Genomic DNA, 282,855 nt, shown 5'->3' on the forward strand with positions numbered 1-282,855 from the left:
GCATGTTTAAACTGAGTGTTAGAACATTTGGTAAGATAGCTATGTGTGCTTAATGTGTGTGTGCGTTGTAACTGTGTCTACTTGTGTTCAGGGCGCTATTTTGCTTAACGAAAATGAAGCCAAGGTCGTGGAGCGCTACATGACCTTCAGAGAGGGCATGGCCTATGGCATCGACCAGTTACTGGAGCCGCCTGGCCTGGGAGCACACTGTGACGGCATAGAGAACAGGACCACTAAAGTATGTTAAGCTAACACAGCTACTTTCGATGCTTCTTTAATGCTGCTGACAATACAAATGTTTACACTTGTTCTTGATAAGATGAAAAATAACCTGTATCTCAGTTTCACAAGTATAGATTACATTCTTACAGTTCCAAGGTTACACTCGGATCTTAAATGCTAATATCGGCAACTACTTTGGATCAGTTAGTTTTTACACCCCTGATGGCTGGGCAGTAGAGGGCTGTCTGTGCGCTTGCATGAAGCGTTTGTGTGCTGAGAATAAAAGTGTATCCATCCTGTCTCTATGACAACAGTCTGTTGACAACGGCCGCTGTATGAGACACACACTTTTCACTGTTTTTTATTGGAGATCGTTTATTTCCCGATCAGACACGGAGCAAAGAGGATATGGGTACAAGACATGATCCGTAGGCGGCAAAACTACAGGAAATCCATACATTTGGGAAAGAGCTGAAAGATATTCAACTTGACAATCGGAGCAGCAGCACAAAAAAGGCGGATGCTGGGCGCTGCGGTTTTTCTTCTCGGTGGCCGCCTTCTGCAGCAAACGCTCTCTGCTCTTTGAAAACAATTAAAAAAAGACGCTACTACTCAGAAATAAACGCTAGGTTATCAGGTAGCATAATTGATGGGGAAGCCTAATTGAAGCTTTCTTTGTTCAAATGTCTCAGGGGCGCTGTGGAAACTGCATCATAACTCCAGTCTGCCCCTTCAAACACCATGACACGGTACAGTCTGCATTTCAGCTATAAAAAAAAAGCCACACACTAACAGATTACAACAAATAAATCTATAAATAAATTCAACTGTTACTTTGTTCCAGGGAAGAAAAGAGAGCTGTTTAAATTTGCGCTCTAGGTTCGGACGCGGCCCGTCACGTTGGTACACTGATCTGGATGATCATTTCAGCCGCAGGGGCTGTCAGAGAGTGTGTCAGTTTGATACCTGGAGCCAAAAATGCTGCAAAAACCACTATGGCAGAGACTGTCAAGGTAAGGAAGGAAGAAATCAATAAAGACAGTCAGAAATGTGTCTGAACAATCCTGCAGAGATCTGGAAACAATGTTGTATCACTCCAATTATCATCAAGTTTTACGTGAAATGGAGGGAGGTGTTTGAGGAAAGGTCATTGGGGCAAAGTGCCAAAATGGCTGCAGGTGCAACTGCCACCATCACCCACTGAACCATCCATCCTTTACCCCTTAATTGGTAGATAGGGACCAGGCTAGCAGGGCCATGTGCTCACTACCGTACCAGTAGGACTGGTAGTGAGCAGGATTGCAAACTCAACATGTCAAGAACAGATGGAACTAGAAAGACAACACGGACAAAATGCTTGTTTTAGACTTTGCTGAACACAATCAAAATCAGGTTTTTTTTTAGTTGCAACTGTGTTTTTTAATCCACCTGTTCTGTGTTTTTTTCAGTTTGTCCAGGTGGATTGGAAGCACCTTGCAGTAAAAATGGTGACTGTGACGATGGTGTGCGTGGTTCAGGAAGATGTAAGTGCCGAGAAGGCTTTGTAGGAAAAGCTTGTGAGCTGTGTCTCTCCGGCTACTACGGCCCCAACTGCACAGGTATACCAAAAGACACATGAAGGTGTGATTTAAACACAACTAAACACAAACTAAATCCCAGAATGTGATACCAGTATACCAGTTTAAAATAAGTGATTCTCTGTCGTCGGTTTGACAGCAACGTCATTGTAAGACATGTTTACAATTTTATTTGTTTGTCTGTTCTTAAGTGCATATTTGTCAATCTTTTCTCTCTATACATCTTCAAATGAAAACAACCCAAAATCCATTTGTCTTCTTTCAATTCAATTCAATTCAATTTATTTTTGTATAGCGTCAACTCATAACAAGTGTTATCTCAAGACACTCTTTGTCTGTTAACATTACGAAAGAGCAGGTAAAAAGACCTTACTCATTGTTATGTTACAAAAATCAGGTAAAAGACCTTACTTATTGCCATATTACAAAGACCCAGCCTATCCATCATGAGCACTTTAGCAAAGCAGCAAAAGTTACAGTGGTAAGAAAAAACTGCCTTATTAAAAGGCAGAAATCTTCGGCCGGATCCCCGGCTCATGACGAAACAGCCTTCACAGGCCTAGACTGCGCCGGGCTTGGAAAGGGATAGGGGGAGAGATGGGATAAGATGTTGTTTTTCTTTTTAATCCTCGTCGAGTTAAAGGAGTAGTTTATCTATCTGTCTATTTTTGTCGCGCAGCATCAGAAACTAAAAGAAATTCAGAGAAGGAATTTTGAAATGAGATCGGTGTGGGAGCTCCTTAAAGGGAAGTAAAATAAAGGGCTTCTTTTCTGCTTTTCGGGAAAGCAATACAACAATCAACAAAATGGAGGATAGAGGACGTCGACCAAACGCTTAAACATCAATCAATCTTTATCTGTATAGGGCCAGTTCACAACAAATGTTATCTCAAGACACCTTACAAAAAGCAGGTAATAGACCTTACTCATTGCTATATTACAAAGACCGAACGTTAATCCATCATGAGCACTGAGCAACATTTACCGTATTTTCCGCACTATAAGGCGCACCGGATTATAAGGTGCACCTTCAATGAATGGCCTATTTTAGAACTGTTTTCATATATAGGGCGCACCGGATTATAAGGCGCAATAGAACGTGTTTACAACTGAACAAGGCTGGGAGATATTGTGAATATATAAATATAAACTACGTTTTATACGTATACGTTTTATACGTATACGTTTTATACGTATACGAAAACTACGTTTTATACGTAGTGCATTCACAATAACTCAACGTTGTTTAAAACGTTAATGTGCATATTCACAATATCTCCCAGCCTTGTTCAGTTGTAAACACGTAAAAGAAACACAGTCTGATACCGCTAATTCAAACGTTAGTGCATAACTCAACATTGTTCAGTTACGTATAACACGTAAAGCTCACTTTTTCAGTTCATTCCCCGTCCACGAATCCCTCGAATTCTTCTTCTTCAGTGTCCGAATTGAACAGTTGGGCGAGTACGGCATCCAACATGCCCGGCTCCCTCTCGTCATTATCCGAGTCAGTGTCGCTGAGCGCCGTGTACAACCAGTATGGATCAACCAATTAACCAATTGATCCATATATAAGGCGCTCCGGATTATAAGGCGCACTGTCGTTTTTTGAGAAAATTAAAGGCTTTTAAGTGTGCCTTATAGTGCGGAAAATACGGTAACAAAGTTAGTGGCAAGAACACACTTTCTTTCAAGAGGCAGAAATCTTGTGCAAAACCAGACTTGTGATGAATAAGCCGAAACTGCGCCGGGCTTTAAAGATGGGATAAGATGCAGGACAAAGGATAAGGACAAACATCATCACCCTCGCTAGTCAGAACCAGATTTACTAGTCAGTTAAACTTTTAATATTTTGGCTCAAAATTATGCTAATATGTTACGCTCAAACTGCAATGCAGCCACCTGCCACTAGATGGGGCTGTAGCCATAGAAAAAACAAATTGTGCTCAATGTTCACTGTTTTCTGAGTGATTTATCGTCTGGGAACCTTCTTAGTTTCAAGAAAAACTGTGGTTATATTTTCTTTTATTTGCCGTTACGCCCACATCCATCATATTAGCTGGTTTGAATCATGTCTAATCAGTGAATTGTATCCACTCCCAAACTGACATGCGCGCTGTCATTGGCTGGAGGAGATACACCTGCTCCCAACCGAGAAATGTCTTGAGAAAATAAGTGCTGGATTACAGCTTTAGGACAAAACAAACCACGCTTGAGTAATTAGGTCATTTAACCTTCATTTGACCTTTATCCTTCCTTAACCCTCTAGCCCTTAGTAGTAGAGTCGTAACAGGGGCGAGACAGTAGGAGTGTTTAACATCAGGGCTGGCATGGCAGAATGGCGGTGTGCGTGTATGCGGAGCTCCTGCAGCTTATGAAGTCACAAACTGTGACACCGATACAAAGCCAGTGCAGATGCAGTGTGTAAGTACAATGGCATAATGATGGCGAAACTTTATGGCGCTGTTGCAGAATCATACTGTGTACAAGGCTAGTCTCACCCCCATCGGCTATCCTTTAGTCTGTCGCCATAGCAACACTCCCCACTCACCATCACACAGCTGGATGTTCTTCCAGCAGACAAAGCCTGACAGCTGTGTTCAGTCAGAGTTACCCTGTAAGGCCCGTTCTAACATGTTCACCAGCTGCTGATCTCTGCTTCGGTTTCAAAGTCCCCCTTAATCATATCCTAATGTTTATAAACACGCGTCTCCTTTAATGTGTCAGCGCTCTGATTCAGGGCTGTAGCAAACGCAAAACTGCTTGATCATCGCTTTGAAGGGAGATAAACCGTGGATTCATCGCTAGTAAATGAATCCCAAACTAATCATAGGTATAAGCTGAAAATGGCTGAATTTTGAATCAGGTTTTAAAGCAGAGTAGCTCTCTGTGAACGGTTTTCTGTTATTTCAGTGAACCTTTGGAATTGTTGTTATTTTTTCTTACACTGTTGATCATTCTATACAGACATTTAAACAAAGGCAGTGTTATGTCTGCGTGCATCAAAGAGCTAAGGTTGTCACCTAACGTTGTATCTCAGGAAATGAAACATACAGGAAGTTTGGTCATCTGAATTGTCTTTCTCAGCCTGCAGATGTGGGCAGCAGGGAAGGTGTGAAGACGGCATTGAAGGTTCAGGGTGTGTCTGCACACCGGGCTGGGAAGGTGATCGCTGCCAGAACGAAAAAGGTGAGTTTCATTCCTGAATACGGGGCTGTAGCTCAGTTTGTAGAGTTGGTTGTCTCTCAACCGGAAGGTTTGGGGTTTGATGTCCCCTTTGATGTGTCCTTGGGCAAGACACTTAACCCCAAGTTGCTCCCCCTGCTTCGCCTGCGGTGTATGGATGGGATTAGTTACTTCTGATGGTCACTTTACATAGCAGCCTCTACCATCAGTGTGGGAATGTGTAGGTGTGATCTGCGGTGTAAAAGAGCTTTGAGTAGTCAGAAGACGAAAAGCTCAAGTCCATATTACCAAAAAATACAATTTAGTTCAAGAAGTCCATCCTAAAGCCCAGTGTGTCTTCTTCATCTTTAAGTGTCTGTACAAATAGTGAAGGAAATATTTCTCATTCGGCTTGATTTACTACAAAGTCAAAACAAAGTGAAGTCTAGCCATGTGGATGTAAATCCAGCTCTGCAAACTCACGTTATCTGCATGCTTGTTTGAGCTGAACTTTTTTTTACCAATAAAACAAGAACATTGGTGTCAAACTGCAACAAAAAGCATCTTAATGTTGAGATTTCCTTGAAGTTCTGAGCTAGCATCAACAATAATCAATCAAAACTCCAGGAGAAAAACACACTTTTTAAAAGCTGTTGTTTGTGTTCTTGCAGGGAGCCTTGACAAAGTAATTGTTTTTACTTTTTACAAACCTGCATCATGGTGTCATCAGTTCAGCATCCTTTCAAACTGTTTATTCCCGATAAATCACAGCTAAATCTTTTTAGGTTCCAATGGCAACTTGAGTCAGACAACTCACATTTGCTTGAAATATTTATCGCAGCAGCAGAACAAAGTTTGAGCTTGGCGTCGAGGCTCCAACCTCATCCCTCCTTTCAGTTTTACATGCAGAAATTTCTGGAGCAATGGGATGATATCTGAAAGGCCCAGTCGGAGCCTACAGGTGGATGCTGGGTTGGGTTGGTGGTGGGGCTGAGTGACAGTGCAGTACAGCTGCAGGTCAGAGCTGGTGATGAAAGAGCAGAGGGAGAGACCAAAAATCTTGCAGCTTAAATACACTGCCAATTGGAAGGAGGTACTGTCAGGTGATTGTGGATAATGACGCACATCAAGTGTGAAATCAGTGCAGCTCGAATGGTCTGCCTGAACTGGCTCACAGGCGTCGCTTCATTAGTTGGTATTCAGCAAGAAACCCTGATACTGAGCTGATTTGGTCCAGGTGTAGGTGCTGGCTATACATTTCCCATCAGCATTTTGAACAGCATGAATAAAGAGCGTTGAGCAGCCTGGGTGGAGATGCTTTCTGGTTATTACTATTTTATAAGATTTGTTGCTTCTATCAAATTTACATTTCCTTCTTTACCTTTTTGTCTTCAATGAATCCTCCATGCGCCTTTGTGTCCAGGCGTCATCCCAGAGGAGTGTCGGCAGTGCCACTCTGACGCCGACTGTGTGCCAGCCGTTGGATGTCAGTGTAAATCTGGGTTTCAGGGGAACGGCACCTTCTGCAGCCCAGAGCCACGTGAGTGTTCTGCAGTCCCAAAGAACAATTTACCATCTGGAGAGTCTGAAATCCTGCAGGCTTTTGTCAGCACCACAATAGTTGTTTTTTTATTAAAAACATATTAACTAATTTCTTAAAAAAACATTTTCTAAAGCGCTTTGAAGCTATAAAAGAATGAAGAATGAAAGAGAACAAAATTCTGACCTCGACTGTAACACTAAAACTCCTCAATGTTGGCTGTATGCCTGCTGCAGGATGTCAAATAATCCTGACCCTGCTGAAGCTCAAACTTTTTAACACGTACACATAAAAACATTGTAAATTTGGATTTACGTGTTCAAGGTTTAACTCTGATGTTGGATCAATAGCAGAATAACTTAAGCTTTATTTTATACAATTGGTAAACAGAGTTGCTAACATAATTTTAATATATTTATCAGACTTCTGGTGTTTTTTTATTTTTTATTTTTTATTTTTACCTTGGTCAGGTTAGGAGTGCAGCCAGCTTCTTTTCTGGGGGAGTCTGGCCTTCAAATTGGTCATCAGCAGTGAAAAACTGGTGGTGTGAGTCCTCACTAAGACCAATAACAGACTTTATTTTAGAACTGAATGTAGCAATTGTAATGTCACCTCTTGGTTTGTAGAAAGACTGCCTTGACTCATCAAGAAGACGCACCCTCATGATCCCTGGCTTCTTCTTGTTATTCCATAAACTTTATTAAAGGGGACATATTATGAAAAATCCACTTCTACAGTGTTTCTGAACATATATTTGGGTAACCTAAGTGTCTACCGACCCACAAAATATGAAATAAATCCATCCAGTCCTTTGTTTGTAGTCTGCATAAGTTTTACAACACAGAGAAAAATGCTCTGTTTCTAATTTTCTCGGTTTGTGATGTCACAAGCTGGATTCTGGTAAAAAAAATATATATATATCCTCCCCTCCCCTGGTATCTTCTTCACCCATGAACTCCACCCCCAGGCTAGAACAAAACTTTTGCACAGGTCTGCCATTTTTATTCTTGCTACAGAGGAGTGATGTCTACCGGGAAAACTCAGGGGTTGCTCATTGCATTTAAAGAGACACACACACCAAAACGGAGCATTCTGAGAGAGCTGGTTTATACAGGGTCACAAACCTCCTCTGGTGCTTGATTCATGTTAGATTTTGACCAAAGCACAGCACAGATGTTTCATTTAGACCACAGGGGACTGTTTGAAAAGGTGGAAAAGGGAGATAATATGTCCTCTTTAATCCCTGAGGGGACATTCTGCTTTATACTCTGTTATTGGACTCACGGTCATAGGCCCAAATTACACACATGGAATGGAAACATGTCAGAGTGAGGCTGCTACACGGGGAGTGTGCTAGAGCCTCCTGCGCCTTGGTCAAGGGCATCTCAGCAGTACTAAGAAAGTGAACTGGCCAGCTTCCATAATTTTGGTCCGTACCGAGACTTGAACCGGGGACCCTTCATTTGGCAACTCAAGTCCCTACAGACTGAGCGACTGCTGCCCAAAAAGCCACTTCATCAACTTTTTAGCTCAACATCAAGCAATAACGTTTCACGGATACCTTTCCAGAAAAAAGGAACTCAAAAACTCTCTGAAAGATATAATGTTAGTGACATAGAGCATGTTAGTGTTTCCCACAGGATTTCATGAGACTATGGTGGGGGAAACCCGACCCTCTAGGGGGTCTGGGGGGAATCCACCCCTGGGAGAAAAATGTGTGTATTTTAAAGTTAGATGCATCAATTTGTACAAAATTAAGAGGTGAAATGTATGAAAAACTTTGTTCTCTTCTAACAATTTTGTGTTCTTGTAGTGCACAAATTGTCAAAACATAAAATCCAATGCCCATGGAAGTTAAATGGCTTCAGGCTTAAAAGTAAACTTTAAGTGCAGTTTTTCAAGGTGAGTTGCGGAGCGTCTTGGATTTGTTCCGCTCTTTCATTTGTTTTGCAGGTTCTAAAAGAATATTCAACTAGAATCTCGTTATTTAGGTTTACAACTAGTTATGCTGCTTTGTCTGACAGGGTGATCAAAAGTCTTTGATTGTGTTTAAAACCTCCGAAACCTGCGCAGCGATTGAAAAGCTCCGAACGGCTGTGAATTGTAACACTCTGCAGGAGGTAAACAAGGTACGGACCGTTTTAGGGAACGGACATAAAAACAATCACACATTCCGGTGTAGGCTACTGCAGCCACACATCACATTTAACGGGGGTAAACTGTACTTTAAATGTTCTTAGAAAAGAAAAGAAAAACTTTAAATGTTCTTATAACCTACTTGATAATAATTCCCTGACGCTAGCGGGGCAAATTAGACTATGGCACGACTGATTAGACTATGGCAGGCTGCCACAGTCTAGTTAATTAATGGGAAACACTGCATGTGTTAGACCTAATAGTAGCAAATCAACAGAAAGTAATTGGACAAATGTTCATTTGCTATTAGTGTAGTGCAAAACAATGAGGGGGATTTGTAGATATGGAGATGACACATTTACAGATCAGATCTCGTCCTTTGTTGGGACGTGGATTTCATTAAATGACAGCTTTGTTAAACTCTTCAGCTCCAGACCTCTGTGCCGAGTATAACGGTGGCTGTCACCAGAACGCAGACTGTAACCAGACAGGACTACTTGTCAACTGCACCTGCCAGAGTGGTTACCAAGGAGACGGCTACTCCTGTGAGCCTATCAACAGGTGGGTGGGGCCTGTCATTTTCTCTGAATCAAGTTCCTGTTTCTCTTCAGTGGGTTTCTGTCTCCTAGAATCATTTTTATGAATGTAAGAAGTTGACAGATGCTGTTCTTCTGTATGTTTGTGATTCAGGTGTATTGAAGACAACGGTGAATGCAGTGAGTTTGCTTCCTGCAAGTTCACTGGTCCAGTGAGTAAAACTTTATCCTCTTTTTTCCGATCAGTTTTGTTTTGTTCTATGCAGCAAAGAGAAAGTGTCAGTTTGTGGGTGGAAGTGTTGTCAACTTAAACAAAACTTAGGCCCCTTGTCCTCCTTGTGTTGTTTCGGGCAGAAAAGCTCTGGCTGTATGAAGCGTTTGCATGTGCACGTTGTCTCTCTGACAACAGTCACTTAAAAACAGCCACTGTATGACCGACATTTGAGACATATTTGAGATCATTTTTTCCCCTTCATAATGAGTATCAAACAGAGGATGCTTGCTTCTCTACTTAGTCTGGTCACGGAGCAGGATGTGGGTTCAGAGCACGATCCGCCTTTGTCAACAACAATGGCGGATGAGACACTAATCTGACTCTGCTGCTTATGCCAGGGCACAATTCCTTTATGTTGTTTCTATGTCTTCTGGGTCACATTGCATTGAATAAAAAAGCAAATGTTAAGCAGAAAAAGCAAATTTAAAACAGATCTAACTGTCACTACCGATTGAAGTGAAGTGCTGCTTGACAACTTTTGTAACCTAGCAACAGGAAGTCGATGACACGTGCTCTGAAACTGAGCTGCCAGCGTAAAGATAGCCGTTAAATGACTCAGGCACTTGATCTGTTTTTTTCCAGAATGAACGTGACTGCGAGTGCTTGCCGGGGTATGTGGGTAATGGAGTCCAGTGTTTGGAGAAGGTGGTGCCCCCTGTTGACCGCTGCCTTGAAGACAATGGAGGCTGCGACCCTGTGGCCACATGCAAGGACCTGCATTACCATGGTAATGTATCTCTACTAACTTGAATCACCTTAGCCATAATACCTTCAGTAGTGAATAGTGGCGTCTGCATTACAGATCATTAAGTACATTATTTTTTGTCAAACAGCAGCAAACCTGAGATTGAGATAAACTGATAAATGTTTCATAAATGTTACCCCTACACACATTTTTTCCAGGAAAGAAACCACGCATTTGCCTAAAAACAATGCTGTCACATTAACCAGATACTGAGGCTCCAACTCCCGATTATTCCCCACAGTCCTCAATCACTAAATAAACTTTCCCTGATTCACCTCTACTCTGCTAATCAGGAGCGCCATTTGTGAACAGAGCTGTCGATCATGACTTTTACTTGTTTTCATAGCATCAGATAACTAATTCAAAGAAAAGAAAAGTGAACACTTGGTCATGTTTGAGATGAGTTTCACATGTATTATGATCCTATAATTCGTCCCATCTGTTAACATGGAGGAGGCGTAGCTTGTTGACTAAACTGATGACTGTCAGTAGGGGAGCATCACGTTTTGGTTTCAATTTGTGGGAGCTGTCATATGGTCCATCTTTCATAGTCTCCCGTTGATACCAAGATATGTTAGCCTCATGCTCATTTATCAAGGTGTTTCTATTGATGCTTCATTCATTCATTCATGCGTCATGTTTTATTTGTAATACCAAAAGTGGGACCAAACACCTGACAGCCACTTTTGTTTTCCGGTGGTGAATTATTTTACAATGCAGCATTTAGTTTTCACCCATAGATAATAAACTGTAACTTGGGTGTTGTGGTTCAGCCAACACAGCCGGAGTTTTCCACCTGCGCTCTCCGGAGGGGAAGTACAAGATGAACTTCAGTCAGGCTGACGCCGCCTGCCAGGCAGAGGGCGCCCAGCTGGCCACCTTCAAACAGTTGGGAGATGCACAGCAGGTAAACCCACTCACAGAAGGTTTTACTGTAGAGACACTGCACAGTTCAGTTCAGACTGTATTAGGAAATGTTTTTGAAGATGGGGAGTAATTCACTTTTTTTTTACATGAATCTAAAAAAGAATAATGGTCCTCATAATTTACACTTATCCTCTTCTATAAATCCTGATGGTAGCAGTGCATGCTGGTATTTCTTATCCATTTAAACAGCCGTCTTCTTTCTTCCCTGCTCCAACAGCTGGGGATGCATCTGTGTGTGGCAGGCTGGATGGAGGGAGGAAAGGCCGGATATCCGACCACCTTCCCCTCGGTCAGGTGTGGAGGAAACCACATAGGAGTGGTGATATACAAAGAACCTGTGGACCAGAGCTTCAAGTACGACGCCTACTGCTACAGGCTGAAAGGTACTACAGCAGCACAGTCACATCACACATCACAGAGTCCGGATGGATGCAACTTCACCGGGCTGACTTGTCTGTGAAGCTCTGTGTTGTTTGTTCTTCTGGAGATAATATCTGCTCAACGCTGGATATCAGTTTGATCTGTTTATGTTTCATGTACTGCCGCTAATAATCACATTTTTGTTTGGGAGACTTTTTTATAAAATAGCAACAATATTTAACTTTTACACCTTAAAATAGTGCAGTAACTTTCAACGGGGAGAATGACGTCTCTCCCATGTCCATGGCCTGTTTGCTGCAGTATGTAACTTTGGCAGTGTGCTGAGGTCATTTCACAAGAAGTGTAGCATTCCAGTAACATTACTAAATCTTATCAGTCAATTTGGTAGTTTGGCTTCTCACAACATCTTTGTCAGTTTCTCACTCTCTGCTAATAAACAAATACACGTTATCAAAGAGGGGTGAACGTAACAGCACTTTGTCTTTCTTCAGTGCAGTTTCACTCAGAGACCTTCAGTGGGGGCCAAAGCGCCACCAAACCTAATCCATACATATTGTTACTTCAAATGTTTCCCAAGAAGGCTGACACGTGCACATTACAGTTCTCAGATTTGTAGTGTGAGGATTTAAACAAGCCTTGATTATATTCAGTTCAGTTTTATGACTGAATCATGGGAAACAGCGTTTATCAGGGACAGAGGCAGAATGTCCTGGACATCAAAATATTGCAAACTTAGAGCAAAAAAATGGAAAGACAAATTATAAAACAAAAAGGGGATAATCCTCAGATTTGAAAAGTGGAAAACAACAGAATATTTGTTCTTCTTGTACTAATATTATTAATAATATGCCCCCCTGTACCGGTATACCCTAAAACAACAGATACATGTATTAAATATCATGGGAAGTAGTCAGATTTTTATCAGGACAGCTTCAAAACACAATGATGAGGACAATAAGGACACAAGACCTAAAAGCTCTCCGGACTGACGAGCATAAACACGACATAAAAGTATTCCCTGTGATGTTTATTTGTGTACATGTAGATGTGTCCTGTGTATGTCCGGCTGGTTACATCGGAAATGGAGACTTCTGTAACGGCGTCCTGACCAGTGTCCTCGCAACATACAGTAACTTCTCCGTCTTTTACAAGGTCAGTGTGATAGTTTCTCCATTTTAATGTTGAAGGATAAATTGCCGACAGTGACTTAACACAACACATCGATTGTTGATAAAAAAAATAACTTAACTTTTCTCTCTCTCTCTCTCAATGTAGTTATTGTTGGACTACAGTGGCTCGTCCTTGGAAGGCAAACAGCTTGTTGACTTCCTGTCTCACAGGAAGTCTGAGGTCACGCTGTTTGTTCCTCATAATGCTGGATTTACTCAAAACAAGGTGAGAGACCCCAACTCTTCAGTAGTGATCTAATGAGTTAAAGTTAACGGACTCTAATTTATAATTAATTTAAAGGAGTAATATGTAACTGTGACACCTGGTGTTTAAAAAGGGTACTGCAGCCAAAATTCAAAACCTTGTAGAGATCTGTCTCCCCCCGCCCCCTCCTCTCTGGTCGATGCTTACACAGGTTGCCATGTCGCGGTCACTGAAACCTGAAACTTCAGTGTTTAGCCAGCTCTGCATCAGTCTGTAAACCTTTCTGTGTGTGTGTGTGTGTGTGTGTGTGTGTGTGTGTGTGTGTGTGTGTGTGTGTGTGTGTGTGTGTGTGTGTGTGTGTGTGTGTGTGTGTGTGTGTGTGTGTGTGTGTGTGAAGACTCTATCACTTCGAGATCTCGAGTACCACATCTCAGCCAATAACAGCAGACGACCATTCAAGGATTTAAAACACAAGGAAGTCATCATATCCAGGCTTGGGTTCAATCTGACTGTTACCCACGGCAACAATGAGGTCAGAAAAAACACACACAAACACCCACGAGGTCCATGAGTTCAAACACATAATTATGAGACATTATTTTTATTTCAATGTTGTCGCCTCAGAGCATTAAGCTGGTGAACAAGCGGCTGCTGCTGGACTGGGACATTCCTGCTGTAAACGGGATCATCCACGTCATCGAGGCCCCGTTCACAGCGCCCCCACCTCCAGTGAGTACAGATGCTTTAACGTCAAACTGCTGGGGACGATTAAAGCAGCTACTTTCTCTTTCTTGTACACCGTTTTCAGACCACACAAGATGTCGTACGGCTGGAGCTAATGTCACATCAGCTGATCACTTTAAACGTCCACAAGATCACAATTTATACAAAAAGAATTCTTAGAAACGGAGATCTCTTCTCATGGTTATGTTTGGACGTGTTCTTTAGTATCATTTAGACAGGAGTTGCTATTTGTTGATACATCCTGCTTTTTTTTAAGATTTACTTTTAAAGTGATACACATGTGCCACTAAGACCCAAAATGGCAGACAAAATAAGCACGCAAAGCTTGTTTTGCATCCTGTTGGTGCTCCCTGCGGACAAAGCAGTACATCCGGTCGAACAAATCAAATAGCACTCTCATGTAAAACCTTAAACAATCTAGAAATTGAATATAATTTGAAATGGGATGATATGATGATCAGGCCTGAAAGTTGACACACGGGAAGCCATCTCGACATTAGCTGCAGCCCCTTCACGTCGTGTGTATCAGGCTGCCATAGCGACACGACTGCCAACAATGAAAGAGAATAAATACATGGGATGGCTAGGTCAACAATGAAAGAAATGCTTGCTGTATTTTGCACTGCTGCAGTTTTTATCGTGGCCAACGGGAGGCGCTGTTAAGGCCGCACCTCTCGGGCCTGCTGCGCATACCAATGGGATGATGTCTCAGCTGTTGCTAGGCAACAGGGAGCAGATGGCTGTATTTAGTTTCACGGCACAGTGTTCAGGAAAGGAAGATGCAATCAGCTGAGTTTGCAAACCGATAACATCACAGCTCTGATCAATATTCATGAGGAACAGATCGTTGCAGATCTGAAGCCTCCAGCTAAATAACAATTATGTTATTCGCCCTGATAAATCGTGTTCACCTTATCTCCCCCTCCTCACCCCCTCCACCCGTTGATTGTGTACAGCGGTGGTTCAACACACTTGGATCTCAGAAACAAAGATGGACTCCAGGTTTTGACCTTTTTAATGTAATCTCTTCTTTTGTTGTTCTCATGTTTCTGCCATCTCTAACGTAAATTCTGTAGCTGCTGAAATTGAGGGGGGTTAACATAATTTACCAACAGCTGTTAACGTATAATTATTCAGATTTAATTAAAAACGTGGTTCCTGTGTGACCACATGGTGACTGAAGTGTAACAACTTCAGACCGTCACATTTTCGGCTGCTATCACAGGTCAGGATGTCCAGCCCCGACACTGCACAGGAAACTAAACGAGGTGAAAGAACTGGATGGTAGACTTTTTTTCTAATCTAGCTGCTTTACTGTTCTTCTTCTTCTTTTTGCATTTTGAATGTATTCTGTTGACATGTGGTTCATGCAGGTTGGTGCTTACTCCACAAACGTGTTTCCTTTGACATTTCTAAACTTTTAAAGGATAAAAAGAACAGTTCATTCAAAAGCAGGGGACATGTCCAATCATTGGAAAGCATCCTAATGTTGATTGAGGAAACAATTTATTTAAAAATCCTAACCTCCACTGGCTCCCAGTACCCCAGAGCGTCAATGGATAAGGCTCCCCCATCCTCCTTCTCTTAGACTCTATCTCTTCTTTGTTTTGTTTTCACAGTTTTGTGTTGGTGTTGTTCTTTGTTAATTGTCTTTGAGTACTTAGAAAACGATATACAAGTATAATGCATTTTGTGGGAGTAGAGAAGAGGTGGAGCCTTGAGGGTTAAAGTGGTCTGAGTGTTGCTGTTTTATTGTTTCCTCCTCTTAGCGTCATCAGGTTATCACACGTCTACCCAAGGTCAGTGAGTTCTCCTCAACACTCACAACAAAAACAACAACACGAGCATCAAAGTACTCCTGTATCAAAAACACAGGCTCCGTGACCAAACGTCCAACCTAGAGTTTTTAAAACCCTGATCAGAATTTAACACCCTGGACAATAATATACTATAGAATATGTCAGGATCTCTAAGTCCACGCTCGGCTCCTTTCTCGCTGAATGTTTTCTTGGAGGAGAGAAACTAAAACGAGGTTAAAGGAAACATGGATGCTGTTTAACAGAATGGGACCATCCAGCGACATGTGAAACATGTTGCTTTTATCTCACCCTTAATACTCTAAAGACTGTAAATGGCGTCCATGATGGGTGGTGAACATGTGACCGGGATCTGGAGGTTCTGTCGGGTCTTTTCATTAGATTTTTTTAATATTAAATATTCATGTTGTCATTGGTTGAACTTTTATTGCCCTCTTGGGAAATGAAGCTGCTGGGGCACGGAGAGTCACGTCTCCATGGTGACAGTGCAGCAAACTGTAGCTGTTGCCATGGTAATAGAACTCGACAGACAGCGACTGAATGTGTTTGAGTGTGTGTGTGTGTGTGTGTGTGTGTGTGTGTGTGTGTGTGTGTGTGAGTGTGTGTGTGTGTGTGTGTGTGTGTGTGTGTGAGACATCCTGTGGTGAGGATTAAAAGTTGTGATATGACGGATTTTGTCATTGTGCGCGTCATACTTGTCGTCTCCAGATCTCCCATTCTGCTTCCAAAGGCCACGCCCACTCCAGCGGCACAGTGTCGGCCATCTTGGTGTGCCTGTTGCTGGCCTGTGTGTTGGCTGCACTCGGCTACTACGTCTTCAAACACAAGACGGACGCCTTCCGCTTCCACTACTTCAGAGTGAGAAATAATCTGTTTGATTCACAGACACAGGAGATTTTTATAACCATTTCATCATAACGCCTGTTAGCATCTGAACTGAAAAATTCAACCATATAGAACAGGTTTTAATGACAGGAGAGTTTGATATTCTTCTATCTAACAGCTAGAAGTTTATCGTCTCCCTGCTATCTGTTGGTTAACGATCTTTCCTGTTATCGTCCTTGTGGCAGAATGAAGATGAGGACGGGACGGGCGGTAGGAAGAAGCCCACGCTGGTCTCCATCCCCAACCCTCTGTACTGCGGCTCCAGAGCCTTCAGCGAGCCGTTTGGGGTGAGTCGACCAATCAAAGTAAGACTGAAGTCATCAGGAGAGCCTGAATAGATCTATACGCTTTCTAACTAGACTGAAGAATCCCTGCACTGAAAATCAACACAACACTCAGTGTTTGTAGTACAGTTCATGAAGACACAATAAAGGTTAATAAAGGTAAATGTAAAGGTTTATAAACCGGGATTATGCAACTCAAAGTAGTAACAGCAGCAACAGTTTTATGTTATGGAAAGTAAACTTCAAAAATACAGTTTCTAAATATTTTTTCAGCGGCTCTTCTGGAAGTTAATTTCTTGTTCAAGTCTTCAAAAGACGCGTCAGAAAATCCCTCTATTAATAGTTTTAATCCTGGACAACCAGCTATGGAACAGCCGAAGTTCACGAGGGGGGTGAACATCTCCATGGTAACAGAGGCCTCCGTCATAAGAGACGTCGCTGTGACACTCTAGGATTGTGGGTAGTGTAGTTCTTTTCCCTGACATCAAGAATAAACCATGTTTTTCTTAAATAGAGGTTGATATCTTACAAAGTTGTGTCCCCTACAGGAGCATAAACCATAGATCCTCACTCAGGTAGCTCGTGGTCAATCGACCTGGATGGCTATGACATCATGGCTAATAATCAAATCCACTATGGTGAAAATGAACGGGGTTTGTATTACTGTAATCACACTGATGAGCTCTGTTATATAGATCAATAAATAAAATAAAAAACAATTTTGGAATGACATTTATTTCATCAGACACCACAAAGCATTGTCAGTTGTGTTGATGTACAGGTTGAGCCTTCAGTGTGCCAGGTGTGTGTGGTCAACTTCCACATCAAATGGTCACAGAAATGTCGATGGAGATTCTCTCCAACAGACACATCCTTTTCTTTTGCTCCTTCATACTCCGTCATATAACCGAGCAGATATGTCCTGATGCCTTTTTTTTGTAAAAAGTCTCCCATGCTGCCAATCAGAAACTCGCCATTTTTAGTTGATTCGATGAGAGGAGGGGGTTTGAGAAGTGAATGTGCCACTCTGCGTTCACTGCACTGAGCCTCTGATTGTCCCTGCCTGGCTTTGGGCAATCAAAAAAGTGGGGAATTGTGGGTCACAGTTTACATGCACATCGAATGATTGAAGCTGATTTTCTTTGGGAATTATTTATACGAGGAAACTTGAGAGTTGTAGCGAGGCTTTGGTGTTTAAAGACAAACTGTAATGCTGTAACGTAATTCTTTGTCTCCTAAAACAGCTTCTTTTATCCACCGACCGGCTCAGACTGTCATTCAGAAAACATTATGGACCCCTACAGACAGCAACCTTTTTCTCCTTAAAGGGATACTTCACCGGTTCAAACATATATCTGTGGGTCATATATGTATATATATATAGAAATGTGAAATACATTTTGAAGTTGGTGGCTTCTTGACCGAGAAAAGGCAGGAAGTGTATTTTTGGCTCATGTGGATGAAAGACACCAACTCCCAGAATGCATGGCACCGCAGGCCACTCCCACTGATCTAGAGTACCAAGCTAGCTACTACCAGACTGAGGAAAAATTCATTTCACAAACAAATTTGTTGGCAAATTCATCATGAAGTACTCTTTATTTGTCTTTCTTTTGAAATGGTGAATCTTTGCTTTGTACCGGGATGTTCAATCAGAAAAAGGAAACCTCCTGTGGGCGGGTTGAAAACATGAGGAACTAGCAATGCAGTTTCAACCCCTCTTACCAAAGCAGCCGCCGATGACGCAAATGACGATTTTTGTGTCATCGGAGGCTCCTTTTCAGACAAGAAATGCGGAGCTTTCCCGTCTCAGGGGAAAATGAGGGCGGGATGCACGACCATTCAAAAATACTACCAGGTTTCTAATGATACAAAGCTTAATGCAAATGGGTGAAGTATCCCTTTAACCAGAAAATCCTGTTACATCAGTCTCTTCAAAGCCACCAGACTGCATTTACAAAAACACTAATTTGATCTCTTGCTGTCGACTGCTGGGAGGTTAAAATTAGTGTTATTGTTGTTGGAGTTTGGTGGCTAGAAAGCGATGTAACGGCTGCTTCTAGCGTCAAAAAAGGTTTCTCTCTGTAGTTTAACCTCCTTTATCGGAGTATTCTCATTCTGCAGTTTGAGTTACACTCAGGCTTGTTGTTTTCCTTTACCACTCTTTGAATTGACTTTACATTTTGGTTGGTAAAGAGCCATAAATATTGACTTTATGACCAAACAGACAGCCCTCCTCCACATACTTGTGTGTAACTCGATATCCTGGTTTGATCGTCTTCCTTACTTCCCTCCTACAGGATGGGGGTCAGGCGATGGAGTCCGCAGAGCCAGAAGATCCTCCAAAGATTCTGGACCTGGACTAGTAAAAAATCAACAAAACTGGAAATATCTGTCTACAATCAAACCAGTTGCCTTTTTCCATGTTTAAGGCTTCAACTCATCTCTTCATTTGTATCTGAATAAGAAATAAAAGTTGTCTTGTTTACTTTAAAAGTATGGCTTTCAAACGATTACATTTTTTTAATCAGTAAATATCAATAGTTAACAGCGCTGAATCACATGTTTGTTCCATTATTTCACATCTAAAAATAAAAATTGAGGCTTTTATTTTGACATTTTGTATTGTCTTAAGGTCAGAGTACTTTACTTGCTGTTTGAATTCAACTGTGCTTTTATTTTGAAATAAATGTATGACCTTCAGGTGGATCAAAGGTAACAACATTAACTTAACCACTGAAACAGGAAGTGGTTACTGATCACAAACAGCCCAAAGGAACAGTAACAAAGGTAAATGTGTGATGTCATAAGGTGGATATTACTTTGGACTCGTCAGCTGAGCTGTCTGAGAGTTTGTTAAAGTGAAACGAGACATTCAAAGATGCAGCAGGGTCCTTCGTTTACATCACTGAGACTACAGGGAGACACTGAGGACGACTATCTACTGTTTCTGTAAGTTGTGCGGCTATAAATAATTATTAAGTAACAATTCGTCAGGATTCTTAAAACCCGCCTCAGCTCCAGCTCTCAGCCTGTTGTTAGGTTGACTGAAAGTTAGACTGAGACAGCATTTCCAACATGGCGGCTGCTGCTGATGAGCCTCATGTTTCAAGTATGTTTGCAAAATCCACAGTGAGAAATTATTTTAGACATATTACAAAACATATTTTTTAAATATTTCAACTTTTACTGCTCATCCTGTTCGGGGTCGGGGAGAATTGAGCCAATCCCAGCTGTCATTGGGCAAGAGGGCAACAGTCAATCACAGAGCTGACACAGAGACAAACACTCACAGTCACTTCTACTGGTAATTCACCAGCTAACCTAACGAGTCTTTGGACTGTGGGAGGAAGCCGGAGAGAACCCCCACATGAATGGGGAGAACATTCAACTCCACACAGAGAGGCTCCTGTCAGACGGGGATTCAAACCAGAAACCTCCTCGCTGTGAGGCAACAGCCCTAACTACTGCACCACTGTGAAGCCGTTCAGTCCAAACCAGCAGAAATTAAATGTCCATCATCACTCAAAATCACACCCTCTGAGACGGCTTTAAACTCGATCCGTCTGCTGCCGTTTGTCATTAATCATTGATGATGTTGTTCATCAGCAGGCAGCCTGTGGATGTGTTTGTCAATAAACAGGAAATCACTGCAGGCTTGTCGGACACTGATGGGACCGCCAACTCAGCGATACAGCGATCTGATGTCATGTATAGATTTTTGAGATGCATTTCTATTCTCCATCATTAAGGCCTCGTCTGAACTCTCTTTGATATTTTCAAAATGATGCAAAGCTATTTCTTAAAAAGGCCCACAGATAACGAACAGGACGTTAATAATGGGAAGTGTGGTAACTTCTACTCCTAAGAAGGATCAGTCGACAACTTTATGTCTAGATATTCACTCTTTATATTGAATGGAAAGGGTTTGTTACAGAATATGAACGAGATGGCAACGTGCTGCAATCGAGGGTAAAAATGAGTGACGTTCAAGTGCACATCAGAAAATAGGAAAACCCATACTTAAGACTCACGTTACAACACTCCTCCCCCTTTAAGTTCAAACATTTCCCAAATGTAGCAATAACAATGATGCTTTCACTGTGCATAAACCTAAAACGTATCCGTGTCTAAATAACACCTCACAGAAATACACCTGACAACAAAAACATTGCATGTTCAACATTAAGTGCAACTAAAACACTCAAGTCAAACATTGAGTCTATCAGGGGGTTTGCGTGTGCGCTGCGATCTGCGCACAACCCTCGGTGAGCCCACAGGCACTTCTGGTGAAGGTGTCTTAGGTGAATCTGGCATTGCAGGCCAGAAAGGGGCCTGTGTGTCCATGTGTGACTGTCCCTCCTCTCCTGATGTCTGCGGAAAACACGTCCATCAGCCAGTTTAACTACACGGGAGACTGGGCCACCTTTTTTTAGGATAACTCCAGGCAACCATTTCTGGGTGTTGTTTCTGCTGAAGTTTCTCACATAGACCCTGTCATTTGTTCTTAACTGTCTCTCCCATGCATGCTGATCATGTCCCTCCTTCTGCTTTACTTGTTTTGTCGCCACTTTTGCTTTCATTTCGTAGCAAATCCAGTTGCGATTTGGGCCTACGACCCATCAGCATTTCTGCTGGGGAGCATCTAGTCGTAGTCTGAGGTGTGAGGCGGTATGTAAACAGGAAACATGAAAGCCGTATGCTAAGAGAGTCCCCCGTCATCCGCTTCAGGATGAACCGTTTGAACAGCCCTTTCTGCCAATCCACTTGAGGCGGGGTGGAAAGGAGCGGTCCGGATGTGCCGAATTCCATCCTGTTGCATAAATCCACAGAACATATCACTGGTGAAAGTTGGGCCATTATCTGTGACCAGAGCGTCAGGCAAATCGTGCACTGCAAACACTTGCCTGAGTTTGTCTATAGTCATGGGGGCTGTGATGTTCTTCTGGATGGGAGCTTCAATCCACTTGGAGTGTGCATCCACCATTACAAGAAACATCTGTCCCATAAAAGGACCTGCAAAGTCCAAATGTAACCTAGACCAGGGGCGGTCTGGCCACTCCCATGGGTGTAAGGGGGCTGGTGGTGTCATGTTCTGATTACTCTGGCATTATGTGCATGATTTGACCTTTTTTTCTAAATCCTGATCCATTTTTGGATCTTGCAAGGCTTTTCATCCGAGACACACCAGGATGGCTCTCATGTAGTTCCTCCACAATCTGTGAATGGCCAGGTGGAGGCACGATGACCCTCGACCCCCCAGAAGATGCAGCCATCCTGCAGACTCAGTTCAGTCTTACGCCTAGCATAGGGCCTCAAGTCCTCATTTTCCACAACACCGGGCCACCCTTGTAGAAGAAAGGTTTTGACCTGGGACAGAATTGGGTCCCTCTCCGTCCATTGTTTTATCTGGGTTGCCTACACAGTTGTCTCTGATAACAGCTCCAAAGAAAACACAGTCTCTGGAGGAACATATGTGGCTACAGGTGTCCCTGGTAAAGGAAGTCGACTCAGTGCATCAGCATTCGCATTGTCCTTACCCGCCCTGTACACTATTGTATACTGGTATGCTGACAATGTGAGAGCCCAGCGCTGGATCCTGGCTGAGGCCAGCGATGGAATGCATTTGGTTTCACTGAACAGGCTCATCAGTGGTTTATGGTCCGTATAAATTGTAAATGAACGTCCATAGAGATACTGATGAAAACGTTTGACTGCAAATACAATGGCCAGACCTTCCTTGTCTAACTGTGAATATCCCTTCTCAGCTGCTGTCAGGGTACGTGAAGCAAAACCGACAGGCTTCTCTGAATTGTCCTGCATTACATGTGATGGAACAGCCCCAACTCCATAGAGTGATCTCCTTACCGGGGTCATAGTGGACCAGCACCTTTGCAGAGTGGAGGAGTTCTTTTACTTCCTTGAAAGCTTTCTCCTGCTCTTCGCTCCACTGCCACTTTGTATCAGTGTGTATCAGTCTGTACAACAGAGCCAAAACCTTTGAGAGGTCAGGTAGAAATTTACCATAACAATTCACCATGCCCAAAAATGACCACAGTTCAGTAACACTCTTCGGGTTCGGAGCCTCCTTGATAGCTCTGACTTTATCCTCAAGAGGGCAGAGCCCCTCAGCAGTGATCTTGTGTCCAAGGTAGGACACACTGGGGGCCAGGAAAACACATTTACTGCGTTTCAATCGCAGCCCTGCATCTGACAGCTTCTTTAACACCTGCTCCAATTTAGTCAAATGCTCCTGCTCTGTGGCCCCGGTGTTCAAAATGTCGTCTAAATATACTGCTACGTGCGGAATCCCCTGCAGCAAACTGTCCATTGTCCTTTGGAAAATGGCGGGGCTGGACGCCACTCCAAACACCAAGCGGTTATATTTGAATAATCCCTTGTGGGTGTTGATTGTGACGTACTCTTTTGAATCCTCGTCGAGCAGCAACTGTTGGTAAGCATGGCTCATGTCAAGCTTTGTGAATAGCTTACCTCCAGCAAGGGTTGCGAACAGGTCATCCACTCGTGGACTCGTCCACAATGGGTACTCCTCTAGTTTAGCGACCTGAGGTTGATTTCCTCAACAACCTCCGCCCCCTGGTGACTTCAAATCTGGATCCTCTGCAGTTCGCCTACCAGCCGAACATCGGGGTGGATGACGCCGTCATCTACCTGCTGCAGAGATCCTGGACTCACCTGGAGAACACCGGTAGCACTGTGAGGGTCATGTTCTTTGACTTCTCCAGTGCCTTTAACACCATCCAGCCTGCACTGCTCAGGGGGAAGCTAGAGAGGGCGGGAGTGGACTGTCACCTGGCTGCATGGACAACGGACTACCTCACCAACAGACCACAGTACGTGAGGCTTCAGGACTGTGAGTCTGACATGGTGGTCTGCAGTACAGGGGCCCCGCAGGGGACAGTTCTCTCCCCTTTTCTCTGTACACCTCGGACTTCTGTTACAACTCTGGGAGCTGCCACCTGCAGAAGTCCTCCGATGACACAGCCATCGTGGGGTGTGTGTCCAAGGGGAGCGAACAGGAGTACAGGCAGGTCATCATGGACTTTGTCGACTCGAGTGAGCTCAACTACCTTCAGCTCAACACCAGCAAGACAAAGGAGATGATTGACTTCTGCAGAAAGTCACCCCAGACTGCACCGGTGAACATCCAGGGCTTGGACATCGAGAGGGTGGAGACGTACAAATACCTGGTTGTTCACCTCAACAACAAACTGGACTGGTCACACAACACCGACGTCCTGTACAAGAAGGGCCAATGTCGACTTCACCTGCTGAGACGACTGTGGTCCTTTGGAGTGTGCAGGACTCTGTTAAGGACTTTTTCTGACACTGTGGTGGCGTCTGCACTTTTCTATGCAGTGGTCTGCTGGGGAGGAGGGAGCACAGAGAGAGACAGGAAGAGACTGAACAGACTGGTCAGGAGGGCCAGTTCTGTCTTGGACTGTCCTCTGGACTCTGTAGAGGAGGTGGGTGAGAGGAGGATGTTAGTGAAGCTGACATCCATCATGGACAACCCCTCTCACCCCCTGCATGACACTGTGGGGGCCCTGAGCAGCTCCTTCAGCAGCAGACTCAGACACCCACCCTGCAAGACAGAGCGCTACCGCAGGTCGTTCATCCCATCTGCCATCAGACTGTTTAATTAGACTCTTTAACAGAATCACCACCTCATGCTACACACTGTGTGTGTTTTTAATAACAAACCCATTTTCCTGTGTAGTTACTGTGTAATTTTACATTATTGTATTTTTTTATTTAACTGAATGTAAATATGTTTGATTTGATTTTAACTTCTATTTTTATTTTTTAATAATTATATTTCCGTCCCCTGTTTTCTGGAGCTGCTGTAATGCACAAATTTTCCCCACAGGGGATCAATAAAGTTTATCTTTATCTTTATTAACTGTGAGCTTGTAGTCCCCACAAAATTGCGCAGTTTTGTCGTCCTTTAACACTGGAACAATGGGGTCTGCCCACCTTGAAAACTGGACAGGCTCAATGACGCCCTGCCTCTTCAAGCGTTTCAGCTCCTCCTCAACTTTGTCTTTCATGGCATAGGGAACTGACCTGGGCTTGAAGAAACGTGGCATAGCCTCAGGGTCAACATGAAGTTTTACAGTCACGCCCTTCAGCGCCCCCAGCTAGTCCCTGAAAACATCACTGTACTGCTGTAGAATGTCCTCTGTTGTGTTTGCATACTTAATTTCATGCCAATTCAGTTTGATTTTTCTTAGCCAATCACGACCCAAAAGACTGGGCCCACTGTCTTTAATTATTACCAGCCTTGCTCTAGCCTTTTGACCTTCTGCAGCAATGTCCACATGTAGTACCCCTAAATGAGGTATTGGCTGTCGTGTATATGTCCTGAGTCTGAGCCTTGACGGGCTGATGGGAGGCAAGTTAGATCCCCATGTTTTCCTGTAGGTCTCCTCACTGATGACTGAGGCAGTAGCCCCTGAATCAATCTCAAACTTGATGTCCTGCCCTGCAACGGCGACAGTAGCATAATATGGTTCAAGAGGCTCCTCATCTGTTTCCACTCTGAACATGTTGTATGAACATTCTGCCTCTTCAACTTCTCCCTCAAGGTGGCGCTTGGATGCCTGAGCCTGATGAGGTTTTTCCTGCCCAGGATTCACTTTCCCCTTTGAACTTCTGCACTTTTTAGCTAAATGTCCTTTTTTTACTGCATGCATAGCAGACAGACTCTTTAAATTTACAGTCATTTGCATAATGTGTTCCACCACACCGAAAACATTCCACCCGCTTTGTCGCTTTACCAGGCTCTTTCCTGACATGATGCACTGCCGCTGACTGTGATCCCACATTTCCTTTCTGGATATATTTAGCATTATTAGCAGCCATTTCCATCCCCTGGGAAATGTCAAGGCCTTTCTTGAAAGTCAACGGTGGGGTTTCCCCCAGCAGGCGGCGTTGTATAGCATCATTATTTATGCCGCATACTAGTCTGTCACGGAGCATATCATCCAATACCGCTCTGAAAGCACAGTGTTCCGAGGGCTGCCTAAGCTCAGCTACAAAATTTGCCACAGACTGACCTGGCTTCCTGAAATAACTGTGAAATTTAAACCTTTGGACTATTACCGAAGGCTTTGGGTTGTGGTGGTTCCCCACGAGCTGGACCAGTTCATCATATGGAATTTCCCCCGGTTTCCGCGGTGTGGCCAAGTTCCTTATCAGCTTATAAGTCTTTGCCCCACACGCACTCAGAAGAATGGAGCGCTTCTTAGCCTCTTCTGTAATTCCATTTGCAAAGAAAAACTGTCCCAACCTCTCCTCATACTCGGTCCAGTCCTCGTGTCCCTCCACATATTCCCCGATAATCCCAAAAGTAGCCATTTGAATGCGAGGCTCCTCTTCACCGAGCAGCTCCTCCTCAGCCAACTGCGCACTCTGCCTCTCGTCCCCGCTCAGCTGCTCCTCTGGTGCGTCCAAATTGTCCCTCCTATTTCCTTTCACTATCCACTTTACCTTAACCCCGGGGGAAAATGAGGTTAAGGAAAGATGAGGAGAATTCATAAAAGACTTAGGGAAAGGCAATCTCGTTGCTCTGACAATCCGACCACATTTCCACTAGGCGACGTAAGTAAATGCGACGGGCCGGCGGAGGTTAATGACGTGGGTCTGCCGAAAATGTTCCGAAAATGGACTAAAAAAAGCGCATGTAAAAAACTTTCCCCTGTGCCTTCTTACCGGTGATATAATCCTTTACCAAAAGGTTGGGATTGAAATAAAAGGAATATAGAATACCAGACTACAAGTAACAAAAGTGAAACCATCAGCTTCCTGTCCACTCAGAAATCAACATCAAAATAAATATGATTGTATGAAATTAATTGTTACATTTATGTAAGATATAACCTACACATAATGTTTTGAGCATACAAATGTACAACTGCACAAAGCATTCTTAAGTGAATTAAAACATGATCTGGATAAAAATGTCTCTTATCTTTTTATCTCCTACATGATCTGTGTCACTTTACGATCATCGTTAATGTTCATGAACGGTCGGATGCGCGACTCGCTTTAAATGTTGCGGCCGCAAGGAATTGTGGGGCGTCATATCTCATCTCCTTTGGTAACGGATGATCCAGTGTATCCTATGCTAAAGGAGGTTATAAAGGAAGCATTGACCCACCTTTCCTTAAGTTTTAGAGAATTCGAACAGCTCTCATCATGGCCGCCACTTAAATGCTTCCGGGGTTAAGGTAAAGTGGATAGTGAAAGGAGATAGGAGGGACAATTTGAACGCACACCAGGTCTCCGCTGCTCATGTAGTCGCTTAGCTAACTACCACACTGTAGCCGAGCTCCAGCTAACAACAAAACAAAACAAAACAAAACGGGGCAGCAGGAACTACAACACCAGTTTACCTCATCACCAAACATATGTGGTAACTTCTACTCCTAAAAAGGACCAGTCGACAACTTTATGTCTAGATATTCACTCTTTATATTGAATGGAAAGAGTTTGTTACAGAATATGAACGAGGCGGCAACGTGCTGCAATCAAGGGTAAAAACGAGTGACGTTCAAGTGCACATCAGAAAATAGGAAAACCCATACTTAAACGAAAACTAATAACCTTGTTGTTTATCCTACTCACGTTACAACAGGAAGTCTGGCTCAAAGTGTCAACACATACAGACACACGTGGTGAAAGAAAACCTCAAATTGTTTGGAAATAATTTACCAGTTCAGTCCATGAAGCAGAAATTGTTCTGCTGAAGGCTAAATATTGAAAACGCTGTAAATTAAAAACTAATGTTGAAACTGTCTCACTGCGTTTGGAGGAGGGATTGTTTGACTCACATAGGAAGAACAATGCTATTCTCAAATCTCAGTCAGCAGCATATTAGCTTAGCTTGGAAAAAAGAACTGGAAAATGGTAAGCAGCAAGCTTCCATTCAAATAAGTCATTCAAAAAGCAGCTCTCAAACTCACTTGTTAACAAGTTTTATTTGTTTTTTTTCATCACTACAAAAAACAAGATATTAAAAACAACTTTAGGAGGCTTCATTTGCTGAACTACTTCCTGTCTCAGAGCCGTTGTCAGGCAACCAGCGACACTTCAGGAAGTGACTGCTTTTCTAGGATTTGCTATCAACAACTGTCCGGTCAACTTTAACTTTGCTGGAGTTAAGAAATAAAATCCCAAAGACTTGAAATCTAAGTCATTTTATCTTCATTAAATCCTCAGATTTTATTTCTTTACTCAGGCTACGTAGCCTATCTGCCATGAGTCACCACGATTTTAATCCAGTTAGAGATTGAATTCAAACACGTTACATCCATAACCATCCTCAAAACTGTTAAAAAAAACTCTGCTATGACCTTTTGGTGACACCTCATTACAGCCTATAAAAGCCAATGAGAGCCTTCTTTGAAAGGTGGTCCGCCCCCTGTTCTGAGATCCATCTGCACGCAGCTGTGCCAATGAATGACATCTCTTGTAGCCAATGAAATTCTCTAAACATGGATCTGCTGCTTCTATCAATACTTCGGGGCACACACTAAGAAGAGTGATTTAAGGTATGAGTGGTTTTCAGATTGACACATTTGGATTTTACTGGTGGTGCAGTTTAGACACAGAGTCAGAGGAAACAGAGGTTCAAAATGTGTCCCAAGACAACGTTTCAACTTGATCTAAAACATGTATCCTGAGGCTTAATGGACCAGAATCACAAACTATTTAAAAAAAAAGGAAAATGAAAGAGACTCGAGGGACATAAAAAGTCAGTCAGAGGGCGAGCTGAACGTGATTACACAGACAAACTACCACCACATCTGTTCATGAAAATACTTTTTTATAGGTATAAAAAAATGCAGAAGTAGAGGACGAAGCAACAAAGTCCGCACTACGATGCTATAATAAGAATATTTGCCTTCATATCAATGCTCAGGTAGTTCAAACAAAATCACAATATAAACAAAATAAGCAGCAGTCACCGGATATAAACATCACTCCCCCCTCCCATTGGCTTGAGCTGAATTCTCCTGATTATATCCTGCTGCGTTCTCATATCAGCTCACTCTGACTTTCTGCAGAAAAAACTCTGGCAAGAAAAACTGTGGGTGAAGTCCGAAGGAAAAATTCAGCTGTTTGCGTTCACACATACAATTCCTCCTGGAAATATTAGGAGGTTTTCAGGAGTTTTCTGCAAGGGTGAAAACCCCTATATGATGAGTCACCTGAACGTGTTGCAAAATCTGGAATTCTGGATAAATGCAGAAGAACCAAATCTCTGTTCAAAGTGACCACTGCAACAGTCAATTAGAGTATATTTGTTAATGTAAAGGGGGGAGGGAGGGGGGGGATTACCAGATTCTTTAAGCTTTGACCGATGGAGACCACCAATGTCTGAGCAAATTATAATGGCAATTTAACTTACAGATGTGGAGATATTCAGACCAGTTGAAGCTGATGGACCATCCAAAGAAGTATATCATCAATCATTATTTGTAAAGCGCTAATTCATAACAAGTGTTATGTCGAGACGCTTTGCAAAAGAGCATATGAGATAATATGCAGGAAGGATTTCTCCTTTGTATTCCTTACGTTCCTGTTGTCCACACTTCCTTGCCGCTGAGGTGGAGGTCAGAGCAGGACGTGCATGAAAGAGGACGGCGGTGGTTGTGTTTATCACTAACATACAATGCAGGTAAGCAAACATGACTATACATCGATATTTTCAGTCCTGATGAGCTGGCAGTTTGTAGGCTCATTGTTTTATATTAAAAATCATGTTGAAAAGATCACAGTTGTGTGACTCCTACAGATTCTAAAGCCAAAGACTGTTCATCATCAGATCTGCTGCTGTATCAATAAAAGATTACTTTTCCAAAGTTCTTTCAGTGAACTGATTTTACCCCATTTTGTTGAAAATCAAAACCACAGAAATGAGTCTTGACTTTCACTCTGAGAGTATTTGATGGTTTTGCGTCAGTCCGTCGCCTCAACGTCTGTTCTTCCTCAACGCTGTCTAAACAGATGAAACCTGTTTTGTGTACACACCAAGCAGACAAGTTTTCTTTGACATCAGCCATGTTTTTTTTTTGTTTTTTTTTACAATGGCTGGAGCCTTTTTTCTACACCTTCCTCTTCTCAGCTCTTCGGTTCATTTTCTGCAGAAAAAAAAAAGGTCGATGTTTATCCTGAAGCTCTTCCCCTGTCTCAAACTGAAAAACCTCAAATGCTTCCTCTGTAGACTTCTTTAAATAGCTTTACCTCTCTTCTTCCGACAGTCAAGACACAAAGACAAGCCTGACCTCCTCCCTCTGCTGTCCACATGGCCGTCAGACAGTTTATTTGTTTTAGAGTTCACACAAGGCACACAAAACGGCGTAATCAAACATTTGGCCGTACTGAGATCAGAATATCTGTGACGAGGTAACCTTTCCAAAATGGAGAGCGAGCAGCTGTGGAGCCGTTTCACTGCCTGCTGAGCTCCCTTCCCCCAACACACAAAGGGCTGAGCGGCAGCGCAGGCTTCAGAGCGTAGCAGCTTGGAAATGGCGACGCTGTGAAGGGAGAAGGGGGGGGGGGGGGCAGTCAAGACCAGAGACCAGGACCTGCTCCTCCACTGCTGCAGGCTGGCTGGCTGTTTGCCGCCACTGAAGCCCTCATTTCAAACTGCTGCTGTAGGTTCACTTCCTACTTCCTGTCTGAATTTGAATTTTTCTTTTTGAAGGGGCTGAATGTGAGAGCGGGTTTCTGTGGAGAGGAAACCAAAAGTGTCTTCACTACAAGAGTCTGAAGCTTGAGACTTGTGTGCGTTACGAATGTGATTAACGTACTCCGCTGTGATTGGGTAGTTTTTTTTGCCAATACAGGCACAAACGATGAGGCTTATTTTCTCAGGTGATGTATATTTGTGCACCATTTTCCAGTATAGGGCCCTAGAATCTGTTATGGTACTATTTTAGAGAACTTTAACACCATTAACATTTTTTCTGTTTGAAGATTTTAAACGTAGGTTTGTGACAAAGACACAAATGTGTGCTTCAGTTTTGTGATGGAATCAAAAGAAACTGCTTTATTTTCTAATGTGAACTCAGGAGACTCTAAGGAGAATCAGGTTTGAGAGATTTTCCATTTGACTACCACAGGAGTGTGGCCTGGTAGGAGCATGCAGCTGAAGGAAGTCGACTCTTTCTTTAAGATGAACGAGTACAAAGCTGTTGTTCTGTTTGCTGTACAAAGTTACCAACTCAAATCAAAACAAATCAACAAAACTGGTTATTATTAAAAATGTAATGTTTGGGAAGTTTGTTCACCTGATTTGGACGTTTTAAGTTCCTGTGCTGCTTGTACCTGATCGCACTGGTGAGAAATCTTGGCATGATTGTCAAGGATTGGCTTTAAGGACTATAAAATACCCATCAGATTGTCTATTTGGACCCAAGCGTTGCCTCTAAACAAACATCTGGGTCAGATTTCAGGAGATACATGGAACAAACCACCTCTCTTTGTTGCCTAATGTTGGACAATCCAACATTTCCCTCACCGGTCAAACTTAATCAGGCTGAAATGCAAATTGTATTTTGCAAAAGAAACTTCCCTTTCATGAGTTCAGGTCCTGTGGAGCAGCTTTAAAATGTTTGGTCAACAGTGATGAGAAGCCTTTTGTGCATTAGTATGCAACTTTTTTAGCTCATGAATAACCAGATCAACTTTAGTTAAGAGGATCAAAAAACATTGCTTTCTAATGTCTTTGGTGTCACACCTCAGGTAATTCTGTATAAATAATTTGGTGTTACACCCTGAGGAATTAATTAACTCTAAGCCTCGGGGCTTTACCAGGTACCAACAAGCCACGACATATCAGTAATGAGATCTATCTGCTGCTGAAATCAGAGATAGGTACAATCCTCACCTGAACTCTCCTGAGTGGGCGCACTCACACTTGGCAATCCGTGCCATGCCCAAGCACACTTCACCTGCACGAGTTCACAACGTTGATATGGACCGAGGATTTTAATGTAGACCTCAGTTCTGCCAATTTCCCAGCCAATTACACTTCAGACTTGTGAACTAGTCTGAAGTTAAGAAGACTACCAGAAACAGTCAGAATTGGACAAAATTAATTAAACACGGCTAAACAGCATCTGTGGGTAAACAATGTCAAATTAGATTGCAAAGTGTGGCTAATGTTAGCAGTGCTAGCAAAGCCAGCCTTCGTTCTTCCTTGCAGGTTAACGTCCACATGCCTGAGCAGGTTACGCGTTGCTCTGGTCGTGTTGTTATATGGTTCAACCTGACACAGCCAACATTAAAACTTTATCTACATTTTCTAGATGGCAGAAGTGTCCATCAGTATAACTAATCCCAGTATACACTGCTGCCGAAGCAGCAGGAGAAACTTGGGGTTGAGTGACTTTCCTAAGGACACATCGCTCCAGGTGAGCTGCACTAAGCACACCTTCAGACTGACTGGGAAGATAGCCTCCGACATTTCTCATGTCCTACATGAGGAGTATCAGCTCCTGCCCTCTGGGAGGCGCTTTATGGTGCCAAACTGTAAGAGGAACAAGTACAAACACTCTTTCATTCCTCACTCCATATCACTGCTGAACAAACAATAGAGCGGAGGCAGGCCAAACCCCACCCCACACATTTCCAATCATTAATGTACCTGACCTGGGCGGCACATGGACCGTGAGCACTTTAAACTATGGACAATCTCCTAACATTATTTATCTATGTCACTGCTGAACTGTGATTTTTAATGTAACTTATGCTGTTTTTACATTCTGTATATAGAGTATGCTGTGATCTGATTGGAATGTAAGGATTTCTGAGCTTGTAATGCAAGACAAATGGACAATAAAGTGTTATCTTATCTTATCGACACTTGGCTGCAGCCAGGAGCTGGGGATCGAACCCCCAACCATTGGGTTGAGAGACAACCAACCCACTGAGTCACAGCTGCACCTGTCATGACCTGGATTGATTTCTTGTTGGGCAGAATGTTGTCAAAATGACAGTCAAGCATTTCAAGCGATATATCTTTGCAGGAAATGTTAAAAAGTTGCCTCTGCTTGTGTTAAAATCTTGAGCCTGTATTTTTATACCTGAAACAATTTGAAGCTCAGTGTTTCATTACCAGCACAAAGAACGAGAATTCAGCTGGTCTGTGGAGAGACAAACTTAACTCTTCTGTTTGCTTCATGGAGGCAGAGCAGGTGAGTATTCCAGGACCATAAACTGTCCAGCTGAGACATTAGAAAAAACATGAATCAATCAAGCTAGCAAGCTTTACAGATCCGTAAACAAAAAAAAACATAATTACTTATCATTTCATAAATGTTAAATAAATAAATGTAAATAAATGTCTTTTCGTTTTGATATTTAATTGGAAGCCGCACAAAAATCTGGTGTTGTCCGTTTCCGCACCGCCTCATAATAAAACCGGAAGTGTACACAAACCACAATGTTTAGCTCCAATTTTTGTGACTAAAACATTATTCTATGTAAAGACAGAGTGACTGTGCATTTTAATACATGACTGTGGATTCATTACAGTGACTAATTTTTTTTATAGTTTTGATGCGCTTGTTCTTGGTGTGTTCAGATCCAGATGGAATGTCGCAGCCTACCTCTAGTTGCCATGGCATCAGGAGGGCTAACCATTAACACTTTGAAAACGGGAAGTCTTCACGTGTGTGCTAAACTTATTTAGGCTATAATTTGTTAATTTATGTGTTTGGTTTCTTAAGGAGAGTTATAGCTTGATGTGTAAAAGCACTTACCATTTAGATACATTCGGTTCACTGTAGTCTTAGACATGTAGACAGTGTCTGTGAATATCACAACCCAGACTCAGTGCACTGGAAAAGAGGGAGACCACACCGTTTTGAAGTAAACAAAGTTGGTGATGGCAATAGAGAAAGAGAGCAGGATGAGAAGCCAGCTTAAATACCCAGGCCTAGACTGCCCAGGTGCATGAACTCAAATGAACTGGCTCCGCCCCTCTCTACCTGAAGGCAACTGAATGGGGAGACGGACAATTGGCAGCTAGAGGCAATTCTAGAGTCCCAATTCTAGAGTCCCAATTGTCTTTTGCCCTAGGCAAAAGACAATTGGGGGGAGGCTCCATTTTTTGTCTTGCCTGTTGAAAAGCAGTGCCTCTGCTGATACATTTGGGGTTGTCACAACAGGAAGTGTCTGCATTTTGAGGGCTTGTGTTTGGCTTTAAGTGTTGTTCACACAGACGATCCAAATACAATACCAACAACAACAGCTCCTAATTTAAAAAATAGCATACTTCATAAATGAAAAAAATTAAGCAAACTATCATCACACTCCTCTTTAGACCTCTTCTTTGCAGTTTCATTTTTGCTGTGACTAACATATCAAACTGTCATTCAAAAATGTTTCTGACGTATGAGGATCTCTTGTCCGAGAAAGCTGAATAAATGCACCTGGGCTTCAATGAAAGGTCTGTAAACTGTTTAAAATAGATAAATAAATAAATAGTAAAAAAAATCCCTCAAAGTAAAATTGCCTAACTTTGTCCAAAAAAATCTTTCTGAAACCAAAAAACAACTAGGCCTATCATTAAAAAAGAAAAGCAGTTTCTAAATAAAAGACAACTCAAATCTGAGTATCCCTTTATAAAAAAAGGTGAACAAAATATCAGAATTGTAATAAGCAATCTTAACAGACTGAAAGCTCACTGGAGCTGAAACCTGACATCATATTATAAATGATAATATGAACCAGAGACGATGAAATCCCCATTCTTTGCAGAATATGTTCAAAAAACATTCAAGTGTTGCAATATTCGCGAGCACCATCATTCAAAGAGACGCCCCTGTCCATCTTTTTGTACGACAGGAAGACTTTTTAATCCAAGCACATTGCCAGCTAACCCTAATAACTGGAAGATGTTCCATCATTTTTTTTTTTTTGCCACTGTCCAAACTTTGATTGATTCATGTCGGCATTAAATTCAAATTGGGCAAATCATGTGGGGTTTCAGTGTTTCGCAACTCATCATATTCTGTTTTTATTTACATTTCACTTAACATCCTCACTTTTTCAGAAAACGAGGTTGAGTACATCTGAAAAATAAATCTGATCAGATAGCCATTAAGGTAATATTTCATGAGTTTGTTCTCACTTGTTTTGGTCCACATGATGAACATGCTGCTGAGAGAGAGTAAGAAAAAACCCCAATTATTTTCAGATTTTTTATTGAACAAAAAGGTTTTCAAAGATCATGTAGGAAATACAATTTTATACAAGTGTTGCACAAATAAGACTAACAGAAAGAAGATCTAGAAAAGGGGGAATTGTCAACGGTCATGAACATGACTGCGTACGAGAGATCAGACGAGGGGGGGGGGGCTCTTCAAGAACATGACCTTCATCGAGAATGGCGACGTGGAAACCTGCTAAGCCGACCACTAAACACTGATGTGGTCTCAGTTTAAACGGTAAACAAACAGATGACACTGAACCCGAAAGCACAGATTAACAATTGAAATCTGTTAAATTTGGTCTACATAGTGGCCTGCAACAGAATCCAACACATCCAAACATGGAACAGATGCTTGGAACATATGCTTGGAACATATTTGATATTTTTCAGAGTAATGCAACTTGTTGCCGTAGTGTAAAGGCAAAAGACACAGACCTCTGTAATCTTACTGGCTTTTCCGAGATATTTAAACTGAATTTGATGGTCTTGAGATCAGTAGAATTAAGAAAAGGTTCCTGTTGCTCTGAGTTGATTTTCTAGAGCTGCTTCCAAGGTCAAATACAAACTTCAGCACTTTAAACATTGTCTTTGTTTTGAGGAATTTGGTTTAACCCAACAATCTCATATTTTTAGGGGAATACACAGGAGTTTTTCACAGACTGAAAATGGATTTAGGTGGTTCCTCAGTAAGAAAACAACTCATTGGATAGCACCCAACCTGCAGTGGGAGCAATGTTTTCAATCCCTCAGAAAATGCTCCAATCTGAACCGGAGGAGAGAAACATGACTACATCCCTTTACCAGTCGTTTAATTCAGCATCCATAATGAAATGTTAGCACCTGTAGCAAAATTCAGTGTGGGGTCAAAGAAAGTCAAACCAAATTTAAGAAATCATTTCAAAAGCTTTCTACGTGCTGCAGGAAATAAAACATTTACGACTTTCATGTTCAGGAAGAATCAACAATGCAGCACTGTCCCACTCTAAAAGTACATTTTTTAGTTTTGAAGTTGGCCACAACAGTTGTTTTCACAGCAAAGAGTCCAAAAAAAAAACTATAATTTAATTTTGCCATCAGATCAAAAGAGAGGAGCGCAGAGTGAGTTCTGATGGGAAATGAAACGTTTAAGTGCTGCAGTCTTAAATTTAACTCAACAGTCTTGCAGCTAAAGTATAACACATTTTGACAAACCTTTTCAATCTCTTCAATCTTTTCAATCTGGGGTAAGACTTCTTAAAACACATGTAGACCTGGGTCTCTTACCAGAATTGAAAAACTTGAGGGGAGAAAATAAAACTCAACCAATTTTACAATCTTTTCCCTTAATTTACATTTAGAGATTCATCTCAGAGGTTTAATTTGTTCAAGGTTTGTCATAGTAAGACATGAAAACTTCCCAACAGTCAAAAATACTCAGTTTTTGTCTTTGTGTATGGATTAACCAAACCAAAAGGAACACTTTGTGAAGGACTGTCGTTCAAACAAATCTCACAGATATCGATCGATCTATCTCTAAGTATGCTCGCGCGTCGGATTCCCTGCTGAACTCGCTGCAAGAGCCTCCCGATTTCCAGTGAAAACACAACAAAAAAAATTACAAAAACAGGAAGACAAACTGAACACTTTCTCTCTTCTTGCCTCATTTTGTTAAGTTCATTTGTTTTGTTGGAACCAACCAACCACCATGTCCGCTCACCTGAAGACTGTGGAAACTTAGTCCACCAGTTCATCTGAGTGCCTAACAGGATCCTCAAGGCCCAACTAACTCTTCATTTTCTCTACTTCTTTTCTATAGAAAATAGGATACTGTAGAGTGTCTGCACTGTTTTAGGCAAGACAAGAAAAACTTTAACGAAATGGCTCTATACTTCAAACAAGTTATAAATACTCTTCAAACAGATGTTAGCCACTCTCAGTCCCTTTGGGAAGGGCAGAAAGTTAATCTGATTTAACAGTCACAGTGGATGCTACCTCCCAAAATGAATCTGCAACACTAGCTAGCAGCAAGACAACTCAAAGCAGAATGATGGTTGGTTGAAACTCCCGTTGACAGGATAATGATAATGTACCAACATTTGGCTGAGTGTCATTTCCCAGCCTGCTGGGAAACGCATCACCTAGCTTTAAATGCCTTTTGAACCCAAGTGCCCCTGTAAGAAACCAGAACTTCTACAGACAGATACTAACTTCTTTATCTCCAACTATGAGCAGTGATCACAAACCCATGAAAGATATCTGTCATGTCAGGTAGAGGCTAATGGATGTAAAACACTAACATCTGCTAGAGGAAACAATGGGGGTTTGGGGGAATTGTCACTTATTCTGGTATCTGAAGTCTCTTATCAGATGCTGGAGAGGTTGTATCTGAATCACTGGCGACAGGTTGACCTGTAGAATCTTCTGTGCTTTTCTGCAGGCATCAGCTACAGAGCGAGAGCCATCCACCTTTATCACTCTCCATCTAAAACTTTTCTTGTCTTTCCAGCCATTTCTCTGCCTGGTTGGATGGTTCAGTTCCTTGGGGCTCCGGGCTTCCTTATGGATGCCGTTGCTCCTCCAACCATTACTGGTCAGCTCTGTGTGAGTCTCTGGGAATGCCCTGCCATTAGCGTAAAAGACAGGTGCAGAGTCACCAATAAGTGCCCCATCCAATCGGATGGGACAGGACAGGCTCTTCTGGCTGAACAAGGCCACAGCTTTGGTGGGTGCCCCACCACCGTTCTGAGAAGGCTGCAAAGGTATTCCTGAAAGTGTTGGAGGGTGCTGTTGCTGGGAAAAAGCAACAGAGGGCACCTCAGAGGAGGAGTCCCAGGAAGTGTGGATCTGGAGTCTAGCAGTATGGAAGCCAGACGAGCCTTCAATGTTGGTAAGTCTGAGACATGGCTGAACCTGAAGGGCCTGCAACGTCTCTACTGTCCGACTGGGAGTCCTGCAACAGATAATGCCTCGATTGGCCATCAGCAGCTCTGGAGGGGGGATCCCATGTATTCTGGGGCTGCTCCTTCCAGAGATGTTCCAGGATGGGTGCACGTCCCTCTTCTTATTTAAGGGCCTTTTTGCCCTCCTCTTGGCGGTGGGCCTTACGTTCCTGCTGGGCGGTTTCAGCTTGTCTATAGTAAGGAGTTGGTTGGTGCAGGAGCGGTAGTGGTACACGTCCTTGCTGCGCAGCACCGTAGGCCTGTGGCCCTCTTCTCTCAGCTCCTGCAGGAATGTGACCAGTTCCTCGCTGCTCGAGAGGTCCCGGGACATGGGGCTGAGGATCTTCAGAGCATCCAGGAGGACGTTCTGCCCTGCTGATGAGATCCGGGCCCAGGAGTGAACCGTCCGCCGCTCTTCATTGGCAAAAGCCAATGGACGGCCAACCACGGGACCTCGCACCGCGTCAGCCATGTTGTATATCCTGCAAGGAAAATACAGAATAGATTCGTTCACAAGAGAACTTATCACATAAAATGTACACCAATATAATAGTGAGAATTTTCACCATTTTATCAATCAAATGTTCTTTTTAAGGAACGACAAAAAAAAAAAAAAAGGCCTGACACACTTTTGGTCTTCTATAACATCCCTTATGTTGACTCATCAATTAGGAAGCAATAAAAGAAAACTATTTGTTAATTCTTTATGTTTATTGACTGTATAATAGAGAGTACATCAGTGCAAGGGAATACTGATGTTTTTCCATTTTTTTACAAGTGCATTTTTAGGTTCTACCCAAACGATTCGGTTTCATGCTAACTGGAGAATTTTTGTGTTAACATTGAATTAAAAAATTCAACACTTTTAGGTGTATTCACAATATTTCACACATCGTCTTACGTTACAATATCTATGCTATAATAACGTTTGTTGGCGGTTTTAAATTCTGTGAGGAAAGGCTCACTCCAAGATGTTACTGAAAAGGGTCAAAGGGATATCAAATTTTGACATAAACGTGAACTGCCGCAGCTGTGAGCACACAAGCTGGAGATTTTTAATAGGTACATTAATGCTCGGGGGAGAACCTTGTTAACTGTCAGCAGAAGTGTAATCGAACACCTCACATCACTACATCAACACACAGTAACAGTAACACTGAACATCTGGTGAAAGAAACGACCCCAGCTGGCTCGTTACTCTGAGCCTACAAGCAGAAGCTGTGACGGACTTTTAATTCAGCATTAGTTCTACACCTCTATGCCCTCAACTTAACGAGTTTCATTAGCCACCATGGCAACCAGGAACTTTGGGCAAACACTTCCAGACAACCTTTTCTAACAGGAAAAAAGCTTAATTATCTGACCCGCTAGTTCAAGGTGTCTTAGTGCTTCAATACTGCAAACTTTTCCATTTATTTTTATTTGAAGGACCAAAAACAAAAGGAAAAACAAAGCTGTTGTACAAATATACTCAAACATCTGAGTGCATTGACCCTTACTCCCACAATGAATAAGTAATAATAATGCCAAGTAGGCTTGCATTCAAGAACAGCTTTGGAGAGTTGAACTAAAGTTTTGTAATATTACTTTCTGCAGTTCCATTCTTTCTTAAAAAGTCATGTCCTTGTCATGTGACCTTTTTCTTGCAAGTTGTATCGGTTCAGTGTTTCCTGGAGTGATATTGCTCTTAAGAGACTGAGTGCAACGGACCATACCTCAAAAATCTTGCCAACCACAGGTGGAAAAAAACACAATTGCAACAAAAATTTAATGCTAACACTACACAAAGCTAAAAACACCAGATTTCAGTGTGTCACATGATTGTTTTACTGCCCTAAACTACTGGACTACTGTAGTTGGACTACTGTTGCCTATAAAAAACATGTGCCACAGGTGCCAAGTAGTGAAACATTACTTGATTAATGATGTTGAGTACTTGAGCAAGTGAACACATCAGATGAAGCTCAAGCTAGCTACATGCTGCATTTCAACTCTCTAATTTCTCCCAACCTTGCGTGACTTGCCTAAGACCATGCACCAGTCACAGGATATAAACGTCACCACCCCCTCCCACTTACTTGAGGTGAATTCTCCTGATAATATCCAGCTGCGTTCTCACATTAGCCCAATCAGACTTGCTGCTGAGAAAATACTAAGGGTCTAGCAGGAGAAACACCTAGTGCTGTTCGGAACAGGATTAGGCTCAAACCCACGGCCCGTCTAAACCAAGCATCCTACTTGACAATCCAGTAGATGGATAACAAGATGTATGATTTTGAGATGTATGTTAAGATACCAGCGGGACATGAGGGACTGTTACATCTTCTTCCTGACCGAAATATGGCTCACTACCCTGGTGCAAAATCAAGCCATCCTGCCATCAGACTCGTTGTCTGTGTTCCGCAAGGACTTAAGAATCTGGGAAGTCAAGGAGCAGTTCGTTTTATGAGCTGTGAGTGCAGCGACAAAAAACAGCTGACTCTGATGACGTTATTGTGGTCAGGGTGCTGATTGCTGAAAACTGTTGAAAGATCAACACATATGTTTTTACCATATGTGTTCTTTTCTTTTATTATCATTTAATTCATATGTCATATAGTCATAACTACTTTCTTTGCTTTTACATATTCTGTCAATCATGCACACATCCGCAGAGCCTATGCACCTGTGAGGTCAGGATAAGTGTGCCATACTTTGAGCAAAACCACATACGTCACTCTGACTTTTAAATCCCTGTTTCGGGACTTAGTCTCTGAGACAGATCTTTTAAAACCTCAAGTGTCTACACGCTCGGGTTTAAACTTTGGAATTTGTATTTAACTTTTTACATTTTCCTATTTTTACTTTTACTGATTTGTATTTGAATTTTGAATATCTTTTGAAGTTTTTTCAATAAATTTTCGGAAACCTTTTGAAACCTTTTTCGAACTGAAGTCATTAATACCTCAAAGACCTGAGTCTCACTTAAGGACGCCGTGTGAACCTCGGGAGGTATGAGCAGACACACCACGACACACTTATACTGACTTTTACTTCACACCACACACACCTAGCATCCAAGTGAGGAGGGTTGCAGTTAATCCCTCTCCGGGGGTGCAAGCCTCCGGGGGCTAATTTAGGGTCCTGAATCAACAACCCTTTTCCCACATGGAAATTTCCTGAAAAACTCTGGGGATTTGGTGACCCAAAGGGGATTTAGGCTATGTGTGAACGCAAACAGCTGCATTTTTCATGCAGACTTTACCCGGAGTTTCTCCGGCCAGACCCCTAGTATTTTTTCCGCAGAAAGTCTGAGTGAGCTGTTGTCTGAACATGGCAGTATATACTCCGGAGATTTCAACTTGAACAAATAGAAAGAGAATGACGTTTATATACAGTGACTGGCTTAAGTGTCTGCACGCGATCACTACAATCTCCGTGCACGTAATTAAACGTCTGCATTATGTTCTCTGTTCGGCAGTATGTTGTTCTCCACTCTTTTGTGGATGCTACACATAGCATTGATATAAAGGCAAATATTCTCATTATAACGTTGTGTAGCGGACTCTGTTGCTTCGGCCGCTACTTCCGCATTGTTTATTTACGTCTTACCTCAGGAAATACCCCAATCCCCCTCCCCTCTGACAGGGATAGTCCCCCGCTGTGAGGAGCATATGTGAATGGCTAGTTCGGGATAATCTCCGGAGAGTTCCTCCTGTAATTATCTCAATATTATTCGGAGTGCATATGTGAAAACGGCTAAGGATTATACTTGAATCTAATTATTCTAGGTATATAATCCTAGGGCTAGGCGGATATACAAGTCTTCCCTTCACGACAAGGTGTTAGCGGAGTAATTTTAAATAGCTCCAGTACTAGGAAAGAGTAGACTAGCAGCTGGTAGGGAGCAAACGCTCACATAGTTCTGTGAAAGAGTAGACTAGTTACCTAATGGGTGGTGAGCTTCCGTTGGCTATAGGTAAAGTTATTCACCCCTTTATGCATGTCCAGACATGTAACAAAACGCTGAACTACATTGGTTTTATATTGAAAAAGTGGCATCTGTGGACGGAGGCTTTTGTGTGCAGTTTGAGGCTAGCACAAGCAAAGCTAATGTGAGCATGCTAGCCAAGGCAGACGCAGGAACTCTTCACAGCATGAGAACACTGAAGAGAGTAAACAGAGTACAGTAACAGAGTGTTGAAGTGCTGCCCTGTTAGCGCCAGTGTTTACCAGCATACAACCTCTCCTTGAGTCAGCCCGAGGCCCAACATACCTGAAAAAAGCAATCATTGTCCCTGTATTTTAGAGCGCCACTCCAACTAGCCTTATTGACTAACGCGCAGTAGCACTCACTTCAAAAGGGATGAAGTGCTAGGAGAGACTCATCAAGGTGCACATCTGGTCCTTAGCTACCTGAATCTCTGGATCCACTTCAGTTCTCATACATTCATAACAGATCAACTGATGACACTGTCTCCCAGGTACTGCCCACCAAACTCACCATCTGGACCAACGGGAGGTGGACTATGTGAGACTGCTGTTCATTGATTTTAGTTCTGTTTTCAACACCATAGCCATTGCCAGCCTCCATTCCAAGCTGGTTGACCTAGGCTTCATACTTCTCTGTGCAATTGGATCCTGGACTTTCTCTCAAACAGATCTCAGGTGGTCAGAGTGGGCAGACACACCTCCAGCCCCTGCACCCTCAACACCGGTCCCTGCTCTCTTCACCCTGGACACACACTGTGTGGCTACGAGCAGCTCCAACATCATCATGAAGTTTGCAGATGACACATTTAGTCGCATAGCAACAATGATGAGCAGACATACAGGGGAAGTTGGAAACCTGTCATAGTGGTGCCAGGCCAAAAATATGCTTCTGAACATCAGCAAAACCAAGGAGCTGATCGTGGACTTAGGTAGAGGACAGCTGAGGGATTACAACCCACTGAAGATAGATGGGATGCTGGTAGAGAGGGGGTGCAGTTTCAAGAACCTAAAGATGCACGTCTCTGAACACCTCACACTGACAACCCCAATAGACAATCAAGTGTAGCGGGTGAGGCAGCAACTCTATTACCTCAGACAGCTGAGTACACACTGGGCGCATATTTACAAACAGCTTTTTTTTTTGTTTTAACCAAGTCTTTGGGGGGGGGTTCTGTGAAACATACTACCGTTTTGAAAGGTTTCCCTTGTGACTGTTATCACAACAGGTGAGCCAAGTTAGGGAGGCTTGTTATCAAGATGCAGCAAAAGCAAGAGAGAACAAATCCCATCAGCAGCAAGCAGCTGCACAAAAAGGAAAAAAAAACAGCAACTGTGTTTGAAGTTTTGTATCTTGCATTCAAAGACCTAACCATGGACATCTCTTTATTTTTCTCTCTCTCCGATCACCCGCAGTTTAGTGTACACAGTGAGGGAGATCAATCACTTACTACTTTATTGGTCTTAAATGCCAAACATATGTAGGGAAAATGTACATAGATGGCCCGCCTAGCATAACATGCTAACATGACATAGCTAGATCCCACACTTCCAGTGTTGCCAAAACCTACCCTACTGTTTCTGATTGGCCAGTACCGTTTGTTAGGTTGAGAGAGAGAGCTTTGTTACTTGCATACCATTGGTGGCCAGCTCTCCTAAATCAGTCGACAGATCAAAGAATGACCTCATATATTCATGACCGTTTCCGAACCTCAATGCTGCACATTTTGTGAAAAATACATATTCCTGCAGCAGAATTAGGATGGAAAATGGTAGGGTAACAAGAAAAATGCTTTGAGAATAGAATTCAAAGAGAAGAAAATTTGTGAGCATCAATTCTCCCTAAAGAAATTCATTTTTTTTTTCAGACAGATGAAACCTGATAACCACATTTTGCTTGAAAGGGCCTTATTATTTGTCTCTTTAACTTCAGTTAAAACAAATTCAGAGAACTTCTGAAGCTGTAAAATACATTTTTCATAGTGAGTCAAAGGTCAAAAAGAAGGGTGGGGAGAATATAAGAGGAGAAAAGTGAGTAAAAGGACAATAAGAATGGAGGGGAAAAAATGACAAAATGACAAAAAGAAAGCTAAACGTTGTACAATCCAGACAAAGAGCCATGAAACTACAACCAACTAACTTCCCATAATTCACCAAGACTGCATGCACTTGAGGGAGTTTCCTCCTTTGGCAGGCCGCGATATAAGGATGAACTGGGCGGGGCGGTAAAGGCTGATGCATGTGTGTGTGGGGTGAGTGTGGGAGGTGAGGGGGTTTGATTAACAGCTGCATGATAAACTCTCAGGATAGTTTGTAACCAGTAGTGGGGATAACCATCAAGGATTCACATAATTTACGCCTCTTTTTACTAATGCTCATCTCTCTGGATACATTTTCCAAGCAAATATTTACTTTTTAGGCCCCGTGTCCACCTATCCTTTTTTTCTGAGCTTTTTTCGGCGCACCGCGAGCCGTTTGTTGGTTAGCCTTTGTGCGTTATGATTTGAGTCAACACAAAGTACCACACTTCTGTTTGTCCACCTTCAATATAATGTGAACACTAGCAAGTGTGCGATAATACGCAATGCAACGGGAAATCCAATGCTTGCGTACTGTTAGGACACGGTATTAGGCTGCAGCTGAGTAGTTACAAAACAATTAATAAAGAGCAAAAGGAGACCATGGGTCAACAAACTGAGTAAGCGGATGTATTTCATTTTATGCATCAGAACAAGATCTCTGGATACAAAGAAAAAGATGCTAAAAGCCAGATCTATTTATGTAACTGTTGGAAACAAGACATTTTAATTCTGGCCACAGCATTTATACATTAGATTGGTTTCACGAGCAATACTCTGACGTAAGCTGTTTTCACATATGCTCTCCTGAAAATTCATGGAGAATTTCAGGGTACATTTAATTAATTTCTGCTGACCAGGTTGTTCACAGATACCCTCACAACGACAGACTCCTCCTGGCGGACAGGAGGGTGGGCGAGGGGTCTACTGAGACAAGCTTTGACGTAAAATGAATTAAACAGAGGTGACGGATAAAGCAGCAGAGTTTGCTATACAATGCAAATGAATATTTGACTTTATATCAAAGCTATGTGTAGTTTGTGTCTATCACAGTAAAAAAAAGAAAAAAAGAATGGAGAAGGACATACTGGAGAAAAGAAAACATAATAGCCCCTTTCAGACTGCAATTATGGTACAATGCAGTTACGAAGCACCGACGTCATAACGCCTTTAGACATGAATATCGTGTTATATTGAGGACCCAGTCTGTAAATTCAAATTTCCATACTGCATTGCAGAAGCACGAAAGAGGACGATACAGCAGGAGTCTGAATAGGGCTAATGAAGTGGTTTAATTACATTAATTAATAATAATACCATGCGAAAAATTCATCCTCTCCATCCTCAAATTTATAGCAATGGAAACAGATGATAACAATATACAAAGATGATAAATTGATCTTACAGTTACTCCTGAAAAGTTAAGCATGATTATTGGTCCAAATGGCTAGCAAGAACAACAAAAGATGCAGATTGGGAGCAATCTGACACAACTGTAAAATCTAAACAGTTGACAAACATGGGATGCTAACCTCCTAGCTGGCCCGCAAGTGAGCTCGCTAAATGGTAACTGAGACACCCCTCGCCCTTCCGAAAGGGCAATGTTCACGCTGTGAAGGACTTATGTGAATATTGAACATTGGAGAATTTCCTGGGCTAACCTGCTCTATGCATTTACTAGAACCTTTTCAGCAGTGCATTTGTGAAAACAGCTTAAATGAGTGATGTTGGACACAACAGTTGTTATTGAGACCAATTGTGATTTGAAACCTATGTGTGTTTCTACAAATTGGCCAGCAAAGTTTATTTGATTCAGCATGCCAACGCGCTTCCTTTTAAAATCTGGTGGCTAACATTATGGATATTCCTCTGCAGTAACCAATGACACTTGATACTGAACAAGAGTATTCACAAAATCAGGGAACACCTAGCTATTCCTTAGACCTGTATGGCCTGAAAGATACACATGTCTGAGAGTCTTTTATTATACCCAGAATTAGTAATCCCCAAGTACAGCATCAAGAGTGATCAGCATAATTGTTATGTTTTCCAGGAAATGACAAGCTCAAACATATGAAGAACATCAAAAACAAAGTATATTCCATTGATTGGCAAGACACTGAGTAAATAGGGACTATAAGCTCAAGACACAATTCTTCTTTTTTATTTGACGGGAATTTTTACCTGGGCATTCACTATTTTCTATCTTAAGGCCCTGACACACCAAGCAGACAGCAAAAAACTAGTGGCGATGAAGGATGCCTATGGTGTTGCCTCACAACTTGGCCAAAAAGTTGCACTTGAACACACCGCAAAAACTACAGCCGACGGCCAACCACCACGTACGTTCTGAGCATGCGTGAGGGGCGGCGGTAGCTTGTTGTTATAATACGAGAAGACCATTTTCACACCGCTGTCACGCACCAATCGTATTATAGGTAGCCTACTAATGGAGAATAATGTCTGATAAAAAGTTGAGAATGGCGCTGGCGTTGTCAGCCCTAGGTCTTAGTTAAAAAAGAAAAGAAGAGGTGTAGGCGACAAATAAGGAGAAACCGCACTAATGGGGGAAAGCATGGATACTACAGCGGCATGCTCAAGGGGCTTTCCTGAACCTGTGTTGTGAGCTGGAGATAAATGAAACCTCCGAACAGCCAATCTTAAACAGCTCACGGTGAGCCAAAAAAATGTTGTTCTCTGGTGGTGTTGACACAAGTCAACGCTCAACATTTCAATCACGGCCGTGGATATTACTTAGACATTGTTATCTCAACAACCTAACAAGCTGTGCTGAGTGAGAAAAGTGCTGAGTGTCAGTGCCTTGTTGTTCCCCCTCCTTCCTCGTTCCTTGTCTCTATACGCGAACAACAGAGAGGAAAATAGAAACAGGATGTCGGGGTCAAAACGGCGCTTAGCGCTACGTCACTCGCGGGCAGTTAGGTCAACTGCCAACAATAGAATCAGGCTGATTTTTACGCTGATGCTCACTCGCGACACCTACTGTTAGGTAAGGCTGCTAGTCACAAAGAAGTTGTCACAAAGAAGTTGTGACTAACTAGCTACAAGCTTGCCAGTCACAATCAATCAATTTTCAATGAACCAGTCAATTTCTATTTGTATAGTGTCAACTCATAACAAGTGTTATCTCGAGACACTTTACAAAGACCTTACTCTTTGTCTTTTAACATTACAAAAGAGCAGGTAAAAAGACCATACTCATTGTTTTGTAACAAAAAGCAGGTAAAAGACCTTACTTATTGCTATATTACAAAGACTCGGCCTATCCATCATGAGCACTTTAGCAAAACAGCAAAAGTTACAATGTTAAGAAAAAACTGCCCTATTAAAAGGCAGAAATCTTCGGCCGGATCCCCGGCTCATGATGAAACAGCCTTCGAAGGCCTAGACTGCGCCGGGGTTGGAAAGGGATAGGGGTAGAGATGGGATAAAATGCAGGAAGAGGGATGGGGAGCAAGGGGGTGGGGGGGTGTTGTTCAGGCAAGCCGTCCATCAACGATCCCGTGGGGATCAATCAGTAACTAAAAAGCTGCTAGCTTGACAAAATAAATCTGTAACCAATGGGCTACTACCTAGTCACAATCTTCGGCTGTGTCCAAATCCACATACTTCCATACTATTCACACTCAATGTGATGTAGAATGATCCAAAATCCTAGGATGCAATTTTGTTTATGTGAGAAATATCCGGATGTATACTAGATCAGTCAGAACATTAAGAATTAAACAGGAGCATACTGATCATACTAAACTGTTTCACAATGCACTGCGGCACCCAGACTATCCAATCCCAGAGCTCGCCAGCCAGCCAGCCAGCGACCAAAATTCACTGCTGAAATACATTTTACATGTTGACAAAAAATATTGAAATAACTACGTAGTAATGAACATTTGCATATTGTTGTTGAAATACATTAACGGATCAAAGGTCGTGCTAGCTTGATGCTTGCTCATCGAACGGAGCTCTGACTGGAAATACGTTGCGTGACCTGTATATTAGCATGCTGCTAACGACATACTAACAGTCAGATTAGTATGCAGTATATATATTTTGAGAATTTAGTAAGAAGTTTGTAGTATGTGGTTTCGGAACAAGCCTTTGACTAAAATGTTAAAGTCACCGCTAGCTAGCTAATCACAGATTACCGCTTTGAGGTCAGTCTGACTACGACTAACTAGCTAGCTAGCTAGTTAACAACAAGCTTTCGAACACAGCCTTTAACTAAAGCGTTAAAGTCACAGCTAGCTAGCTAATCACAGATTACCGCTTTGAGGCCAGTCTGACTACGACTAACTAGCTAGCTAGCTAGTTAACAACAAGCTTTCGAACACAGCCTTTAACTAAAACGTTGAAGTCACAGCCAGCTAGCTAATCACAGATTACCGCTTTGAGGCCAGTCTGACTACGACTAACCAGCTAGCTAGTTAACAACAAGCTAACCACACAAAAAAAGACTATTCACCCAACTGAGAAGAACAAAGAAACCAATAATTGTTGTTCCTAAATTCCTAAAAGTCATCGGGGAGGCTACCAAAAGGTCAAGCCAATAAGCCCCATCCCCACCAAAACAAAAAGTGCGCAAACATACGTCGTAACAGCTCTCTAGCGCCCCCTTAACGAACACACCAATAACATTTGTTTTCTGAGAACCCTAAATAATCAGACCACTAAAACTATACTAAAAAATACACTCGTGTGCCAGCAGCATACAAGCTCATTTACAACTTTTAGTGATTTAATGAAAGACATCGTCTTTCTTTTTTTTTTACACAGACTTGTGAAGTGCCAACGACAAGCACTGGTCGTTAAACACTATCCCAGCAATCTTTCCTCTTGTCTGTCTGAGCAGACACTAGTTCACAGGCTTCCTCAGCCCCTCTGGCCCTCCGGCTCGCCGCACATTATCCGACGGATTTTCTGAGTCGGTAGAGTCGGGGTTACACACACTGCGAATGAAAGCGCTCCACAAAAAAAGGCGACATTACCTTTCAACGCTGCTGGTTCGGCATCCTCCGGTCGCCGCTGTTGCCGACGCTCCACAGTAAAATGGCTGCAACAACAGCGGTGTGGATGACAGACCAGGGAGAAGAGGCGGAGGCTGCCGGGGAAAGAGCGGAGGGGGGGGGGGCGGGCTCTGGTAACCCCGCCGAGGGGGTGGGGGAACAAATGACAGAAATACAATCTTATGTTTAACTGATCATCATTTTAAATACAATCATTTGGGGGTGGGGGGGATATAAGAAATCCTAGGCCTAACACGCACTTGTCATAACATAAAGTATTAAGAAAGAAAACAGCTTCCACCACATCACCAAATAACTATGTGACGTCATTTCTGGGCGGGGCTTACGCTATTTTCGTGTCTGTCGGTTTAAACCCAATAACAAACAATAGGTGGTCTTGAGGTCTTGGATTTCACTGTTTTGAACAGTTTTTTGTAAAATTAAATGGATCATGATATTTTTTTGCATATAATGCATTCCCTGCATATCTATTTAATGCTATTGGTGGCATCACCTTTATCGTAAAATTTAATTTTGCCTTTGATAAAATCACAATTAAATTGGCTAGCTTTCACTGCCAAGCCCTTTTGACCTTTACATCAGTCAATCAATCAATCAATCAATTATTATTTGTAAAGTGCCAATTCATAACAAATGTTATCGCGAGACGCTTCACAAAAGAGCTGGGGCCCGTTTCTGAAAGAAGGTTCAACAAACCCTCAGTCTAACCCTGATCTCTGAGTTGATTTATTCTCAGATGGGAAACTCTGAGTTTTCGGGTTCCAGATCAGCAGATTTGAATTAGTTAAATCAACTCTGAGTAGGTCCACTCGGTGTTCAGCGCGTGGACCACGACGATAAAAAGCCAACATGAATAGAGCCTCGATTCTACGATTCACCATGGCAACAGGTGACAAAAAAGAGAGCCTCCTAATTTAACCATCTCGAAATACATCAATATCTTCATGTGGCCATAAGCTACGGCGAATTTGAATAGGTTTTAAGAAGGAAAAAAAAGTAAAACTGCTGCAGCGCAGCGGCAAAGGAGAGAGAAGTGGTGTAAGAGAAAACAGCTGCTCGCGTCAGCAGGTAAAGTCTTTTAATTCAATATTTAATCAGAATTAAAATATTGCAGGTCAAAAGTGATGGAATGGTAGGCTATTAAACCTATACAATTTATTTTCATTAAGATGCAATCCAGCAGAAGAAAATCGACTTTTAAACAGCTCAAAATGAGTATGTACTGTTGATCTCTGTATGCGGAGCAGAGTGAGGAGGACGTTGAGAACGTGCATAAAATGTCACTTCCTGGAGCTTTCGCGGAAAATACGACCCGGGGAAACTTTTTATACAGACAACACAGATAGACAGTGAACATCTACTTTTTCACATCAGTTAACCGTTCGCTTATTAATGGGCGATAAAAAATGATTTATACATGTAAAAAGTTACATATAGCCCCTTTAAGGCATTAGTTGGCATAAATTAAAAATACTGTGTTTGGAGAAATGTGCTCTGGATTGATATTTCTACCCAGTCTGATGTAAAAAACAGATCTGATGTATCAAAGATGAGTATCGTACAGGGTCACCTGAGTGATACATCTATTGTCATTAGGTATACAAAGATATTTGGAAACAATAGCCATACTTTTATGAAATATATTTTTCTGCCCCAACTCTGTCCAATGGCCAGCAGGGGCCATTTGATGAGTGAGTTTATGATAAAAATTCTAATTTTCAAGTCGTCTACAACCTGTAGGTATATTGACCTGACAGCTAGGATAATGGCATTACAGTGCTTATCAGCCGTCTCCTTAAAACAAAGTCACTTCTAACTTGAAAAACAAACAAACCAATGATTGCATCATTTCAGATTGACGCTTTGAAATGATAATCCACAAAACAAGTGGAGTGACATTACAAAGGTTACGGCAACTTTCTGTAAACAGCCTACGTTTTATAATCATCAATTAGTCGATTAAAAGAAGGCTGCTTACAATCATACATTTATATGAACATTTGACAGAATTAAAACACTGTAAAGATGAATGTGCCACTTTTTGATGTCGCCTTTGAGCACCAGCATGAAACCAAAACAAACTGCTGTTTGGCGACATACGCTCTCCTCCAGCAACACTCCTCCAACCCCTCTCCATTCGCATACGCACAAAGGAGTTATGAATTAGAACGCACCATAATGAAGCGTCATTAAACACAAGCGGTGGACAAAATTGTCCTTTGCCCGAGATGCAATTGCCTGTGGCCTGCATTGTTGTGTTAGTAAGCTAATGTTAGTGCACTTTAGTTAGCTTGTAGCTTAATTTTGCACATAAATTGACATTCACTACCATTAGACAACAGCTAACGTTTGTATTAAACCACATCTAAGTTAGCGTTGCTGTTTGGTAAAGGATTCAGCTAGATACATTTAATTTATCCTTAAATAACAGCACAAATATTGGAAACATTCGTTTGTAAAACACACTGGAACTCGTCTAATGGGTTATTGATTATGTTGCTTAACTTGAAATGTGGACAGATGTCCCTCCAGATGTTCACTCTTCATTGTCTTTTCATGAGTGGATCAAACTGGAAGCAATGGAATTAAACAATGTTTTAGATTCATAGATGATGCTCCTGGATGAAGTTGTACTATTACTGCAAAAGCATATTTCATTTGTTTAGCTACGATTTCTCCGTCCATGATGTGACACATAAATGAATGAGGGGGCTGTTTTTCTTCACGTTGTGCTGTTATCAGTGCTCTGTAAATGAGGGGGTGTAACTGTGGCACCCACATGATGCAGCCATTTTGCTAACTTTGAGTTTGTAAGTACAACCACCCACTGATGTCTTTATACTTCTCCAGATCTTGATCAGTCCTGAACTGCACTTAAAAGGGTGTATTCATATCGTAGACTGTAAAAAAAAAGGAACATAGTCCCAGTGATGTCACCCACTGGTTTTTGAAGAGGCGTTATGAAGCTCAGTGATGGCGGTCGCCATATTGGAAATTCTATCTTAACCTACATTCCAACAATTCTGGCTGTCCCTCGCTCAAGGCTCAAGCTCAAACGTGACTGTGCCTTTGAAGTCAAAGCCCCTAAACTGGTGAACATCCTCCCCCCGTCCATCATTATGTGACTTGACTTGACTACAGTTAATTAATCTAGAAACAGTCTAAGAAGTTGAGCTAAGGTGGACCTAAAGCCTCCTGTGAAACAGCTAGCCTACATGTCCAATTGTGGGTCATCTTAGCCACACCTCTAATTATGCAAATATATGAATACCTCTTAGGCTTAATAAGAGCAGAATGGATAAAAAATTCGACCCCTTTACAGTGTGTAAATAATTGATACCAAATTCTCTCTTTGAACCAGTCTGTAAACATATTTATTTCTACTCTAAAAATGTGACAAGAAGTATACACAAAAGCAAGACTCCACAGGGGCAGAGTAATATCAGGCAGATATTTATTCAGTCCGGTTTGGTACACAGAAAATCCAATCCAATCAGCAAACAAATCCAGAGGAGCAGGCAAAGGCAGGGTCAAACAAAAGATGGAAATCATTCACAGAGAAACTCAGAAGGAAACAGCTTGGACAAGGTTACACAAAGGAAAAACACAGCAAACTGGCAACATGAGGAAAGACACAAGGAAGAAATACACAGGGAAGAAATACACAAATACACAGAAATACACTGCATGAGATGCAGGTGGGTTCAATCAAGATAGGGCTGACACACAAGGCAGGAAACATGAGGAGCAGGATCTAGAAGACCAAATAAAACAGGAAATGACCCTGGGCTCAGTCGCCTCTCAACTGGAAGGTTGGGGGTTTGATCCACAGCTCCTGCATCCACATGTCTGTTATGTCCTTGAGCAAGACTCTAAACCCCAAGGCGTATGAATGTATGTGAATGGGATTACTTACTTCTGATGGCCACTTTACATAGTGTGTGAATGTGTATGTGTGACATGTGGTGTAAAAGCGCTTTGAATAGAAGACTAGAAAAGCGCTATACAAGCTCAAGTCCATTTACCATTTACCATAAAAATGAAAACAAAAATAACTTTACACCAGACAGAGGGTCAAAAATGGGCATTTTAATATAGTTCCAAAAAGGGATTCCTTGGTTTTTGAAGCCATCCTGAAGTGGACTCTCGAGGAACTGCAGTTTTTTTGGGGGGTATTTCTACATTGGCTTCACTGTTTTACGCCAGAGATTGCTGATTGATTCACATAGACTTCAAAGAACCTACTTGGTGGATAGACTAGACATGACCCATGATAGACTAGTGCATGATAAAACAAGCATGACCTTGTTTTCCCTATGAGCTGGCTGAATATGCAGCAAACCCTGTGCTTGTTTGCATTAATTTACATTAAACTAAACTTGTAAACCAACAGTTTACACACTATAAACACACTTCTAATTAAAGAGAGGGGATTAGCAGAGTTTTCAGCTTTAAAAGAAGATATATTAGTTTTAAGACATTACTTAAAATTAAATAATCTTTGGATGCCCACAAAGGCATCCAGAGAGCGTTACAGTCGATGCTAACACTTCAGGTAGCTCTTCAAGAGATACGACTGACTCTACACTGAGCGACGGTCACCCCTGATTTTCAGTCAAAAGGGTACAGCATGAAGTAAATCTTTCTCTGCTATGGTGCAGTTAAACGATGGGTTCACAGATTTGAAGTTTCATTTTATAACCACGGCCAGTTACCCGCAGGAACTTTAAAATTTGTGTCTTTGGTTCCCAACCAACCATTAAAAGTGGGAGCTGTCATATTAACATTGTCATGCCATCAGTTGTAAACTAGCCCATTAAAAAAGCCAGCACACACGACTCCGTGATACTAATACATCTCATGATGGCTTGTAGTGTTAACTTTAATTTTGGTTGATGACTTCACAGAAACACCTAACGAGGAAACTCAATGACTTCGGGGGACTTATAATTCAGACTGCTGTAGCCTGGTCAGATGAGTCATTGAAAGCTTTGAATGTGTTTTTACTCAGAATGCAGACTGTTGATTCTGTCCCCCATCGAATACACTTCTGTGTGATATGAACAGTGGGAAGAACGACGTAGTAGAAGGATGTAGAAAGTGAGATCTGAGGGTGAGTCAAAACAGTGCCTCAAATTGTTTTTTTTCCAGATTATTTTATTCACATTCTTATTCATTATTGTATAACAGTTTTATAACAGAACTGATATGCCAGATGTTTCTATTATACCAAACAAGAAGCCAAAACAGCCTCAAATCTACTGTTTGCAAGCTTTCATTTTAAATGATTTAAAATGTGTAACCTGCCTGATTTGTGCACATTCAGTAACAAGATCATAAGTGAAGTCCTAAACTGATGCTGGTATTAACGTGTGGCTCACGTGTTGTGTAGGATTGATGTCAGACCTCTGCAGGCCAGTCAAGTTCTAACACATCAATATGGAGAAAAATTGTCCTTTTTTTGAACCATCTTCCTGCAAAGAAACATTACCTGGGCATTATCCAATTTATCCACCAGCAATCAGTCTTTGTGATTGTGAATTTTAAACGGTACAAGGCTTTTACCAAACGGTTTCCACAGTTAGAAGCACAATATACCCCCTTTCACACATGCAATGCACTTCAGAAAATGTGTGCTCTAACAGGCCGTTTGGAGATTTTCCCTTTATGACATCACAAAGGGCAGTAACCCCTCCCCCAGGTGGGTGACACTCCCACAGCTAGGTATTTGTTCTGCCCTCTGAGCCTGCCTTCTCAACATAAACAATCAGGCATGGAGCGAGAAAGACAGAGCCATCCAAGTCCTTCCAGAGAGGGTGCGTGGTCAGACACAGCTCATTTACATATTTAAAGGTACAGACACAGAAACAGCCTGTTCTGAAATAGAGGGGTTTATAGGCATGATCAAATACAGGATCAGAGAGGATTTAGAACAAGAAACTTCACACACGTTTTGAGGAGCTCTGAAACTTATTTAAACTGATTGAAGAGGACAAGAATATGTGACCTTTAAGTATACAGTCTGCAAGAAGTCTGGCTGAGCTGATGTGGGAATGCCAGCAGGAGGATCTTAATGCACTTCATAAGCCTGTTTTGTACTCCACTGCTTGCATGTATGCTCCTTTACACTCTTTCAATGATACTGTGAATACGTCCATACATCACAGCAGACTCTGTTGCTTGGGCAGCCATCTTGGATTGGTTATGAACATCACATTGTAATTTCGTAGAATGACTGTCCTGAAAATTTCAAGAAATTTTTAGGAGTGCATGTGCGAAAAAGCAAACAGATTAGACTACGGTCAACTTTTTTTTTTCTTTTGCCAACTTGTGTACGTGTTGGGCAAAGGCAATACATGGAATCACATAGCTAATAGTTAGCTAATGTGCTAGCTGTCAAGTAACCTCACATTGTGCTGTAGCTCAGAGAAGACAGAAAAAGAAAAAAAAAAAAAAAAAAAAACACAGTAGAAAAAATAAACATCAATCAACAAAACCAACAATGAGTCTCTTTCTACAATTCACTTAGCAGACGCTTTTATCCAAAGCGACGTACATCAGAGAGTAAGAACAACACAAGCAAGGATCTAGAAAAAAGGGAACAATGTCAGTAAGAGCAAACGATCAGCTTTGAGCCCGATTGGACACACAGGTGCTGACAGGAAGTGACCAGAGGCAAAGCACAACATTGACGGCAGTTCTTGAGAGCTCTAATCAGTATAGAAACCATCTTATAAGTCATCGTTATCAAACAAAAACAATTGTCACAACCATCATCATCATCAATGATATCAAAACCATCATCATTAAGTTAGTAGGTATTCATGAAAGAGCTGGGTCTTTAGCTTTTTCTTAAAGGTGCAGAGGGACTCTGCAGATCAAATGGAGTTTGTAAGTTAATTCCACCACCGGGGGGCGACAGAGGAGAAGAGTCTAGTCAGAGACTTAGGACCCTGTTGTGAAGGTTGGATCAGACGCCTTTCATTGGCAGAGCGTAGTGGGCGGGAGGGAGTGTAGACCACTCTGTCTGCATATACTCATGACATGACATCGTCTGTCTGTCCATCCACGAGTTCATACATCAGTCTCTGACTTTGTGAGTTGGTCTGCAGAACGTCCAATGGTGCTCCACTGTGTTCTCATTGGCTCGCTCGCTCATGTGGTGAACACGTGTGTTACGTATCGTGAAACCCTGGGAAATAAAATGGGAAAGTTGAACTGAAACATCTGAGCAAACACACAATAACTGCGCTATAAAACGTGGTCCAATACAAACAGCTTTTTAGAAGTAAACAAGATTTCTAAACAAGATCAAGATAAGATTAATACGACATACAGCTTGGGAGATGAAGTCAAGCAGGTGGACACGCAGGCTGACTTCCTGTTGGTGGTCACATGGTCCGAAGGTGAAAGACACCTGGTAGTCTCTGGTGTCCATCATGTGTTTGTTCCACTTTGGGAAACCGCTAGAGATGGACTCCAAAACAGCACGGATCTTAAAAGAGAAGGAGAGATACAGGACTATTTGTCTATAATATATATATTTTTTTTAAATTATTTGTCGATAATGTTTTTATGGTTGGCTTAAGTCTTTTTTTCACTTTCCTTAAATCAGCATCTCTACAGACATGGACGCCATTCTACTCCAACATAGGTACACCTCATTCTACTGAATGACCTGACAAGCAAAGCCAAGGTTGCTTGAATTTTTCTACCAATAGTGGCTTTATGTCAACCAACATTAAAGGCAGAATGTGCAACATTTTACACATCAATAAATCTCACATGCTGGTGCTCAAGGGCACAATGAGGGCTCAAAGGGTTGACATATTTAAACAGATTTCAGGGCAGGTTGTCCTGACATTTTCTAGAACTGTGGGAAAAGAGATACAGAGGCAAAGTTGTGGCATCAAGTGAGATTGTAGAGAGACTTTAAAACAAAACGTTTTATTGAGATACTTTTTGGGCCATTTTTGCCTTCTAAGATGAGACAGCTGAAGAGAGGCAAGAAATGCTGGGAGGAGAGACGACATGCAACAGAGAGTCAAGTCAGACTTGAACCCAGGGCTGCTGCAACAACCACTATAGCCTCCATACATGAGGCGTAGGATACCGCTAAGCTATCTGTTGACCCTTGTAGAGAGACATAACACTAACAACACCAAACACAGGTATCAGGAAACCCAAACCATCAGAGGCTTGGAAAGCAGGAACCACAATCATGTGTGAGACTGTGTTGCCAGATGAGCTTCATATCTTTTATTTTCTTTGATCTACTCAACAAAAAAATCAGCTGCCAAGTCCACTCCGCCTCCAGTGGATAAGCAATTGTTAAGTACTGACAGTGAAGGTGAAAAGAACCACGCTGACAGTGGTGTGAGTAAAGCTGATTGCCCTGACTATATACCTGGCTGATTACCAAAAAATCAAGTGTTTTTCACATTTAGCTGTCACAGTAGACGACACCACTTCCTTTAAGACAGCCACTTTCATCTTTGTTACTACCCTGTAGCTTTGAGGGAGTGGTTCTCCTCAACTTCACAGACAACATCCCAGCTAGCCTGTAGCCTCATAAGTTTGAGGGTGCCATCTCCACAGCTGCTCCGCTCAGTCTTCACACATTTTGAAAAATTAAAAAAATGTTTGTGTTGAGATCAGCTCAGCATTCAGAACAATCTCCCCCATGAAAATCTGGGCTGAGAACCGGGCCTTGAAACTAGATATTTGACTTACTCTCGTAGAGACAACAGAAAGTGTGGATTGTAAGTCACGACTCCTCTGTTATACTGCTGGAGCCCCCCAAAGCTGTGTGCTCAGCCCACTCTTAATCACGAATCTGTACTCCTACAACTTTAATCCCTGACACAGAGAGATCTTTGATGTGACTTAGACACTCTGAGAACACAGTATTTATATTATATACGTATATAAAAGGGATGTTCCTAGTAACTAATTAGCTATTATTTTAACAGAAATGTAAATTCAGAATAGGTAGACTGGCCAGAAAACACACAGTAAAAAGTCAATATTAGACTTTAGACTTTATATATTGAGCTAAATTTACTCAATACAGCTAATAACATCAAAAATCATACTGTGTGTGTAATTTATTTAATTTCCTTTCAAAATATTTCTTCACGTTATTCATTAAAAAACAGCAGTTTTCAATGTGTTGCACTTTGTGACTCTGCCGCCAAACAATATCAAATTGGTTTGCAGAGTGTGGCTAACGTTAGCACCACTAGCCGAGCTGCCACATCTACTGTGTTAGGGTGCGTTCGAATTGTCCCTCCTATCTCCTTTCACTATCCACTTTACCTTAACCCTGGGAAAAACGTCATGAGGTCAAGGAAAGATGTTAGGAGAATTCATAAAGGACTTAGGGAAAGGCGATCTCGTTGCTCTGACAATCCGACCGCATTTTCCACTAGGCCACGTCATTAAATGCGACGGGCCGGCGGAGGTTAATGACGTGGGTCCGCCGTGTTGAAACTACAATGTTCCGAAAATGGACTACAAAAAACGCATCTAAAAAACTCTCCCCTGTGCCTTCTTACCGGTGAAATAATCCTAATTACCACAAGGTTGGGATTGAAATAAAATAAATATAGAATACCAGACTACAAGTAACAAAAGTGAAACCATCAGCTTCCTGTCCAATCAGAAATCAACATCAAAATAAATACGAAATTAATTGTTACATTTATGTAAGATATAACCGACACATAATGTTTTAAGCATAAAAATGTACAACTGCACATAGCACCCTTAATTGAATGAAATATGTTGACTAAAACATGATCTGGATAAAAATGTCTCTTATCTTTTATCTCTTACATGATCTGTGTCACTTTACAATCATCGTTCATTTCCGTGAACGGTCGGATGCGCGACTTGCTTTAAATGTTGCGGCCGCAAGGAATTGTGGGGCGTCATATCTCATCTCCTTTGGTAAAGGATGGTCTAGTGTATCCTATGCTAAAGAAGGTTATAAAGGAAGCAGTGACCCACCTTTCCTTAGATTTTAGAGAATTTGAACGGCTCTTGTCATGGCCGCCACTTAAATGCTTCCGGGGTTAAGGTAAAGTGGATAGTGAAAGGAGATAGGAGGGACAATTCGAACGCACCCTCTGTTTACATCCGGGTAGTAGAGCGAGGAGAGCAGGTCCATTAACCAGAACTATAGCCCCGTCTGGTGGCGGGTTGCAGAATTACAGCTAAGACACAACAGTACCCGGAATTATGGGTCTATGTTGATAAAATGATCAAAAACTAATTTAAATGACTAGTAACTGGTGGACTGGAGAAGACTGTCACAAGGGTGACAACATTAAGTCGTTAAGTTCACTCATAGCACACTCCCTAACCTAAACCTTAACTTTAAAATCAATATTAAATCAGGTGAAGCTGCAGCTGTGACAGCAGGAAAGTCACAATCAAAAAGTATGAGTTCCACACAAATCTTCATTTAAAAAAATGCTAAATCATTTCTGTTTAAAGTTACAATTAGATGCAAGGCATTTGTAGTTGCAATGGTTTAGGCAAAGTTTAGGTTCTGGCTTTGCTGGCTTGTAAGGGTGAAAAGACAACCCAATGAAAGCTGACAATAGCTTCTGAAATTGTAGCCAGAATGAGACTTCATATTTGGGATGTTAATAAACTTGCAGAGTGCTGCTTACTTAATGTCGGCAAAACCAAGAGCTGTCTGCTGAAAATGGAGAACAGTCAGTTTACAGAAATGTATTATTGTAAAAGCAGATTTCTGTGATTGGGTGTGATTTACAGCTCTAACCTGAACTGTTCACACTGACCTTGGTAGTGATGGTGAGCTGGGTGATGATGACGGCGACAGGGTTGGAGTACTTGGACAGCTTCCTGGTGCTGGAAAGCTCCACCACCTCCTCGTAGGTGTTGGTGGGATAAGGCAACAGTGGTTTGGGGTCTCCCAGGCACTGCATCAGGGGCTCAATCTGATAAAAGTCAGCCTCCTTCCTGAGCAGCTCAGTCTCCTTGAAGTCGCACGGTAGCGTGAGCTCTGATGTGCGCAGGAAGTTCAGGATGTAGCTGAGAGAGCAGGAACAAAGACAGGATCAGTCCAGACTATCGGCTTTATATTAATATGGACAGCAGAGTGGTTGGCTGTCTCCTTTTGTACTAAAGTGAATGCGCAGATTGAAGCTGGCAGGTGGAACCACTGAATTGACGCCACACCTTGCTCCACCCACCTTTCCTCCTTTACTCTGCTAATCCCATAAAAGACAAAGCAAGGAGGAGCATTTGTCAACAGAGCTGTCATTTATAATGTTGCATTTTTGAATCAAATAACTAATTAGAACAAAACTACTCAGAAAAATTAACACTTGGACATAACTCAGCATGACAATAACCAACCACAACAGATCTGTTAACATGGAGGAGGCGGGATCTATGGCCATACAACAGCCCGTCAGCAGGGGGAGCTCTTAATCGTTTTGCTTTACTCCCAGGCGGCTGTTGCCCCATCCATCTTACAGTAATATACTTTCTATGAGCTGATGAGACTCTGTAAGACTCTGAGCTCAGCTGTCAGTAACGCTCAGGACAGGAGAAAGACACCTTCTCTACCTTGTCCCCTTACTCCAAGTTGTTTCACTCCAGTCTTAACTTAGATCTGTGCTATAATATTAAAGATTATTTTTGTCATCATTTTTTAACATGATCACTTTTTTATCTCGACTCTGGCTGAACTCTTTTTCTAACCCTGTGGACTCACTGCACATGACCAATTTGCCCAAGCTAGCATCCGCCCGGCTTAAGTGGTTATTCATTTTTTCAACTCATTAAACAGCTCCTAACAAGAATGTCACATGACTCATCATGACTCATGAAGACTCATTATGACACAATGAGGGAGAAAAGTTGTACAAACAAAAGTGGCATTGATAGGTACTGCAGCATGCACTGAGCAGCGAAGCATCCATTTAAAATACATGAGTACAGGCAAATTTTCCTGTGTTTCAATTTGCTTTTAATGGAACCATATTGTTAGTAATCCTGTCTTGCTGTGCTGTGATTGGATGGCTCTATTGTGCCAACCCTGTCCTGTATAAAACCAAATGTCAGACTGTACTCAATATTTACTTTGACCCAATTTATCAACTTTTCCTAAACCTTACAAAGGACTTACAGTTTTTTCCAATTGCTAACACACTAAAATGACATGCATAGCACAATTATTTAAACTAACACACTGAGAGCAAAACCTCTTCTCAAGTCTCCAAAAGTCTTAACACATTTTCTGCTTTAGACACATTTTGCAATTCAAAATGGCACTTTTTAAAAGAACTGAACACGGTTTTCTGCATAAGACACAACAATCTGACAGAAATCTGACATATGTTTGCCATCTCAAAACACTGCCATTCAAAATGACACTACATGAGCTTATTGGCCAATGTATGTGCCACCTGGCCAAACACCTCAATGGTTAATTGTTATCATTTCAATCAGGAAGTAAGCACTTTTAAAAGACCACAAGTGAGCACCTTTTTTTTTTTTTTTTTACAACAACAAGGGAAGAGGTTGCAGAGAGAGGAAGAAGAAGAGGGAGGGGGAGAATGAGAGGGGGAGGAAGAGTGTGAGGTAGGGATAGAGCTGGTAGAGGAGTTCATGGCCAAAGAAGACAACAACTTTCAAATAAAATCAGAGCAACCTTAGTTGATCATGTCATCATGGGCTGACAATGCGAGAGGCTGGACAGAGAGTGCAGCCCAACTTGAGCCGTTTTACTGTACTGGTATATGTAGCACTGACTTGTTTGGTGAAAAATAAAAAAATAAATGTTTCAACAGCATGTGTGTGTATCTGCAAATATTTCTGTGCATGTGAACAATCTGAAGAATTTTCTACAATTCGAACTATTTTAGTATTATGGCAAAGCATACTAGTGCTTTTCATTATGCCCAACAGTGTGTAGTTGGTTAGACAAAAATCTGGTAATATGAATGAAGTGTGTGCCATTTGGTGCAAAAGTTTGATTTTGATAATGCTATATGTAGTTTTGGTTTCAGTGCTTCATTTTGCAGGATATATGAGGTATTTTGCAGTTTGGGTGTCTGGTTTTGTGAATTGTGTTAAGCATTTTGATAAAACCAGCATAGTTTGCAAAATTGTGTTTTAGCAATTGGAAAAAACTGTAAACCAACCAAGCACGTGGTTAGCGCTTTGAAATGAATACCGTTTAGTTAGGTGTAGGCACCAACACAACTTGGTAAAGGTTTAGGCGTCATAGAAAATCCTATGTTGTATCATAAATGGGAAGAGTTTGTTTTATTTGTTAAGTAATTTTATGACAACTCAGACTGAGTGAATGTAGCCGTTATCAGCAGCCACGTTTTACAACCTCTCTTCCTGCAGGACTCAGGACTGTGGATTAACATCTGGGTTTATTTTACCAAGAAACAAAGGAACTGATCAATGATTTAAGTCTCCCTCTCAGACAGGCTCTGGAAGACAGGATATTATGAACTTTTACAACACCTGGAATAAACAATCGAGTGGAAAAAGAACACTCTGCTATCTACGAATTGACCCCAAAGACATGAACTGTGACCGAAACCAGTCTCTGCAAAGTCGTAAAATTGACCATCTGTTGAAGGACTGCTGAAGAGCTGAATTAAACCAGAGCTTTCAATTCTGCATCAAATGAACATTTATGTCTTTCTTCATCTAGATATTTGTATATATTTGTCACATTGAATGTATTATAATCATCTTTTTAAACTTAAAATCTGATCTTCAGAATAGGAATAAGAGTTATATTATGTTTAATAGGAATTTGACGTGGAGCGCTATTGCCATCTAGTGTTAGAATACCCATGAATAAGTAACCGTCATAATTATACATTTAGACATGTTATAAAGCATACTCTTTGATATTATCTATAGAAGGTGTTATTTAAAGACACCAATTTCTTTTCCTACTTTATTAATATGTCTTATTAAGGATTAAGGATTATTAAGGCTGGGATTAACTGAGGATGTTTCCAGATGGTGTGATTTTCATCACAACATGAATCTGATAGAAATGTTTGTCTAAATATATGACGTGAACCTACATCAACGTGGATCTGATAGAACTAATATCGAAATGAATGTGTGGTGACGTATATATGTTTAGATTCTTATTCTTAATCTTATTGAGTAAACTCGGTTTAGTTTAAACAATTGTCCTCCGGTCAGAATGGGAGTCACCCTTCCCCTGCAGTCCCCCCTCCTTTGGCCGCAGCTGATAAGAGTTCACACTGAGCTCAGATTTTTAGTTTTTAGTTCTTTTTTGGTTTGTGAAGTTTAGAGCTTCAGCTCTTGCTCGCTTCTCTTCGGACTTCGGTCCAAATCACTTCTTTTAAGTTTGTGCCGTAGAGACGACTCTCTGCCGAACTTTCCTTTTCACGCACAATTTTTGGAAACATCAATTCTTTCTGGCTCAAGCAAGGCTTTTGAACTTTCTTCTCTAAAGTCTTTGCTCTTCAATTTTGAACGCCAATTCCTTAGTTTGGATTCATCAAGATGGTCATCCGGTTAATCTGAATTGGAAATCGACAAATCAAAAGACTCTTTAATATTTTTTTCCTGTTGGATCCTCTTGGAGCTTCTGAGACGACAGCTGAACCGACGTACAATCTCCATCCCAGCTGCACACTCCAACCAAGTTGTCAAGGCATCTAATCTGGCCCGTGGACCTCTCTGGGCCTGAAAAGAACCGCTTGCCAGAGACTGAAACACGGGACCAGCCGGCGGAGTTCAATTGAACACATCTCACAGTAAGACTGCTGGTGGCAAGGGGTGTTGGAAGATTGAGTCTTGAGTCGTGTCTATTCAGAGCCCTCCTTTAAATCCGAATAGAATCCCAAAATTCCTTTATCAACTTTTTCTTTTTGACCATTTTCTGATTAAGTCATTCAAACAATACCGCGTCTTATCTCATTACTAAATATATAATGTCACCATACATTATAATTGCATTATCCTGATCATAGTAATCATATTCTTTATCTGTTTCATCTATACATTATTGTTTACCCCTTTTTATATTAAATTTTACACATAAAATTCTGGACTTTGTCTGTGTGTTTTCTTGTTTAACATTTCCAGAACTTGCTTCTTTCCAGATATGAAACTGACTGATTAATTAATTAACTTATACCATTAAAGTTATTTTTCTTCCTTTAACAGGAAGTGGTGCCCCTTCTTAAATCTGAGGTTAAATAAAGATATAACATCTTAATAATTTAATTACGCTACATGAATCAGGCTCTGCTTTTTACTAAAATGTCAGTATGTGTAACATGAAGCATGTTAGTATAGAAGCATGCTCACCCACGGTTAGCATTTTGAATAAAGAATATGGATATCAATATTCGGACATTTAGGGTAAATGTGAGTCATCTGAAACATAATTCAGCATCTACATACCGGAACAGCTGGCCGTCACGGTCGATGAAGTAGTTCCCGCGTGCGTCCCTCACAGTGGGGATGTCCCCTCTGAACATGGCTCCCAGTATGGAGTCTGGGTAGCGCAGCAGCGTGGACCGAGACGTGCTGTAAACACAGCCGCCCACATTCAGACTCACTGGCTCCCCCATCTGGACAGAGCAGGAACAATAATGTAGTTAGTGAAACAGCAATCTTCAGCTGTTCTCAAAATCACATTTAAAACATCTGCACACCTTCAACCCTCTCTGTTAATGTAGGTTTTAAAAAAATCTCCACAAGGGTTGCAAATTTTGAAGTGTGCACCTCAGATTTTACATTGAAGCTATAATTTATTTTACCATAATGGGAACATAATCTACAAAATGATCATGATGCTTCATTAAAGAAGACTTGAAATTAGGGACTGAGATCTTTAACTCCTTAGTCAAATGTTTTCTGATGTATGAAACCAACTGAGAAATAGCGCCATTTTCTAATAGACTTCTATACAATAGTCTGCGCAACAAGTGGAGTCGCCTACTAGTGGCCATAAGAAAGAATGCATGTTGAAGTCTATTCCACATTGGCTTCACTTTAGAAACCAAGAGACTACGTCCACTTTTCATATACAGTCTCAGCACTGACCAAAATATCCTCACTAAGAAAGATGTAAAGAATCACTCAGCATGAAAGCTGCTGCTATTACTCAAATGTCAGACATATTGAAACTGGTAAAGGCCACACATGCACACACACCATGTGACCCAGGTCTCCATTCTCCATCTGCAGCTCTGGGTCGTCTCTGTGTGTTGGTTCTCTTCAGGCCAGACTGTTGTGAAGATCATTTGTGCGTTTCCACAGACACCTGCAACAGAGAGCACGAACAGCTTGTGAGACGGTTACCATGGAGATAAGCAGCCAGCTGATGCCGCGTTGCAGTGGCCCAGACATCATCTGGCTGATTAGTCTGGCGTCCGTGATGCGTCTATAAACTGCCAGAGAGACACAGGAGGAGGAGCTGTAGACGTCGTTTCTTAAATCACAAATGCACTTAAAAAAACATGAATGAACATCACTATAAATCGTGCTGACTCCAATTTAGTATCCTCTCAGCACTGTCTGCATCTGCCGTAGCAGAGAATCACAGCTGAGCAGATCATGTTCTATTATTAGTCAAAGGAGCAATATGTTACTCTGCCACATAGTGTTGAAAATGGGTACTGTAGTCCCGATTCTAAACATTGTAGAGAGCTGCCCCCCCCCCTCTCTAGAGTCGATGCTCACGCAGGTTGCCATGTGGTGGACACTGAAGCTTCAGTGTTTAGCCAGCTCTGCATCGGTCTGTAAACCTTTCTGCGTTCTAACCTCTCTCCATTTTTCAAAATCCAATATTGATCCTACTTTGAGCACGTTTCTGCTCGTGGAGCTTATTAGAAACATGCAGAGGCTTTTTAGGTCGGGTACAATCACTTCTATCTGAACCAGTTCTCTCACCCGCTTCCATCGCTGCAACACCTGTTGGTTTGACCTGATAACTGCTCTCATATCTGGCAAACCGAGGGGCGTCCAAAATGGCTGTGTGAGGGGTGCCTTAAAACCGCCTACCTTCTCTGGTCCAAACAAATCCAGAGCATTCAGGACCAGAATCTAAAGTTAGAAGGAGGACATACTGGCTGCTGCATTGTTGTCAGAGAAGCCAGCACTTCAACATAGCATGTTTCCTTAATGTCTGATCATAGAGTAAGCTCACTTTATCATTTCATTCAGTATATCTCTGAGGATGAACAAATCCAGTTGAAACAATAAAAAACAGTGAATATCGTCTTTTAGGACTTCCAGTCCTGCAATAAGTGTGAGCATGTTTCGTGCCACAGATCTTCTCCAGTGTGGGGTTGTAGCTGTGAGACTGACACTCTCTTACTCCATTTTCACACTTCAGCTTTGATCTGTGTTTTTGTGTTGATTAAGGCAACAGAAGAAAAACTCACCTCACACAGGTAGGATGTGGGAAAAGGAAGGAGTGTGGCTCTCAGGGGAAGCCAAGGGCAAGAAATGACTCGTCATATTTTCTTTCTGTGCCTTGCCATACCCCCACTGTCATAACCTCTGGCCCCCTCTAGGGACCACCGTCCCCATTTTGGGAATCAACGGGTTAGGATCCAGATTCATCTTCTGTCCCAGATCTGGACTTTGAAAACCCAACACCACACAGAAAAGATGTCTGATTTTCTCTCAATTCTGCATCAGCCTCATAACTACCATATCAGCCAGACTCTCCATATTATATACAATTTATGAATCATTAATAATTGTAATTAAAATTATATATCTGAATTTTCTCACTACTGTCAGATGTCCCAATGTCTCAGACAATGAAATTAGTTATAGTACAACAACATGCGATACATATTTTTGCTGCAATAAAACAAACACTGTGGAGCATCTTCAGCTGTTCTTGACACTGCGTTCAATTTAAAGACTGTACATAGTCCTGCTTGTTTAGGCTACTGATTGTTTATAATTAATACATAAACGAGGAAATAAGAACATTAGAAACGTCTAAAGGTGATGTTAACCGGGTATGTTATGCTACGCAGTGATACAATGGTCTCTGTCGCTGTCTTTCTGAATGAGGCTAATCACAGCGTCCAGCTGCGGTTTACGGCAGCTGGCTAGTTACCATGGTATTTATACTAAGGCCACGTCACACCGTCATTAAGAAAGATTAATTTCACTTAAAAATGTTAAACGGTCTTACCTGCTTTAACAAAACACACCTGAAGGTCTGCTCCAAGCTAACACGTACATTTACATCCATCACAGTCAAGTTAGACTAAAGAGGAAAGTACACTTCCTGTACCTATCAAAATAAGATATATCTTTTTTTATATATATAAAGTTGAATTTAAATGCATTCCAAAAAACTTTATTAATCCGTCCAGTGACAATTGGTCTTTTTTTTTTTTAGCTTTTCCCATGCCACACTGAATTTAGATCATAATTTCTCAAAACCACAAAGAAACATACAAATATAACGATCAAATATAATTGTACACAAAGTTTTGCGGGTCTGCTACCAGGTTAATAGGATAAACTTCTATTTATCCATCCATCAGGTACTATTCTAATGTTATCTCAGTATAATCTTTCGCAATAAACACATGGCAAAATTCTGAATTTACAGCTAAAGCTAATACGGATTATTTAGTATTAGTTTATCTATCAAATGTCGTAGCATTATCACAAGATCGAAACATATCGGACATCACATTTCTTTCCTCATACAGTGCTGCCGATTTTCGTATCGCATAATATAAATCAGCAATAATATTACAATCCTGCCCTGGTTATGCACATTTTCTTGGTCTAATTTGTTTTATTTGTAGGGGTTTCATTTTGACCTAGTCACAGGGGTTTGTATAACTCTTCGTTCAGGTTAATATATACACATGGGAGGAGGGGGGGGGGGGTGGCAGTAGGTATTATTAGATGCTATAAATGTATCTTATCATGTATATTCCTTAGGACAGGGATGGGCAACTGGTCACAGCAAGGGCCACATTCATTTAATTCTCACTGCCAGGGGGCCAAATTGTAGAATACAAAAAACGATTACAGTCAATTATGTCTCAAATTTATCTTAACATATGCCAGTGATCAAATATTATTATGGACATATTTCTGGTTTTCACTATTTCATGGCAGATTTTGTCATGTTTTCAATTAATTGATGTGTCAAAATTGACCTGAGGACCACATTGAGGGTTGATGGGGGGCCGGATGTGGCCCCCGGGCCGCCAGTTGCCCACCCCTGCCTTTCCATCTACATGTAATACCTACCCCCACCACCAGATGGCGCTAGCTGCGGCCTTCAGGTGAAGAGATACACGGAAACCATTGTGTTTATTAGTGGCGACATCCTCTTTTTTTTTCTGAGCTCTGCTATGGTTTCCATTCACTCTGCAGCCATTTATTCTAAGAAGTGTCTCAGTTTGATCTCCTTTTCTTGAACTATGTGTGCTGCACACGTCGGTTAAAGCGTCTAAGCGATATATAATCTTCAATGTTGTCTCTAATCCCGGACATTATTCTGGCGGGCTTCAGTGTTAGCTTGTTGCCCTGTTAGCTTCAGCGATGACCGAGTTTTTCTTTTCGCGTATTTCGGCTGTTTGTTGAACCGAAGATCTTAAAAATGACGAGTGAGAAAAGTGACACCAACGAGGGGGACACCAGCCCTAAATCGGAGACAAACGAGCACGACTATGCCCACGCCGTGGCAGGTAACCCCTCCTCCTCCTCCGTCATACACACACAGGTGAGCTTTACCACACCGGCCGAGCCTCCGGAGCAGTCGACCCTGCAGGTTGAGCTTCCGGAGCCGGCTGTGGGTGCGGAGGTGGACTGCCTCGGTGGACACGATGCGGACGCGTCCTCTCAGCAAGAGACAACCGGAGACCCCCAAAGGTCGGCTGCGTCACACCTGTCCGGTTCCGCCGCGGTGTCTCGAACAACAGGCGCCCGCCGTCGAAACCCCGTGCGGCGGCCGGAGGACAGAAACTGCGGCAGCTGCAGGTGTGAGTTCGAGCGGCAGGGCCGGAGCTTCAACCGGAGAGCGGTGTACACCTTCACCACCCCGGAGACCGTGCACTGGGTCTTCCCGGAGACCACCGTGCACGACAAGTCCTTCCTGTGTGAGACCTGCGCGCAGGTCATCAGGAGCAAATGCAAGCGCAAACAGAGCACGAAGAGGTCCCTGTGGCTGAAACCTCCTGTCACTCAACAGGTGTGTTATGTTTCCCCTCGGATTGTCCCGCCTCTTGTTTTTGTTTTGATGAACACCCAATAAACTTTGACAGGATGTGAAGCCTTCCTGAGCTTTGCTATCAGAATAAACAACAATTCAGGCGAGATTGTATCCTAACCCCCACAGATTGGATGGATTCAACAATGTTGTTATTGCACAAGTACAAGTCTTGAGCAATGAAATGCAGTTTAGCAACTAACCAGATTGTTAGGGTTGAAAGTTATGCCTGTTTCAAGACCACAACACCAAAAACAGAAGCCCTAGTTACCCAATGTTGGGTAATGTCCTCGGTTTAAGTGACCAGAAAAAGACCTGCACACTGTCTTAATCATACAAGTAAGTTGGCAACGTAGACTGTGTGCAGGAGGAAGCTTTCCGATTCTGCATCAGTTTCATGAAATAGATGTAGTCATTTAAAGCTTCAGGACTTTTTTCGATGCTGTAGATCATTTAAATAACGATGGTTTAAAATCGTAGTGGTGATAAAAAGTTATATCTCCTGGTTCTATTCAAGATATAAAGTACAAGTTTGGTTTTACAAGACGAATATTAGAATAATGAAAAACATAAATATTACGCATGAAATGCCACATGCTGAGTTCAAATTGTACACATGAAGGAAGGCAATATGACTCGTCTACTTTCCAGTTTTATTTGGCTAAGAAAGTCACAACTCTGACCACTGTGTAGTGTCTAAAAGAGCAACAGTGATCATACTTCATCAGGTTTTCTGTCTTCATTTTTTTCTTTCGTTTGGTGTTGCTGACTGAAGTCAAAACTGAAAGACAAGAGGAAGAATGACCGCAGGATGGGGAAGAAGAGCAAAGCAGCCCTGCTGGTGAGCAAGTCCTGCTACAAGGCCGCTTTAAAAATGCTCTGGTCTGCCAAAGGAGCCCGCAAGCCCATGATGGAGTTCTGGAGAAAACAGCTGAAGGAGGAGGTGAGGACAGAAGCTCCTGGTTGATGTATCTGTTTATCAGTACGCATGGCTGTTACCAGATTTTTAAACTTTTGATTTCAAAAGTTTTCAAAAATACAAGTCCTAGACATCAACAGCCTTACAGTACACACACTTCATGCTTTCAGTCTTCTTAACTTGTTTTTAAAAAAAAAAAAAAAAATGTTTTGCAGATGAAGGCACTGACACGACATACTGACAGTCCTTTCCAGGAGAAGGTGTCGAGCAAGAAGCCGCTGTCCTCCTTCCCCTGGCGTCGCTGTCTGGACTGGGCCCAGGAGAAAGCTCCACTTGTCTCCACCTGCCTCACCTCGCTGTTTCCCGACATCAACGCCCTCTCCAAGAGCGGACAGTAAGTCAGATGCAGGAAGACGGCTAAGTTCACGCTGTCCACATGGCTTTAACTTGTGTCATTAAGCGGAGACAGGCGGCACATTAATTAAACCTTTAAAAGCACCACTTCTGCTCAGACCTCATGCTCTTGTTTGTTTGCTGTGTGTGCAGTCAGCTGTCGGAGGAGCAGGCTCAGACGCTGCTGGAGCGCCGGACCGTGGTGGCACTTTCCATCCCGCTCTTTACCAGGAACGTCTGGAAGAACAACTTCCTGCAAGCGGCTCTGGGGGCTGAGCTGCGCCTGCAGGGCTGCACTAGCTCCGCCCTCGAGGCCCTCAACACCATGGGCCTGTGTCAGAACAAAGACACCGTCAGGCTACTTCTGCATCGGCTCCGAAACAGCAAGAAGAGTGTGAGTGACTCCATCAGCGATCACTACTGAAATGGATCTGATAATATCAAAGATCCTTCTCTGTTCTGTTAACCAAAGCGTAATCTATTTTTATCCTCAAGGTGGCAGCACTGCAGATGTTTATTTTCTTAACTTTTTTCTCCTTTCCTGTCTGCAGTCACAGAACGGAGGACAGAGAATGAAGATGCAGATTAAAGGAGAACAGATGGCAGATGTGGTGGAAGAGGATATAGAGGAGGATGAAGAAGAAGAAGAAGAAGAGGAGGACGAGGAAGAAGAAGACGACGAGGATGAGGAAGAAGAGGAAGAAGAAGAGCAGGAAATTGAGATGGCAGTAGAGGAAGAAGTCGAAGAGGCTGAGGTGCAGGACGATGTGCCAATGGAGGAAGACGAGGATCAAGCAGCAGCAGCAGAGGAGGAGAAGAAGAGGAAGCGTAAGAAGGCGAAGAAGCAAAAGAAGGAGGAGAAGAGGAAGGAGAGAGGAAAACGCAAGGTGAAGGAGCGAGAGGAGGCGGAGCAGCAGGAGGAGGAGGACGATGAAGGGTCGGAGCAGAAGAAGAGGAGGGTGGTGGTGGTGAGGCTCGGCCTGCTGAAGGGACACTCGGAGGTTGGACGATCCGACCTGTCAGCTCCCTGAGACTCTGTGAAGTCGGCACCGGGAACTCAACGTGCCCCATCACAGTCAGAAACGAGACTGAGGCCACGTCTTCTTTTTTCCTGGAGACTGTTCAAAGGCATTCTGGGAGTTGAAGGAGGTTAGTCATTGTTGAGGGAAACTAAAAAGAGCTTTAAGTTTTCATTTTTTTGATCTTATGTTAATGTGAGCCATGTGAGGTGATCTAAAGGACTCAGAAACATTTCTCCTTTGAACAAACAATAAAACAGCAACAGATTATTGATCATGATTATCTGCATCCTTTTTTCCCCCTGATGGTAAAATGTTTCAGGTTTGCTGATCGTGCCGACGTCTTCTTTTGTTCCACCTTTGATACATGATGGTAGCAGCGCCTTCACTATGTTTCTCTTTACAGACCGCTTAGTTTTTTAGAAATTTGACTAGAAACAAACTTAATTTAAAAATCCAAGAGAGGTTGTTTTGGCAAAACGAATGGGAAACTAGCGGTGGGGAGTTATGATGACGCACAAGAAGCAATCCTAAAGACCTGTGCTGTAAAACATTTCATTTATTTATGAGTTGATTTAACCTGTAAGATGGAAACTTCTCTACTGAAACCAATAAATAAAACAACCACACACATCACACATTTATAAATTCCATTTTTAATTCTCTTTAAATTTACTACAAAAAAACTCATTTTCAAATCCTGAGAAGACTTCTGGACGGAGCTACGTAAATGTGATCCAGCGACGGGGAGGTGAGATGAATTACGGGCTTTTTGACAATTTCTTCAACTCCTCCCCCTCGCACAATAAATACATAAAAATGTGCTGATTTTTAGTTTAACTCCACACATGCTCTTAAACTTTGGTGTAGTGACCTCATAAGCCACCAGGGTAAAAAACAACAACCAAAACAATCTGATCTTTTAAAGATGTTTTTAGGGATAATAATGAAACATGCACTGATGTCTGTATCTGCTGTTTATCTGTTGTGTCGCATCAACTTTACTGATAAACCGGACAGTTGACTCGGAGAAGAGGTTCTTTATGGGGCAGAAGAAGTCACCTGTTGGACAAACTGATTGGTTTTTCATGATCAGTGTGGAAGTCGTACAGCGTCTCTGAGAAAAGATCAGCAGCATGCAGTTTGTAATGTTCCATTGAAGAGGAGGGACTGCTAACTATAATTTAAATACATCTGATATCTCATTTGGAAAGCATGAAGAATAACCCAATAGTCATTAAAAAAATGCCAGAATTGGCTAAATTGTTACTTTAAAATTAATTATTGGTATCAGCCCTGATCTTTACAGTCAGACATGGTAATTTCCGCCCTGTGACGCTTCAACTTCAAGAATGTCACCGAGGCCTGACAGGGAGATAAAGTGACTCCCCTCTCTGCATCCTCTTCAGAGGCAGCAGGGGAGCTCAGTGCTGTGCGTGTGGAGCTCCCGCTGTGCCGCGCTTCTGCAACATCATAACACAATGTGAATTCACAGACTTAACTGGGACACCAACATTACGCTGCCACTGAATCGCTATGAATGTACAAAGAAGTGATGGCGGCTGAGCTTACAGTCTGAAAAGGGCTAAATGTTAGAATGAGAGGGAGAGAAAAAGACTCCACTTGTGGGGAAGAATTCATGTAGAAAGTACATTGAAGGAAAAGTGCAGCAGATCTAAAGGTTAAAAATACTTCACTGTGTAATCCTGATTATGGTTGAAATGTAGGCTGCTCCTTAAAAAATATTTCTAATATCTCCATGACAACTTGTCTCTAACAGGTAGAAATGTGTGAATCATGCTCATTGAAATGTTTTCAGAAGAAAACCCAAAGACTTTATTATCCGTCATGAATTACAAAGAAAAGCTGTGAATCCTCATTAAGCCTGAAACAGGTTTGACATTTTTGCTACAAAAACAAATAAAAAAACGCTTAATCACTAATGCAGGTTTGCAATCCTGTTATTTTCCGATAGTGTTCAATTAATCCTTCATTCTGCTGTTTACTGAATTATCCCTCCACTTGTAACGACATGAGAGGAGACGCTGTATATAGTTTGATCTTTGAGGTTGTGAAAGCTTCATCAGATAAAGTTTATATTTTTGTGTGTTTGGGTGGAGAGACTGTTCTGCGTGTCTGATGTAGATCTCTGCTGATTCCTGTAAAAGCTTGCTAAATAAACACGTTTAAAGCTTCACCTGTTCTAACTCCTCCCCCCCCCCCCCCCCGTTTTTTAAACTAATCAGGTACAAACTTTTAAATTAACTATCTCAGACAGACCAGGTATAAAGATAAGGTTCGTAAAGAAAGCAAAAAGTTACAAAGCTTTAAAGGCCACATGCAAAACACACTTCACTATTTTCCTCTAACACTAATATGTGTCTCTAGTCTGTCTACAAATCCCCCAATGATGAGAAAAGTCCATCCTCTCCGTCTCTTGCCTGCTCCACTTTTCAGAAAATGTGTGCTCAAACAGGCCGTTTGGAGATTTTCCCTTCATGACATAGCAAAGGGCAGTAACCCCTCCCCCAGGTGGGTGACATTCCCACAGCTAGGTGTTTGTTCTGCCCTCTGAGTCTGCCTTCTCACCGTAAACAATAGGACATGGAGCGAGAAAGCCAGAGTACACCCAAGCCCTTCCAGACACAGCTGGTCAGATGCAGCTCATTTACATATTTAAAGGTACAGACACAGAAACAGCCTGTTCTGAGCAGGGCTGAAATAGAGGGGTTTATAGGCATGATCAAATACAGGATCAGAGTGGATTTAGAACAAGAAACTTCCGATGTTTTGAGGAGCTCTGAGATTTATTTAAACTGGTTGAAGAGGAGGAGACTGTGACCTTTAAAAACAGCTGTCACATTTTTACTGAGAGAGAGAGAGAGCGAGCTCAGTCTGCATTACATATACACTTTCGCCAAAGTGAAAGCTTGCCAACGAATTTATGCAATTTATAACAAGACATGATCCAATATTTGATTCGTAAGATTTTTAATGTTGTTGTTGCTACTGTATAAATATCTATTAATCTTCAATGGTGTGGTATTGAAGTCTTAACTCTCTGGTTTTGTGACTCTAGGGCAGACGATAAACTCCTACAAAGCTACCTTCAGAGAAGCAGAGTTTGACTTTCTTTCCAAGCTGAGCAGACACTGCAAGCTGTGACCTGCTCAGAACAAGAAGTAAAAGGAGAGAAATAAAGCAGAACAGAAATAGATGTGTAAGTAGGTTTAGACTGAAAGGTTTTTATTTCTGTAACAGATTCATTTACAGCAACAAAAACATCCACAGAGGTGCTGCAGCTACAATAAATATTCCAGACAACACTCCGATGTCCAGCACTCGATTGGTTCTTTCTTCTTCACCGCTCAGTTTAGACACGAGCCAGTGCAGCGTTTAGAGACCGATTATTATTACATGGGTTGGTGGCTGGATTTACACCGGAGCTTAACAACAAAACAACGAGGAGCACAAAGTCATCGTCATCAATCTGTAAATGTAGTCTAAGAGTAAAGGTGGAACATAAACCATTTCAGCTTTTCTGTGTGAAACGTTCAGGATTCTGCAAACAACAAACCCTGTTGTGAAACTCTGCTCCCTCTTAGACCTTCGGATTGATCAAATACTAACATCTGTTTTTATCTCACTATGGTTTTGTTGTTAGAACTCCCTAAAAGAAGACGGGGATGACGTGGAGAGAGCAGCCAGAGCCGCACAGAGAGTTCAGTCAAGTTAGAAACCCCTCTCACAGACGAGTGGACGACTCGACTGAACTCTGTGTGTCTACCGCTCTGGATGCAGAAAAACATCTGTGCGCTTCAGTGACCAACATCTGGCTGGAAAACGTTACAATCTGGAGTTTTTAAAAGGAGCGTTTGGCGGTATTTACACATGGTAGTCGTTTTTTTTTTCCTTAATCTGACGATGTTTACACCATCTGTGCGTACAAGACGAAGAGGGTTCAGGTTGGTCTGTGCTGCGTGTGTGTGAACGTGTGTGTGTTTCTCAGACATTGAGGGTCTTTTTGATGGACAGGATGATGTCTTTGATCTGTGGCACGCTGTTGTCCTCCAGGATTTTGGCGTACGGCATGGGGATGTCCACGCCCGTCACCCTGGTGGCCGGAGCGTCCAGGTAGTTAAAGGCAGGACCTGGAAGAAGAGAGCAGAGGCTTAAAGTTTGGTTCCCTTGATTCTACAAATGTTCCTTAAGCTCATTCTTTACTATGAAGGAGGACGCTTCAGTGTGAGGGGTGCCTCCCCTAGGGGGCGCCAGAGGACTTCAGGGGAGGGCACAGTAACGGAGGACGCTACGTTTGTGTTCAAAATGATCAAATGGACCAGGCTTTGGGGTCAAGCCTACTCGGATCCGGGCGCGGGTCCCTAGTGTGAAACCCCCCTGACTGGATAACAACAGGCTGACAGAAACATTGTACTACACTGAAAAAAAGCTTTAGTCCATCAGAGACTCAGCTGTTACCTTCCATGACCCTGGCACAGATCTCAGCTCCGACCCCAAACTGAGGCCAGCCGCCCTCCACCGTCACCAGGTGGTTCGTCTTCATCACACTGGCCTCAATGGTGTCCACATCCAGAGGACGGATGGTCCGCAGGTTGATCACCTGACACACAGACAGGAAGTAGATATATTAAACCGCTGACACCATGTTTTTCATCTTTCTAAAAGATACTGTCAGGTCAGTCTCAGTCTCATTTATTTATTTTTTTTACCTCGCACTCGATTCCCTCCTTGGAGAGGACGACAGCAGCATCCAGACAGTGACCGACATACCGAGAGTGAGTCACCAGAGTCACATGAGTCCCTGAAACACAGACAGAAAGAAAAGAAAGGTTCAGGATAACCACAGTGACACTAATAAATCGGAAGTCTCAGGGGGTCTCAGCTCCCCCTTAAAATAGTATCACCATGTTTAAGTGTCTGTACAAAGAGCAAGCCTCACCTTGCCTCTCGACCTTGGCCTTGCCGATGGGAATGGTGAAGTCTTTGGACTGTGCCTCCTCGGACATCTCGAAGGGAACGCCGTACATCAGCTCGTTCTCCAGGAACACCACTGCAACACAAACAGGGACGCTGGGTTCAATAAAAACAGTGAGAAAGACCTTACAGTTTCTTCATGCATCGCTGAGGGATGTCACAGCTGTTGAAGATGGAGGCATGGAAAAGAATATTTTCGTAAGATTTACACGCTCCCAGGAGACACTGAAATGTGTCAGTGCAGCTTCTTCTCTAAGATGCAATTTTAAATTCATTTAAATATAACTACCGTAAAACTTAAAATAAAGTTCATCCCAATTTAAGGCCTAGTCTTGTTTTACTAGCCTGGTGTTGCTGCAGAATTTGGCAAAAAAAAAAAAAAAAAGTCATTAAGGCAATGAAGATGAACTTCCTTTTTATTTTGTTTCTTTACTGGAGAGATAGGAAAGTGGATAGAGTCAGAAATCAGGGACAGAGAGCGTGGAGAATGACATGCAGGAAAGGAGCAACAGGTCAGATTTGAACCCAGGCCGCTCGCTTGGAGGACTGCAGCCTCTGTACATGAGTCAACAGCGACCCATAATCATTTATTTCACTTGAAAGCTTTTGGTTACAGATGATTTTTGACCTGATTAAATCCAGTGTCTTACCCGGGTTGTCGTCCCTGATCGCTGCTTTAAGGAGACCTTTGGCATCCTCTGAGTTCCAGGGACTCACAACCTTCAGACCTGGACAGTGACCGTACCTGCACACAGACAACATCATCACTGACACCAGCATCACATGCTCAGCACCTTTACATATCAGCTGTTCTGCTCAGTGTTCATATTGCATAAACAGCATCCACATTTTAATACAGCAACTATGAAGAACTGCACACAGGTATTAAGAGTGTAAAGGCTGTAGAGAAGACATCAGGTGTTAAGTGAACGCACCACGCAGCGAAACACTGTGAGTGCTGAGCAGCCACGCCAGCGGACGCTCCGTTGGGGCCCCTGAAGACGATGGGCACCGACTGCTGACCGGCTGACATGTAGTACGTCTTTGCTGCAGAGTTGATGACCTGATCGATGGCTTGCATGGAGAAGTTAAAGGTCATGAACTCACAGATGGGTCTCAGGCCAGCCTGCGGGAGACACCAGAGAGTCGGTAAGGGGGAATGTAAAGATTTGCTTATAAAACAACGAGAACATGAGTCAACATTTTGAATCAAAGGAGAGTCTGAGAGTGACCAACACAGCGAAAACAACCTATGTACCGTATTTTCCGCACTATAAGGCGCACTTAAAAGCCTTTAATTTTCTCAAAAAACGACAGTGCGCCTTATCGGTTAATTGGTTGATCCATACTGGTTGTACACGGCGCTCAGCGACACTGACTCGGATAATGACGAGAGGGAGCCGGGCATGTTGGATGCCGTACTCGCCCAACTGTTCAATTCGGACACTGAAGAAGAAGAATTCGAGGGATTCGTGGACGGGGAATGAACTGAAAAAGTGAGCTTTACGTGTTATAGGTAACTGAACAATGTTGAGTTATGCACTAACGCAGGGGTACCCAACCTTTTTTGAACCAAGATCTACTTTTAAAGTTACCAGTCTGCCGAGATCTACCAGTCCACATAGTGAGCCGTAGCCTTTACCAACAGCCTACAAACGCATTTAATACTCACACAACAAACAGAAAATAATAAATGAGAGTTCTGTAAAAAATAATGCAGACTACAGACTACAGCAGGCTGCTGTGAGATGATTTTGCTTTTGTTAAATTAGCTGCAGACACGGTGAGAGTGAACGGAGTAAAGTCCAACCGACTGTTTGACCGGGTCACGTGTGTCCCCACCTCGGTCCGTACGGATCACGGATCAACTGTGTGCTGTAGCACTAAAAGTAAAAAGGTTCGCGTGGTGGCTGGCGCTCCAGTGCAAGTGTGTGTGTGTGTGTGCGCGCTGTTTGTTGGTGTGTCTCGTCCCCTGCGATGCTCACAGTCATGACAGCAGAGAGGAGCAGAGAAAAGTAGCTGCAGCTTCATCAAATGCGCTTAATACTCGTAGCATAGTTTCTATACATGACTTTTTGGTAAAACATTTACCCCCCGGTTTTACCTGCACGTCATTGCGCATGCCTACACTCTCTCTTGCGCGCGCTCTCTCTCTCTCTCGCTCCCCCGCTCGCTCTCTCTCTCATGCACGCAGCAATTTCATGAATAAATGAAAAATTAAATACACACGTCGGAAGTATACTTGGGCTCCCAACACAGGTATCGTGTGTGGGAAACAGTGCAATGAGATGAAATTAAAATCACTTTTCTATTTTACAATTGTATTTTATATTGACAAAACATCTCGCGATCAACTGAGAATCAGTCAGCGATCTACCTGTCGATCGCGATCGACTGTTTGGGCACCCCTGCACTAACGTTTGAATTAGCGGTATCAGACTGTGTTTCTTTTACGTGTTTACAACTGAACAAGGCTGGGAGATATTGTGAATATGCACATTAACGTTTGAACAACGTTGAGTTATTGTGAATGCACTACGTATAAAACGTAGTTTTGAGAGTTAAGAGAAACGTCAAAGAAATAATTTATTATTTGGGGAAATCGTCTTATGTACTTTTGTTTTTGTAGTTTTATACGTTACGTTTTATACGTATTTATATTTATATATTCACAATATCTCCCAGCCCTATATATGAAAACAGTTCTAAAATAGGCCATTCATTGAAGGTGCGCCTTATAATCCAGTGCGCCTTATAGTGCGGAAAATACGGTAGTAAAATGCATTTTTGAATTCTAAAGCGAGTTTTGTGGTTAAAGGTGTCAATCAAAGTTACATTTAAAAACAGTGGGCTTTAAATAAACATAGTGTTATCATGTTATTGTGCTGGAAGAGTTTCGTTTATTGCCAAGAGACTCACCATGGCGGCTCCAACTGCAATGCCGGCAAAGCCCATCTGAAACAAAGAAGAGAGACGTTATCCAGCCGAGAAATTAACAACTGTACAATTTACAAAGTAAACATCTGTCCATTTTCTTCCGCTTATCCGAGGTCGGGGCGCGGTGGAAACTCATTGAAACACAAGTAAGTCAACCCAGACTTCCGTCTCCTCAGCAACATTTCCCAGCTCCTCATGTGGGATGCCTAGGCGTTCAACTTCCCAGGCTAGATGGGATAAATAATCCCTCCCTCTGGGTCTACTCCGGAGTCTTCTCCCAGTTGGACGTGTCCAGAAAACCTCTCTAAAGGGAGGCGTCCAGGAGGATCCTAATCAGATGCCCGAACCACCTCAACTGGCCATGCTTTCCATGCAAAGGAGCAACACCTTTACTCTGAGCTCCCCATGAATGTTTAAGTTCCTCCCCCTATCTCTTAGGCTGAGCCCAGCCACTCTCTGGAGGGAACTCAGTTCAGCCTCTTGTATCCACGATCTTATTCTCTCAGTCACTACACATAGCTCAGGTGAGGGTTGGAACGAAGATCGACCAGTAAATCAAACAGTAACTGAAAAAACAAAAACACATGTATCTGTGAATGACAGATGTTGGGAGTGTCTCACCTCTGTGATTGGGGTGTCGATGATGCGCTTGTCTCCATACTTCTTCCACAGACCCCTGCTCACCTATACAGGGGGAAAACACAAACATACAATATGACTGTACAAAGCAGGGCTGCAAATTTCAGTCATTTTTCTTAACCGATAGTTGAACACCTTTTCAATTATCTTTTAATTATTAATATTTAATGAGCTACAAAATGCAGATATTTTTCTCAGTTTATGTTTTATTGAAACCATTACAGCAGCAAAATAGTTACTTGAAACATTAATTCATTAAATAAATACAATTTAAAACAGTAAAACAACGAGGCTATCGCTCTTTTAAACGTAGGCGCTGCCTAACAAAACAAAGTCCAACGATAGCAAGGCTGACCGAATGAAACTCCTTTATAAAACCAACATAAGGTTCCTTTTAAAAGTGAAATAAAACCATGTAAGCCTTTTAACAATACACCTAATGCTTTTGCTGTGTAGGCTATTTAAGAAAATTAACACATCTACACGTTCAGGAGTGAGTCGTGAGCGCATAAAATACTCTATTTACCATAATATATGTACAGCCTTTATGCTGCTGTAGGATGGTTTTTAAGCGTTTCTGTTACACACCTAAGATGTGCTATTCTTACTCTGAATTTATCGAGGTGTAGACTTAATTTATTGCAGAAAGTCTTCCCTCTTTTCACAGTTTTTAGTTTTCTACTTCTTATTTTATGATCGCTGTATTTTTATATGTCTTCTATGTGTCTTTTTAACCATGAACTTTATGTAATTTTGTTCCCTGTCGCGGACGACTAACATGTTCTGATTTCTATAAATGTTCCTTGAATCCCTAAAAATTGTTTTTATTTGTCTCAACTGACAACTTTCTAAGTGAAACGTTGTACTGACAGACATGAAGAGTGATGGGATTTAAGACCAAAACAAAATCACTGGCTATTCTCTAAGTGTCCAAACTCTGAAATAACCACTGGCTACATAGTCTCTTTATGAAACAATAGATGTCTCCTCACCTTGTAGGCTCCATCGTACTGAGCCACCTCCTCACCCAGCAGGAACACCTTCTCGTCCCTCTCCAGCTCCTCGTCCATCGCCTGGTTCAGGGCATCACGGACCGTCACCTGGCAGGAACAACAACGCTTTATAGCTTTTCTCCCCCGAATCACTCAGGACATGTCCTCTGCACCTTTAAGTAAAAACTAAAGACCCAGCTCTTTCATGAATACCTACTAACTTAATGATGATGGTCTTGATATTATCGATGATGATGATGGTTGTGACGATGGTTTTTGTTTGATAATGACGACTTATAAAGATGGTTTCAATACTGATTAGAGCTCTCAAGAACTGCCGTCAATGTTGTGCTTTGCCTCTGGTCACGTCCTGTCAGCACCTGTGTGTCCAATCGGGCTCAAAGCTGATCGTTTGCTCTTACTGACATTGTTCCCTTTTTTTTCTAGCTCCTTGCTTGTGTTGTACTTACTCTCTGATGTACGTCTGCTAAGTGAATTGTAGAATTGTAGACATGTTCTTGTTGTTAACACAAACTCTCCAAAGCCTGGGGTGGGGGGGGGGGGGGGGACAACTGTTAAACCTACTCAAAAATGACTCTATCGTTGATTCAACAGCTCTTCTTAAGGTCATGTGAGGATTTTTTGGGTCATTTATTTTGTCTAGTATGAGTGTATTTTGTTTTCAACATCCCAACATCCCCTCCTGCAGTCAGATGTTTCCCTCATTGAGACTCTTTTGCTTTGGAAAACATTACAACACAAGAAAAGCCTCTTGCAGTTAACCAATGACACTACTGACTGAAACATCAAGGTTAACTCACCTCAAAGGCTGCTGCTGCTGCTTCACTGAGATTGGATCTGTGCATCTCTACATCTAATGCGGAAATTGATCCATTTAATGCATTAAAGTAGATGTAAATATGATCTTATTTTCTAGCTTTTGCGGGCAGTGCAGGCAACCAGCGACAGTCACAGTCAGATGTGTTTTCTCCAACATGTTAAAGCAGTTTTTGATGTGATGTCACAGCCCAGCGACCGGACACAAACAGGAAGCCGTAACATGCCTTTTTAAAAATCTGTAGGAGCAACCTTTTAAAATAGCTTACACATCTGAGTCACACTTTGACACCCATCACTGTAGCTCAAACATTACAATGTAGCCTACAGTAGCTGGGGGTGGGGTTAGCTTGTTGCTAAAGTTAGCCTGCTAGCTGCTAACACTGACCTGCACAGCGACAGGAGCACTCCTGTGAAACTCCCGCCGTCCCAGCGCCGACACGACATCCTGTGGAAACACACACAGACACGCCATGTAATAACGACACCATTAAGACTCATACAGTGGAATAATACACGACATAGTCCTGAATAATCACGTACTTTTCCTGAGCGGAGAAAACACCTCAGGGACGCAGCCATGTTGAACCTGTCCTCTGCCGGAGAGAAGGAGGGGGCATGCGCCGAGGTCAGAGGATTTCAACCAATCAAACGCTTCAGCTTGCGCGTCGTCCGGAACCGTGTCATAGCTCAGAGCCAATCACAGCGGGAGATCGGAGAGAGGGGCGGGAGGAACCTCAAAAAGAATCCAAGGACACTGCGCTGTGATGTCATTGGGCAAGGAGGAGCATTTCTACCATCCACCAGAGTAACATAGACTAAACATTAGATATGAGGAATGGGAACACATTTATTTATAAAGTTTTTTTTTCTATAAAAGTCTCCATTTAAGATTATTAAGATTACTTATTATTCATAAATTTTAGAATGTTTTATAAGCCTAACTAAGCATTAAGACCAGAGACATGGTCCACGACATTGACTGTATGGACAGCGTGTCTCCTTTTATGTCTTTTCTCTTGTGCAAAAGTGAAGTCAAATACCACCGGGATGGGCGCTGACATGTTGTGCTGGTGATGTCATTTCGAACCAAGACTCGCACAAAATTTAGTTGGCTGGTGGAGCCGCGTAATTGACGTCCCACCCTGTCTGATAACCAAAACGCACATTTAGCTTTCAAATATCTACAGACACTCACGCAATGACTGTTTTGTTAATTAAAAAAAAAAAAATTATGTCCTTTACGACCTTTTGTCCTCTACTGCTAATCCAGTTTAAAACATTGCAAGGAGCCACAATTTTCAAGAGCCGTTAATCATAATAAAATAATCTGAAAAAATGTAGACATACTGTAAGTCAGCATGGGCCAGGCTAAATTCCTTTGACCTGTATATATTGTTTTGCACTTCTACTGTTTCTATTTCTTTTCTTTTTTACTAAGTCTTTGATTTTATTCAGCCTTTCACATTTCCAAAATTTGTGTTCAGAAACTCAGCGTTTACAATAATCACAACTCACACATTTTCTCAAACCAATTTTTATTCAAACGTTCATTCAGTTGATACAGTTTTCATTTCATCCCAGCAGGGTAGCTAGATGTTTTTGTTTCAATATGTATGATGAGGAAAATCCTTCTGCTGCTTCATTTATATGAAGATTTAGTTTGGACTAACTGTTTGGCTAATAAAAAAAAAAGAACCTGCAGTAAAATATTTGATGCATCTGAAGAGTGGTAAATGTAAGTGGCCTTCAGATAACCAAGTGTTTTTTTCATTCTGAGTTGACTTGTGACCCAGAGTCGTCCCTGGAAAATTTATTTTTACACACACAAAAAAAACCCACACCTTGGGACTGGGCTTCCACGCCTCGTGGGTAAAGTGCTGCAGAGAAATATTCAATGACCATGATTCAAGACGTGAAGACCATCGCATTGGACCGGATTGCACTGAATAATAAAAACAATGTAAGCATGAAGCGGTCATTAAAAAAACATTCTGAGAGCTGAAACTTGGACTGAAGTGATCGGAAACATCAGGCAGCAAAGTTCACCAGAGCTCAAAACTCACAACAGAGTAATGATCCAGCAGCAGCAGCTCGGCCCGACACACAGGCTAACACTTCAGCACACAGCAAGTCAACTTTTTTTCAACCAGATAATAAAGAATTGGTTGTAAGTTTCTTATTTAGGGAAGTTGCTCTGACTTGGTCAAATTTAGTGAAATGACCAAACAAAAGAAGTCCTGTGTGCTAAAGTGAACATCTGTTCAGGTACAATATAGACAAGTTAAGAATCCAAAACATTCAGATATCTGTTTCCAGGCACAATGATCCAAATGGCACAATCAAAATAAAACAGGCAAAACACAAAGGTAGCAGGAATCAACCCAATAAAGGTTTAAAATAAACACTTGATTGCAGTCAAATGGAAGCAACATGTCGTCTTACAGTCACCACTATCACTGCTGGTACTTGTATCTACATCTGCAGATTTAACTGAAGAAATGAAGAGTAAACATGTCACATCTTTGAGCACAAAGATGTTATCATCTGGTCTCAAGATTGACACTTTTCTGAAAAGTGTCAAACTTGCAGTTTCTACGTCCAAGTTTGAGCCACTTGTTAAAAAATAGATTTTGTTGAGAGGGGGGACAGATGAAAGTTTGTTTCGTTAACTTCTCCTGCTTTTTCTTGTATAAAAATACTTTTTTTTAATCCAATATGAAAGAGGGCTGGATTGTGATGGACTTCCTGTCGACAAGTTTGAAGTTTTAGGAAGTTGTTTTTCAGAGCGGCAGCCTGAGAGGAAGAGGCTCTAAAACCAGGTGGAGGTTTTAAAAATTAACAAACAGTGATGTAATCGGTGTGTGATTCTTAGTTAGTGACTCAAACTTGCAAAAGCATTAGTACGAGTGTTGTATGCTCTGAAAAAAAAAAAAAAACCTTTCATTGAGGTGCAAAGAAGCTACATCTTACATCTCAGCAAATCTCCCGCTGCAGCTGGACTGGACATGTCGTCAGTGCAGATTCATGATGATCTGATCTGTGACAGTAAAGACGTCTGAACAGAATCTCTGCCTCACGTCGCTTCAAACTGGAAAAGTGCAAGTTTGAAATTATGCTAAAAAAAGAGCAGCGTAGTGGCATGTCCTAAACTTATGTCTGCAAGGTTTACCCAGTATGTTCCTCTAAATTGAACACATGGGGAATAATATCTCTCTCATTAACAAGAAGCAGGGGTTCCTCCATGTTGGCAATATTTGACTGCAGATAAAAAAAACATGTGCATCTCTAATTCCAGCTGTTTTGTAACCTACTCTCAGGTCAGACTGGGGCCGATAGTAGATATAGTGTGATAGCTGACATCCCATTCATTTCCTCGAGCACAGACGTAAACTTGTTTTATAAAAGATGGCAAAAGTAGTCGTGGATTAAACGCACATTCATCCACCAACGTGATGTAAATATTAAGGAGCGGGAGCATCGAGATAAACTCTTCCCTCGTCTCAAACATCTGTTTCCTGACTGACAAGAAGTGACCAATCAGAACTCCGGATGATTACAGGACTTGACAGCTTTAGCTTCGGCACGTGACACACCTTACTTTCCCAAATAGAGTTCACCCGACCAAAGAATTCAGATGTTTCCGTTTGTACTGTTAACAGGGATGAACTCCGCGAAGGATCCCTGTCTTAGTTTTACTAACGTCATCTCAAACCGGTGAATAATTGCACAAAGTAAATCAAATGAATCTCAAACGACCAATCAGCAGCAGGCGTGATCCCAGCTCGACTACGGTACATGTTTCTGACTCACTGTCACCAACCTCCTTCTTTCAGGATCAGTTAGTCTGTACTTTAAGTCTTCAATTCATCAAACAAGCGAAAATAGATTCTTTACTCATTTCCAATAAATATACTTAAATTTATTCATTTATTTAAAGATAAAATAGTTCTGTTTGTTTTTTCTTGATTCAACGTGCAGACTCTTCTGTTTATTTTTTTTATAAAATTCTGCACTTGATTCAACAAAGTTATATTTTAAGTAACGTAATCGTAGACAGAAAAAACTTGAAGGTGCTGATTGTTGCAGCGTAGCTCTGGTTGTCATGGAGACGTTCTCGGTCACTGACGTCCTGCAGTGAAACGGTCTCAGCAGAGTCTGGAGGCTACACGTCAGAAGGACTGAGATGATTTTTGAAGGATGAAGCCCGGAGTTTCCTCAGTTCCTCTGCTGCTCCAGGATCGGGGCGGGTACAGCGTCACAGCACCGACCCAAAGAGTTTTAAATCCAGGAAGTTAAACCTCATCATCCAGCGAGATCAAGTGTCCACAGTGGCTCCCAAACGTCCATACTCATCTTTTACAAGCAAAACAAAAGCGCAGAAAAGAAGCAGGTTGGTTGAATGTTTCTCAGGCTGGAGTTTGGTGGGACGTCTCCTTGTGACAAACAAACGTTCAGAAGCAGAGGATTGTCTCAAAGTGTTTGAAAGGGCAGACTGAGGCAGGAACAGTTTCATCATCCATCCTGCGCCATCTCTAACCACAGCAACAGATTTTTGTAAATATAACAGCAGGAAAAAGCAGCGCTAGTGCTAAAAACCAAAACCATACTTGGATTTTCTCTTGGTTAGTGATTCCTTTCACATCACAGGAAGCAACAGCTTGAACCTGTTCAGACCACAGTGCAGAACCAGTGCATAGGTCAATCGTGTTGCCGTAGTGATGGTTTAAAGTGGGGGGGGGGGGGAGCGAGGTCAGGCGGTGAACGGGGGTCAGATGATGGGTTTGCTGCGGTCGACGGTATCTGACTTCTTCAGTTTGCCCTTACTGAAACCCTGGATGGAGCTCAGCAGAGCGCTGCGACCTCCTCCCATTCCGTCAGTGGAGGGCAGAGGAGGACAGGAGGAGGAGTCCAGCATGGGAGGAGGAGGGGGAGGAGGGGGAGGAGGGGGAGGAGCAGTCTGGCCTCCTGGATTAAAGAGAGGAGAATAAAAGAAAGCACGTCAGATTAAGATTCATAGAATAAAAACTGCAGGTTGCTGGCAGCATGCAGATTCCCCGGGAGCTGGTTTCACAAAAGGCATTCAAGTTTGACTCTTGAATGAACGCGTGAGGTTTTCAAAATGTCCGACACTATGATCATTTTTGATACCACGTGTTGGAAAACAATATAATCTGTTATTTCAATAATTAACAGCATCAAAAAGTACCAACAGTTGAAAAGTACAGAGTTTGCTTGCATGTTCTCAGCATTCGGTGCCTAGGCCTTCTATGTTGGTTGCCATGGTATCGAAACAGGAGTTGACATCAACTATTTTAGTTATTGAAGTTTAAAATTCTAATATCGAGCTACACTAGTGAGGAGTGTGTGTCGTCAAAATAACAACCATTCTTATTTGATATAGCTAGACTAACAGTTTAGGACACCAGGTACTTTTCTCTCTCTCTTTTTTCTAACACTGGACGCTGAACCCTTGATGTAAGTTTTGAGATTTTTTGCCTTGTGTTCATCTCAAGAGATGAGTTAAGGTCTTGATGTCATAGATAGACTAAGGACACATATTAGTGTTCAAGAAACATGGTGAAGTGTATTTTGAATAATATGTGACCTTAATATTGGTTTGGGCATTTCACATTTTTTGATATTTTAACAAATTTGTAGCTGTCACAACAACTCAAATGTATGTTTCATTTTCGATGTTTAGGTCTGAACGTAGGCTGTTCCAACACCGAACAACAGATCAAAACGTTGAAACTTTGCATAAATACAGCTACAGCCAACAATAAAAAAAACACGCAAGGGTGGGTGCAGATGTTGTTTGTTCTGTGTGCAGAGTAACGGGGACACTTTGTGTGGAAAGACTAGATCTTTGTGAAACCAGTTCCTGCAGATCAGGGTCCAGGCTGAGCTCAATCCACCATCAGTTTCAACACGACTTTGTTGGTTGGTACCAAGAGAAAAGATTTTTGATGCCCAGCATCATATTAACATCGAGTTGAAAGTCCTATTAGCTCCCTATATAAAGACGTGTTTGAATCTCGTTTAACAACATATTTACAGATGTTTCGTGTTTTCATCAGCTCAGCTCAGCAGCTTGTTAAAATATGAAATCAAATTGATAAAGCTTCACGGTACAGCTCTGTTATTCTGAACTAGATGAGCTTCTCCAATCTGTTTATTTAAAGACAAAGTTAAAAGTCCTCCTCCATTTTCACATTATCAGCTTCACTTTGACTAACTGATGGTGAGTTGATCTTAAGCCCGATGCTTTCCTTTCAGCTGTGCCACTTTGCATCCCAAACTGAATGAAACCCCAGGGGCTGCAGGCAGAGAAGCAAAATGTAGGGGAGCGTGACATAAACGTACAGCAGAGGTAAAGGAAGGACTTCCTGTCTGAATACACACACAGAGAGAATGATCTGCAGTGTAAAGAAAGGACATCAGTCAGTCTGACAGATGTGACCACACCTGAAGAAAGTCACTGCAGGGGTCGACGATGAGCATCACTGCAAGATACTCACATTTAAAAATAAAAGTTCAACAGTAATCAGTGGAGGAACATCTTCTTCCTGCAGTGAGGATTAGCTCCAGATCATTTCTTTCATTACATTGAGCAGCTTCTTGTTCTGTAGAGTCCATTTCTGTGAATCTTGACACGAGTCTGCGGTCATGTTCAAAGTTTGCATATTAAAGCGAGTCCTCCATCATCAGAGTCCAGCAGAGTCAGCATTTCACGAGCGAGTGTGAAATCTGAGATTAGATCTGTAAACGTGTGCTGGCACATTCAGGACTACTGCACACTTTTTAAAATCAAATAAATGAATAACATATTTTACAATTCATAGGGTCGCTGCTTCTCAAATTTCATGTGAGATTCAAAACGACTTTGGTTCTCTTTGTCTAAATTGTAAGTTGTTGTTTTTTGGGCGTATCTTGCTAAATGTCTCAGTCATTTTCACTATATTTTTTCATTTTGAGGCCATATTTCACTGAACTTGCATTTCCTCATCGTTATCTCTTCCATACCTAATCTGTGCTGTAAAGGCCACTGATTGTTACATAAACAATGAATCCACTGAAAAGATTTACAAAAAAAACACTAACTCGGTCATAGTGCCGTCTCAAGAGGACCTCTCACAAATGAAGAATAAGACGTTTTAATGAACGAATTTTATGACCTTAAATTCTGAAGGAAGACTCTTGAAGGAACCTTGAGTTTTATCTCCCGACTAATCCAAACTGATTTATAAATTGTCCTCCTGGAACAAAACAAAAGTATGTTTCCAAACTCGTACCTTCTCACAACAATAATTTGGCTAAAAATAAATTAAAGCTACAGTCAGTAGGTTTCATCAAAAATAAAATACAGACTGCTCAAGCATCACTTCATCCATGTGTGGTGGTGACTGTGTCTGCAGAGAGCATGACCTGAAAGTCTTCAGATTATAACCAGATTAGGATGGATTTCCTTCTACCATTATAAATTATACACAAATCAAATTTAAATCATACAAAATTTGAAGTTCAGCTGTAAACCTGTCTGTGCAAAGAAACCAAAAGTAATGCAATAAAGTTTGACCTGAGACTTTAAAGATGTTTGAGAAGAAAGTGAACTTCATTCAAAATATTTGTGTATAAAACGGGGAGGAAATCATTTCAACAACTCACAGCATGGGGAACCGCTAATCCAATAAGAGTCTATTCTGTAAGTTTGTTAGACTTCTTGGTGAGAATCGGCTCAAAAACCAAACGTAGAGTACGAGCCGACAGAACAGACACAGAGACAGAAGAAAGACAGACGGACATGCTACAAATGACGGAGCGAGCAGACGGACACAACTGACAGATCACAATCTCCAATGAGGACTGCGGGTCGGGATCGTGCAGGAGTCGTATGTGTGTGAGGTTCGGGGCATCATTGCAGATTGTGATGTTTTTAAAAAGATGTGTGTACACCCTGATCCGGTCCAGCAGCTGCCTCGTCACCTTAGACCACATCCAATTCATTTTCTACTTATCGTCTGCTAACTTCATAGAGTTTGTAGATTAAACTGCTCAATGCTTACAGTGATTAATGTCGGACACTTTCCTCTTATAAGGTTGAGATGGTCGCAAGCATCATCTTTGCGCATTAAGCGTTGCTGCACGTCTGCCCTGTCTCTATGACAACAGTCTGCTGACAACGGCCACTGCATGTTTTTTATTTGAGCGTTTATTTCCCGATCAGACACGGAGCAAAGAGGATGTGGGTACAAGACACGATCTGTAGGCGGCAAAAATACAGGGAACATCATAAATTTGGAAAAGAGCGCCAGTGATGTCAACAGCGCCTTTGTGAAAAGTTAAAAGATTTTCTACTTGAGCGCTCGGAGCGGCAGTACAAAAAAGGCAGAAGATGCTGGGTGTTGCACTTTTCATCCAGGAGGCTGCATTCTGCTGTGAGCGCTCTCTACTCATTGAAAACAACTGAAAAAAGACGCTGCCGCTCAGAAAATAAAGCTAGGTGGACACGGGGTCTATATATATAGGATCACGAGTCAGGTGAATAAATATTGCTGTATCGATAGTTTGTCCCACCCCTATTGTGAAGTCAGAAAACCCCAAACTTACAAAATCATTTAGGTAGAAAAGTTTATGATAAGCTCGCACTTTAGAGGGGCTGTTTTGTGTATTGATCAAGGCTCATCCATTTTTTTATTTATTTCCTCTCTAAATGGAATCATGTTAACAGATCTCTGTGACAAGTAGCTCGCTGGTTGACGAGGGTGTGCAACATCTTCAAAAACCACCAGAGACCTTCATCATCATCATCGACATTATAAATCTTTTACTTTACCCAACGACACGGTCAGAATGGAGCATGCTCTATGGTGGAGACAGCACGGGAAGAGGAGAGAAGAAGAGATGACAATTATCTGTTCAATCGGCATTTACACAGTTTCACCAGGAGGAGGAGGAGGAGAGAGGAAGAGGAGAGGAGAGGAAGTAAGGAAAGGAGAGGAGAGAGGAGGAGATGAGAGGAGAGGAGAGGAGAGGAGAAACAGAAGAGGAGAGGAGAAGAGAAACAGAAGAGGAGAGGAATTTAGGAGAGGAGGAGACGAAGTTAGGAGATGAGAAACAGAAGAGGAGAGGAAGTAAGGAGAGGAGAGGAAGTTAGGAGAGGAGAGGAGAGGAGAAACAGGTGAGGAGAGGAATTTAGGAGAGGAGAGGAGAGAGGAGAGGAGAGGAAGTTAGGAGATGAGAAACAGAAGAGGAGAGGAAGTAAGGAGAGGAGAGGAAGTTAGGAGAGGAGAGGAGAAAAGAAGAGGAGAGGAAGGATAGGAAGTGAGGAGAGGAAGTTAGGAGAGGAGAGGAGAGGAGAGGAGAGGAGAGGAGAAACGAGGAGGAGACACTACCAGGGTGGGAAACTGATGCCACATTTGTGTCAACATATTGTGGAAACTTAAGTCTGGTGATATCCAGTTTTTTTACTTTCAATTAATCCAATGAAAAAACCAAACCCATCAAGGAAATGATCGACTAAAAAGTGTAGAGGAAAACACAGAGCGACAGAACGAAAGGAAGAGAAGAAAAGAGAGATAGATAGAAAGATCCATCGTTATACAGAAAGAGATGATGAGAGACAGAAAGAAAGGCTGAGAAATAAATAAAAACAAAAGAAAGACAGACCGTAACAGGAAATACAAAAAGAGACAGACAGTCAGAGAGAGAGAAAGAAAGAAAAAGATGTTGTTACGTCTTTAAAATAATATTTACAACCCGTCTATAAAACATCCAGCATTTGAATAAAACACAAGTGCAGCACATGGCGCCTCAGCACATTTTTACTTTGACTTAAAACATAAATGAAAACAAATGCTGAACAATCAGTGAGCTAGTAGACGCCTAACGTCTTTGAACTCTTTTCCACACAGACTCTCTCTATAATAAATCTTGTTTATTCCTATTGTAGCTATTTCCAAGTGCTGACTGTATTTGTGAGCTGTTTGAAAGATTTATTCATTAATAAGAAAATGAAGAGCTGGAGGTCGAGAGCCACAATAAAGGTTTGAGTTTCTCATGGGATTTGTTTCTTTCAAAGATCAGAGTTTCCCACCCTGCATCAAGTTCTCTAAAAGACACGACTAAGTGATTAGACACAGTTACAGCAGAGACAGATACCTGTCTGAAAAGCAGGTAATCATATGATGAGAGAAGAAGAGGTGAAGAAACAGACAGACAGACAGACAGACAGGTTAAGTCAGGTGATTAGACTTCAAATTCATTCATGCAAAATTCAGATTACATTCATGGTTATTAAAAAAGAAAAAAAAGTTATTGATCTGAGCAGCGTGCTAAGACAGACCAGTCGTGTCGCCACAAGGGGGAGCTATCCTGCATGTATGAAACTTCAGTTTAAGACAGAAAGGAGGACAAACAGACAGACAGGCATACCTGTGGTGGATGGTGGCGTGGGGGAGGAGGGGCATGTAGGAGGGGAGCTGGCTCCAGAACCTGAATACAAAAAGAGAAGTTCATCGCCATGGTAAGCTTCCTACTTTCCTGTCCACAAAAGGTTTAAACATGGCTGATGCATCATGTTGAGTCTTTCATAATTTCCTTGTTTTTTCTGTCACAGAGGGGCATGCACACTTTTTACCCACATCAAAGAACTTAAAATAAAGTTATTACAGACAGAGTTGCTAGCTGGCTCAATAATGACCTAACAGAAAAGCTTTAGTAGTGTTCAGTGACCTACCAGAGTTATTGTTGTTCCTGACGGACATGTCTTCTTCGTTTTCATACGCCGACTGTCTGGACTTCTGCAAAAACATGAACACAGGTTTTTACATGACATTTAAATCCTCTTGGTTGTAAAACTGAAGAGTTAAAGGTCAAATATAATACAGAGTCCACTTCACCATGTTTCTCTAACACTAATATGTGTCTCTAGTCTGTCTACAAACCCCCCCAATGATGAGAAAAGTCCATCCCTCGTCTTTTGCCTGCTCCACTTTTCAGAAAATATGTGTTCAAACAGGCCGTTTGGAGATTTTCCCTTCATGACATCACAAAGGGCAGTAACCCCTCCCCCAGGTGGGTGACACTCCCACAGCTAGGTGTTTGTTCTGCCCTCTGAGTCTGCCTTCTCACCGTAAACTATAGGACATGGAGCGAGAAAGCCAGAGCCACTTGAGCCCTTCCAGAGAGGGGGCATGGTCAGACACAGCTCATTTACATTTAAAGGTACAGATACAGAAACAGACTGTTCTGAGCAGGGCTGAAATAGAGAAGAACAAGAAGCTTCCCAGACATGTTTTAGGAGCTCTAAGACGTATTTAAACTTGATGAGGAGGAGGAGGATATGTGACCTTTAAAGCCTTCCCCCTTTACACTTTAATCTCAGTCATTAATCGGTATGTAGTTCAGTTTAGACTCATCTGTTCGTTTCTGTCCTTGTTCTATCAAATCTAACAAACCCAAACAATGGCAAAATGTCCCATGAGTCTCAGTTATTAAAGAGTATTTTGAGCTATTGTATTTGAAGGTTTGAAAATAAACCTCCAACCAGTCACAGCCAAGATGTCTGCTCTGATGTCAGGAGGTTTCTTTCTAGTGTTGTGTGTCTGAGACTGTGTTTCCGACCTTCCTCGCCAGAATCTTCCTCCTCTTCTTCTCCTCCTCTGAGCCGTGGTGAGACTGAGCTCTGGTCAGCCTCCTGTGCTGGTGGAGCTTTAATAAAACATCAAAACACAAAATGATCCTTCAAACAAAAGGCAAACTTCATATTCATTAATCTACACTTGAGACAAAAAAGTAAAAGAAAGATGTGGAATACAAAGCGACGCACCACTCTTTGCTCCTCGTGCAGCCGCTTCTCCAGACTCTCCTTTGCCGTCTTCAGCGCCTCTTTTAGTCTGCTGGGAATCTGGAGGAGGAAGTTAACATTTGTTTTTCTTTATCAAATATTCTGCAGGAATAAAAAACTGTTGTATGTGCATGCACCGACAACCTCAAAAGAAGTTATCTGAAACCAAACTTCTCACCTTGACCTGAGATTTTTCTGAGTGTTGCAGCTGAACGTCACTGAACAACCTGCAGAGCACAACATGCGACTCGTCAGCAACCAAAAAACCAGACGCTCTCTGAATTCCTCACATTAGTTTGTTTTACAGAGAATATTTGCTTGAACACTAGATATATGGGTCTGTATGGATGGATGGATGAATGCATGTAGAAAACAAGGTTGTGAAAACACTTTGATACCACGTTTTTTAAAACAATAAAATCTTTTTTTAATGAGAAGAAAGTGTTGAAAAGCACTGAAGCTTTAACAAACTACATTTTCTTCTGTCATATTTTTCTAGAAGATAATTATTGGCCATTTTTGCTTTTATTATAAATCAGACAGCTGAAGAAAGACAGGAAATGTTGGGAGGAGAGAGTGGGGGGTGACATGCAGCAAAGGGCCGAGGTCGGAGTCGAACCCACGGCCGCTGCAGCGAGGACTATATCCTCTGTACATTGGAGAGCGCGTAATAACCGCTAGGCTACCCGGTGCCGCCATATTTTAACCAAAAGCTGCTGCAATCCAAAGAGAGAGAGTATACCCATGTGTCTATGGTATGAATTTGAATGTTTCTGGTATATATCAAATATAATGCGTCACGTTCTGACTGCTCGTTGAAAACATCAGGTGAACTCACGGTGTCTTCATGAGCTCTGACACGGTCGGCATCCCGCTCTTACAGGACTCCGTGGACAGGATGGACTGCAGCACCGACACTAAAACACACAATGAATCAACATGTGTTACCATGGATACGCTTTGGGACATTTCAAGGCTAGTTGTGTCAGCATTTAAAGACACAGCACTGTGATATCAGTCTGTGTATATACTGACCGACAGTGGTGTAGGGGACGGCGGGGAACTGATCGACGGGGATGCTGTCCGGCGGTCGGCCGTACGTCATCTCGTAGAGTAAATGTCCGAAACAGAAGACATCGATGCTCTCTGTGCTCTGCAGACACACCAACAAAAGTTTAAAACACAACAAGTATGATTATGCACAGATCCCTTGGCATATTGAGGGATTTAAAGATGCTGTTCACAGTTGTTTAAGTTTTAACTTTCTATCTGTATCCTTTGAAGAAAATCTTCTACATATCCTGCTTTTTACCCCGGATCATTAAAAGCCTAGACTTCTACAGGTTTATTCAACATATTATAAAGATAACAGACACAAATCTAATATCAAAAACATTTGATTGTAAACAAAAACAAAAACTTGAACACACACACACAACACATGAACCCTTTGGCATGTTCCAGTTTAGTGAAGAGATAACAACAAGAGCCGCACAACATCCAATCTTACCAAGTCATTACTTACATTTATCTTCCTGAGCTGGGTGAAGGCTGGCCGCAGCGCTGAGGGAACTCCCAGCATGCCGTTCTCTACGTCTATGAGTCGACACACGCCGTCATCCAGCATAATGTTGGACGCTTGAAGGTGACCGAAAAACATTCCTCCGTCGTGGAGGAGCTTCAGGCCCTGAAAACACACAAACATGCACACATAAAGCTCTGGTAACAAGTCGTTTTATTTGGTTGTGTGTTGTTTATTTCTTGCCATTGTTCGGTTTGTGTTTGTGTGTGTTTGTGTGTGTGTGTGTGTGTGTGTGTGCGTCTACCTCCAGGATCTGACGTCCGTACAGCTTGATGTGCTGCAGCTCGAGGCCCTGACTCTTCTTAGGGTTACAGTACTTCTTCAGGTGACTCTCCCTGGGCTTCACCTGCAGAGAGAGAGAGAGAGAGAGAGAGAGAGAGAGAGAGAGAGAGAGAAGAGAGTCAGTTTTCACCAGACTATCTATACCGAATATGAACGCTCATCCAGAGTTACAGAGAGACTGTTTCAATGCTTTGCACAGCACATACTAAATACCCTTCATCTCTGTGGAGTTGTATTGGAAGGAAAAACTTAGAAACATATCTCAAGATGTCAACGTTTGGAACTACATGAAACAGAAAGACAACTCGATTAAAGGTTAAATCTGATTAATCTGGACAAAACTCCCCTTTATACTGTTGGGGAAACACCCTCACGATTGGTGCTTAGATCACAGGAGGACAAGCACTTTGATTGTGGCACAGTGGTGCTTTGAATCCACACACTGACACACAGTGTGTACCTTGCATATGTGATCTCTGAGAGAGCCTCTCTCACTGAACGGCCGGATGAGCAGAGCTGAAGACTCACTGGTGCTGGAGAACAACAGCGGACACAGATAGGGAGTCTGAGGGAGGAAGAGGAGAAGTATATTTACTCGTTTGGGCTTCATAACGCCTCTTCAGAAACCAATCCATGATGTCACAGTTTACTTACAGAGAAGCTGGTTAGCAGCTTCATGGCTGACTGAAGATCTTTGTCAGACAAGAACTTATCAGGCCCCAGGTCCACCTACAACACACACACACGCACACACACACACAGGGACTCAGTGCTTTTGATTTATTTATTCTCCTTCAGTTTTTTATGGAATATTATCTTGCACTAATTTAGGCCATGTACTTCTGAAAGGTCTTCTTTAAATCCCTTTTGGTATTTAAATGCCCTCTGAGGGTTTGAAGGACGTTATTCAAAAACATTTTATTTTACTCAATAAAGTGAAATATGAGTGACAAACATCAGAGTGTATTTAGACCTCCTTTTTCTCTAAACATTTGTTTCCTCTGACTGGATGAGACTTTCACATCAGCCGAGAACATCTGATTGAATTTAAATTTAACTAAATTGAATTTATACTGCGCTGAGAAAAAACCTCAGTATGTGAAATACTCCTGGAATAATCTCTCAGTCCTGTCAGGGACATAAAACGTGTTTTTTCATCACTAGTACTTTATCTGCAGCCCATCCTTCTGTGTGCATTTGTTCTTATTGACACTGCTCTGCTCCATAATTAAAACCTCAGATGATTTTTGCTCACAGTTTGAGCAAGCAGAGAAGAAAAAGTATTTTTTCTTTAAAGAGGATATATTATACCCCTTCTCCACCTTTTCAAACAGTCCCCTGTGGTCTAAATGAAACATCTGTGCTGTGCTTTGGTCAAAATATAACATGAATCAAGCAACAGAGGAGGTTTGTGACCCTGTGTAAACCAGCTCTCTCAGAACGCTCCGTTTTGGTGTGTGTGTCTCTTTAAATGCAATGAGCAACCCCTGAGTTTTCCCTGTAGACATCACTCCTTTGCTAGCGACAATGAAAATGGCGGACCAGCACAAAAGTTTTGTATAGGCTGGAGGTGGAGTCCATGGGTGGAGATACCAGGAGAGGGGAGGGGAGGAGATTATTTTTACTAGAGTCTCACTGTGACATCACAAGGAGAGCACATTTGAAACGGAGCATTTTTCTCTGTGTTGTAAGACTTATGCAGACCACAAACAAAGGACTGGATGGGTTTATTTCACATTTTGTGGGTCGGTAGACACTCAGGTTACACAAATATATGTTCAAAAACACTGTAGAAGTGGATTTTATATAAAATGTCTCCTTTAAGTTGAGTCAACCTGACCTCTCTGGTCATTCAAAAAGTATGTTGACAGAGCTGCATCTCTCATGGATTTTATTTGAAATGTGTGTTTTGTCTTGTAAAGATTAGTGTGTCAGCAGAGCTGTCTGTCAATCGTACTGATTTGTGTCGGACTCACCCAGCTCAGCAGATACCTCTCCTTTGGCTGCTCTTTGTTCTTGATTACAAAATATTTCTTCCTGATCCTCCAGCCTGAAAACACAAATAGCCAGTCACTTCCAGTTCCACTCCACCAGAAGAAATCAATATAACAAGTGAATAAAACACTGCAACGAGGAAACGCCATCTACATTTGGACTCAGAAGTAATAAAACACACACGTGATGAAGTTATAACACAAAGGGATTCTGCAGCTTCAGCCTTATCGGGTCTGATATGACCCGTTGCTTACGCTAGCTAATATAAGCTCATGCTAATTAATGTAAGCAAACTTTGCACCGCAGCTAAATGTAAATCTGGTTACTATGGCAAAAAAGTTCAAAATCTACTCATCTCCTTTAGTCAGCTTGTATCCTAAAGGTCACCTGATTGGACCAGGTTACATCACTTCAACTGTAAAAGTCGACTCCACAATGAAGTGACGCTGCGTATCAGACGGATTATGATTATAAACAAAGACAGTAACGAGATGGCCGTTTGCTGAGTGATGATAACAGACGGAAGCAGGAACTTTGACAGAGTAGATACCCTGTTTAGGACTTAAACTGTTATTTATGAGTTTAGCAGCTAATAAAAGAAAAATAATCAGGAACTATTGAGATCAATAAATGAATCATTCTTCACCATTCTCTGGTTACAGCTGCAAAAATGTGAGGATTCTTACCAATGTCCCTGAGAGGCTCCAGGACCTCCCACTTTGGGTCCGACCTGAAGTACATGGAGACCTGCTGCAGGGCGATCTCTGCGAGACAGAGAGGCAGAAGAACAAACAGAACACACTTAGATAAGCTTATCATGAATCTAAAGTTTGTACCTAAGACAGAAATAATGATGCTTTCAGACACTGAGTGATCACATGTCCATGCTCACTCTACCAAACATCACAGAGAGCTGGAGTCTTTCTACTCTCACCTCATCATGTCAAAAATAATTAAGTCAGTTATGATGAGCTATTAGGAATTATTACAAAGGATTTTGACATGATTGATGGAAAGGCTGTTAAACGTTTTAGATAAGATGCAGTTTCAAGGTGCCATATTTACATTTAGCCTTCAATGTGATTGTTGCCAAAGCGTAATGGGAGAAGAAGTGATCCCCCCGCCCCCCCGGCCGTGCTGCCTTTGTAGGTAGTAACAGAGGCATTAGAGGGGTGAGATGGGATCAGTGGAGATGTGATTGGCGGAGGGAGCGGAAATGATCAAAGTGTGTGCAGGCTCTCTGTCTCACTTCTGAAACACCATAAGTCAATTTGAAATCATTCTAAAAAGTGTCTGAGGGACACACCTGTGTAGTTGGCAGAGTAGTTGTTTGGGTCGAGGAACTTCTTGACAAACAAGGAGCTGCAAAGCAGGGGATGCTGGGTAATGGAGTCCAGATATGCCTGCAGTCCTCTCTGCCTCTCTGCTATGAACTCTCTGTCCATGTTTCCAATCAGCTTCTTGGGAGGAAGAGGGAGACTGATGCCGCACACCTGGAGAGAGAGAGAGAGAGAGAGAGAGAGAGTGTGTGTGAAGCAGAGCTCTATATGTTTTCATGTTTTCAAAGAAGTGACTTCCAAACAGACAAAGTGCAGGTTTCCGACACTCCCTCGGCCTGTTGACAGAAGAGCAGGAGCTGACAGGAGGTCGGGGTCAGTGAGAGACCCCTAAAGGAAGCGAGCAGACCAAACATCAGCAAAAAATCTGCTTACTTCCTCGTCTCTGCTTAAATGAAAACAAATGGCCCTGCAGAGTCAGCACTGGATTATCAGATCTATACTCTAAACCAGTAAGATTATTTCTAAGTAGGCCAGATAATCTGACATTATGAATTATTTATAATCTGGAGGTTTTTGCTTGCAACACCTGGTCACAAGTTTCACATGTTTATGAGTTGTGAGCAGTTTAATATCTAAGCTTCTTTGAATGTTTGAGGCTACACCGGGTCAAAACATGAGATGTTGCACAGAAATCATGTTAGCAGCAGAACTTTGTTTTTCCCCGTCTTATCCCATCAATCATGTCCCGCTTTGTCGAAGGAGGCCTGACCTTAAAGGTGGTTAACCACCGTCACAAATCCATTAACTCTTCACATTCCTGCGACTCTTTTTTCAAACGTGACACAGTCATCCATGTTCCAACGCTTAAGGGGGCTAGCCTTGTTTGGAATAACCAGAGAGCTACTGTATCTTCTTAACCAGTAAGTGTCGGACGGAGAGGAGGCAGTGTCCCGTGATTGAAGCTCCATCGGTTGAGTTTTATTTTCAGTTTATGAAAAGAAGTCGCAGTGTAAGAGTCTAGATAAACACAAACATTATAACAACGTCAGAATAGTCATTCATATTTTGTGATCTTGTCCTGCTTCCTGGTAGGTCGGGGTTTTCCCACAACCCCACGATACGATACATATCGTTGATCCACATTGATTTTGGATACACAAAATGCGTTTGGGGTGAGTAAAAAGGTTCTTGAAATGGTGTACAAGAATCTGGTAGAAAGTATTTTGTCTTTTAACATGGTCGCATGGTACGGGCATTTAGATGTTAAATGTAAAAACAAACTGACAAGAGTGGTCAATACCGCTAGTAAAAACACTTTGCACCACAGATGCCACTGAACACTAAAAAGAAAGCCCAAGACATAACAAGTGACCCATCTCATCCACTGCACTCCCAGTTCGAAGTGCTTCCATCAGGTCGGCGATTCAGACAGCCAAGAGCCACAAAAAATGTTTATAAAAAATCATTTGTACCAAATGCAATAAAATTATTAAATTCATAAAGGAGAAAATGACCCCCCCTCAACTCCAACTGCACATTGTTTTATGAAATTACTGTTTTTAAACCTATAACTTTATGAAATGTATTAAACTCTGGCTTATTACTACACTAAATTATTATTTTAAATTCAAGAACCATGCTGACTGTGACGTTGTCGAGGACTACAGGCGCTCTCCTGGTTTCCTGCTGTGATTGAATGTTGTGTTGTTTGTCATCTGTCTTATTCTTGTGAAGCCGAAGACAATTTTCCACTTTGTGGACAAATAAAGTTCTATTCTTCTTCTTCTATTCAGGTCCTCAGAGATCCTACAAATACATCAAATTATTTAATCCCAGAGTTATGGCTAAGGTGTTATTATGAGCTGCACCATAGGTCAATTGTCTTTTAAAACTGTCTTTACAGCGATGCATCGATTCTGTCACATCTGCATTGAAACATGTGTTTGCAAGGAGCACATGACGATATATTGCTCCATTTTTTGGGTACTTCCTGGAACATGTCCATAGTTAAGTTTTCCCCCTCAGCTGGTCGTGGTTGTTACTATATACCATGCTGCAGTATTTCACATTGTAGAGCTAAACACGACTGAGAATCTACAACCACACAGGCAGCTGTGTGAGGCAGCACTGAGACAAATGAGACATTTGACCTAAATGTATAAATGTCAGCATGTTAACGTGCTCACAGTGACCGAGCGAACATGCTGATGGTAACAGGCACAATGTTTACTACGCTCACTTCTTAGTTTGCACACAAACGGAAGCACATTTGAGGAGGCTGATGGGGACCGTTAAGAATCAGTGCTGGGACATGTGAAACTGCCACATAAATGACTCAAACAGGAAGTTGATTGGCCAAGACGAGCTGGTGTGTGTGGCACTAAATGAGTGTGTCATCATGGCAGTTATAGCCTCCATTCATCATGTTGTAAACACATTCAGCTTATGTTGTAAAAACCATGTTCTGAGAAGGGACAGGTACGATTACTCGAGTACTCGTAACTGACTTCATTCACTAATTTTACTAATCGCACCTGTGGTCGCGATGTTGTAGGTTAAAATAGTTCCGCTCTGTCAGAGTTACATGCTCCATGTCGGCAGTGAGCAGAAAAAGTGATGTCTGGATGTACTTGGATAACGAGGAACAGATAATCAAGCTGCTGTTTAAATGAACAAACTGAGACTGAGACTATCACTGCCCTGTCCTTGAAGCCTGAATGGACCGGACTTTAATTAGAGCCGAGCGTCTCATTAAATCCATTTCATGCTCAGAGGTATTTTTATGGCGTTCAACTGTTGTAAAAAGAAGGAAAACGCTCATAAACGATCAGGAAAACTACAATCAGGATGACAAGCAAATAAAAACCATGATAACACGACAAGTAAAGTTTGTAGAGAACAAAAAGAGAAATAGCCAACTGTTTTTTTTTTACATGGTCAGTAAACGTAGACCGTGTGCATGTCAGAAAATGTTGGCGATAACTGAAGCCCATAGATGCCAAAAATGTCTGCAGGACCTTTGTAAACTCCTTTGCTGTCCTTCTGCATGTTTTAAATCACTGTGATGTGTTCATGAGGTGAAACTCACCATCAGGCTGCTGTTGAGAACATCGAAGTCGCTGTAACGTCGGATCACCTGCAACACAAAACACACACAGACGGCTGTGACTAACACGTCCTCATTGGTCTAACAGTCAGGGGATTTGTGAGTGTTCAATACTTCTACAAACAAACTGATTAATAAGCCTTTTAAAGTGTTCATGTTTCGTACCAGACGAGCGTTAACATGACATCTGAGGCTGTGATTGGTGTGTTTACCTGCCAACTGTTCTCTGAAGACACGCCCCTCTGGACTTTGATGATGTACTCCTACCAGAGGAGGGGAAAAAAAAAATCATTTAATTTGCAGTTTTCTGAGACAAATCAAAAACATCCATCCATTATCTATAGAGCTTTCCCCGCTCAGGGTCTCGGGGGCTGGAGCTGATCCCAGCTGTGATTGGCCGAGAGGCGGGGTTACACTCTGGACCGTTCTCCAGTCAATCACAGGGCTGACATAGATAGACAGACAACCAGCCACACATTCACACCTACGGACAATTTAGAGTCACTAAAGGTCATGGATTAACGGACCATCAGAAAAAGGTGTTTTTGTAGACGTTATGCATCATGACTTCTGTTGATGTCAGACTCCCACAATGCCAACAATTTTCTCTCATGTTTCACATGAAAATAAGTCGGAGTTTGTTCAACAGGTGACTTCACCTGTCCGATAAAAAAAAAAAAACAGTTCTCTGAATCAGTAGTTAGGTGAACTATGCCAGCAGTGAATTGATTTGGCACAACAGATACACCGGTTCATGCCACATTATTTGCCAATGTCTGTCAACAGGGCTGATATCGGCCGATACAGATGTTGCATCCCTAATAAAAATGGACAATATTTCCAGTTTAAATCTTTACAATTACACAATATAAAAAAGTATTGTTCTGAGGGAGGTGCCGCAGAACAAGCCACGTCCAATCAAATCAAAAGGGTTCACATTTCTGTTGTTTTTAAGTTTCAGTTTCATTTTCTAATAAGTGTTTCATGTTTAACACTGTGTCTCTGTGATGATGAAGACCCAAGAGTCAAACAGACAAAAATAAGAAAACAACAACCCCCGATGTAAACACTGAACTTTCCAAATCTAATCCTCTCACAGTCTTAATCCTGCAGACGGACTCGGGTTCCTGCTCTAATCTGCTGCATTCATTCATTCATTCATTCATTCATTCATGTGTTCTCAGCAGTTTCACAAACTCTGGATGTAAACAGCTCCAGTCCTGATGTCTATTGCTATCCAGCTGCTGTAACTGAGAAAGATCCCGTATGAAGGCTTTCTTATATCCGTCTGTCCAAACAATGATTACACTGTTTGACTGATGGAAGTAAAGCACCAAAACATTGCCAATAAACGTTTGTGTGCAAATCAGACAGTGTGCCAGTTCACCTTTCAGTCTGTCATGGACACATTGCTCTCCTACACACTCTGAATTCTGAATAAAACAAAAACTGTTTTTTGTGTGTTTATTTCTGGTCTTTGTTTCCATGTACAGATTAAGAATGCTGCAGAATCAGGAACGTTTCCAAAGAGAATTATTATTATTTTTTTTTTGTATCTTTCAAGATTTGCACAAGGTCTTGCGTGCATTTCTTTTGTCCCGTTTAGACAAACGCAATGCCCTCTGTACTGATATTATTCAAACTTCTCTTTACCACCTGCATTTGGCTTGAAATGGTACTGCTAGACTCAAGAGAACATTATCAAATAACTTCAATCCTGGGATCCCTGCATTGGCATCCTGTTCATTCATGCACTGATTTTAAGAAGTTAGAGCTGACTTTAAAAACAAGGTTGCGTTCCCTTTTGTTCGTTTTATTTCAATCCGCTCAAATTGGGTTTGACAACCTTATGACATCGGCCACAGCATGTGGACACAGTTAAAAATAGAAATATTTAACAATAGTGGCGCAACAATACGCTGGATCAGAGTTCCTGCTGGTACTGACCTTATTAGATAATAGACCAGTCCAGTTTTCTTTGTCAAGTCTTAATATTCAGTGTTTCAGAAACAGCAGTCTGCCGTCATAGAGCCTCAGTCATCTTTGTGCTCGTGTGATTTAACATAATAATCCAATAAGATCCACACTGTGAGCTATAAAGTTTCAAAGTTCGATCAGCACTGTCACTGGATACTTGGTGGGTTCGGCTTCTTATTTTAGAAAATGTGTGTTAAAGAAAAGAAGTGTGCTTGTGTTTATTTGTTCATTATTTGTTCTTGAAACGTGGACTAGCTTTCTAGGAAAGAAAAGTTTATTTATAGAGCACCATCCATACACAAAACAATCCAAAACTGCTTTATGGCGATAAAAACAAAGCACTGTGAATGTATAAATGTGGGAGAAATACGTGGAGAGAAGACACCCCCCTTTAGACTGTCATCTCCTCTGGTCAATGACTGATTTGAACTGGTGACTGACAGGAAAAGACCGACTTTGTCCTGCTATAATGTGCACAGTGTTTTAGTAGGGGGGGAGGCCTGTTTCCCACTGTATTGCAACAGGTTCGGAGCTGCTTACATGTTGACATACTCTGCCGTCATCTGACCCAATTTTTCCATCACATAAATCAGAAATGATTTCATTTGAAGAGTAAAACATGGCAGCTGTTTGGGTTTTATTTCCAAAGTGGACTACTTAAGAAAACGGTATGGGTCAGTACCAACACCACCAGTATAAAGAAATGCTATCTTTACAAACACAGACACACACATCAATATAATCATGACATCCTTATCTGTGTGCCCTGTCAGGTTATTGTGCACTTTGTTCTGCGTTACAATCACCACAACACAAATAATGCCTGACATCAGCGCGCTAAGCTAACTGGCTATCTCAGCTGATCCCAGCCGGACTGTCAACAACAAACCCCTCACACATGAGCCCATTATCGGACAAAGGAAGGCACTTTCCCTCTAACATGACCTGGTCTTTTTTTTTTTTTTTTTAAAGAATCCGTTCTTACTGTTATTAACAAATTAGTTTAAAGTTTAGATTTAGTCAAAGTTATGCTCAGTATAAACTTGCCAAAACACAGTTTGTGCTTATGTTGCAAAACTCGGTAAAAAAAAACCAGATTGATTATTGTTTCGAATAAGCATTATTCACAACAAGTTTTTAATAAACAATATAGACACAGATCTATTCGGCAGAGAGGACATCACTAGTTGCAATACAATCTGTAAATACCCAAGTCATGGTCTCAAATCAATGAACGCAAAAAGCTGTCGTCTGGGGAAAATAATTGAGACAGACTAAATGTATACAGGTGTTTGTAAAGGCAATACACGCCGAATGATTCAGCAGGTCATTAAAAATGAAAAAAGAGCTCACTTTTTCTTTATTTTAGACACTCAAACATGAGCAGTAACCAAAGGGAGTCTATAAAACGCAACACTTTTAAAGGCCATTCTCTACTGTGGGAGTTGCTGAATGTAGATAATGGACGGTTCCAGGTGATTATCACAGGTAAACGTGTTATTTATAGGTGTAGTGTTTTTGCTCGAAGGCCTTTGCACAGTCGACTGTCAAATGCTCAAAGCAAATCCTTTTATATCAGCAGGTTTTTTTTTTTTTTTTTTTTTTTCTGAATGCAGACGAGCTCAGAGGAAATTGCTCAATCAGTGCCATCGATTCACAGCCAGTCAGCTGCTGCCATCGCTTTTTATAGTCAACAGGTAAACCGTGAGGATAGTTGTTTTCTACATCCAGCAGTAATAAAAGGTTTGCGGATAATTCAATGTTTCAGGAAAGAAGACGAAATGTCTGTCCGATAATGGAACTTGGCGCACAGACGCCCCCTTTTAAAACACTTATTCAAAAGGAATCAGCAGCGACACATCCACAAGCCTTTAAGTAAAAGATACACGAAGATAACACAGGTACATGTGTAGGTTGTTGACTCCCAGGTGAGGGGTTAAATCCTGGTTTGAACTCACCGTGTGGGACTGCAGGTTCTGGCTGGTTTCGATCACCGCCGTCAGGGGGACGGTGTCGTCCAGCAGCTGCCTGCCGGGGGACGGCTTCTCCAGGAACGACATCCCGGAGGGTTACCGGTGAATGTCTGCTTAGAAGGTCCGTCTGTCACTCGCTGAAACACCGGGGGTGGGTGGGTGGGCGGGAGGGGGGAACCAGCGGAGGAGCGACGACAACAACAAGCCGAGAGGAGCGAAGTAACTGCTAGCGTTAGCTCTGCCGTAACCAGGAAGCGCTGCGTCGATCTGACGTCATCAACAGGCTGCGTCGTTCACGTAATTTGGGGGAGGGGGGGAGGGGGTGCTGTCACTTCCACCTAGTGGTCAGAAGGAGGAACCGCATTTTTAAATTCACCTGTAGAGGTGCTCTGTAAATATTCTGATATTTACTGATAGTAAATTACGGAGGCTGTGTATGGAGCGCAATATTAAAATAAATGGTACATTTTAGATATGATTTATAAATATTATTATTTATGAACGCCATTATATTATGTATATTATAATCTGAAGAATATACTTGTATTTATAGCATTTATTTATATTCATAGCATCCCATTAATCCAGCCATATATACCCAATAATTCACTCTTTTTTTAGTCTACATCTGTACATCTGCACTTCTGGTAAGATGCCAAACCTCATTTCATTGCTCTATACTTGTATATGTGTAATGACAATAAAGTTGAATCTCATCTCATCAGTCAGAGCAGAGTACCATCTTCATGCACCACTGAGGTTACCGACCACATATCTGTCTGGGAGTTCCTGAGCTCTTTGGTCTCGTAGGTTCCTCTGGATCGTTGGAGTGGACTCGCCGACCTGCTGCTGTTTGTTTGGTGGTTACTTAAGATTTCCAGTCGCTACTCTTGCTGGGGTCTCCATATCTTCATTGGCGATGTGAATCAAAGAGCTGCTCGATTTCAACTGCTTTAATAACCATTATTAGTCTTTACCATTTCCATCGCCATTGTAGTTGCTACCTTTAATTTTAGACTGATCAGAAATATTTTAAAAGTTATTTATTATTTAAAGCTGAACACAGCCTGCATAGCGGCTTTAAACCTCAGGCAAGGCAAATAGCCAATCAAAAAAAAAATAATTTCAAGCCAAAGGATTTTGGCTGTGCCAACAAGATTTCAAGGGGAGCCTATGCCACCCCTCTGGACTTCAATGATTTAACAATAGTGGGGTTTTTTCCACAGCTTTTATATTCCACGCACAACATCAAAGAAAGTACAGATCATGTCTTTAACTAGAAAAACAATAAAACATGAAATGACACGTCTCCATGGTTATCAAACTGTCCAGACACTGTTCTCCACACTCGATCAATAAACAAAATAAACAGCACCATGCAGCAAATTCTGTTGTGCACAGAAAACTTTTGCATCCAGAAGATCTTGTGAGTCACTTGGGTTTAACTGTAAGGGTGCTCCTCCTCCTCCTCCTCCTCCTCCTCCTCCTCCTCCTCCTCCTCCTCCTCCTCCTCCTCCTCCTCCTCCTCTCACCCCTTCTGCTGCTGATCCTCGGGCATCATCACCATCACCTCCCCCTCCATCACCACCTTGTCCTTGACGGAGCATGTCACGGCGATGAAAGCAAACGACATCTTGATCTTGCGGACTTCGGCCTCGGCCAGCACCTCCTCTCCGATGTAGAGCGGTGCAGGGAAACGGATCTCCTGGTAGAGGAAGACGCAGCCGCGGCCTGGCATCCTGGTGCCGAGCACGGCCGAGATGAGCCCGTTGATGAGCACGCCGTGGACAATGGGCGTCTCAAAGGAGGTGGTGCGGGCGTAGGTGGGGTCCAGATGGAGCGGGTTTGTGTCACCCGTCAGCTCGGCGAACAGCTCCACGTCTCGGGAGGAGAAGGCTTTGGTGAGGGAGGCTCGCTGGCCGACATGAAGCAGCCTGCAGGAGGGAGCAGCTGCCGTGATGGAGGAGAGGCAGAGCCGAGGTTTGTTCAAAATGCTGCTCCACCTGAAACTCATCCTGGAGAAAATGAAGCTCCTCCTCCTCCGTCAGTCCAGCTGCAGCTCTCGGCTGTTTCCTGACAGTGAGAGCAGGTACGGAGACACCTGGAGAAAAGACAAGAGAGAGTAAAGATGGACTTGGTTTCCATGAACCTAGAATTACTCCTCAGGAACTGCCATGTTGGTTTCATCGTCACAATGCGTCATGTCATCAGCAAAACCTTTTCCACACACGGCTCAGCTGCTGTGGTTGAATTGGAGTTCAAGATCTGTTTTTTGGGTAATTTTATCAAACATGCTTCTGATAAAGAGAGTCAACAGTGCAGAGAGAAACAGAGAGTGGAAGCAGGCAGCTTTGTGAAATACAGCTGTCACAATACCAGGATTTCACACTTCAATATTTCACTAAAAATCAAACAATTGCTGATTTCAGTTTTGATACCAAGGCACCAAAAAAGAGAGTCTGAGGCACCGAGTGTTGGCTAAGTTTCTAGGTGTTTTGCAATCAACAAAAATTGGAGGGAAACTCCTGCACACTGTCTGCAATGCACAAATACATTGGCAATATATGTGTGCAATAACAGAGTGCTCGGCCTGCTTCCTTTAGGTTGTCAAAAAGTATCAAAGGATTGTACACTTTGACAACCTAAGGGAAGCAGACCGAGCAGATTGTAGTAGTAGTGTGTGAGTTAAGAGTAAAATAAGTCAGAGAAACCATTGAAAATAAAAAATAAACTGGAAGAGCAACTACTAGAATTAGTGACAAGTTTTTTTGGCAGATGCTTTTTTTTAAAGATTTATTTTTTTGTTTTTTTTTCCCCTTTATTTTAGAGATAGGACAGTCAGAAATCAGAGAGAGAGGGGAAAGAAGCCACAGGTCAGATTCAAATGCGGGCTGCCCGCCTGGAAGTGTATGGCCCCCGTACATGGGGCGTGCCATGCGCCCTAACCACTAGTCTACCAGCGCTTTTAACGTTTGAGTAAAGTTTGCGAACCTGCAGGACTCTGAAGGCACAGGCCTGGTTCTGATAGAAGCCCAGCAGAGTCAGGGAGCTCCACAGCTTCACCAAACCCCTGAAAGATAAAAACACACACACACACATTAAAATGACTGTGATAGTGTTGGAGGATTAAATATTGGGACTATATATATTCTGTTGCTGATGTTCTTACTTGCTGGTAACACGAAGAAAAGCAGTGAGGGTCTCCTCATCGTACTTCAGCAAGTCAAATGTCAATGCTGCTCCCACCTGAATATTGAAACAAAATGACAAAAAATAACTTAATAGGTCTTCATCCTGGATATTCTGTTCCTGCACCCTGTAGTGAAGGGTTCATACTCAGACCAAAGGGGGTGCAGAGGGTCTGCTGTTGACTTTAAATTCAGGGTCTGTCAGCTAAGAAATGCTGCACATTTGCTTCCCAGTTATCCTGCTGCCTAGTTTAACAACCTTGTCCAGTTTGTTCTCATTTTCTCAGTTTAAGAAGGTCATTGATCTCACCTCTCCATGGAGACTCTTCAGACCTGTGATGATGAACTGCTTCAGGTCAACTGCGCTCAGTTTAGTGGATTCATCCTCCAGAACGCTGAACACACAGAAACAACATGTCTGATGAGCGTGCAGGTTTTCAGCAATGGAACCGACACACGCCTTAGATAAATACACGTGTATAAAACATATTTCTCAGGCGTAAAAGCTAAAGATCAAAACGAACAGTATGTTAAATAAGCATGTCACTGTGACTTACAGGCAGACTTTCAGGTAGTGGTACGGCGCGGCGTTCTTCAACACGTCCCGTCGGAAAACTGAACTGTGGTCCTTCTCGTCTTCACGTTGCATTCTTTTAAAGCGTCAGTGACTCAGACTCCAACACGTGGAACGCAGCAGGATGATTAAATGACTTCACACTAAAAATATACAACACAAACACTCCATTTAAAAATGTATATATTTATATATAGCCCTATTTCAAATCTGTGAATCTTCTAATTGTACTGTACATTTACTGTATGTATCATCATGGGAGTAATCATGTGTGAGTGTTTTTTTTTTTTTACTGGAGGTCAAAATGCTCCAGCAACATTTTGACCTCTTCTAAGCCTTTCACTCATCATGCACCTTGTTATTTGGTGAAGTTTAGCCAGAAAATCCTCCTGTTTCCTGACTGTTTATTTATAGCATGACCTTGCGGAACAGTCATTGCATTTCACTGGCCACCTGTAGAGCACGTGACGAATCAAATCTCTGAAATCTTGAATCATTACCTGTGCAGGTTTGAATCATTTTGGATGTGAAATAAGGTGGACAACAAGCACCATTCCCAAGCTCAATGCAGGTAAATTATTAAGAAGGCTGTCAATATTTATGTATTAGGAAATAATAAATACATATGGACGTTTAGCTTTTTGTAAATTGTCATCTGTAATTTAATTTCCCATTATGACATTACATTTATATTAGCATATACCACAGCCAGAAATTCAATATTTACACTAATAATTTATAAAAACAGTTAAAAGGACGTCCAGCTAACCACTATTATAAAGCTGATAATTTGCAGATATAGTAACTTATTACACATTACGTTAACAGGCTCGACACCTTATCTCATGTAAATGTCAAACATAAACATGTCTGCTCAACCTGAAGCTAAACAAGCTAACAGGAGGTCAACCTGAGCTAAATCAGGTTTATACAGTCTACGATAACTCTTCACTAAAACTCTGGCAGCTAAAAAGAGTCGATATACTTCCGTTCGGTTTTGTTAAAGTAGTGTTAAAGGAGAGAAATGCTTTGTTTGACTCACGTCGCCACATTAAGCTGGAGAATTGTCAGCGTGTTTGGGACATCTGAGCGTCCATGCAAACTTTGAACCAGTGTGCGCATGCGCTGTCGTGCTGTGTAGTACAAAGATGTGTAAATTGCTAAAATGTATCACTCCGTCTTGACATCGAAAAAACAAGTCCCAAAGACGGAGGTTCACCAAATAGGTATGAAAATACAGAGGCGGATCAGGGCCAGACATGAGAAATATATAATGAGAGAAAGAAGGTTGTTTTCATTGTGCACTTCAAGAAGAAAGCTGAAATGTCAAGAATAAAGTCGAAAATGTTGAGAATAAAATTTAAAGTCGAAATTAAACAAGACATAAGATACGTTTTTACACTAAAGTCTTTTTACAAGCTGACATATATATTTTTTACACTTTGTGTTAAATGACGCAGTGATGTAGTATTTTGTATGGTTCCACCTTGGGTACCCATAGACTATATGAATTACAGTCTATGTGGGTAGGTACCACACCATATTTACAGTCTATGGTACCACACAGCACAAAAGTAAAACTATTTTGACTGAGGAGTGGTACATCTTGAATAAATGATCTATCATTTCAAACAGGAAGAGCTTGTGTTTTGTCGCCCCCTAGCGGTCTGGGTACGAACTACCTCGAAAAAAGTGTAAACACAAATCAGAGCCGAATGTTTCAATCAATCATTTGAGCAAATTGGAAATATTTATTTCTGTGTCCTGGTGCTGGAATCATGGAAAACCCTATACATTTTAAATAAATCAGAATGTAATTTCCTAAAGTTAAATATATAACCAGTACACAGCAGCACAACATGTGACTCACAAACAAACACCAAATTAATATGAAATAAATGAAATGTAAGATCAAAGTCATGTTCTGAAAAAAAAGTTGGAATGTTTTTATAAAACATTAGCATCTAAAAAATGAGGCTACAGCCTTCTGTGTAGGGCTGTGTATGTGTGTGTGTGTGTGTGTGTGTGTGTGTGTGTGTGTGTGTGTGTGTGTGTGTGTGTATGTGTGTTTTACTGAGTGGAAAAAAATGCAGGAATATTTGACAGTCGGCTCCACACTGTGCCTTCATTTCAGTTTTCAGTTTTCACAGAATGTCTTGCAGGCGTAAAAAACTCTCATATCAAACTAGAAAATAGAACGATTCACAATCAACTTCATTCTCCTCATCATCTTCATCTTCATCACAACCTTCATCATCGCCGCCTTGTCCTTCTTGAGGTCAGTCATCGACATTAAAGTTCAAAGTTTTACTTCAAGAGACTTTCTTTGTGTTTTCATTGTCGACGTCCTGTGCAGACAGGAAGTTCATGATGAGATTGGCGGCCTTCCTGGGTCGCTCCAATGCCACAGAGTGACCACAGCTTTCTAACAGCTCCACCTGACAGTGAGGCAGCGCTTCCTGCAGCACCGACGCCCCTGACACGTCCACCACCTGAAGGAGGAGAGACAGACCCATCAGCAGCTCGTAAAGCTTCTGGATTTTAGAGATAACAGTTAAATCTCCACTTTGTTACTAAATACAATGTTAATGCTGCTTGTCAATTAAAATAATCTAATTATCAAACCACATTACAGAGCCTAGTGCAGGGGTGGGCAACTGGTGGCTCCTCACCCAAAGTGGCCTGCCACACTTCTAATATCAATAAACATGACAAATACGACTCCATGCACAGATACCAAATGCATGAACATGAAAAACAGAAATATTACTTCAATACTGGAATATTTTTGGGAAGAAATAAGAAGATCAAATTGGCTGTATTGTTTCTGTAAATCTATTTAACGAAGAATCACTTCATTAAATAACAACTCAGTTCATTCATAGCCCTGAAAAAGTCCTGAAACTTTGCTTTAATTCTGTGTTTAGTTCTTGAACCTACATTCTTTAAAGCTACCTCATGTTTTAAAGCTCGCTAAGTAACTCATTTCTACCTGGTCCTCTTTCCCCCAGATGACCTGCATCGGCGTTTTGATGAGATGCAAGTTTTCCTGCAGTGAGTGACGAGACTTCTCCCCAACGATCTCCATGAACACTGAACAAAAAAAACAAACAAACACACTCGTGCTGTAAGAACTCAACGCTGGTAACAGAGTGGTCGGCTAATTAAAACAGGAGGACACTGCAAAAGCTCAAATCTAGTCAGTTATAAATCTTATTATCCTTTTTATGAGTCGCTTTCACCCGACTATCAGTCCTGATTAACATCTTAATTCAAGATATAAAAAGCACAAAATGAAGCCTGGACTGTTTGTAATGAGTCAAATAAATAAACTGAAGTGTCTTCAAATGAGAAGTCCTTTCTGAATAATCATTAAAACATCTGATTTCAAGACACCTTGGCAGATATTTTAAAATCACATAAAGAAACTCAGGTCTTTTTTTTTTAGCTCACAGATCGGATTCGAACCCGTGCCGCCAGCTTGGAAGACTATAGCCTCTGTACATGAGATATTTATGACGGGATGTTAGACAAATGGACTTTTGCAGTGCAGTTTATAAAACAGGTAGGATATGTACGGTCATACTGACCTTCTTTATAGAAACCGTTGTTTGGGATCCTGTTTTGAAGAAGACCCCGCAGGACCTGGCAACACACACACACACACACACACACACACACACACACACACACACACACACACACACACACACACACACACACACACACACACACACACACACACACACACACACACACACACACACACACACACACACACACACACAGAGAGTTCAGTTGTGTAAAGCTGGCCAGGTAGCCGAGGCCTTACTACAGATGGAGTAAAAGGTGAACCGTACAAAATAAGAAATCCATTGAAAAGTAAGGAAATAGAAGTGCCGATATAAATAAAATAAGATAAAAGGAACATAGCTGTGTTTCTTTTTGTTGGGTTTACCTGTCGGGGGAGGTTGATGGGGGTGTAGCAGCAGAGTCTCAGCATGTCGTCGAGCTCCTGAGGAGTCGAAGGGATCAGAGGGATCGACTCCTCCTGCTCACTCTTCTCCAGCTCTCTCAGGCGGCTGATGAACTCAGTCTCTGTGGGATAAACCAAACCTGCAGCACACGGGAGGGGGGGGGGATCTGTTACTCTGCTTCAGGTTTCAAACATCACGGAGATCAGATGTCGACTGAGTTTACCTGCCGGGCAGATCAAGGTGACACTGCACAGGTCAGCGGGGTGATGAGCAGCGTAGACCCCGGCGACGTTACCTCCCATCGACGTCCCGATCAGGTGGAAAGGTCTTTTATCCAGACCGATACTCTGCACAAACTGCTCAAAGGGAGACACAACAAAAGACGTCTCAGTGCTTTGAGATGTTTTGGTTTGTCGTGTCAAACAGAATGATCGGTCGACAAATATAAATGTTGTGCGAAACATGAAAAAGCTGAGTGTGTCTCAGTCACACACACACACACATTCTCTCTCTCTCTCTCTCTCTCTCTCACTGACTGACCTGGTGTATTCTGCCGACCTGGCCCTGGATGCTGTAGTCCTCCAAGCCAGTCCGACTCGTCCCCTCATGACCCGGCATGTCCACACACACCACATGCTGGTTTTTGGGGAAATACTGGAGAGAAAAACAAACAAACCATCTAAAATGCAACGCTGTTTTTGAGTGTGGAGTTGATGTGCACTATTCTCTCACAGCTCTCTCGCTCTCTCTCTCTGATGTATTGAATTTGGACTGCAGTACCCATTTTAAACACTAGGTGTCAGAGTTACATACCGCTCCTTTAAGCATTGAAATGTCTGTGCGCTAACAATTAAAAATATTTATAGTTGTAGTAGTTATTTTGCCCCAAGTTGTGCAGACAGCAATAAAAAAAACTAATGTCTGTTCGATGTAAGACTGTTACCTTGACGACAGGCAGCCACATGTCCTTGGTGGCGGAGAAGCCATGCAGCAGCAGCAGAGATGGCGTGGCGCCCCCTGGCTTCCCTCTGCTGGAATAACAGAAGCGATAACTTCCGCTGTGAGAGTATCGGACCACCAGCCCGAGCCTCTGACGCCAGTACCTGCAGAGGATTGCAGCAGGATCACTACAAGTTATCGTCTGAAGTCGTCTGTCATCGCAAAAAACGTTTTCATGAATTACAACGCAAAGAAAAGTTCAGCTAGCATAAAATCCTACCAGTTAGTGTCCGACTTTAGTGAGTTCAGCTGAATAATGATGTGTGACTTCAACATTAGGTCTTATATGTAGTTTATTGTTTGGGATTTCTGTGATGTAACACGTTGGTTTTAAAGCTCTTGTGAGGAACTCTCACTTTTTTAGCCCTGGTAGAAAAAGTTGGGCCTTTTTTTTTGATAATTTTATCCCTTTGACATGCCACCAAGGTTACTGTCTTACACTTGAATGTTGGCCTGTAAAAACTTCCCAATTTGCAGCTCGAGTACAGCTTGGACTGATGGTTATTGTAGATGAGGTTGTTTTTTTACAAAGAAGAAAGTATTGGTCAAATCAAACGTTTGATCCAATCTCAGCACAGGACAGACAGGAAGTGGATCACAAAGCTGTCATAGTTTATCATGAGGGGGAAAACAAAAGCCTGTACCCATGGCGATCAATCCAAAATGTATTTGAGATATTGCCTTTAAAGCTCACTGTGGGGCTTGAGGTCAGATCAGGATCACCAAACCAAAAAGGGTTCATCATCTGCACACGATCAAAACAAAGTTCATCTAAAAGTTGTTGACATGTTTCAGTCTGGAACAAAGCGATAGAGACACACGCTCACATAACCCTCCACAGAACATGGGAGAGAAATGATATTTTGCTTTCCTGCGAGCAGATATTGCTCAACAATATTCCTACAGAAGTTATCTTTTTATATGTTTTTATACCCGTGTCAGACAGGCTGCTCGAACTCACAGAGTTCCAGTTGTACCCCCCCATACAAAGCTAATGAGCGTCCGTTCATGAAGACAATGCACCTCCTTTATACTTCTACAGTTTAACATTTACAATTTGATTTTGTTTCATGCACAAAGCCGCGGATAAATACGCTGTTATATGACTCTGACTCAGCATTATGTGTGTGTGTGTGTGTGTGTGTGTGTGTGTGTGTGTGTGTGTGCCGACCTAGTCCCAGCAGGAATGGGAGGTTTGTGCATGTAAAACAGCGTTCATAATCTGCAGGGTGGCCAACATGCACTTTTTCTTTTACAGCTTAAACAAAGTCCAGCAGTCAAGGTCACGCCAACAAGTGTTTAGAAATGATGTTTCAAAACAGTTATTATTTATATAATTCAAAATGTTCCATTTAAACATAATGAAGATAAGATACTTGATTCAAAAGTTAAAAACTTGAAGTCAAATCAAATATGTGTCATTCTGCTGTCTGCAGGGTTGGTGTTTTGTATTTAGTTTTGACTGGAGGGCTCGTTAGAGTGTGGATAAAGGGTTTCTTTCAGGAGGTAATAAATGGGCTCATTAACATCATTAAATCTGGTCAGTACTTATAACGTTTAATTTGCTTCAAACCAGAGAGTTAGACCATATCTTGAAATAAATGAAATGTTTTATGGGGGGTATTTTTCTATCATTTAAGATGTTTTATCTCTGGACTTTAAGACAAATACATTAAAAAGTGAGGAACACTTTTTGTGCTTTTCCTTATTTCTGAATGAAAAAAGCTGGAAACAAACCAGTAAGCAACAAAATAATATTAACAATATGAAAATAATAAGTTTTGTTTCTGATGGTCTAGTATGCTTTTGTTTGTCATATAGACACACCAGCATTAATTACAGTCTGATTAATCAGCCGTCTACTTTTTGTGTCTACCTGGGATTGTTAAATTATAACCCAAGGAGGACAGAGATATCAATATTTATCCTCCCTCCTGTCCAGATAGTCATGTCCAGCTTTGAGAAAGTTGATGTCGGCCAAACTCGCCAAACTTGTTGTTTGAGTGTGAGTGTGCCGTGTGGATGCATTTTTTTATTACCAGTTGTAGACCTTTAAAAGTGCTCCTGGCCAGAACAGGAAGGAGGTGATGAAGGCGAGGACAGGGACAACCAGAACACCCCCTGATAGCATTACCAACTCCATGGCTGCACCTTTTAAAGATAAAACACACAAAACAGACACTCACTTCATCTCTCTGCTTCATGTCTAAACTGTGACTGCTGCTGATTACATCAGATCAGGGAAGAGCTAAGAACCCAATAAAAGTTATTGGATAACATGACGTTTACAACTTAACAACCTTAGAAGAACATTACAACATTTACTAAAGTATACGATGCGGAATGATCCGACACAGGATGAAATGATACGATACGGTAGGTCTTGTTACATTCGAATAGGACAGGATACGTTACGCTACGTTGCATTGTGTTACGTTACATTCTGTACGTTACATTTTGTACGTTACATTTTGTACGTAACATTTTTGTTACGTTAAATTAGTGTTACGCTATGTTACGTTTGTGTTATGTTGCGTTTGTGTTATGTTATGTTTGTGTTATGTAACATCACGTTGTGTTATGTCACGTTGTGTTACGTCACATAACGTTACGTCACGTCGTGTTACGTTACATAACGTTATGTTACGTTACGTTAGTGTTACATTACGTTTCGCTACGTTACATGACGCAACGTTTGTGTTATGTTACGTTTGTCTTACGTTAGTGTTACGTTAGTGTTACGTTGTGTTACGCTACGTTACACTATGTTACGTTACGCTATGTTACATTACATTGCTTTACGTTACAAAGCTTTATGGTCACATTATGTTTGTTTACGTTACAATACGATACTGTACGATATGTTTGATAAGATACAATACTATCTGTTACATTACGTTACGTTAGTTTGCAGACTAGCTTATGCTCAGTTAATCTACCAGCTTAGTTACAATAATAATACAGTAATTTAAATATCATACTGTGTTTAGAGCCTCAGTGTATATTTATAAAACACCAGTAATTGATTCCTTTGGATAATTTTGTCTAACAAAAGGCATTTATAACTCACTGTCACTCTTATAAAAGGTCAATTTGTTAAAGTTTAGACATGGACATGGTCATGGCTAGTCAACACAGAGAGCTTGCTCAACTCTAAATATAGCACTGAAGATGTTCATTTTTTTGGAGGAAAGTTGAAGTTTTATCTCCTTTTGCTGCTTTATGACCCTTCAAACATGATGTGTCACCTAATCACAGGACACCAACAGTCCAACATTATTGATATTTATGGTACATTTAAAACAGTATGATGATCTGTTTATTGAAGTCTTATAAGTTTTTTCAGACAGAGATTTTATAACATAGAGGTTTTCTTTTTACATATATTACACCCACTATTTCTTTGATTATCCTTTAAATTTTTTTTTAGAACTTTTGTCGTTTAAATTATTTCTTCCTCTAAATAAATGTAATACCTGTCACTTTATGTGTGTTAATAATAGCTGCACAATTAAACAAAATAATAATAACTGTGAAAAAGAGGATCATGAGTTATGAATGAGTTTGACTACGTCCAGACTTTCAGACATATATATAAACCTTGATGACAAAGTGGCTGAAAAAGTTCTCAAATCTTTGACGTGTGAAAGTGAAAGTGCTTAAATATGATTTAGAAATACTCAAATTCCTGCATTCAAAAAAACCTTGCTCGAGTTAAAGTACAAGAGTTACAGGATTAAGATCTACTTCAAAGTACTAAAACCAAATTAACTCTTAATGCACAATGGTCATTTTCAGAATAATAACCTTTATTATTGGTCTATAGGCTTATGATTGATGCAACAATGTGCTTTAATATTTGAATGTAGCAGCAGGTACATATAGCTCAAGTTTTAATTTATTTATGCATCTAAATATCACTTTACACCCTGCAGTGCTGCAGCTTAAGAAATCCTCCCTGGAGAACAATATAGACTTGTACATAAAACAATTCCATTATTTATTGATTGATTAATATATTTTCAATCTCTATCTGCAGGTAATCAATACGTAAAGATATCAGACACATATTGCAAAGTACAAATGAGCAGATAACATTAACGTATAAGTCATGAACGATTAAACATGACTACGGTATATCGTGCAGACAAAATCAGCACGACTGGAAACTGAACTGGCAAGTAAATAGACTTAAAGTTGGGTTGTGGCTGTTACATAAAAATCTGCTGCCGGGGATCTCAAAGTGAGACGTCAGAAGAAGCTGGGCGGTAGGACCTGCGTGAAAGGTGCAGGAAACCAAGCTTCCCTTTTCCTGTCACTTTAAAAGTTAATATTTGTAGCTTTTAATTACAGGAGTGACCAGTACAGAGTATACATCAGGTAATAACCATATAAAACCTCACAAACAAGTGTTTCTTTAGTTATGACTCCCTTTGACGTACAGAGGAATACATCACCTCTCAAAGGACACTGAAGGTTACACTGAGTAAACACAGCCAGGTGCTCAAGAGAAACATTAATGTTCAGTACAGCAGCACGATTAAAATCATCTGTGCAGCGTGATCACGTACCTGTCCGAGTCCTCTTCGATCTGTCAAATAAGGCTGCCTTCCTCCTCTTTCACCCAAATTACACAACAGCCTTTCATCCTCACTTAAAGGGAAAGTACAATAAAGAGGACCCTGCTACGTTCAAGGACTGTCGGACATATAACAATGTCGTATGTGTTACAAAGTTCAACCATTGTGCAGCGCCTCCACACGAGGGCGCCACCTTCTCATTCAAAATCGCTTAATCTCCAGAGGTTCATATCAAAAAAGAAATGGATAAAAAATAAGTAAAACCAAGATATTAAAGCCCCGTAAACACAGCGCATCATGATCATAATCTGCACCAGGTTTGTTTCTAAGAAGGTTTTCATTTACAAGAAGTTTGCTTTGGTTTTGTAGTATAAATTACAATTAAATCACAATAAGGTCACGATTAAGGGCCAAAATTAAGGGCCAAAATTAAAATCAGGTTTTATCTAAACAGGAAGTTCATCACATTTAGTTTAAGACAATACAAAATAAAAGCATAACAAACAAAAAACAGTTTTAAGATGGAAAAAAGAGGAATATCAAACGTGCACTTAAAAATCAGTTTAATCGAGATGAACTATTGAAATTCAGCAATTAGTTGCACTTTTACATTTTTTTAATTTGACAGCCCTAAAACTTAGTTGTATCATGACATTTACAATCATCTATTGATGAGTTGTAAAGAGGTTTTAGCTTAATTAACATGATTAATATAAAAGGGAAATATGTTTTTATCAAGTTAGATAAAAACGTGTGCACACAAGATAAAAACTTTGACTTTAAGGGCTCTGTTAAAAAAACAAACTGTACATCATTTGTTTTCTTATTTGAACAAAATAAGTTGAAGTTTAAAATCAAGCTATCAGGTACAATTTTAAACACTTTAAACTCTGGACTGACGAAGGATTACTCTACCTATTCATTTTAAAACGGCTTAATCGTTGATCATCTATGAACACAGCTAAAGGAAGTGATGACTCAGTCTTACAAATCCTCCTTAAACGCCCCCTGATCTTGCTGTATGCTTTTAAAGGCAATAAAGCGCTCCAATCAAAACACATTTATCTCCGTTTGGGACTAAAAATATCCTTTTCTGGATTTTCTTTCATGGTTCAGGAAGCGGCTGTCAGACCATCAGTGAGGTGATGTAACTGCAGGAGAACGCTGGTCTACAAACCACAGGAATACCTCACATTCCTGCTGGGAGTAGGTCAGCACACACACACACACACACACACACACACACACACACACACACACACACACACACACACACACACACACACACACACACACACACACACACATACACACACACACACTTCAATGAAAGTGTTTGAACCTTGTTTGCACAACTAATTCCTACTTCCCGTAAATCAGAGTATTTCATCTTTAAAGCTATTAAACCTTTTTCTCCAGCTGGATTCAGATCCTTTAAGGTCACATATTATCAAAATAAACTTCACCATGTTTTCTAACTCTAATATGTGTCTCTCTAGTCTGTCTGCAAATCCCCCAAAGCTGAGAAAAGTCCATCCTCTCTGTCTTTTGCCTGCTCCACTTTTCAGAAAATGTGTGTTCAAACAGGCTGTTTGGAGATTTTCCCTTCATGACATCACAAAGGGCAGTAACCCCTCCCCCAGGTGGGTGACACTCCCACAGCTAGGTGTTTGTTCTGCCTGAGTCTGCCTTCTCACCATAAATAATAGGACATGGGGCAAGAAAGCCGGAGCCACCCAAGCCCTTCTGGAGGGGGGGCGTGGTCAGACACAGCTCATTTACATATTTAAAGGTACAGAAACAGTCTGTTCTTAGCAGGGCTGAAATAGAGGGGTTTATAGTCATGATCAAATACAGGATCAGAGTAGATTTAGAACAAGAAACTTCACAAACATGTTTTAGGGAGCTCTGAGAATTACTTAAGAATAATGTGTGACCTTTACATTAAGACTATATGAACAAACTGTAGGAATGGGATTACCTTTGGTTGAAAACTGCAAATAATTATTTTATCTTTATAAAGATGTTTATTTTTGGGATTGCCTTTAGTATAGAGACAGGACAGTGGATACAGCTGGAAATCAGGGAGAGAGAGAGTGGTGAATGACATGCCTAAAAGGAGCCACGGGTTAGACAAGAACCCTGGAGGACTATGCACATAGTACATAGTTGGTTCGTACATGGGGTGTGCGCACTAACCGTTAGACTACTGGCACCTATAAGCCAATAGTGCTAGCTTAAATATTGTCATTGGTTGTTAGCGAACACAGCTTTGCAAACAGAAATCATCCCAAACAGCATTAAAATAAGAAAAAACACAAACAAATGATGACAGCTGAAGATTTTATTAATTATTTGAACAAAAGTTAAGCATTCTAGCTTGTGTTTCGAGCTTTTAGCATTTTTCAAAACTACAAACTTGCCAACAGAAAATTGTGTAGCTACCTCATGGTGCTCTATAATCAGGTGACATGCTATTTAAATATCACGCCTGCCAGTTTTTCTTATAATACAAAACTTCATCAAAAATATAACAGCAGCAATGATCCATGGTCAAGAAAAAATTAAAATTCAAAAACAATAACTCCAAAATGTTCTAATAAAATAACGCATCGAGCAGAATTAAAGGAGAAGAAAATGACAAATAAGAATAAAACTCCTACTTTCTATAGAAAACGAATCAAACACATGACTCTACTGTAGAACAAAGAAAAATAAAAACTTCTGTTAATTAACTTTAAGCCTATTCCAGCGTCTACCTGTCCAGTTTCTGAGGTCATGGTGTGTTCAATTTGATCTCGGAAGCCGGAAATTTTGAGTTGCCAATCTGATGGGTCATCAGGAATGTCCCCTAAAGTAAATATGTAAATAAGATAACTGCTATTCTCACTGTTGATAGTTAATGAAACCATTAGCTCCACTTTGAAAGTACTACTTTAAGGTGGAAAACTTTGATATTGTAGCTTTAAGTGAATTTGAATTTATTTTATGTATGCTGTTTTTAAGACCACAAGAGAGCTAAGACTACAGGACACAAAATGGATAGTACAGTATGTCTATTTCCAAAGTCGACTACTTTAGTTGTATATCCTGTATATCCTGTGTAAATGTCTCTTTGAGTCATGACTGTCTACAATGAGTGAGAAGCTCGAGTCCCGCTGGCTGTGTTGTTGTCAGAGCCGTGTTTACATGGACGGGACGGCCGGCTCCTCCCCTTGTGTATAAAAGCTGTTTGAGTGAGGGAATAGTGAAAAGAAGAAGAACATACTCACTGCTTATTTGGATGTCACGTAAGCATTTTTAGATCACGGTCATTGTGTAAATGTACATGCAATGTGAAGCTACAAGCTAACTAAAGAGCGCTAACGTTAGCCTGCTAACACAACAATGCAGCTCGAGACAAGGACAACTTTGTCTGCCGCTTGCGCTTAGTGCTTAATTATGATGTGTTCCAATTTGATAACTCCTTCGTTCAAATGCGAGTGTAGAGGGGTTGGAGGTGTATCGCTGTAGGAGAGCAGGGGCTTCAGTATGGCGGAGGTGTGGTCCAACAGCAATTTGTTTTGGTTTCATGCTGGTGCTCAAGGACGGGATTAACTATCTACTGGATCTACTGGATCAAAAAGTTGCACATTTTTCTTTTAGGGGGCAGTCGATCCTCAAAGTGCTCAGTAATGAATGCAATTAGAACATCATCTGTTTGATTAAAACTTATAATAAAGTTTGTGAGAGTTGGCATTTTAAATATTTAAAATAATCAACCATTCAGTCAGTCATTGGATAAAAGCACACAAGTAATTTTTTGTTGTATAAATCTTGCTATTGTTGATTTTTTAGTAACATTACAGTTTTAATCTTGTTTACTACTCCATTCAGTTTTGTGTCATTTGTTTCCTCCTCTGAAACCGCAGTTTGTTTCCAACGCTCTGCAGACTGAAACCACAACATCTGGCTCTCTTCACTGTCAGCTATTGAAGTGCTAAAAATTCAAAATGTCCAGATGTACTTTAAACACTTTGTGTCATTTAAACATATCCTGAAGTACTTCAAACACTTGTGGACTTAACTGACATCACATATTTGAGAACTTCAGTGTCACTTTAAGCATTTTAAACATCAATAATAACTCATAAAGATTCATCTGGAATACTTAATGTCAACCAAATATTTAAGCTCTCACTTTGTTCACTAGTTTATTACAAGAGAATCCAACCAATCACTGCTGAAAAAAGATTTCCTGTAATAAAAATCTTTTGTGTTCTCTCACATAAAAAATAAAAAAATGTCAGTACTGATTCAATATTTCTTTAGCATCTTGTACTTCTGCTCTTGTGCAGCGCTTAAACTTATTAAATCCGAACAACAAACTGGGTTTAATACAGTACTGACAGGCGGCGTCTCAGTGCTGACAGGCGGCGTCTCAGTGCTGACACGGTGTATCCAGGTGTTGCCCGCACTTCCAGCAACAGTAATGTTCGTGATGCCACGTCTGGCCATCTTTTGATGTATGAAAGGACGGGCAAAAGATTAACTGAGGAAGAACAAAAGGAAAGAGGGGGGAGGGGAGGTTGAGAAGAAAATAAATTATACATATTTAAACTATGAAAACAATTTCTGTCATTGAGTATGATTATGTGAACTTGAACTTTTGCTACCTGCTAATCTCTGAAAGAAAAAAGGAGACTGTGGCCTGTTTGGCTTATATACCCCTTACCTTGGTTTCTGACTACCTGCCAAGGTGCAGCCTCAGCCAAGTGATCTATAAGCAAATCAAACATGGCGGCAGCAAAGAGTGGGTCTTATTTCTGGAGCGACCGTTGCTGAAAATGAGTTGGATACGCCATATCTGCTACGTGATGCTAGCATGATGTTAGCATTTAATACAGCTAAGCCTGCAATAAGCCACAGCGGTCTCAATTTTCTTATCTTTCAAATTTGCTGCAGTTTGTTTTGTAAAAACAGACAGACGCCTGCTCAAATAAGATGCAGTAATCAGAAACCAGGATACTAGTATTTATCATGAACAAAGGGATGTGAATAACAAGGTTTCTCTGTGTGCATGTAAACACCATCGCCTAAATATGATTAAAACCAGGATAAGACTCATAAGTGGGATACTCAAGTCCATGTAGATGCACTAATTGAATTACCAAAAGTAAAATACAGCACACATATCACAGATTATGAGGACACAGTAGACTAATCCTACTTTCACCCTTTTGTTCCAAACAAATAGCTTCTGTAACAGGCGAGGTGGAAGACCACAAGACTTAAACTTTAGCATATTTGTGACATTGTTAAACTACATTTGACACTGTTTCAACTGTGAAGAAAAGTCTGTAGCCATACTAGCAGCTCTGTAAGGATGTTCCTCAGCACATGCTAATGTCTCTACAATTTACTATATTTGTTTAGTTAGCTAGCATGCTAACTTTTGCTAATTAGCTGTAAACACACAAAGTGCAACTGAGCTAATGGGAATATAATTCATTTTAGGCAGGTATTTTAAATGGGTATATTTAACTAAGACCTGGCTAGGGCATAGCTTGCTTCCAATTTTTCCCAGTGGACACTTGTGGTACTGCAGCAGCACCTGCGGCTAAAAAAAACAACCTTTCCCCTACAAATCCCCATTACAAAATATATGTCTGTAAAAGCAGCTGACAGGATACCTTCAAGTGCAGACCAGGTCCGTTTTGACTTTTTTCAGTGTCTGAGTCATGGAAGTTTGTTATTTTTTAAAACGTTCCAATAAAAAGAAAAGCCATCAAAAATGTGCAAAACCATCAAAGTGCTCCGGGCAAAATGACTACTGGGGCACAATTCTCCAAACCACTAATTCACATATTCTGTGGGCTGCATACTTTGCGTCTAACTGAACCAAGATGTTTGAAACTTTTTAAGCATATGAATTCTTGGCACAGCCATCATTGGTTTAGTATCCAGGTCTTGATTATACCTTGATGTTTTTTAGTCATAAACCATTTTGACAATGCAATTAAACCTAAACTAGAAGTAAAGTCAGAGAATGAGCAAAGTCATAGGATCAAACTTCTGGGAACATGACTTCCTGGGCAAAGTCTAATTCCCATTCATTCATCATCACTGACACATTTCTACGTGTGTCTATCTGATGTTAGTCATGCTAACAAGAGGTCTACAGTGACGTCATCTCACCTCATCACAGCCTGAGCATCTCGGCCAGACCGTCTGACAGTAGTGTCTTCCACAAAAAAGCTTCTGATTGGACCAGAAGTAGACCAAGTCCACGCATCCCAGGCCACACTCTGAACATTTGAAGCAAGTGGGATGCCACAGGGCGTTGTTGTAACCGGCTCGCTCGGCATAAACAGCTGGACTCTCTTTGGCAACCTCTTTAAGGCAACCAGAGCAATGCTACGGGAGAGAGAAGAAGGAGAGAATATGAGAGTGAAAAAAAGGTTTTGTACCAAACTACTGGAGCTCAGATGTATTTTTAGCTCTGAGTGAGAGGGGTAAAAAAAATTACAGCAGTGTTACAAAATCTGCAAGAAACAAAAGACGCCCATGTAACTAAAACTGAGCAATTTGTGAGGGGCTCCTTATCTATTTCAACCTTAAAGTGAAAACTGTTCAACCTGAAAAGAGTCAATGAACCAAAAGTTGGTTTAATAGCACGGCAACAAGAGCCTGCAAACATTTAAATGGTCCATGGCAACCATCTTAATGACTGCACAAAGTAACTGGACTGGAAATGCATTCCATGAGGCTGCAACCAGCTACTAAAAACCTAAACTAAAAAGATGTCTGATGTGTTTTTTCTCTTACAAATTCAGTCTTGGTGCTGCCATCTGTTCCGTTAGTGGGACCAGAAGCAGGTGCAGAGCTGTTATTGGTCGAATCATGTCCCTGGTGCTCCAGAGAATCCTTCCTGTCGCTGTTGCTGCGATCTTTGGCCTCCTTTGCCGTCCTCTGAATGGCTGCTTCCCTCAGAGCTCCGCCCTCGCCAGGCAAGGCCACCTCCCCGACTCCGAGCACTTCCTGTTTGTAATGCTTCACAAAGAGCAGCATGGAGGAAATCTAGAAGATATAAGACATCAGAGTCAACTTTTAACAAACTGACCAAAGGAAAATCTGACTATAGGGTATTATTGGGGTACCTCCTCCTCAGTTGTCAGGCTCTGACACTTCATGGGGTCGTTGTCATAGACCGGGAGCTGACTGAAGAGCTGCCTGCGTCGCTCCAGTGCTCCATCTGTTCCCGAAACAGGACTTTGTTTCTCTGGGATGAGCTCCATGTACTGCATCGCCTGACAGAAGATCATGGACGAGGGAAGATCTGGTATGTTACTTAAACAGTCATTTACTAAATTACAACCAACCAGCAAAACTTTTCATTCACTGCCAAACAAAACAAATTCACTCATTTACATGTTTCTGGCTACAGATTCACCATAACAGGGAGCTGTCTTGCCATTTGCAGCTCAGTTATAAACCTGATATTAAAACAACTGCAGAAACTTAGACCTGCAGGTGTAGACGTAGACATGTTGATGTAGCCACCTGCAGGCAAAGAAAGGAACTGCTTCTTTTGACATGTTTTTAAGACAATTTTCCGTTCAAGTCAGTGGTTAGTAATATTGAAAAGTTTTACTTAAGTACAAGTTTAGAATCTCATAGTTTATAAAGTCTTGCTATAAAAAGTGTTATCAAAAAATTAAAAAAAAGTTTAATAACTTAAATCATGGGGGGTGGGGGCAGGAGATTTTGCCTTAATTGGAGAGGACCGCTGAAGAGATAGAGGAAATGTTGGGAGGAGAGAGGGGGGGATGACATGCAGCAAAGGGTCCATGTTGAATTTGAACCCACAGCCGCTGTGATGAGGACTCAAGCCTCTGTTCGTGGGGCATGCAACATATCCGCGAGGCCATTGGTTCTCAATGGTGGCTCGGGACCCACAAGTGGGTGCTGGAAAACAGTCTGTGTTTCAGGTTTATTCATCACACCTTCCAGGTGTTTCAGTGACACCTGAGTGTGTTGTCAGATGACATCACCACAGTTACATACTGACTAACATTTAGCTGCTCTAAAATCAGACTCATTATGCTGCAATGTTCATCTCTCAGCAGATTATGAGTAACGGGATGAGTGAAACAGACAAACAAGAGAGCAGTCGTTGTTCAACCACAGGAACGTTCCCCCTGACTCCCCCCACTGTGCTGCAGGGCTCAATAATCACTGTCATCCTCATAATTATAGGTTCTGAAACCTGAAACATACTCGAGTCTGTTTTTAATGGAAACCAGACGGCTTAGGGCGTTTGACACACAATAAGCGCTGCAGATACTGACCTGACATAAACCAGCCAGCAGAATGAAGGCGCTTATTTAGGATGTAAATATGCATATTTATGGATGAATTAAATAGACATTTTAGAAGTTGTAAAAGTTTGAGCTCAAACTATTCACTGGCTCTATTTATGAGCATGTGGGACAAGAGATCATAAACAAACCCGACCCCAAATGTTAAATTGAAACCAGTTAAACGTTGTATAATCTCTTTAAACTTTAGCCATTTACGAAAGTAGGATCTTTAGGAGACGGAAAAAGAAAATACTTTGGAGTCAAAGTCTTCTGTTTTTGGTTTGGAGTTTGAGCGGTGTTGTTCAGTCTTGTTTTAGTGGGCTTTGGTTGTGTGTAGAGAGCAGAAAAGCAGACCGTACATCCATTATTGCTTGTGCAAACAGATGCTGGCTACACCAGAAGCCCAGGACCATGGACCCTGCTGACAGATTTGATCTACATCGGACAGGAGCCGATGAGTCCTGAGATGGATGTCACACAGAACCAGAAAACTAAAACGTGGTGGCCCGTGTCAGTAACATTTTCAGTGTGAAATGAGTTTACACTTGATATATCTCTAAATGTGACTTCATAGGGTGACACGGCCCTACAGACTACAGCCTCGTGCAGAACCACCAACCTCCTGAACTTCACACTGATCCTCACCAGCGTCTGGTTGAGGCCGGCAGGCGCCCAGTCATAAGTCGTGGTGTTGAAGGTCGGGTCTTTGCGCGACACCACAGGATTGGTCACAATCATACGGTTCCTCTTGTACATGCGTAGGCCGCCACCGCCTTTGACCTTTGCTGTTAAATGGGCATATGGTGAGTCTGCGAGCAGGCGTCCCATTCGCTGATCATCTTCAACATCATTTCCAGGAGCGTGGTCGACTGTGCTGCAGCCGCAGGCGATGCAGGCTTTCCTGTTGAAGAGAGATAAAAAAAATAAACTCAGACCCAGTTTAGAGAGATTTAAAGACTTCAGCTGTGGAACAGTTCAGGAGTAACAACTCCCAGAGTAGTCAGTCTGAGTAGCCTGCATAGACTGCTGAACAGGTGTCCCCACCTTTACCCTTTGGTTACTAAGTGACACTCCTGCTGCCTAGCAACCTCAACTATTGCAGAAGAAGCTATCATAACTAACGTTACTAAAACTGACCAATGATTTAAAGTTTCAAAGCTCCTTTTGTTTTTTTTTACAGTTATTTCTTAGCTTTTTGACTGAGTTGAAACTAATAACTCACACTTAAACGCAGATTGTCGGATAGCCTAGCGGTTATGACGGGCGCCCCATGTACAGAGGCTACAGTCCTCCAAGCGTGCGACTTGGGTTCAACTCCTACCCTTGGCACTTTACCACACGTCATTCCCCACTCCTTCACCTGGGTTTCCTACTCTAGTCACAGTCTTATCCTCTAAAAAACAGACATGTATTATCAGCAGCTTGAAAGTCTGCCATCTTGTTTGAATTGCTGGCAATGAATCCCAGGATGTCAAAAAGCACATGGTGTTGAAAAATGTTTTTAAAAGGATGGGTTGGGTCAAGAAGGATAGGATGCACCGGGTCGATCCTTTGTGACCAACGAAAAGTAGGACGCATTTGTCAGCTGCATTTGAAATATGACAGTGGATAGAGCTGGAAATCAGGGAGGGAGAGAGAGAGAGAGAGAGAGTGGGGAATGACATGCAGGAAAGGAGCAACAGGCTGGATTTGAACCTGGGCCGTCCGCTTCAAAGACTATAGACTCCATACATGGGGCGCACGCACTGACCTCTGCGCCACCAGCGCCCCAATGGACACCATTTTTAACGATACGATCCGTCTTTAATGCACACTTCGAAGGATGCATCCTCTGAATTTAGAAACAGCTTTTGTTGCCTCTTTGGGTGAGTATCAGTAAGCTGCTCGCTCGTGTAAACTCCTCTTGGAACCAGTCCAACCTCCAAACTTTAGTGCAGATAAATTAAACCTGGAGTACAATGTTTACAACTGACAGTTGTGTTCATAGGGTGATGTAATCTCTTATGATAGAACCTTTTAAATGCAGTAATTAACAACACATTCATTAATAAGTTAATTTCAAAACTTCTCCCTTTAAAAGTGTGGAGACTCTGTGGAAGAAAGACGGAATAGTGGCGAAACCACGAGCTCTGTTTTGAGTTCTTTCAAGGCATTTTTTCCCCCTTTTCTTATCTTTCTTTTTTTTTCTTTTTTTTATGAAATAAAAGTGCAACAACAGCAAAACAGGGAACAGTTGTATACCTCCAAGAATGTGGCTGGAGTCCAGAACACCTTTGCTTACAAACGAGATATGAGCCTCCCGCAGTCTGCTTCACTGACATCTGAGAGGAGACAAGAGAAAAAAAACACAATCATGTCACACCTCAGAGAATTTCTATAACTCTGGTGCAGTAACGTAAAGTTGGCACGATTTCTACATTTCTACATAAAGCTGGTAAAAAAAAAAAAAAAAAAAAAAAAAAGCAGAGATCATAACAGACTGTCAAGAACAGAGAAAACATTTTCTCTAACACTAGTATGTGTCCTAAATTTGTCTACAATGATGATAAAAGTCTATCCTCTCCATCTTTTGCCTGCTCCACTTTTCAGAAAATGTGTGCTCCAACAGGCCGTTTGGAGATTTTCCCTTCATGACATCACAAAGGTCAGTAACCCCTCCCCCAGGTGGGTGACACTCCCACAGTTAAGTGTTTGTTCTGCCCTCTGAGTCTGCCTTCTCACCGTAAACAATAGGACATGGAGCGAGAAAGCCTGGGCCACCCAAGCCCTTCCAGAGAGGGGGCGTGGCCAGACACAGCTCATTTACATTTAAAGGTACAGACACAGAAACAGCCTGTTCTGAGCAGGGCTGAAATAGAGGGGTTTATAGACATTATCAAATACAGGATCAGAGTGGATTTAGAACAAGAAACTTCACACACATGTTTTGGGGAGCTCTGAGACTTATTTAAATTTGTTGAAGAGGACGAAAATATGTGACCTTTAAATATTTTTTCTGTCACTCATATGACGCACGTTAATGTTGTTCATTCTCTTTTTTATTCCTCTGTGTCGTAAACAAATACTGTTTAAAACATATCAATGAGTCACACTGTTACAGTTTCTTCTTCACAAAGAATAAACACGACATACATATTGTGTACTTTGTGTTGACTTAGCCCAACCACCTCCTCTGTCCTGCTGCTGGACTCACTAAAGCACAGAATGTGTTTTAATTAGTCCCAAACAAATACACCTTTTTCTCCTATATGAATGACGTACAAAAAACTGAATTCACCAGCTGTTTAAAGTCATTTCTGAGAGTTTATAAGTAATTAAACTATGACTTTGCAACCTACCATCAGTATTAACTAATCCATTCATACACCGGGAGCAGGGGTTAAGTGTCTTGCCCAAGGACACATTGGACATGTGGCTGCAGCCAGGAGCTGGGGGTCAAACCACTGACCTTCCAGTTGAGAGACGACCGACTCTGCCACTGATCCACAGCCTCCCCAAAGCACAATCATGAAAAGATGTTTCTGTTGTAATTCATGTAAATTCTGCCTCTTTCACTTGTTCTTCAAGTAAAATGAAGTCTTTAAGAGAAGAGGTTTGACTTGCTTATCCTAACTTTGACAAAGTATCTGAAGTCAAATAAGTTCAGCTCAGTTATTTGTACAACAGCACGAGGTGACGGTGATCATTCTGACAAGTGGGGAAGTGTTGGATGAAAAAGAAAAGATGTTGTTTTTACTTTTCTCAGAGTGTGGGAGGAAGAGAAGGGAGGGATAAAATGCACTCACGCACACACAGACACACAAACATGCAAACGTGCAGCTTGGATGATCTCATCGATCCACCCAGTGACATCATCATCATCACAGTACTAACAAACCGTCTTATCTCGCCTTTCAGCTTATCTTAAACTCTGCTTTCTTTTCACTCCTCTCTATAGTTTCTCTTCTCGTCCTCACTTTGCCTCATCTTGACATACAAATATGACGTACATATTAAATTGTTGTCTTTTGTTTTTCTTGAGTGTTTAACCTGAACAAACCTGACTTCAATTTAAAGAAAAACTGAACTCATGTTCCACTTAAAAGCTTTTCATGCACAGATGACGACCACGACATATAATTAAGAGTTTAGGTTGGACAAAGAATACTCTCAAGATCAAGAACGTTATAAATTAACTACTGTTGTTGTCAAGACCGCACAAAGATATACCTGAGACAGAAATGCTTTTTTTTCTTTTGACGTGGAAAAATAGCTTATTGGTGCTGGTCTTGACCGGTTTTGATTTACCATCCAGAGTCCACCCAGTTTGAGACCGAGACAAGACCAAGACCTTCAAAATTCCAATTCCACTCCAATTTCCAGTACTACAACTCTAACTTTAACAGTTGCAATACATTTAATTTTGATATCCTTTATTAATCCCTGAGGGAAATTACGGTTTTGCACTTTAATTTGGATTTGTCTTTTAGTTATAGGAAGGTTCTGCATTTCTGTGTGGCCATTGGGCAAGTTGCATAAAAACAGACCTAAAATGTGCTTAAACATAACTTTAAGTTAGTCATAATAATAATAAAAATAAAAGGCATTTCTTCTGCTTCATGTTACTGAGAAAAAATGACAGAAACATGGACATGTTCTTGTGTTTCTAACTCGTCCGAAAGAAGAAGATGGGCTTAGTCTTCATCACAGACCCAGGTCAAGCTGTTTAATCTGACAGTTAGTTTTGGAGGGAGAGACATGAAGATGTGTTTCTGCTAATACATAAATCTGGACTCTTCTGTGCACCTCACTCATAAAACACATTATCTAATTGGAAATAAGATGCTTGATGGATGTGGAAAAGAAATGACGAGTGAAACAGCAACATTTGGAGGTGGAAGAATCCAAATCAAATCTGGAAAGAAACTGTCCAAAGCGACAGAAGGAGGACGTCGGCAAAAGTGTAAACAAACTCCTGAGTTCATCACTGACATCATGAGAACATGTAACTCGTAATGTATGTGCATCCCTTTAGGACAAGAGTGAAGTTTTGGGGGCACACCATTTCCACATTACCCACTTTCTGCCTCAAAAGTCCTGATTCACTGGAGCAGACGGCAACAAAGAAACATAGTAAGAACAACTGTGTGTCAATTTCCTGCCTGACATGAAGTCAGTCTTAAAATCGATGCAACATGAAGCCGTACCTGACAACCTGAGACAGACTAAACACATAAACTAGTCACACACAAAAGGTCTATGCAAAAAGCCAAACACCATTCAGGAGACTGACAGTTTTGAAAGCCTCTGGCAGGAAACCCGATGACTGTTCTCCTAAAACAACCTGCTGACAGACTGCCCACCTGTCCGTCTGTCAGCAGGTATTAACAAGCTCATCCCTCCTCAGGGAGACACTCATGCACATAGGATAAATAGAGAGACAGAAGCTTTAAAGAAGAATACATTGCGGGGATTTTTATTCCTATTTAGCCACAAGAGTATTTCTGACTTATGTTGCAGGATAAACACGCCTTTAGACTTTATTTTGTCCTCGATTGTAGGACACACCAAGTCAAGATCTTTCAATCCAGGGTGGTAAAAACAAAACATCTATGTATGGACTCTGCTTCATGCATCGGGACATTTTCATGTTGGAGCAGGAAAAGACAAACTGTACCCCGCAACAAGCCAAATAACGGTGTGAATGTCGCAGCTTAAAATAACGTTTGTTGTTTCGTTTGGTAAACTTGTTTTTTCTCCACCTCACAATCCCAACAGAGAAAATGTCTGACACATAATCCTCAATAAAATGCCTCATTGCAAAGTCAAGTCACATTTATTCATAAAGCACATTTAAAAACAGCAGCAGCTGACCAAAGAAAACCTGAGAGAAGCGGTCTGTTCAAGACCAGAGGACTCAGATGCTTACACGTAAACATACATTTTGAGGCGGGGCTTCGAACAGTCAACAGAGGGAGCAGACCTGATGAAAGTGTGAAGGATGTTCTACAGATTAGGGGCTTTGATTGCAAAAGCACGATCTCATCTGAGCTTGAGCCGGGAGTGAGGGACAGCCAGGAGGCCTATAGTAGATAAAGTGTACGGGCTAAGGAGGTCAGTAATGTACAGGGGGGGGGCCACATTTCTAACATAAAAGGATGTACTATTTAAACGAACAACAAAAGAACGAAAACAAAGAAACACATCACACAGTGAACTTTGATTTACATGCATATATTCTTTGAATTAAACCATAATTTGTATTATTTCTACTGAGCAATATTTCCACAACTCTCTGGTAATTGGAGACAAGCCCTTGTTAGAGAAACACTGACGCAGTCCGAGAGACTCTTAACATCAGTCCTCTCAGCAACACAACAATGAACACGCACTCTGTCAGTCAGTGTATTCCTGAGGGATGTACTGAAGTTTTTTTTTCTTCAGCTGTTTGTGTTCAGTCATCATCGCTGTGACCTTCTCAACACAAGCTGATCAACAGTCTCTTAAAGCCTCCTACACACTCTTCATTTCTCTCGTCTGAACACACTCATCTGTCTGCTCTTTGAGCTGGCGAGTGTTCCTCTCTCTCTCCTCTGATAACATCCTTCAAGAATTAAACCCACGAGACATCAATGTGAGCAATAAAGCAACGGGCAGCACAAGCCAAAGGTAGCATGGAAATCGTGGAGAATAATTTGAAGATTAAATAAAAACATGGTCAAAAATATAAACACACCCTGTTTAGGCGACTTGCATTGAGGGTGTTTTGTATTTGGTTTTGGTACTTGATGCACTTTGCTGTGAATCTGAACTGTTTCAGCCTCTGGTTCAGTGTGAAGTACCTGATTTTCACTTCACCTGTGGTCTGTATTTTCTGATGTTATCTTTTGTGTACCTGTCGTGTCAGGCTGCATGCTGCAGATCTAATTTCCTTTGGATAAAAATAAAGTTGAAGTACTTTCGCGTCAATGATTCAACATCTTGACCAACTTTCTAACCTAGCTAAGCACAAAGTCTTCAAACAGGAGAAAATGACCCTGGCTTAAGCTTTCAAGTGAAATACATGATTATGGGCCGCTGTTGGCTGAGTGGTTAGTGCGCCTCCATGTACAGAGGCTGCTGTCCTCGAAGCGAGTGGCCTGGGTTCAAATTCAACCTGTGGTATTCTTCCCTGTAAGCTCGACCACTAGGTAAAAGAGAACCACATGAGTCACAGGAAGCGCAGATGTGACTCGGAGGTTTGTCTGATCAAGAAACAAACCGATTACTCAGCCTCAAACCAGTCATGACAAAGCTGACATGATGTGAGGCATGACTCTGTCTCTTTGGGTCATTATTGCCTTTTATGGAGAGAAAAAATAAATAAAGAGACGACAGGAAACAAGACAAGACGATCAACGAGGGTTATGTGTCTCAAATTCCCAAGACAGATGCAAACAACTTTTGGATTTAAATATTATTGTTGAACTTCAACATGCGACAAGAATTGAACTACAACTAATTTGCAAAAAGTCCTCCTATACATTTCTTTCTTTGACCACTTCTGGTGTCCAAGGTAACCAAACTCTGATGTCATCTTTAATCTGTAATGAAGGATGATTTGACGCTTTCTATTTCAGCGTTTCTTCTCTGGAACTCCTCTTTGTGTGTGTTTAGTCTATCTCTAACAACCTCAAGTTAAATCTGATGGCGTTTACATTATCGCTAACACTGAAAAGTATTTATTAGTTGCTCCAAATAAGAACTGCCAAAAGATAAATATGAGCCAAGCAAGGAAAGCATTTCTTCAGAAACGGGGAAAGCGTGGCGGCTCTATATTTAGTCGTCTGATAAGGCGAGTATGTTGAATTTGGATCGGCTGAGCCTCGCTGAGTAATTCTAAACACGTTGGCTATGTGAAGGGGAAACTTCAGGAAACGCTGTGAGATAAGAAGCTGTAGGTCAAAGAGGTGGAGACTTGATGCAGTTAACATCCTGAGTGTGAGTCTAAAAAATGTCCACATGGCATCCTGGATATTTCCTGTTATTCTCCAGATATAATACAATACAATACTCTTTCCACAGTGAAAGAGCATTCTTAGGGGACAGCACTCACCACTGCACCACCGAGCAGCCCTGCAATCAATCAATCTTTTTTTCTCAAGACACTTTACAAAAAAGCAGATAACAGACCTTACTCTTTGTCAATTATGCAATGATGAGTCAGGGGGGTTGGGGGGCAGAAAATTATCTTCATCGAATTTGATAGACAATAAATTTGTTCAAAAGCTCGAGCAGGTGATTGTGAAGAAAGACTGAAAAAAAAGTTGGTTGCAGCACATGTCAACGTAAACATGTCCAAGTGATACATGAAGCCAGTTGTGTGTATGTGTGTTTATCAGTGTGTGTGTGTGTGTGTGTGTGTGTGTGTGTGTGTGTGTGTGTGTGTGTGTGTGTGTTTGTTGGGAGTTATTTCCATCCTGGTGATGGCAGTTTTTCCAGCTCCGGGGTATAAAGAGGGACATGTGGGGATCAAACCTTCGACAGGTGACACTGATCCATCAGTTTATCTGCCTCTGACTGATTGGACGAATTACAGAAGGGGAATCTGTGGGGGACAAAGTGTACTTACCTGCCAGAACAGACCCAGCGAGTTGGGGATCGGGTCCTCGTGATCCTGACTGAACTATAAATCTCCAGCTGTAAAGGACGGATCCCGAACAAGGCAGAGATATTCTGTCATCACACCATCACGATTTAGCCGCTAACTGTTGCACCTTTTCTTCTTGAAATAAAACTCCTCATGAGCATATTTAAGGACAAATAAACTCCTACAAATCCATTTAATCTTTTAAGTTTGTCTCCTCAGCAGATTTTTGTTTTGGCTTTTACTATTTTGGACGATCGTATCTACAAGATGTGAAAACAAAAGTTACATCCAAAACATTTTACAGCTGTTCATCTCTGACATGACTGTTGAACTGGCTGCTAAAATCCATAGTTCTTTAATTCAAGAGGAGTATCTTGAATGTGGGCATATAATCACTTTAACCCCCGTATCAACTCAAGAGTTTCAGTGTCGTCTATCACATTTTCTTACCTTCACTATTTTATCTCTCATGCTGTGTGTTTGCACTGGCATGAGCCTTTCTGTTTATGTGTGGGTGTGTTTCTATTTATTGATTCTAAAGGAAGCAGCTGAATGTTTGGCAGCACTTTGAGTCCAAGACAAATTTCCACAAGAGGACAATAAATGTATGGTATGGCATGGCATGGCATGGTATGCCATGCCATGGTACGATATCGTACATGATCGTTTTGCGTACAAAGTTGCTCTAGGTCAAGAGACTAAAAAGTTTATTGTCACTGTACAGAAACTTAAAATGCAGGTTTATGCAAAGTGAAATAGAACGCGCTGAAATCTAAAACTTTTTTTTTTTAATGAATTTAAAAATCACACACAGACCAACATATTCATAGACATGACGTAGCAGTTAAAAGCAGTGATATGGAATGGGAGTATTGCACCCTTAAAGTTAAAACAACAGGATAATGCACTTGAGTATTGCACAAAAAGTTCACTATATCGTACAAGAAGTCTCTCTTTAGGCAGAGTTTCCTTTAGTGCAGTGTTCAGTTTTGTGATCGCTTTGAGGTAATAACAAACCATGAACTCATGATTGATAAAAGGCATTCGACACAGAACACCACCTCCTGTAGCTGAATGCTTAACTCTCAGTTCATCCTTTGCGCCGGGTAAGCAATAAACATTTGTGAATGAAAACGACTCTGCAGACAGGCGGTTTGTAAACTCTTCCCTCAAATTATCTCATGTGCATTTTTGCTTTGATCGTTTATTCTCAACATTTGTGTATTTGTGTTTGCAAAATGGCCATTAAGAAAAAAAATTAGTAGTCATGTTTATAGCTGGAAAAACAGCAGTGATGAGGTTTTATATCATGTAAATCTTACCTTTTATAATCCAAGTTAAACCTGTTAAGACATCTGAATTGCTGCTGACAGCTCAGATTTTCTCAACAATTTAAACAGCTCAGATTTTTTAAGCTCTTTCATGACTTTTTTTCAGCTCTATAAAGATTCTTATTTCAAGAAGTTTCTCTCGATCTCCATCATCAGATGTCAGAAGAACTGCTGCTTTGTGTTTCCTTTAAGCTGATAGTATCAAGAATTGCAGCTGTTTTAGATGCAGGTGTATCTGTCCTACCTTCTCCATGGCTGAGCTCACGTCCATGTTGTCCGCTGTCTGTCTGTCTCTCTGTCTGTGTTCTCACTCTTCTTCTCTTCAGCTCTCTCTCTCTTCAGCTCTTCCAGAACAATGGGACTTTAAATTCCTCTCCTGTCGACCACACTTCCTCTCTCCCCGCCCACAGTCGCTCCTGCCGCCGCTCTGCTCCGCCGGCTCTCCACAGCCCACTGCACTTTCACCGTCTAGACTTTCATCTCATTCCTGCTGTCAAACATCACCCTATTTCATAACTTCTAACTCTCACTGCTACGTCTTTTTCTCTCCTCTGCACTGAAGATTCAAAGCTCAGGTTTCCCTTTTTGTATTTAGATAAACTCAGAGCTCACCTTTCTCCTTCTCAGCTCTCCAAGTCTTTTTCGTTCAGTTTTTTTCTTCCACTTTTCTTTCTCCACCCTCTGCAACTTGAACTCTGCAGGTTTCTTCACCTCCTTATTTTGCTCCAACACGCCCCTAAAGGAAAACTTCCAAGTCACCACAAAGTGTAACAGGAGCTCCCAAAATCACCATGCTTTGCTAAATATTACAGGTACTTCTTATGTTACAGCTGCAGACCTTGTAGCTGCAGATTCTTTATTGTTGTCTTTTGAACACTTAAACTGTTGATGACGACTGTGTTTGAGCACCAGATCGACTCTCGAGGACTACCTGGGGAAGTGAGGCCTGACTGGACTGATTGTGTTTTTAATCTGAGACAAAGACAGAAAGAGCCCTAAAGGAAATCCCTTCTCACACTCCACTAGCCAATCAGAGTGAGCCTGAAAAACTCCTAAGCCAATGGGAACGTCAGGGATTCCTCCTCCTCCGTCTCTAAATCTGCAGCTTTAGAGGAATGTTGTCCAAAGTACCAGGCAGGGCCAAACTGGGCCAATCAGAGCTAGACAGGGGTAAATGGTGTAAACTGCAGACATGAAGTGATCCAGGCAGAGCTGAACTGAGCAAAGGAAGAGCCAACAGGGATTAGGAGACAAAGTTAGATTTATTTAAGCAGACCAAACTGGGTTAAACAGATCCAGATCGGGCCAAATGCTTTTAAACACAACCAGGCTGAGCAAGGTGGCTCAACAGGGATAGCAAGTCTAAAACAGGATTAGGAGATAGAGCCCGGCAGAGCCAAAGCACAAATTGTCTTCAAGGCGTAAAATCTTGGATGGCCACAAACTTCCTCCAGCTCAACAACGATAAAACTGAAGTTATCTTGGTTGGTCCACAGAACTTGATAGACTCAATTTCACCTCCTCTCGGCCCATTGTCCCAGTCCGTTAAATCTCAGGAAAAAAAACATCTTGGCATCATATTTTATTCAGCTCTTAAATTCAACAAACAAATAGATCAGGTTGTAAAATTAAGCTTCATGCATGCTTCACTTTTTTTGGTATCACTCACTCATCTCTATCCCGTCTACAGCTCATACAAAATTCAGCAGCCAGAGTCCGAACACGGTCAAAAAGAAGAGATCAAATCACTCCAGTTCTTGCTTCCTTACACTGGCTACCAGTCAAGCTGATGATTGATTTAAAAAACTGTTGACTGTGTTTAAGGCATTAAATGGACTCGCCCCTGCCTACCTCTCAGAACTCCTGTCCCCATATCAGCCGGTGAGAGATCTTAGGTCATCAGCACAAAACCTTCTGTCCAATAGATCCAGGACAAGGTGCAACAGGGATCGTGCTTTTTCTATTGCAGGACCAAAACTGTGGAACTCTTTGCCTCCAGACATCCTTCTCATTATTGGTGTTTTTAAAACTCGCCTTAAGACATATTTATACTCAATTGCCTCCAATTTTCAATAACCTGTGAAGCACAAAATCCATAGCTCTGTTAGTCTTGTGTTACACTGGACTTGTCACTTGTTCTTTCTTTTTTTGATTGTTGTTGTTGATCTTGTCTGTTACTTTCTAATGCTTTGTTTTCTTCTATCTGCGATGTAAAGCACTTTGGATCAACTGTGTTGTGTTAAAAGTGCTATATAAATAAAGTTGAGTTGAGTTGAGGTGAGGAATTCAAGGAACTGCGATGGACTGGTTAGACAACATATGAAAAGCTGTAGCTGACCTCCTATTTGGGCGGTGTTATGACATCACTGTCAGAACGGTATCAAACATAACAGGTACTTTAATGTGTGGCAACAGATGGGTGTCAATTATTTGTGTTCCTCATTTCACAGATGATGGTATCAACTGAAACATTCTGCTACTTTCTGAGCCTGTCGTCTACGACATTCACCATCAGAAAAAGCTCTACAGACCGAAGGGAATACAGCGAAAAGCCTGGGATTACTGGAGCAGTGTTTTCACTTCAACCTGCTGATTCCAGAAAAACAGGAGATTTTGAGGAGCTACGAAAGTTACTTTGAGGGAACTTTCTGGATTCACTATCTTCTTTTTTCATGTCTGTTTTTTCAGCTTCAGACAAAATGTTTTCTCAAACAGAGAGTGATTTCTCCTGTCCTGTCTGTCAAGACATCTTTAAAGATCCAGTTGTTCTGTTATGCAGTCACAGTTTCTGTAAAGACTGTCTGCCGAGGTGGTGGAGACAGAAACCAATGCACGAGTGTCCGGTTTGTAAAGAAATCTCTTTTCTGAGTAATCCACCTCCTAACTTGGCTTTAAGGAACCTGTGTGAGGCCTTCTTACAGCAGAGAGCTCAGAAAGCTTCAGCAGAGGCTGAGGCCCTCTGCAGTCTGCACTCTGAGAAATTAAGACTCTTCTGTCTCGACCATCATCAGCCAATGTGTCTTGTCTGTCGAGATTCAAAAGAACATAACAACCACAAATTCAGACCAATTGATGAAGCTGCAAAGGATCACAGAGAGGAGATACAGAAATCTCTGAAACCCTTACAGGATAAAATGAAAATATTTGAAAAGGTGAAAGCAAACTGTGATCAAACAGCAGATCTTATTAAGATCCAGACACTAAACACAGTGACTCAGATAAAGGAGCAGTTTAAGAAGCTTCACCAGTTTCTACAAGAAGAAGAGGACCACAGGATCTCTGCTCTGAAGGAGGAAGAGAAACAGAAGAGTCAGAAGATGAAGGAGAAGATTAAGTCTCTGAACAGAGAGAGAGCAGCTCTGTCAGACACAATCAGAGCCACAGAGGACGAGCTGAGAGCTGATGACATCTCATTCCTGCAGAACTACAAGGCTGCAGTGAAAAGAGTCAAGCAGCTCCCCCTGCCGGGTGATCCAGAACTGGTCTCAGGAGCTCTGATAGACGAGGCCAAACACCTGGGCAACCTGACCTTCAACATCTGGAACAAGATGAAAGAGTTTGTCTCCTACACTCCCGTGATTCTGGATCCAAACTCTGCTCATCCACACCTCATCCTGTCTGAAGATCTGACTGGAGTGAGTCATGGAGACAGACAGGAGCTTCCAGATAATCCAGAGAGGTTTGATTTCTGCCCCTGTGTCCTGAGCTCTGAGGGCTTTGACTCTGGGAGTCACAGCTGGGAAGCTGAGGTTATAAATGATCAACTCTGGGCAGTAGGTGTGATACAGGAGTCTGTTCGAAAGAAGGGAGAAATACAGAGTGGCTGCTGGGCATTGTGTTACTTAGAAGGACAATACCGTACATTCTCTCCACCGCTCCCTGACAGAGTTTTCTCAGTCAAAACGAAGCCACAGAGGATCAGAGTTCATCTGGACTTCAACAGAGGAAATCTGTCATTCTGGGATCCTGATACCAACACACTCCTACACACCTTCAGACATACTTTCACTGAGAGACTGTTTCCATATGTTGGCACACAAAACAAACTCCCACTGAAGATTTCACCACTAAAAGTCTCTGTAAGCGTGAAACAGCCCAGCCTCCACACATTTTCAAGCTCATTTCGTAAACTCTTCAGGTCTTAGGTTGGTAGCTCTTTGATATTTCCTTCTGAAGTTTAAATTGAATTGTGCACTCAGTAATTTTCTAAGGTTATTTGTTTGTTTGTTGTTTTTAGATGAAAATAAGAATCTTGAATTTGTCCTTGATCCTGTGTTCCTTATTAGAGATATTATCTTTGTCTCAGTGTCTTAACTTCATCTTAGTTATAACTCTTAATTATCTGGCTGCAGGTGTTCAGGGTCATTTCACGGGCAGCGATGCTAATACTTAACTGCAGGCTCAAAATGTATTAAAAGTTAGAGAATAGCTGTATATAGACAAAGTAAAGTAGATAAAGAAAGTTTCTCTCAATGGGAATGTTTTTGAATAATGTGATTTGTGTGTGAAATGAACTTTAAGTGCAAATAAAACTGTTATCTGCTTCATCCCATGAATTAATCCTCTTAGTCTTATAACACTGAAGTTACGGTGTCCGCAACATGGCAACCTGCTTGCACATTGACTCTAGGGAGGAGGGGGCGGGGGGAGACAGCTCTTTCCAATGTTTTGAATTTGGACTGCAGTACTCAAATTCGGGAATAGACTTCTATATAATTTCCTCTCCAATGTTAAATTATATTTCTGACTGTTGCATGTCAGCTGCTCCTCTCACTGATCACTCTGTCATTAAGCTGTCTTTTACGCCCCCTGGTGGATGTTACAGAAACAACTGCTACTGCAAAATCAACTCTAGTTTGTTACAATGCCATGCTTTTCCTGAAGATATAAAAGCCATTATATCTGATGGGTTGCTAGATAAATCTATCAATTCTCAAATCTCTAAATGGGAATTCATGAAGTTTTAATTTAGGGAGTACTCTATTAAACTTGGAAAAATCTCTAAATAGAAGTAACAAATTATCAGCAATTAATATTATCAAAGAAATAACCAGCTGCTTTAGTAAGGCATCTTTCTGTCGATGATAAGCAAAGAGGACATATTCTACAAACAAAACGTGTTGATATCTAAAAAAGTTGAAGGAGCCAACATAAGATCCAGGGCCAAATGGATGGAGGAACGAGAGAAAGGTATTTCTGTCAATGAGAGAAAAGAAGGCAGGAAAGAAATCCAATCAAAGCCTTATTAGTTCATGACCAAGTTAGTTCTGATCCAGTCTTGATTGCTGATGAAATAGGTTCTTTCTATCGTAAACTCATCAGCCTTTTCTGTCATGGATGCTGACTCCTTCTTCAACCATATCTCAGCTATTATTCCTCATATAGACGAGGAGTTTGCAGAATGATGTGACGCTGATATTACTTCAGATGAACAAAAAACAAGCAGTAGATCTTTCTAGTCTTCTTTGGATAAGTAACCAGCTGACAGCCAACTTTGATAAACATTTTTGGGAATTGTTAGAAAGTCCATTATCTCTTATTTTTAAGGAAGCTACTGACAATTTGACATTTCCCCACACTATGAAACAAGACATAATTAGAGACACAAAATTAGAGTCAATCTCAGACCAATAACATTGTTAAACACTGACTACAAAATTGTAACCCTGACATACGTCAATAGATCAAAAAAACATTTGTATAAAATTATAAGTGATTCCCAGTCTGGATTCATGAAAGGCCAATCCGTACACAATAATATTCCATTAGTTCTTGAACTAATTGAGTATAATCATTGAATTGAAAACAATGGCTTTATTTTATTTCTTGACTTTTATAAGTTATTTGACTCAATTGAGTACCCATTCGTTTTTAGATGCTTGAGACTTTTAGGCTTTGGAAATACATTTCGAAATATTATAGAATCTCTTCACGAAAATACAAATAGTACAGTTTCTTTACCAAGTGGTAACTCACCCCGATTTACCATAAAGTGTGGAGTAAAACAAGGTTGTCCTATCTCTCCTTTCCTCTTTATAATAGCCACTGAAATGCTATCTATATTTATGAAACATTCAGACATTACTCTATTAGAGGTTCTTGAGAAGTCTATAATCATCAGCCAGTTTGCAGATGATACGACCATCTTTATCTAACACCTGACTGAAGTGCCCAAAATTATGCATGCTATTGATCTTTTCTCCAAAGCCTCAGGTCTAAAGCTGAACTTGAACAAATGTGAGCTGTTGCAAATTTATAAAGCCAATCTACCAGATGCACACAAGATCCCTATTAAATCAACGGTGAAATACTTAGGCACATATACTGTATATCCAACGATTCAGATGAAACTGTCAGTAAAAATGTGTGGAGGGTTATTGATGACTGTCAGTCTAGACTAAATGCATGGTTATTAAGAGACGTTAGCTTATTGGGTAAAATTTTTAGGACCAAAATGGAAAGTCTTTCGAGGTGTATCTATCCAGCATATTTGCTTGCTGTTTAGAAAAAAGACATAAAAAAAATCACCCAACTTTGATCATATTTGGAGAAAGAAAAGCTCACTACAAGAGCAGAGATGACCAAAGAATATCCAGAGACTGTAAAGATTACGTCTCGTTCCATCCCGCAACAAACAGGACATCAACGGCGTCTTCCCGCTCGAAGGAGAAAAAAACAACACCGCTTGTGCCATGTGGGATCACCGATGCTATCGGAACTCTTCCGCCCTGGAGCGAACAGAGGATCTGTTCTCCCTCATCGAGCTTTCCCTTTCACCTATCGCAGAAAAAGCAATTCACAAGTAAGGCTTAGGTCTGGGCATAGTTATCTTTAGATAGTGTGTTTAATATTTGCTTTATTAATGTGAAAACAGTCATCATTTTTACTTCTTTATTGGACCGCTGAGTTTTACCTGTTTAAAACCCTTGTTTAGTTTCTGTATTCAGGCAGCCGCGTCCTGTGTGTTTTCCGTAAACAGCGTTATAACCAGGGTAATACCTTCATGTTCAGAAAGATCAGTGTAAACACTGTCTAAACTTGAATTTGGCCATTGGCTTCTTTCTGTTAGTGAAGTGAATTCCTACCGAGTTGTAGCAGGGAGTTTAAACTATAATCCAGCCTCTTAAGGAATGCTCTCTTTTCCTCTCTCTTTAACAAATTCACACACATCCACACACACTAATAATTTTGACAATTTATATTAATAATTACTTAAGGATAATTATTCATATCAATTCATATAATTTGACTATATCAAACCCAACATAATTGTTACCCACATATTAGCTGCGCAAAACCCCACCACAAATGGTGCCCGGTGTGAGGCTCTCAATAAACCAGTTTTATTGCACTGTTAATACTTAGTAATCCAAATTATTAATCCTAAAAGGGATTCTTCTGAAAAAAATGCCATTTTCTTCATATGTTGTAAATTAATGGTTAAAGTAATAAATGTTTGTCCTCTTTTTGTCCATACAACGACAGAACATAATGATGCAGCCGTGTGACTTTCTCAATGAACCAGATTTTTTGTATTAATCCAGATTTTAATCCTGAGTAAAACACAAACACAGTTAGTGAATCTGAACAGCTGTAAATAAATCTGATTGACAAGAGTGCTGACATTGTTTACAGAATTTTTTTTTCATAAACTTCTCAAGTAAAGGCGAGGACTGGCCATCCATCTTTGAGCAACGATCCCCGCATCCCCTAGCAATCCGGGGAGCGTAATAATTAGGGGGCTCGTCCAATGAAACCTTAATATATTTCACCACAAATTTATTATGTTTTTCAAAGCCCTCAACTTTATGAAAAAAAGGTAATGCAGTCAAACTTTTCAACATTATTGAAGAACATGAACTACAAAAAAACTCCTTAGCTTTATTCTCATTTAATTACTGTTATTTGTTTATTCTGTTTTATTTTGTTTTCTTTGTCTTTTTTCTTATTTTTTTTTATTGTAATATAATTTTGTAGATTTGTAAGCACATGATCCTTAACAATACTGTAAACAATTTGAGCCACATTGTTTGCAAATTAATTTTAGTAATAAAACTTGTTAAAAACAAAAACAAAAAAACAACACTTCCTTCTTACTCATCACATGTCCCACCGTTAGCCAATCAGAGACTAAGATGGTTAAACTCAAGGCAGAGGCAGATTCAATATTATTTGACCGCAGTTACTAGGTGCTACTGAAAATATATAAAAGATGTAAATATATCAATATTAACTTTGTAAACTCAAATGTGTAAATAGTTCATTCTAAAAATTGTGTAAACTTATTTTTAACTTAAACTTAAATACATGAATGAACTCAAATATAAAAATTTACTTCACTTTTAAAGCTGACATAACTCTGAAGGTGTGGCATCAGATGGGTGTGAATTCTTTGTGTTCCTCATTCCTCAGTTGTTGGCATCGACTGAAACATATCTGACTCTGCTACTTTCTGTGCCTGTCAATCCAAGAGATTCACCATAGGAAATACTGGGAAAAGACTAGGATTACTGGAGCACTGTTCTCACTTCAACCTGCCGATTCCAGATAATAAACGAGAGGTTTTGAGGTGCTACGACTCCAAGTCAAAGTAACTTTAAAGGAACTTTCTGGATTCACTTCCTCCTTTTTTGACGTCTGTTTTTTCAGCTTCAGGCAAAATGTTTTCTCAAACAGGCGACGATTTCTCCTGTCCTGTCTGTAAGGACATCTTCAAAGATCCAGTTGTTCTGTTATGCACTCACAGTTTCTGTCAAGGTTGTCTGCAAAGATGGTGGAGAGAGAAACCAATGCACGAGTGTCCGGTTTGTAAAGAAGTCTCTTTACTGAGTAATCCACCTCGTAACTTGGCTTTAAGGAACCTGTGTGAGGCCTTCTTACAGGAGAGAGATCAGAAAGCTTCAGCAGAGGCTGAGGCCCTCTGCAGTCTGCACTCTGAGAAAATAAGACTCTTCTGTCTCAACCATCAGGATACTGTGTGTGTCGTCTGTCGAGATTCAAAAGAACATAACAACCACAAATTCAGACCAATTGATGAAGCTGCAAAGGACCACAGAGAGAAGCTACAAAACATTTTGAAACCTGTAAGAGAAAAATTGAAGATCTTTGAAAAGGTGAAAGCAAACTGTGATCAGACAGGAGATCATATTAAGGTCCAGACACTAAACACAGTGACTCAGATAAAGGAGCAGTTTAAGAAGCTTCACCAGTTTCTACAAGAAGAAGAGGAGGTCAGGATCTCTGCTCTGAGGGAGGAAGAGAAACAGAAGAGTCAGACGATGAAGGAGAAGACTGAGTCTCTGAACAGAGAGAGAGCAGCTCTTTCAAACACAATCAGAGCCACAGAGGACGAGCTGAGAGTTGATGACGTCTCATTCCTGAAGAACTACAAGGCTGCAGTGAAAAGAGTCCAGCAGCTCCCCCTGCCGGATGATCCAGAACTGGTCTCAGGAGCTCTGATAGACGAGGCCAAACACCTGGGCAACCTGAGCTTCAACATCTGGAACAAGATGAAAGAGTTTGTCTCCTACACTCCCGTGATTCTGGATCCAAACTCTGCTCATCCACACCTCATCCTGTCTGAAGATCTGACCGGAGTGAGTCATGGAGACAGACAGAAGCTTCCAGATAATCCAGAGAGGTTTGATTTCTGCCACTGTGTCCTGAGCTCTGAGGGCTTTGACTCTGGGAGTCACAGCTGGGAAGCTGAGGTTATAAATGATAGAAACTGGGGAGTAGGTGTGATACAGGAGTCTGTTCGAAAGAAGGGAGAAATACAACGTGGCTGCTGGGCATTGTGTTACTTAGAAGGACAATACCATACATACTCTCCACCGCTCCCTGACAGAGTTTTCTCAGTCAAAATGAAGCCACAGAGGATCAGAGTTCATCTGGACTTCAACAGAGGAAATCTGTCATTCTGGGATCCTGATACCAACACACTCCTACACACCTTCAGACATACTTTCACTGAGAGACTGTTTCCATATGTTGGCACACTGAACAAACTCCCACTGAAGATTTCACCACTAAAAGTCTCTGTAAGCGTGAAACAGCCCAGTGTCCCAATATATTCAGGCTTATGGCAAAGCATCTTTGGGCCTTAGCTGGGCAGCTCTTTGATATATCCCTCTGAAGTTCAAATTTAACTGTGCACTCACAGTAATTTTCTAAGGTTACCTTTTTTTTAAAATAGCTCAGAATATGTTGCTCTATCTTGCCTTATGAGATGAAAATAAGAATCCTGATTTTGTCCTTGATCCTTTGACTATTAGAGATGTTATCTATGTCTCAGTGTAACTTCATCTTAGTTATAACTCTTACTTATCTGGCTGCAGGTGTTCAGGGTCATTTCACAGGCAGCGATGCTAATACTTAACTGCAGGCTCAAAGTGTATTAAAAGTTAGAGAATCCCTGTATATAGACAAAGTAAGTTAAATAAAGAAAGTTTTTGAATAATATGATTTGTGTGTGAAATGAACTTTAAGTGTAAATAAAACTGTTATCTGGTTCATCCCATGAATTAATCGTCTTAGTCTTATTATGGCAAAATGGCGATTTTGAAAAATGGAGAGAGGTGAGAACACAGAATGGTTTCAGACCGATGCAGAGCTGGATAAACACTGAAGCTTCAGTGTCTGCAAGACGGCAATCTGTGTGCACATCGACTCTAGAGAGGAGGGGTTGGGGGGGACAGCTCTCTCCATATGTTTTGAATTTGGACTGCAGTAGTCATTTTAAACGCTAGGTGTCAGAGTTACATACTGCTCCTTTAATTTTCATAAGCCTGATGTGTCATGGCGGCCATTTTCATCTGACATAAAAGCTCAGGTGTGAAGCTAAAATGCTGTCATAATGTTCAAATTACAAAATAAGAAACAAGACAAGACGAATGTGATCAGCAGATTATATTATTCTCTTTAAAAAAGAAGAAGACTTCATTACAAGAATTCACTTCATTCAATCAACCAGAGCTTAAACATGTTCAGAGTTCTTAATACTGTTTAACACTTACTGCATAACAACGTGGAGCTGCTCCATTCAGAGGAACCTCAGTAGCTAATTTCAACTGTTTTCTTGGTCAGTAACAAGTCAAATGTAAAATATGCATATGTAGCTAAGCTACTGAGGTCAGAAAATAAAGATCTCATGTTGTGACAAGCCCCAGAAGCATTAAACTTTTCAAGGTTTTCACTTCTTTTTGGTTGATGACTTCATTATACCCCTGCCTGCAGTTCTCTGTCAGAAGCTCCTCCACAAATACATGTGTACACATCTGCAAGGGAAACAACTCTAACAGTTAACTAAAGAAAGTGAAAGATGGCGTCATGCTGAGTGTCTGCCGTTACAGGGCAGCATTATCATGGTGTAACTTGGAGAAGTTAGAGAACCCATCAGCTATCATCTTAAAAAGATTTCACCTCTGGGGGCTACGGGTGTCAAAATATTCAATACTTCAATGTGTTTTAAAATGATACAATCCCAAATGTCAATTATCTATAGTTTTGAAATGAAACAAAGCTATAGATCTAAAGTGATGTTTTTAACCAAAAGCTGCTGAGAGCAAAACTGAGCAAGCAGCTATGCTCCTTTCAAATGTATAAGACGACATTTCTCATGTCCTTTTGCCGTGCGTTGATGTCACTTGTGGGGCAGCAGAGGAGGTGACACTGTCTAAACTGCACAATGAAACGTTTTGACTTAGACCGTGTGCAGGGGTTTGTCTGCAATTTATGGTAATTAAGTGCCTATGATTTCTATTATATTCCATGTGTTAACGAACCAGGTATCAATATCGTTTGAATGTTACTAGACTGACTGACAACAGAGGGATGGAAAACCCTACACCGGGTTTTCTGTATAGGTATTTGATGACAAGAAATAGTCTTCCACTTCTGTTTGCAGTCAAGCTAGCAACTTGAGATGCAAGAAGAGTTGAGGTAGAGACATACGTCTGCAATCAGGTTTTTAATGTCACCTATATGCAGATATTTCTTTCAAGAGATTAAAAATACACTGGGGTTTGATGATCGCTTATTGGTTCCCAAACTGCGATTTAGAAGATGAATTTCTTTCACTCTCCGTGCAGACTGTTTTGTCTTGCAAACATCCAAACCCTGCTGAAATGTGATTGGACTACAAATGTATCCCAGAACATTTCTAACACAACAAAAGTCTTGTCAGGTTCTGTATTTATATGGAGATATCTGTAGAGAGTTTAAGTAACAATGGTTAGAATGCAATGCACAAACAGTCCCTGCTCCTGACTGGCTGTACTTCTGTTCAGTCCCTGGTTTTTAGTCATGTTATTTCCTATTTACAGAGTTAAACACAAGATACGTAGTCAGTGCACACTCATCAGACTTTAAAGGTTTAGGATTAGAATTGCATTCCCCACCGTTAACCTTGTTCCCATTGGACCTTAAATGAACAATTTTTTTACCAAAAGGATGACTTAAATCAACAGACAGGGCTAATGTATGTTTGAGTCATAGCAGAAAAAGAAGTCTATTTCCCAGATTGTGCCCAACTGTCTGACTCTAAAATCTATAATCGGACATGAGAAACTTGTTGCTCGCTACATTTTGTTCATGTTTTGCAGTGACCAGCTTGGCCTTGAAGTGCACTGTTTGCATGCATAAACAAAGAACAGAAAACCATAAAGTTGACACAGTCGACACATGATCGATCACTAACTCAAGCCGCACTAATTAATATTCGTCTTTCTTCTACAAATTAATCAATTACATTCATAAGATGACAAAAATGACAGAGAATGTTTTTCACAGGATGTTTAAATGAACATCACTTTGATTAAAGGGCACATATCATCCTCCTCTTCAACCAGTTTAAATAAGTCTCAGAGCTCCTCAAAACATGTCTGCGAAGTTTCTTGTTCTAAATCCACTCTGATTCTGTATTTGATCATGCCTATAAACCCCTCTATTTCAGCCCTGCTCAGAACAGGCTGTTTCTGTGTCTGTACCTTTAAATATGTAAATGAGCTGTGTCTGACCACGCCCCCTCTCTGGAAGGGCTTGGGTGTACTCGGGCTTTCTCGCTCCATGTCCTATTGTTTACGTTGAGAAGGCAGACTCAGAGGGCAGAACAAACACCTAGCTGTGGGAGTGTCACCCACCTGGGGGAGGGGCTACTGCCCTTTGTGATGTCATGAAGGGAAAATCTCCAAACGGCCTGTTTGAGCACACATTTTCTATAAAGTGGAGCAGGCAAAAGACAGAGGATGGACTTTTCTCATAATTGGGGGGTTTGTAGACCGACTACAGACACATATTAGTGTTAGAAAAACATGGTGAAGTGTATGTTGCATAATATGTGACCTTTAAACAATCACCATAGCAACTGTTTATATTAGATGTTCTGTTTTCAGCTTTCTCTGCTGCCCCCAAGAGGCCAAAACGCAGCTTCAGCTAACTATCACAGCTAACTATCACAGCTTTTTGTTTCATAAGTAAGTTCTGTGTCTTCCAGTCTCTGAAACACGCCTTGACATGATTAAGTCTGAACACTCTGTACCCGTCCTCAGCTGTAAATGCATAGTGAGTCTAACAGTTCCTCCCTCTGATCCCACACTTCACATGACTCCCTCCACCTTTCTACAGACAACCAGCCCAGCTATATCAGCCCCCTCCCTCTCCTTTTTTTAATTATTAAAGCAGTGTTTATGTAACACATTTACTGCCACATTCAGAACATTAGTATTTGATGTTTGGCTTACTGATGGAAGATGCAGCGAAGCAGGGCTAAAAAACGAGTCCAAACTAAGGATGAAAAAGGAAAATTAAACTCTCTTCTTCCTTTTTCTGTACGTCACCCGCCTGTTTGTTGTCTCTCTTTCTCTCTCTGGCACAGTTTGGGTGGTTAACAGAGTTCATATATAAAAAAAGGCGCTGGGTTTTTCTGTCCTCCAACCCGTGCTACATGATGATTCGTGGCTCTGGGACCGAGTCGTTGATGGATTTGTGAGGCAGGACGTTTGCACCGTTCAGGTAGAGCTCGTCATTCACGATCACGTCCTCCCCTAACACCGTCACGTTCTCCATACGAACCTGAGGGCAGAGAAAAAGCATCCAAATTACGTCACCAGCACAATTTGTGACAGAGAATATTTCGGCTTCACTTTTGTACAACAGGAGGCGTGTCCATCTGGATTTACAGTCAACGGTCCCGACAAGGTGACCTCTGCCCTTAACTCACCCACTGGCCCACAGAGCAGCTCCATCCCACGATGCAGCTCTCCAGCCAGGAGTGCGATCGAACCCGCGCTCCCTTCATCACCGTGCAGCGCTTTATCCTCACCCCGTCCTCTACCACCACGCCCGCACCGATGGTGACATTCGGCCCGATGGTGCAGTTCTCTCCAATCTGCGCTGTCGGGTCCTGCAGAGGCGAGCGAGGACAGACAGTAATTAAAACAGTTCTGTGGTTAGGGTGACATGTAATCCCTACGCCAATGGTGCTGCGACTCACCACAAGAACGTTGCCGAGGAAACCGGGCCCTGTGCGTAGCCTCTCAGGAGCATGTTGTCGTACAGACTGAAGGTACATACACATCCCCGTCAGGAAGTCTTTAGGCTGACCGATGTCCATCCAGAAGCCTGCAGACAGACAGACAGACAGACAGACAGACAGACAGACAGAGAGACACGGAGACAGACAGACAGAGAGACATAGAGACAGAGAGACAGAGAGACAGACAGACAGACAGACAGACAGAGAGACATAGAGACATAGAGACAGACAGAGAGACATAGAGACATAGAGACAGAGAGACAGAGAGACAGACAGACAGACAGACAGACAGACAGAGAGACACGGAGACAGACAGACAGAGAGACATAGAGACAGAGAGACAGAGAGACAGACAGACAGACAGACAGACAGAGAGACATAGAGACATAGAGACAGACAGAGAGACATAGAGACATAGAGACAGAGAGACAGAGAGACAGACAGACAGACAGACAGACAGACAGACAGAGAGACATAGAGACATAGAGACAGACAGAGAGACATAGAGACATAGAGACAGAGAGACAGACAGACATAGAGACAGACAGACAGACAGAGAGACATAGAGACAGACAGAGAGACAGACAGACATAGAGACAGACAGACAGACAGAGAGACATAGAGACAGAGAGACAGAGAGACAGAGAGACAGAGAGACAGACAGACAGAGAGACAGAGAGACAGAGAGACAGAGAGACAGAGAGACAGAGAGACAGAGAGACAGAGAGACAGCATGCAGAGATACAGACAGAGGGATCATTAAGTTAATGTGGAAACAAGGACACACAACAAGGAGCTTCCTTGTGATCTACAACAGGATTGAAGCATAAGGTCCCATGATCAGCACACACAGACCTCCAACAACAGGGTGACTTTACGACTACTGTCTAAAAAGGAGACCCCTGTTACTCGGGTGTTGGATGGCCTAGCTATTGTGTCGCATCCCCCATGTAGGGAGGCTATTGTCCACATTTCTATCATCACTTCTTTACTTGAGTTTTATTATTTACTTGTGACTTTGACGCCGCTACATTTGAAAACAGATAATGTTTGACTACTCTACATTTCTATGAATGTTCTCGTTACTCGCTACCTGTGCTCTGAAGTCAGGCAGTTCATTTAGTGGTGGTAAGGATGATGGATGCAGCCATGAACATATCTTACGTCCATGTTTGAAAAGTGATTGTTTTCTCTCCCTGCAAAGCCTTGCTGACATTTTCCAACTTTCACTTGTATTGGGGGTCATGTTTGACCGGGAACTTTGACTCAAGTTATGAAGTTGTGTTCTTTGTCAACCGCTGATTGTTCTGCACAATGTTTCACCACAGGATAGATAGTATATAGTTTCAGTTTTCTAAAGGGAAAAAAGCCACTACGTCCTGGGACAGAATCATTCTGAACTATGGGACAGGAGGGAGGTTAAAAAACTCAGCTAGAGGATTTCACTGCTTCAATCACAGCTGATCGCTCCCAGAGAGCAATGAGCATGTGGCACGTGTAGCACCGCACCTGATTGAAATCTCTGGAGAGGTTTTACAGCAGCTTTTAAATGTCATGTTTTGTTTACTTTGTCACGGTGCTGCTCTACAAACCATTCCTCCCTAAGACTACACAAGTTTAGGTGTGAAAGAAAAACCCAAACACTTACGTCTGGTGGCACTTTGAGCTGTGAGGCCAGAGCAAGCAAACGAGTCAATTTCCCACAAATATTTCACAAATTCCATTCCTTAAAGGAGCAATATGTAACAGTGACACCTAGTGTTTAAAATTGGTACTACAGTCCAAATTCAAATTATTGGCGAGAGCGGTCTCCCCCTGCCTCCTCCTCGGGTACAATCACTTCTATCTGAACCAGTTCTCTTGACCGCTTCCATCGCTGCAACACCTGTTGGTTTGACCTGATAACTGCTCTCATATCTGACAAACCGAGGGGCGTCCAAAACGGCCGTGTGGGGGTGCCTTAAAACTGACTACCTTCTCTGGTCCAAACAAATCCAGATCATTCAGGACCAGAATCTAAAGTTAGAAGGAGGACATACTGGCTGCTGCATTGTTGTCAGAGAAGCCAGCACTTCAACATAGCATGTTTCCTTAATGTCTGATCATATAGTAAGGTCACTTTATCATTTCACTCACTACACATCTTACTGATTGGTCCTTTAAATACTACTTTGTCTCTAACATAAACAACAAAAAATCACTGACAAGCTGACATCATTTGCAGGTAGATTTCCACTTCTAACTAAATGTGCTCGTTTCATTTCTTACAAAAGTAAGATGATCAGGTTGATGCTGGTGGTCGCTTCATTTTGATCATTTAATTAAAGTGAGTTAATTTGTCAGCTAATAGACTGATCAAACTATAATGAAAATATGTTTAAGTTGCACCCAGAAATAAAGGAAATGTGTTGATTGCCCATTACAGTTAAAGCATTTAATTAGTACATATAAAAGTTACCCTGCAGCTCCATGGCGTACAGATGTCCCTCCTGTGCCATCACGGGGAATATCTCTTTCTCTATGGACGTTGGTCTCAGCTGCACAAACAGAAAAAAAGTCAAAAACACATCGTCAAGTGCACGCTCGAGGCTTTCTGTGTGTTCACGTGTGCGAGAGGGAGACACTCACCTGGATCCTGCCGAGCATGCTGGGATTGAAGATGTAGATGCCGGCGTTGATCTTGTTGGACACAAACACCTGCGGCTTCTCAACGAAGCGATGTATCAGGCCACTGTCTGTCTCAAACACGACCACGCCGTACTTAGAGGGCTCCTCCACCCGTGTGACCTTCACACACACAAACACACACACAAACACTTGTGAACACACACTAATACAGAAGCTTTGGATATTGCTGAACTATAAAAATGTATACTCTGCAATTAAGCTTTTTTTTTTTAACTTAAAGATTTAAATTTATTTTCAGGAACAAGCTTTCATTTCATAATCAATTGGTGTCTAAATCCAACTTCCTTTTTCATTTTCTTTTTCATTTAGACTTTATGACGCCAACTTTCTGTCTCATTTTCATCTTCTACTCTGAGTCTGAATATCGTCTTTCCTCTCCGGCTGTCTGGATCGTCTGTTGATTGATTCATTTCCCCGTATTTAGGCCTAAAGATTTCCCTCTTTTCTTCTCTCTTAACTTTCCTGCAGGTAATCCATCATGTGCACAGAACAAATCAGGTTAAACACTCTCTCTCTCTCTCTCTCTCTCACCACGATGGTTCCCTCTTTGCCGTGGTTGTTGTGAAACTGCAGCAGATCTTTGAAGGGAAAATCACAGATGACGTCCGAGTTGAGGACAAAGAAGGGCTCGTTGTCGATGTTCAGCAGCTCTCGAGCCAACGCCAGGGGACCAGCTGCACAAGAAACACACATTTATTAAATATTTGAATGAATATATTTCACTCAGAGTCCAGCTACTAAACAGTGCAGCTACACTACCTTAAATACTACATTTGATCCAGACATAAAATGTATAATATCACAATTGTAAAATGGACTTTTTCAATTCAGAGAAAGAGTTTCTTGTTTTTTAATCTTCAAGAAATCTGTATCTCTGATGGTTGTGGTGCTGTATCATTGTAATACATTGAATCTTTGGTTTTCTGGTGATTAACAATATCACTATTTTAACACCATTTTCAGCGTGTCTGTATCGGTCTGCAGTGGAGGGAAACTCACCTGTCCCCAGAGGCTCCTTCTCATGAGACAGAGAGATACGAATCCCAAGCTGAGGAGAAAACAGAAAACAGAGCAAAAACTTGTTTTGTTATATCACAGAAGTATCAGAGTAGATGGTTCATAAAGAATCGGCCTGGAGGTTTAAATTGATCAGATTTCTAACAATAACTCAAACACACCTGTTTTGTACTACATCAACAGCTGTTCCTCAAAGTTCTAATCAGCATCAAAACCATCCTAAATTATTATCTCACCATTGTTATTTTTTTAATCACTCTATGTGATACCATGAACTGTGTTCACTCAGTTATTTAAATATTTATTTTCCTGACTTACAGTAAATATCTTTCTTGCACTGTACATTTCAGAGGAAACCCAGAGGGGAAGGGGAGGGTTATGGGTTTAAGAGGGGAAGGGGAGGGTTATGGGTTTAAGAGGGGAAGGGGAGGGTTATGGGTTTAAGAGGGGAAGGGGAGGGTTATGGGTTTAAGAAAATTGTACTGTATATGTGCAATGTAATGTTGTTCATTTTTCTCTTATGCGTATAATTCTACAGAGCAATGAATTGCATCTACTAAATGTACAAGATAATGTACACCTGCTTTTTGTTCAAAATAAATAAAAAGTTGGTTCCAAAAAGAAACCCATCATCATCTTTTATTTTCAGTTTTTTTTTTAAATGTGGACCCCAGGAAGGATAGCTGAGCTCTAGGTTGCAGCTAATGAGGATCCTAACAAATAAACAAATCGTCATCATCAGCAGTATCATCAGAGCTGTAGTAACTTGTTATACATACTCTCTCCTCCTGGACTCTCATCTCTCTCTCCAGCAGCTCTGACATGTAGCTCACCGCCAGAACCACATGAGTCACCCCGGCCTGTGCACATAAAAACACAGAAAATACAAACACGTGTGAGCAGTGAGGACACGGCCCTGTTGGTCTGTTCTGTTTGATTGGAACCCTTCGTACCTTGACCAGAGCCTCCACCTGGTGCAGTAGTATTGGTTTGTTGCAGAAATCCACCAGCGGTTTAGGGACGCTCAGGGTGAGCGGTCTCAGCCGGGTCCCGTACCCCCCGACAAGGATCAAGGCCTTCATTTCTTCTCGCTGTTAGCAACCGTTACCAGGGTGACAACAGCTCATCAAGGACGAGACAGTGACCAGCCTGAGAGGAGAGAGGAGAGTCAAGGTGACCGAGGAAGGAGGCAGAGATACCTTTACAGGAAACATATTCGTTTCTTTGATGGATCATGACGCTACTTTGCTATCTGCTCTGAAGCTGTGAACCAGAAGCTTCTAGAAAGGTTAAAACGATAGTATCATCTCGTCCTGTTTTTAAGTCCTGTGTACTTTCTGCAGACGCTCCAAACTTAACCACGGCCTGCAACACAACGGTGCAACATAGAAACAACACGTGTGACATGTTGGTATGCGCTCAATCTGCAGACATCAGCGTTTGTTTTCAAGCTTCAGCAGCTTCATCGGCTCTCGGGTTAAATATCGCATTGACTTTGAGATTCTTCTCTTCACCTCCAAGGCCGTCCATAACCTCGCTCCTCTGTACCTCTCTCAACTCCTTCACATCAACACACAGGAGGGGTGGGAATCACCAGAGGCCCCACGATAAGATATTTTCATGACACTCGAGTCACATTTTGCGATATGCTGAGAATTGCGATACAATATATTGTGATTTTACTTCTTAAACTGCATATTATGTCCACAAAATGAAACTAATTGAAGAACTGTTCTGTCAAATAAGAACAACATTCTTAGTGTCGTCATCGGACTTCAGCTTTTTTTTATGTCTACGCACAACGGGAGTCGAGCCCAGAGACTGACCAGCACTGGGGTCAAAGTCAAACCCTGTAAAAGGCTGCATGCTCCTCACAATCTGGACTGACAGTATTTCAGTCTAATCGAACTTGAACATTAATTTTTAACAATACAATTTCTTCAAAATGAATTGTGCAACTCCTTCAGCAATTAAAAAAAACAAAAAAACATATTTGCTACTAATATAATAACAAAATATTGATACTTGACTCGCCAAATAAAACATTGGATACTACGCTGTATCGATTTTTTCTCCCACCTCTAACACACACACACACCAACTCACACTCTCAGGTCTTCTTCTCCTATTCAACTCACTGCACAACCCGACCCACCCCACCTGACCACCATGGGGGTCCAGGGCCCTCAGCGGCCCCTTAAACTCTTTACGGTACAATAACCTGACCACCATACTTGTTATATTTATCCCTTTGTGTTCTGTAAGGCTGAAGTACGTACACACGGTGAAGCTGTTTATTTTGTTTCTTTAATCTGTAACTCGTAAAAAAAAAAAAATGTAGAATACAAAGTCTGTTTTCATCACCTGAATAGAGACAACATTCACACAACCTGTAAAAACAACAGCTTCCATCCTTTCTATGGGTCAAAGAGTCAGATGAGCAGGTTAGTCAAACTGGTTTAACCTGAATATCATTATGAAATCACAGCCAGGAGTATCTGAAAGGACTGGAAAATACATGTTTTAAATGATTTGCTATATTGATTTAATCTTCTTTGTAATTAACTCAAAATCTCAGACCAAGAAGCTTTAAAAAAAAAAGACTGAAACAGAAAATCTGATGACATCAAATGAATCATGTCAGAACAGAAAAGAGTCCATTCATTCTTCAGGGAGGTCTGGTTGTCATGTTTTTGTAACTACACGTGTATTAAACTAGTTTTGTGTGGTGTTGATACATTAAAGGAGAAACTCTGATAAAAGCAGGAACATCAAACAGAAGCTAACTGAGCCGCTTCAGCGTCACAGAAGCACCCTAACCCTCCATCGTAAACAAACTGAGAGACAATTAATGAATGAATGCTCACATGATTGAGGCTAAGCTTCAGATAAATACAGGAACAAACTGTGCTTATGTTTTGAACTCTGACACAATGAACCCACAGAGATTGGAGCTAACTCGTCTCAGCTAAACTTAAATAAACACTCGCGCTGTGTTTGGCTGACTGGTGAACATGATGCGTTTTATCTTCAGAGTGTGTGAATGCAAATAAAGAAAACTTACAGCGATACGTTTCTGCTGACGACTCCACCGGGGGGGTTTTCTGTATCACTGACACTCGGGGAATGACACGTAAGATCGTTCAAATCCCCAATTCCGTGTTTGGTTTCCTGTCAAGCCGCGCAGCGTCAAGTCAGATAAGGCGAGATATACAACATCCGGTCATTCGTTTCAAAATAAAAGCGCACTAAATTTGATACAGAGTAAGTACATTTTATTCATAGAGAAATTTTCACAGACAAAGGTCATCAACAAAAAAACAACTGTACACATATAATAAGAACCAGAACAAACGAGTAGTAGTTAATTGACCGACATTACGATAAAATAAATCACTTTTGGTAGCTCAGTCTGTAGGGACTTGGATTGGGAACCAGGAGGGTCGCCGGTTCAAGTCCCGGTGCGGATCAAATATGGAAGTTGGTCTGGTAGCTGGAGAGGTGAAGCCAGATCGCTTCCTGAGCACTGCTGAGGTGAGCAAGGCACCAAACCCCCTCCCCACGACCCAGCCCAGGAGCGCCTGCCGGGGACCGCCCTGTAACCCTGACATCTCTCCATTAGGTGCATGTCCATAGGATCCTGTTTGTGCATGTGTGTATATTTCAGCCTATGTGTGTGTTGCATGACTACAGAGTGTAAAAACTGAAGTTTCCCCTTGCTTAAAGTTAATCTTAATCTTAATCAATAGGTAGACGAGGTGGACATGATTCCCCATCGGCCAGTCTAATCATAAAAGTTTTAAGTTGCTTTTTGAAAGACTCACCAGAGTCAGAATGTATTAAAAAAAACTTGTCTTGAGCTTATATAGCGCTTTTCTAGTCTTCTGACAACTCGAAGCGCTTTTACCCACCTACTCATTCATACCCTTTCACCAATATACCACTCATAGATCTTAAATCACAATCATTTACACACTGCAATGCTCAATACTTGTATTAAAAGTATTACCGTAGACACATATTCCATTTCTGGTTCAGGAGGCTGTTGAAGTACTTTTATAAAAAAAATGAAAAAGTGGTGTCTGCACTTTTATTCTGAAGGCGACATGGCCTGATTTCCGTCGTTGCTCGCTAACACTGACTGACTTGACGGTCGGCTGCTCAGTTCTGTCACTGACTCGGGGGTGTTAAAATATGTACTGTAAATCATAAATCCGACAAAAAAAATCCAAAAACAACGTGTCATGTTTTGTTTTTATTCTTTTGTGTTTCTTGGGTTAGGGTTAGAAAATGTGCTGAATAGTCACGACTGTCCAACTCACTCCTCAACCTTCATTGTAATATTTGTTCGCACCCCCATCGTATGACACAATGGTATGTCCATAAGCCCCGCCTCCTCGACACTCCTGACCAATCGAATTAAAACAGCGTGGCGACTGGAGGTGGAAGCTGCTGAACTCATTTCACTGAATTGACATTTTTCCGAGAATTAAAAAAATAAAATCTTTGAACTATCAGTCACATGGGTCACATGACGGTCGAATAGATTTCAGACTCGCAATCCAATCATGACGCTGTTTCCATGGAGACACCGTGCCGTAGGAACTTAAACTGTAATTGAAGATGGAGAAACGATGCACTTCATCACCACATTTACAAATAATTAAAGATCTTTTCAAATGTGGAAGCTAAAATATCTTAAATTTGACTTGTCATAAAAACATACTTTCTTTCTTTAAATAATTTGGATTAAATGTGTTTTTAAAAGTCTTTTTTTTTTTAGCTATTTATGGCAGAATTACTTTCATAAAAATAAAATAAAAATGTCAACTACAGGAACGGGCTTCAACAAAAACAACTTAAATGTGACCCTAAACCAGTGACGTGATTTATAAATAGGTCACCGATATTTATAACACCTTTAAATGACCTTTAATGCTGTCGATTCATTTTTGACTCATGAAATTCAGAAGAACTGAACAACTTATTAGGCAAAAAAGCAAGTATTTTAAAAAAAACTCTATTTGCATTTCATTACTTTTTGCTGATACAACACATACACTGAATATCAGTGATGGACATTGCTTATTTCTTTGACCATATTCGCAACAGTTCAGTTAAAATTTAATGTGAGACACTTCTTCGTTGTGAGATGTTGATTCTCTCTTTAATACAGGAACTCTATCACAGCTCAAGACTTGATCCAAACGTAAAGAAATCAGGAGTCAAAGTGGTGGTTTCAGCAGCGACTGAAGGTCTTGCTCTCCTGTGTTGTAAGTCCAGATGGTGTGAGGTCAGAGGTCAGGGGTTCCAGCGCAGGTCACAGACTAAAGCGATGTGGTCGGAGGGATGAGCGACGCTGGGCAGAGCCTCGTAGGTGGTGACCTCCTGGTGGCTGGGCAGAGGAATCACCTGCTCCACCTGCACAGACACAATCAACATATGCACCATCCTCAAAATCATCATGATCGTCTGCCAGTGCTTACTCCCAAATAAAATCTGACACCCTGTGATGTTTAACGTCCAGGGGATTAGTTTCAGAAGAGGTGTCAGTACCTGCATGCTGTCCGGCTGTATGAAGATATAATCCAGGCAGCCGTGAAATCCTCCGACGTAGTTTGTGTAGGCGGGCTGGCCGCAGGCGCTCAGCAGCGGGGGGAAGTCAGAGAGCAGCTCCATCCTGCAGGACTCCTCCGGGCCCGAGCTGCTCCAGTCGGCATGCTGCTGAGGAACCTCGGCCTCACTGAGCAGCTGGAACACGCCTGCACGCAGGAAGAGGAGATGCACAGTGACAACATTAGGCAAGCGTCATGACAAGAAGTGGTTTCTTATATTTAATTAGTCGTAGGGTTGTAGTGACACCAGCATTTTAAAACTTCACTAAATGAAAAAGAGTGAACAGGATTGCTGCTTCTATTTGCATTAGTGTAGAATATAATGTTACCTGAGTTTGGTAAGGAGTTAAAGTCACCACAAAAGATGAGAGGGGCTCCAGGTGCAACCTCCCTGATCACATGACTCAGGTGTTTCAGAGCCACACCCATCTGGAACAAGCGGACATTCCCTCCTACAAAACAAATTAAGCCAGTTTTTTATGTATGTGTGTTCTTACAAATACAGTACAATTCATCTCACTGACTCAGGAGTTTCCACACAGAGGAAGGAGTTTGTTTACCTTTAGGGTGGAAGTACAGGTGTGTATTTGCCACACACACCTTCCTGTCTGGTTTATTCAAGTCCTCGAGCACGCTGACCTGCAGAGAAACGAATCGGTGTTCAGAAAGTCAGATTCACAAAGCTGACCAAAGTCGTTTCCACCAAGCGGTCCGGTTTGGTACGATGAACTCTGATCCTGACTGCGTTTCAACAGCCAATGATATCCCTCTTTGGTAACTGATGTCATAGCAGTGCGACTCAGTGTAGTCCATAATAAATTAAACAAAGAAGGAGAACGCAACCATGTTAACAAAGGGCAAAAATGGAGGACTTCCAGCAGAGGATTGAACCTCCGAGGTCGTCCATGGAGCGGTGCTACGCGCTAAATTTATATTTATTATTTATTATACAAAAACTGAGTTGAACTGACTTTTGAGATCCACAGGATTTTTCAGGAAACATGGCACGTTTTGGGTTTGTCCTTTATGATGCCTTTAGGGTTGGCTCGTTATTTTCAAAGTCACCCCAAGAGAAGAGTAGAAAAAAGTAGGGCGGTATGGATGACCGGCGGTTTGTGGAGTGCGTTTGTAAAAACTGCTTAAAGGACCGACTTGGATTTCAAAAATTCCAGTTTGAGGATCAAGAGTACAAGAAGTCTTAACCCTCTTTGTAAGGGATCAAAGCAGTCACAGCAGGTGAAGAGTCGTACCTGCAGGGTGGTGGACCTCTGCAGAGTCTTCTCCTTCAGAGCGCTGTTCACAGAAAGTCTCTCCAGCAGCTCAGAGTGGAGGGCTTCACTGGACAACGCTTCACTCAGCATGATGTCATGTTGGCTCAGCAGCTTAAACTTTGACCTGAAAAGACAACATGATGTAACCTTTAATGTCCCGAAAAACATAATCCTGGATTATAAAAGTTTACCATCACATCAACTAAATACTGCTGTTACAAAATATATATACAACTGTGGAGGGAAAAGAGAGGATGTTTGTTTACTGACGATCAGCTGTGATAAAATGAACAATTGCTGTTGTTGATGTCAGTATGGAAACATTAAATCATACAACACTGAAATAACACAGAATAAATTATTATCTGATACTAATTATCTAAATGCTGCAGACCTGACCTTCGGTAGAAAGTGGCGAGTCCCTCATGCTGCTTGTCTTTCACCCTGAAAACGCCGTCCAGACCGAAGGCATCAAGAGTCGGAGTCAGACTGTCTGTGAACACAGCTGAAGAGTCCAGAGAGCACAAGAAGAGTCGGAGAGTAGAATCACACAGAGAGCATGTTACGGTAACTTACATGAAGGTTATTATTTTTTTTTTTTTATGTGTTGACATTTCTGCAAAAAAATAAACAAAACGATGACTGTGCATGTTGTACAAGTGTCAGAAATGAGACTACATGGATGTTATTTCCTTTATTACATTCACTCTTTCTGAGAGGAACTTTTTGGAGGGGTTATCTCGTCGAGGCTTTATAGAAAGTAAAGATGAAACTCTGTAAATGAACTAACATGAGGGAGGTGATGGTTTCTGTATTGCTCAAAAAGATGTCATGGTTCAGTCTCTGCAGTAGCAGCTTATTACACTACCAGCTCCATGTAGGGTTTGTTTAATTTGTGAAGCCAGTTTCCAATTCTTCACTGCATTTCATGTTTCCATGTTGGCATTAATAGCATTTAGCAATCTGTCAGTTATTTAGACATTTCAAGCCCCTCCACAAAGTGTGTATGATAAAAAAAAAGGAAAGGAACAAAAATTGATGGATGATCTTTGATGAAGAGACTTAGGACCCGATCACACAGACGCATCGCCAGCAATCTACAACAGGAGAACAAAACTAAAAGGACAACACATAACACAGCCACTTGTATGTGTGTGTTTTTGTGTCTAGCTGTATGCGCACTGATGCTCTTTTACACAAATTAAGTTCCTGACGGATAAATAAAGTTATTTGAATTTGAATTTGAATTGAAAACCATTGTTTTCCGGTGGTACAGTGCACATGCAGGGCGCTCTTCTAAGCTGCTGCACGACAGATTTTTCTACTGGTTTTTCAGCGTGCATAAAAGTTAACTTTTTTTTTGTAACTTTTCAGTTCAAGACGCGGAGTCGCAGTGCTCATCAATGTGTCTTTTGGCCGAAGTCAAATCAAGTAGGAGGCTTTACCTTCGGCATTTCTCTCCCTTCTCATCAGGGAGCAAAGCTAAAAAAAAAAAAAAAATTCCCACTTATTAAATAGCCCGCTCCACAAGCGCTCCCAGCAGTACTTTCCCCCAGATATTTGTGTGTCTCTGTGTGATGGGTTCCTTAATGTGAAACCTCAAAAGGAATCAGCTCGGAAAAACTTTAAATAAATAAAAGTTGCCTCACATTGGAAATCTGGACACAATGAGAGTGTTTAGTTACATTTACATGTAACTCAAACATTGTTGTCGACTCCATCTGTCAAACATCCCATGTTACCTTTGTCGACCTCCTGCAGACAGATGACGTCAGCGTTGTATCCGGCCAGCTCCTTCTTGATCAGGTTCAGCCTGTAGTCCAGCTGCAGGGCGTACGGAGCACAGTAAGGGTAAAGCACCGTCTTGGATAACTCCGTCTGGGCGTAGACGTCAGCGAGGATGTTGTATGACATCACCCTCGCAGACGGCCACTCTGCCTCTTTGATCGTGTACGCGTGTCTGTTGTCGAACGTGCAGACTCCCGGTCCTGCCTCCACGGCTCCCACAGAGATCAGCTCTTTGACCTGGCCGCTGCGCTCTCCGTCTTTAGGCGTGCAGCGCAGTTTGAGTCTGTGGCCGATGTCCTGATTGGACGGGACGTGGACTCTCCCGCATCCCACTTCGGTCCAACCGCCGTCCTCAGCTGGAGCTTCTGCAGCAGCTTCAGGGCTAAGACGAGAACAAGAAGAGAAGAGAAGAAAGGATAACGCTGACGACCCTTTACAAGTACCTGTTATTTTCATCAATCAATCTATTAGTGCATCTCTCATTCTTGCATTTGCTTTTACTTTTCAATGCCAGTCCCCTCATTTCTTCCCGGACTCTGAAATTAATCAATCTTTTCCCTGATGGTCTCGTAAAACTTTCATATAGAGGCATTTATAATCAGTCTGTTTACCAGTTTAAACACCCTTTACTGGAATTTCTCAATTGACAAATTAGAAATTTTAGCTGCTTGAAGTTCTGATATTGATTTGTGTGCCATGCCAACAGAGGCGCTGCATGTCAACAGGCAAGGCAGGCAACTGCTTGGGGCCCCAGACCAGCAGAGGGCCGCAGAGGGCCGCAGAGGGCCGCACAACATTTGCACTAAAGCAGCGACCCATAATGTGCAAATTTTCCAATGACAGTAGGAAACACAGCCACATTTGACAGCATTCGCTCTCATCGCCCTTTTGAAAGCTGGTTGGAGGACCCCTTAACTAAGCTTTGCCTTTGGCTCCAGTGGACTCTAGACTCGCCACTGCATGCCAATATGTTACAACGTTACAATTCACTCCGCAGACGCTTTCATCCAAAGCGACGTGCATCAGAGAGTCAAGTACAACACTAATCCATTCATACACCGCCACTGAAGCAGCGGGAGCAATGCGGGGTTAAGTGTCTTGCCCAAGGACACATCGGACATGTTGCTCAGCTGGGGATTGAACCCTCGACCTTCCGGTTGAGAGGCAGCCGCCCCTACATGAACAATTCTTTTTATTTCACCTGTAATAAACTTTGACTGTGTAATAAAGATTTGACTGGACTCGGACCTTGTGTTTGGGGTGTTTTCTTTATGCCATGTGAACTCGCAGTCCTGCAGGTTACCAAACTCCAGCTCCAGATTGGGGCAGACGGGGAACTCGGCCATCAGGGACGCCGGGAGCTCCGCGTTGGTGAAGGTGGGCGCGTTTCTCTGCACCGAGTATTTCACGTCCCCCACCTGCAGCACGGCTCCGTCCTGCCACGCCTCCGAGTTCAGCACCGTGTCGGCCACCTCGCCGCCGCCGCCGCCGCCGCAGTACAGCTTCACCACGGTGGGCTCCGGGGCTTCGCACGACGGCTGCTGCCCCTTTATCCTCTTCGTCTTCTTCTTCGCCTTCCCTTGACCCTTAGCGATGTTGTTGGAGATCCGGGAGAGGACCTTACCCAGCGCCTCGTCCTGGTCCCGCAGCATGTGTTTGTTGCTGCCGTCCAGGCGGAAGGAGATGGTGAGCTTGGGCTCCCCGGGGAGGCACCTCACCACGGCGGGCTCCATCCTCCTGCTGCCCCGGAGGAGGCTGCAGGCTCCGGTTAGAGTCCTCGGTGAGGACGAGAGCAGACGGCGGGGGGGAAGCAGCAGAGCAGCGGAGAGGTGACTCAACATGAAGGAGAAAAAAAACAAACTACGACGACATGAAACGAAGTCTTGGTCCTCTCTGTGACGTCACCTTGTTGCGCTGGATGCTAACAGCTAAGCCAACACCGGACACGAAACTCACACTCACAAAAAGACACACGGCTGCCTATGTTCAGTGTAGACAACACGCAGGGGTCAGAAAATAAACAGCTCGCTTAAATAACGTGTCGTGTTGTATTTTAATTCATAGAAGTTGATTCGTTAGCTGCCACCACTTTCTCGGTCGGCGTGAGTGTGTTCTTCTTCTTCTTCGTCTCCTCAGTGTGTGGTAGATTGGACGCTTGTACAGGTCTCACTGCCCCCTCCTCCCCCAGCGGACAGAATTGAAATGGCAACAGTCTTGTATTAACCAGGATATTAATATTTACAGTCTATGATTTAACTACAACCTAATGGTCAAGGGGTTCCCAAACTTTGTCATGCCAAGTACCCTCATATTAATCTCATACAGCCTTAACACTAACTTTGAAACTTGCAGCCTCAAGTAATATTCCTCCTCCAGTTATAATCTATGTTTATGTGTTTGCTCATGATGAGAGACAGAATTGTCAGAGTCTGCAATATTTCTTCAATCAATTGCAACAAATAGGCCCACAGAAAATAAATAAATAAATGGAAATGGCCAAACTATGATTGTGAAAGAGGTGACTGTTTCTGATTAGCACTCTTGAGACCTCAAGATTTGACCTTATAGTCTGGTTCTATGGACGTGCAGACGCCACGGGTTGTCAGGTAAGAACATGTGATGACAGTAATGAGTCCAGTCTGACACACACTCTCTCTATTTGAGATGCCGCTCACATGTTGAAGATTAGTCTTAAAAGGATGAATAAGAACTCCGGAGAACTGAGGTGACGGGTTCAGTCGTCTTCTCCGCTTTGTAGCTTCACTTGAGGTGTGGTTTGATTGACAGGACGGACAAGGGTGTGAGGTCAGTGATAGGTGCAGAACATTAACTATTCAAGTGAATGTGGAGTGATGAAATAATGGCGTCTTCACTGATAACTGCGGAAAGCGGGTGATCTTTCTGCACAATGATGTGGATGGAAAGAAAGCAAACAGAAGATGAATTATTTATTTATGTTTTTAATAAATTATCTGCAAAGACAAATACATAAACTCACCGATAGGAAAATAAAAAACAATATAAATATATATTCATAAAATCTACTCCTGAGCTGAGTGTATCCTATCACATCAGACGAGTCTCTCCTTGTGTTTCTTCGCTACATAATATTTTTCTCTGGGACGTTCTCCAGACAGCAGTGTTCCAGCGGTTCAGAGTTTTGAGGGAAGTAGACGTGTGACTTGTGTTCGTCTTCATGCTCGATGTGTTTCAGGTGGATGACCATGTGCAGGGCGTAGGCCAGGACCAGCAGCAGGATGAGGGAAGTGATGAGGCCCATCAGGATGGCGGGCGTCAGGAAGGTGGCGCAGTCGCTCGCAGGAGAAAATTTACCAGAGGTGACGTTGAACGCCTGAATCTGTGGAGAGACGTTTTCAGAATAACAAACAGGGTACAGTCATGTTAAACAGAAGTGTTGTCGTACTTGAAGTCGATCTTGGTCTCGAGACCACTTTTTGAGGGTCTCGGAATCGAAAGCATTTTTACTCGGTCTTGTCTCGGTCTCAGACTGGGTGACGCGCCCCCTGCACACAAGATGATGATTGTTCAGTGATATTTATGGTCTTGGTCTCGATCCCTAAATGTCTTGGTCTTGTCTCTAATCTCTGGTAAGTCTTGGTCTTGGTTACGGGGGTCTTTCTTGACTACAACTCTAATAAACAGTCTCAAAACTCCTTTCAGTGATAGAAATCCTCTCTGGATTGAAGGTGCAGCCCTGATGACTGTGATGGTCTTCAGCGTTATTAAAACTGGTTTCAATTTGAGAATCGTCTAGTGTGTAGCCAGCCTTACAGATGTTCAGCAAACTTTAACATTTTCACATCACACGGCTCATTAATTGGCTTCACTTTTGTTCTTCAGGTCACCAGCAAAAATGTTACATTACCATGTCATGATTGGGAAAACAGTCTCTTTTTTAAGGTTTATTTTGGGGTTTTTCAAGCCTTAGAGATAGGACAGTAGATAGAGTCAGGAGTCGGGGGAAAAGAGAGAGGAGAAAGACATGTGGGAAAGAAGCCACAGGTTGGATTAGAACCTGGGTCTCTGTGCATGGGGCGTGTGTACTAACCACTACGCTGCCAGCGCCCCGGAAACACATTCTTTAATGGAGGGTTTTAGTTGATATTAGTAGATATTGCCACGTCCAGATGTTTCAGAGCAGCTGTATCTTTTATTTGGAGCTGTGTTTCCACCTGTGACTGTGGGTCCAAAATGTCACGCCTTTTAGCTCTGTTTTTGGTCTCTACCAACTCTTTTAGGAAAGACCTGGTGCTATCAGTATCCCTGATCGTTAATAAAGACAGACCGTTCTTCTAGTCGTCATTGATAACGATGCAGCTAACTGAATGGAATCTGACTGTTTAAACCGTCTACAATGACTAGATGATCAAACATGTACCTGGAAGTTGGTGAAGGTGACAGACCAGCGGCGGGCGTGGTCGTTGCCGGGCAGCAGGAGGGCGCTGTGGCGCTGCAGGCTGCTGACATGGAGGCAGTGATAGGAGGAGGAGGCTGGAGCGTACACCTCGCTGGCGTTGAACACAGCTTCTTCAGACTTGTTGTAGAGTAGAGAGACGCTATCCACTGAGAACCACCACTGGCCTGACGACTCGTAGAAAGTGTTGGAGAGCTGCAGTCTGACGTCCAAGGGATGAAGAGGAAACCGTCAAACAATTTGGTCACAGGGGCTGCTGTCATGGTGACGTTTTAGCATGAATCATTTTTTGTCCCAAGAAGGATTATTAGCATTTAAACAAAATCAGAGTTTGATTTTCAGTGTCTCGTCTGTCACCCCTTTAAGGTTGCTGATTTAATCTTACATTTTAAATAAATATTTAAACATTTGAGTGGCTAGTCGGGAGATAGATTTTATGAATTACCTGATAGACAGATCTCTTAAATCTTCCACATCTCCGAACTTCATAACGAGCCTGTTGAAAACAAAACAGAGACAGATAGACTTAAAACTCACAGACACACGTACATGAGAAGAAACCACTCCATGTTTCTTCCCTTTGTCATTAGAGTGAGACAAAATATCGATGCCACAATACATCGTCGTCCTGACTCTTGTGAAAAATAAAATGGTTGGTGCCAAAAGAAGATTTCTTAATTCGAAATACATCGAGCTCTAAACAGATTCACTTCCAAATTTGACTCACTGCATCACTACTTCATGACTCCACATGGTGGCGCTTATGACATGAATGAGGGTAACGTGAACAGGAGTGCCAAAGAAGAAGAAGACAGCAGGGGATAATGCTGCATAATGCTGGTGAAAAGAAGTGGTAAGAGTCAGGGGCGTGTCTGGACTTTTTTTAACTGGGGTGGCCCATCTGGTGCACTGACTTATGCAGGGGTGGCATTACGTTTGTGGGCACACACATGCAAATTCATTTATTTTTCTTACCCTTTCTATCCCCACAAATTACATGTACTTGTAAGTAACATAATTTTTCAACATATGCATCTTTTCAGCTTGATTCTTTAGGAATTAAAAACAAAGATTTATGTGCAAAGTGACAATTTTAAGTACTTAGAAAATTGCATTCAAACTCTTGTACACTGTCTAACTAAAGCAAAAATACTTTAATTGGCAAGTAATTGATTTGCAAGTCAGACAGTTTACACAAGTTTTTGCTTTGGGTTTTTTTATGGAAAGAGCAAAGTATGTAAAGAATTTGTTTACAACTAAAAGTACCTACAAAAAAGTCACTACATTTTCACATGAAGGACACTACCAGCAGAATGATGAAAACAGACAGAATGGTTGATTTCAACTTAAGTCACATTCCAATAAGGCAAATAGCCAATCATATAGATTTGGATTTTGGGGTGGTGATCAGATTTCAAATGGGGGTCAAAGCCACCCATGGCCACCCCAGAAGACAGGTGTTTCTCCACTTTCAGTTAAAACACAGTGTCACTGAAATTGCTCTTGTCCCTGAGGTTTGTATTTGACCAGTTAAACGGGTCAACAGGTGGGTCACTGGGACAGACAGATTGTACATACGTGGCCTTATCCAGGCTGCAGATGGACTTGCTGGTGTCGACAGCTTTCAGAGGGGAAAACGTTCTCTCCGTCAGGTCCAGCTGCTTTTGCTTCTCAAAGCGTAGAGAAAGTTTCCTCGCCTGCAACAGGAGGCACGGCTCCCCATTGGATAACACCTGGTGGGCGGAGACGGCAGTATTATTTGACAAAAAGCCAAGTGCCTTAAACATGCGTTCGCTCTAATGGCCAGCAGGGGGCAACTCAACTGGCTGCAACCATAGACTGAACGTAGACACAGACGTAGTCTCAGTGACATCACCATCTGGTTTCTGAAGCAGACTTTCGAAGCCCATGGGGGGCGGTCCTCATATTGTAAATGTTTTAAGAGGGTGTTGAAGAAATAAGAGGAAGACACATCTGGCTGTAGATGATCTATTTACGATTAGTCAATTTTGACAAATATTTGCTGCTTTACTTAATTTCAAGTCTTCTAATGTTTACCATTGTTTAACAGTAAAATATAATTCAGGGACCACTCCACCTTGAGGGGAGGAAAGGGAAGTGCAGCTCCTGGTGCCTGAAGCAACTTTCTGCGAAGAACATCTGGAGTCTGGAGAGGAGGCGAGAGACAAGGAGAAAAGGAGAAAAGGAGAAAAGGAGAAGCATTTCTTATTGGTCTCATGAAACATAGATTTGATTATTGATTTGATTCAACAACATGAAGAGTGAGAGACTGAGTTGCACTATGCCTAACTGACAGAAAGCTTTTGTATCTATAAAAACATTAGCAACTACATCTGCATTTACAATCAAATAAATCTGTAAATCTTCATAGATTTCACTCACAGGTGAATCCAAACAATACCCTCTTTCACAGAGCAATTCTTCAGGTTGCTTACATGTTTACAACTCAAATGCAGGACTTGTGTTTCTGTCATTTCCAACTTCTGTCCTCGTCTACCATCAACACGTTTACCTGCATTTGTCCGGTTGGTTCATCTTCAGGTGAAAAATCTTCCTCTGTCCACACCCCCCTCTCACTCTGCCCCATCCCTTCATCTGGAGAGAAAGTCGACAGCATGGATTATGTTCTTATTTTATTAAAAAAAAGACATACTGGTTTCAGAGACTACTACTTTAAAGCCCCTGAAATTTCTTCAACAACGTCTGGGCTGTGATGACAAAAAACGCTAGATAGATAGAAAGATGGAACTCACCATGGAAAGATGATAAAGAAACACTGCGAAGAGAAAATAAAAGATTAAGATTAAAACTATTTTGACACAAAATATGACACAAATACAATAAACAGTCATTGATGTAACTAAAAAAAAGAGCTAAATTGGGTTTCAATCAGTCTTTCTAAATTGGTCTAGACTCAGGACCCACCACCAACTGCTTAAAGAGAAATTGAGTCCCAAATTTCTGTTTTTTTTTTTTACTGATCAAATCTATTTTAAGGTCCAATCTGTAAGATGTGTAGTGAGGGAAATGAGGGAAATTTTCCTCCTTCTAACTTTAGATTCTGTTCCTGAATGCTCTGGATTTATTTGGACCAGAGAACGTAGGCAGGTTTTAAGACACCCCCACACACGGCCGTTATGGACGCCCCTCGGTTTGCCTGATATGAGAGCAGTTATCAGGTCAAACCAACGGATGTTGCAGCGATGGAAGCGGGCAAGAGAACTGGTTCAGATAGAAGTGATTATACCCGACCTAAAAAGCCTCTGCATGTTTCTAATAAGCTCCACGAGCAGAAACGTGCTCAAACTAGGATCAATATTGGAGATGCTTTTGAAAAATGGAGAGAAGTTAGAACGCAGAAAGGTTTACAGACCGATGCAGAGCTGGCTAAACACTGAAGCTTCAGTGTCCACCACATGGCAACCTGTGTGAGCATCGACTCTACAGAGGAGGGGGCGGGGGGAGACAGATCTCTACAGTGTTTTAAATTTAGACTGCAGTACCCATTTTAAACACTAGGTGTCACAGTTACATATTGCTCCTGCAAAATGGTGCAGTTTGGACTTCAGGTGGTACGAAACATGTGACAGAACAAAGAGACCGAAAAGTCACACATTTGCAACACACAGAAAATTGCTCCATGTCCCACTTTTGGGTCCCAAACCACCAGTTGAGAACCACTGGTGTAAATCTTCTTTAGTATCAAACTTTATTTTAATGCTTAGAGGGCGCTGCCTAGTGGTAAAACAACAAATATGATGTCACAGAATGATAGCCTGTTTGCATAATGTAAGCTAGAAAAAAGAAAGAGAGCAAAGATGACCAGATGATAGACCTGTGATATTTCTACTACCCATAATGCATCTGTGCAGCCCAGTGACCCGGCTGACCCGTGGATTAGAATCTAGGGTAACAGACAGTGTGATCAATCTGGAGCAGAGATGTACTATTGATGTGATGACCCACTCTGACCAGGATTACAGAAAAATAATGGACCAAGATTCAATATTAGAATCAGCTTAACACAATAGAGCAGCTTTGATTGTTTTCATGAAACAATCAAGGTTCAGGGATGATGTTTTTATTATCCTGTAACATGAGGCTTCACGAGTGTTTGTCCTTTTATGCTCACATTGAAAACAGTTTTATAAAATGAGGTTTTATGTAAAGATTCTTCAAGGTCATACAGCTTCATGCCAGTGTGGCAGACAGTGTGGAAGACATTTGCTGATTACACTAAAAACCTTCAAAGTTAAATAAAAACAGATCATTAGTAGATATGTATTAGTAGTTTAAGGCAAAAAAAACTGTCAAAAAATCTGTGTAGTTATTTTTAAACATGTTTGTTTTGTTCCTTTTTTTGTTCAGTCATACGTTTTGTCCCATCTGAGGTCAAAACTGCACAATTATTTATAAATAACACTCATTTTATGTCTCTAGTCTGTCTACAAACACCCCAAGTCCATGCTCTCCGTCTTCTGTCTGCTCCACTTGTCAGAAAATGTGTGCTCAAACAGGCCGTTTGGAGATCATGACATCACAAAGGGCAGTAGCCCCTCCCCCAGGTGGGTGACACTCCCACAGCTAGGTGTTTGTTCTGCCCTCTGAGTCTGCCTTCTCATCGTAAACAATAGAGCATGAAATGAGAAAGCCGGAGCCACCAGAGCCCTTCCAGAGAGGGGGCGTGGTCAGACAGAGCTCATTTACATTTAAAGGTACACACAAAGAAACAGCCTGTTCTGAGCAGGGCTGAAATAGAGGGGTTTATAGGCATGATCAAATACAGGATCAGAGTGGATTCAGAACAAGAAACTTCACACACATGTTTTGAGGAGCTCTGAGATTGAAGAGGAGGAGAATATGTGACCTTTTAAGTAATGTGAGTGTTAAGGTCACAGCGTCTGATTCTCATCATGTTCATCCTCATCAATCTATTCAGTGACCCCTCGCGCCTTATGGGTGAGAGCCTCGACATCCTGCAGAGAAAATCTCCCATCAGGAGAGAGATATTACATCACAGGATAAAGGTGATCACTCAGACTATACCTTTGTATTGATTAGAGAGCGAAGGGAACTCAAACCATGCAGCTAAACGCCTCCAACAACCAAACAGAGCCACCAAATCCCCTCCAACGTTTCCTTCACTTTGTCACGAGTCTGTCACTTACAGGTCACACAAGTCTTTTTATATTATAATGTTTGTAAAAATGCATATATCTGTGTGTGATAAATGACATTAGGTTGTCTGAACAGTCAAATACTGGCACTTAGAGAACAGAAAAAAAGAGTCATCTGATGGGCAGGAGTGTTCCTTAGAGGAAGGTGGAATATTTAGTTTTGAAGCATTTATTGGATGACGCTGATGACATACCTCCTATTATATGACTATAATCCTGATAGAAAAATAATTTCATATCCTTCATAATTTATTCTATGTTATGTCTTTTGTATTGTCTTATCTGGACTCTGAGTCTGTCATAATGTTTTCACTGATTGATCTACTCCAAAAATTGCTTTACTTCCTGTTTCCTATAGGATTATAAATATAACGTTGTGGACGTCTTTTTGCAGGCGTAGATAATCACAGGTGTCATGGAACAATAAATATAGGAAGAAGAAACTTATTAGTGCACATGATTTTAATCAGTAGGACTCCCAAACGTATTTGGTCAGGCCCCCATCACGTCTCACCAGACACATCGACATGTATCGACATACGCTGAAAATACACGTCATGATCTCGGCTGTGCCTCCTCCTCATTCCTTGTGTTTCTGTGTTTTACTCCTCCCTTGTGTGTGTGTGTGTTGTGTGTTCTTTGTTTCTGTCAATCAAACACATCCTGCTAATCCTTCTGCACATCCACTCATCAAGCTCCTGCAGTAAATATCCCTGTGGAAGGCAAACGTTTCTTTGTGAAACTGGCTTTTCCTTTATGGTTTTCTAAGCTGTGCTTTTGGTTGTTTTTGTAGGTAGGTCTGATTTCCCCTAATGAATTTGTTTTACGCCTGTTCATTGATCTGTTGATACCATGGGGTTAAAAAGGCAGAGTGAGCTTGACTGTCTTCAGAGAGCGACTATGATGTCTTCTCTGCTGCATGTGAAAGGTTTTCTAAATCATATCACATCGTGTTCTGTTCGTATTTCTATAAGAGAACTACCAATTCTCACTTCTACACACCAGTCTTCCCCTGATTGTTCAGTTCACCTTGTGGTAATGTGCTGTTGCTAATCTGATTCTATGCTTTTGGATCTCATGTTTTTTTTTTATCCTGGATACTAACTTTTCCTCTCCCTGTCTCAGGATTACCTGACTTGAATGATCTTGGCCACTCAGAAGGCAAAGACCCTCAGCACCCCCTGCATGCAGAGTTTAGACTTCTGCCGACAGGGAGGAGGTTCACTTATGTTAAGAGGGTCAAATCCAACAGATACCTGAGGTTGTTTGTCCCTTCAGCTGTTAGGTTCTTAAATAAGCTGTAGGCACTTTTACTGTAATGTTGTTCTTTGCGTCCCTTATCTCACTCACGTCCATCATGATGATATCCATGCTTGTTAAGTTTCTATGTGTGTGTATTTTTGTCTTTGTGCTGTTTTTAGGATGTATTGCCTGTTTGGACCTCTGTTGCAAACCAAATTGCCCCTCTGGGACAATAAAGATTTTCTAAATCCAAATCCAAAATCAAGTCTTTTGCCTCAACCTGCCAAGTTCTCAGCTCCTCTCATCCACCACCACTTCAAATAAACTTCTCTGCCGTCACCCGAAACACCATTTAATAAATAACTTTGAACTATAACCGTCTGTTTCTGTTTTTGGGTCCCAGAATGACTCATCCTGACAACACACTGCCGGCCACGCTAACAAAGTTATCTCAAACATTGTCTACAAAGAGTTCAGAGAAGCAACTTCAATGGGACAACAAGCTAAGAAAAACTAAGAAGCAGCTTAGAGTCAGCGCCCCACTTTGGGTATTACTGATTTAAGTCGCGTTATTGCATTATTTTGTGCAATCACATGAAAGCCCTAATCATTGTCTGTGTCCAAATGGTTGCAATAATCAGAGCGATGTAAGGTTTTTTACATTTGTACATGCCAGGATCCATTCAGGTGTGACTGTAAGAACAAACACGTCCATATCTCTATGTGTCTATATAAGTAGCATATCTGGTCCTTAACAGAAAAATCATGAAACAATCGATGACTTAATACAGAATCCAATATATTACGTCATTGTTTCCCAGGTGAAAATTACAGTTTTTAATTTATCTCTGACTAAAATAAAAACTAAAATGTTCAGCCCACTCTGCTCAGTTTGGCAGCAACATGCAGCCTGATTCAAAATAATCTGTACATCTAATCTAAATGAACCCAGTACATGCTCCACCCCATACCCACAGACTCCCTGGGTGTAAATCCTCTCAGTAGATGTAGATTAAAATGTGTTTCACATATTTCACAGCGCACAATGTATTTTAAATCTACTCCGTTTAGAACAAGAGGGCATGCAGCCGCCAAATCCTCCCCGACTCTCCGACTCCCTGCAGCCAAAAAGGTTTAGCTTCTTGTGTATTGAGTCAGAGGGATTGCATTGATTACATAATCATGCAATCATGAGTGCAAACACACACACACACACACACACACACACACACACACACACACACACAGTTAGGTCATGAAGGATGGGGCGGCTCTCAGCCAAAAGAAGATTTTGTGGCTTCTCCCTCTATAACAATCAGCGGCTGCACACCAAAATAAATTACTCACTGCAGAAAAGCTGCCGTCTTTACATCATGCAGACAAAGAGCAACATGAATAGGATGTCATTGTGTTTGGTTTATGTCATCACTGTCGACAAGAGCGATTGTAAATGTAGAACGATTCTGCTAAAAAAAAAAAAAAGTTGATTATGAAAGGACACTCATAATGTTTTTACTTTATGTCCAACACCGGTGAGTGTTCAAATTGAATTTCCTGCCTCAAATGATCGGACAAACTTCTCTTGTCAATCCCTTCAAACTCACTTTTTGAAAGCACTTAAACCTATTGAATCTCGTGCTGTGTACCTCTTATGAACTCATTGTTTTATCATTTGAATAAGTTATCAGAGGTATCAGAAAAATCTCAGCTATGGGATGTAAATGTTTCAGTGATGGTTACCTTAAGGCAACTTAAACCTTAGAGAAGGTTTGCACTATGAAAAGCTACATTTTTAATCTGGTCTTCTGTCTGTTTTCTGTTCTTTAATGGGACACAAAACACCTGCATGAAAGCCAGATGTGCTGCTCCATAACTGCGGATACCGAGATGGTTTGTATCCATTTGATTATAAAAAATGAAGAAAGGAGAAGAAGCGCCACCTGGAGTGGAGGTATGAGGTGCTCTTTGAAAAGGGATACAAGGTCCACATGACCATGCTGTAAAAAAAAGGAACTTTAATATTTTAAAAGAGAGTGCCTTTGAGTTTTTCTTTCTTCTTTTCTAACATTTTACCATGGAGTAAAAGGAGTAATGTCACAACTGGTTATATTAATAGAACATTGTGCCCTCTTTGTGATTCCGCCTCAGCACTCACACGCTTCGTTTCCAGCAGCTCATTAATCCACTGTACACCTGCTCAGCACAAAGCCACATTCAGAAATGTAGCATTGTGTGTGTGTGTGTGGACTGAAGCGTCGAGCAGCTAAGTGGGCAGATATTTTTTTTTTCAGTGGAGATGTTTGAGGCCGAAGCAGAGCTAGAGAAGATGCCGAATGATAGTGCTGCTCTGTGTGGACACATTGTCCATAGCTGCTTATTACGGAGATACGACGTCTGGTTTTGGGGGGATGATGCCACATTGTTTTTCCACCTCCAAATGACCGAATAAGTCAAGTTCATGCAGATTTAAGGAAACAAACACAGTCATTAAATGCACTGGCAGGTTGTGGTGGACAGCCGATCAGAGACACATGACTAATCTTAAAGCTGGACGTGTCAAGAGTCAAAGATTAGAGAGTCCAGAGAGGTCAAAAAAACAACAACAGCGGCCAATCAAGGTAGATAAAAACATCCTCTCTGTCTCTGATTATTTTTGTCTTTTCACCGACCTGTTAGGCGGTTGTCGATTCTTGCCGGTGGAGGACTGGAGGTGGAGGAGAAGGAGGGAGAGGAGGAGGAGGATGCAGCGCTGTTTCCATGGTGAAGCCATCGCCGTGGTGACCAGAATGAGATGCCAGCACATCAACCCTCTTGCTCCGCCGGTAATCTGCTTTAATCAACCCACTGTCTTTAAGCCCCCATAACTGACAGAGGAATCAGGCAATCGGGACACGGCAGAGACAAACAGGTTTGGGAATAGCCCCGCCCCTTTCTGTTACAGGACATTCGCTGTTCCCACATTTCATTGTTTAAAATCTGTTCACTAAAGCAGGCTAATTAGGTCACCTGGAAACAGAGTCTGTAAGGCGTGTTTATTTATCAAGCACCAAGGCAATAAAAAAGGCTTCACACAAAACATCAAGGGCATCATGACAGAGGGGGGGGGGGGGGGGGGGGGGGGGGGACAAATAAAAAAAATAAAGTAATAAAATGTGTGTTGGGTTTGTTCATCATCTCCAATTCATTATATGGCTTAATCATCAAAGATTATGAATGTAACACAAGACAATTAAAAACCCACACAAACATGGACAAGTTAAGCCAATTGGACGAAATTGCATATACTGCAATGTCCCTTTTTAACCAACAGAGGGCTCTCTCTCTGCTTTTTGCGTTTCTTGTTTGACGTCAGTAGCACAGAGACAAACTCAAATGTATTATTTACAGTCTATGGATTGAGTGGTGTATTACTTATATTTATAACAAAAGATCCAAAATATGAAAAATGGAAAAAGGGATATTTTGCATTTTTATTGTTACAGAATTAAAATAAAAACACAATATTTATTCATGAATAGATTTAAATGTAATTTCTTTGTACAAATTAAAATAATCTTGTCATGAACCCAGTACCGTGACACATAACATATTAAGAGTTGCTTGTATCACTACATTCTTATCAGACATGATGACTTATCATTTTTTATTGTGTATTATTTTTTTTAAAATTATTTGATCTAAATATTTGATTTATTAAACCATGAAGCCAGGATAAACATCGTTTTTTTAAAATAACAAATCGTCGAGATGAACACAAATATAGTGGGCACATTTTCAGGAATGATCAATCTTATCATATAAAGTGTAAGAGACTGTACCTGTGAATCACCTGTTGATATTTATGATCTATTTTTATAGGCTTTAACTTTTGCATTGCTCTTTATTTTATTTTAGAGTGTATGTGTTACAGCTTAAATGTTTGCTATTTAAGTTTGAGTCATTTATTAGTTTGCAATTTGACTTCTCTCCCTCATCCTTGTAGAGCACCTGATTCCTTCACATCATTTCCTTGTTTTTTTTTTGTGACCCTGTGCGGCACTTGTATCATTGTATTAACAATATATGTCATTTTACATAACATTCAATGACAATAACGTATCAACAAATTAGTATATACAACGTAAATCAAGAAAACGTGTGACTTTTTTTTGGGAGAATTCGCCATAATTTCACCGCTTGTGCTGTAATTTCAGTCAGGCGTTTAATAAAGCCACGCCCGACCGGGGTCCTCCGACTAGACATTGCCGCGGTGCATCCTGGGACCTTCCTTTCCATCCCAGGCTCGCTTCTGCAATCATGGGTACGGTCTGAATTCTATCCAAAATACACATTTATTCAGTCTACTGCTGCGTTTTTTCACATCGACGTAGTTTAGGAACACCTTATGAACCCTTTTCGACGTGTTTGTGACGGATAAACCGCGCAGTCGATAAAGATATAAACCGTTTTAAAGGTTTGTCTTTCTCCGCAACGTGGAGCGGCCATAACAGACCTGCCGAGCCGCTAGCTGCGTGTTAGCATCTTAGCTTCCATAGGATACATTTAATTCACAGTTTCAACCTTTTTTTTTAACGAGTTTTATCTGGGTTTTTAAATCTGGATAATATAACACACGTTTGGATGTTCATGTTGGTTATCAGACTCAGAATATGAGTGTTAATAAGGTTTAGTATTTCTATTTAAGCGGCGGTAGCAGCGATTAGCTTCGTTAGCTTTTACAAGTAAAGCTCTTTTAAGGTGTTTCAGTAAGTCTACATGACTTTATAGTGTTTATTCACTCACAGATACATTAAATTAGTTAAAGTCCACCTGTGTAAGAAGCTGTGGTGCTTCTTGTTTCTTAGTCTCAGCTCGGTCTCATGTAAAACATCGCAGTGTCTCTCAGGTGAGGATTTCATCTTCCTGAAAGTTAAATCTTTAATCTTTGGGTAAAATCGCGCTGCTTCCTTTTAATCTGTGAGCCAAAGCAGCTGGACTAACACCTGTGAGAGACAAAGAGGAGGAGATTTTCATTGGAGCTCAAGTGTCAGTAGTGAAACAGTATGTAAGAGGTTAAAGGTGTGTATTTATTTTAGTAGAAAAGTTCATTGGAAGCTCCTGAAAGTTGTCTTCGGCTCATCTTATTATCGTGAAGAAACTTTGTGATCTGCTGCAACATGTTGAACTAACCCCAATCCAAGTGAACCTGAAGCCTCATTTATAATCTACTTCATTGAAAATGTGAAATGTTCCACATGTTAGTACGAAGAGGCTGAGGTACGACCCAGGTGTGCACCTCCTCTAAAAATGTTAACTTGTGTCGAACGATGTGATTGGACGGCGAGTAGAATCCTATTTCCCGGATTTTGAGACATTTTTGGCATTGCTGGTGTTTTCAGTATTCGGCAGATGGAAGAACGCTACAAGCCAGTTTATTGAAGTGCCGCTCGATATTCATCAGCTCCAACGGTAATCTGATGGCTGTGTTCGGTTGTCGTGGTTTCCTGTACGCAAACGAGCAGAGAATGTGGAGGATTCGGAAACCTGCGATATAGAAATCTGATTGCCATTGTCTGATTTGTGTTTGAAGGCAGAAGTGTGTGTCAGGCTTCAAGGTTTCTGCACTGCAAAGGCTCTTAACTGTTTTCCCCTGCTGGTCTCTCGTCTTTTAGGAAAGTGTCGTGGTCTGCGCACAGCCAGGAAGCTCCGTAACCATCGCCGTGAGCAGAAATGGCACGATAAACAGTACAAGAAGGCCCATCTGGGCACTGCCCTGAAGGCTAACCCCTTTGGAGGAGCTTCCCACGCCAAGGGAATCGTTCTTGAGAAAGTGTGAGTACCATTAATCTGAAGTCGTGATGTTATCTCTCTCAAGAAGAACATTCAGTCCTTTTGAGTTTGATGTCAGTCTTTAACCCCTCTGATGCTTTATGGCACTGTGTTTTTAAGCCTTAAAAAGGGTTGTCAAAGATGAGTCTTTTTCTAAAATGTATTTTACTGCTCACATTATGCACTGAGGGGAGGAAAATACAGCTATGGAGAGATTCCATGAGGACCTGTGGCGGGGTGAAAAAAAGAAAACTACATGTAGCAGCTTTGTGTTAAACAGTTTTTTTTTTTTTCTGTCTGCAGGGGTGTTGAGGCTAAGCAGCCCAACTCTGCCATCAGGAAGTGTGTGAGAGTTCAGCTCATCAAGAACGGCAAGAAGATTACCGCCTTCGTCCCCAACGATGGTTGCCTCAACTTCATCGAAGTAAGCGCCCGTCATGTTGACGTCTGAATGCAGCCACACAAATGTTTTCTCTGCAGGATCTGTAGCTGAAAAATGTCGATAATCGTAGTAGTCCCTTTTAAATATAGCTCAGACTCCTTTTTTCACAACTCCAATTCCTGAAACATTTTCATAAAGCTGAACTTGTAGGGTCCATTGCAGGCCAAGAAAGACCTCCAAAGCTGTAGCTAATTGGTCTGTTGTCTATTAGTCTGTAAATCTATCGTTAACACTATTTGGACTTAGAAGCAGCTTCATGTTTTCCTGTTGCTGCTCAATCTTCAGGCCACGTTGAAATTTAAAACAGTCACTCAGTTCCCCTGGCTTTGCTCTCCCTCTAACGTCTCCCCTCGCTCCTGCAGGAAAACGACGAGGTTCTGGTGGCAGGATTCGGACGTAAAGGTCACGCCGTGGGTGACATCCCCGGAGTCCGTTTCAAGGTGGTGAAGGTTGCCAACGTCTCCCTGCTGGCTCTCTACAAAGGCAAGAAGGAGAGACCCAGGTCATAAACAGTTGATGCACGGAATCAAATAAACATGTTTTCAATTACAGTTGAATTGTTTTGTGTTCTCATTTCAGTTTGTCACTAGAAATATCCGCTCTGAATTCAGACTTATGCGGCAGGGATGTCAGATTTGTCCCAATTTAAGAAAGTAAGAAGGTGTTGCACAGTATATAATAAAAATATAAAGTGCTGTGAGCTCCTGGTCAGCTAAGATTGAGCATGAAAGGGGAAAAATGCCAAGGTTTGCTGTCCTTTCCCAATTGGTTTAGTCTCTCTTTAAAGCACATTTGAGTTTCATGCTCTGCTCAGGGTCACTTCTGCATAAAGGTGTTTCGATTAATCGTTTTTATGATACAGATGTGGAAGATTTTGGCCTCGATGCAGTGATGGAATATAATTATCGGGTACTTTGCGTGGCTTGTAGATTTTCTTTTGACCCATTTATTTATTTAGGTAAAGACACTAATGATGACATTCATCAAGGGTGGCAGTAGTTCAGTCTGTAGGGACTTGGGTTGGGCACCAGAGGGTCGCTGGTTCAAATGTCTGCTAGAGAGGTGCAGGGTACTTCCTCAGCATTGCAGAGTAGCCCTTGAGCAAGGCACCGAGCTCTCTAAAAACTCTGGTGTGTGTAGCAGCCTCACTCAACTAATCCTTGACCACATGTTCTGTTTGTGCATGTGTGAGAGAAGCATGTCTCAATAACAGTGTAAACCAGAACTCCCCTCAGGGATTAATACAAATACAGTATTTCTTTAAAACTAAATAAAAAAGGAGTTCAGTTTCATCTGACTACTTGTTTTCATTGATTTAAAAGTAGCAATGTGCTCTAATATAGAAAATTGAGGCTGAAACCCATTGTGATATTTGTTGGAGTTGTTCACAGGATAATTGTTATCAAATCAGGGACCAGAAAAGATGCACAGCCCTTCTTCTGTGTGTTGGTAATAGCCAGGGACCAAAGAACCGAGCCTCCATCAGTGTCAGAGCGCCCCCTGTTGTCCTTAATGTTTTGTTTATTTCTTGTAGAGGAGAACTGTGTCAAATATGAACTGCAAATATTTAGCATAATAAACTAAAACTAAATTATGATGAAATTAGCCTAAAATAACTCCAACCCTGACAAACCAGGCTCTGTGAAACTGAAGCTGTTTGGAGCTGTGAAAATGGGTAGATAACATTACAAATAATTATTACCACCGAAGTTAGATCAACTTGACATGAACCCAGCGTCTTCATTGAGGAGGTTTTGCGATACCAATGAGAATTAAACATCTTCCGGTGTTTTTTTTCTGTCTGCAAACATCAGTGAGGACAAACGGGTTGATGCATTTTAATAATTTGTGGTTTTATAGTGTAGCGGCTGATGGGCCGAAGTCACACGAATAAGGCTTAAATCAAACATAAGAAAAAGGCCACTGATGCATCATGGGAATGTGGTGAACGCAGGCAAAATAAGCCATCTGTCCGTGCAAACACAAACAGTCTGTGTGTTTTGATAATATAGCTTTATTTATTATCACAAAAAGAGGTTTTGCTTCATCCATTAGACAGTTGGCGGACAGTCCTGCTGTGTGCTCTCATCACCAGGTGGATGGTGTTTATACCTTACTGTCCATGTTTCATACACTGAAAGCACGGAGGGCAACAACACTTAACAGCTTGATCCTGCTGTATCACACTTCTTGGCTGCTGTTCAGCTTGGAGCTTAAACTTAGCACGAGGGGTTAAATATAGTAGCATGAACCAGATTCCATGTTTCCCCCACCTCTACCCATCCTGACTGTTTTAGCTACGCAGCAGAAACTCAGGACACACACACACACACACACACACACACACACACACACACACACACACACACACACACACACACACACACACACACACACACACACACACACACACACACACACACACACACACACACACACCTATGTTTACGCAGACGGACGCTCTGCAGTCGTGTCAGGGTCATGGGTTCATTGATGAAACTTGTGTAGACACGCAGCTCTGCTCCTCCTCAAAGAGAGAGCAGATGAATTAATCATCAGGGACGAGTCTGGGAGAACCAAAATAACGAGCCAGCAACCAAATCACGAGGTAGAAAAGATTTTAAACCGACAGAGAGGCTTTCCATCTTCAACAACAGGTGTGTTCAAATGTCTTGTTTACTTATCAGTTCGTGAATTTCATGTTCAGCTCTTGTAAAAAATTGCAACTTGCATTCAACCACAACAATGTTTAGGGAGATTATGATGGTGGATAATTAAAGAAAAATCTGGTTTCTACTAATCTGGTGAACTCAGGTGTTCATGTCAAAAACATTTCATACAGTCACCTTTCTTTTTCCAAGTTAACTGATCTATAGAAACGTCCGTCATTCTGCTCCTTTATGAGGAACTTAAGTGTTTAAAAACGTATTTTCACTTCTTGTCTTGATCTTTTTTCTCTGGTTATGGACCAATGCTTGATTTTAAGATAAATATGTGGGTGGCGGCTGTGGCTCAGTGGTAGAGTCGGTCGTCTCTGTCCAACAGAAAGGTTTGGGGTTCGATCCCCTGCTCCTGCAACCACATGACCGATGTGTCCTTGGGCAAGACTCTTAACCCCAAGTTGCTCCTGCTGCTTTGTCGGCGGCGTGTGAATGTGTATGAATAGGATTAGTCACTTCTGATGGTAAAGAGACGCAGCAAAGGTTCCTTGTAGGATTCAAACCAGGAATCTTGACGTTACAGTTTTCCCTGTTCCACCAGGGCGCTGTCGTCATGGAGTTTGGGCGTTTTGCAGCCGAAGATGAAGACGACGAAGATGCGGATACACAGTTCATGATCGAGCAGAGTCTGCTAGAGAGCAACAAATCAAAAGAAACCCAACGAGACTCCACAACAACACAGAGAGGAAACAAGAGGTCTGAAAAAGAGGATTCTGGGTATTTGTCTCAGACGTTTGTTTTGTCTGGCATGATCAAAGCGGCGCTCGTTTCTTAACTGCTAACACAAAGATCCTGTTTTGTCTCACGTCACAAACATTAGCGATATTTCCTCTCTCTTCCCTCACAACTAGTGAGCCCCAAAGGTGACTTGCAGTGTGCCCTTGAGCAAGGCACCGAACCCCCAACGCTCCATATGTAGCAGCCCCGCTCTGACACCTCTCCTTTAATGCATGTCCACAGGTCCTGTTTGTGCATGTGTGTGTGAGAAGCGTGTCGCTCAATAACAGAGTATCAAACTAGAACTTCCCCTCGAGGATTAAGAAAGTATGCAGAGTAAAAAAATACAGTTCTAGCAGGTGAGTTAATAGATCAGATCAGGTGGGTTTTCTGGCTCATAGTCACAAATTGTTTAGATTTATTAATTGTGTTGAAGATGTTCATCACAGTTTATGAACTTTTTCCCTCACAGCTCGGGTCCAGAGTCTGCACACAGCAGCGAGATCGTCACGGCGATCAGACAAGGTGGGGTGGGGAGGGGACTTTTAGGTGTGTATGTCTCAAGGTATTAGAGATGTGCAGACTGTGTTACTCACAATCAAAAATAATCTGCATCAGAGTATCTACCCTGCTGATAAACGGCTGAAACTCGATGTGGAAATAAATCGTGTTTAATCCAGAAAATGTTTTTTTTTTTTTGCTTCTAGGGCTTCAAATTAATGTAATATTGGCTTTTAGTTTATCATAAAAATATATATATAATATATATTCCTATGCCTCAGGACCCCCCACCAACTCCTTTGTGAAAAATCACAACCCAAATATCTGATATTTGTTCAACCAATCAGATTTTTCTGTACTGACAAATTGTGCAGCTTGGATCAATCTCTACAAAACATGTGACAGAAGCAAGAAACTGAACAAAACAACATTTTTAAAAAGCGCTGCACAGACTTTTTTATACACTATTTCTTTTCCAGGCAACACTGAAAATAGCTCCGCGTCCCACCTCTGGGTTGCGACCCACCAGTTGAGAATCGCTGCCATTAACTACTGTTCATCTCTTTTTAAATATAACTATGAATCTTTCTAAATGATAAGGAGCAAATGTGGATCGATTAAAAATCTGTTTCCATGACATTACTTTTCCAAAACGTGGATTTTAATTCTGATACAGCCCTCTGAGATATTCTGAATTATTTATTGTGAAATTTCATTGATTGGCGGTGAAGCTGACTCAGAGGATAACTTACTTGTCTTCCAATCTGAATTTGATTTGTGCCAGATTCAAGGGTTGGGTTGAAATTCTTATAAACTCTTAACAGTCTGTCCGTCTGTGCAGGAAACGAGAAGCTGTTAAAAGATCTGAGTGTCCGACAGAAGGAAACGTTTTCCCAAACAGACAGCCGAGGATGGACTCCTCTTCATGAAGCCGCGGCTCAGAGCAACCAAACCGTCCTGGAGATCACATTCAAAGGTTTGAGTAGTCGTCATCCTGAGTCTGTGCAGCTTCAACATCACATAAAAGCACATCATCATTAAGACAGAGAAACATCTTTACCCCCTGCAGCTTCAGGTCCAGACTCGGTGAAGACTCGTTCTGCCTGCGGTCAGACTCCTTTCTTTGTGGCTGTAGAACGAGGTCTGATAGAAAACGCCTCCTTCCTCCTCCAACATGGAGCTGATCCGGACTGCCAGGACCAAGAACTAGACTCTCCGATGTTTGTGGGTACGCTGACCAACATTTAACTGCTTTGAGGTCGTATAGGAGGGTTCACTTATACTTTCTTTTATTCCAATATGTTGGAGATATCACAGTGGATCGAGGCAGAAATCAGAGAGAGAGAGAGAGAGAGAGTGGGGAATGACATGCAGTTCTTCAGTCAGACATCAGTTTTTCCTTCACAAGTGAAGGTGTGAGCTGTGTATAAATGTATTATAATAACTGTATATCTTATTCTATTTACTTATTGTCATTACATTTTTACTTTGCACTTTATCTTTTACTTGATGACGCTTTACTTTGAGCTGCTGTTAGGCCTAAATCCGGATATATAAAGCCCTAACCATGACCTTAACCCTATCTTATGGAATCTGAGCTTTGCTTCCTTTAAACTTCCAAACAATCACTCAAGCTTCATGTGAAATCTGTGCAGCGCTCCGCTCAGGCCGCACTGACCTGGTGAAGCTGCTGCTCCACCTGGGCTCCAGGGTGAACCAGCAGAGCTGCAACGGCCGCCGTCCGCTCCACGAGGCCGCTCGTCTGGGGAACTTGGCGCTGGTGAAGCTGCTGTTGGAGGCCGGAGCTACGCCGGACCCTCACAGCCACTACGGGCTCACACCGCTGGCTCTGGCCGCTCAGGGAGGACACCTGGAGGTGGTGGAGACTCTGCTGAAGAGAGGTGAGCGAGCCAGATGTGCTGCTTGTCAATAGGCAAGGCAGACAACTGATTTGGGCTCCAGACCATTAGGGGGCCCAAAGCAGCAGTCTAAAATGTGCAAACTTTTGCAATGACGATAGGAAACCTCCCTGAGGGATCCCCATCTGACAGAACCAAATTGTTTTTTGCCAAGACTGTAGAACGGCCCCTGGAGAGAGCATGTTAAGAGTGTTTATTAAACTGGCTTTGCTTCAGTCAGCTTTAATAAGTCAAAGAAAGTTCAGCTGTTAATGAAACATGTGAACTAAGTTTTTTCAAGCGCAGATCTTCCTCTCTGTGTCGTTTGTCCCTCAGGTGCAGACGTTCTGTCCCAGGCTCACGACGAGGCGTCCATCCTGTACGAGGCGTGCTCATGTGGAGATCCTTCAGTCATCAGTCTGCTGCTCCAGTACGGAGCCGACGCCAACGTGGCCAAACACACGGGACACATGCCGATCCACAGATTGGCACACAGAGGACACCTGGAGTAAATATCACACTCTGATTCATTAAAAGAACAAAATATGTTTCATATGTAAGGCCTAAAACTAAATCAAGATTAAGGAGCTCGCCATTTTGTTTTGTTCAATTCAAGTACTTCCATCAAGACTACAGTGTGTGTGTGTGTGTGTGTGTGTGTGTGTGTGTGTGTGTGTTTCCTCAGAGCTCTGAAGCTGCTGATTCCGGTCACTTCTATGTCTGAGGTTAACGACAACGGGATGAGTCCTCTACACTCTGCTGCTGCAGGAGGACAAACACACTGCCTCAAGGTGTGTGTGTGTGTGTGTGTGTGTGTGTGTGTGTGTGTGTGTGTGTGTGTGTGTGTGTGTGTGTGTGTGTGTGTGTGTGCTTTATCAGAGGTCCTTTTCACAAAGCAGGTTTTGGTGCCAACCCTGAACTGCAGGAAACTCTTGAGTTTTCTCAGAAAAGTTTTGTACTTTGTAAATTTGTAAATAATAAATATTAAATTATTTTTAAAATGTAATCATTATATTTTTCCAAGTTTGGAATTAATCACATAATCTCTCCTCCGTTCAGGTCTTGCTGGATGCAGGTTATGACCCAAACTTCATGCTCCCGCCCTGGGTTCGTCGCAGCTTTGACGATGAGAGGAGGTCCGCGCTCTTCTTTGCCGTCTCCAATAACGACGTGCCATCAGCGAAGGTGCTGCTGGAGGGCGGAGCTATGGCCAACCAAGACCCAATCAAATGTTTGCAGGTACGCCAACACCATCCCTTTGCTTTGTGTCACCGACTGTCTCTCTCTCTCCCCACTCACAGCTTTACCTTTCATTAAAGTGGCTTGTGAGCAGCAAAAAAATATGATTCTTAATATTTGAACAAGGTTATAGTAATGCAGAGTTCAGGTATACACTAAAGGTTTGAGGGCGAGGATAGAATCGAGCTGCTTCTGTCAGTTCAAAAGTTGATTGTGTGCAGAGCGGGTCTATTTGAGAGCCGCTGATGCTGAGCGTGGACCAATCCAGCAGACACCATCTTCCCTCACTGAGCTCCACCTGTGGACCGGCAACAAAGATCCACACAACACACAGAGGACGCACTCCCAAGTAAACACAAGGAACAAACAAACAACCGAAGATTCACAGGACAGACAGAGCACTCACACGCACACAAACACAGACAACCTCCAACAAGTAGTAACACAAACTTTGGCCCCCTGCAAAAGTTCCTCACACCTACAGGAGAGCCTGTTGCTGATCCAGTGAATGTGTCTTCACCTTCAGGTTGCTCTGCGTTCGGGCAACTACGAGTTGATCAACCTGCTGCTGAGGTTTGGAGCCAACGTCAACTATTACTGCAAAGTGAACACAACACACTTCCCCTCCGCCCTGCAGTACGCGCTCAAAGACGAGGTAAAAATACTTTAGAGAATATTGATTCAGATTCACAGATTTGTCCAGCGGCTACAGTGAGGTGAAGATGAAGATGATGATTTTTTTGTAGATCCTTATTCATCCCAATTTGAAATAATTTGCACTTTTAAAGGCTCATTATCATCGGGAGGCCTTCTTGTCATCTTTATGTTTTATCTATGAAGGGTTATATGTTTTATTTATTTGATTGTCCCCTTAGTCAGTCTCTATTTCAGTTGTTTAATTAATTTCTTCTTATTGTTTTATTGCTACAGAGAAATTTTCTTCTGTATTTTGTTGGTGGGGATTTGTACATTTACTAAACTTTCCTCAACTTCATGATTATTATGATGAATTATTATTGTTTGTGTATCAGATGTTGCTCAGGATGCTGTGTAACTTTGGTTATGATGTCAAACGTTGCTTTGACTGTCCCTACGGCAACAACTCTCACATCCCTGAAGGCTACGAGGGCTGGAGCGACTGCGTCATCAAAGACACTTTGGTAATCAACAGGGCAACACCCCCCCCCCCCAAAAAGAAAAAGAAAAAAAGAGTTTAACATTAGATTCAGGAAAACCTCTTGAATATGCAATAGGTCCACAGGTAGAGTGCTCACAGGTTGACAGGTAGGAATGTCTGTCCTCATACTGGAAACACATGATGAAATGGTTTAGAGTCTTTCCACCAGCCTGCATCAGGCTCAGAGACGGGATGTTTTCTATTTGAAGACTGAGATCTTCATTGGTTTATTGCTGTTGAATGTAAAAGAGAATTTCAACAAATGCGTCAGAAAATTCTTCTAAAATGAACGTCAGATTCTAGCTTCAAAAACACTTCTTATCTTGTCTCCTAAGATTAAAAAAACAGATTTTTGTAGGTTTTCCTGATTTGTTTTGGTGGCTTCGGAGATATAATGTGATAAACTGTTTGAGAAGTGTTAAAAGATTGAATCACTGGAGAGCAAAAAATGTCTCTTAACAATGAAAAACACATGCCTTACATTTACTTTAATTTCTTGTTAAACCTCGACTTCATACATGGCAAGTAGGTGCGTCTCAGAACAGGGGCGGACAATCACAGCATGAAGGAACATTTCTGGAGCACACGGTGAATTCAGCTATTTTAATGTGATGACGTGTCGACACAGCAGGTGTCTTCCTCAGAGTCACCCTGAGGAAGACACCTGCTGTGTCCAAACCTGCTCCAACATGTGTCCGTGTATCAGCTCATCACTGCTCTGTTTATCAAAAACTATAAACTGGTCATAAACTATCTCTGTGTTGACTTATGGTGATCACTGAAGTGTAAAATGATCTAACATCGGTGTGAGCTGCTGTTAATACTATCTGTGTGTGTGTGTGTCAGTGCAGTTCTGTGAGGTAATCACCGTCTACTGGCTCAAAGACCTCTCGGGTCATTTGGTCCTCATCCTGCTGGACTACATGGATCATGTGACTCTGTGCTCCAAGCTGAAGGCGGCTGTGATGGAGCAGCAGCAGTGGCCCGACATCTGCAGGCTGCAAGGTAAATAAAAATCTTTAAAAAATAAAAAATAAACCCTGTGTGGTGACAAACAGAAACCAGTGTTCTCTCTCCTCTTCAGAGAACGCCCGCTGTCTGAAGCATCTCTGTCGTCTGAGGATCCGTCAGTGTCTCGGCCGCCTTCGGCTCCGGTCTCCTGTCTTCATGAGCTTCCTGCCGTTGCCGGGGCGACTGAAGGACTACATCCAGTACAAAGAGTACGACCTTTATGGTCAGCAGAGCAGCACGCCGGGATGACGCAGGAGTGAGATATTACTCTATTTTTAGTCAAAAACCATCAGATATATTTACCATCTTATGATTACGCATCAACAGAAGAGCTTTGACACACTGAAATATATAAAAAAATAAAGGACTTAACTGATATTTATGAGAAAAGAAGGTCATAGAATTAAAGGAAATAGTCCTTATTTGGTAAATGGAAAAAGCCTCTAGAAGTATTTCACAACTCTGATTTGAATTCTCCATCCGTAGCACAAGTAATTGCAATAAGTGATGTTTGTAAGCAGTCAACTTTTAAGGACTTGCCTGGATCCTTTTGGTCTTATAAAGTCCCTGCCTTCTTTTGTTTAAAAAAACACCTTATATTGATAAATATTTTGTTAAACAGCCTCTTGTTAAAATAACTTTGCAGCTCTACTTTGGATGAAGTTTTTTCTTTTCTTGTTACTGATAATTAAGGTCACATATTATTCAAAATACACTTCACCATGTTTCTCTAACACTAATATGTGTCTCTAGTCCGTCTACAAACCCCCCAATGATGAGAAAAGTCCATCCTCTCCGTCTTTTGCCTGCTCCACTTTTCAAAAATGTGTGCTCAATCAGACAAGATAAATGGATTATATTAAAATACTCTTTACACTGTTTATGATTAAGACAAAGACCCTTTTAGTATTTTCTTAAATAGTTTAAACATTTCCCTTCATAAAACAGCTGATTACTTGAACATATAAGCCTTGATTATTTATCCATCATTATTTATATTTTGTTTTTGTCAATGGGGTAGAAAAGAAAAAGTTTATCTGAAACGATAAACTTTGCAAAGATTTGCCTTGAATTCAAAAAAAACTTTGAGATTAATATCCCCTCGTCCTTTTTTCACTACAGACGAGAGATGCATTGTTAAAAAAAAAGTAACTAAGTAACTTTTACTTAAAGTACATTTTAAACGAGTTACTTTTTACTTTTACTTGAGTACATTTATAAACTTTAACTTGTACTTAAGTAAAATGTTATTAAAGTAACAGTACTTTTACTTGAGTATAATATATTAGTACTCTTCACACCTCTGAACAATACATGGAACGAGAAAGCCCGAGTACACCCAAGCCCTTCCAGAGAGGGGGCGTGGTCAGACACAGCTCATTTACATATTTAAAGGTACAGACACAGAAACAGCCTGTTCTGAGCAGGGCTGAAATAGAGGGGTTTATAGACATGATGAAATACAGGATCAGAGTGGATTTAGAACAAGAAACTTCACAGACATGTTTTGGGGAGCTCTGAGACTTATTTACACTTTTAGAAAAGGAGAATGTGTGACCTTCAAGTACATTTATGCAGCAGAATGCCTTTTTTTTTTTTAAACTATCATGTAAACTTTAGAAATCCAGCAGTGTTCAATGTTGTAAAAAAAACACTCAGTGTGATTTGGCGCCCCCTGCTGTGTAGAGGATAAATTGATGTGTCTATGTGTTGAGTAAAAACACGAGCCCAAAAGCTTCTGGAAAGATTTAATCTCACGTACTTTCACTGTTCTAACAAACAGTCAGGATGATGTCAGATGCAGAAAACGCTGCTAAATAACTGATCGATCATGGAGGCTAACACTTATGAAGAATCATGATCTGAGAGAGGACACATGGACGTCACCGCTTCGACTCAGTGACGTCTGTAACAGGAAGGTTTGACGCTGTGAAGGAAACTGACCCGAACAGGAGGGCGTTAATGTGCATGCACTTCTTTACCGACTCCTTAAATGTGAAGTGAAACAAACCAAAGACTAATGATGGTGTCTAACACACACACACACAGGCACACACACGCACACACGCACGCACGCACGCACGCACGCACGCACGCACGCACGCACGCACGCACGCACGCACACACGTTCAGAAGAGCTTCCCACCTGAGCAACATCTCCTCAGCAGGCACAAGTGTCGGGCTCAGTGAGCGACTGAAGTCTGAATTTTCTGTGAGAATTTTTCTTCATTAAACATAAATGTGATTTTGTTTGATACCCAAAGAGTCTTCATTCAGCAGCAGATCAAACAGACTTGAGTGAGCTCCAATAATACTGCGTTTCTTGCACACTGTGTCTTAACTTCTTTACATTTTATACATTTTGGGGCGGACATGTAAAAGACAAAACATCCACCCACACACATCGGTGAAGGGTACAATAAAAAAATAAATTATCACCTCAATAAACCAAAAATAAAATATTCATATTTGCTCTCTTTTATTCCAGCCTCTGGGGGTGAGTTTCTGTTGCTGTCCAGCAGGGGGCGGCGCTGCTTCACAGCAGGCCTCTGGAACTCACTGAAGGAAGCATAAATGGACAAATGTGATTGGTTAACACTGTCTCATCAGGACCAATCAGATGAGAAAGATGGTGACGTCTTAACATTAGTCTTTGAGGATCATTTTTTGTGTGTGTGTCATGGTGACACATTTGAGGCAGGGCTGGGTGCCAAGTCAATATTATTATTGAGACATAATCATCCCAATTTGTCATGATGTTTTTAATTTTCATGTTCTGTCCAAATTCAATTACTCCAATTAAAAAAGGAAGGAGAAACAGTATTTGTTTTCTGATTTGCAGACAAAGGGCACCATCCAGCTTTGTTTTTTGAGGATTTAGAGTGATTTTGCAGACTTTTTAATAATGTGATTTTATCACATTTATATATAGATATATATGAATATAATATACGTAAGAAAAATATTCTTCTTATTAAATATTCTTGTCATTCAACCACATCATCCAGCCCCAACTTAAAAGAATTAGGCTGGTTTCATTTGAAATATTTTGTTGTCAACAAATCCCCCCAAAAAGACCAAATCCAACAATTTCAGTTCCTCCAACAGATCTTGAGCAACTTTCCTCAAGAGGAAGACCAAAAGCTCCAGAAGAGCAACATGGATTTAGTGTGAAGAGGACGTGGTGAAGGACCTGTATGAAGAATATATCCACAAACAACCCAATCAGAGACCCTCTTAAAATTTCTAGGGCCGCCACTTAAAAGTCAAAGATTCAAATCATGAGTCGATAAGCATCTGAGAGGACCCTCCTGTCATCAGTCAAACTTCTTGACTTTTGTTTGTTTGCTTAGCTGTGTGATTGCACACAGAGAAACGGAGGAGCAACAGCACGACAGGCTGTGAACTCTACTGTCGTGCTATCCAGAGAGGTCTCCATCTCTCCAAAACAAACACACACACTGATTAAAGCTTTAAAAAACATCTCTGATTAAGCAGCTTCATTTTAAAAACCAGTGTTTTTCAGAAGCTCCTTTTTGGTGGCTAAATAACCCGTAGCTTATTTGTCTGTGCTCGTTCTGCTAGATAGCTTTAGCGGTTCCTTCTGTGTTCATAGTTCACAACAGGAAGCCGTATTCCCTGCAAAGGTCTAAATTACTCTCAAACAATTATAGCTACACATTAGGATAAGTGAAAACAATGAATAGAGCAGTTTCACATCAGTGTTTTCAGATGATCTTTGGCAGGTTTTTAGGGGTGGGAGAGAATATTGATACGGCAACATATCGTCGTACTGACTCGTGTGTTAAGATTATTGAATCCCTGGTGCTTACATTTTGATACTTTATCAATAAATAAAATACGGAGCTCCAAACAGAAAAAGAAGACAGCGGGATTATGTCAGACAGCGATGGAAGAAGTCAAAGAATGACGCTTTTTAAGTCATGAAACTGACACCGTACTGCAGTGAATAATAAATACATGAATCATGCTCTACCTTTTTAGTAGCATTCTGTATTCTTCACTTAATCAGATACCTTGATGTGTCATTTTATGATTGTCTTGCAGGGTTTTAATTCTCGCACAATCGCTGTATCGTGATTTTATCGTTATGGTGGGCCAGGTGTCGTATTGTACCTTATTGCTACAGTAACCATCCCTGGCTTTTTGGGGCTTCTAGCAGAGCTGACACAGAGTTCAGAAAGCTCACTAAACTTGTCATTAAAAATGAGAGAAGTGATAAGTTTTAAAGTCCATATGTCCGCATGCATGAGGCTGATAAAGGAGTGAAATGAAGAAAAAGAAAAGATAGTTGAATTTCTGTTTTGAACAGCTAAATTTGATTCCATGGACAGAACTCGGTTTCTTGTTATCAAAGAAAGGCATTCAATAAAAACTACTACTTCTGTTCTCACTAATAGTTTTAATATCTGTAAACAGATGAATAAAGTTGGTATTAGCAAAAAGTGACTGTGTAAGGAGTGCATTTTTGGGGACTATTTTCTGTGGCGTCTGAATCTACATGTGGTGTCCTGTGTGAGTTTTTCCAGCAGCAGGATTTTGTGTGATTGACTTAAAATAAACTATGTGTTCATTGTAATGAAGGAAAATGTCTTCCAGTGCAACAGTGTGACTCACTGATGTGTTTTTAATAGTATTTAGACAGCAGTGGAGCTCAGGGGAATGAGATCAATCAGGCTTTGGATACACACAGTGCTTGTTAGAGGATCACTTGTTGTTGGTTTGAGTCTTTTGAAGGGATTTGTTGACAATAATAAAAACACCACCAGACCAGAAGTTTGGGAAAGTGATACTTAATTCTCTCGATATTACACAATAACCCAGAGGATGATTTTACAGGACATCGACTACTAACGTTTTTGAACAAAGCCCAAAAAACGGACATACAGCGTTATAGAAATGATCTATATTCTCTCCTTAAAGCCTACGTCTACGATTCAAATCTCTGTTGCACTTTTTCACCCTGCGGGCGATGCTGCCCTCTGCACTGCTGAAGAAAAACAAAACAAAAATCGCCTTCTTAATTTCCCCGTCTATTGCTTTAAACAGATGCTTGGATGTGTTTCTGAGTGCGTTGTCAAGTTAACTCTAGAAAGAGTCAGTTCACCTGTCCAGGTTTGGTTTCTGTAGAGAAAGAGGGGTGAAGAGGAGGAGGTGGAGGAGGGTAGTGAGAGGAGGAAGAGGTGGAGGGTAAAGTGAGTGTTGGCCGGTTTCAATGGGCGGCCCCTGGGAGTCAGCTGATTGGTCGGTCAGAGAGGAGCAGTCTGTCAAACTGCTCCACAGACAACTGTTCCCAGGATATACCCGCGCGTGTGTGTATGTGTGTGAATGTTTGTGTGTGTGTTTTCTATCCTGGTGAGGACCATGAATTGTTTGACCTTAGGTGTTCGGACATTTGGGCTTATACTTGCATCCTTCAAAGGTTCTGTTGGTCTTGTATGTTTGATGACGCGTGTGCAGAGTATTTCACTTTTATCTTTTTGTTTTTCTCCGCTCACCGGAAATCTGAGTTGAAAGAACCCTGCAGCAGATGTTAAAAAAAAATCTCTACTTCGAATTATAATTTAAATCTAGCATCCACCAAATTAACATATTTTGGATTACACCTACTCCTGCCTTTTAAAAAATGGATTGGCTCCCAAAATATCTGTGCTCATCTGTATGTGTGTTATTTCAACAATAACCTAGAACATTGTGGAGAGGTGCGGCTGTCCTGATGCATACAGTGGTTTACTGTATGAGGTGGTGTGGTTGTAAATTAGCTGGGTTGGCATTATGGGCTAGCAGGCTGCTTATCAGCCTTTTCCCACCTCCTGATTCACAGAAGCAAACTAATGCAGAACGTACATCATGTCCTAGCACAGACTTACCTAGCTAGGTAGGAAACAGTCTGATTTTGCGTTCAGTTAGGCACGATGAAAGCAGCCCTTGATGTTTACCGTCTACACAAATGCCTCCTGTTGAGGGTTGGGGAGAGCGCTACACATCACTATTTGCATTAGCCAAGACTCATCATTCATGCTGGGAATGTCAAGACTTGAAGAAACCCTTGAGTTAAAAAAGACTACCTTTCAACAATCGTTCAGGTTTAAACATGTTATTTTCTAAATTACAAATCTGTCTGCAGAATGAAATTTCTCGCTGCCTCGTTCGTTTTTGGGACTGTGATTCAACCAGAGTTAAGGAGAGCTGAGAAAAACATTCATCCTCTTCAACAAACTCTGCACCTACACGATTTTGCACGGTATAGCTCGGAACTGAGCGAAGGAACAAGAAGAAAAAACACATTTTGGAGTGGAGGGGATTGTAAGGTTCAGTTCCGGTTGAGGGTGGTGGTTGTGTTTAGTTTGGATGCTTACTGGTTAAGGAACGCATTTTGTCAATGAAGATCCTCCCAAGGATAGATATACAAATATATGTGTGTGTGTGTGTGTGTGTGTGTGTGTGTGTGTGTGTGTGTGTGTGTGTGTGTGTGTGTGTGGAGAACCTCGGGTAGAAAGAGGTTCATCATCTGGAATTTTCACCTTTCTAGCTGCTCTGTCCCATCGCTTGGTTGTTGCTATGGTAACTATTTGACTGTAGAATGCCCATGTTTCCATGGTGACGTCCTGCAGACCCATGTTCCATACTCACAGCCAAACTGTCCCGATTCTTGAGGACTCTGCAGCACAACCTGGACAAACTCACAACAAGCTGTGTGTGTGTGTGTGTGTGTGTGTGTGTGTGTGTGTGTGTGTGTGTGTGTGTGTGTGTGTGTGTGTGTGTGTGTGTGTGTGTGTGTGTGTGTGTGTGTGTGTGAGTTTGGAGCTACTGCAGGTTGTCGTCCCGCAGACTCTCCAGGATCTGGACCAAGCTCTCCAGTCCAAACACGTAGCCCCGGTCCGGACCATCGTGCACCGCTGTGTCGCCACGGAAGCCTTTGAAGGTGGAGTGGGCGAAGTCGATCATACGAACGTCCACCAGGGGGGGCTGCTGAGGCTGGTGGGGAGGGGCAGGGGGGAAGGACATTAAGCTGGGAGCAGGGGAGAAGGAGTCTGAATGGGGGTGTGTGGAGGAGAGAGGGGGGAGGAAGGAGTGGCAGTCTGACTTGGTGGACGGGGTCTGTGGGGGAGGATGAGGGGAGGGAGAGGGAGGAGCCATACGTCCAGGTCCCTGAGAGGGCAGAGACCCAGAGGCTGGGTTCTGGCTCATGTCCGTTTCACAGGAGGCTCCTGTGGATGGGGGTGGTTGGGGCCCGGGGCCACGGTGAGGCTCTGTAGGGACCGCAGGGGTCTTCTGTGTGAGGGCCGCATGCTGACCCGAGCTGAGGACTGAAGGGGCCTCAGGTTCCTGAAAGAATCAAACACAACAGTGATCAGTGTGAATGTGACAAACACAATCTTTCTAGTATTTTTAAATCTTCTGAGAGATTCAGTTTTACTTCAAGGCCGGAGATTTACTTGTCCAGGACCGTAATGTAATACACACAGGAAAATGATGCAGTGATCTCTGAATCATCATAATATTAACTTCTCTTCGTTTGTCTTCATGTCTGTAGTTTACATCCCGCACATCCAGTAGCTGGACATTGGCCTGAACTCTCTGATGTGCTCTCTAGATCATGTCCCAACCTTTTTTCCTTGGAGCCCCCGTACTTGCAACCAAAAAAAGGTGAGTCCACCCAGAAGACATGAAAAAAGTGGTACATTGCTTTTAAAAGATGACCATACATTTTAATAGTTTTCATTCATCAGAATATGCCCACACACTCGTTCTTACCAAAATACCTTTGTAAAAATGTCTCAGTAATGTTTTAACATGATTCCATCTAATATGTGCAAATCTAATTTTGACAACCTCAGAGCAGACTCTCGCCCCCCCCTGAGATCTCAGATGTCCCCCCCTAGGGGGGCCTGGGCCCCAGGTTGGGAACTAATGCTCTAGAGATACCTCCACACATTTCAAAGTGTGCACGATTACGTTTATGATGCAGCTGGCTTTGCACATGAACGTAAGGTTGAAAATCCTAAAATGGCAAGAACTGAATTTCACATAAACTAGATGTAAACAACATCTTTATATATCGTTCTTTCTGTAATTATAAGCATGGAAACATTCAAACAGTATTAGCATGTATGTTCTCTGGTGTGCTTAGAGATTTTCAAGACTTAGTTTGAGCGCCAAATAAAGTGGTAAAGAGGATGTTATTACTGATTGAATACACAGTATTATTGATATTTAGGAGAACAAGGTGAATCCATATCCAATTATCTTTCCTCCTTTCATCCCAATCTACAAAATCTAGGTGATTTTAAGTAACATTTTCAAAATCTTTCGCCTTATTCAGACTGTCTGTCCAGGGAGTGAAATGTACGTCTCTGTGACGTCTCACTGTCACTATGAATGTCACAGAGGTGTAATGGGGAGATACAGTAATCCCAACTCTGTGCAGAGTAATAGGGGGAGAGATAGGCTCGGCGGAGCCAGCAATGGAGAGCACCCCCCAGAAGATTTGGCAGAATGTTAACGTATCAATAAAAACCTAATTATTGGACTTGTAAGTATTTCAGGACCGCTCACCTGTCCCTCATAGATGATGAGCAGTGAAGACGAGTAGAAGCGATAGGACGCTTGCCTCTCCAGCACGGCCTTCAGGCTGCGTAGCTTATTCAGGATCGGCTCAAAGAGGTCCTGCCTCAGAACCTTCCCGTTGTGCATGTACTGGTAGAGCGCCTGACGGAAACCCTCGATCGACAGGCCGCGGCCGTAGTACTTGTTCCTGCAGAGGTAGTGACCCGTGTTCAGCTGGTACACCTGCAGACAGAGAGGAGACGTCAGTCACATGATATCACAGATGTCTTTACATTCATGACTTTCTTTTTGAAGTCGATCCATGACTCCTTCTTTATGGACGATATTTTAAATAAAGCGTATTGTTTTTCTTTTTCTCCCTTACACCTCTACATCAGATATATTATCAGTAGAGAAGATGTTTATGTGTGTGTGTTGCCAAGGCCCAATTAATATTATCGGGTAACTCTCGGTATTCCCAAAGGTATACTTCATTTTTAAGACCACTTCAAGGGGAATTTAAAGCTAACTTCACAGCTTTTTTTTTTTTTTTTTTAAAGATTAACACCAAGAGACGTATCCCTTTTCTAATCTGAAATTTACTAGCTGCAGTAACAGTGGTGTACAACAGACTCGGCAGCAAATCAGGACCAAGGGGAGAAAAAAACAAAAACATAATCCACTGTGGTGAGTAGCTGCTGTGAATTCATCACTCTCTCAAAACCTTTACTACATTAGACGTCAGGCATCAATCCTCCAGAAAGAGAATATATTGAAGCTCTTTGTACACTAAATGTGGTACTTTGTGATGGAAATACAAAACTTTTAAGGCCTTGTTCAGAAACTATATGTACCCTGATTATTAGTTTTAGTTCCTTTAAAGCTCAAGCAGTACATGTATGAATACTTTTTCAGCCACACCGCGGCATACGGCATATTTAATACGAGGTAACTGCCGGTGTGGCCTGTACTTCCATGCCAGCTTTGAGGTAGAGTTAGACGGCAGCATGCCTTCAGGAGTTTACCACCTGGGGTTGAGTTGTTTTGAATGTGATGGTTGAAGTAATCTGGTTTTATGGCGACAGGTGATTTGAGGACGTGACAAACTGACAGACAAAACGGACACGAGGACAGACGGAGCTGCTTCCTGTCATGCTGTGAGCGCATGATATATTTTGATTGGATCTTTAAACGCAAGGTGAGAGTGTGCCGCAGAGGAGTAATCATGTTTAATAATCATGATCTCCATATCAAGTAAAAATAATAGTGATTATGATGTTAATGCAGCAGCATTAAGAGTGTGTGTTATTATAAAGGTTTATGATATATAATGATAGTATAAAGCTGGAGAATCCCCAGAGACAAAACCAAGAAATTAATTAGAAACTCAAAAACTATAAGTGAATTAAAGACTGTTAATCAATTGTTCTCTGCATTCAGAGGCGGCCATGTTTTTAAAGCATGCGTGAGCTGTAGCAGTGGTTGTTTTACCTGCATGCCACACACTCTGACTCCCAGGGTCGCTGAAGTGCTCTGTTCACATTTCTTCATCTGCCTCGCCGCTTTCTCCTCGGAGGCGTCGTCTCCGTGCTGCCTGGTGCCCATCTTCAGGTCCAGGATGCAGGGGTAAGAGAAGTGGTGGACCACGTTCTCCAACAACAGGAACTCTGGTTGACATGCTGCTGTTAGGGAGCAAATGTGTCTGAACTTTGATCTCTAGGCAATATGTTGTTGTTTTACTTAAAGTGATGCACACAAAGACATAACACTATAAACTCCAATATCAAAAAACAAGTTGGCATTCCCTAGGCCAAAAAAAAAAAAAGTGATTTTTTTTTTGATAAAACTTGTAAAAAGTAAATAGAGCAATGTGAGGTTTGGAAATCTCTCAATAGGTTTCAATACATCATCGAAGCAGCCTGTAAAAGATCCCTGGTGTTTCAGTACCTGATCTGTCTCTCACCTTTAGTAAGAGAGCAACAGCTGAGGCTCCAGACGTCCTACAGTGTCCTTAACATCCTCTATTTGGTATAAGATTGAGCGTCTGCCCTCAGGCAGGAGATTCAGATCACCAAAGTCCAACAGAATGACATTTTGCTGTAATAAATTAAGCTTTCAAACCAGTGAATTCATGATGACCCAGTGAAGAGGCATTTCCTTATTCACGTCCGGTTTTAATGACAGTTTTAAATCCTCTCTGTTGTCACTTTCTGGGCTCTTGTATTGATAAATGTCATGTTTTATGTTGTTTTCAATATCTGAGTCTCTGTCTTAATGTCTAAATGTTTCACATTTTTACCTGGCTGAAAACAAATTACCCCTCTGGGTTGAAAGTTTGAAGGGTCCACTTCTGATAATTTGGACAACATATTTCAGAAACATCTTCCCAGTTTTTAAACTGAGAGAAAATCACACTTGAGAAATGTTCATCTAAGAAATTCATGAGTCTGTTCCAATCTATAAAAAAAACACAAACACTCAGCGTGGAGCCCCCTCGTTCTGATTCGTCTAAATTAATATGCAAATTTGCAAATGTGGTTATAAGTGACAGAGAACATTCATGATTATCAATCTGAATATATTTCACACAGATTTATATTTGAATTCCTCTGTTTTCATTTTTACATCACCAAGGTACCTAGTGGTTATTTTGCCCCCCCCCCTCTCCTCCCAACATTTCCTCTCTCTCTTCAGCTCTCCTCTCCAATAAAGGCAAAACTGGCCCCAAAAAAAATAACAAACAAAAAAGAAAAGGGACGATATTATTTGATAAGATGCTGAAACCTCTTTCCCAGAAAGCTCTGAACAGGAATATGGTCTCAGACCTCATCACTGCATGCAGCGGATCATGTCTGTGATAATATCAATAATAAGCAGAGTGAATGATGTCTGTGCGCAGACGACCTCCAGTGACAGCAGCCCTGCTGAACGTGACAGAGGACAGACGGACATCATGGAGGACAGAGCGTGTGTTTTGTTTTCCAGGCAGCTGCAGTCCGCTCTCTTTGAAGCTCAAGATCAAAACACGACTTCTGCCCTGATAACCTCAGACCCCCCCCCCCCCCCCCCCCCCCCCCTCTCCCCCCTTCCCCCCTCTCAACCATATCACACTCAGAGCCCCGACTGAACTGTTACACAATTCAGTCGGCAAACACTCCAACAAGCAGTTTGCTTCTTATGAATAATATTATTCAGCCAGCGTCTCTATACTTACATTAATTAAAAATCAGAGCTTGTTTACATATTTACAAGGTTCTTACAGCTGAATAATGTGACTTTTCCTCTGCATAATATTACACCATTTGCAGATGATTTTTAACCTTGGAAATATGCGCCTTAATGCAACATGTTTTTGTCATAATAAGAAGAAGATGTTGATTATTATAATTTGATTGTTATTGGCCGACAAAGGATACTGAAGAGTTTTCGGTCCTTGGATTCAGACCTCATGCGGCTCAGCTGCTGTTTGTGGCAGCGCAGGCTCCAGGGGTTGTAGCTGATCTTCTCTGAACTCAAACCGCTGTTCCAGTCCAACATCTGGAAGGGAACGTCCGAGTGGATCTTTGGGTCGAGCCGCGGACTCTTCAGCTCTGCCAGGCTGCAGGGAGGAGGAGAGAGGAAGAGCAATGTAGTGCGGCTCAAATCTTTTTTTCACCATTGTGTAAGTTTGAACAGTGACGCCATCTCATATTGGAGTTTAAGTTAAAAACAGGTTATGTTTTAAAGTTAACTGTTCACATATTTGAGTTCACACAGTTATGATTTGTGTTTTTAAATGTTGGAATTTCTTTCTGCATCATCTAGAAACATGACTCTACTTCTGTGGTTTTCCTAGCCTCTAATTGGTTGGTTCAGTGATGTACAGTAAAAAGGAAACGCCTGCATTACTGCTGACACTGAGCCGAGCCGCCTGTCAATCCCAGGGTATAATATAAAACCATATATGAAAAATCAGCGTCTGGCTGACTCTCACTGGAAGTATTCAGGAAACTACAGACACTACAGATGAGAAATAGAGGACACTACAAATCCCATCATGCCCGGGAGCATTACATCCGATCCAAACTAATTATTCTCATCATGATTTAATTGGTCGTCTGAGTCTAATGTGATGTCCTCTGAGCTCAGTATCTTCACCTTGAGAAGCTGCAGCTAAATATTGGGGGAATTATTCATCGTTTATCGTCCAAATGAAAAAGATGATTAATATTCAGTCAACAACGAGTCCTCTAAAAAACTCTTAACACTAAATGAACTTACTTATCAGACGCGTCGTTGTCGTGCGCCTCCCTCCTGTCGCTCCGCTCGTCTTTGTGTTCAGAGGAGGAGGAGGAGCGATGGAGGCTTCTTCTGGAGTGTTTCCTCCTCGGCTGCTCCCTCTCTGGAGGGTCCCGCTCCTCGTGCTCCGGAGGCCCCCCCTCCATGTTGCTCTCCACGTAAGGGTACGCCACCAGGTTGATGTAGCCGTCCAAGTCACCCTCAAAACACACCAGCACCACACCTGCAGAACACAATAAAATACAGACAGGAAGTTTAAAATACTGGACATTAATTACAAACCAGCAATATACTCTAACATCATGTTTGTCATTCCTGAAGCTTAAAGAAAAAAAAAAAAAGCTCACCAAAGGAGGAATTAACAAACATTTACAGCTTTCTGAAAACGTCTTCCTGTGTCGATTCAGTTTCTGATTCTTACGCATTAAAGGAAGAATATGCAACTTTTTGGTCCAGTAGATGTCGCCCTTGAGCACCAGAATGAAACCATAACAACTAGCGCTGCATTGTTGTGTTTGTATGCTAATGCTAGCGATCGTTTGCTTGCTCGTACCTTCACACTGCATGTAAAAATCAACAGGCGTAAGGTCAAAAGATCATGTGGCAATAACAATCAACAACAGTGCAGTCCCAGCAGAGAGAGTACAGTAAGTCAAAGCTTGCAAAAAAACTCAGCCATCATTATTTCTGCACCACTCCATCACTTAAAACCATACACAGGCTAATGGAGAATGTCAAGTTATAACACAACTTATGGTGAAGATTAAACACAGAAGTATAAATAAGACTTTAAGAAGACACTAGATCTCAACACAAGGACTTCTTAACTGAAGTGTTCCCCCCTTAAGATCAGACAAAGATGAAAAGAGGGAAGATTTTTAGGGTGCCTCCAGAGGTGGAGCCCTTTTGGAGGCTCAAGGATGAAGGATGAAGAACACCTCACTGATACACCTAAAGTTGGATTTTACTGTCGTCTGTGTGTTTATGAAGATCTCATAAATGTTCCGGAAATTCAATTGTGAAACTGTTAATGGATTAAATGCCCGGGCAGGAATGTCTGGTAATGTTTTATTTAAACATTAAGCGAGTTATTTTTAGAACACCTCTTTCCTGCCGAGTGAGACGCTGAACATCCTCCCTGTTGGTCCAAATTGAATTTTGACGTCAGTGGTGGGAAACCTTCTCCAGAGATAAGAGTCCAAAAACTGAAGAGTCAGGTCCTCTGCTGGACTTCTTCACAACCTCCACACCAACAACTTAAGGAGAAATCCGATCTGCTGACGTCAAACTGTTTCCAGATGAAACGACCTTGACGGAATCAGAAAGTCGTCGCTGGGCAGCTGTCTGTCAGTCTGCTGTTATTTAATCAGCAGAACAATGGTAGTGGGCCGAAATCCAGGGCTAAATATAGACTCCTTTTGGACTCCTGTTGTCATGGTACTGGGACCCACAACAAAGGCAGGTTGGACTGGGGGGGGGGGGGGGGGGGGGGGTGCCTGCAGGTCAGGTGTGCAGGGAAAATATAAACCTTGTGTAGAGACCCTCAGAGGTCAGTGAGACAGCGAGCTGAAGGATGAAAGTGCAGGGACTGTAAATTTATGCTTCTGACGTCTGAAACAGATTTAGCTTTCTTTAAGAATCGGTTGATACATTACAAGAAAATTCATTTTTATTTTCTGGCATTTTTCCTTCAAGAATCGCGATCAATCAAAGTTATTGATTTTACAGGAAGTAGGACTAACAGGCTCTCCTTGACGATGGCAGCATGCTGATGTTTAGCAGGTCTAGCATTAAGCATGTGCACAACCCTTAATTAATGCTTTATCATTTATTCAACAACTCTGCTTTTATAGAGGCAGAGTGCAATTACCAATCAATAGTCAGGCGAACTTGATGTCAGCATTAAAACTGATCTGAAACAACAAATCAACATTGGATACTGACATCGGTTCATGCCACATTATTTGCAGATGTGCTGATGTTTGTAAACAGAGCTGATATTGGCCAATGCATCGGTGCATCCCTAGTTGGTAATCAGTTTCTCTCGCTGGTAGACATACTGTAGGGAAGAACACAGACATTTTTGAATGGGTGTGTATGTGACCTCTGGGGCTTCTGCAGCCGGCCTCAAGTGGACACTCGAGGAACTGTAGTTTTTGTGCAATTTTGCATTGGCTTAATTTTTCCACACCAGAGGTTGCTGCTTGATTACCAACACAGATGACTTGCTCAATCTCAAGTTTGTTTTTTGAAGAAGTGGAAAAACACACAAAAGCCAAAAGTACGTTACATCAGCATATGACTGACTGCTCTTGATTCTTACGACTCAATACATTTTTGTCCATTAGTACCCTCGAGAGCACTTCGACAAATGACCGTTTCATATCTGTGCACTGAGAGTTTTCTCATGTGACTTCTTACTCTTAACAGTTTTAGAATCAATGCTTCGTGTTGAACTGGGTCACAGCTCATGGCTCGAGGTGAAATATTTGACATTTCACAAACTGTAAAGGCTTGAAAGTATTGCACTGTAATAAAAAACTGTCTTCCCTGTAAGTGTTTCAGAGTCAGGACCCTGCTGCTGGCTTACTAGTTGTTACTTAAAAGCAATCTCTAATGGAACAGAGCCATCTTTAGCATCACACCTGCTCCATCCACCTTCATAATGTCTGTTGACAGACCCCCCCCCCCCCCCCCCAAACTCAACCCCTGTCACTGTCACCTCTCTTATATAATTTTCTAAAATGATAAATAGGTCACACTCATGCAGGAGAGGAGTATGCGTGTGTGTTTGAACGCTGGCTGTCAAAGTGTGTTTGGCTCTGTTACTACAGCAAGAGCCGGTGGAAGCAGCTTCAGTGTCGTCTGATGGAGAGCAGAGCGGCTACACCAGTAAACATCCGCACATCCGTCCCTCTGCTGCGTCTGTCCGTCTGCCTGCTTCTCCACCCGCCACCCAACCCGGAGGTGCAAAACTATTTAGAGCACCGGAGGAGGAGGCCGGGGAGGGGGGGGAATAAGAGATTTGAGATCTTTTTAATGCAACAGATGTCTGGGAGGGTCATAAAAACTGACTTAATTATAAACGTCCTCCAATAACAAACAAAAAAATCAGATTACTTTTGAATCGGTACAGACCGGCTCACTGCAGAGTGGATTTAAACACACACACACACATACACTGTCTCTCATATTGTTGAACTAGTTTACGTTAAAATTAGCCTTAGCATAAATCAGCAGTGCATGTAACACTGCACTGAATGTTTAGGCCACAAACCACACATGCACACTTTGGATGTGTTGGAGCTTTACAAGTCGAGCTCAGTTAGAACATTTTATTGGACAACTGTCCTTGTCCCAGCAGAGAGGCACAGAGGGAGAATCGATTCATTGACAGATGTATGTCTGAATCTGCTACTGTAGGTGGCGATATGCCTCCCTTTCAGCCGGTTACTGTCGGACCTTCGCCATGTTGACGATGTTATGTCACTAACTGGTTGAACATGGACAGCTTTACAGCTCTGAACATTTCTGCTGACACAACACAAATGGTGTCTCCTCAAATGTCCAAAAACATGTGTGGGCCCCGGAGGCCTAGTGGCTAGTGTGCACCGTGCCCCCTGGACAGAGGCTGCTGTAGTCGGAGCGGGCAACCCGGGTTTGAATACGACCGGTGGCTGCTCTCCCGCATGTCATTTCTCACTTACTCGCTTTCCCTGATTTCTTCTTATATATATATATTTATTGCTTTTATAAACATAGAAAATACAGACTCAAGAAAAAACAACAGAAATAAAAATAAAAACCTACCCCCCATCCCAAAAGGAAAATAAACTAAGAGAACAGAAAAAAGAGCACGTCTTTTGCAATAGCAGCCATGATCACATTAAGACCTTATCTTAAGCAGTTCCTATTAAGAAAAAAAAACAAAAAACTGTGAAAAAAATCAAAGGCACATACGCGCAGCAGGATGGTGCAGTTAAGACACAGAATATTAATCTTTGCCCTATTTCCCTGATTTCTTACTCTATCCACCGTCCTGTCTCTCTGATAAAGTAAACAAAAGTCATAAAGTAACACAACCTCAGGATCGTTATGTATCATATGAGCCACACGTGTAGAGGGTCACAGTGTTCACCGTCCTCTCAGCACTGAAACACTTTGTAACGATTCACTGAAGAGAATCCACAGATAGTCGCAGCTCTCCCCCATGGCTGAGCGCACATCAAACATCTGAGAGTTTCCTGTGACTGACCTTTATACTCTGGAGTGAACTCCTTCATTTCTGGAGGCAGAGATTCGTAGAAGCGCTGCTCTCTGCTGATCAGAGGCTTACACACCGTGTGGTCATCATAACGCATCATACTGGTGTGACCCCCCACCTACAAAAAAACCCAACAACACACAAATGTGAAAACAGTTATCACATATATGTTACACTTATGACAGCATTGCTCTCTCTCTGTACCCACCTGGTGGATGAAGGGCTCTAGTGGAACGCCTCCTGCTTGTGATCGAAGTATAGCCCCTCCCCCCGGCCCCGCCCCCTGTAGCTTGCTGTCCATGTTGTTACTGTGAGGGAGGCACATGGCTCCTGGCGGACGCACCGCGACTCCTCCTGGAGACGGGAGAGGGATTTATTGAATGATGACAGGAAGAGCTCCTTTTTTATTTCTCAATAAATCCAAACCACAGATGATTTTAGAGCATCGATTGTGAAAATCAGGACCGATAGCGACATCAGTGTTAAATATAACAACTCAGCTGATCTCCACTTTCAGTTTTTCATTACTCCGTAGTCTGTTTTTTCAATGAGCTATGAGATTGGATTTATTTAAATTATTAGTAGTCCTTCCTCTTACAATGTCACTGATCTTTCTCTGAGACAGTTTAACTGACGACATGTTCTTTCATGTTTAACCATGAAAACAAATCAGAGTTTGTCCGAAGGAGGACTTCTTCTGTCCCATTTAAACTCTTTTCTGAATCAGCAGTTAGCTAAACTAGCTTGTCAGATTTAAACTGATGCGACACAACAGATTCACAATGCTCCTGGCATCAGTGCATGCTCCCCTACTTTTCGATGGTCCAATATTTGTAAACATGGCCAGTTTAGTCTGACACAGATGTTAAGCTGATGCATCCCTGCACTGCATTCCTAGACTTGTTGACACATAATGTGAAAAGTTTCCAAAATGTTTCACGGTTTCTCAACATAAGATGCTACACCAACTAAACAGTCTCTGGTAAATTTGCAGATGAATCATTTCGAGTGCAGGAGAGATACTGCAGGTCCTTCCTTCCTGCTGCAGGGAGACTTTTCAACCTGCTCTTCCAGAAGAACATAAACAATAGATAAACATGAACATGGACGGCTGATGAAAATGAGCTCTAAGCTAACTGGTACAATGCATCAAATGGCAAAAACACACAAGCTTGAAACTTTCTTGTAAAACCCTCTGATACTGATGTGCAATAACATGTTCAGCTATGTTGTGTTCAATGTGTGCCAGGGAGTTTTTAAAAAATAAGGTTTTGTCAGTGTCGAGTATTCAGTTTACAAGCTGATGACACTCATTTTGAGATATTGTTAAGAAATGTGAAGGTAAAGATGGCTGAGTGTGCACGGACAAAAACATCAAACCCTTCAAATCATCGTAAACACTTCCTGCCCTCTGTTGCTTCTCTGATCTCTGTACAGACATTCTCTCAGAGACTGCAGTCCATATTGTGCATTTTGATTAAAGGTCAGCAGGGTGCAACATCCTGTAACATATGCACCACGTAGCTGCTATAGTTCAGTGTTGGAACGTTGCATTTAGAATGACACGGAATATTAATGAGACGGGTCATAATGAAGCTTTAGCTAACTTGTGTGTTTGAAGCCGGGGCAGCATTCGACAAACCAACAAGAGTAAGCAGGACTTTAAATGTTGTCCTTTGTTTGGTTTCTGTGGTTGCCATGGTGAGCCCCAGCCAACATCACATGTTTACAAACAACTCTTAGTTTTCTTTAAAGAGAGGAAGTGACTTTTGATTTATTCCTCTCTTTTTGGTCCTAATAAAGAATTCAAAGAGCTCGCTCAGGCTGAGTGATCTGTGGGGTCTCCACTGCATTACATTGGGTCTCTCTCACCTTGGGCATGGGCTCTGTTATGCAGTGACGGGGAGGGGGGGGCACAGGGCACCACGGGCTGCTGGGAGCGCACGCCGGCCCCGGGGGGAGGCGGCGCCAGACCGAAAAACCACCTCGCAAATCCTCCAATCAGAGTGCTCCAATCCACCGCCGGCAGCACGGAGACTGGTCAGGACAGGGGATGAGGGGATGAGGGAAAGAGGGGGTGGGGTATGGAGGTGGACGGAACGAGACGCAGGGTGTCAGTTCACCAGAGTCAACAGGTCACCACGTCCCTGAAGAGAGAGAGAGAGAGGAAACATCAGCCTGTTAGTCAGAGCGAGAGATTTATTTATTCAGGACACAACTTACAGAAAAACGTCAACTATGAGCTAAAGAACAGACACAGAGCTTAGAGGATGTGTCACCTGTTTGAAGATCCATTTATAACACAAAGGGGTTTTCAAAATGTTAAAAAACAGGTCCTGATGCATGTAAACGTCTTTTTAAAAAATGGGTTGAGATAAAAAAAAAGAGTAGAACAAATAAATATAAACCAGAGATAAAACAGACTTAATTTTAATACAGATCCAATATCTCTAAGTTGATGTACAAGTCAGTCCAGAAGCATTTCACACCGCGTTATAAATCTTCCATTTGATAGTAAAAACATTTTCTCTCAGTCTTACTGTTTCTAAATATTGTTGGGTGGGTTCAGTCTCATAACAATTGCCTTCTTACTTTTTAACATTAATATCTTGAGTTAAATATTGTTTTATTATCAATCCCACTACATTCATATCTATAGTTATTAAACTTCTTGATTTTTGGGGTTAGAAATAAAGTTTATATTTAAGTTTTCATAACGTCTTCGTCTGAAACGTTTGTAGCATGCAGCGAGTGACACACAGCTACGATTGAAGCGAACATTAGTTTTGTGGAATAACTCCGATCACATGAAATTATTTGCATTTTGTCCGTTTTCCAAACAGTAAACAACATTGTCATGAATAAGAGAAGTGATCGAACAGAGTCTGCAGCAGGCGGCGCCGCGCTGTGTAAAAATAACACACACACACACACACACACACACACACACACACACTTTTCTGGGCATGTCGCCACAAACTGTTGACATCAAATGTTTCAGCACGTTGGCTTCGACACAGACACACACACACACACACACACAGACACACGCAGAGTGCATGCACACATTCAAATACACACATGTTTTGATTCTCTCCATAGCTCAATGATGGAGGAAGTGCAGAGTCACCGGCAGCAGGGTCAGAAAACACGTCCCCCGGTACGCTGTTTGTAGAGGCTTCAAAAGAGTCCTGCAAAGATTTAAAGTCCTCTAAACTTTCTCTGTACTCTGTGTGTCCCGCTAGAGGTTCTATTTACTTCCTGCAGCGCCTCGAAAACGTCTGTTTCAAACTAAGGTCCATGAGTCTGCGCTCGCTTTCACAGACGTCCTCCTGCTGATGATTTGAAAACATGATGAATATTCATGTTTTTTTTTTTTTTTTTTAAACGTCCTCATTAATCAGGATGTTTTGTGATTCAGGATTTATTCTCTTACAATAATCATTCAGCAGCACACAGAATGAAATCAAAGCCCGGCTGTTATCGACCATAAAAACCACGAGGATGAATATTTAGCATTTGAAACAACGACTCAGGAGACAATTACAACGGAGGACAAACGGCAGATTGTTTCCCCAATTACCACATCAAACAGCCGATGAAGGTCCTGCACACATTTAATAAGGCTTGTTTCTACAAACTATGAATTTAACTAGGAGGTTTATTGTTATATGTAGGCAACAGAGAGGATGGGCCTGTCTTTAAAAATATCCCAATAATGGTCTGATTCAATGCATTTCATTGAAATAATGACAGCCCTAGAACATACTAATGACAGGCACGCCATTCTCATAAAAACACCCACAGATCTCTTTTCATGGCACTTTAGTTAAACTCCTGCAGTTGTGGTTCTGACAGGTCTTGACTCTTGAGTCGTCTTTGTCCGAGACCAGAACGAGAATGCTGCAGATTTTAAGATCAGACTGAGATCTTCCACAAGCGACCTTGAGAATGGTCACAAGACCGAGATCAATTTCAAGCACTTTTTCACACATGCACTCCTGAAAATGTCAAGAAAATTCCATACAGGACAGGCTGCCGCTGAAATCTTCCCGAGTTGCTCTTTCTCACTCACACGCACACACACACCTCGCAGCAGGAGCAGGGTCATGACATGAAACGATGGCGGACAAAGCAACAGAGTCGGACGCTATGTTCACATCTTATTCCTTTTTATCAATGCAGTAAAAAAGTAAGAAGCAGCTTATTTACGTGAATGACGGTCACACTGCACGCTCAACACTCACTAAAGACGTAAACATCCATTGGTCTGGATCAGGGATGGACAACTTTGGTCACAGCAAGGGCCACATTCATTTATCTCTGACTGCCAGGGGGCCAAATTGTAGAATACAAAAAACATTACAGACGATTATGTCTCAAATTTCACTCAACATATAACAGTGATCAAATATTATTATGGACATATTTCTGGTTTTCATGATTTCATGGCAGATTTTGTCTGTTAGTATGGATCATTGTAAATATGGGCTCTATGGGAAATAAATCCCTTTTATAAAGTATAAAAAATAGAGGCTAATAAAAGCCTGTTGCTTTGTGATATTTCTTAAGTTTTGCATTTGGCTTAAGTATACAGGTGTCCACATTCCCTTATTTTCAATCCTCTACCTGCTGCTTCCCCCTCCTATCATAGCCGTTTATCCCACATTGCATCTAAAATCTTCCCCAACATGACTCATCATCGTCTGCCTGAAGACAAGGGAATAAAGACAGAGATAAGAGGGAAGGAATGGGGGGAATAAAGAAGGAGAGAAGATGACGTCAGGGCCTTTTTATGTGTGTGTGTGTCTGAAGGCATGATGGTCAGTGTCAAGGCTGAAGTGAGGCATGACACTGTGCTGATATCACGATGTGGGCCCAAAATAATGGACTCACATACGCAACAGCTCAGACATGCAGAGACATTTTTCAAACGCTTCAGACTCCTTACAGGACAGAAGCTCTTTTTTTAATGTTAGAATCGGTTTAATGCAACATTTTAGTCAAAGGTAGGCCTTTACTTCTAAATAATATCATGCTAATAAAATGCAAGAAGTTCTTTTAAAGGTCACATATTCTGCTAAATAAACTTCACAATGTTCATTTAACACTAACATGTGTCCCTAGTCTGTCTACAAACCCCCCAATGATGAGAAAAGTCCATCCTCTCCGTCTTCTGCCTGCTCCACTTTTCAGAAAATGTGTGCTCAAACAGGCCGTTTGGAGATTTTCCCTTCATGACATCACAAAGGGCAGTAACCTCTCCCCCAGGTGGGTGACACTCCCACAGCTAGGTGTTTGTTCTGTCCTGAGTCTGCCTTCTCACCGTAAACAATAGGACATGGAGCGAGAAAGCTCGAGTACACCCAAGCCCTTCCAGAGAGGGGGCGTGGTCAGACACAGCTCATTTACATATTTAAAGGTACAGACACAGAAACAGCCTGTTCTGAGCAGGGCTGAAATAGAGGGGTTTATAGACATGATGAAATACAGAATCAGAGAGGATTTAGAACAAGAAACTTCACACACATGTTTTGGGGAGCTCTGAGACTTATTTAAACTGGTTGAAGAGGAGGAGAATATGTGACCTTTAAATAAGAATCCTCAAGTTTACATTCCTTGTCAGTGAAGTTTGTGCATACTTGTGGTGACAGCAGTTGTTTTTTTACAAATGAAGTTACATGACTTGAAATTTACTCAAAGCTAACCCCGCTGGGTAAAGCTTTTGTTTGATGTGTTTAATCTGCAATAAAAAAAGATCATGTTCCAGCACGACCTGCTGAGCTGAATCAGAAGGTGCGTCTCATCTTGTTATCATCCAGTTACTACATGACCTTTAAACGCTCTCCTCATTCATAAAATATTCAGCCCATGCATCGTGCTTTTGTGCCTTTGCTTCTTTTCCCTAAAGGTTAATAAGGCTGACATTATATATCTCCTCGAGGCACTGGATATTTCAGGCTACACATCATGCTGAAATAAAATAAGAAACTTATGTCAGACACGTAACGCTTACTGACAACCTCCAACTTTTAACCTAAGGTAAGAAGTTTCATTTATTGTATTGTTCTTGTAAAAAAAAAAAAAAAACATGCTCACATTCTCAGGCTCTGATCACGACTTTCTCACAGCACGTTGCACAAAACTTAACCACGACGGAAACTCAACATCTAACTGTCTCATCTCAAGTCATGATCAGAGCTTGACCAAGCATGAGCCCCAGATGCAGGCTAGAGCGCACACACACACACACACACACACACACACACACAGTAAACAGTCTTCCCAATTTTCCCATGAGCAATGAATTCTAAAATTAGCAGCAAAAATCTGCTCTTTCCTGGGATCAGTGAAATCACCCCGATCACCAATGACTCCTCACATTTCACTGAACTCAACAACAACAACACACAAAAACCATTAAAATATGAACACACACTCACAGTCACACACACATACACTCTCTCTGAGTCGTCTGTAGTCCAGATAAATAATAACATATAAACAATCACAAATTTAAACTTCAATTCCCTTTTGAATAAATACTTCTTTGATCAAATTGCTCAAAGAACAGGTGCCATGAGAGTGATTTATAAAAACAACAAACAAGTAGATTTAAAGTAACACACTTGTCTCCCCACTCATTTGATCAAACAGGGGATTAAGGTTGGGGATAAAGATAAAACAATAAAATTACATTAATCCACTCAAGACTTTGAAAACAGTACAGTGGATCTCTGCTTTCATTTTTTATATGAAACACTTCAGTAAGTATTAGTGACAGAGTCTAAAGTGATGCATTCAAGTGATGGATGATGGTTGTACTTTTCTGTTCTGTAATGGCTGCAGAAGTTTGGTTTTGTTGGGGACAAAAAGAGAAAGTAATTTGTAGGCTGTGTCAGGTTAAACTGGCACATCGACTGGAACAATGTGGAACCAAAGCTAGCTCCGGCATGAGGATGTCGAGCTGCAGGGAGGACTGAAGGCTGGTGATGCCAGCGATGCTAACGTTAGCTACAGTCAGCAAACCAAACCCCCAATTCAACCTGTTGTCTGAGTCTAAATGCATTATCTTTAGACGAGTCGTTTTAACCTGAGTTTAAACTTCTGTTAAACTGACTGAAACATCTCTAGATTTAATACTATTCATGTTATAAACCGTCCAACCTTTTGAAGAGGTTTAATCAAACACCCAGTCTTATTCACCAATAATGAAAAACAACCCTTGAGTGTAATCCTTGGTCTAGATGTGTTCACTTCACACAGAGGTATCAGGCTATTCATTGAACAGCTGGAGTCTGTGTAGTGGTCCTGTGTCTGTTAAGAGGATCTCTATGTGTGCATTCCTAGCACACAGACAACAGGTGTGTGTGAGTGTGTGTGTGTGTCCAGCGGGCAGCGTGATGCAGAGAATAGGCTGCTGGAGGTCAAAGTCAAGGACAACTCGCCCCCCCTTGGTCTTTCCTATACACACTCTCCTCCTCCTCCTCCTCCTCCTGTTTGCTTCATCCCTCTCCCAAATCTCCTCTCCAGCCACCCCCTCTGTTTATCTCCTCTGTTCACAATCCCTGTGTCTCCCAGAGTGTGGCATTACTGAAGATGCAGACAATACTTCAGAACTGACTCTGACTATTCAACCTGCCCAAATTCAAAGTAAACACGCGACCTCTGCATCGGACCAACGTGAGCCCTTTGCTGCAACTGTTCAAAATGACTGTCGAGAGAAACGGTCACATGGATTGGGCTTTACGTCATGTCCACCTCGCACACCTGTGTGTGTGCTAATGCACGAGCAACCGTACCGTTCCAAAGCCCACCTCTTCCAACTGTGCCAGGGCCAAAGAAATGTACCACGCTTTAGGTATGGAAGCACTCACACTGGACGTTGGGGGTCAAACGTACTTGGGGGGGGGCACAGTATAAATGCCTAGTGTGAGTGCACCATTTGTCCTATATGTTAAGAGTCCTTTTCAGTGTGTGATTTTGCAACAGCGCCGTAACCAAGCTCCTTGGTGCACTGACTAGATTAGATTGGCAGCGAACGGCAGCATAGTGCGCAGCGAACTGACGGACTGCGGCGTGCACAGGAAGATGTGGAAATTGGCAGCAGTAAAACAGAAGATGGTTTGTTAGTGTCTTGTGTGAACACAAAATCTAAGAAAACTTTAGGAGTAACTTGAGTTCAGAGCATCATTGCTGCATCACAGCTGCTGCAGTCTACTGTCCAACCATCAGGACGTGACATCATTGTTCTCAAACCTTTAAGTGCAGGAACTCTTGGTCCAAAAAGCCAACCAGACAAACAAACAACCCGATCTATCTCTCTCTCTCTCTAATCAGCTCCCTGTGTCCTGCCAGGTGTGGTAAATGACCCAAGCAGCCAGCCAATCAGCTAAGAGGATCTGTGTGGGCATAGCTTACATCATCGGCCATCACTGGGACAAAGCTGTGGGATCACAGCAGCTCTACATCTTCAGACTGATTAAGCTGCTATTTCTGACTGAAGGACTCTGTGAGTGTGTGTGTGTGTGTGTGTGTGTGTGTGTGTGTGTGTGTGTGTGTGTGTGTGTGTGTGTGTGTGTGTGTGTGTGTGTGTGTGTGTGTGTGTGTGTGTGTGTGTGTGTGTGTGTGTGTGTGTGTGTGTGTGTGTGTGTGTGTGTGTGTGTGTGTGTGTGTGTGTGAGGGAATCCTTCTGTCCTTCAGTAAATCAGAGATAGAGCCAATTGAATATCTGAGTAGAGGTGTGTTCTGTAGTTTAGTAGTGAGAGGAACTTGGTGCTGATTTAGAGTGACTGAGGACTTGAAGCAGCACCTGGATCATTTCAGCCAGGTAGAGCTGGATAGGTGAGGCCAGTCCTGCTTTACATATTATTTGCCTGTTTGTCAGGCATTCATCGGGAATTCAAAATCGGGAAAAACATTCTTCCGACACTCCCTACGTTCCTCACACAAACGTTCAGACTTTTTGGTAGATATCTCAGACTCTATGTGACATCAGAGTATTAGTGCTGCTCGATTATGGCAAATTATAATCATGATTATTGATTATGATGTCATCACGATTATTAAACATGAGTACGCCTTTACAACAACTGCGTCACAGCTGCTTTTATCAAATTTAAACAATCTGAATTAAAAACAAGCAATGCATGAAAATAAATAAGTAAAAATAAATATATAAATATATAAAAAATGATCCATCCATCCAGTATCTTTAACGCTTTTCCCGTTCAGGGTCGCTGGAGCTGATCCCAGCTGTCATTGGGCGATAGGCGGGGTTACACCCTGGACTGTTCAACAGCCAATCACATGGAATTAAAAAATTATAATGAATTAACTGTGTTTTTGAGGAAGTGGTAGGATAGGATAATACTTTATTGATCCCCAGAGGGGAAATTCGGGTGATATTGAGCCTTCAGATCTTCAGCCATCTTTTTAACCAGAGAGAGAGAGCACTGTTCAAACAGCACAAATACATTGTTGGCAACATTTCTGTACAGAAACATTGACTACTTATCTGTGCAATTTAGTCTGAATCCAGGAGTTTACTCACAATTTTTGGTAATCAAAAAGAAGAAATTACCCAATATAGCATGCCTAGGACTCAGTGTTTTTGCTGCTCCTTTACTTCAAATTTAAAAGAAAGAGAATCGTGATCTTTATTCTCAGGGAGAAAAATTGTGCTTCACATTTTGGCTAGAATTGTGCCGCCATAGTTCTGTCACATGTTTTATACATCTGAGTTGGATTGCGATTTTCCCTGGAAATGGGTATCCATGGTGTTTTATTTTTACTTGCATTGTATAAATTTAAAGTATAAATTTGTGTTCGCTTTGGCTTGTAAAATACACTGAAATATTCAAACTAGGAGTCTCTGGTTCAGCACAGACTCAAACTGATAGGCTGCTGCTACCTGAATGTTTTGTCCACATGCTGCTCAAGACAATTAGCGTTGTAGCTTAGTGAATCTGAACTCCGTGTTAACCCCAGTGTCTGAGCTCACTTAGACGTACTAATACACACAAATAGCTTCTCATTCACACACACACTGAGTCACTGAGTGTGTTGGGGGGGGAGTTGGTAAACACAGGATCTGATAGACCGTGAAACCTATCCTCCAAAGAGCCGCTACACTTATCCAACCTTCTACAAAAGTGTGACTCTTTCACTTCTTTTGTCTTTAAGGATTGCTGTTTCACTAATGATATTCATTTTCTGGTATGGGGGGGGGTCCTGTATCGTCCTGTGATCAACAATCACTTTTGGAGTCAGTGTGGGAAAAGTGAAAAAATCTTGGAGTTAGATTTAAGGTAGAGTCAGAAGCTTTTTCCGAAGAAATAAAATATAGATTTATATTCAAGAAGGGCTGCTCAGTCATCCCTTCTGGGCCTCCATAGATGTGTGGTGGGGACTGTGTCTGCAGAGACCCCGTCCTCGTGAACAACGTCATGTTTTCGTTTGCTTTGGTTGAGTGATGTTTTCGAGGCAGGAGCTGGTGTGTTTCCTCCAGCCAATGACGGCATGCAGGAGAGTTTAGGAGTGGATACAATTCAGCGACTGGATGTGATTCAAACCAGCAAATATGACAAGACGTGTACGTAGCGGCAAAGTAGAGAAAATATACTCACAATGAGGTGAAACGCCGAGCAGATGAAGCAGAGCGGACCCTGTGGAGTTGGTCTGCTTTCTGTTAAACAGGCAAGTGCTAAATTCTGGTGGTTAGCTTGTGGTAGCATGCAGTGTAACTACAAGCAGTAAATGTACACACTACATCCTGCAGCGGGCTTCTTGGGCCGATGAGCCCAGGAGGCGGGGGCAAGTTTGAATGTTGTGGTTTACAAGCTGCAACAAACATTTCTACTGACTCTACCCTTAAACAAACACGGTGAAGCAGGGTCTGATGTGGACTTGGTTTGGTCCCCAAACATTTATACCACCCACTCAGTGTTGATGAGGAAACTGATGGGCTCAACAGGTGTGGCTGTTTTAAAATACTTTCTGGATTAAATAATCCAATTCAAAATTCATTCCAATTCATCTGATGCAGTTCCAGACTTCATTGTTTTGTTCTGATTCAGTGTCCCGTTGATATTCAGCCTTGTCTATTCTCACCGTGTCAGAGTCACGGCTCAAGAGAAATGCCAGACTTCAGTAAACAGCGACAGGAGCCAAGACGTCATCGTTATCATCTCCATCTTCATCACGCCTTAAGTCAGCAGCTGTGTGTCTTATTGCTGAGTGGTTGCATTAGTGAAGTGTAGCAGAACCATGCAAAATATTCATAAATAAGGGTCGGAGGTAGCTATACTGCTGACACACACACAAACATACACACACACACACACACACTGGAAGATGAAGACAACAAGACAAAGTGATCGAGGAAATGAAGAAAAAGAGAGATGGAGGGAAAGAGCAGGAGGAGGCAATAAAGTGGAATCAGACGGAAAGACGCGAGGAGGAAATGAAAAGAAAGAGAAAGGAAGTAAAGATCTTATGAAGGAAAAGAAAGAAGCTACTGGAAGGTGGAGGAAGCGATTAAAAGTGTGACATTATGATAAGATCTGGTGAGCATGTGGACTGTGAGAAAAAAAAAACGACCCGAATGGTAAATGCACGATCATAACAGCGGGCGATTTATTTACTGTTGTAGAATTAACGATTAATTGACATCTTCATGCAGCTCTAATGATTGTCAATAGGAAATGAAGAGAAGGAGGAGGAGAGGGATGGAGGGAGAGAGAGAGAGAGAGAGAAAGTCGGAGTAGAGATCTGTGTCTGTATCATGCAGCGCTGCGGGAGAGAGAACATGCCAAACACATCTGTCGCTCTCAAAATTCACAAAAATACGAGAGGAAAAAACATGAAAACACATTCACAGCTGCTGCCCCAGTCCCCTGACAGAAGTCAACAGCTGCTGAGTGACACACACACACACACACACACACACACACACGCACGAGCACACACACACATACACACATGCACACACACACACAATAACAATCCGTCCTATCAACAATCATCTGAGTGACACAACGGATCAGATGAGATCAAAACAACCACGGGGGCGACCACAAGTCAAGCATCTCGGCTCCTTTCCCACCACAAATTCAAGACTGGGTTGTTACCACAGCAACAAAAACTCACGACATGTCAAATCAGCTGATGAGACATTGATGAGACGCTCACACGCAAATCGAGTTCAGAGCATATAACTCCATCGATTTGTATTTTATATGAAAATTAAATGTTTTTGTGTTTCATCTTTATGAAGAGTTTATGTCCTCAACGCTTCGGGGGCTGCTAGCCGAGTTGCCGCCAACGATGGCTCGGCTTGTTTCGTTCACAACGTCCAGCCTTCTGATGACTTAAATGACCCGGGTGTAATTCAAAAGTTTTAAAACAACTAAAATCTGGAAAGTTAAGGGGGCACCGATAGCCGAGCTGTTAGTGTGCAGAGAGCGGGCTGTGGCTCCTTTAACGCATGTCGCTCCATATACTCTCTCTCTCTCTCTCTCTCTCTCTCTCTGGTTTCTGATGCTGTCCCCTTTCAGACTCTACTCTGTCCTATGACTAAAACAAAGGCAAAAAAAGGCTGAAATTAAATTTATAAAAAAGTAAACACATAAATCTAAAAAACTACAGTGACATTATTCAGGCTGGGGGATATTTTCAGTTCTTAATCAATATATTTTCAAATAAGATATAGACTAACACAATATTGTTTATTAATGGTTCTCAACTGATGGGTCAGGACCCAAAAATGGGTCACAGCTTTATTTTTTTGGGGGGGGGTCAAAAAGTCTACGCTTTTCAAACACGTTTGTTTTGTTTCTTTGTTCAGTCACATGTCCTGTACCGTCTGAGATGAACTATTCTTCATGAAATAAATCTGATTGGTTGAAAAATATCAGACATTTCGGTTGGTTTTTTTTTTTTTTTTTTTTATGAAAGAGTTGGCGGTGTGTTGAGAACCTGTAGTTTATACTGATATAGTTCATGTTGTGTTATACGTTTCATCTTTAGAGCCGCGTGTTAGCCTGTTTCTCGTCTCAGTCTGTCCCCCTTCAGCCGGCTCTGCCTCTCTTCCTCCCTCAGAGAAACTCTAAATAAACCCTGCGTGACAAAAATCCCACAGCTGTGTGTATTTTGATATGCAGGAAAGGAACATTTTTACTTTATTTTAATAGTATTATTTTGTAATCTCTATGTGGATTGTGCAGCTGGCTGTTAATAAACGTGACTGTGTGACATTCGGTCCATGTGGATTTGACTTTGAGCTGACGTTTTGTGTGTCTTTGCAGAAAATAATAAGGAGGAGATTTATGTTGTGTATCATCATTCAGCTAAAATATATCAGGAAAGGATTTTTGTTCAATATCGACAAGCCTGAGACGTTATCCTCATGTTGTGAAAGGACTGTTTCATCACACAGTCATACTTTCAAGTAATAATTGCCCCAGAATTTTTTTATTTTGCAATCTTGCAAATGGAGCTGCTTTGATATAATTCTCATCAACACCATACACACATCATCACTGAAACAAGTCCAGAGATAATTTACGTCTCTTTCAGTCTAAACTGAGTGTGCAAGGAGAATGTATCCAAACAAACGTGATGATATGACATTTAGGGGGCATATTTCTCAAACCTGTGTGAGCATTGTCCCCTGAAAAACGACTTCCTAATGTTCTGTTTTTAACTCTGTAAAGCACTTTGAATCAGAGGCGCTGCTTGTGGCCCCAGACCAGTAGGAGGCCCCTGAGGGCTCACAAACTTTAACCAAAGCAGTGGCCCAAAATGTGCAATGACAGGAGGACAACTCCCTAAATGGGCCCCATCTGAAATCACTCGCTCTCATAACCCTGCTAAGCGTTGCATTATTGCCGTGAACACCAAAGTTTGTTAATGAAAGTCAACAAAGAAAAATGAAGAGGAATTATCTGAAACAGGAAAAAAAGAGTACGGCTGGCAGACATGATGGTGATGAACACTGGTTGGAGGGGCCCCCCCCCAATTGACTTTAACATGGGGCCAAAACTGACTCTAGAATCACTACTTTATTTGAATTGCTCTCTGTATGAATGGTGCTGTGTAAATTGATTTGCCCTTCAGAGTTGACACCAACATCTCTTTTACACAAGCACTCCGGAAAATGTCTTGAAAATTTCAGGATCTGATATTTTCCAATTTAAATTTAAGAAAAAAAACTCAATCTTAACAAGCAAACAAAGATACATCAAATAGGCGCTCAGAGTCGAGCTGGAGCATCGCTAATCTATTCACAATCTGCACAACACACATCAGGCCTGTTGATTTTTTTAGAGACACTGTTTTTATACTATAGCAAGATCAATTTCTCTCTGAACAATACCCTATCATTCTGGTGAAAGGGTGGGGGGGGTGGGGAGGGGAGGGGGCTGCTGACATCTGATTTGAAAACCATCCTGAACAATGTGAGGAAAATCAGCTTTGAGTTATTTTGTGCAATACATAAAACCACTGAAGTGCACGTACAGTATACGCTATAATTAATGTTGCCCTGTCGTCTCTGCTGATTTAAATCGACAAGGTAGTGCTAATCTTTTTTTTCCCCCCCTCAACAGACCGTCTTTATCAATGCATTTTCATTCATCCATTACATTTAATTCTTCTCTCCTTCTTCAAGCAATCGACTGAACAAAGTCAAAGGTTTATAGGATCTAAAAAATGAAAGGCAAAAGCATCCTGTAATAATCCTGTTGCTACAGTACTCATTGCTGTTTAAAGCAACAAGCTTTTATCAACGTGGAAATTTTTTTTTTTTTGATTTCTCTCCCAAACTTGTGAGGATGGAGATTTGGACTCGTCCCCTTCACATCCCTGCAGATGGTGAGAGAAACCAGGAAGTAACCCTTTTTTTCAATCCCATTCTGATGTTGATAATATAATTATACAGACACTATCAATCACGAGTGAATAAAGCCGACTTTTATGGAAGACAGAGAACACACTGCTGTGTATGTTAAGACACTGAGCATTGCATTGCACAGAGGCAGCTTTTCCAGCTATGACAATTCTGAATCTGCAAAACCAGAGATGCACCAAGCTTACAAATACACACTAATATAAAGCAGCATTAAAAAAAAAAAAAAAAAAAAGCAGAGGTATGACAACATGGTCATCATTACACACAGTAAATTGACACTTACCTGAGACTGAAGCTAATTAATCTTAAATCCAAGCCACCGAACCTGCAGTATCAGCTTTTCGTGCAATCACACTGATAACCTGTCACAGAGCATTGCACCAACCAACCAATCTAATGGACACAAGGACCCACATCCTCTGTGGATCCATTATTATTATTATTATTTCTCACCACCGAGCTAGCCTTCTTGGCTAATGAAACTTCCAGGGTACCCACCTCTTGAGGCTAAAAGAAAACACACCACCAGCTCATCTTCCTACGACAGCTTGATCACGGCGTCAGTCAACGCTGCCACACAACACGTTTACAGACTCCTGGGGACCATGTTAGTTAGCGTTAGCTGTCAGACTGGCCAGCTTTCTTGACCTTAGCCTGACAAAACACGCTAGCACGCTAAGTCAGCTACATTCATCTTAAATCAGCCTCGAGTGAAAGTTAACCTCAGACTGCTTAATGACATTACGGTTCGAGAATCGCCGTAGATAAATCTCCGTGTCCCCTGATGGTAAACACAGACGTTTGTTCGACGCTAACGGCAGTTTAATGCTAACGCTAGCTACACGGCTAACATCACGGTGTGTGACGTTACGCAGTCTCTCTCTCTCTCTCTCTCTCTCTCTCTCTCTCTCTCCGCCGAGCTGTCACAATAACAACATTTACCGTCAGGGCTTGCACGGGAGGACGCCGAGCTGGGATGTGCGGGAAGGTCACGGTGGTTTGTGCTTCAACAGACCGGGGAGGTTTCCGTGGATGTCGGTCCCTGCTATTCAAACTCGTTAACGGCGGAAAAAAAAAACACATCCAGGAGGCTAACGTCATTACAAGCGACGCTAACGCAGCCTGTTCGGCTTTCACGAGACTCTACGGCGCCACCTACAGCGTAACACCGGTGCTATGGCGAGAAATGCGTCCCCTCTGAGAAGTGCACGCAGTCATGTTTGTTGTGGTAGATCTGTGATGTATGGAAGCCCATTTCCGCCAGTTAAAAAAAATAAAATGAAAATAATAAAGTCACAATAATGAGATAATAATCGAAATAATGAGATAAAAAGTCAAAATAATGAGATAAAAAGTTGAAATTATGAGCTATGAAGTCGGAATTATGAGATATAAAGTTGAAATTATGAGATATAAAGTCATAATAATGAGATAAGTCAAAATAATGAGATAAAAAGTCAAAATAATGAGATAAAAAGTCAAAATAATGAGATAAAAAGTTGAAATTATGAGCTATGAAGTCGGAATTATGAGATATAAAGTCATAATAATGAGTTAAGTCAAAATAATGAGATAAAATTGATGAAATTATGAGACTTTATTATTTTCATTTTTATTTTTTTTACTGGCGGAAATGGGCTTCCATAGTGATGCCAAAGAATGTGAAATTGATACTCAATAAAGTTAAGTGTCCTTTCTGTTCTATAGACTCGGTAGAAAACGCATATCTATTTGACTGCGTGAATAGGACCTGTAAACAGCGTTTGACTTTAAAGTGTATGTAGAGGCTTTAACAATCTGCCGAGCACAAATGTGACTGACTGAGAACCTCATGTAGCCCCCCCTCTCCTCCTCCTCTCCTCCTTTTAGTTGCAATTTCAATTTTACTTTGGGTTTCTTATAGCGGTTAAAGATAAGATAAGATATACTTTATTCATCCCAGCAGGGAAATTTAGGTGTTCCAGCAGCCAGCATACGTGTAATAGAATAGAATAGAATAGAATAGAATAGAATTACTTGATTGATCCCAAACTGGGAAATTGTGACGTTACAGCAGCAGGTTATCCAACACACAATATTAGTAAAGAACACAATGTTAGCAAATCTAAACACAATATAATATTAACTACAAAGTAAATAAGTACTAAAAGATATCAAAAATAAGAATGTGAATATATACAACCAGGATTTCACTAAGCATTACTAGTCTTAAATAGGAAGATTAATGTGTGAGTAATGTGAGATGTCTACAATTAATGCAAAAATCAATAAAAGACAGTTGAAATAAAGTATATGTAGAGGAAATTTAATGCTGGATACAAAACACGGCAGCATTGTATTTCACGAGTGGATGCACTCTAATCGTTCTATTTTGGTTTATTGAGACGATTAAAAAAAATCCCAGTATCCTTGAATGCAACACATTCCAACGCAAAACGTCAATATGAGGCAGACGAAGACTGATTGGCTGTTGAGTTTAAAGTGAATAAGAAAGAGCCAATCAGTGAAGTCGTTCTTGGTCGTTGTCAGCAACCAACGTACACAAGTTAACATCCAGGAACTGGCGTGTGACTGCCTGGCAGTGCGGTCAGTCCAGAGAGTCCAGAGACAGGACTGCTTTTTATTCAGTAAAACAATTAATCACCAGACGTGTGTTCAGACTTTTAAAGGGCTGTCGGTAAACGCTGTGATCTGTTGACATTTCCCCTGGGCATGAATCTCGGGTACGTCTGTTTGTCTCAGATTTTCGTAGCTGGCTAAGCTAACATTTGACCATTTGTGTCGCATTGAAATGGACGGGAATAATTGTATTTCTTGCTGTCAAATACGGGCAAAGAAATGCTTTTTGAGACCTGCACATCACCACTATTCATACTGGAACTGTACTGATATGGAAACAAAGAGCTGGCAATGCGGATTAACCTTAAACCTCGTTATATCTGCTGCTTGATGTCTGTACTGAGATAAAGTCAAAACCTGTGAAACAATAACAATTTAAAGTCTTACCAGAGGTCCTAAGAAACAGACAGTGCTGTCTTGTGATTGTCCAATAAAGACAATTAATTTGATAAATAAATAAAACTATCAGAGTGAAATAGACACATTCTTTAATGAGATGTTTCTGGTTCTGTGAAATAAGTCTGATATTTTCCCCTTTTTTCATGAACAGAGATGGCCTGCTGTTTGAACTTGAAAATGGAAAACCCAGGTTGATTCTACTCAGTCATGGTGAGCTGCTCATTATGGGGGAAAAAAAAGTCTTAATCATGATTATGTTTGATTGATATTGAGATCAAGATTATAAAACAAGATCACTCATCGATTTAAGAACATCTGCATCGCATGCATTTAAACACTTTTAACACTTTGACAAACAAACAAAATAAACAAGTGAAATAAAATAAAGATGTATATAAAAAAACAACAACATACAAATTAAATAACTGTTTTTTAAGGTCGTGATGATTGAAGTTGAAACACGATCAATTGCCCAGCACTGCCATACATCTCATCCCTCAAATCGTTAGCTTTCCAGGGATTATTTGCTGTCCTTATGATCTGTTTGACGATTAACATATTAAACTGAACTTTGATGAAATGATAGGTGGATAAATCAGATGAAAACAGAAGATGATGAAAGAAAATGATGCACTTACAATGTTCACAAAAAAAACAATGTATTACTTTAACTGGGATACATACTGCTTTATAAAAATGTAGTACAGTTATAATTTATGTTTTTCTTGTTGAGTTTTTATTTAATTTTGATTAAATTCATCTTCATATTCATGCATGTAATATGGAAAAGTAGGAGTAAGATTTATTTAATTTACAACAGGAAATAAGTCATCCAGTATACCAATACTTAAATCTTCTTAAAAGTTGATATGTAAGTTAAGTCTGAGGTTTTAGGCAGTGTATTGTTACAGATCTGTTGAACTGAATATGAACCTGTGTGACATTTAATGTGGTGTAACATTCAAAGCTGCTCACTGTCACATATTTTTTCTTGTGCAGGTTCTGAGAAGAATCCATCAAAGGTATGAATCCTGCTTACAGCCTGGATATCAAATTCATAAATCTTTAAATAACTGCAATATCTGACCAAGAGTTTGTAGACACACAGTCAACGCATGTTTGTAATAGACTTAAAAGACAGAATGTGATTAACATGATGAACGTTCTCAACGTTTTCTGATCTCTTCTGATTGAATTGAATCGGAGCAGCCGTCCTGTAGGCCCAGAACGGCAAACATCCTGAGCTCCAGGCAGCCGTCCTGTGTGGATGAGCTGCAGGGAGAGGAGCGTCCGGCCCGGCAGCTGGCAGTGAGGCACAGAGAGAGCAAGAGCAAGACAGGAGGAGCAGCAGCTACCTCCTTCACCTCCAACACAGCCACCACTGGGGGGAAGAGCACCACAGGGTGCAATGTGAAAGTCACACCCAAGGTTAGTATCATGGTGTACCACATGTTTGTTTGCTAAGTCATAACCCCTCCTCCTCAAACCGCACAGTTATCTGTTCTTCCTCTGATTGTGTGAAGGTGAAGTCTGACAGACAAAAACACAGCACCACTGTTGGCTCACTGAGGACCAATGGGAAGCCAGGACAGCCTCAGAGCAGTGGTACACAAGCCGGGGGGAAGAAGGGAACAAAGGACACATCGGTCAGGGGGGACACAGGACTGAAGGATGGCATGGTGTGTTTGACCAGTGAGCAGCTTCAGAAGATCCTCAACACGGTCCAGACCTCCAGCACAGGCCGACTCCCGCCGGAGGAGAGCAGGACACACGGTAGGCTAAAGCCATTTCACATATACACTCCTGAAATATACAAGAACATTTCAGACCGGCTGCACCTGAAAATCTTCCTGAGTTGGGGGTGGGTCGGCCCTGGAGGCAGGACAAGGACAATGTGGAAATGGCGGCTGAAGCAGCATAGTGCGCCGCCATGTTGACTGTTTTTGCCTTTAACCTTGACAATGTAATGGACACTCTTTTGTTTTTTTTTTCTTAGAAAACAAAACGGGCTCAAAATCTGACTCCTCGACTAATGAGGGAGGAGAGATGAAGGAGGAAGATAGAGGAGGAGGAGGAACAGAAACGCCTGGATGTTCACAGGACAAAAACAACAGGTAGGGAGCCCACGTCAACAGAAATATGTTGTATGACAACAAGGTTTCTTTTCAGATCCAGTCCCATAAAGAAAACTTAGAAATACATACTGAGCAGATTATAATAATGCAGAGGACTCAGGATAGGATATCTTTAGTGAGCATGGTTCATTTTCTCCTCTTATATCACCTTGAATAAAAAAGGCATCACTTTACTTTTTAATGAATATTTGACTGTTTTTGGATCTTCATTATAAAAACACAAAAAAGGTCTTTCACTGATTGACAGCTTTGTTAAATATTCCCCCTTTCTTTCTGCTCTCCATCCCGTAGAGGAAATGTAAAGGGACAACATACGGTTCTTTATCATTTACCCACTTGGCTCTTCTCTTCATAACATCAGCCAGCAGTATTATTAAAAGACATTTCTCATGTGCTTCCTCAGTGCGCTGACATGTTTTTAGAAATCTGTATTTCTGTAAGTTGAGGGTTAAAAGCAGAATGTCTGTGCTGCTGTTGTTCAGGTCGTCTGGATGTCTGTTCAGCTGGATGGACCAGCGACAGTCAGAGAGCAGAGCGGCCGTCGACGCCAAGAAGGCTCAGTGGAGGAGAGAACTAGGTACTCACTCACTCACTCACTCACATTATGGGGCGGCTGTGGCTCAGTTGCTGGAGTCGTCTCTCTCAAATGGAAGGTCAGGTGTCCGATTCCCAGCTCCTGCATCCACATGTCAGATGTGTCCTCGGGCAAGACTCCTAAATCTTTATTTATAATCCCCTCAAAACAAGTCTCTGATTGGGAAGGAGTCAGAACTTATACGATGAAATACACTTTTGGCTGCCAAACATTCAGCTGCTTCCACTAGAATCCATAAACAGAAAGACACACACCAACGCAGAACAACACAACATATTGCACATCACCCATATTGTGCAAGATCTGCAAAAACAACAGCATGAGAGAAAATAACAAAGGTAAGAAAATGTAAGAACATATAGGAACACCCTGACACTACTGCACGACCCACACAGCCTTATGAAACATTAGTGTAGTGGCTTGATCTTGCGTATCAAAAGTTTGAGCCACTGAGGGGCTGATAGCCTACCGCACTTAATTGACACGCTGTTTCCGTGTTTCGTGGCAATAATTCAATCAACTCCGTGCTGTCACACTCAAGCGGGTTTATCTGAATCGTTCATTTACAATACATATTCTGGTTGTCTACATACACTTATTCCACTATAACTTGAATGTAAAACAAAGCCAGGATAAATGTTCCATTCACAATACACTTCAACAGCGGTCAAAAACTGTGTGCCTCTCACGGTGGGCTGCTCACCTGTCCGTGATTAACTCTTCCTCTACTTGTAACCTTCCCAACACCAAAGTGAATGTGCCCCCTACTGTCACCACAAGGAACTACCACAGAGCACACATACATACTGAACACACAAATGGCTCTAACAATTAGGAAGTGGTGGGAAAAAAAAAACGATTTAAGTAAAAATCGAGGTTCTTATCTTGGATTTTAAATAGTTTGATAACTCCAAAAAATCACTTTCTTTTTTTGCTAATCATGTACTCCCTGCTAAGTGCTAATGCTAGCTCTTTAACTCGGTAGTATACAAAATAGAGCAGAAAGAACTTCAGCCAGTCTCACAGATGACTCTAGGGTCAATCAAATCGTGACCCTCGGAATCAAAATCGAATCGAGTCATGAGACACCCAAAGATTCCCAGCCCTACGAAACATTATTCAAAACGTTGACTGGCATGAGTTTTGAAAGCGTTTCGGTTTACATTGAGGGCTTCTGTATCGTCTGCCAGAAGGTAGAAGCTCGTATCATTGCGAGGGTGGAGGATTAAATGAATAGGATGTAGACTCATTACCTAACAATCACATTGTTACGATCAATAATGTAAACATTAGAAGATCAATTCGATGATGAAAATAATGATTGCAGCACCTTGTTGTACTGTTTGTGTGTCAGATGAGCAGGTGGCTCTGAAGCAGCAGAAGCAGCAGCAGCGTTCAGCTCCCAGCAGACTTCAGGTACAGAACATGTTTCACCTCCGACCTCTAGTTTCACTTTGTTGGTTGTTTATGATGACTGCAGCTTTCTTTACAGGTAACAACAACAACTATTCCTTAGCCTGAAGTACATGTCTCATGTCTTTTGTTTTAGTGTTTCTGTACAGCACCCAGTACTTTAACATTTGGACGTGCAAACTGTTTTAAAATATTTTTTAACTTTAGAATACTTTTATTCTAAATATTGTTTGAAAGCCATAAAGCAGCACAGACGTTTAAAAAAAACCTGTATCCATAGTCAACTGAAGGAGATCAAATGTGGTTTGATTTAATGTGGACTGAGGCATTGGAAATATATGTTTTTTGTTTATGTGTGTGTGTTTGTCCAGGCCGAGGAGGACACAGACAGTTTGTTATCAGTTCAGACCTCCTTCAGCCTTCGAGAACAGCCGGCAGCCATCAGATCCAGCCTCAGACTCGGGGTAACTCTGACCTGTGAGGTTTAAAGGAGCAATATGTAACTCTGACACCTAGTGTTTTAAATGGGTACTGCAGTCCAAATTCAAATCATTGTAGAGAGCTGTCTCCCCCCGCCCCCCCCCCTCCTCTCTAGAGTCGATGCTCACGCAGGTTTCCATGTAAAAAAAATGTATCCCTGATTCTTGACCTGTATTGTCTCTGTAGGAGGTGACTCCGGTGGAGGAGATGCTGGGTTTGGAGAGGAGAGAGGATCAGAGGAGACGCTGGCTGCAGGAGCTGGACCGACAGAAAGAGGAGACGACCGAGCGCAGGAGAAGAGAGAAGCTGCTGCAGAGCCAGGTGAAGCAGAGACTCAGGAGACTGGATGATTAAAGATCACGATCGTCGACTGTTTTTTTCTTCATGCCTTTTTTTTCTTCTGTCTGACGTTACAGACGGAGGACCACGAGCTTTGGGCCACACACTTTGACTCTCTGCAGAAAAAGCCTCCTGTCCTCCAGACTGCAGCTCCATCAGCTCCGCCTCCTGCGCTGTCTAACGGCTCAGAGCGAGGGGAGTGGGAGCCCTCGTCCAGCCTGTCTCTGGTGTGGGAGGCGATGAGCAGCTGTGGGGCGGAGAGTGTTGGAGGAGCCAGCGTGGATACAACCAGCGGATACCCGACCAGAGCCAGGTAGGAGGGAGGAGGTCCAAAAGGAGTGATGAGTTGATATATAATAATAATCTGCACTTCCTGCTCTAGACCCGACTTTGGGCTTCACAACCAGGATGTTTAACTTTAGCTTTGAGTTGCAGAGCAAATGTGGTTGGTGGATCTGCAGGATCAGACTCTCCTGTTTTACATAATTAATTAATGTTTTTATTTTTTTAATTTTTTTTAAAGATTTATTGTGGGCTTTTTCGTGCCTTTAATGCAGAGAGAGGACAGTGGATAGAGTCGGAAACCAGGGAGAGAGAGCGGGGAATGACATGCTGAAGGGGGCCACGGGTGGAAGCAAACCCGGGCCTACCGCTCAAGACGAGAGTCTCAATACATGGGACGCGCTCCCTAACCACTGCGCCACCACCAATTAATTAATGTTTTATCCCCTTGTGTTTCATCTAGCCACCTGAGGACTATGACCGCCCTGCTGGACCCGGTACAGATAGAAGAGAGGGAGAGGAGGAGGCTCAAACAGCTGGAGCAGCAGGTAGGAGGAGGAGGAGGAGGAGGAGGAGTAGTAGTAACAGTAACACAGAGAGGGAGTAAAAGAAAGGAAATAACTGTAATCTCTGCTGATCCCACGTCCTCCAGAGGGACATCGAGGCTCAGCTGGAGGAGCGTCGACAGCTGAAGACACAGGAGGAGGCGAGGAGGAGAGAGGAAGAGGAGCAGGAGGAGAGGAGGTTGGCACTGGAGAGAAATAGGCTGGAGAGACGGTACGAGCTGGACGCGCAGAGGCAGAAGGTCAGGACGAACGAACACACACACACACACACACACACACACACACACACACACACACACACACACACACACACACACACACACACACACACACACACACACACACACACACACACACACACACACACACACACACACACACACACACACACACAGCTCACTGCCCATTAGGTAACTAGTCTACTCTTTCACAGAACTATGTGAGCGTTTGCTCCCTACCAGCTGCTAGTCTACTCTTTCCTAGTACTGGAGCTATTTAAAATGACTCCGCTAACACCCTGTCGAGAAGGGAAGACTTATATATCCACCTAGCCCTAGGATTATCTGCCTAACATTAATTTCTAGAATAATTAGTGTGCCGTGGTGTGTCTGCTCATACCTCCCGAGGTTCACGCGGCGTCCTTAAGTGAGACTCAGGTCTTTGAGGTGTGAATGACTTCAGTTAGAAAAATGGTTTCAAAAAGTTTAAGAAAATGTATTGAAAAAACTTCAAAAGATATTCAAAATTCAAATACAAATCAGTAAAAGTAAAAATAGGAAAAAGTAAAATACAAATTCCAAAGTTTAAACCCGAGCGTGTAGACACTTGAGGTTTTAAAAGATCTGTCTCAGAGACTAAGTCCCGAAACAGGGATTTAAAAGTCAGAGTGACGTGGAGCCTTTAGTAAAAGTTAAAAAGAGCCCCGATCAGCTTTTCCACAGCATTTGTATGGCCAAACTGTCTCTTTTTTCTAAGATTTTGTAAAACCTCAACAATGCAGATTCGCAGAAGTGTGATACATCCACAGGCGATACCAAGTTCATATGTGGTTTTAGCTTGAAGACCATGAACCATGCAGATTCGCAGAAGCTCTATACACCTATGAGTTCGTATGTGGTTTTACTCAAAGTATGGCACACTTATCCTGACCTCACAGGTGCATAGGCGCTGCGGATGTGTGCATGATTGACAGAATATGTAAAAGCAAAGAAAGTAGTCATGACTATATGACATATGAATTAAATTATAATAAAAGAAAAGAACACATATGGTAAAAACAAATTCAACTATTGCATACCTCTTTCTGATCTTTCAACAGTAGTAAATATATTTAACAACTTTACACATGTTGAATATTCTGTGACAGAGAGGCTGCTGCTCGTTTTGACCCGTTTCAGCCCGCCGACAACCGGCTGGATCCCTGCTCACGTTTTGGCGTGTGTTGTCTGACACGCACGAGTTCTTATCAAAATCATTCATGGAAGGAGAATCACAAAAAGTGGTGCTTGTAACAAGATCAGGGCTTCTGTTTGGTTGAGATTTGTTATTTAGTTGGTTTGGTTTTGGCTACGTGCTATGGAGGCAAACAGTGCATGTTTCTTTACACAATCATTTAACTAGTTTATTTTAACAATGACACATGTTGATTTATTTCAGCCAACTGTGTTGGGGTTGTTTTGTCAGTGTTTGACGTGTGTGTGTTTCAGTCGAGCCATCATGAAGTAAAGCCTAAGAAGAACTTTGATGAGGAGAGACATGAAGAGACCGAGGAGCACAGGGGTGAGCTGCACCTCGACACAGAATATCATTATTTTAATTAAAAAGGTTGAAGATTGAAATGATCTGATTCTAGCATCTTAAATGTAAGATTTTACTTATTTTTTTAAACGGATGAGAGTAAATAAAGTCTCAAACAAAAGAAGCAAATTAAAGGATTTTTGTGATGCAGGCAATTATAAATTTAAAATGTTTCAAAAAGAATTCAAGTTCTTAATGGCAGATTTCCTTACACCACATTCAGTTTTTTTGCAAACAAAACAAGTAAGGTTGTTTTTCTTGTTGTTGTGCATTCAGTTACCAGACGTGGTGTGAGTTCTGAGGAAGAGGAGGAAGAGGAGGTCGACAGTCCAGTATCTCCGTTCAGAGACACCGCTGTACAAACAGGTAAATCAAATATTACCACTGTTAATATTACTGCTATAATTACTGATTTATTCTGCTTGTTCTGTGTACTCAAACATCCCATCCTGCTTTGATCAGATTCTCTTTTTCCATTCTGTGCTGTGGTTCGGATCAAATCAATGTTTAACACCATGATGATTTCATGGGCCGCAGGTAATGTAGTAGTCGGTAATGCACGGAGGCTGTGCTCCTCCAGACGGCGGCCCAATGTTTGGATCTGGCCTGTGGCTCCTTTCCTGCAACTCTCTCTCTCTCCCTGATTTCTGGCTCTATCCATTGTCCTATCTCAACATTTTTTATCCTAAAAAGGCACAACAGAGTAACATTTGAAGACCTAACATGGACTCTGAAATACTCTGAAACTGTCTGTTCTCTCTCTCTCTCTCTAGATGAAGCTCCCTCTCTCGCCCTTACAGCAGACACACATGGCTCCTCTCATCCTCCTTCTCTAGCTGCTGCTCCTCCAAACGGAAGGAGCCGAGCGGGGAGAGCAGGCAAGGAGAACATCTGTGTACAAGCAGCAGGAAGAGGAGGAGGAGGAGGAGGAGGAGGTGGAGGAGACCCATACGAGGTGTTTGCCCGCACAGAAAGGAGCAGGAGAGACAAGAGGAGGCCCGAGTGGAACACACAGAGGTAAAAACACCAAGCGTCCTCGTGGAGCTTATTAGAAACATGCAGAGGCTTTTTAGGTCGGGTACAATCACTTCTATCTGAACCACTTCTCTTGCATCTTATAAATATGCTGGAATTAGCACACAATCTAATCTTCTCTATTCTGTCTGTCACTCTATTTGATTTATAGATTTTTACAGACATGCTTTGAAATCTTAGCCCTCATTTGTCTTATGATTATACAAATTAAAAAATACAATTATATAAAGCTATGAAAAAAATAATACAGACCAGATACAGTCAGTCTAAGCTCCGCCCCCTCTTCCCTTACAGGCCAAGCCGGCGGTTCGTCCCGGCCTCGGAGCGTTACCCGGCCCCTCTGCAGAGACACAGACAGGAGAGTCGACTGAAGAGGCAGGCGGAGCTCCGAGCTCTGCAGGAGAAGGCCTGTCTGTCCCGGACCGACCCTCCTCTGAGCCAGGACCCCCGTGTCCTCCCAAACCCGTCACAGACCGAAACCAGCCCCGACAGGAAGGTAGGAGGCGCCCCGTCCCTTCACATGATTTAGTTTCTAACATCAAAGTAACTCCCTGAGCAGTTCTCCTCTGCTGTCTGTTGGTCATGTCTGTGTCTGGATGTGTAATAAAGTCTCTTAATGTTTCAGGGGGAGAGTTTTACCCGAGGACCGAGCTCCTCTGCAGCCGTCGACTCTGACAGGTGAGCAGCTCTCATTTTTTATTCTACTGTTTAAACACCTTAAAATGACTCAAATAATGAATAATAATAAATACATAAACTTGCCCTGCCTTGATGTATTTCCTGCCGTCTTCTCCAGGGGGCGCTCTCCTCCCGTCCCTGCTGTCAGACACAGAGTTCAGGGTCAGCAGGCCCCGCCCTCCTCCCCCCCTCCTCCTCTCTATCCTCCTGTTCTGGAGTACATCCCTTACGTCCGCACCCATGAAGTCTTCAACCTGGATCCTCTGGAGCCTGCAGACACCCCCCCACCCCACACACACACAGGTAAGAGACACACACACACACACACACACACACACACAGGTAAGAGACACACACACACACAGGTAAGAGACACACACACACACACACACACACACACACACACACAGGTAAGAGACACACACACACACACAGGTAAGAGACACACACACACACACACACAGGTAAGAGACACACACACACACAGGTAAGAGACACACACACACACACACACACAGGTAAGAGACATACACACACACAGGTAAGAGACACACACACACACACACACACACACACACACACACACACACACACACACACACACACACACACACACACACACACACACACACACACACACACACACACAGCAGCTCTCAAATCATGAGTGTCCTCAGTTCAGGAGAAGCTACAGATTATTCAAATAAAATGAGTTTTAACATTTTAGTAACACGTTGATTTATAGTAGACAGGAAATAAACTTTACGTACTTCCTCTGCAGAAGCTCCTCCTCAGACTTCTACGTCTCCTCCTGCTCCTCCTCATCGGGACGCCCTCCTCCGTCCTGAACTAGGACGCACCACACAAACTCACCGACAGCAGGAGATCCTGAGAGGCCTGGCCCAGCTGAGACAGGTAACGCTCACACAGTCTTACACGAGCAGGTGTTTGTTTTGTCACTTGTTTTTGGCTCTGGGGTCTGAAGTATGAAGCGGTGTTAGTTTAGGTAGCGAGGGAACTTCAGGGTTAATTCACTTCACACTGGTTTTAAGAAGATATCTGAATGCATCGAACCTCTCTATGTATCAACTCTGTCAGCATTTTTCATCGACTTTATGGTCTGGATCTCTAGTTTCACGTCTTCTTCAACACAGCATGATGTTCATTCTATAACATAAACAATGTTTGTGTGTTTTCAGGGTTTGTTACAGAAGCAGAGGGAGCTGGAGATCGATCTGAATCCTCTCCTGAAGCGCCATGACAACGACCTCCGGACGTCATCAGCATCACACCGCATGTGAACTCTGACCCTGAAGAAGTGACACGAGCACTGTTTGAACCAGCGATCAGAAGGAAAAACATTCAACTCCAAACTTTCAGGGCCTGATTCACTTTGTGTACCTGTTCATCTGAAACATCAGGAGGAGGGGGGGGTTTATTTTTCTCCATTTCAGTCCAACAATGTCAATGTTTCTCTGACTCTTCAGAGGATCTTTTTTTCTATTCTTTTTTTTAATTGAACCAGGTTGGTCCCATTGAGATTAAGAACCTCTTTTTCAAGGCCACGGTATCCCAGCATGCTTTGAGCAGGGAACCAGCGACATGCACCTCACAGTAAACCACATCCGCTCTCTCTGAGTGGACAAACACACACACAGCAAGAATGAGTTACATCATGATGCTTTAAATCCGCTCCATCAGTTCTACCTCCGTTTGAACATTTCCCCACAATAAATAATCTATGGATTAGTTTTTTCCTCCAAACATTCCCTCGCTTGTTTTGATTTGGTCTGAATACGTTTAATGTAAATGTATTTAATGATTTGTTTTTAATGCACTTTTGAAATGACACCGTACCAAACAGGTGTTCACTTCGATCCTTCTTCCTCGTCTGGTTTGAGCTAACGTGTTTGTTTCTTCAGCTTCCTGCTGATTGAGGAGCTCCGCAGTCACAGTGTTGCTTCTGTGTTCAGTCTTTGGTTTGGTCTATTTTGTTTATTTTTATTTATTGAAAATGTAATAAAATGTAAACTAAACTGAGGAGTTACTCTGATTATTTCACACCGGCACTTTGTTTGAATCTTTTTATTTCAAAGCTCTAAACCTAAAAAATTGACAGCTTTTAATCTTTTGCACTTGTAGACATTAAACTGCGGGGATAAATCATCTTCCTGCTCTCACAACATCTATAAAATAAATATTTTTCAAGTTTTACGGAAGGATTAAGAATTAAAAATAGAAGTACACTTTGATTATGACGGCGACAACGATCTTCACAGAACCAAAAACTGGAAATCCCCCCCCCCCAAAAAATAGTTTAAAAGACATTTCTAAGGGGCGCTGATGGCGCAGTGGTTGGTGCGCGCGCCCTGTGTATGGAGGCTGTGGTTCTCTGGTCAGGCAGCCCGGTTAATCCGGCCTGTGGCTCTTTTCCCCGCTCTCTCTCTCTCACTGGTTTCCAACTCTATCCACTGTCCCTGTCTCTCCGTTAAGGGCACAAAAAGCCCCAAAATCAATCTTTAAAAAATTAAAAAAATCACTTCTAATATCTTAACCACAGGTCAGATTTGAACCCGAGCCGCCCGCTTGGAGGACCAAAGCCTCCATATATATGGGGCACTAACCACTAGGCTAGCAGCGCCCCTAAATCCTGTTTTTAATTACCAAAATTCAAACTAACTCTGATAAACTGTAAGTTGTCAGGACTGAAACGTTGGTGATATTTTTGTGCAATCTAAACAGTCTCTATCAATCGATCAAACCGCCGTGCAGCATTTCAGTCTGATGTCACAAAATCTCTCCAGGAAAACTTTCTGGTTTATACATTTTTAATACAAAAACCTCTGATGTAAAAAAAACATAAAAAGGACTTAAGTTAAAAACAGTCTGTTACAGAGTCACTTCCTACTGAACATACAAACTGAACACAAAGAGCTCTCAGGGTAACAAAGCAAACGTTCAGTACAAACAGTATTTTTTTACAAGACACAAAGAGTCCGCTGGAAGACGGGTAAGGCAGTCCGTCCATATTTACAGTTTGTAGAGTTCTTTTAAGTCTCTGAACTTTGTCGCTCCAATCAGCAGCTCACGTTTCCTCAGAGAGGGAAACGTCCTCTGAAGTTCTGTCGGAGCGGCCGAATAAGTCTTGGACTCTTTCTTGTAGCTCCCAGCGTGGTGGAAAACAAAGTCTGTGGAGGTGCATTCAAGGGGATTTTTAGTCAACGCTCTTTAAGATAACTCAAACTGAAGACTCTTGAACTGATCAGACCTGAGGTCAGGTCAGGTCGAGATCAAGTCTTTAGAAAACTTTAAAAAATAAATGAAACATTCCCACACTGTGGAGGAGGAGATATGGCCTTTTCCTTTGACAGTGTTTTCTGATTTTAAACTCACAGATCAACAGGTAGTGGTTACAGTAGATGGCAAACATTTTCCAGCAGATCACGGTGCTTCATCTTGTTCAACAAGAAGGGTCAGAAACATCTCAGTCCTGGATCGACGTCTCTTAGACCTCAGGGGTATTTTTACCCAAACAAGGAGGTTCATTTAACTTTAAAAAATTGTGGTAAATTATGTTCTTAGCAACATTAAAAGCTGAGACAAAGGAATGTGTCAGTCCGGGGCAGAGAACTAAAAATGTGTTAAACTCGAGAAAAGGGAAATCTCTTAACGCAAACCTGAACATCTCCAGACATTTCAAGGGCGAACTGGATGTGTCAACTCAAACTTTAGTCGTACTTTTTACAGCGGGCAACCTAGTAACTTTTCTTCATGACATCAGGGTGGGCCGAGGTAACACCATGAGCGAGCAGGTGATGATGTTTATACTCTTGAGAGTGGTGCGATTGACCTGCACATCATTTACAGCTTCAAACTCTTTTTTTCTGCTCGTCAGTATGTCTTAACCGCTCCAACCCTGATCCTGTGAATACGTCCAAATACAGATAGTGTTTAATTAAAGGCAAAAAAAGTCATTATAGCGTCAGACAATTTTGCTTCTTAGCCGTCCTTTTAACCTCACATCTTGCCTCCTGACAGAGGGTCGGTCAGGGAGATTTTAGGAGCAGTCTGAACTGAAATATTCCAGAGATGTTCAGGAGTGCACGAGTGAAAAAGACTTTAAGACGGTCACTTATTGAACTCGACTAACGTCGCCTCAGTGATGGTTCAGATAATCTCTTTAATTCTGGATTTCTGTTGAATTTGAAATTAGATTTAAAGGGTTAACGATCAGATCACACTTTGGTCTTGTGATGATAAATCAGGAATTTTTCGGAGCTGATTGCAGTGTGTGGATGTGGATGTGTGTGTTTTAATCTCTTCCATGGACTAGAACCATCAAGTCTGGTTTTGAATCTGCACCACGAGCCGCAGCAGGTGATTTATCAGCTGGTGAAACTAAAACCGTCTCTACATTCTGTTAAAGCCCCCTCCTCTGTGCCCTCCACGGTACCAGTTGCCCCCCTGACGCGCAGGATCGTGGTATCCCCCCAGCAGTCCGGGAGCAGGACTGCCCTGTTGGAAGCCCCAGACCATACCTCCAGTCCAGACCTGCGCGGGCCCTAGGACGCGTGGTATCCCTCCCAGGGACCTTAAAGGGGCCATCATGGGGTCGTGGGACGGTGTCTGACTAGGGAGTCTAGGCAGGTGCTGAGGGAGCCCGACGCCCGGCTCCAGGCTGAGAGCCGGTCCTTGTAGGAGTGAAGGACTCTGCTGGAGCTGGGGTACACCGGGTACAGCAGGGTCTGGGTTGTTTGGCTCAGTAGCAGTGTTGATGCTTTCTGTCACCTCAGATCCCAAAGTGCAGATTTCAGCTGCTGCTCCCTCTCGTCTTATCGGAGGCTCCGGGTCTGACAGAGTTTTTCTGCAGGAAGAAAACAAAAGAAAGTTCAGCCAAGTTCTCATTTATTTCATTTCTGAGTCGACATTTATTCCTCACTGTCGTTACTAGCTGGATTTTGTTTCTGCATGGTTCTTGTGCAGCAGCATGTAGTCAGGATCTACGTATAAGCATTTGAGATATTTTGGTATGGATACCTCGGTAAGGTCTGGGTACTGGATTTAAAAAGGTTCATACAAAATCCAATCCTAAGGGCGACAGTTAAGAGCCGGGCTGTTGCAGCTAACAGTGAAATGTTGTAACGCTCACTGGATGATAAACTCATTTTAAATATTCAATAATGAAACATTTTATTTGAAACACACTTTGCATTCAAAGCGGATCTCATATGTATCCTCTGCGCAGAGAATGAAGGCGTGGGGAATCGTTTTCTTCTTCTACTATACTCTCTATGGTGTGACCGTGTGTGATTAAAACATAAACATATTATCAGAGTGTTAGATTATTTCTTAATGTCCAAACATGGGCAGATTAGACTCACATGCATCAGTCTCCCTGCAACATGATCTAAGAGTCTTCTTCCTTTCCTTCTCGGGTAAAAAGGTCACAGAGGTCGTTCCCTTTAGATTTACTGAGCTGCCTGTGTTTGTGCTTCTGCTGACATGTGGATTGTGTCAGTTTCTATTGTTTTTATTTATTGATGCTGTTGTAGAGGCATCTGAATGATTGGAGCACTTTGAGTCCAAGAAATATTTCTCCAAGGAGACAATCAAGTGCATCGTATGAGCTGAGCGCCATGTTGACACAAGCATGATGAGCCTCTGAAGTTAAGGGATGTCCATTTTCCCTTTAAAAGTTTTTTTTTTTTTATGTCCATGCCAAACCACAATGTGTTCAGTCATCTCACTTCCCTTCTTGGAGGTGACAGGCCTCAATATCATCGATACAGGTGCAACACCAGTTACGAGCGTCTGTGACTCCCAGATCCAATACAATATTTCCATCTTGTGTTGTTGGACACCATACGTAGCACCAAGGCCCATTATGATGAATCCAAGATTGCAGCATGACACTCTCTCTGTCTGCAGCAGAGGGTCGTCCTTCGGGGTAACCAGGGTCCTCAGGATGGAGGTCTTCCATTCAGCGAGCTGAAGGCCAGGACAGGTGTGCAGCCTCCCAGGTCTGACATGAGTGATTGATTTCCAGTAGGCTGGATTAGTATGCAGATGCATACGTTGAGATTTGTATTCCTCGTAAACTAAAGAATTGCTGTCTGGACTCAGTGACTGCCATCACCAAGGGAACCATGACTTTTGGGTCAGGCTGGGTTGTTGGTCCATCTAAGGTGAAGCTGTCGTAAAGAGGGTCATCAGAAGGGTAGTAGGACTCTTAATGCTTAAGCGGCCTTTCATAGGGTTTGGGAATTTACCCTAAAGGGGCCATCGGTGGTCTGTCCAGGTTAATGCTAGACTCCCCATCTAACATCATATGCATCATATGACCGTTTTCTTGAGCTTCTTCTTTGCTTTCTGTCTCCATTTTCTTTAAAATGACTTGCATCTGGCCGGGATGAGGGCAGCGCTCTTGCGAGTATTTTATGACATGCCTTCCCCCTTTAGTATATATTTCATAGACACTGACACAGGGCGGCATGTTAAACGGGCAAACAGAGACGCCCCCCTCCGTTCAATGAACTCCACACTTACTCTCCCATACACACACACCACTTTTCTCCCACACAGACAGACCAGAACTTCAAGTCGACCTAAGTGACCTCTCAGACAGTTTTGACCCCTTTGACAGCCAGAAATCGATGGAACCACGCGGCGGTGGTCATGGAGAATGCTCAGGTAATTACTCACCCTGGGGGGGCGGTGCAGTCCTGTGTGGAACCAGGCGCTGCCAAAAAGTGTGTCCCAAGGAAAAAGAAAAAATAGATTATTTGTGGTCCTCAGGAGCTGTTATTATTCCAGAAGTAGGTGTCCAAAAAGTTTAAATAGTTCAAAGTTTTCATGCTTTCAATACGGAGTATAACTTTTACTGAGCTCACATATTTCAGTGCTGAGCCTCATCTAGCCATCAAAGACCCTACTGACACCCCCCCCTATGATGTCAGACCTCTGCCCGATCCACTGGCTCAAGGGTTCTCTAAACAGGGTAAGATGTCTTGTTCCTCTTTCCAGAATTAACAAGTTTGTCAGATCACCATTCATTTTAATTTTGTGTTTTAGTGTTTTCAAGTGTAAATATGAAAATAAAGACATTTTAATGATTAGGTCACGTGTGGGTCAAAGCTGCACAGACAGCGCATGCAGGGTCAGCGTTCACTTTCAGTTAGTAAGCAAGCGAGGAGAAAACATGAAGAAACAGACAACCGAACTCAAGAGAGGTGGAAAAAAGAAAAAGAGAAATGCAACAAATAGTAGAGTGAAGGGTATAGGATCTGTTAGTTTTGCAGAAGGTGCTGGTGAAGCTCAGAGTTTCTCCTTGGGTATTGTCTGGTGTTGAACGCTCACATGTCCTCTTTCCTCCAGCTCATATCTGTTCCATCAGTGTCTCCACAGGTTTGATGGTGTGCATGCTCTCTGCTCAACAGGTCCTTGGCTGCCTCCTCTAATGTTTTGTAGATTTTTGTACTGTCCTTATATCTCACCCTTGGCCTGGCTGGGAAGAAAGTCTGACTGAACCTTGTGGATCTCTATTCTCTCTTTGAGCATGAGAGTTGGACGGTGGTCGTGGTCCAGGTTTATTCTGGCGGTAATGGCCCAACTGAATGGTGTGTTCTTTCAATCTGAAAATCTGTCACATCCTTGAGTAACCCGAGACTCTCTACGGGTAGATTTTCCACCAATAGAACCATCATTGGCGATGACTTCTTCCCACCCTCTGGTACCCAATAAACTTCACATTCTCGCGTAGAGAGCGTCTCTTTAAGTCCATTAGCTTCCATTAGCTTGTCCTTCAGTTTCCATCATGACTTGTGTGTTTTGGATCCTCTCCTCTGCTTTCTCAATTCGCCCCTCCGCTTCATAAAGTCTGGTGCTCGCTTTGATTTACTAGTGAAACCCTCTTAGCTTAAGAAGACTCTGCCCACTCAGGGAAAATAACAACAGTGTTGTTGGAAGAGTACAACTACAGAAGATTTCTGTAGTGGACTTTTCAAACCACAAAAAAAGATTTTCTTTGGACAAAATGAAAAAAAGGATAAGGACAGAATCACTTTTGAGATTTGTATCGTCACTTGAAATCGATTGCAGAATCTTGTTTGCTGATGTTTATCAGCATTTTGCCATTCTTAGTATCAAAGACACGTGCGGTTGAAACAGGAAGGAAGGGGCAGAGGAAGTGTGAAGACAGGAAGTGGCATGGTTGTCTTTATCAGATACATAACTGTTAAGTTAGCTGTGAACACTGAAGTCTTTAAGACAGAACAAGCAGTGAGAGCACATCGGTGAATAAATGTTATGGTGACCAAACAAATCATACAGGTCTTACTGGGATTCAATAATAGGTGGAGATTTAAAAAACATTGGATGTTGGTATTCAGATATTGTCAATGGTCAAATAAGTAACGTTTGAAAACTGTATGTTTGTGTAACAAAGACTTCCTGTTTTATGGTAAGACATCACATTTTGACAAGCCAACACCACTATGACCTTGAAGCTTTTCTCACAAGCTGAACAGCTTTATTTGTACGATGACTCTTTTAGCTGTACACCGATTGGATTCCCCGGAAGGAGCAGTTAATCCCAAAGGGACGCCTGGGAATGACTCATTTACCCATTACTAAATTAAGAATGGAGAACTTCCTCTTTGTTTTTTGATATAGATCCAAGAGGCTTTTATCTATATTCAGGCATAATACATAAGCCGACCAATCTTCTAAATCCTAGGTTGAACGTGCTGCTAGGGCTGAATTTTAAAAATATTGTAGGAGACGACAGTGAGGCATTTAACCACGCCCACCAACAAAATCCGTATCAGTAATATCCTTTTACCACTAGCCTTTTTTCTACCAAGTTTCATGTCTGTACAAGTGTTTTAAGCACCTGGAAAATCTACTTCCTGGTTCATGGAATACAAAAACATCACCATGACCACAGCTTTTGAGGTAGACTTTGTGCTTTCAAATTCGCCAAGGTTAAGGTCTTAAAATGTGAAAAGTAGGAATCGTGTGTGACAGCTCAAGAACTATGATGTCCTGTTGTCAATAGCTGGTGCTGTGATTCAGGCTGGTCCTTGTATCATGCATGTGAAATGTGGAGATGATAGCGCACTGCATATCAGAGAAAGAGCGGTAAGCCCTCAGTGTGTACTAACCTTGATCTGTTGCCCCCTACAGGATTGTCTGCGGTACTTGAGGAAGCTGCATCTCCTTGTTCTCCTCGCTGATCTCCTGTCTCTCTCCCGCCATTAGTCGAGTCTCTCTGATTGGTCTCTGCTTGCACTGCAGCTGTGTTTTGATTGGAAGAAAGGTTGGGTGTTTCACTAGGACCCAGGTTTCCTCCCAATGTTCCCATCACTCTCGCTCCTCCTCCTGTCCTCCGTCCACCTGTGAGAGTTCCTGCTGCTCCCTGCCTCCTCTCCTCCTCCTCCTCCTCTGGCTGCAGTGCTGAGTGAATTAAGTCCAGAGTGGCTGCCACTGCCGTCTTCCCAGGAGTGATCTGGACTGACTCAGTGGGACCTGAAAGAGAGATGGTGAGAGGGCTTCCCGTCAGAGGAGGGTTTGGATGAAGTCTTTGGAGTGTCTTGGAGTCTAAACGCTGCTGCTGCATCTGATGAAGCTGCTGTGCCTGTCGCTCCGCCCGTAACTGAGAGATGGCCTGATGGAGAACCTCAAAGTCAGGGGAAGACCCCTCTTTACAGGAGGCGTCTGGAACAAGCTGGTCAGAGAGGTGGGAGAGAGGAGGGAGGCCAGAGCTGGACGGATGGAGGAGATGATGGGGCTGGTCAATGGAGGAGGCAGGATGGATGACTTCTGGGAAAACACAGGGAGAACATTCAGAACCCTTTACAAAATCTCTCAGTGCGTTTACATGCAGTAAGAAAAAGTTGATTTATTGTGTTAAAGCCCTGACACACCAAGGAGATCGTCTGCCGTCGGTCCTAGATGGACCGTCGGTGAGCGGTCGTCGCCCTAGTTTTTGCGGTGTGTCCGGTTCCGTCTGCTCTTTTTCCGGCCGATTTGACGTCCGCAGTTGGTGAGAGGAATCTCTCTGATTGGCTGTTTGGAGGTTTCATTTATCTCCTGCTCTCGACTCAGGTTCAGGAAAGCCCCTTGAGCATGCCGCTGAAGTATCCATGCTTTCACCCATTAGTGTGGTTTCTCCTTATCTGTCGGCTGTAGTCTTTGCGGTGTGTTCAAGTGAAACTTTTTGGCTGCCTTTGTTTCCACTAGTTCTTTGCCGTCTGCTTGGTGTGTCAGGGCCTTTAATCTGAGCCTTTCTCCAAGTCACACTAACACTAGGGGTGTTCAAATTAATTGTTTCTGAGATGATGACGTTGACGATTCTGCACCGATGCAGTGACAGAACATACTCGGTTGTGGCCTTCTGACGTTGCTTGTAGATTTTCCAGCCATAGCTGTACCTATATTATTAATTTATTTTGGATATAACAATAAGCTAGAGGGATAGCATGCATCACATTTTTACCAGAGTTTTAAAGTTGTCCACGTTGTCAATGTTCAAAATGCAACCAGTTTGCCGCTCGCTAACTTGTTAGCACCGAGGTGTAACGGAAGAAGGTCAAAGGGTAACCAGCTGAGAGGAGCCATTCATCAGAGCAGAGTAGGATATTGATTTTCCCCTGGTCCTTTTATACTGAGAGAAGGACAGTAGTCTGACTGAAAGGCCTAATCAAGCAACAACTATAGCTCGATTTAACAGTGCATGTAAACGTACTGACTCAGATGATACTGGAGGACAGAGTCACACAATGGGAGGGAGGGACCGTGGACACAATGAGAAACCAAAGAAAACAGCGGGGTGGGTGCACCTGCCAGGAGCTACTGCTGCATACCAACAACAGTTTTTACATCTCCTCCAGCATTGATTGCTGTGTGTGTAGAAAAGCTGAACTGGTGGTTGGAGAGTAAAGATGTAGGCAGGGTGGGCTCAGGGGTCTGCAGGGTTTGAACTACTCTGCATGTTTTGCATGTCCAAGGGTTCCTCTTCCTCCACAACCTTCCTCACCCTGGACATGGACTGTTCGAGACCCACATCAATAAATTCTACATTAAATGAACGTGCAGTCTTGTGAATGAAACACAGTTTTCAACCGGGCTTTTATAACATGACATTTGAATCAAGTACGTTTTAAAAAAAACTAACCTTTGGGATCCAGAATCTCGTCTGTAATTGGCTGCTTGTCCTTCGTGTCCTGGTAACCAACCAGTGTGGGGAAGTCGTGCAGAATTTCATCGATACTGGCCACTACGATACCGACATCGGAGTAGGCATGCAACTCCTCAAAATGACGCTCTAAGTGACACAGAAGGAAAACACACATCAGCACTGCAGTTCAGATGGTTCCTACCGAATCACAGAGAGAAGTGAAGGTCCAGAAGTGTGCAAACCAGTGAGGAAGACCGTGTGTCGGTTCAGTGTGTATCGGGCCTGCAGCTCCAACAGACACTGCAGGTCGGGGGACTGTTGGGTGTTCATGTCGCAGTGATGATACGGGAGGAACTCAACGATCTGCCGCTTCTGATAGGTGGACAGCAGGTCCAGGAGGTTGGCCGCATCTCGCCTGAACCTGGAAACAAAATAAACATACTGTATAACAGAGGTTGTTGGGCTAAGTTTAGTTACCACCTTGGAGTTTTTCGTCTAATTTTTCCATCCCAATCCAAAGAGCCCCTCAAACCTACACACCTTTTTTGAATCCAGGTAACGCTCCTTTCTACAGTTTGTGACCACCTCCTTTTTACTAAGACCCTCCAAAATATTTATTAAACATCATGATCTCATTTTCTCATAGTCCACTGCACAGCTCCTACATTGCACCTTTTGTGTTTTTTATTTTTTATATTTTACATTTTTTAATTCTATTTTATATATTGTAATAGCTTCTTATACTGTATTATTTAAGTTGTTGCTAGTCCCGCTTTATTTCCTTGTTAATTGTTTAGCACCAATACACCAAGTCAAATTCCTTGTATGTGTAAATGTACTTGGCAATAAACCCCGATTCTGATTCTGATGATGATACATTTTACATCGATCTGTTTGATCACAAGCAGTTTGAAACATGGCAGGTGATCCAAACGGACGACTGATCAACAGAGATCTGACGCACAGGGACAATGTAGATATCACCTGTACCTTGCCTGTTCTTTCAGTTTCTTGTGGGTTTTGAAGTGAATCTTCCACCTCCACAGATTCTCTAGAGAACTGTGCTGATCCAAGAACCTCAGCAGAGCATCCAGGCGACCTGCAGAACAAAAGAAACACGTCGTTCATCAAGTCGGAAAAAATAAAACAAGATATCAGGACAGATGAAAATATCTCCCCAATGATTCATCTTCACGCACTGGGAGTGATGTGGTCTGGATTGAGGACCATCTCGTGGGACACGATGCAGCCTCCTGAAACAAACAGCTCGTTGAAGCTGTTGTTCATGACGTCGTCCGGTGTGTCGATTCCCATAAAGACCACAGAGGGGCGCCGTTTCAGACACACCAGACATGGGATCTGATGAGAACGCAAACACAAACACACTTTGTGTAAGTTTTGTGTTTATTGTTGATATTTAATGATTTGTACATGGAGAGCTCAGTTCACCAAAGTGTGTGTGTGTGTGTGTAGATTCTGATTCTACAAAGGATAGAGAGAAATACGTGAGTTACCTTGTGCACGTTTCTAGATATTTCCTCATTTTTAATGATGACCAGCAGTCTGTTGTCGGAGTTGTCTTGGCTCAAAAAGGCCTCAGGACTCTGCTGCTGCACGTTGCCCTGCTTTAACAGAAGTTCCTGAAAAACACACACACACACACACACACACACACGCACACACACGCACACACACGCACACACACGCACACACACGCACACACACGCACACACACGCACACACACACAGTTTGTTTAGGCGTACACACTAAATACACCTCAACAGAGGGCTGGTGTTAAACCTTGTTTGATCCATTAACTCCAGGATGAATCAAAGACTGTTTTTAAAAAGCTGCATTACTTACAGGTTTGAAAAGGTGAAGCTAATTTTGAGGTGACTAACACCTGCTTTCTTTCAAATGACCACCAGGGGGAGACTCCACTCCTTATAGAAGTAGATTAGAAGTGAGATGTTATGCTCTAAGTTTCTAGTTTCCAATCTTTTTAAATACAGCATGATGCTCAAAAAAAAGGATGCACAAAGGCATTCTTCTTTAATTAAAATCTTTTATGTAAATGCTAGATCATAACAGGACTGATCAAATGAAGCCAACATGTGTCGGAGGCCCTAATGAAGGCCGAGTGCGTCTGAAACATGTTGGTGTACTTTGATCAGTTTCATTATGATCTAGCCTTTACAGTAAAGCTTTTCATCATGAGTGACTTTGTCTATCAACGAGCAGCTGCTTCATGCTTTGTTTATTCACGTAAAGATCGACAAAATCTTTCCTCTTAGTTTCCTCAAGTTTACAGCATGATGCTCATTGTGTATTTCATGTGACCTCTGATGTTGGCAACTTACTACCAGAGCAACTCGTTCACCAGGATAGAGGCTGACCAGTGCACACTCTCCCCTCCCCCATAAAAAAACGATAGCAACTGCCACTATGCAAAACTTGATTCCTCAGAGCAGTTCAGAATGGGATGTAAACAAATGAGTTTCATCATGCTGACTATTTTCACTTCTTATATGCAGAGTCTATGAGCACAAAGCTGAACTCAAAAGGTCTTTATGAATCTCTACATGTATGTTAAAACATTGACTGATCCCCTCAAAAATACATGTTGAATGTTCAATAAACACCGGATCAGCCCGGATATAAGAGGTTTGTTTTCCTTGAGTATCTCACACTCAGGTACTGGACTTTGAACGGCCATATACATTCACAACAAAAGACAGAGTGCACCGCCCATGACGGAGGCCAGCTGTCATTCACTACTGCAGTGTCAGCGGGGAGACACGATGATCATCCAGATCAAACTTTAAGTAGGTCAAGTAAACCGTCAACTGAGGAGAATTTATCAACATGAGGCGCTGGTGGCGCAGTGGTTAGTGCGCACGCCCCATGTATGGAGGCTTTAGTCCTCCAAGTGGGCAGCCCAGGTTCGAAACCAACCTGTGGCTCCTTTCCCGCATGTCCACTGTCTTATCTCTACAATAAAGGCACCAAACTCCCAAAAATGAATCTTTAAACATTGAAACCATAAATGATCTAAATGTCTCCGTTGTGAGATTAATAAAGGTTTATCTTATCAATGCAGCATTTTATCCGTTTATGATCACCATCTAAGATCTAAAAACTAGAGGATGATCTGCACCTACTCTCTACCCTGCTACATGCTCTGCAGGTGTAGGTGATCAGAGATAAAGAGGCGGCGGCTGTTTTTCGCTCTCCTTAAACGCACTGAATATGTAGCTTCAGAATCCTGATTGAAACTCTTTTAAAATGGGAGTTGTTGTTGGCACACAGCGTGCAGGAAAAAGAGGCAAAGAGAGAAATGCTAAGAGGAGAGGTGTGTGTGTGTACGAATGTGAGAACTCATCCTGTAACACGGTGTTTCACTAATGAAAGTTAAACAGTGTGCAGGAGTTGACCTGTACGTTTTCTCTCACATTTTCAACATCTGGTAAAATGATGAAACTCTTTTAGTGTTGGCCAGACTTCACTTTCTAACCTGGAACAAGTTTCACCAGATTCATCAACATCAGTCATTGCACTCCCACCATCATTAGTGAAGGACAGATTGAGAGTAAAACTTGACATAATCTTGAGTTTGTGTGTGTGCAGACATCCACACTCATAAGTATTTATTCAGTTACCTTGATGCCTTCATACACCGGGTCCCCTGTTTCGCTGGTGTGGAGGTAGAACTGCAGGGAGTTCCTCTTCACGTCTTTGATGATCTCCACCAGGCTGTTGAACACCTCTGGCTGCAGCTGGCTGATCAGGGAGCTCAGGGCTGTGGCCGGGGGAGCCGGGCCTGAGTCGGGTCCAGAGACAGCCTCAGAGGCTGGACTGGAGACCGGCTCAGAGGGGTGTGATGGTTTTGCTGGTAGTGTCAACTCACAGTTTGTAACTTCAGCACCAGAGTTACAATGTACAGCCCTGGGGGCGCTGTTGTTCTGTGTTTCTCTGATGTCATTTACAACTGCTCTAGTAATCTCTAATGTGGGACTGTGCTGTGGAGGAGTCCGCAGGACAGCGGTGCTGGCAGGCTTACAGCCGGAACCAGACGCAGAGGTAGAATCAGATAAAGTGACATGAAAAGTCGGGGACTTCCCGTTGTCTGTTGCGTCAGTAAACTGTTTGGTAATTGTAAGCGGCTGCCAAACTTCACCTCCAGAGTCAGCATCCGCCAGCTCATCATCCTCTCGGTCTGTTTTAACATTAGACGCTCTTATGCTGGACACAAAAGCACTAACAGAGCTCTCCAGAGAGACATCAGCAGACGCCTGGCTGGTGGCTGCTGGCTTGCCGCTCAGCCAGCTCTCCTCATAGTCTGTTAGCATGCTGCTCATGCTGTCCTGCAGAGAGCTGATGTAGTCTTGGACGGGCGGCCGGGGGTTGTAGAAGGTCACGTACTGTGAGAACTGAGATATGTGGGCGTGTGGGAGGGCTAAGGTTTCTGTGTTCGAGGTGGAGTGTGGAGACTGTGGGGAGCTGTAAGGAATGCTCTCATCCTGCAGGAGGAGCTGGATGTCAGAGGAGAAGTTGCCTAGGTTTTTGTCCACGATGCTGTCGATACCTCTGAGGGGATGAGGAGGAGGTGAGGAGACGCGCAGAGAAAAACAAGAGGCGCCTGCCACCTTAGCGTCTCCCTTTCCCTCCTCACCACAGGCTTCCACCTCCATCATTTCCACATCGTCCTCTACTTCCTCGTTCTGTTTCTCACGCTCAACCGGCACCTGAGTTTCCCGTTTCTCTTTTAAAAGTTCTGCTTCTCCTTCCATCACTACCTCCATGACCCCCTCTGCCTCTTTGTCACCCTCAGAGGGAGGTGATGAAAAGCTTTTCCTGCTCTTCGGAGTTAGAGTGCTAGATGGATGGATGGAAAAGGAAAAGGACGGGTCTGCAGTCTTCTCTTCTCTGTCCCTGAAGACTCCTGCAGAGAGCAGACTGTTAGTTAGACTGGAAACACACTTGAGCACTAATGAAAGAAAACTGATGGAAGATGAAGAATAATATTTCTATCCACAGAGTTTAAGAATGTTCTGGGATCTTCACTCCCTGATTTAATTGGTCTCCCAAATTTTAATTATTTAGAAAACTAAATTTAAACAACTTAAGACCTCAAAAGCAAAAGACCAAAGAAAGTTCAGAAAAGTCTAGCTTTAGCAAATTCTGCAGCAGGAAAAATAAATATTTTTTTGACAAAGCAGTCCAAACTTTTGGAGACAAAAGTGAAAACATTGATGCAACAGGTGCACCCTGGGACTGACTGTGTGTCTGAGGTTACCTGCAGACTCCCTGGAGGCTGTCGGGGCGAACCGCTCCTCGTTAGCACCACGTTGGTTCTTGTTAAACAAGCTGAGCTCATTAGACTCCAGGGACTCCCACCTGGCGGGGTAGGAGGGCGGGTTAAGGTGAGGGGAAGGGCATTTGGAGGGAGACGGGGGAGGACTGGGCACAGGGGACGGGGTAGGGCCACGACACGGGGAAGGGCCATGATCAGGAGAAGGGCAATATAATGGTGAAGAGGGAGGGCTAGGAGCCAGTGTGGGGGAGGGGGAAGGGCTGGGCCCCGGGGACAGGGTAGTGCACGTTGCTGTGGTGATGCTTGTTGCCGTGGTGAGATGCTGGAAGCGAGGGTCCTGAGGTCCCATGTTTCTCTCTCTCTGGGTGTATCTCTCTGAGCGCAGACCTGCACACAAGAGTTCACACCTCAACTTTCACTTTTTAAATCTGATCAGTTTTAGTTGTTTTATTCACTGCAGTCAGGAGCTGCTTGTTCAAAACAACAATACAAAACAGCAGCAGTAGCAAACAGTCCTGCACTAAGGTCGTCAAAATGTTTGATACTTGACACCGACCTGTGATGGGGATTAGGATCCACGGGATCTCCCACTCTTCCTCCACCTCCTCGTATCCTCGTGTTCTCCCTCTTGTGTGATTCGTCTCCCCGCTGTGGGAGCTGGGACTGAATCCCTCCAAACTGCTGATGCTGCCCGCCGTCTGCTCCTACACACAGACACACACAGACACACAGACACACAGACACACAGACACACAGACACACAGACACACAGACACACCGTGTTAACCTTAGCCAGCCTACTTTAAGTACATGTATATTGGGAAAACTGAGCACAAGAAGGTCCAAATATATTACGTTAGATATTTACCCTGAAAAGTATTCTCAATGAAAGTTCACAGGACTTTAGAGTCCTCAGGGTGCACTCACACTAGGCCCAGTTTCGCCGTGCTTAAATACGATTGTCCCCCCTCCCTATTCCCCTCGCTGGCCTGCACTGCACACTGCTCCAGGACTAACCAGACCTGAGCACCTTGGCTTGTACATGACGTCGTAATAAAACAAATGCATGGCTTTATATGACCATGAAGCATGCTTTTTTTTTTTTTTTTTTTTTAAGACACACAGGAGAGGCGGACTTGAAAATAAAAAAATAAATAAAAGGGAGGTGGGGTCGAGTCTGCGTCTGTACATCGGAGAACAACACAGACAACATGGCTGCTAACTTGCTGACTTTGTGGTTTATTTTCAGTCATGTTACTCAGATTCAGACAGAACACTCTGGGGTTTCTCGGTAATGGAGGCAGGGATCGATTACACTTCATTTCCATGTTGTCTACTCGTGCATGAGCAACGGCACTCACACCTCTTGCAAACCGTGCCACGGCCATGTCAGTGTACTGTGCTTGACGTTATAACATTTATACTTCACTGCACAAATCTACAGCCTCTCAGCTCTGGTGATTTTCATATTGTTCATAATCATAATGGCCTGTATGTTAAGAAAAAGCAACAAATGCAGGCGAGATTTAAAGGAGACTGTAATGAACCGCAGTGTTTTCAATTATTCAAAACATTTCAGAAAAGACCACTTAAAGCTAAAAAACAGAAATATGTACTGAAATCATCTCTTTTACCTCCAGTTCGTCTTGCCTCCTCAGGTCGATGTCACAGTTGGTGGGCAGGCCGAGCTTGGTGGCCAACCTATCGAACGGATAGGACTCACCCTGACCCACCTCTTGGACTTCACAAGGGCTCTCATTGGCCGTTCCCCTGGCAGCCTGGTTGAGGCCTGTTGGTTTGCAGAAAAACATCACCACTGACTTCATGATAACTTACAGGCTCTTTCGAGTGATGTGTGTGTTTATGCAACATGACGGCTGGAACAGGGTAAGATGAATGATCAATAGAAGCCAGCAAAGACATCTTCTGTGACTAAGAGAGCAGGGGATGGGTGAACACTTAAGTAGAGAGGAGAAAAAAAAAAGAATGAAGATAAAAATCAGACTACAAGAGGTGAAGTAGTTAGTGAATGTGTTAGCAGAAAGTGTAAGGTTGAAGTCACCTGTCAGCAGGTTGAGAAGTTGTGAGGACAGTTCAGATCCATCTTCCCTCAGATCTAAATCCCTCAAACCCAACGAGCCAACCACAGACGCAAGAGAGCCAGGGGGGACGGGGACAGGGACGGGGATTCCCTGGACTGGGGGCCAAACGCAGGAGGATAAACATGTCAGTAACACAACCCAACAAAACCAATCGATAGAAAAAAAGGAAAAGGAAAAGGAAAAGCACTCCCCCCCCATCTTTTCTGTACATACGTTTTGTTCAGTAATAATTAAAATACATTTATAAACAACATAAGCGGGGAAGCAGATTTGAAACCTGAGTGCAGGAGCCAGAGAGTACTATGTGCATTTATGTTTTAAAGATTTGAGCTGATGATTAATACTGAAGGGTCTGTTGTCATGGATCAACTTTTCATAAACGTGAATTAAAACTTAAATTAGGTGACACAATGTTGAGAAAGTTCAGTCTTTTTTTTTTCAAGGTATTTGTTGACCTTTTTGGCTTTATGGCAGGAAATGGCAGGAAAGGGCTGAGGTCGGATTTGAACCCAAAGCAGCTGCAACATAACCACTAGGCTATAGTATCAGCGCCCCAAATTCAGAGTCTTTTAAAAAAGCATTCTGCGCTTCAAAACCAAAAACAGAGGCTGCATCTGAATATTTAAAAAGAGATTTGTTATTATTGGTGATATAAAGAGTTTTGGAATTTGTTTTAACATCTTTTATTTATTCAAAATATTCCTTAATTCATAAAAAGATGTGAAGCTAACTGTGGACATTATTTCCTTGTCAGTCTTGATCGCCCTAACTACCCAGACATCACCTGCATCAGAATGACAAAAAAAGAGAGGCAACTTTAAAGAGTCCCTTCACCTGCATGGGGGGGGGACATGGAGGCTGTGAGTGTTAAAGTGCCTCCCGTCTGCTCACCTGGGATCTTGTCATGTCTTTCAGGTTCCTGTGACGCCTTCAGGAGTTTAAGTGCCCTCTCTGCCGTCTCCTGATCCAGTTTCCTCTTCCTCCCCGGTGCCCTCACGCGTACCGCTTCCTCCCTCTTTACCTCGTTCTCTGCGTTCCTCTTACAAGTTATAACCAGGTCGACCAACTGCTGCATCTGAGCCACACAGAGAAGACGCAGAACTGAGGGTTTGAAAAGTCATAACTACACCAAACTGAGACTATATTTGTGAAGAAACTCACTTTGAGTTGGACATTTTCATCCAAACATCAGTCTCACCTTTACATTTTTCTTTTCTTCTCCGGGTTTGCTGGTCGTCTCTCCCCCTGCAGCCTCCCTCTGTCCTCCAGAGCTCTTCCTCATCCTGACCTCTCGCGGCTCCTCTGGGTCACAGTGCGCCTCCACAATCTGCCGGGCCCGGGCCACGGACAGCAGGTAGAGAGTGGGGCTGTACAGGTAGGAGTGCAGGTAGCCGTCCATGTTCACCCGATGGTGTTTAGGAGCAGCCGTCCCTCCCTCGTCCTGTAGGGCTTCATACTCTCCCATGGGGTACTGTCGGACCTGCAGAGCACAAACAATGTTCCAAAAGCTTCCGATAAGAACTTGAAGAAGAGTGGAGGCTTATGATCCCACAGATTAACTCTGAATTGAATCATTAGAAAGACGTACTGTGTCCCACTGTGAACACAAAAGTTGATATTTGACAAATGAGTTGTAGAGCGACCAGACTAGACATTCAAAAACAAAAATAACAACAAAGACTAAATGCTTAATTTAAGTTTATTAATTCACACATTGCATATTAAAGATTTGCTCACATTATTTGGTTTAAGATCCTAAATGTCTTTTGTTGTCTTCGTTGACGGACCTAGATTAGTTTTGAGCAATTAAATATGACACATGTCTTTGTCACTTTTCAAGCTGTTTCCACATCATTTACATCTCAAGTTTAGCAAATGGGACCATCTGTTGGGTATCTCATAAATGGACTTGTACAGCGCTTTTAAAATCTTCTGACTGCTCAAAGCACTTTTTCACCGCAGGTCACACCCACACATTCACACACTGATGGTAGAGGCTGCTGCGTAAAGAGTCCATCAGAATAACTAATCCCATTCATACACCGCTGACAAAGCAGCGGGAGCAACTTGGGTTGTAAGTGTCTTGCCCAAGGACACATCTTACATGTTGCTGCAGGAGGTGGGGATCGAACCCTCGACCTTCTGGTTGAGAGACGACCGACTCTTCCAACTGAGCCACAGCTGCCCACAGGTCTGCTCGTAACATCACTAACCTGGTGAATTAAATGTTCTGCTATATTGGAGCCCTGTGAAAGCAGAACAATGCTCTGATCTTAGATTCATAAAACACCCTCATTTAAGAAATCTAGTTTGGCCGTAAATCTTAATAACCTCGCTGGTTCTCTTTGGAATGTGGCCAGCAAAGGTCACCGTCGCTCATCTCACAAAGAAAAACCAGTAAAGACTTTCGTCCTCCTCAAGTGTCATGGGAAAAACACATTACACAAACAGACATTTAGGGGTTCCGGTTACCTTGCCGTCTTTCAGGCCGGTGAGGTAATCCCTCGCCTGGCGCTCCACACCAGCAGACAGGTCTGCAGGCGGGTTGGCGCGGGCTTTGACCAGGGCGTGATGCAATGCTGGGATGAACTGATTCATCTGTGGCATCACCTGGCCACCGGACATCGACGGCACAGAGGCATCACGGGAAGTGGAGGAAAGCCTTAGCGCTACAAGAAGAAAAAGAAAAAAGAAAATGAACATTTACATCAGGACGATCATTTCAAAGTAAAAGCTTCAGTCTGTTTTGGTTCTAGGCAAACGGAGACGCCATCCTCCAGTTGGTTAACTCCTCACTCACCACTATTTATTTTATTGATAGGACAGCTTGAGAGTGAAAGGAATCATGGGAAGAGAGAGCGAGGGATGACATTCACTAAACTGCGTCAGGGCCAAGAGTCAAAGCAGCAACCACCTGCTCTACCACCTGAGCTAAACCAGCGCCCCATGGGTTAATATTAAATGATCATCTTAAGACCTAAAAATAATAATATGGGACCATTCAGATCATAATAATATAAGATTATGATGAATGAATAATTGCAGTCCCGGTGTTACTCACTGGTTTTGGCAACATCTCTGGTGTCCGGGAAGATAAACAAGGCTTGAAGACATCTCCTCCAGCTCTCTCCTCGCTCTGTGAACACAAACACACAACAGGAAGTGAGAAAATCACACTTTTCCCCAGTTAAAAAAAAAAACAACAAACAAACCTATGATAGTTTTGCATTTTATTCAGGCTTTCAATTTCAGAAATGGAAAGCAGATGTGCTGAAAGTTGAATGAATGGACTGGATTAGTTTCACTGTTCATGTTTTTTCAATAATAACCAAAGTGTGTGATGTCATACCAGGGGGTGTGGCCATCTGAACACTGGAGAGCAGGAAGAGAAAGCCTTTGTCTGTGAGCGGAGTCACCAGAACCTGAAGAAAAGCATCAACAATTACATTTCTATTTCATCTTTCTAAACACTGAGAGTTTATTTTCCTCCTCCAGTTTCATTATAAAACAAGCACAACATGTTTGAAGAAGAAATATAAAAACACTGAGAAATTATCCCCACATATACTGTCCAATGTTTCGCACACTGTGGATACTCAGGCGAGCTGCTGAGGCCCACCGACCTTATTTTTATGTGTGTATAATCAGCATTGCACATGCCCAAGTGAGTGATATATATAAAGGCAGAGAGAGAGAGAGAGAGAGAGAGAGAGAGAGAGAGAGAGAGAGAGAGAGATGAGTCTACTGGTACGTCCCTACATGCACAGATTGCGGTGCGACTTCTCATGTTAAAACAGAAGCTTCATACGCCTTCGTTTGAATATTTTGCAACAGCTGCTTCCTGCCGATGCTTAAATTATGTTCCTCAGTCGTCTGATTTAGCATCCATAAAGTTTGCATTTAAAGACACATTCAGGTTCAAACAAACAGAACAAACAAACAAATCTTTAAGAAGTTCGTCTTTTTTACTGACTTCATTAGAGGACAAGCAGTTTGTGCTAATCAGACCTATTTCGTTTTTTTTAACCAGTCTAGAATTGATAAAGTGGACTGACTTTTTTTAAGCAAGGGAACGGGAGAAGAAGGAGAAGAGACCATGCATTAACACAAGTCTATTTAAAATACGCAAAGAGACGCTTGCTCAATTGTGCCATTATGGGAAGTTAAAGGCAGGGTTGGTAATTTAAAAAAAAACTAGCAAGACATTTTGAAAGTAGCAGCTTTTGTTTTCAAAATGTTGAGCTGCCTTGCACAAAAAATGAGGACTGATTCACGATATTAAATTGAGACGAACTCACCACTCTGTTTTTCTCCAGCTCCTGCAGCAGCACCTTCACGCTGGTCGTGGAGCGAAATCTGTCGGTCACCTCCAGGAGACTGCAGCAATGGCCACTATTCACAACTACACACAGAAGCACTCAAGTTCACTTTAGACACTTTAGTATATCTGCTATAATACAACACAAACAGCAGACACAATAATGCATCATCGCTGTAAAGGCTGACTGGACTTCACCTTCTTGGCTGCTGGTGTAGAGGTTGTAGGAGAACAACTCTGAGGAGAGGAGCTTGGTCACCTTCTCGAACCTCATCAAACAACCGATTTCCAGTTTCTCTGGACTGAAGGAAACAGGCGGTGAGATTCAAACAGAGAAAAATCAATGCAAAAGTGTGAGCACGCTCTCCTTCCAACAGATGGTCTAGTTTAGCAGCAGAGGATTAATCTGCTCCTGTCCTTTAACTCCATGTATCAAAGCAAATCTGGCACATTTTTTTGATTGTTAGAGAGGGTTATAAATGTCTTTAGAACAGCCAGAGGAGGAGGAGGAGGTTTGGTACTCACAGTCTTTGGGGAAGGAAGGGAGGAGAGAAGGAGCGAAGGGAGATCTGGTAGAGAACCTGGTCGCCTTTCACCAAATCTCCGGTCCACACGGTGAATTGAGCACGCTCTGTGGAAAGACAAAATTAAAAATAAACACAATAACAAAGAAAAATGGAGGGCTGTATTTATGAACTCTTTTTAAAAGGTCTGCTGAGATTCAGTGAGGGCTCACCTTTACTCCCCTCTGCTGATTGGCTGTTCAACCTATCCATCAAACACAGCATAAAGAAAACATATCTCACATTTAGTTTATGCATTGTTATGCATGTAAACGTCTGGAGCACAATAGCAGAAGGAAATAACCCAATCAAATATTTGTTGTTGGGTTTTTTTTTTTGGCCCAAACATTCCGTACCTGACGGGTGTGAGAGGTTTGCTGGGTAGAGCAGAGTCTTTTCCTTTGAACTGGAAGGAGACGACAGCGTACGGACAAACCTGACGAGGTCTCTCCCGCAGCTCGTCGAATAAATACTCGTAGAAGTAGTGCTGAAATAAAAGCACAGAATAGCCGTTTTCACATGTGAAAAACCTGAACATTTCTCGAGAAATTCAGGAGAAATGCCCCTGAGATCCTCCTGATCTGGTTGTTCACACATGCACTTCACAGCGGGAGATTATCCCTGTTGGACGGGGGGGGGGGGGGGGGGGGGGGGGGGGGATCTCCTGAGGCAAACATGACGTAAACAGAACGACTCGGAAATGACAGAAGAAACAACAATATCAACAAAAGAGCGGACAAGAACATACTGACAAAAAGAAAACATAATGCAGCCGTTTAATTGCACGCACAGAGATCACAATGGTTGCATGTATACAGTCTAAGGCTGTGCACCAATCGCAGGGAATAAACATCACCACCCCTTCCCATTGGCTCAAGGTGAATTCTCCTGTTTATATCCTGCTGCGTTCTCACGTCAGCTCACTCAGACTTCATGCAGAAAGAAATACTAGGGGGGCTGGCAGGAGAAACTCGGGGTGCAGTCTGAGTGAAAACTTGGCATTTGGCCCTTGGTGATTTATCATTTCAGACTTTGAAAGTCAGTAAGTCAGTACATGCCATACGTACAGGACACACAGAATGAATTTGGTGATTTTTCAAACCAACATTTCTTTTGTTTCATTGCTTCTTAAAAAGCTAGGGTTTGGAGTTGTTTTGGTCACCTGTGATAGTACATGAGTTTGGATTGTTAGATGGACAAAAAAAAATGGAAGCCCATTACTTAGGCTTCCAAAATGTTCACATTTCATATCCTAAGTACATTTGTAATCAGCAGATTTTTAAAGTAGCAGGGTTGCAGTTGTCTGAAGGGAGCTTTAAACTGTATTTACCTGTGTGAGTTCGAAGGCGCGGTAAGAGCTGGTCGAGGTGACTTTGCTGGCGTTCTTGGAGATGTGGCTGTCGAAGCGAGGAGTCGGATCCTGCAGGTTCTTCATGTTTTCATACATGCTCTTCACCTTCCCCTGGAACCAAAACCAAAAATGTTATACACAACATCACTTTAAAAGCTTTTTTATAACCACGTCTTTTAAATGAATATATCCAGTCAGCAGACGACTTACCTTCATCACTTTGAATATTATGATCTCCCCCATGAACCCAGGAGTTACGGGGTTATTCTGGAGCAGGTCTGAGTATCTGGACAGATACACTCCTACACACACACACACAATGATGTAGATCACAGCTTCACCAAGCTTGTTTTTAATGACTACTTTCTTGACAAACTGCTGCATTATTTTTAGAAACTACACAACAACATTTTATGAAAGAAAGGATTCAAAGGGTTACAACATGTGTGACTGTCTCTGTAAGTACCAGGTCGTGTGTGTTCAGTCCTACCTTTAGAGGGGTCTCCCAGAACTGTGACCCGGCTCTGACCCACCAACAGCCCCTTCTCACAGAGCAAAGGCACCTGAAACACACAGTCATTCAAAAACATGACAAACCAGATTAGAATTTGATGTCGGTCCCTGTTTGAACTAGAGAAAACCAGGTGATTTTTTTCCTGCAGCTATGACGACAGTCTGTGCAGTATGAGGAAGCATCACATTGTTTTTCCAGATCAGGGAAACTGTTATTTCACTTAAATAGATGAAACCAAAAACAACAAACAGGCAAACTGTTTGACAAAGTGATTGTGTGTTTAAAGTTCTGTGGAATAAGTCTTAAAACCCTGAACTGAGTGAGCACGTTATCACGTCAGGTTCTCTGCTCATGCTTGCTGTAATCCATATAGCGCCCCCTGAGAAAAGAGAAATGCTAGTGTAATACATTAGAACTCAAATGAAATACTTCCTGACTGATGAAGAAATCTAGTGATATCGGCGCATATCAGAGAAAGAATTAGCCGATATCGATAGTCACGCGATACGCTCATCAGACTACTGAGGAACATAAATATCATCACTTTAAACCATTGACTATAAATAATAACAGACGGGACACGCTCTCCAGTGGAGTGAAGCTTTTTTTTGTAGCGCCCCCCCTGCTGACTGAGGAGGCGGGGTTTACGACCTTTACTGCAGCCAATGATAAGTGTCTATCATTAAACCCTACTGCGCTGACTCTGGCTCCAAATGACATCACAAATGTAAGATGCTTTGTAACTTAAGTCTGATTGATTGATTGATTCAGACTTTGAATTTGTGAATCTCTTTTCAGGTCTCGATTCTCTGTTATCACACCGGATCTGTTGATCTTTCACGTGGTAAATTCTACAGAACAGAGGTATGAATCTCACCTTGGCAGAATCAGCCAACAGAAAACAGTAGCTCTCCTCCAGCTCTTTCTCCGTCCTTCCGTCGGCCTTCATCTCCTTCCTCTTCTCCACAAACTGAAACACACACAATCATTTTAATCAAAGGAAACATGGCTCCATGGGTAAAAAATGTCAGCACATCACACTTTGCTAAACAGCCTTTCATTGGTGGAAGACAAATAGACATAAAAAACCAGACAGCAAAATTCCTCTTTCTCATTGGTCTATATATTAAACGACTTTTCTCCGGCATCCAACTTCCTTGTAAAGTCAACATTTTTTTTGAGCAGCGGAGGAGCAGAGGAAATGACGCTGTCAAAAATGCACAATGGTTTGTTTTTGTTAAGAAAAGGTTGCCAGTGTTTTGTGCCTTTTAGTGTGCAGGAGTTTGTTTCCGGTAATTAAAAACAAGACATGAACCTATATTAGGTGCCTTGGATTTGTATTTTTGTTGCCATGGTATCAAAATGGTTTTATTTCTACCAGTATCGTATCAAAGTTAAGAACTCTGGTATCATGACAACCCTTTGTCCTTGCCATACTGTGAACTTTTGTAATGATTCACCCCCTCTTCAGACTGCCGTTTAAACTCCCAATAGAGGCGTTAAAGTGGCTTGATGGGATCAGTGGAGCCAGCACTAAGTGTGTGTGTGTGTGTGTGTGTGTGTGTGTGTGTGTGTGTGTGTGTGTGTGTGTGTGTGTGGAGCTCCCGCTGCGCCCTGCTCTCTTGCACTTCCACAACGTCGTAAGGAAATGTAAATTCACAGAGTGGGACACAAAAATTACACCGTTTCGGAATCAATATGATATGAATAAGTGTGATGACGGCGGAGCTTCGTTATGGCGCTGTTGCAGAGCAGTCTGAAGAGGGCTTTTGTGAAATGAGGTAACGAGGCACAGCAGCAGGACAGATTCTACCCTCCACCCGTCCCTCTCTCACCTCCTTCTCCAGCGGCTCGCTGTGGACGAGCCGAGGTTTGCAGTAGGTGAAGGAGGCCGAAGAGCTCGTGTCGATGTAACAGGAGGTCATGGCGGTCATCATGTCTTCATACTCTCTGGACTCAGTGGAGACGTACTGAAACAGAGCTGAAACACAGACAGGGACAAACACAGTACGGTCAGAACGCGTTCACACTCCCCCGGACTGTGAGGACTTCTCTCTGTTCAATTTACAACTTTTACTTAATAACCACTATTAGGTTAAACGTTACATATTCTACAAGAACTTAGAATATAAAAAAGGTACAGATTTCGATAAAAACTATCATTTTTTATGCTCCGGTTCAACGTTCTGTCTTATCGTAATTAATAACGGCGACCCTTAATGCTTCCAAGTGAGCTTCAATCTAAAAAACAAACAGAAGGTTTGGCCATCTGGAGAGCCCATAATAATAGCTGTCAGTCTGCCCTAATTATAACAGGAGCCCTGAACCCTTTATTGTGCCAAACTCTCAGGGGACTGAAGGACCTGGAGCAGCTGTATTCCTCTGTGTGCAGAAGGGGGATCAGTTGGCGTATTCAACACCTAGGAGAGGTGCTGCTGATGTGCAGTCACACCCACAAGCAAAGAAAATATTTATGGGTATAAGTTAAGCTTTCTCCTTTTTCTGGATCAGTGATTTGTTATGATTGTCTTTTTCTTTTGTTGAATATTAGTTGAAGCAGATAAAAAGAGCAGGGTAAATGTTTCTCACATCGTTCATGCAGGTATAATATATATCCATAAAAAGTGGGCTGCATTTAACTGGTTGATTCTCTGTATTTTTCATATCCAAATATACATCGCAGATAGAAAAGATACAAATATCTGTTTTTGAAATATCGTGCAGTCAATTAGAACTGATTCACAGGCTTGGCAGAACTTACAACGACTAGTAAACTGATTTTTAAGGTCGGGCTTTGGCTTAAATAAGAGATAATTGGTTATAATCAGGATAGGTTGGTGTAAATTCTAAAGGAGTAGTCTGTTAGATATCCACTGAATAAAATGATAAAGGTATCTTACTGTATGATCAGACATTAAGGAAACATGCTATAATGAAGTGCTGGCTTCTCTGACAACAATGCAGCAGCCAGTATGTCCTCCTTCTAACTTTAGATTCTGGTCCTGAATGATCTGGATTTGTTTGGACCAGAGAGGGCAGGCGGTTTCAAGGCCCCACCCCCACACTGTTTTAGACACCCCTCGGTTTGTCAGATATGAGAGCAGTTATCAGGTCAAACCAACAGGTGTTGCAGTGATGGAAGCCGGTGAGAGAACTGGTTCAGATAGAAGTGATTATACCCGACCTAAAAAGCCTCTGCATGTTTCTAATAAGCTCCACGAGCAGAAACGTGCTCAAACTAGGATCAATATTGGAGATGCTTTATTAAAATAACGAGGTTAGAGTGCAGAAAGGTTTCAAGACCAACGCAGATCTGGCCAAACACTGAAGCTTCAGCATGGCAACCTGTGTCTCATCAACTCTAGGGGTGGAAGGGGACAGCTCTCGTCAGTGTTTTGAATATGGACTGCAGTACCCATTTGAAACTCAGTTACATATTGCTCCTTTGGAGCTGGGTCCAAGGGATGGGCAGGGTTAGGTATATAAAGTACACAAAAACCAATGGCTAGACAGACTCTTCTACTCCACACCATTTTAGCTTGAAGCTTCATCTAAATTTTCCTAGAACAACAGGACCACCACTACCATAGACTGTAAATAATGTTTATACAGTCTATGAATCAAACCTGTGATTTGGAAAGAACCTAAACTCAAACCTGAACTACATGTCAGTAATGTGGTCAGACAAATTTCTTAATTTAAGCTGTGATTTTCTCCATACTTTTGTGTTCTCATTATTGAAAAAAAAAAAAAAACTTCCCAATCCACTAAAATGGACTGGGGTAAACAGAAGTAAAGGAACCCGGTGTCTTGGCTTAACTTGCGTCCGTGTTAACTGGTGACTTGCAGCCGGAAGCGTCCGTGGTTTTCATAGTTACAACAGATGCTGAACACGGAGAGTCCTCACAAATGCATCTTTTTTTATTTATTTTTATAGTGTCTCATTATAAAATCACAACACACTCATCAAACAAGTCTTCAATGAATACTTTAGTATAACAGTCAACACGGTCACAAGTTAAACGGAAACACCTCCGACACACACACACTGAACATAAACACAACAAGGAGGCGTCCACCTTAACCAGCAAAAAAACATAACAGGAAGCTAAAAATCAAGATATAAACACTGACCTGAATCATGAGAGATGTACAGTTAATCACCAACACAGCTAACATTACCTTTTATACACATAACTTCAATAAAAAGGGTTATTAGAACGCAGGTGACGTTACCTGGCTAACTGCTAACTAGCATCCCCGACTAACTGCTAACTAGCGTCCCTACACTTCCAGTGGTGGCGTTAAAGGGGAAGGTTTTGCTCAGATTAGATGAAGGAAACTGTACATTTATGATCATATTCCGCTGTTGGTTGCTATGTGACAGCGCATGAGCCCACCTCTCTTCTCCTTGGTTTTCTTCGGGATGTGAAACTTCAGCGGGTCTATCGGCATGTGTCTCTGGTGGATGGACGGCGTCGCCGAGTTCCTCCTCTCCATCCTCCCTCCGGCGGCAGCAGCAGCAGCAGCAGCACCCATCAGTCTCTCCGGACCTGGGTAAATGTCTCTGCTGGCTGGGTGTACTTCCATTAGCTCGCCATCTTGCAGGCTAACGTTAGCTCCGAGCTCAGCGGCAGCAGACACCCTCCTCGGACGGGCTGCCTCCCTCCGAGTCAGACTGTCGTCCATGGTGGGATTCAGGCTCTGCTCCCGACCGTCGCTCTGTCACTGTATGTCGGCGAGCCGCCCCCCTTCCTCCCCCACCTCCTCCAACAATGTCACCGCTGTTGCGTCCTGATCCAGCAGCGCAGGGAGTCAAACCAATACACAACCCGCGCCATGCTTACTGTAAGCACAAGTCTTCTTCACTGAGATTTAACTGCAACTGCTTTACTAAACAATAGCTTTAGTTCCATCTTCTGGCAATAGTGAGCTATTGCAGTGTCAATATCCTGATATCTGTGACGCGTTGAAGCTGCTGTGGTGAGCTTTAAACCGGTTATGAAACGGACTGACATTAACATAAATTGTTTGCTCTTTATCATCTTAAAGGGGACATCGTATGAAAAATCTAATTTACAGTGTTTTTGAACATATATTCACTCATTCAGAAAATGCTTAGTGAGGTAATAAATCAAGGGAGAAGTGAGATTTGGACTTGTTGAGTCACCCTCCGCTGGCCATTAGAAAGATTTAAGGCACTTAAACTCTGGCTTAGATTTTTATATCCATTGAGGGCCTAAGTCCATTTTCACATAGGCCTACTGTATAAATAGTCTCTGGTCTGACCCTGGGAGGAGTATTTGGTGGTGAGACCATGAATTGCATAAGCTCGTGTGATGAGCTTTAAACCGGTTATGAAACTGACTGACATTAATATGAATTGTTTGCTCTTTATTATCTTAAAGGGGACATCTTGTGAAAAATCTATTTTACAGTGTTTTTGAACACATATTTGAGTAACCTGAGTGTCCCCTGACCCACAAAATGTGAAATAAATCCATCCAGCCCTTTGTCTGGTCTGCATAAGTCTTAAAACACAGAGAAACATGCTCTGTTTCAAATTATGTCACAAGGAGATCGCCCCTGGTATCTCTCCCCCCAGCAATTTTTATTCTCGCTACAGAGGAGTGAAGTCTACGGGGAAAACTCAGGGGGGGCCCATTGCAGTTAAAGAGACACACACACCAAAACGGAGCGTTCTGAAAGAGCTGGTTTATACAGGGTCACAAACCTCCTCTGGTGCTTCATTAAGGTTATATTTTGACCAAAGCACAGCACAGATGTTTCATTTAGCCCACAGCGGACTGTTTGAAAAGGTGGAAAAGAGGGGATAATATGTCCTCTTTAAAAAGCCAATGAGACCATCAGCAGAAAATCTGATAGTCACAAATAACCCTCTCTTATTAATACCTACGTTTTTTGATGAACTCTCTTTCCCTTTGACAGGTAAAGTAAGCACATTTATAACACATTTAATAGTTACATTGTACCTGTGGTTTTTTTTTTTTAAATAAGGTGTTCCTCAGGGTTCAATATTAGGTCCTCTTCTTTTTTATTATCTACTTGTTAGTACGAATTTCCATGAATTCATACATTTTGGTAACTTTGTGAATTAACCATTTAAATCTGTCTACCATCTAAGAGTAACTCTTCTCTTAGGTTGAAGCTGTAACCATATATATGTAAAACATCTCATAGCAGCAGAGTTATATTTGGTTTGGAGCCAACTGTCTGTTGTAAGCAAAGGTTTGCTAAGAATGAAATGTATGTCTGACATTTAAGAGTCAAGCTGATGTCTTCTTTCTTGCCTTATAGAGATGTACCATAGTAGCCAAGAATTTGTAGGATGTACCTTCTAGCAGAATATAAAAAAGTCTGTTAACATAGAAACTTTGTCAGTACTTTGTCAGTTCGTGATTGTTAACAATTTATGTTCTGTTGTAACTGTCTGACCTTGGCCGATTAAACCATAGAATAATCCAGTCTGTTTCGCGATTTCATCATTGGATTTATACAGCAGCAACAACCCCCACCCAACACTACTTTTTTGTACTTCGATTGTATGTTTATACATCTTAATTGAACTTTTGTGTGCTTGTTTTATCTGCAATAACATTTAAGTGTTTCAATTGGTCTTCATCAAATAACAACCCATTCAGTAAAATGCATTTTTTTAAACAGTTTATTTATGTTTTGGTCTAATGACCACCCACACATTAGATGACTGATGGTATGTACAAGTATTGTCTTAGACATGTTCTCTTAATATTTGGTATGTGCAAATAACCAGTCTTGAAAACTTTGGAAACAGGTTTCATCACACCTTCTTTGCCTTTGTTATCCATTGTATCATCACAGTCTTCAAAAGGAACAACACAATCACAACAGTTGACAAAAGTAATGTGAAATGTCAAACAGATTTTCTTGACATTGTTGCATGTTTTCATGTCTAAGACATGTTTGGCTTTTTTCCTACATTCATATACAGATAGGCTTAATATACATTCTTTACATACATACAGTACATACACACAGGCTCCTCCTTCATGATTGTTCTGACTGCCATGAAAAACACTCAACATTTAAATTTACTGCAGCTTTGTTAAACTTGATTCTTTTTCAAGGATACCGTGGCAAACTACACAAGACAAACTGATTGTCTTGTGAATGCTTCCAGTAGATTAATTGCTCAAATACAATACTGCGTTGGTAACCTTGTCTCTCATGAATTGCATTATTGCACAACTATTTGGGATAAGTGGAGCATGTAGTGAGGGAAAGGTCATGTTACAAGGACAGCTTGAATTTTCTTCATATCCGTAATGTCTTTTCACTGGCAGCAAACCAATTGTTTATTTCAGGACATAATCCTCTTTAATTACCAACAACAGTAAATGAATGCATACGTTATGCTTTGGCAACAATTCAGAGAAACTTTTTAAAAAGCTTAAGATTACTCAGCTTTCAAAATCCAAACATGAAACAATTAATTTACCAAAATGATTATTCACTCATTAAGAAAATGCTTAGTGAGGTAATAAATCAAGGGAGAAGTGAGATTTGGACTTGTTGAGTCGCCCTCCGCTGGCCATTAGAAAGATTTAAGGCACTTAAACTCTGGCTTAGATTTTTATACCCATTGAGGGCCTAAGTCCATTTTCACATAGGCCTACTGTATAAATAGTCTCTGGTCTGACCCTGGGAGGAGTATTTGGTGGTGAGACCATGAATTGCATAAGAGGAACAGTGGTGCAACAGCTCTGAAAAAAAATGAAGAGACCACTGCAAACATACATGTTTTTTTAAACCATTACTGTAAATAGGTTTGTATTTGTGTGATATATAAACTTTTTGGTTTTAATGTATAAAACATTTCTTCAAATTTTCAAATGAAATATTCTCATTTAAGTCTTTTTTCTTTTTGCAGAAATTGTCAACTGAATATAAAATAACTAATATCATTAAAAAGATGCAGTGTTTCAGGGCCTTGAATAATGCTGACAAGTTCATACTCAACAGTATACTACCGTAAAGAGTTTAGAAAACAGTATTTGCTCGAATTACTCTGTTTTTTTGTGTGCCTTTGTTGGAGAGACAGGACAGTGGATAGAGTCAGAAATCAAGTGGAAAGGGAGAGAGAGTGGGGGATGACGTGTGAAAGGAGCCATGGGTGTGATTTGAACCCGGGCCGCACACTTTGGAGGACTATAGCCTCTGTACAAGGGGTGCGAAAACTAACCACAAGGCCACCTGCTCCGAAGAATTACTGAGATTTTTAATGACGGCTTTCATGCTTTCATCTTGGCATGCTTTCCACCAGTCTTCACGATGCTGTTAGGTGACGTTGTGTCTCTGTTTTGTATACTTTTTGTCGTAAATTTTGATTTGGTTAGGGGGCATAATTACGGCGTGTCATCCCAATTGTTTTAGCTAGAAAATCTTCTCTGAAAGTCGCATAGTGAGCCTTTGAGTAAGTAGAATGAGGGATTAAACTTCAACAGAGGCTGGAAAAGGAAAGCTTCCAAGCACATAGAGATGCTGATTTAAGGAAAGTTTTGGAGTGGTCTCTCAATTTTCTCCAGAGCTGCATCATTTCATATATAATCCGTTGTTAAATGCCCACGGTCTTCTGATAGGTCAGCTCTCTGGAGCTGTATGAAAACACTTTCTGAAACCTGGTGTTTAGAGCAGCCTGCAGACTGACATCTGAAGACTGAGGGATTACTCTGACGTCATTTACCTATTAGTTAGACATCTTACCCAGCTTAAGCATGAATATCCCACATTGTAATTATATGTGTATGTATGACGTGTAGAACAGCACAATAACCTCTCTCTGAGGTTTTCACCGATGCATAGATCATGGCAGCGTCTTTGAAAATGGCATCAATACATCAGTGGAATGAGCACAGTTACATAGGACCAGTGTAACTGGGCGCAAAACTGACTGATGTTGTAGCATTCTAGAATGAAAGGGTTACCATGGTTACAGCAGTTACAGTGTTCTGGAACTTATCCGTTGTTTGAGTTTCATATCGTTGATAATCCTTTGGCATCATCATCAAGTCTTTGATTTGACTGACTGCAGCGGCAGCGACAGACCGTCAGTGTTTTATTGTCTTTTTAAAAAAAAAAATTGGTCCAAACATCAGCATCTAAAGCTCAGCTCCTCGCACTGCAGGGAGGCTACCTCGCCAGTTTCCATCACCACCTCCTCCACTTGCTCGGCGTCATTGTGCTCCTCCTCCTTCACCTCTTGGTCAGGAGGAGTACAAGGGGAAATGGAGGCGGATATATTAGTACCACCACCGCTTAGAACCTCACCTCTTTCTCCTCTGCTTCCTTCATCCACCTTCACATCAGCTTCTTGCTCTGCATCTATCTCACCTCCGACCCCCTGCCCTGTCTCCATCTTCACACCTGCATCCATCTCACTGCTCCTCAGACTTGTCTCACCATCCAACCCAATTTCTCCATCTAATTCCAAATCCCCATCCCCTCCCAAAACGGTCTCCATCCCTCTCCTGGTCTCTGTCTCTGGAGTTAAACCCACCCCTGCCTCTTCACCCAAACTCAGATCTTTCCCTCCACTCACACCTTCCTCTCTTTCTAAACCCAGCCCTGCCTCCATCTCACCCCAGTTTCCTTTTCCATCCTCAAGCTCTGACTCTCCACACAATCTCAGACCTGTCTCCCCCAGCGGGCCTATGTGTCCACCCAGCCCCGTCTCCCCCAGCGGGCCTATGTGTCCACCCAGCCCCGTCTCCAGACTCTGTCCCGTCTGTGCCGGCTGCTCTCCGGTCAGTGCCGCAGCTTCTTTGGCTTGTCTGATACAGTTGATCCATTGCTGTTTGTTGAAGGCGTCGCTGGCCTGGAAGCAGTGACTCTGCAGCTGACCTCCAAGGCGGAACGATACCCGGAAAAAGTTCTTTGCTGTGAGAAGGAGAGAGACAACAGGGAGCAGAGGGAGGTTAATGGGGCCAGAAGAGATGGCGCAAGTCCTTTTTAACCAAGTCGGCACCCAGCAGGACAGTTTTTTTTTACTGTACTGTACTTGAGGCCAACGCAAGAACACAAATGAAAATATCTAATCTGCTGGTTTGAAAAAAATGTGTTTGGAGTATCTGTGGTATGTGAGATGTACTTACTACGCTCATTATTGCTGAAGGCTCCTCTGATGGACCCGCCCACTCTCATCTCCCCGTCTGTTAGGTCCTCCAGGTCCAGCTGCCGGATGGGGATTGGCTGTCGGCAGAGCTGGTAGCTGACTGGATGGTCGTTTAGAGAGATAGACCTGGTGATGACCAGGACGTCTTGGAACAGAAACACGTGAAGCTTCTGGAAGAAGACAGAGAGAGAGAGAGCGCTGAAATTATATTTTTCTCTACATGGTGATTCCTTGAGTCCTGTAAAAAGTAATTCTGGCCTAGAAATCAGTAGAACAGCCAAAATGAATTACAGAAATCATTGACTGTTGGAGGTCAAACTGTTGCTCCCAGAAATCCCAAAACTTTCCCTGACTTTGAGGTGCTCATAAATCAAATGAGCTAAGCAGATGGTCTGTGTGAGGTATATCAGAGAGGGTGGAAGTACACAGGTTTGGTGAAGGTATGGAATAGTAGAAATGTACTAACGAGTCCTCTGTTGTTCTTCAGCTCTCCATGGCAACTGAGCGTCCTGGACCGGCCGATGAGTTCATCCCTGTGTGTGTACTCTGAGTACAACAGACGGTCCTTGTAGTACTGACACTCCGACTCCCCCGTCCGGCTGTTAATGTCCGCCACCACGCTCTGAACCATCAGCATCTGGAGAGAAAACAGACCAAATATAAACCCCATCCAAACATATCTTATGGCTTATACTTTCTGACTGGTTTTAATAAGTCAAACACTGATCATTCCTACACTTCAGTCAGATTCGGATGAAGAACTGTAGGATGAAGGTGTAAAGTATCCTAACACTTGTTTCCTCACCGCCTCATCGAGGTGCTGTCGGTCGGGGTGATCGTTGGGCGTGTGTTTCAGGATCTCTCTGAGCAGCAGCGGGTATTTCACCAGTCGACTGCGGGGGATGTCCAGGAAGTTCCACAGGTCCAACTTCCTGCTGAAGGGCGACTGGAGACAGCGCTGCAAGAAGTCCTGCACCCGCCGGTCCTGCTTCTTCTGGTCCAACAAAGACTTCGCCTTCACCTGGTTACTGCAGTACGGAGTGTAAGAGGAGAGGCAGGGCAGCTGCAGGGAAATACAAACACACACATGGTTACTTTTTAGTGAAACAGATGAGGAGATTCTTTATTCAACTGTTCAGAAATCTCACCATTCAGGCTTTTTTAGGGTTTAATTTGGGGCTTTTTACGCTTTTATTATTTAGAGATAGGACAGTAGATAGAGGTGGAAATCGGGGAGGGAGAGAGTGAGAATGACATGCAGGAAAGGAGCGACAGACCGGACCCGAACCTGGGCCGTCCGCACCAACCACTAAGCTACGGGCGTCCCCGATGAATTGAATTTCACTGTCGCAGCAGGATAATTATTTACATGACTGACCTCTGTTTAAGTGTGTAAGAGACAGGATTGAAATTAAGAGATGCAACTTTGTCCACAGGGGTCGCATAGATCTACACACACCTGAAGTTGCTCACAGGAGCTTTACAGTAAGCCAAGATAATATGCACTCACCCAGTCAGTGAGAATGTGTCCCACATGTTCTGTGGAGCCGTCAGCTTTTCTTGCGTCTTGGAGACGACTCAGCAGGTCTGCGGAGGGGAAAGGGTTCGAAATGATGAAACCATTAAAAGAGGTTTGTTGGATCCAAAGCAAACATTTTAGAAGACACCACAGAAACAGTAAATAGGGACACTGAGACAGCTACAACAGCTGATTGAGCATGAAGTGATTATCTAAACTCAATGCCATGAAGAGTATTCGTTTTGCTGAAGACTTTCAAATACTCCTATAAACATGTTTCCCAACATAAACATGTGTTTTCCAAATTAAAGCTTTTGATTCACATAATGTAAATGATTCATGATTTCATTTCTGGGAGTCTCTAATATTCACTGTATGGTCAGAATGCTGTTGTAGTACCACAAAGCTCCACAAGGTGGACTTCTAAGGAAAATATCCAAACTCAGTCCTGTTGAGTTTAGAGCTGAGCTATAGATGACTCCAGCTTTTGTTTCATCAAGGCTAGATTACTGTAATTCTCTTTTTAAATATCTTAGCAGCACATACTTGAATTGCCTACATGTGGTCCAAAATGCTGCAACAAGCCTGTGACAAAATCACCTACAGGGTCCTGTGTTATACAGGTGTGTACCATCAGATTCATGTGAGGAGTGCATTTCTGTCTGAGGCTGATCCTACCTTCATGCAGAGGTATCAGAGAGTCCAGAGTGCCAAAGATCTGGTTCAGTTCCTGCTCGGTCATGATTGACAGCTTCAGCATCGGGTCATGGTAGGCCTGAGGTACACACACAAACACACACACAAACACAAACTCAAACACATGAGCAAAAGCAACCAGTAAGAGGAAAATCAGATGGATAAAGGTTTTTAGATTACCTTCTTTGCCAACTTGAGATCCTCAACTAAGTCTTGTTCGCCCTGAGCCAGCTCAAATATAGCCTGCAGAGAGAGAGAGAGAGAGAAAGTTTTTTAAAAAGACATAACTTTAGATCATTTCAACTAAAAGTACAGAAACGTTTCAGAACTATATCTTTTCCATAGGTCAGCATGGGGAAGAGAGGAATGAGTCCATCACAAATTGTCTAAATTGCAAAAAGATAATCTTAATACAGAAACTTGTTATAATTGTTTAAGTACAATCACTACAGTGTGCAGGAGTTTGCGTGCATTTAATTGGTAATTGAAACAAGAAATCACCAAAGATTGGATGCCTAGGACATTTAGATTTTTGTTGCCATGGTATTTATATTGTTTGGTTTGTACAAGAATCAAATCAATGTTTGTCATAAATATTTCTTTATCGTTTAAAAATAAATATCCAAGTCTGTGAAAAATGTTCTTAAGGGAAGATGGAAAAGTTGTTTTGTACAAAGATGAATAATGGACTGCATACTGCTGACAAGTGTTATCTTGAGACGCTTTACAAAATGGAATAAGATGCAGGAAAGATTTCTCCTTTGTATTCCTCACGTTCCTGTTGTCCACATTTCTTTGTGTGTTGGGTTTTTATGTTGCATTGAGTTGAAAGATTCTTTTGCACTACTGTCCAAGGAAAATTAGTCCCTGGGCGACAATCAAGTCCATCCAATCTAATAAATACATAAATCTACTGCTCTTCAAAGCAACCAGAAACAACCTTGAATACCTCTATTAATTAATTAATTAAAAATAAGTCCAGAGATCTTAAATTAAGAAGAAAATCCCTCCACTCCAGCAGCGTCAGCGTCTCACCTCTTGTCGTTTAATCTCCTTCGGGCTCAAAGGTTGTGTCGCTCCAAGGTGGACGTCGAACGTCTCACTCCAGAGTTTGCTGTCCCGGCGCTTTGAGGTTTGAGCTGATGCTGATGATACCCGTGTCTGAGTCATGGAAGAGCACGAGTTGGAGACCGTCGCTGGGAAAGTGCGCGACTTTAGTGTCGACGATGAGGGGGGAGGATGAGCGGCGGTTCTCTCCGTCTGAGTTTCATTACGAAAGCTGATGGAGCGCTGCAGAGATGATGGAATAAGTTTTAAATATAGAATTGTCTGTAGAAGAATATCAATATTTATGTCAGATATTTGACTTGTTTTTTTTATGTCTGATTATCAGTACCACCAAAATCACCAAAATTCAACTGAATAGACAAACACTGCTAGAGACATCTGAGCGGTGGTTCACCTGTAGCGTCTGACCAATCCTCTTCAGTGGTACTGTCTTGACCGGCGGCAGCAGGTTGGCGAGAGACGTCACCCTGGATACAAGTTTACTGCGCTTTGTGCTCGGCTCCTGAGGAGAAAAGAGTCAAAATGTGTTCAGATTATCACAGACCACTATAAAGGGTCCAAAAGTGGCTTCAGTTAACACAGTACATAATGTCCAGGCAATATTTAACATGTTTATTTTTTACTAATTGGGGTTATCTGTGGTGTGTGCTTCTCTGTTTCCATGTGGATTGTTGTTTTATTATATTGTATTATGCTCTTTAGAAGTTAGCTAAATGTGTGAGACAAATCACCCCATGAACAGAATAAATTGTATCACATCACATCCTATAGTATCGTATCCTATCCACAACCTTAGGCCACAGTACTAACGATGCATTGTTGTGTTAGTCCAAATTATCTGCAAAAACAGGATTTACTTCATCGTCACCTTTATAAACAAAAACCTCTTCAGTCTGCAGGTGGATCTAACATTTATAAACAAAAACCTCTTCAGTCTGCAGGTGGATCTAACATTTATAAACAAAAACCTCTTCAGTCTGCAGGTGGATCTAACAAAGGTCTGCGAAGATCAATTGCAAAAAAAGCTACAGAAATTCACATCGGGTAATCTTAAAACTACTCAACACCATTTGTGTAATGTCTTTAGTTTTACTCTAGTGCATTAAAAAACATCACAATAAAATGAATCGATGTTGTTGTAAACAAAAACTTATAAAGAACAACATGAGCTTCAAAGACACCGGTCTTAAGAAAGACAAATCAAGATAAGAGATTGTATATGTAGCAGTTTGCGGGAAAGCTGACATTGTGTTGGTAAGTAAAACAATAGTGTGACTCAAAGTCTTTCACTCTCTGCCAGACTGTCTTCACACACACACACACACGCACGCACGCACAAAAAAATACACATATCAGGCCTCCAAACTATTAGGGTCTGTTTCTGTGTTGTAATATGCCTGCCACCAGGCTGTTTGTCCTGGATACAGACTTTCAGTAAATCAATCCGTGTGTGTGTGTGTGTGTGTGTGTGTGTGTGTGTGTGTGTGTGTGTGTGTGTGTGTGTGTGTGTGTGTGTGTGTGTGTGTGTGTGTGTGTGTGTGTGTGTGTGTGTGTGTGTGTGTGTGTGTGTGTGTGTGTGTGTGTGTGACAGTCCCAGACTAAGCTGGCCAACTAGAACACAGGAACCGTCAGTGCTCACAGTCGGGAACCAGTCGACCACAAATAAATTGGCCTTCGGCAGACGGTTATTGTTTTTCACTCCTTGATCACTCAAGAATCACAGAAAATGTTCTATTCGAGCTTCAAGTTCACATCTAAACTGGACAACATATCCTGACTTTTAATCCTCTGAAGATGCAGTTGAGGTCTTATTATTATTATTTTAAGTACTTAAAATGCAAACACAGATTCATCCTAATTACTAAAGACACTCTTATCTCTTGTTACGCAGATGATACAGTTCTATTCATCAAAGATCTATCGGTTCTTTCAGAATATTTTTGGCTCAATGGAGATGATAAATAGTCAATGTATTTTCTTAAAATAGTATATGTTTCCATTGGACATGGGTTAATGGGTTTCTGTGTTTGATGGCACTTGATTTGATTGAATCTGGCAGAGATCAATTCAGTGCAGTTTGCAAACAGTAGACTGGTTCATCTAAGTAGAGCAGGTTTACTGACTGACAAACTCACTTGGCAAGAGTTTAAATAAATAAATAAATGTGAAAAAACTAGGACTGGGTAAATGGTAAGTGGACTTGAGCTTGTATAGTTCTTTTTTAGTCTTCAAAGCGCTTTGACACCGCGCTCTGGTGGATCTAATAATCAGTCAAGACATTGCAGATTTTTTTCCAAGTAGTCCAAGATAAAGTTTCCTCACTGGGATAAAGAAACTTTTATAATCCAATGATAGCCAGGCAAGCTGTAATTTCATATCCTCTCCAAAGGACCGTCCTACAAAATAACTGTGGTGGAAATAGAAAGGGGTAAACAGAGGGGAAGTGACACAATGTTCATTGCATTAATGCTTTTCACTTTAGAGCTGAATGCAGCAAACCAGTTTAACACATGCTAGTGAAACCTGCAGTACCTTCAACTTTGATTGACTCTAAGTAGAAGATGTAACTAGTTGAGATAACTGGGACAGATGTTAGTCTATCTTTCCCGAGAAAGGTTTTCTAGTTCTCAAAGGATTCCAACATGGTTCCAGAAAAGTATAGTAGTAGCGTGTTCTGGGGAAAAATCTGGGTCTCCTATACCAGTTAGGAGTGCCGAGAGAATCTCAAAAGGAAAGCCCTCAAGAGTTTCTTGATAAAATGGCCAACCATCTCATTGGGTTCCTTTGATGGAAGGGAGCAGCAGCTGTACTCCAACTTTTTATTCCCCTGGTGATGAACTACAAGTCAAAGCTGAACCCAAAAGTGTCAGACGAGGTTTTCAATTTTAGGGTAGAACAGAAGGAAACCTGACTAGAAAGTTACTATTTCATTTCTGTCACTATGTGTCCTGACTTTGTGTTCATGTTGGTGGTTCATGAAAAGGGTTATTGAGGGCAAATCAATTCATTCCAACCCCCAAACCTGATCTGTCCCTTCAACACTATTTTCAGTTTTCCTAGAAACTGTGCCAAGTGGTGTCAGTAGAACTAAACATTTGACAAGTTGATGGAGGAAATCTGTCAATATATGTCACAATAACCTGTCATGCACCAAAGATTTCTGATCAATGCTTCCTGTCATCTTGTACTTTTTCCAATTTTGACAAAGTCTGATGTTACACCTTTCCCTAACCAATACAGATTAAATTGGCTGGGTTGTTTTTCCATCTTTAGAAATAACTGTCAATGAACATAACACAAAATCAAATCTTGAAACAAGACCTAGAGCACTATACACTTCTTGGTCCATAGGATATGTCATCCATCTTACCTCCACCTGTTTCCCCATAGTGTTGTTATTCTTGACCGACTCCAAAGAGCATCCAGCCTCAAACTTGTGAACCATGATGCAGTATGGGCTCTTCCCTACCACCATACTGCTTGACGGAAAGCCCCGAACAGGATCTTTACCTCTAGCACCAAGAGAGCGCCCAGAGATGAAGTTTTATGCAGAGAGAGTATCCAGGTATGAATGTTTTAAAGAGACTTGATGCTGATAAAAAGTCTGGGCACAGTAGAGTTTCTAGACTTTCCAAAGCAGCTTCAGAAAACAAGCTTTTAAGTATCAAAAAGTGTCCTGTACTGGTTAAGAGCCCAATGAGAACTGGTGCCAAAAAAGTGTCCCGTCTAGTTCTTGAAGGGTGACCAGCAATGACCACGAGTGACCACCAGTGGTACTCGTTTGGTACCAGAAATGTCCCTTTACAAATGTCTTGTTCTGTTTTTCTAAAAAACGGATTAGGTTGGATCCAGAAAGACGTGTGCTGAGCTTTCAGACAAAACACAATTCAGCTTGATCTTCAGGTCGCTTTCAAAGTCCAAATGAAAAAGTCCAGGGAAACGTTTGACCCCACGTGCGTTCAGACTGGTCAAAGCTTTCATCAAAATCTGTATTTCTGATGCTTTTATTCCAGGATTCTTCTTTAAATAGCTTTTAAATGTCCCTCGTTCTCAGTGATGATTGTTCGCTTGCCCTCGTTTGGACTTGTCTGAAAACACACAGCTTGCTAATGCTCTCTCTCTCTCTCTCTCTCTGACTCACTCACTCACGTTCCTTCCTTCCTTCCTTCCTTTCCGCTCTTCTGTACCATTTTCTGTTTTCAATTTTGTCCGCCTCTTTTGCCCAATGAGTCAAAAAAAAGGTTTTCTGAGTCTCTATTTAAAGACTAGGACATTGAACATTTTCTATTGTTAACAATTACAAAGAGAACACCCACATTTACAACAATTCCACCTATTATCAAGTATTACCTCTCTCTCCATAGCTTGATAAATTTAATCCTCAGAGATATTATTGTTTGAAAACTATTCAATAATGAATCACTGTTGTTTATTTAGACTCATTCACACATATAATGCCCGACTGCTGGCACTACAGCACAAAATGTGTATTGATCCACCTCTGAAAATAGTCCCAAAAACAAACATTTTCCACTGGCTGTTATGTTTGTTAAAAACTACAATAACCATCTTTTTTTCACAAGTCTTTTTTGGAAATAAAATGTTATACTTGTGAGTCTTTTTTAAAGGTTTTATAGGTTCAGTGCACAGAGTCCCAGAAAGAAGCGGGAAATCAAATATTGATATTAAGGTGTTTGTTTACAGTAAGGAAGAAAAGGACAGATGTCGTAAAGTAGACATGAAAGGCAGGATCAGATTACCTTAAAGTACAAGTATGACAGAATGTACTGTAAGTTTTAACCACCTACGTACAAACACACGGTCATGGTGCAATGAGACCAATGCTGGTCGAAGTTAATCTGAACTGTAATTACTACAGAGAGAAAAAAGCCTGCAGGCAGCGACAGATCTGCCCTATTTCTACAGTACAGTTTCAATCAATGAGTGAGTGTGTGTGTGTGTGTGTGTGTGTGTGTGTGTGTGTGTGTGTGTGTGTGTGTGTGTGTGTGTGTGTGTGTGTGTGTGTGTGTGTGTGTGTGTGTGTGTGTGTGTGTGTGTGTGTGTCCCATGTGTGCCCAAAAACAATACCCAATCATCATTGTCATCATCAAACAAAACCATCATCACCACTATCCTCATCAATAATATCATTAAGGTCGTAGGTGTTCATGAAAAAGTTGGGTCTTTAGCTTTTTCTTAAAGGTGCAAAGGGACTCTGCAGATCCTGTCTGTATGGGCCTGGAGTTTTATTTATTTATTTATTTATTTATTTTTTAGCAAAATTCCAAAAGCAACAAAAGAAAATGTTTTGCTTTTGATTTAGCTGTTGTGACGACCCCTCCACATCTATTGGTGTTCCCTTGCTGCTTGTTTGTTTTTATGTTGCAGGTTCCGGTCAAGGCGGGGTCGTAATCAGGGGATGAGCTACACCTTGGCCCGGTGTTGTCCCCATCCATATAATCCTCTTCTCAGGACAGATGTTTGCTCTCATCTTGTTCTTATACCCCGTAAGAACATCGCAACATGGCTGTCTGATTTTGTTTCACAATTTATTTAATTTTATTGTAAATAAATGTTGTGTTATTTTGGTATACCTCGTCTTCGACTCCTGTTTTTGTTGCAGCCTAAGAGCCGGGTTTTAATACTGTCCTCTTACTTTTCTTAATAAAGAGAAGTATCAGCAGTTAAGTAAAAATAGAAGACGATAATTAGTCGCATGTTTAAGGTTAAAGTCGGAACAGGGAATAAATATAAATCAATGTAACGTCTCGTCTTATGTGATAAAACAAGATAAGCAGCCGTCATGTTTAAATCAAAGACAGAATCTGATGTTACCACATGAACTCTCTGTGAATTAAAGCAAATGAAGCCTCAGAACAGAGTCAAGATTGTGTAATTTTTAGGTTTTACTCGAAAAAGCTGTGACTGATATCAGTATCACTGCTGACCTGAAACACACCTTACAGAAGCTGCCCCTTCGGACTCGCCTCCATTGTGTCTTAATGGGAGGGTTGGGTCGTGGACGCCCAGAGTCTCTCTCCGACTGATACACATTCAGGTATATTTAAAAGACCCGCCTCACTTCATCTGAACTGTGACACATCAGCGTACAATAAAGAAAAAAATCTCTGAATATAAAACGAGGTGAGGTAACATATGGAGGCCTGTGAAAAGTGTGTGGGGTTTCCTTCTTTATTATCCCCTCATGGGCCGTAAGCCACTTTTTTCTTTGCCCTTTTCCTAAGATGAATATTTAAGCAAACAATGAGTTACATAATGAAATACATAATGTATCCCTTTTCCGAGGTTTGTGTTTCTCTGTGAATGAACTACAGGTGCTGTGGGTGTGTGCCCAAGTATGAGTAAAAGCTCCTGTGAAGCCATCAGGGCGAAACTCGTAGTTGGTTTGAGTTTGAAATTAAATAAAAAGAAGTAAGTCAGCCTTCTTGTTTGCCGTGAATCTTCACATTTGATGTCAAGATGATGTTTCCTGCCATCACCTGCACCATGATAAAAAGACTGACAGTGCTGTGTACAGGGTGTCCACGTTTGTGTGATTTGACCTCCTGTGAGGAGTTTTGATCTAGTTATGGTATGTAACAGGGTTTTGTGTATGCAGGTATAAAAGGTCTGTGTGGACAACAATAAACAGGCGGATCGTTATCTGTGTTTATGGCATACCAGCCCATGTTGAGGGAGATTTATTTGCTTTACAGTTCAAACCTGAGCCACAAATCTTCTGGACGCTGTGTGGCAAAAGCCAATCAGTGTATAGATTCAAACTACCTTACACTCATCAGAAATCAATCCGACCTTTTTTTGAACTGACATTGATCAAAAGCCCCCTGCCTGTTGAGTAAGAAGCTTAGAAAGAAACTTAAAGGTCACATATTCTCCTCCTTTTCTAAAAGTTTAAATAAAAATCATAGCTCCCAAAAACATGTGTGAAGTTTCTTGTTCCACTCTGATCCTGTATTTGATCATGCCTATAAACCCCTCTATTTCAGCCCTGCTCAGAACAGGCTGTTTCTGTGTCTGTACCTTTAAATGTAAATGAGCTGTGTCTGACCACGCCCCCTCTCCGGAAGGGCTTGGGTCAGCTTGGGCTATCTCGCTCCATGTCCTATTGTTTACGGTGAGAAGGCAGACTCAGAGGGCAGAACAAACACCTAGCTTTGGGAGTGTCACCCACCTGGGGGAGGGGTTACTGCCCTTTGTGATGTCATGAAGGGAAAATCTCCAAACAGCCTGTTTGAGCACACATTTTCTGAAAAGACGGAGAGGATGGACCTTTCTCATGATTGGGGGGTTAGAGAAACATGGTGAAGTGGATTTTGAATAATATGTTAATATGTCAACCTTTAATCTGCCAACACCTGAAACAGACTATAGCATTGTTAGCATATATCAATGACTCTCCATAACGGCTGCTTCACTTCCCTCTGTCTGCTGGTTTACTCTGGACATTTGAAGGGAAAGAAGCTCAGAAAGAAACTGAAATTAGGAGATGATGTTTTGGGAAATGAGGACAAAAAGGAACTCGAAATGCAGTGAGGGTTGGACTTAGCGCTGACCTTTGGCCTCATTAACAGTTATGCATATCTTATAATTATGAGACAGTTTGCAATTATTTTGACTTTTTGATTTCTGCATTAACAACATTTTGTGTTACTTTTCTTTTTTAAGTGCTTCATAAAGAGCATCATTAAAATCCAAATATTAGGTTACTTTAAACGTCTCATAGAATATTGAAGCAGCCGTCCTATCCTGGAGGTTGTGCAGCTATATAGACACCAGGGGAAGGAAACACATGTTGATGCTCACTCGGTTTACTAACCTTTAGCCTCTGGTTTACAGAACAACATCAATAACTGTTCATGTGAGCCCGCGGCGCTCAGCACAAATTAATTAACCAGTGAAAACGTCTATAACCACTCAGTGCAGAAACAGCACAATCAACGAGGCGTGGCTCTGAGTGGCGGCCGGTCTCTGTTTACTGTTGAATTTAAATCTGTTAGAAGAATGAACTTGTGTTATTTTATTCACATCGTAGAATCTTAATGATGCTGAACTCTTCTAATTCGCTGATAACTTTAATAAGAAATGTTTTATTCACTCACTCTTTTTTTTGGTCAGACAACACAACAAAATATAAAACCCAATAAAACACGGCAATAAAATCAGTCAAGAGCTCACACCAAGATGGGAATTCCTACCAAGTTATTAAAGTGCAAAGTGGAGGTGTCCAAAAGTGCAATTCAAGTGCAAAAAGATTTATACACAATCATACACGCCGATGAAGCAGCGGGAGCAACTTGGGGTTAAGTGTCTTTCCCAAGGACACATTGGACATGTAGCTGCAGGAGCTGGGGATCGAACCCTCAACCTGTCAGTTGAGAGATGACCGACTCTACCAACTGAGCCACAGCCGCCCTTATGTTACAGTAACAATGTCACTAACAATAATAGTAAAAACTGCTGATATCAGAAACTACTCAAAGGATTTAAAGGCCTATTAAATATATATGAAATGTGTGTGTGTGTTTCCCATGTTCAATAGTTATATGAATCTGATTAATCAGCCATAAACGAACAGCTCACCACCACAACTACAACATCAACATCACCACGACAACTACAACATCACCATGACAACAACAATAAAAGAACAAGAGTGATAAAGCAACAATGACTACAATACCAACTACTACAACTACAACAATCACAATAAAAACAACTTTGTGGTCAATTTCACTTTCAATTCATCTTCTTCAATCATGAATATAAAGTTTGAATCTACAGTGCTTTGGTCACAGGGTCACAGGGTCACAGGGTCACAGGGTTTAGGTAGTTATGCCAAATTGTTCTTAAATATTTACAGGATAAACAAACAAGTAACAACCTTAAAA

General features: G+C 41.9%; 20 protein-coding genes and 1 long non-coding RNA gene across 38 annotated transcripts in view; 8 read left to right on the plus strand and 13 right to left on the minus strand.

Moving 5' to 3' along the window:
- stab1 (stabilin 1) overlaps positions 1 to 19,223 on the plus strand; it is a 58,921-nt gene extending 39,698 nt beyond the window's left edge. The window contains exons 53-70 of the mRNA XM_020630662.3: positions 92 to 238; positions 915 to 971; positions 1,067 to 1,235; positions 1,671 to 1,820; positions 4,887 to 4,988; positions 6,388 to 6,504; positions 9,069 to 9,201; positions 9,331 to 9,388; positions 10,033 to 10,177; positions 10,969 to 11,102; positions 11,340 to 11,505; positions 12,549 to 12,655; positions 12,779 to 12,898; positions 13,275 to 13,409; positions 13,502 to 13,606; positions 16,147 to 16,296; positions 16,509 to 16,610; positions 18,908 to 19,223. Coding sequence (XP_020486318.2) covers positions 92 to 238; positions 915 to 971; positions 1,067 to 1,235; positions 1,671 to 1,820; positions 4,887 to 4,988; positions 6,388 to 6,504; positions 9,069 to 9,201; positions 9,331 to 9,388; positions 10,033 to 10,177; positions 10,969 to 11,102; positions 11,340 to 11,505; positions 12,549 to 12,655; positions 12,779 to 12,898; positions 13,275 to 13,409; positions 13,502 to 13,606; positions 16,147 to 16,296; positions 16,509 to 16,610; positions 18,908 to 18,973 — 2,163 coding nt within the window. The 3' untranslated portion in view covers positions 18,974 to 19,223. The remainder of the gene's footprint in view (positions 1 to 91; positions 239 to 914; positions 972 to 1,066; positions 1,236 to 1,670; positions 1,821 to 4,886; positions 4,989 to 6,387; positions 6,505 to 9,068; positions 9,202 to 9,330; positions 9,389 to 10,032; positions 10,178 to 10,968; positions 11,103 to 11,339; positions 11,506 to 12,548; positions 12,656 to 12,778; positions 12,899 to 13,274; positions 13,410 to 13,501; positions 13,607 to 16,146; positions 16,297 to 16,508; positions 16,611 to 18,907) is intronic.
- Positions 19,224 to 34,832: 15,609 nt separating this feature from the next.
- Positions 34,833 to 48,932, minus strand: ccdc71 (coiled-coil domain containing 71). Its single transcript, XM_020630617.3, has 2 exons — positions 48,826 to 48,932; positions 34,833 to 38,257 (listed from the first exon to the last, which is right to left on the minus strand). The coding sequence occupies exon 2, from the start codon at positions 38,245 to 38,247 to the stop codon at positions 37,171 to 37,173; it is 1,077 nt and encodes a 358-aa protein (XP_020486273.1). The 5' UTR covers positions 38,248 to 38,257; positions 48,826 to 48,932; the 3' UTR covers positions 34,833 to 37,170.
- A 3,369-nt stretch (positions 48,933 to 52,301) lies between these two features.
- On the minus strand, positions 52,302 to 67,204 carry kctd6a (potassium channel tetramerization domain containing 6a). 2 transcript variants are annotated; one of them, XM_020630730.3, is made up of 6 exons: positions 67,076 to 67,204; positions 65,074 to 65,182; positions 64,318 to 64,487; positions 59,676 to 59,928; positions 56,201 to 56,359; positions 52,302 to 56,056 (listed from the first exon to the last, which is right to left on the minus strand). In XM_020630730.3, the coding sequence occupies exons 2-6, from the start codon at positions 65,098 to 65,100 to the stop codon at positions 55,946 to 55,948; spliced, it is 720 nt and encodes a 239-aa protein (XP_020486386.1). In that variant the 5' UTR covers positions 65,101 to 65,182; positions 67,076 to 67,204; the 3' UTR covers positions 52,302 to 55,945. The 2 variants fall into 2 exon arrangements, with proteins under 2 accessions (XP_020486386.1, XP_065811272.1); XM_065955200.1 differs by lacking the exon at positions 67,076 to 67,204 and adding an exon at positions 66,306 to 66,990.
- Positions 67,205 to 68,215: 1,011 nt separating this feature from the next.
- LOC109981801 (uncharacterized) lies at positions 68,216 to 71,729 on the plus strand. The gene is made up of 5 exons (XM_020630761.3): positions 68,216 to 69,100; positions 69,894 to 70,061; positions 70,253 to 70,431; positions 70,584 to 70,824; positions 70,982 to 71,729. The coding sequence occupies exons 1-5, from the start codon at positions 68,510 to 68,512 to the stop codon at positions 71,459 to 71,461; spliced, it is 1,659 nt and encodes a 552-aa protein (XP_020486417.1). The 5' UTR covers positions 68,216 to 68,509; the 3' UTR covers positions 71,462 to 71,729.
- Positions 71,730 to 74,674: 2,945 nt separating this feature from the next.
- Positions 74,675 to 82,493, minus strand: pdhb (pyruvate dehydrogenase E1 subunit beta). Its single transcript, XM_020630762.3, has 11 exons — positions 82,393 to 82,493; positions 82,238 to 82,297; positions 81,013 to 81,120; positions 80,003 to 80,065; positions 79,364 to 79,399; positions 77,380 to 77,570; positions 77,095 to 77,189; positions 76,410 to 76,520; positions 76,180 to 76,271; positions 75,929 to 76,070; positions 74,675 to 75,600 (listed from the first exon to the last, which is right to left on the minus strand). Exons 1-11 carry the CDS (start codon positions 82,429 to 82,431, stop codon positions 75,455 to 75,457), a joined length of 1,083 nt encoding a protein of 360 aa, XP_020486418.1. The 5' UTR covers positions 82,432 to 82,493; the 3' UTR covers positions 74,675 to 75,454.
- An 877-nt stretch (positions 82,494 to 83,370) lies between these two features.
- pxk (PX domain containing serine/threonine kinase) lies at positions 83,371 to 106,076 on the minus strand. Of its 2 annotated transcripts, XM_065955201.1 has the most exons (19): positions 105,878 to 106,076; positions 102,155 to 102,205; positions 101,925 to 101,972; positions 98,863 to 99,049; positions 98,243 to 98,320; positions 97,538 to 97,611; positions 96,216 to 96,290; positions 96,022 to 96,126; positions 95,524 to 95,625; positions 95,223 to 95,384; positions 94,733 to 94,850; positions 94,536 to 94,614; positions 93,876 to 93,924; positions 93,680 to 93,757; positions 93,475 to 93,561; positions 92,588 to 92,651; positions 92,284 to 92,343; positions 90,686 to 90,714; positions 86,694 to 86,817 (listed from the first exon to the last, which is right to left on the minus strand). In XM_065955201.1, exons 1-18 carry the CDS (start codon positions 105,977 to 105,979, stop codon positions 90,698 to 90,700), a joined length of 1,536 nt encoding a protein of 511 aa, XP_065811273.1. In that variant the 5' UTR covers positions 105,980 to 106,076; the 3' UTR covers positions 86,694 to 86,817; positions 90,686 to 90,697. The 2 variants fall into 2 exon arrangements, with proteins under 2 accessions (XP_020486270.1, XP_065811273.1); XM_020630614.3 differs by lacking the exon at positions 90,686 to 90,714 and having other exon boundaries at positions 83,371 to 86,817.
- Positions 106,077 to 107,101: 1,025 nt separating this feature from the next.
- On the minus strand, positions 107,102 to 110,804 carry rpp14 (ribonuclease P/MRP 14 subunit). Of its 3 annotated transcripts, XM_065955203.1 has the most exons (7): positions 110,697 to 110,746; positions 110,009 to 110,107; positions 109,638 to 109,797; positions 109,391 to 109,475; positions 109,062 to 109,138; positions 108,884 to 108,962; positions 107,799 to 107,993 (listed from the first exon to the last, which is right to left on the minus strand). In XM_065955203.1, exons 3-7 carry the CDS (start codon positions 109,727 to 109,729, stop codon positions 107,937 to 107,939), a joined length of 390 nt encoding a protein of 129 aa, XP_065811275.1. In that variant the 5' UTR covers positions 109,730 to 109,797; positions 110,009 to 110,107; positions 110,697 to 110,746; the 3' UTR covers positions 107,799 to 107,936. The 3 variants fall into 3 exon arrangements, with proteins under 3 accessions (XP_065811274.1, XP_065811275.1, XP_020486390.1); XM_020630734.3 differs by lacking the exon at positions 110,009 to 110,107 and having other exon boundaries at positions 110,697 to 110,804; XM_065955202.1 differs by lacking the exons at positions 109,062 to 109,138; positions 109,391 to 109,475; positions 109,638 to 109,797; positions 110,009 to 110,107; positions 110,697 to 110,746 and having other exon boundaries at positions 107,102 to 107,993.
- Positions 110,805 to 111,382: 578 nt separating this feature from the next.
- LOC109981787 (abhydrolase domain containing 6, acylglycerol lipase) lies at positions 111,383 to 119,334 on the minus strand. Its single transcript, XM_020630742.3, has 9 exons — positions 119,202 to 119,334; positions 116,670 to 116,781; positions 114,575 to 114,734; positions 114,172 to 114,285; positions 113,855 to 113,987; positions 113,613 to 113,770; positions 113,245 to 113,299; positions 112,647 to 112,747; positions 111,383 to 112,146 (listed from the first exon to the last, which is right to left on the minus strand). Exons 2-9 carry the CDS (start codon positions 116,771 to 116,773, stop codon positions 111,967 to 111,969), a joined length of 1,005 nt encoding a protein of 334 aa, XP_020486398.2. The 5' UTR covers positions 116,774 to 116,781; positions 119,202 to 119,334; the 3' UTR covers positions 111,383 to 111,966.
- Positions 116,919 to 120,694, plus strand: LOC136179258 (uncharacterized). The gene is made up of 2 exons (XR_010666438.1): positions 116,919 to 117,006; positions 120,327 to 120,694. It is a non-coding gene; the product is annotated as an uncharacterized lncRNA (long non-coding RNA).
- An 845-nt stretch (positions 120,695 to 121,539) lies between these two features.
- lmcd1 (LIM and cysteine-rich domains 1) lies at positions 121,540 to 138,408 on the minus strand. Its single transcript, XM_020630740.3, has 7 exons — positions 137,736 to 138,408; positions 129,794 to 129,873; positions 128,198 to 128,453; positions 126,350 to 126,499; positions 126,018 to 126,269; positions 125,388 to 125,606; positions 121,540 to 123,741 (listed from the first exon to the last, which is right to left on the minus strand). Exons 1-7 carry the CDS (start codon positions 137,760 to 137,762, stop codon positions 123,631 to 123,633), a joined length of 1,095 nt encoding a protein of 364 aa, XP_020486396.1. The 5' UTR covers positions 137,763 to 138,408; the 3' UTR covers positions 121,540 to 123,630.
- A 333-nt stretch (positions 138,409 to 138,741) lies between these two features.
- Positions 138,742 to 142,974, plus strand: LOC109981698 (zinc-binding protein A33-like). The gene has a single exon (XM_020630610.3). The coding sequence runs from the start codon at positions 140,164 to 140,166 to the stop codon at positions 141,634 to 141,636; it is 1,473 nt and encodes a 490-aa protein (XP_020486266.3). The 5' UTR covers positions 138,742 to 140,163; the 3' UTR covers positions 141,637 to 142,974.
- Positions 142,975 to 146,151: 3,177 nt separating this feature from the next.
- LOC109981791 (zinc-binding protein A33-like) lies at positions 146,152 to 147,597 on the plus strand. The gene has a single exon (XM_020630748.3). It carries the CDS (start codon positions 146,152 to 146,154, stop codon positions 147,595 to 147,597), a length of 1,446 nt encoding a protein of 481 aa, XP_020486404.2.
- Positions 147,598 to 148,384: 787 nt separating this feature from the next.
- On the minus strand, positions 148,385 to 158,921 carry gmppb (GDP-mannose pyrophosphorylase B). Its single transcript, XM_020630722.3, has 10 exons — positions 158,794 to 158,921; positions 156,683 to 156,878; positions 156,509 to 156,589; positions 155,712 to 155,760; positions 155,244 to 155,386; positions 154,653 to 154,811; positions 154,483 to 154,561; positions 151,983 to 152,110; positions 151,710 to 151,892; positions 148,385 to 151,561 (listed from the first exon to the last, which is right to left on the minus strand). The coding sequence occupies exons 2-10, from the start codon at positions 156,809 to 156,811 to the stop codon at positions 151,430 to 151,432; spliced, it is 1,083 nt and encodes a 360-aa protein (XP_020486378.1). The 5' UTR covers positions 156,812 to 156,878; positions 158,794 to 158,921; the 3' UTR covers positions 148,385 to 151,429.
- A 1,050-nt stretch (positions 158,922 to 159,971) lies between these two features.
- pde12 (phosphodiesterase 12) lies at positions 159,972 to 166,539 on the minus strand. Its single transcript, XM_020627650.3, has 8 exons — positions 165,652 to 166,539; positions 164,358 to 164,785; positions 163,015 to 163,120; positions 162,595 to 162,739; positions 161,905 to 161,983; positions 161,674 to 161,796; positions 161,286 to 161,491; positions 159,972 to 161,150 (listed from the first exon to the last, which is right to left on the minus strand). The coding sequence occupies exons 1-8, from the start codon at positions 166,242 to 166,244 to the stop codon at positions 161,031 to 161,033; spliced, it is 1,800 nt and encodes a 599-aa protein (XP_020483306.2). The 5' UTR covers positions 166,245 to 166,539; the 3' UTR covers positions 159,972 to 161,030.
- Positions 166,540 to 167,347: 808 nt separating this feature from the next.
- Positions 167,348 to 178,233, minus strand: atp6ap1la (ATPase H+ transporting accessory protein 1 like a). Its single transcript, XM_020630745.3, has 8 exons — positions 177,948 to 178,233; positions 171,613 to 171,635; positions 171,372 to 171,454; positions 170,937 to 171,005; positions 170,417 to 170,571; positions 169,284 to 169,334; positions 168,803 to 169,040; positions 167,348 to 167,761 (listed from the first exon to the last, which is right to left on the minus strand). The coding sequence occupies exons 1-8, from the start codon at positions 178,079 to 178,081 to the stop codon at positions 167,504 to 167,506; spliced, it is 1,011 nt and encodes a 336-aa protein (XP_020486401.1). The 5' UTR covers positions 178,082 to 178,233; the 3' UTR covers positions 167,348 to 167,503.
- Positions 178,234 to 179,471: 1,238 nt separating this feature from the next.
- On the plus strand, positions 179,472 to 182,079 carry rps23 (ribosomal protein S23). The gene is made up of 4 exons (XM_029276775.2): positions 179,472 to 179,578; positions 180,930 to 181,089; positions 181,390 to 181,510; positions 181,891 to 182,079. The coding sequence occupies exons 1-4, from the start codon at positions 179,575 to 179,577 to the stop codon at positions 182,035 to 182,037; spliced, it is 432 nt and encodes a 143-aa protein (XP_029132608.1). The 5' UTR covers positions 179,472 to 179,574; the 3' UTR covers positions 182,038 to 182,079.
- Positions 182,080 to 183,569: 1,490 nt separating this feature from the next.
- Positions 183,570 to 191,883, plus strand: asb14a (ankyrin repeat and SOCS box containing 14a). Of its 5 annotated transcripts, none has more exons than XM_065955204.1 (13): positions 183,575 to 184,185; positions 184,790 to 184,965; positions 185,438 to 185,514; positions 186,308 to 186,442; positions 186,536 to 186,694; positions 187,122 to 187,367; positions 187,701 to 187,872; positions 188,050 to 188,155; positions 188,424 to 188,603; positions 189,130 to 189,258; positions 189,635 to 189,763; positions 190,632 to 190,785; positions 190,865 to 191,883. In XM_065955204.1, exons 2-13 carry the CDS (start codon positions 184,802 to 184,804, stop codon positions 191,038 to 191,040), a joined length of 1,827 nt encoding a protein of 608 aa, XP_065811276.1. In that variant the 5' UTR covers positions 183,575 to 184,185; positions 184,790 to 184,801; the 3' UTR covers positions 191,041 to 191,883. The 5 variants fall into 5 exon arrangements, with proteins under 5 accessions (XP_065811279.1, XP_065811276.1, XP_065811277.1 ...); XM_065955205.1 differs by having other exon boundaries at positions 183,576 to 184,185; positions 184,790 to 184,944; XM_065955206.1 differs by having other exon boundaries at positions 183,577 to 184,185; positions 185,438 to 185,490.
- A 642-nt stretch (positions 191,884 to 192,525) lies between these two features.
- Positions 192,526 to 223,946, minus strand: ip6k1 (inositol hexakisphosphate kinase 1). 2 transcript variants are annotated; one of them, XM_065955209.1, is made up of 9 exons: positions 223,758 to 223,946; positions 209,777 to 210,051; positions 208,113 to 208,258; positions 207,896 to 208,022; positions 203,623 to 203,863; positions 202,779 to 202,960; positions 200,854 to 201,029; positions 199,372 to 199,605; positions 192,526 to 198,141 (listed from the first exon to the last, which is right to left on the minus strand). In XM_065955209.1, exons 3-9 carry the CDS (start codon positions 208,227 to 208,229, stop codon positions 197,620 to 197,622), a joined length of 1,599 nt encoding a protein of 532 aa, XP_065811281.1. In that variant the 5' UTR covers positions 208,230 to 208,258; positions 209,777 to 210,051; positions 223,758 to 223,946; the 3' UTR covers positions 192,526 to 197,619. The 2 variants fall into 2 exon arrangements, with proteins under 2 accessions (XP_065811281.1, XP_065811280.1); XM_065955208.1 differs by lacking the exon at positions 223,758 to 223,946 and adding an exon at positions 223,314 to 223,705 and having other exon boundaries at positions 200,854 to 201,036; positions 202,777 to 202,960.
- Positions 223,947 to 225,357: 1,411 nt separating this feature from the next.
- ccdc66 (coiled-coil domain containing 66) lies at positions 225,358 to 237,457 on the plus strand. 3 transcript variants are annotated; one of them, XM_065955216.1, is made up of 21 exons: positions 225,358 to 225,538; positions 225,985 to 226,043; positions 226,833 to 226,855; positions 227,043 to 227,261; positions 227,357 to 227,606; positions 227,830 to 227,947; positions 228,451 to 228,545; positions 229,918 to 229,979; positions 230,348 to 230,440; positions 230,643 to 230,777; positions 230,873 to 231,108; positions 231,541 to 231,625; positions 231,730 to 231,882; positions 233,350 to 233,422; positions 233,717 to 233,806; positions 234,214 to 234,457; positions 234,770 to 234,971; positions 235,101 to 235,153; positions 235,272 to 235,456; positions 235,935 to 236,068; positions 236,353 to 237,457. In XM_065955216.1, the coding sequence occupies exons 1-21, from the start codon at positions 225,528 to 225,530 to the stop codon at positions 236,452 to 236,454; spliced, it is 2,622 nt and encodes an 873-aa protein (XP_065811288.1). In that variant the 5' UTR covers positions 225,358 to 225,527; the 3' UTR covers positions 236,455 to 237,457. The 3 variants fall into 3 exon arrangements, with proteins under 3 accessions (XP_065811288.1, XP_065811289.1, XP_065811290.1); XM_065955217.1 differs by having other exon boundaries at positions 235,272 to 235,447; positions 235,932 to 236,068; XM_065955218.1 differs by having other exon boundaries at positions 231,730 to 231,874; positions 233,348 to 233,422.
- A 506-nt stretch (positions 237,458 to 237,963) lies between these two features.
- On the minus strand, positions 237,964 to 265,614 carry tasora (transcription activation suppressor a). Of its 5 annotated transcripts, XM_065955215.1 has the most exons (29): positions 264,893 to 265,614; positions 262,328 to 262,473; positions 261,370 to 261,462; positions 260,469 to 260,541; positions 260,189 to 260,280; positions 259,958 to 260,089; positions 258,984 to 259,114; positions 258,801 to 258,832; positions 258,590 to 258,695; positions 258,263 to 258,366; positions 258,045 to 258,148; positions 257,096 to 257,168; positions 256,808 to 256,882; positions 256,219 to 256,415; positions 254,945 to 255,226; positions 254,638 to 254,821; positions 253,707 to 253,841; positions 253,279 to 253,433; positions 252,201 to 252,348; positions 251,627 to 252,031; positions 249,990 to 251,272; positions 247,844 to 247,969; positions 247,529 to 247,688; positions 247,320 to 247,428; positions 246,572 to 246,750; positions 246,327 to 246,476; positions 244,315 to 244,972; positions 241,856 to 241,892; positions 239,814 to 240,017 (listed from the first exon to the last, which is right to left on the minus strand). In XM_065955215.1, exons 1-29 carry the CDS (start codon positions 265,179 to 265,181, stop codon positions 239,964 to 239,966), a joined length of 5,712 nt encoding a protein of 1,903 aa, XP_065811287.1. In that variant the 5' UTR covers positions 265,182 to 265,614; the 3' UTR covers positions 239,814 to 239,963. The 5 variants fall into 5 exon arrangements, with proteins under 5 accessions (XP_065811286.1, XP_065811284.1, XP_065811283.1 ...); XM_065955214.1 differs by lacking the exon at positions 241,856 to 241,892 and having other exon boundaries at positions 237,964 to 240,017; positions 244,315 to 244,678; positions 264,893 to 265,612; XM_065955212.1 differs by lacking the exon at positions 241,856 to 241,892 and having other exon boundaries at positions 237,964 to 240,017; positions 244,315 to 244,969; positions 264,893 to 265,609.
- Positions 265,615 to 267,151: 1,537 nt separating this feature from the next.
- arhgef3 (Rho guanine nucleotide exchange factor (GEF) 3) overlaps positions 267,152 to 282,855 on the minus strand; it is a 33,540-nt gene continuing 17,836 nt past the window's right edge. For 2 of the 3 annotated variants that reach the window (XM_065955219.1, XM_065955221.1), the window contains 10 exons: positions 274,341 to 274,448; positions 273,914 to 274,168; positions 273,059 to 273,121; positions 272,861 to 272,957; positions 272,174 to 272,250; positions 271,469 to 271,726; positions 271,130 to 271,300; positions 270,644 to 270,833; positions 270,237 to 270,428; positions 267,152 to 270,200 (listed from right to left, as the gene is read on the minus strand). In XM_065955219.1, coding sequence (XP_065811291.1) covers positions 269,644 to 270,200; positions 270,237 to 270,428; positions 270,644 to 270,833; positions 271,130 to 271,300; positions 271,469 to 271,726; positions 272,174 to 272,250; positions 272,861 to 272,957; positions 273,059 to 273,121; positions 273,914 to 274,168; positions 274,341 to 274,448 — 1,968 coding nt within the window. In that variant the 3' untranslated portion in view covers positions 267,152 to 269,643. Of the gene's footprint in view, positions 270,201 to 270,236; positions 270,429 to 270,643; positions 270,834 to 271,129; positions 271,301 to 271,468; positions 271,727 to 272,173; positions 272,251 to 272,860; positions 272,958 to 273,058; positions 273,122 to 273,913; positions 274,169 to 274,340; positions 274,449 to 277,316; positions 280,902 to 282,855 lie in introns of those variants that run through there. The other variant, XM_065955220.1, reaches the window with a different exon arrangement.

The sequence above is a fragment of the Labrus bergylta genome, chromosome 5 (genome assembly GCF_963930695.1).
Source record: "Labrus bergylta chromosome 5, fLabBer1.1, whole genome shotgun sequence".
Taxonomy (NCBI): domain Eukaryota; kingdom Metazoa; phylum Chordata; class Actinopteri; order Labriformes; family Labridae; genus Labrus; species Labrus bergylta.

Coding starts and splice junctions, on each gene's coding strand:
- rpp14 (XM_065955202.1), bottom strand. CDS start 107,906: ATGAGTTTCAGGTGGAGCAGCATTTTGAACAAACCTCGGCTCTGCCTC.
- ip6k1 (XM_065955208.1), bottom strand. CDS start 208,229: ATGTGCCTCCCTCACAGTAACAACATGGACAGCAAGCTACAGGGGGCG. Junction 199,606..200,853: donor TCAGAGTGTGTGGCATGCAG/GTAAAACAACCA, acceptor CTCTGTCTGCAG/GTGTACCAGCTGAACACGGG. Junction 198,142..199,371: donor TCATCATCTATGAGGGACAG/GTGAGCGGTCCT, acceptor TGATTCTTTCAG/GAACCTGAGGCCCCTTCAGT.
- tasora (XM_065955211.1), bottom strand. CDS start 265,181: ATGGACGACAGTCTGACTCGGAGGGAGGCAGCCCGTCCGAGGAGGGTG. Junction 260,090..260,188: donor TAATATTCAAAGTGATGAAG/GTAAGTCGTCTG, acceptor TTTTGGTTCCAG/GGGAAGGTGAAGAGCATGTA. Junction 240,018..244,314: donor GTAGGGGGCAACAGATCAAG/GTTAGTACACAC, acceptor TTCTTCCTGCAG/AAAAACTCTGTCAGACCCGG.
- gmppb (XM_020630722.3), bottom strand. CDS start 156,811: ATGAAGGCCTTGATCCTTGTCGGGGGGTACGGGACCCGGCTGAGACCG. Junction 155,761..156,508: donor TGAGAGTCCAGGAGGAGAGA/GTATGTATAACA, acceptor TTTTCTCCTCAG/CTTGGGATTCGTATCTCTCT. Junction 154,562..154,652: donor GCATGCTCGGCAGGATCCAG/GTGAGTGTCTCC, acceptor CTGTTTGTGCAG/CTGAGACCAACGTCCATAGA.
- ccdc66 (XM_065955216.1), top strand. Junction 227,607..227,829: donor GGAGGAGAGCAGGACACACG/GTAGGCTAAAGC, acceptor TTTTTTTCTTAG/AAAACAAAACGGGCTCAAAA. Junction 233,807..234,213: donor AGACACCGCTGTACAAACAG/GTAAATCAAATA, acceptor CTCTCTCTCTAG/ATGAAGCTCCCTCTCTCGCC.
- rps23 (XM_029276775.2), top strand. Junction 181,090..181,389: donor GGAATCGTTCTTGAGAAAGT/GTGAGTACCATT, acceptor TTCTGTCTGCAG/GGGTGTTGAGGCTAAGCAGC. Junction 181,511..181,890: donor GTTGCCTCAACTTCATCGAA/GTAAGCGCCCGT, acceptor TCGCTCCTGCAG/GAAAACGACGAGGTTCTGGT.
- LOC109981698 (XM_020630610.3), top strand. CDS start 140,164: ATGTCTGTTTTTTCAGCTTCAGACAAAATGTTTTCTCAAACAGAGAGT.
- kctd6a (XM_020630730.3), bottom strand. CDS start 65,100: ATGGAGAATGGAGACCTGGGTCACATG. Junction 56,360..59,675: donor AGCTCACCATCACTACCAAG/GTCAGTGTGAAC, acceptor TTCTCTTTTAAG/ATCCGTGCTGTTTTGGAGTC. Junction 56,057..56,200: donor TTGACTTCATCTCCCAAGCT/GTATGTCGTATT, acceptor TTTATTTCCCAG/GGTTTCACGATACGTAACAC.
- pxk (XM_020630614.3), bottom strand. CDS start 105,979: ATGTCGTTCCTGGAGAAGCCGTCCCCCGGCAGGCAGCTGCTGGACGAC. Junction 94,851..95,222: donor CCCAGCTCAGGAAGATAAAT/GTAAGTAATGAC, acceptor GTGTGTCTGCAG/AGCACAGAGAGCATCGATGT. Junction 92,344..92,587: donor CAGGAACAACAATAACTCTG/GTAGGTCACTGA, acceptor TTTTGTATTCAG/GTTCTGGAGCCAGCTCCCCT.
- asb14a (XM_065955204.1), top strand. CDS start 184,802: ATGGAGTTTGGGCGTTTTGCAGCCGAAGATGAAGACGACGAAGATGCG. Junction 185,515..186,307: donor GGTGGGGAGGGGACTTTTAG/GTGTGTATGTCT, acceptor CCGTCTGTGCAG/GAAACGAGAAGCTGTTAAAA. Junction 187,873..188,049: donor GCACACAGAGGACACCTGGA/GTAAATATCACA, acceptor GTGTTTCCTCAG/AGCTCTGAAGCTGCTGATTC.
- lmcd1 (XM_020630740.3), bottom strand. CDS start 137,762: ATGGACGTGAGCTCAGCCATGGAGAAG. Junction 128,454..129,793: donor CTCCAGCCACATTCTTGGAG/GTATACAACTGT, acceptor TCTCTTCAACAG/GAAAGCCTGCATCGCCTGCG. Junction 126,500..128,197: donor CCGGCCTCAACCAGACGCTG/GTGAGGATCAGT, acceptor ATCTTCTGTCAG/GCGATGCAGTACATGGAGCT.
- pde12 (XM_020627650.3), bottom strand. CDS start 166,244: ATGTTGAGTCACCTCTCCGCTGCTCTGCTGCTTCCCCCCCGCCGTCTG. Junction 164,786..165,651: donor GAAAACACCCCAAACACAAG/GTCCGAGTCCAG, acceptor TTCTCGTCTTAG/CCCTGAAGCTGCTGCAGAAG. Junction 162,740..163,014: donor CTCGCCACTTTCTACCGAAG/GTCAGGTCTGCA, acceptor TTGTCTTTTCAG/GTCAAAGTTTAAGCTGCTGA.
- LOC109981791 (XM_020630748.3), top strand. CDS start 146,152: ATGTTTTCTCAAACAGGCGACGATTTCTCCTGTCCTGTCTGTAAGGAC.
- ccdc71 (XM_020630617.3), bottom strand. CDS start 38,247: ATGGCTGACGCGGTGCGAGGTCCCGTGGTTGGCCGTCCATTGGCTTTT.
- LOC109981787 (XM_020630742.3), bottom strand. CDS start 116,773: ATGGAGTTGGTAATGCTATCAGGGGGTGTTCTGGTTGTCCCTGTCCTC. Junction 113,771..113,854: donor CACCTTGATCTGCCCGGCAG/GTAAACTCAGTC, acceptor CGTGTGCTGCAG/GTTTGGTTTATCCCACAGAG. Junction 112,748..113,244: donor CAACGGTTTCTATAAAGAAG/GTCAGTATGACC, acceptor TTTTTTGTTCAG/TGTTCATGGAGATCGTTGGG.
- LOC109981801 (XM_020630761.3), top strand. CDS start 68,510: ATGACGAGTGAGAAAAGTGACACCAACGAGGGGGACACCAGCCCTAAA. Junction 70,062..70,252: donor GAAAACAGCTGAAGGAGGAG/GTGAGGACAGAA, acceptor AATGTTTTGCAG/ATGAAGGCACTGACACGACA. Junction 70,432..70,583: donor GCCCTCTCCAAGAGCGGACA/GTAAGTCAGATG, acceptor CTGTGTGTGCAG/TCAGCTGTCGGAGGAGCAGG.
- pdhb (XM_020630762.3), bottom strand. CDS start 82,431: ATGGCTGCGTCCCTGAGGTGTTTTCTCCGCTCAGGAAAA. Junction 77,190..77,379: donor TCACAGTGTTTCGCTGCGTG/GTGCGTTCACTT, acceptor GTCTGTGTGCAG/GTACGGTCACTGTCCAGGTC. Junction 76,272..76,409: donor GGCCAAGGTCGAGAGGCAAG/GTGAGGCTTGCT, acceptor TCTGTGTTTCAG/GGACTCATGTGACTCTGGTG.
- atp6ap1la (XM_020630745.3), bottom strand. CDS start 178,081: ATGTGCTGGCATCTCATTCTGGTCACCACGGCGATGGCTTCACCATGG. Junction 171,006..171,371: donor AACCAACCGGACAAATGCAG/GTAAACGTGTTG, acceptor CCTCCTCTCCAG/ACTCCAGATGTTCTTCGCAG. Junction 170,572..170,936: donor TTCCCTTTCCTCCCCTCAAG/GTGGAGTGGTCC, acceptor TCCGCCCACCAG/GTGTTATCCAATGGGGAGCC.